At 45.3% G+C, this 288,358-nt stretch overlaps 2 protein-coding genes across 3 annotated transcripts; one reads left to right on the top strand and one right to left on the bottom strand.

Moving 5' to 3' along the window:
* The first annotated feature begins 79,517 nt into the window (after positions 1–79,517).
* SIAH1 (siah E3 ubiquitin protein ligase 1) lies at positions 79,518–131,446 on the top strand. Of its 2 annotated transcripts, none has more exons than XM_038753791.1 (2): positions 79,518–79,562; positions 129,917–131,446. In XM_038753791.1, the coding sequence occupies exon 2, from the start codon at positions 129,919–129,921 to the stop codon at positions 130,765–130,767; it is 849 nt and encodes a 282-aa protein (XP_038609719.1). In that variant the 5' UTR covers positions 79,518–79,562; positions 129,917–129,918; the 3' UTR covers positions 130,768–131,446. The 2 variants fall into 2 exon arrangements, with proteins under 2 accessions (XP_038609719.1, XP_038609718.1); XM_038753790.1 differs by lacking the exon at positions 79,518–79,562 and adding an exon at positions 123,325–123,508.
* A 10,838-nt stretch (positions 131,447–142,284) lies between these two features.
* Positions 142,285–276,092, bottom strand: LONP2 (lon peptidase 2, peroxisomal). The gene is made up of 15 exons (XM_038754902.1): positions 275,797–276,092; positions 263,043–263,277; positions 249,078–249,209; positions 247,869–247,991; positions 246,134–246,297; positions 245,184–245,278; positions 232,394–232,652; positions 210,609–210,750; positions 198,760–198,910; positions 192,800–192,926; positions 184,368–184,501; positions 156,260–156,402; positions 146,466–146,673; positions 144,991–145,181; positions 142,285–143,007 (listed from the first exon to the last, which is right to left on the bottom strand). Exons 1-15 carry the CDS (start codon positions 276,027–276,029, stop codon positions 142,786–142,788), a joined length of 2,559 nt encoding a protein of 852 aa, XP_038610830.1. The 5' UTR covers positions 276,030–276,092; the 3' UTR covers positions 142,285–142,785.
* Between the last annotated feature and the right edge of the window lie 12,266 nt (positions 276,093–288,358).

Below are 288,358 nucleotides of genomic sequence, written 5' to 3'. Positions count from 1 at the left end.
CTTGTATCTACCCCAGCTCTTAGTACAGTGCCTGCCGCATAGTATTTAACAAACACCACAATTACCATTATTATTATCATTATCATTTGATGAAGAAAATCAAATCTCCTGTCTCCTGTCTCTGAGATTCTGGCTTCCACCCACACATTAAAAGGAGATGAAACTGATGAATTTCTCATGGCGCAGATCTTTCCCTCCCTAGGAAATATTTTTCAGGTTGTCTTGATTTCAATAATTGAAGCGGGCAACAGAGGAAATGTCCTAAAGGAGAACAGAGAGGGGCTGGGAGGCACAGGGTCTTGAAGGGGACGTAGAGCAGGAGCGGGGAGAAATGATGAAGAAAAACAAACAGAGGCTTCACCAGCCTTGCGAACCACAGGGGTCTCGTTGAAGACTGCTTGGGAAATGCTGTTTTTACAGGAAATGTCTATGCTTTCTGGGAATCTACCGAGAGCCAGCTAAAAGCAATAAAGTCGAGTTCCATCATGCACCCTGTTGGCACAATTCCTGGAATCAGCCCGAAAGTGGAACTTCTTCCTCTCCAGTAGTTCAAAAACCTGGCCTGGATTCCGATAGAAGTTTGTCCAGTTCAACGTCAGCCACATCCACGGAGGAGTCAAGAAGTGTCGGTTGGTGACTAACCCTTCACTGAGGCTACGGGAAGGTGACTTCTCTTCTCTAGACCCTTCTTTGAAAGTGGTTATCCTTTCTTAAAACGGGGGAGCCGAGAGCCGATTAAAGCGGCCGCTGTGTTTCCTGCCCTAATTGTGCAGGTTTTTGATTTAAGGACTTGGGGGGAGGTTTAGAAACAAAGCCAAATGACAGGCGTTTTAGGAGAAGGTTCTTCCGGAGGGTAAACATTGAACAAGCCTTAAAATTAGGACATCGGCCCAATCAATAGCTGGGGTGGCGGCAACCGCCTGTACCAAGGGAAGTGAGGAAAGACTGTTGAAATTGCTTGATGGTTTGATTGAAATAGGATAGTAGAGCTCAAAGTTACAGAAGAAAGTATGTGTTGGGAGCCATACCCGTCCAACCACTTAGTCAATGGTATTGAGCACTTACAGGATGCAGAGCTCTGTAGTCTTCATCCCCATTTTGCAGATGAGGGAACTGAGGCACAGAGAAGTGAGGTGAGCGCTTTCTTGAGCGCTTACTGTGTGCAGAGCACTGTACAAAGCGCTTGGGAAGTACAAATCGGCAACAGAGACGGTCCCTACCCCGCAACGGGCTCACAGTCAAGGAGTCATCTCTGCTTCCCTGTCTCTCATCTCTGCTTCCATGGGAGCTTCCATCTAGTGCCTCAGTTTCATCATCTGTATAATGGGGATTAAGACTGTGAGCCCCATGCGGGATAAGGGACTGTGTGCAGTGCCTAGCACATAGTTAGTTACCCCTCCAGACTGTGGACTCTTTGTGGGCAGGGATTGTTACTATTTATTGTGAAAATAAATAAAAATAAGTAAATAAATAAATAATAAATATTACACTTATTAAATAATAAATAAATAATATATACTAAGGGAAGCAGCGTGGCTCAGTGGAAAGAGCACAGGCTTTGGAGTCGGGTCAGGGGTTAGAATCCCGGCTCTGCCAATTGTCAGCCGTGTGACTTTGGGCAAGTCCCTTAACTTCTCTGGACCTCAGTTCCCTCATCTGTAAAATGGGGATGAAGACTGTGAGCCCCCCGTGGGTCAACCGGCTCACTTTGTAACCTCCCCAGTGCTTAGAACAGTGCTTGGCACATAGTAAGCGCTTAATAAATGCCATTATTATTAGTAGTAAGCTCTTGAAGAGTACCACACAAGAGAGTTATAATTATTACTATTAGTTGATAAGTGCTTACTATGTGTCAAGCACTGTTCTACGCACGTGGCGAAGATACAGGCTAATCAGGTTGGACAGAGTCCCTGTCCCACATGGGGCTCACAGTCTAAGGTATTGAATCCCCATGTTACAGTTGAGGAAACTAAGGAACAGAGAAGTTAAGTGACTTGCTCAAGGTCACACAGCAACGAATTGGCAGAGCTAGGATTAGAATCTAGGTCCTCTGACTCTTAGGCCCGTGTTCTTTCTCACTAGGCCACGCTATTGCTAGACACATTCCCACACGCAAGGAGCTTAGAGTCAAGAGACATCTCAGGGTCATCATCATCAATCGTATTTATTGAGTGCTTACTGTGTGCAGAGCACTGTACTAAGCGCTTGGGAAGTACAAGTTGGCAACATATAGAGACAGTCCCTACCCAACAGTGGGCTCAAAGTGAAGCTTAATTGCAGAAAACCTGATCCTGCCTCAGTCTCCATTTACCCAGACCCGGACGTGCAGCTGCCTGGATATTCGCTCATCTAGTAGAACCAATACCAGTATTTATTGAGTGCCTATTTTATGCAGGCTAATGTACCAATAATAATAATAATGATGGCATTCATTAAGCGCTTACTATGTGCAAAGCACTGTTCTAAGCGCCGGGGAGGTCATAAGGTGATCAGGTTGTCCCACGCGGGGCTCACGGTCTTCATCCCCATTTCACAGATGAGGGAACTGAGGCCCAGAGAAGTGAAGTGACTTGCCCGAAGTCACACAGCTGACAATCGGCGGAGCTGGGATTTGAACCCATGACCGCTGACTCCAAAGCCCGAGCTCTTTCAACTGAGCCACGCTACCAAGCGCTCAGAAGGAGCAAAATAAAGTAATAAGGTGGTCCCTGCCTACAAGGAGCTTGCACTCTAATGGGAAAGACGTCAGACCACATCAGCCTGTTCTTATTTTAGATCTCTGCCTGGGCTGGCCCTCCTGTTTACTCTAGCCACTGGACTGCACTGCCTTCCGGCTTGGCTCCTGGTACCCTGGGCCTCCTGGCTTCCAGGACACTAGATGCGCTAGAATGAAAAACGGTCCTCATGGACAGCGTGGCTCAGTGGAAAGAGCACGGGCTTTGGAGTCAGAGGTCATGGGTTCGAATGCCGACTCCGCCACATGTCTGCTGTGTGACCTTGGGCAAGTCACTTAACTTCTCTGAGCCTCAGTTACCTCATCTGTCAAATGGGGATTAAGACTGTGAACCCCACATGGGACAACCTGATCACTTTGTATCCCCCCCCCCAGCGCTTAGAACAGTGCTTTGCACATAGTAAGCGCTTAACAAATGCCAACATTATTATTATTATTATTATGGACAGCAGACAGACAGCTAAGACTCATTCATTCATTCAACCGTATTTATCGAGCTCTTACTGTGTGGAGAGCACTGTACTAAGCGCTTTGAAAGTACAATTCGGCACCAGATAGGGACAATCCCTACCCAACAACGGGGTAAGATCCTCTAGATTGTAAGCTCATCGTGGGCAGGGAATGTGTCTACCAACCCTGTTGTATTGTACTCTCCCAAGCGCTTAGTAATAATAATGATAATAATAATAATAATAATGATAGCATTTATTAAGCGCTTACTATGTGCAAGGCACTGTTCTAAGCGCTGGGGAGGTTACAAGATGATCAGGTTGTCCCACGGGGGGCTCACAATCTTAATCCCCATTTTACAGATGAGGTAACTGAGGTGCGGAGAAGTTAAGTGACTTGCCCACAGTCACACAGCTGACAAGTACAGTGCTCTGAACACAGTACAGTGCAGTAACAGTACAGTACAATAACTGTACAGTTAGTACAGTGCTCTGTGCACAGTAAGTGCTCAATAAATATGATTGTTTGATTGATTGATGCACCTGACATCGGCTGCAGGCAAGCACCTTAACAGAATGATGCCAGGGGCACCATTTGCCAGAAATTCATCCTAAGCCTTTTTTCTGGAGGGACCCCTGACCCCCTCCAGTCTTAGGTGGCCTAGTGGATAGAGGATGGGCGTGGGAGTAGGAAGGATCTGGGTTCCAATCCCGGCTCCACCCCTTGTCTGCTGTGTGACCTTGGGCAAGTCACGTCACTTCTCTGGGCCTGTTACCTCACCTGTAAAATGGGGATTAAGAATCTGAGCCCCATGTGGGACAGGGACCGTGTCCAACCCAATTACCTTATATCTACCCCAGCTCTTAGCCCCCATTCCCCTCCCCGCTTCACTCCATCAAGCCCTTAGACCCTCTAGACCCTGGCTCCCCTACAGTAGAGGGCCAGAGGAAGGGCCTATTCAGATAATAATGATAGTGATCGTGGTATTCTGTTAAATGTTTACTATGTGCGACGCTCTGGAGCCCCTCTCAGGATCACACTTGGATTGTTTCCAGTACTCTACCAGTCACGACTACAGGAGGGAGAGTCAAGAAGAGGCCTACCCATTCCATTCCTAGCTTGGGCAGTGGCTAGTGAGTGGAAGGCTACAAGTCAAAACTCACCTGTACTGGGCAGCAGTGGCACGGAAGAGAGTCGAGGGCAGAGACTCGTTTACTGCGCGGAAGGAGGCGGTGGTAAACCACTTCCATATTTTTACCAAGAAAACTCTATGGATACGCTAGCAGAACAGTTGCAGTTGGAAGTGGGGTGTTCTGGGAGAGATGTATCTATGGCAGTGCTGTGGGTCAGACACGACTCGACAGCATAAGACAACAACAACAAACATAGAAAGTGCTTAACGAATTCCCCAATTATTATTATTATTATTATTGGCTCCAGAGTCTTGCATTCCCTTCCCAGATTCCCATACACAAAGGATGGGACCTGCCGGAAAAGCCCCAGAATGTAGAGCTCCCCCAGGAAGGCGGCTGGATGCTGAAACTAAAAATGCCAAATAATAATAATAATAATAATGATGGCATTTGTTAAGTGCTTACTATGTGCAGGGCACTGTTCTAAGCGCTGGGAGGTTACAAGGTGATCAGGTTGTCCCACATGGGGTTCACAGTCTTAATCCCCATTTTACAGATGAGGCACAGAGAAGTTAAGTGACTTACCCAAAGTCACACAGCTGATAAGCGGCAGAGCCGGGATTAGAACCCGTGACCTCTGACTCCCAAGCCCGTGCTCTTTCCACTGAGCCACGTTGCTTCCCCAGCGTGAAGGGTGACTGAGCTGTATCCTCACTGGACAGGGAGCAGACCAGCTGAATTCCAGAAAGGTGGACAACCTTCCCGAGACCGGCAGGGAGACGTTCCTATCCTTAAGGTGGGATGCATGTCTCTAACCAAACTGGTCAGCTGGTGAGGGTCATTCAATCAATCAACCAATTGATCAGTGGTATTTATTGAGCACCTACTGGTTGCAGAGCACTGTACTGAGCACTTGGAAAAGTACCATAGCGTAAATAGGCATGACTACTGTCCTCAAAGAGGTTACAATTTAGATGGGGAGTCAGACATGAAATTCAATTATAATTAGGGGCAGCAGCAGAATATAAGGACATGGATGGAAGTGCAGAGGGTGGGGTGGGGAGTTGAGTAGCCAAGGGCTTAGGGGGTATGGACTCAAATGCATGGATACTGCAGAAGAGAAGGAAACTAGAGCGGAAAATTGGGATGTTAGTCAGGGAGGAAATTTCCTGGAGGAAATGTGCTTTATGTGTTTTAGTAGAGTTTTTTTTAGTGGTATTTGTTAAGCGTTTACTATATCCCTGGCACTGTACTAAGTGGGTAGATACAAACTACTCGAATTGGACACAGTCCATGTCCCACATGGGGCCCACAGTCTTAATCCCCATTTAACAGATGAAGCAATCCCCATTTAACAGATGAAGCAACTGAGACCCAGAGAAGTGAAGTGACTTGTCCAAGGTCATCCAGCAGACAAGTGGCGAAGCCGGGATTAGAACCCAGGTCCTTCTGATTCCCAGGCCCGGGCTCTACCCACTAGACCACACTGCTTCTCTAAAGGTAGTGAAAGCAGTGGTCTGCCGGATATGTAGGGGGAGGGAGTTCCAAGCAAAAGTGAGGGCAAGAACGAAGTGTTGACTGCAAGAGACATGAGAGTAAGGCACAGTGACTGGATTGATTCTCCTCAACCTGGGGAATGAGGTAATGATGAGATCATTGAGGCACAGAAGAGTTAAGTGACTTGTCCAAGGTCATACAGCAGACCAGAGGCGGAGCCAGGTTCTCCCAGGCCTGTGCTTGTCACAATTTTGTCCCTCCATCAGGGACCTAAGCAGCGGACCATCAAATTGGATGTGTCCTGGCTGGGATTTACCACACCTTCAGATGTTTCTTTTAGGCATGGGGCAAAGGAAGAATCCTAGACACGGAAAGAAGCAAATGAATGAAATAGAAATAATGATAGATTCAGACTGCGTGCTTACACTGCATGAAGGATGATTGCTTTCACAAAGGTTTTCAGGCATGACCTTTTCACTGAGAACAGAGGCAAGCATTTCATTCAGATGGCACCCAAAAGTGAAATGAGAATAAAACGCCCTGCATTATTTGAAAAATAATAATAATAATAAAATAACCAGGTTGTCCCTGCTGGCTTAAGTCCTGGTTGACACCTTAAAGAAATTTGGGTCTAGATTATTAATGCACTCACTCAATAACTATTGGTTGCCCCTGGGAAACATTTGTTAATATTTTATCCTATGTAAACATCTGGATCCAATTTAGCAGGAGAACATTGAGAGGAAGAACTGGCGTCCATCCAATTCTCTGCAATAGGTGCCTGGTGGCTTAAGAGCTCCATTTACATTACTCTTTGAGATAAAGTTACTGTCAATTCTGTGAGCTGAAAGCTAATATAGACTCAGGCACTTCCCACCCACCTCCCTTATACCAAGCATCCTGAAGCCCATGAGGAAATATAACAACTTTTCTTCTGGTGGGCCCTGATGTATGTTTATGGCTGATTTAATAATAATAAGAAGAAGAACAATCAGAATAATAATTTGGTATTTGTTAAGCACTTACTGTGTGCCAGGCACTGTACTAAGCCCTGGGGCAAATACAAGCAAATCAGGCTGGACACAGTCTCTGTCCCCCTACGGCTCCCAGTCTTAATCCCCGTTTCACGGATGACGTAACTGAGGCACAGAGAAGTGAAGTGACTTGCCCAAGGCCGCACAGCAGACAAGTGGCAGAGCCAGGATTAGAACCCATGACCTTCTGACTCCCAGTCCCGTGCTCTATCCTTGCTGCTTCCAAATTGCAAAATATTGCTCATTCTCTCACACAATGAAAACACACACACGCACGCACACACACACACATACACACAGAGTTTTAAATTCAGTTTTCAACCTCACCTTGCATATCCTTTTTCTCCTTGTTAACCCATAATTTGAAATCTAGCAAGTGTTCTATTCTACTTATCCTACTTATTTTACATATTCTCCTTATTTTATTTTGTTAATATGTTTTGTTTTGTTCTCTGTCTCCCCCTTCTAGACTGTGAGCCCACTGTTGGGTAGGGACCGTCTCTGTATGTTGCCAACTTGGACTTCCCAAGCGCTTAGTACAGTGCTCTGCACACAGTAAGCGCTCAATAATTGATTGATTGAAGTGTTAACTCCATATCCTAGATGGAGAAAACGTCCAGGAAAACAATCGGCTATAAACACATGTCGTTTTGATTGAATTTTCATCCCATTGTCTCTGTGGGAATATAAAAATCTGACAGGGGTACCTTATTGGGTTAGTGGTTGTATTAACACTCAACACTCTCACACAAATGTGGGACTGACCCAAGCACCCTCCCTAATACCCATACATGAACATCTATGGATGTGTTCCTTCGGAGACAAATATTCTACTCAGGAATTTGAATCCATGTGTGGTTGCATGAAGCAGAATCCTTTCGGCGTGGGCCCATGCTTTCTGGCTTGAAGGAATCTGGGGCTGGAATTTCCCCCGTTACTGTGGAAATGCTTCTTCCTCCCGTCACCACTGTCTGTGCATTGAATAGAAAGAGCAGCCACAGGAATTGGTTTTCCTGGCTCCACCCAGCCCCCAGCCTTTACTGGGATCTCAAAAGAGACTTCTTGGTCCTTTTATCCAAATCCACGTGGAAAATCTGGAATTGCTTCTCTTGCCCACTTCAATCAGTGCGGCCTAGTGGAAAGAGCGCGGTCCTGGAAGTCAGAGGACCTGGGTTCTAATCCCACTTCTGCCACTTGTCTGCTGTGTGTGACCTTGGGCAAGTCACTTCACGTCTCTGTGCCTCAGTTACCTCATGTGTAAAAAGGAGATTAAGACTGTGAACTCCATGTGGGACATGGACTGTGTCCAACCCGATTATCTTGTCTCTAGCCCAGTGTTTAGAACAGTGCTTAACACATAGTGAGCCCTGAACAAATACCATAATTATGATTCATTTTGGTTGTCAGGGACGACCACGTTTTAAACACACCGAGATGGTCTGGGTCTATCTGTCTCAGAGAGGTGACTTTCCCATTGACTTCAGGACCTCAGCCAGGCAAACCAGATTTGGAAATTAGGAATCAGGTCTCCAGCACTCTGCTTCTAGCCCTGCTTCACTGTGTGACCAGGAGCAACTGATCAGAGCTCGTCATTCAGTCATTTTAGACCGTGAGCCCACTGTTGGGTAGGGACTGTCTCTATATGTTGCCAATTTGTACTTCCCAAGCGCTTAGTACAGTGCTCTGCACATAGTAAGCGCTCAATAAATACGATTGATGATGATCTTCATTTAGTCATACTGACTAAGACCTCCTGTGTCAAAGACTCTGGAAGAGTATAATAAAAGTAGCTAACTAGAAGTCCTCAAGGAACTTACACCTTAATGAGGAAGACTGGCGTATATACAGTGGAGGGAGGAAGAAAAACATAGAAGAAACTGATAATAGCAAAAATATGGAAAGGAATGGAGGAATGAAGAAATAAATGACTCATGAAAGGAGTAACTACATAGGTGTTCACACTCAGACGCACACTGGCACACACACTCCTGTTGTGACAGTAGTGTATATTCATCCTCTAAACTGTAAGCTCTTTGCTGGAAGGGAACGTGTCTACCCAGTCTATTGTATTGTACTTTCCCAAGTACTCAGTACAGTGCTCTGCACAGAGCAGGTGCTCACTAAATACCATTGATTGATTGTTGGTGGGGGGAGTTACTTGGGCCTGACTCCTGGAAGGGGCTGGAGAGTGCTTAGGAGGGCTTCCATGATGGCAATTCATGCGGTCTGAGAGTTTTCAGCAGGGAGGGAGTTCCAAGCAGTTGGTAGGATGTGAACAACTGGTTAGAGAAAAAAGAGCCAAGAATAAAGTACGGTTAGAAGGTCAGCTTGGAAGGAAGAAGGAATTTGAGCTGAGGCATAGTAAGGGAAACAGGAGGCCAAGAAAGGAGAGAGTTGGTGGTCAAAGATGTGGAGGAAAAGGGGCGGATTCTGGAAACATAGAGGCGGAAAAAACAGCAGAATTTAAAGTCAGTTTGAAAGTGGGAGGAGGGAGAGGAAACAAAGTTGCACCTCAGTGATGTTGTCAGCCATAATGGGAAAGTCGGTGTTCTCATCTTTAGAATGGGGAGCAAATAAATACAGATTTCCCTTTCAATCTCCTAGACGGCCCGTGTCAGTAAGCTATCACTTTTTTGCCCTTAAACGAAACATGGACTACAGTATGTTCAGCTAATGGGTTCAAAATCCTACGTAAGCACTCCCCTCCCAACCCCATGCTACTTATGTACCTATCTGAAATTTATTTATTTATTTATACTGTGATCTGTCTCCCCCTCTAGACTGCGAACTCGTTGTGGACAGGGAATGTGTCTATTTATTGTTATATTGTACTCTCCCCAGCATTTAGTACAGTGCTTTGCACACAATAAACGTTCAATAAATAGGGTTGAATGAATGAATGCATGAATGAAGCATTCCTATCTACTACTTCCCTATTCATGAAGCACCAGGTCTTAGTCTATTCTCTTTACAGCTGGAAAAAAGTGGAGAGAGATGAAATGCCTCATCATGGGAACATCCCAGCAAGTCATGGGATGGATCTGACAGGCCAGTGCACTCAGTCTCAAAACTGCCCTTGCCTCGACAAAACCACTTTCTCATATCCGTTGTTTGCTATCGTGATCTTTAATAATAATAATTAATAACTATGGTACTTGTTAAGTGCTTACTATATGAAAAGCACAGTTCTAAGCACTGGGGTAGATACAAGTTAATCAGGTTGGACCCAGTCCCTGTTCCACAATGACGCTCACACTCTTAATCCCTATTTTACAGATGAGGTAACTGAGGCACGGAGAAGTTAAGTGTCTTGCCCAAAGTCACACAGCAGCCAAGTGGCAGAGCCGGGATTAGAACCCATGACCTTCTGACTCCCAGTCCCGTGCTGTATCCAGTAGGCTTCTGCACTGGGATTGTGGAAGTGTAATGGAAGCACCATGGTATTAGACAATTAATAATGAGAAAGGTATTTATTAAACACTATATGCCAAGCACTGTACTAAGCGCTGGGATAGATACACGATAATCAGATGAGACACAGTCCATTTCTTACAAGAGGCTCACAGTCTAAGAGGGAGGGAGAACACATATTGAACCCCCAGTTTACAGATGAGGAAGCCAAAGCGCAGAGAAGTGAAGTGATTCACCCAAGATCACCCAGCGGGCAAGACGAAGAGCTGAGATTCGAATTCAGGTCCCGTGACACCCAGGCCTGTGCTCTTTCCATTAGGCCGAGCTGCTTCTCGATACTCCCAGTCCATAATGTCTCTTTATTAAATTCCCGAAACAGAGCATGTTTTTTCATTAAATTGAAAAAAAAAAAACCTACCTAGAGAACAAAGAAGAAAATAAAAATCCTCTCGGTATATTTATTCCTGGTGCCATCATTTTACTTTTCCATTAAAAATGCTTCGTAGAGAAGGCAAATCATGTAATCACTTAGCAACCAGCAGCCCAGAGACAATTATAGCTAGAATAGAAGCAGAGATTGGAAAGTAAACACTGATTTAAAGGAAGTGTTGGCAAATATAATTACTTGGCATTTCTGATGCTCTAAGTGTTTGCGCCGTCTGTGAGGAACATTTATTGGTTAATCAATCAAATCAATCAGTTGTATTTATTGAGCACTTACTGTGTGCAGAGTACTGCTTTGAAGAGAAAAATATAACGGATTTGGTAAATACGTTACCAACCCATAAGGAGTTTTCAGTCTACAGGGCAAGGCAGACATTATTATAAATTAATTTAAATAGACTGTGAGCCCGTTGTTGGGTAGGGACCATCTCTATATGTTACCAACCTGTACTTCCCAAACGCTTAGTACAGTGCTCTGCACATAGTAAGCGCTCAATAAATACGATTGATGACGATTGATGATAATTATAGCTAGAATAGAAGCAGAGATTGGAAAGTAAACACTGATTTAAAGGAAGTGTTGGCAAATATAATTACTTGGCATTTCTGATGCTCTAAGTGTTTGCGCCGTCTGTGAGGAACATTTACTGGTTAATCAATCAGTTGTATTTATTGAGCACTTACTGTGTGCAGAGTACTGCTTTGAAGAGAAAAATATAACGGAGTTGGTAAATATGTTACCTACCCATAAGGAGTTTTCAGTCTACAGGGCAAGGCAGACATTATTATAAATTAATATAAATAGACTTTGAGCCTGTTGTTGGGTAGGGACCATCTCTATATGTTGCCAATTTATACTTCCCAAGCGCTTAGTACAGTGCTGTGCACACAGTAAGCGCTCAATAAATACGATTGAATGAATGAATGAGATATGTACATAAGTTCTGTGGGACTGAGGATGGGGTGAATCAAAGGTTCAAATCCAGGTGTAACCTTAATCTTCACAACACCTCTGGGAGTCAATATAGCAGGGCTTTGCAGACAGTAAATGTGACTGATGGATTGAACGAATTACCCATACGTCTAGCTAGGGAAACTGAGGCCCAGAGAGGTTAAGTGACGGGTCTGTGGTCACACAGCAAGCTGTTGCCCTGAACTTCTGACCATCGATGCTATGGTAAACTCCTTACCATTGGCTTTAAAGCACTCAGTCAGCTCACCCGCTCCTACCTCACCTCACCAATTTTCTACATCCCAGTCGGCACACTCCGCTCCTCTAAGGCCAGCTTACTTATTGTACCCCGATCTCATCTGTTTCGCCGCTGACCTCTTTCCCTCATCCTCCCCCTAGCCCGGAACTGTCTCCCCTTCCGTGTGCACCAAGAAGAAGTGTGCAGAATTTGCTTTCTGCAACTTCAAAACATTGCTGAGGTCACATCTCCTCCAAGAAACCTCCCCTATAAGCCCTCTTTTCCCCTGCTTGCTCTCCCTTCTGAGTCGTTTATGCACTTTAACCTGTGACCTCTGATAAACACACCAAACCCAACCCAACAGTATTTTTGTACATATTTTAAAATGATATATTATAAATTACATACTTATTCAGAAGTCTCCCCTCTAGACTATAAGCTTGTTATGGACAGTAAATGCATCTGCTAATTCTATTGTATTCTACTCCCCTAAGCGCTTAGTACAGTGCTCTGCACATAGTAAGTGCTCAATAAATATGTTTGACTGATTGATTGATTGATTGGCTGGTCTACAGAGCAAGACTGTCTTTCTACCATGTTAAAAAGTACCTTTCAAAACAAGCGGAGAGAAAAAGGGAAAAAACACATTTTGGCTGTCAAGATCAAGGATGCTAATTGATTCTGACACTGCAGATTGTATGAGCTTCTTTTGCTGGTGGGTTTGCTACAGTTCCTCTTCGCAATTATTTACATAAATACAACCAGCCCAGCTTTCTTCGGCATAAAAATGTAGTCACTTCTTGTATGTCCCTTTGCAATTTGGGGTTTATTTCATAGAAAATACATCCATCAGAAGGAAAGGTTATTGTTGGAGCCCTGCCTGGCTTGAAGTGGCCAGAGTCCATGCTGTCTTGGTATCTGAGCCCAAGTAGGGGATGTGGGTGCGTGCATGAGCTGATTTCAAACAAAAATAAATAATCTGCTTGGTTCCAAAGCTGCTGAGACTTTTTTGGCATTTTCTTATGTATTCTTGGACCACTGGAATTGGGCCTGGATTCAACAGCTAAGAATTAGTACAGTTTTGACACCCTGGAGCCAGCCAAGGAAAAAGGAGGATGGGCGTGGGGTTTAGGGGCAGATTGCTCCCATTCTTCACCACCCTGACAGGCTGATTTTGAATTTTCAAGGAGCAGATGTGCCAAGTTGTGATTTGTTTTTCCTGACTTTGAGCGAGGCTGCCCAATTCAGAGACCTTCACTTAACCACTACAAACACAGTTGCATGCAAGCACATGTGCATGCACACATGTACAAACCCCCCCCCCCCACACACACACACACAATCCTCTCAGACATTTTCCAAGGAAGTAAGACAAGAAAATGGAAGTGGAAAAGTTGTGTCCGTATGCAGTAGGTCTGGGTTTTCAAAGTTAGATGGGGGTGGTGGCTGTTGATTCCTTTTTCAGTTGACCTACCTGGTTCCATATCCAAGTAAATACTCAATCAATATTCATTGATAAGGAAGATAAAGTAGGGAAAACTGTAATTAAGAATGCTGAAGGCTCTTCTTGGAAAATTAATTTTCTTCTTTTTTATGGTATTTGTTTAGCACTTGATGATGATGATGATGATGGCATTTGTTAAGCGCTTACTATGTGCAAAGCACTGGTCTAAGCACTGGGGAGGTTACAAGGTGATCAGGTTGTCCCACCTGATCAGCCCCATTTTACAGATGAGGGAACTGAGGCACAGAGAAGTGAAGTGACTTGCCCAAAGTCACACAGCTGACAATTGGCAGAGCCAGGATTTGAACCCACAACCTCTGACCCCAAAGCCCGTGCTCTTTCCACTGAGCCACGCTGCTTCACTTCCTGTGTGCCGGACACTGTACTCAGTACTGGGGTATATTCAAGCTAATCTACCCCACATGGGGATCACAGTTTTAATCCCCATTTAACAGATGAGGTAACTGAGGCACAGAGAAATTAAGTTGCTGGCCCAAGGTCACACAGCAGATAAGCGGCAGAGCCAGGATTAGAACACAGGTCCTTCTGATTCCCAGGCCCTTACTCCACCCACTAGGCCACACTACTTCTATTTAGGCTGATGAGTATTGTACAATATAGGGGAAGATATACTCTATGTAAAACACATCCTCTGGGGTTTTTGAAAAACCTACTTCATTTTGTCAGTTGTAAAAGCAGCCCATAAAGCCGGAATTTTTTCAATGTCAGTCATTCAATCAATTAATCATTCAATCAATCATATTTATTGAGTGCTTACTGTGTGCAGAGCACTGAACTAAGAGCTTGGCTCAGAACAATATAACAGAGTTGGTAGGTTCCCTGCCCACAAGGAACTTACAGTCTAGAGGGGGAGGCAAACATTAAAATAAATTATGAATGTGTGGAAGAGTGCTATAGGGCTGAGAGTGGGTGAATAAAGGATGCAAATCCAAGTACAAGGGAGAGGGAGCAGGGGCAATAAGGACTTAAGTCAGGGAAGGCCTCTTGGAGGAGAAGTGATTTTAATAACTCTTTGAAGGTGGAGAGAGTGATGATCTGTCAGATAAGAGAGAGGGAGTTCCAGACCACAGGGAGAATATGGGCAGGGGGTCAGTGGTAAAATAGATGCGATGGAGGTGCAATGAGTAGGTTGGTGTTGGAGGAGTCAAGTGAGCATGGAGCATGGTGGGTTGTAGGAGGAAATGAGTGAGGTAAGATAGGAGGGGGCAAGGTGATTGAGTACTTTAAAACCAATCATAAGGAGCTTCTGTTTGATGTGGAAGTGGATGGGAAACCATTAGAGGTACTTGAGGAGTGGGAAAACGTAGACGGTTTCTTTTAAAGTGATCCGGGCAGCAGAATGAAGTATGACCTACTATTCTATTTATTTTGTTAATGATGTGCATCTAGCTTTAATTCTATTTATTCGGATGACTTGACGCCTGTCCACATGTTTTGTTTTGTTGTCTGTCTCCCCATTCTAGACTGTGAACCCATTGTTGGGTAGGGACCGTCTCTATATGTTGCCAACTTGTACTTTCCAAGCACTTAGTACAGTGCTCTGCACACAGTAAGCGCTCAATAAATACGATTGAATGAATGAATGAATGGAATGCGGGGCGGCAGGAGGCAAGGAGATCAGCAAGGAGGCTGATGCAGTAGTCAAGCCAGGATGGGATAAGTGCCGGGATCAACATGGTGGTAGTTTGGATGGAGAGGAAAGGGAAGATTTTAGCAGTGTTGTGAAGGTAGAACTGGCAAGATTTGGTGACAGATTGAATATGTGGATTGAATGAGAGAGATGAGTCGAGGCCAATACCAAGGTTACGGGCTTGTGAGAGACGGGGGATGTGGTGCTGTCTACATTGATGAGAAAGTTTGGAGGAAGACAGGGTTTGGTTGGGAAAATGAGGAGTTCATTCATTCATTCATTCAATCGTATTTATTGAGCACTTACTGTGTGCAGAGCACTGTACTAAGCACTTGGGAAGTACAAGTTGGCAACATATAGGGACGGTCCCTACCCAACAATGGGGTCACAGTCGAGAAGGGGGAGACAGACAACAAAACAAAACATGTGAACAGGTGTCAAGTCATCAGAATAAATAGAAGTAAAGCTAGATGCACATCATTAACAAAATAAAATAAATAGAATAATAAATACGTACAAGTAAAATAAGTAGAGTAATAAATGTGTACAAACATATATACAGGTGCTGTGGGGAGGGGAAGGAGGTAGGGTGGGGGGGGTGGGGAGGGGGAGAGGAAGGAGGGGGCTCAGTCTGGGAAGGCCTCCTGGAGGAGGTGAACTCTCAGTAGGGCTTTGAAGGGAGGAAGAGAGCTAGCTTGGCGGATGTGCAGAGGGAGGGCATTCCAAGCCAGGGGGAGGACGTGGGCTGGGGGTCGACGGTGGGACAGGCGAGAACGAGGTAAAGTGAGGAGGTCAGCGGCAGAAGAGCGGAGGGTGCGGGCTGGGCTGGAGAAGGAGAGGAGGGAGGTGAGGTAGACGGGGGCGAGGTGATGGGAAGCCTTGAAGCCGAGAGTGAGGAGTTTTTGCCTATTTTGAGCATGTTAAGTTCGAGTTGTCAGTGGGACATTCAAGTATATAAGTCCTGAAGGCAAGAGGAAATACAAGACTGCAGAGAAGGAGAAAGACAAAAGTTGGAGATGCAGATTTAGCAATCATCCACAAAGAGGTGGTAGTTGAAGCCATAGGAGTAAATGAGTTCTCCAAGTGAATGGGTGTAGGTGGAGAATAGAAAGAGAGCCAGAACTGATTCTTGAGGGACTCCCACAGTTATGGGTGGGGGGCAGAGAAGGAGCCTGAGAAAAAGACTGAGAATGAGTGGCCAGAGAGATAGGAGGAGAATCAGCAGAGGACAGTGTCTGTGAAGTCAAGGTGAGATAATATTTCCAGGAGAAGGGGGTGGCCCCCAGTATCCCCCACATCCTACCTTATCCCCCTTCTACCTTACCTCACTGATCTACTACAGCCCAGCCCACACACTTCTCTTCTCTAGTGCTGACTTGCTCACTGTGCCCCAATCTCGTCTATCTCACGTCCAACCCCTTTCCCATGTCCTCCTTCTGGTCTGGAGCTCCCTCCCCCACCATATACGCCAGACCACCATGCTCTCCACCTTCAAAGCCTTATTAAGGTCACATCTCTCCAAGAGGCCTTCCCCAATTAAGCCTTTTTTTCTCCGACTCCCTCTCCCTTCTGAGTCTATCAATCAATCAGTCAATGACATTCACTGAGCGTTTACTAGGTGCAAAGCACTGTACTAAACACTCAGAAGAGTACAGTACAACAGAATCAGCAGACACGTTCCGTGTGCATAACAAGCATACAGTCTAGGAGGGAGACAGCAATTAATAGAAAGAAAGAAAGAAAGAAAGAAAGAAAGAAAGAAAGAAAGAAAGAAAGAAAGAAAGAAAGAAAGAAAGAAAGAAGGAAAGAAAGAAAGAAGTAAAGAAAGAAAGAAAGAAAGAAAGAAAGAAAAAGAAATGAAGAACCTATAATACATAATTTAAAGATATGTAAAAAATGCTATAAATTTATTTACTATAAATAAATAAATTATTATGTATAATTTAAAGATATGTACATGAATTCCATGGGGCTCAGGGTGGCGTGACTATCAAATGCCCAAGGTCACAGGTCCAAGTGCATAGATGGCTCAGAAGGGAAAGTGAGATGGGGAAAAGAGAGCTTAATCAGAGAAGGCCTCTTGGTTGAGGTGTGACCTTAATAATGCTTTGAAGGTGGGGAAAGAGGTGGTCTGGTGTATATGGAGGGGGAGGATGTGGGAAAGGGATCGGTGGCAAGATAGATGAGATTGAGGCCCAGTAAGCAAGCTGGTGCTAGATGAGTGGAGTGATCCAGTCTTGTGGGTTAGTGGTATGAGGTTGATTCATTCATTCATTCAATCATATTTATTGAGCTCTTACTGTGTGCAGAGCACTGTACTAAGCTCTTGGGAAGTTCAAGTTGGCAACATATAGAGACAGTCCCTACCCAACAATGGGCTCACAGTCTAGAAATCTAATCTCAGAGTCTAGTTGATGAAGGGGTAGGGGAGCAAAAGAGTTGAGTTCAGTAGAGTGGGTGACGTTGAGGGCATCAATTTCATTCATTCATTCATTCAATTGTATTTATTGAGCGCTTACTGTCTGCAGAGCACTGTACTAAGCGCTTGGGAAGTACAAGTTGGCAACATATAGAGACAGTCCCTACCCAACAGTGGGCTCACAGTCTAGAAGAGTGGGCTCAAATTTGTTCTCCAAGGAAAAGTAGCTTGGGTATGGAGACTAAATGGGACATGATGACTCTAGAAAATTTGTTTGGGACAAAAGATCAGAGGTCTCTGTGGGGAAACAAGATGGATTTTTGGGGTGGGAGTGTATGGGAGAGAAGGCAGGTTGAGGAGGTTGTGGTTGGATAGAGGATTTCGGAGTTAGGGTAGAGATTGAACAGTCACTAGAGATGATGAGATTGAGTGTGTGTGTGCAAGTCGGTATGTGGGGGAAGTGGAGTAGAGCAGATCAGTGGAGTTAGTAGTAATAGGAAGGGGGTAATGGAAGAGTCATCAGGAGCATCCACATGGATATTGAAGTCCCTAAGGATTAATGTAGGGATGGAGAAAGAGAGACGGAATGTCGGAAAGGGATCAGAATGGTTCAGCAATTTGGAGGTGGGACCTGGGGAGAGGTAGATGACTGTGACTAGCAACTGGAGTGGGTCATAGAGATGGATGTAATGGGCTTCAGAGAAAAGGAAAAGAGAGAAATAGGGTGGGGAAAGAGCAGGGGGAATTGTGTGGAAGTGGTTTGGGGGAAGTAGAAGGAAGCCCGACCCTCCCTTTTTCCCACTGAGTTTGAGGAGTGGGAGACGATGGGACCCCCTTTACAGAGAGCAGCAGGGGAGACAGTGTTATTTGGGGAAAACCAGGTTCCAGTTTAGAGGAGGGGAGTTCACAGGAAGGGGATGGCAACATGAGTAGGGAGGGGTTGGACAGCAGGGATTGAGTGAGGGACTCTGGGATGGAAGGACAGAGTTGATTAGAGGGGGCACAGGACTATCCCAGGGTCGTTTCAGTGCAGAGTTAACAACTTAACAAAAAGGGTCAACTCCTAGAAAGCCAATTCTTGGGGATCAGAACAGGGGGTGGAGCTTCCTACGTGGGTGATATGCTGCGTGTTACGAAGCGGCAGGGCTTGGGGCTGACCAGAGTGTTTTGCTTCTCACATTGGTAAAGTGCAAAAAGTTGTGTTTCCTCCCACAGGCCAATCAATCAATCACTGGTATTTACTGAGCAGTTACTGTGTGCACAGCACTGTACAAAGTGCTTAGGCAAGTACAATACAGCAGAGTTGGTAGATGTGATCCCAGCCCACAAGAAGTTTACAGCTTACGACCACCAGACCAAGGGGAAGTTCAAACCTAAAGGCACAGAAGGTGTCTGTTAAATCACCGAAAATGCCAAGAATGTTGGTAGGAGAACAAACTCCAAGACTAGAAGAAACCATAGAAGGATCCGTGGCCTAGCATTATTCAGAATAATTTTCACTGGAGCTTCTTGAAATGCTCTTCCTTTTGAAACTGCAGTCCTGCCCTCCTACTCGCTTGTTCCATGCCTGAGTAGGAACATGACCGTCGGGGATGAGAAAGAGAGAGAGAGAGAGAGGGAGGGAGAGAAAGAGAGAGGGAGGGAGAGAAAGAGAGAGGGAAGGGTGAGGGGGGTTGGGGAAGCCATCAGCATTGTAATCAATACCTCTGTGCATGTTTTCAGTCCTGAAGACCCAGGATCAAAGCTTAACAGCCATTTCTGATGAGAGATGCCATCATTTATTGAACACCTACTGAGTGTAATAATAATAATAATAATAATGGTATTTGTTAAGCGCTTACTATGTGCAAAGCACTGTTCTAAGCACTGAGGGGATACAAGGTAATCAGGTTGTCCCACGTGGGGCTCAAGATTTCAATCCCCATTTTACAGATGAGGTAACTGAGGTAGAGAGAAGTGACTTGCCCAAAGTCACACACCTGAATAAGTCGCAGAGGTGGGATTTGAACCCATGACCAGTGTAGTGCACTGGACTAAATTTCGGGAAGGTAAAACAGAAGCATGAGACACACTGTTCTGCCCACTGGGAGCTTCCACTCTTATGGGAAAGATAAATTGAGTGAGGCATTTTTTAAAAAGATCTGTAGTGCCCCTGCCATTTGCTGGTCAGGCCTCCCCACCAAAATCTGCTCTCTGGGACTCACACTATTGAGGAATTTTATGCAGTCCATCCACCAGACTCACAGTGAGGCTCTATCAATCAACCATACTTATTGAGCACTTACTGTGCAGAACACTGTACTAAGTACTTGGAAGAGTACAATATAACAGTTAGAGGGGGAGCGTACTTTTATAAGAAACAGTGTGGTCTATTGGATAGAGCATTGTCCTGAGAGTCAGAAGGACCTGGGTTCTAATCCTAGCTCTGCCACTTGCCTGCTGTGTGACCTAGGGCAAGTCACTTCACTTATCTGGGCCTCAGTCTCCTCATGTGAAAAATGGGGATGAAGACTTTATAGTGCTCAATAAATATGGTTGATTAAACCCCATGCTTTGGGCCCAAAGAGAAAGTTTGGTGGAAGAAAGCAAGGGGGCTGACCTTCACTTTTCTGCACAAAAAGAGTTGCAGGATAGGCCCCAGCAAAAAGATGTCCATCAGGACTTCTTTACCAAGAAGAGATGAGCCAAATGAAGAGGTGCAGAAACTGGAGAAAGACAAAAGGTGAAAGTTCCCAAGAGGAATTGAAAAGGTGTGACATCCTCAGAGGGTGGGAACCTCAGCCTTCCATATAGAGGGAGGGAAGGAAAGGATCCTGTGTTTTCTTACCAGTACTGATATGTCAGAGGTGTGAAGAGTCCATGGATAGTTCTCCACAAAGGAAACATAGTAAGGAAATGAGTCCTGGGTGGGGAAGAAAGAGGGATGGGGGGCTTGGTTTTCTCAATCTGTCAAGTTCTCTGGAGGACAAATAGAAGGAATTCCTTTGGTCTGGCCTCTTTTTACCCTCCCCACCCCTTCCAGGCATCAAATTAGGTCATCTGCCCCTAGTCCTGAAAGGAAGGGGGAGGTGGCTAATGATGTCCACACTCTGGGAAATCTCCACCAGCCCCCTCACCAAAAGGGAAGGGCCGTCTCCCAGCTTTGACTTCTCCCAGCTTCGGATGATAAACTAATCTCTTGGGTTCCACTTATTCTGACTCCTCCTACCTGGCCTTTTCTTTCTAGAAGCCTGGCCTCTCGTGGAACCATCATCTTTGCTCCCTGGAGCTTTGGGAATTGTAAAAACAAGAATAGGTTCTCATTAAGCTCGTGGTGGGCAGGGAATGTGTCTGCTTATTGTTGTATTGCACTCTCCCAAGCACTCAGTACAGTGCTCTGCTCACAGTAAGTGCTCAGTACAGTATGAATGAATTAATTAGGCTGAGGTGGTTTGGCTGTGTTACCCTCTGAAGACAGGGGAATGGCCTAGATAATAATAATGATAGTTAAGCACTTACTATGTGCCAAGCACTATTCTAAGCACTGGGGGGATAGAAGGTAATCAGGTTGTCCCACGTGGGGCTCACAGTCTTAATCCCCATTTTCCAGATGAGGTAACTGAGGCACAGAGAAGTGAAGTGACTTGCCCAAAGTCACACAGCTGATAAGTGGCGGAGCCGGGATTAGAACCCTTGACCTCTGACTCCCAAACCAGGGCTCTTTCCACTGAGCCACACTGCTTCTCTGGATGACCTCTTGAGGTTTCCCCAGCCTCTGGAGCCTGGGATTCTAGTACCTGAAGTGGGAGTGACCCAGCCTTTGCTGTTTGCCTTTAAAATCTGGGGCAGCGAGACTCTTTCAATGTGCTGCCGGGATTGTTCCGATAATTTCCCTGGTAAATGGAGACGGGGCTGTCTGGCTCTTGATTTGGTAGATTGCACAGTAAGTGCCCCAGTTCTGATGTCTGAGGCTCCTGCAAAATGTTTTAGAAAAGAAGAATCTTCGCTTGTAGGTAATTCATGAGTCATAGTTAATGGGGTAGGACGTTCATGGGGCTCAAGGGAAATGGTTCAAGTGAAAAGCATCAAGTTTAACCCAGGTTTGCCTGCCTGCCTGTCTGTCTTAAACTTGAGAGACGCAAGTGGTTAATTGGGGCCATTTGCCTCTTCCCTCCCACCACCACTAGAATTACTGATCTTTGATCTCAAGCCTTGGTTGATTGGCAGGTGAAAGAAGCCAAACTATTTTTGAGTCCTTTGAAGCCCTGAAACTTAATCTAGGCTGGGGCTTATAGCCCCTCTATTTCAGATGTCATCCAGAGTTGCTTCTGAAATAAAGCCAGATAATTCAGACCTTATCAAGTGCTCCTACTTCAACATCTATGAGAGAAGGCAAAAGGATGCTGGTTCTACTGCCTGCACTGAACCAATCAGTCAATCAATCAGTGGCATTTATTGAGCACTCATAGTATGCAGAGCACTGTTATAAATGCTTGGGAGAGTATGAAAGAGTTGGTAGGTCCAATCTTTCCCCTTAAGGAAGTTACAATCTATTGGGGGAGATGAACAGGTAACTATATATATTTTTATGGATGGTTGCCTTCCATAAATATTTATATAATATCTGTCTATATATATATATATATATATATATATATATAGCATATATATATATATATATATATATGCTGTGAGAAAGTGCAGTAAGAGATACAGAAATGGATGGGCAATCATTGGAGGTTTTTCAGGAGTGGGGAAATGTGCACAGAAAAATTTTTAGAAAAATTATCTGGGCGGCAGAGAGAAGTATGGACTGGACAGAGGTTGGAGCCAGGGAGCTGAGCAAGGAAGCTGATGCGATAATCAAGGTGGGATATGACAAGTGCTTGTACCAGCAAGATGGCAATTTGGGTGGAGAGGAAGGGGGGGATTCTGGAGATGTTGGGAAGATTCATTCATTCATTCATTCAATCGTATTTATTGAGCGCTTACTGTGTGCAGAGCACTGTACTAAGTGCTTGGGAAGTACAAGTTGGCAACATATAGAGACGGTCCCTACCCAACAGCAGGCTCACAGTCTAGAAAGGGGAGACAGACAACAAAACAAAACATGTGAACAGGTGTCAAGTCATCAGAATAAATAGAAGTAAAGCTAGATGCACATCATTAACAAAATAAAATAGGATAGTAAATATGTACAAGTAAAATAAATAGAGTAATAAATCTGTACAAACATATATACAGGTGCTGTGGGGAGGGGAAGGAGGTAGGGCGGGGGGGTGGAGGGGGAAGAGGAAGGAGGGGGGCTCAGTCTGGGATCAGCAGGATCTGGAGACTGAATGTGTGGGTTGAAGGGGAAAGATGAGGCAAGGATAATGCCAAGGTTGTGGGTTTATGAGATGGGGAGGGTAGTGGTGTTGTCTACAGTGGTGGGAGAGTCAAGGGTAAGAGAGTGTTTGGGAGAGAGGATGAGTTCAGTTTTGAACAGGAGTTTGAGGTGACCATGGGACATCCACATAGAGATGTCCTGAAGGTATGAGGAAATGCAAAACTGTGGAGAAGAGAGCTGGAGATGGGAATCATCTGTGTAGAGCTGGGAGTGGATGAGTTCCCCACGGGAGTGGGTATAAATGAAGATTAGAAGGGGACCCAAAACTAGGTCTTAAGGGACCACCACTGTTAGAGGAACAGAGGCAAAGGAGGAGCCAGTGGAAGAGACTAAGAAGAAATGGCCAGAGAGGTAGGAGGAGAACCAGGGGAGGAGAGTATCATTAAAACCAAGGTTAAATACTGTTTCAAGGAGAATGAGGTGTTCTGCAGTAGCAAAGCCTATTGAGAGGTAAAGAAGAATTAAGATTGAGAAGAAACTGTTCAGTTGGCAAGGAGGAAATCACTGGTGACTCTGGAGAAGCCAGTTTCAGTGGAGTGGAGGGTGTGGACTCTGGGCTGCAGTAAGTCAAGGAGGGAGTTGGAAGAGAGAAATTGGAGACACTGAGAGTGAACAGTACATTCAAGAAGTTTGGACAGAAATGACAGGAGGGAGATGGGATGAGAGCTGGAAGGGACACTGGGCTGGAGGTGCGGGGATGTTAGGATAGGAGATATACGGGCATGTTTGAAAACAGATGGGAAGGAGCCCCTGGAGAGTGAGTAGTTATAGAGGGCAGTCAAGGAGGGATGAAGGATGGGGACAAGTGTTTAAAGGCACAGGAAGAGAGGATAGAATTTGAAGAGAGGCAAAAGATCACTTGAGATATGAATGGGAAGAGAGAGAGTGGATGGGGAGATTAGAGGGGGTAGTGACCCAGGAGATGAGGAGATTTGGGGCAGATAACTCCCAATGGCTTCAATTTTTGTCGATTAAATAGTTGGCAAGGTCATTGGTGGTGAGAGACAGGGAAGTGGGGCTACTGGGGGTTTAAGGAGGCAGTTTAAAGTCAGAAATAGTTGGCACAGGCAATGGGCTTGAGAGGCAGTAAAGGAGAAAAAGCCATGCTTCTGGGCAAAGGAAAAGGCCGAACTATAGCAGGCGAGAATGGGCTGGTGATGGAGTCTCAGGCAGCTCCAATTTCAGTGGGCGTGCTTTGGCACCAAAGACAAGTGGATTAATTTCATCTTTTCAGGGGTATCTGAAGGGAATCCGCTGCAAAAAAAATGAAAAGGCCCATTGGCTGGGTAATGATGTTTCAATCCAGGCCTCGGCTTCTAAACCAAATGCTTTATTTGAACACTAACAGCCTGTGATTCTGCAGTTTACCAAGAGATGTGCTGGATTTTCCTCCTGTAAGAGATCCCTGAAACATTGGAGGAGTCCATAGATCAGTAGTTGCTGAGGAGGGGCCAGACATTAAAAATCAATTGCACCTTCATCGTCATTGTCATTAATGGTAGTTGGTGAGCACCTATTAAGTCCAAAGCACTGCCCTAAGCACTTTGGCAAGTACAAGGGAAGCATCATGACCTAGTGGAAAGAGCCCTGGTCTCGGAGTGTGAGAACCTGAGTTCTAATCCTGATCTGCCGCTTGTCTGCTGTGTGACCTCGGGCAAGTCATTTCACTTCTCTGTGCCTTAGTTTCCTCACCTATAAAATGGGGTTGAAATCCTACTCCCTCTTACTTAGAGTGTGAGCCAGGAGCGTGTCCACTCTTGGGGGTGACCTTGGTCAAGTCACTTAACTTCTCTGTGCATCAGTTTTCTCATCTAAGGGATGATATCTTTTCTCCCTTAGACTGAAAGCCCTATGTGGAACAGGGACTAAGTCTGACCTGATTATCTTGCATCTACCCCAGTGCTTCAGAGACTGCTTGGCACATAGTAAAATTATTATTATTATTATTATTACCTGTTCCCTTTCCATAAGCCTGTGCTTTCCCTGGTGGAGGGAAGGATTTATTCATTCATTTATTCTGGGGATAGAAGGAACACAGGATCAGTAAAAAACCAGGATTCTCAGTCTTCCAGCACTGACTTTTCACTCCCCTTTCTCTGAAACCCTTGTCCTCCACAACTGTCCCATCTCAGATCCAGGCAAGAGTTGTGGGGATTTATTCTGGAGAGCCCAGTAGGAATGCCATGAATTTCAATCTGCTTGTCAGGAGTTGGCAGCTGTCAGCCTACATGGCCCTCGGGGTTTTCTTTAGACATTAAGGGAGCTAAGCAGGCTGCCCAGGATGCACTGGCAGAGTGACAATCATGGGGTGACTGAAGCGATTGAAGAGTTGAAAGTGTGCAGCTTCCCTCCTCCCAGGGCAGAAGTGGCACCTGTGTCACTGGGATTTGAGAGAAGTTTCACGGCAGTTCTTGGTTCGGAGGTTTGGGCACGCTCCCATATGTCGTCATGGGAGTATCATTGACAGTGTCAATTGCACCGGAGCAGCCACCTTAAGGAGAGGCGGAATTTTTTCCCACTTCGAGGTGGCCAAATGCCTGAAGCTGCCCGCCATGACCTAAGCCAATCTGAAGGCACACGCAGGCCTAAGGTCTCCCTGCCAAAAAGCTCAGGCTGTAGGACCTCAACCAGCCCAGTTTTCAGCCGACCCCCTGCTAACTTGAGACTCAAAAGGGAAGCAATATGATCTAGTGGAAAGAGCATGGCCCTAGGAGTCTGAAGACCTGGGTTCTAATCCCAGCTCCATCCCTTGCCTGCTGTGTGATCTTGGCAAAGTTGCTTAGCTTCTCTGTTCCGCAATTTCCTCATCTGCAAAATGGGGATTCAGTACGTCTTCTCTCTTCCTACTTAGACTGGGTGCGCCGTGTGGGACCTGATTAGCTTGTATCTATCCAGTGCTCAATACAGTGCTTGGTACATAGTAAGCACTTAACAAATACCACAATTATCATTAAAAGCACTTGCTGCTCTTCCCAGCTGCTGGGCCTATAAGAAACAAGGGCAATCTAAGCCTCTTGGTTTCTGCCCCTCCCTAAAAGGGAGCACAGACTCTTCACACTTACGTTTTCTCCATCCTTATTGACTCAGGTGTCCATCACCCACACCAATTGTTTTAACTCCCTCCTCAAGCCCCCATCCCCACATCTCTCCCTCCTCTACACACACATCTCTTGCCTCTAATGACCTGCACAGGTACTTTATTGAGAAAATTGAAACTATCAGGTGTGATCTCCCTAAAATCTCCTCTTCTTTTCGCCAGTTCCTCCCTCTTCCCACCCCTTTTCTGATTCTCCCATCTTTCCCAGTGATACCTCAAGAGGAGATCCCCGCCATCTCTTAAAATCTCCCCTTTCCCCCTGCACCTCCAACCCCATCCCTTAGCACCTTATCAAAAAACTTGCCCCCTTCCTTCTTCCCTCCCTGACCTCCATCTGCAACTGTTAATTCTCCAATGGCTTCTTTCCCACTGCTTTCCAAAATGCTCATGAATCTTCTATCCTAAAAAATCCTCCCTTGACCCCACGGCTCCCTCCAACTGTCTCCCCATCTCCCTCCTACCTTTCCTCTCCAAACCTCTCGAGCATGTTGTCTACACTCAATGACTCCACTTCCTCTCTTTTATCTCCCTCCTAGACCCCCTCCAATCTGGCTTCTGCCCTCTTCGCTCCATGTAAACAACTCTCTGAAAGGTCACCAGTCACCTCCTTCTTGCCAAATCCAATGGCTTCTGCTCCATCCTAATCCTCCTCGACCTCTCAGCTGCCTTTGACACTGTAGAGGAAACCCATCTACTGGAAATAATAATAATAATTGATAATTATGGTATTTGTTAAGTACTTGCTCTATGTTAAGCACTATTCTAAGTATTGGGGTAGATACAAGGTTATCAGGATGGACACAGTCCCTGTCCTGCATTGGCTTCACAGTCTAGGTAGGAGGGAGTAGGATTTAATTCCCATTCTACAAATAAGGAAGTTGAAGCACAGAGAAGTTAAGTAACTTTCCCAAGGTCACACAACAGACAAATGGCAGTGCTAGGGTTAGAACACAGATTCTTGGTTTCCCCTGCCTATGCTCCACTAGGCCACAGGGTTCCCAATGGAAATATTATCTAACATTGGCTTTGCTGACACTGTCCTCTCTCCTGGCTCTCCTATCTCTCTGGCCGCTCATTCACAGGCTCTATCTTTACCTCCCACCCTCTCCCTGTGGAAGTACCTCAAGACTTAGTTCTGGGTCCCTGTCTATTTTCCATCTACACCCACTCTCTTGGAGAACTCATTCATTCCCATGGCTTCAACTACCATCTCTATGCAGATGATTTCCAAATCTACATTTCCAGCCCTGATCTCTCTCTTTCTCTACAGTCTTGAATTCCCTTCTGCCTTCAGGACATCTCTACTTTGCTGTCCTGCCAATACCTCAAACTTAACACGTCTAAAATAGAACTCCTCATCTTTTCATCCAAACACTGTCCTTCCCCTGACTTTTCCATCACTGTAGACAGCACTGCCATCCTCCCTGCCTCACAAGCCCATAACCTTGACATTATCCTCAGCCCATCCCTCTCCTTCAACCCACATATTCACTCTGTCACCAGGTCCTACCTTTGCAACATTGCTAAAATCCCCCCTTTCCTCTACATCCAAACTGCAACCACACTGATCCAAACACCTATCCTGTACCACCTTGACTACTGCATCAACCTCCTTGCTGACCTCCCTGTCTCCTGTCTCTACCCACTCCAGTCCATACTTCATTCTGCTGTCGAGATCGTTTTCCTAAAAAAAATTCAGTCCATGTTTTCCCATTCCTCAAGAACCTCCAGTGGTTGTCCATCCACCTCCACATCGAACAAGCTGCTTACTATCAGCGTTAAAGCACTCAATCACCTTGCCCGTTCCAATCTTACCTCGCTGGTTTCCTACTTCTACCGAGCATGGTCACTTTGCTCCTGTGATGCCAACTTAACTCACTGTATCTTCATCTTGTCTATTTTGTTGCCAACTCTTTGCCCACATTCTGTCTCTGGGCTGGAACTCCCTTCCCCTTCATACCTGCCGGACCACTACTCTCCACCTTAAAAGCCTTATTAGAGAAGCAGCGTGGCTCAGTGGAAAGGGCACGGGCTGTGGAGTCGGAGGTCATGAGTTCAAATCCCCGCTTCGCCAATTGTCAGCTGTGTGACTTTGGACAAGTCACTTAACTTCTCTGGGCCTCAGTTACCTCATCTGTAAAATGGGGATTAAGACTGTGAGCCCCTCGTGGGACCACCTGATAACCTTGTAACTTCCCCAGCACTTAGAACAGTACTTTGCAAATAGTAAGTGCTTAATAAATGCCATCATTATTATTCATTATTATTATTAATATTACATCTCCAAGAGGCCTTATCTCACTATGTCCTCATTTCCCCTACTCCCTCTCCCTTCTTGCACTTAGATTTGTACCCTTTATTCACCTCACCCTCAACTCCACAGTACTTATGTACATATCCATAATTTATTTTAATGTCCGTCTTCCTTTCTAGACTGTAAACCCCTTGTGGGCAGAGATCGTGCCTACCAACTGTTATATTGTATTCTCCCAAGGGCTTAGTATGGTGGAATGCACCCATTAAGAGCTCAGTAAATTCAGTTGACTGATTGATTGATTGATTCGCACCTGCTCAAAGATTAGTCTGCATGTCTTTCCCAGGCTGCATCTGATCAGGAAGCATCCATTTGCCTGCTTGGCTTTCTCTCATCAATCAGTCGTATTTATTGAGCACTGACTGTGTGCAGATCACTGTACTAAGCACTTGGGAGGGTACAGTGCAACAGAGTTGGTAGATATATTCCCTGCCTACAACGAAACAGAGTTGGTAGATAATTTTCTGACCACGATGAAGCACCTAAGTGCTTATTACAGTGCTCTACACACAGTAAGCGCTCAATACATATGATTGAATGAATGAATGAATGAATGAATGAATGAGCTTCCAGTCTCGAGGTCCTCCTTCTTAGTGGTGTCTCAGTGGTGTCTGTCAGCTGACACTTCAATAATGTGCACTGTGGGAGCTTTTCCAGAATGGCGTGACTGCTAAATGACTAGATTGTGTAGTGGCACACAACACACTTAGCCTTTGAGTTAAACTGGCCTACCTGTAATACTACCTATTAATAATGATAATGACCATCAATTAATAACTTATTGATAATTATCAATAAATAATTAATTGATGATTAACAATGCCTACCTATCATACAACCCGCAATGCGCTGACGCTGTCCTCTTCTGGTTCTCCTCTTATCTCTCTGGCCATTCATCCTCAGTTTCTTTCACGGGCTTCTCCTCTGTCTTCCAACCTGTAACTGTGCGGGGGGGTCCCTCAAGGTTCAGTTCTGGACCCCCTTCTATTCCCCATCTATGCCTACTCCCTCGGAGAACTCATTTGCTCCCGTGGCTTCAAATACCACCTCTATGCAGATGATACCCAAATCTACACCTCCAGCCCTGATCTCTCTCGCTCTATCTCTGCAGTCCCACATTTTCTCCTGCTTTCAAGACATCTGTACTTGGATATCCTCCTGTCACCTCAAGCTTAACATGTCCAAAACAGAACTCCTTATCTTTCCACCCAAACCCTCTCCTCCCCCTGACTTTCTCATCACTGTAGACTGCACCACCATTCTTCCAGTCTCACAAGCCCATAACCTTGGCATTATCCTTACTCCTCTCTCTTAAATCCTGTCAGACCCACCTTCACAACATTGCTAAAATCTGACTTTTCCTCTCCATCCGAACTGCTACTGAATTAATAAATCACTCATCCTACCCTGCCTGGATTGCTGCATCAGCCTCCTTGCTGACCTTCCAGCCTCCTGTCTCTCCCCACTGTAATCCTTACTCGTCCTCTGCTGTCTGGTTCATTTTTCTACAGAAACATTCAAGACATGTTTCCCCACTCCACAAAAAAACTCCAGTGGTTGCCCATCCACCTCCACATCAAACAAAAATTCCTTACCATTGGCTTTAAAGCACTCAGTCACCTTGCCCCCTCTTACCTCACCTTACTACTCTCTTATGACAACCCAGCCCACACACTTTGCTCCTCTAATGCTGACCTTCTCACTGTACCTTGATCTTGTCCAACTTACCGCAGACCCCTCACCCACATTCTGCTTCTGGCCTGGAACACTCTCCCTCCTCAAATCCAACAGACAATTTATCTCCTCCTCCTGAGAGCCTTACTGAAGGCACATCACCTCCAAGAGGCCTTCCTTGACTAAGCCCCCCTTTCCTCTTCTCCCATTCCCTTCTGCATCGCCCTGACTTGCTCCTGTTGTTCATCCCCTTTTCCAGCCCCACAGCACTTATGTATATATCTGTAATTTATTTATTTATGTTAATGTCTGCCTCCTCTCCTCTAGGCTGTAAGCTCACTGTGGGCAGAAATATGAATGTGTCTGTTTATTGTTGTACTCTCCCAAGAGCTTAGTACAGTGCTCTGCACAGTAAGTGCTCAATAAATATGATTGAATGAATATGATAGAATCCTTAAAATCTAGTCTATGGGGAATTTATGGGATTCTTGTCTTATTTTGGATTGGACCCCTGTCAATAGATGCCCCAGTAATAGATGGTCAGAATTTTTGTAACTCTTTCTTAAATGTTTCTTTTGTTGTCACTTTAATCATTAATAAGATTATATATGCATATATAACCATTAATAAGATTTGAGAGAAAGTGAGAGAGAGAGAGAGAGAGAGAGAGAGAGAGAGGGTTTTCCTATAGGTTCAAAGATGATGCTGCTGACGAGGTTGATTTCCTCCTTATGTGGGTTATAACCCAAAAAAGTCTCACCCACATATAAAGGCATCCTTTTCCCATGCATTTCCCAAAAGGAGTCAACAGTGTAATCATGAACCACAACTATGAGAGCAACAATAGCTTGGCTCCTACTTAGAATGTGAGCCCAATGTTGGGCAGGGACTGTGTCTGACCTGATTAACTTGTATCTACCCCAGCACTTAGAACAGTACTTGTCATACAGTAAACACTTAGCAAATATAATCATCATCATCATCATCATCAACCAAGTCTTCCTACTCCAGTTCTCAGGCCCTTTCCCAATTGAATAACGACTGGAAAGGAGTGTGGTGGCATGGTCCTGGATATTCCTTTCATCTTGAATTCATGCTCAGAGCGGCCTGCAGACTGTGCCAAAAATATTTCCTTGATGCCTTTCGACGTTCCTAACACCCCTGTGGGTAGAGCTCACCTATTCCCTCCAGTAGTCAGCTGTAGTCGTGAGCGCTTAGAACAGTGCTGAGCGCTTAGAACAGTGCTTTGCACATAGTAAGCGCTTAATAAATGCCATTATTATTATTATTATTAGTCGTAGAATTACTATGTGTTGAGCACACACTTGGGATGGTGCACTGTACTAAGTGCTTGGAAAATTCAAAACAAAAAAGTGACTGATTCCCTGCCTTCAAGAAACTTCCACTCTAAAAGGAAGACTAGCAAAACTATATGTGTAGAGACCAGTGCAGGACCCACAATCCCAGGCACATGCTGCACACCCAAAGGCTCTCCTTTGTTGTGCCTTTCCAGGAAATGTGGTTTAGAAAAAACCTGCCTGATTTGGCAATAGTTAGAACATGAGCCTTGAAGGAGACCGCGGAGGATAAAAGCGAGGTTATGGTAAGAAGAAACAGATGAATAAATGAGAGTTTGTATTGAAGCATTTTCTTAGAACCATAGACTCTACCACAGTTGACGATCATTTATCAGCTTCTACTGGCTTGGAACTAGCCCCAACTACATCCCAAACCATTTCTCCCTCTTCTTGACGAGCACCAGAAAAGAGTGGAGACATACCCACGTTGATCTATTCAGATTTCAGAAGACTTTATAGATGTTGAGTTCAGAGAGCAGGGAAGTTGCAGGGCATGCCCCAGAGAGTTCTGGGTGAGCCATGTTTTCTGGGTGGGGTGGGTGTGGTACCTGTCGTAGACAGGATGCCCAATATGTGGGAGTAAAGAGGGTGTGGAAACTTTTACAATGTATGGGGGAATCTGAGCGAGCCCTAGTTAAAAGCATCTTAAGACAGCGCCAGTCTCAGCCTCAGCCCCAGCTGTAAATGCCAACATCTGAACTGGACTAGATTCAGCTGGGGTGGAGCTTGATGGCATTTTCATCCACTTCACTTGGGGCAGGAATGGCAGAAGGCAGGGCTGCGATGCGGGGAGTGGAAGAATTCAGTCCTGTCAATACTGAAGGTAGGCAGCAAGGCCCTGTTCTCACCCATCCTGGCTCTCCGGTAAATCCATTCTTAGAATGTCCTGGTCGCTGTGGAAAGACAAAATAACAATCACATTCAGCCCTACCTGCAGAGTCTTTACAGTTATGAATTTTAAGAGAGATTTCCAGCCATTTCTGGTTTTATAGAAGGTTAAATAGGGGTGATTTATGGGGTGATTTCTGAAGCATTATATGCATGTATTCCTCATCTTCCCACCCAGACTCCATCCTCCTCTGTCTTTCCCATAACTATAGACAACTCCACCATCATGCCTGTCTCACAGGTCTATAGTCTTGGCATTATCCTCAACTCACCTCTCTCATTCAATCTACATAATCAGTCTATCACCAAATCCTGGTGGTTCTACCCTTCACAACATCCTAGAATCTATTCTTTCCTCTCGATCCAAACTGCTGCCATTTATACTATCCCACCTTGACTACTGCATCAACTTCCTCACTGACCTCCGTGCCTCCTGTATCTCCCTTCTCCAGTCTATACTACACTCTGCTGCAGGGATCATATTTCTAAAACAACATTCAGACCAAATTTCTCCACTCTTCATAAACCTCCAATGATTGTCCATCCATCTCTGGTACACAGTAAGTACTCAGTAACTGCCATTGATTAATTGAACGATTGATAGCATTTACGTTCCTAATTGTACTCATCCTCAGCACTAATGTATATATATTTACTAAATTATATATTCATTTATTTTTTGGATTACCCTGTAAATACTTTTATGTGTGCCTGCCCCATTAGTGGGTAAGCTCCTTGTGGGCAGGAAAAGTGCCACTGGCTTGTTTTGTATTTCCCAAGTGCTTCACTCCATGGCTCCCTCAAGTTATCATCCCATCTCCCTCCTACCATTCTTCTCCAAACTCCTTGAGAGAGTTGTCTACACCTGCTGTCTCAAATTCCTCTCCTGCAGTTCTCTCCTTGACCCCCTCTAGTCTGGATTCCATCCCCTTCACTCCACAGAAACCGCCCTCTCAAAGGTCACAAACAATTTCCTTCTTGCCAAATCCAGCGGCCTCTACTCCAATCAATCAATCAATCAATCAATCAATCGTATTTATTGAGCATTTACTATGTGCAGAGCACTGTACTAAGCGCTTGGGAAGTACAAATTGGCATCACATAGAGACAGTCCCTACCCAACAGTGGGCTCACAGTCTAAAAGGGGGAGACAGAGAACAGAACCAAACATACCAACAAAATAAAATAAGTAGGATAGAAATGTACAAGTAAAATAAATAAATAAATAAATAAATAGAGTAATAAATACGTACAACCATATATACATATATACAGGTGCTGTGGGGAAGGGAAGGAGGTAAGACGGGGGGATGGAGAGGGGGACGAGGGGGAGAGGAAAGAAGGGGCTCAGTCTGGGAAGGCCTCCTGGAGGAGGTGAGCTCTCAGCAGGGCCTTGAAGGGAGGAAGAGAGCTAGCTTGGCGGATGGGCAGAGGGAGGGCATTCCAGGCCCGGGGGATGACGTGGGCCGGGGGTCGATGGCGGGACAGGCGAGAGCGAGGTACAGTGAGGAGATTAGTGGTGGAGGAGCGGAGGGTGCGGGCTGGGCAGTAGAAGGAGAGAAGGGAGGTGAGGTAGGAGGGGGCGAGGTGATGGACAGCCTTGAAGCCCAGGGTGAGGAGTTTCTGCCTGATGCGCAGATTGATCGGTAGCCATTGGAGGTTTTTGAGGAGGGGAGTAATATGTCCAGAGTGTTTCTGGACAAAGATAATCCGGGCAGCAGCATGAAGTATGGATTGAAGTGGAGAGAGACACGAGGATGGGAGATCAGAGAGAAGGCTAGTGCAGTAGTCCAGACGGGATAGGATGAGAGCTTGAATGAGCAGGGTAGCAGTTTGGATGGAGAGGAAAGGGCGGATCTTGACAATGTTGCGGAGCTGAGACCGGCAGGTTTTGGTGACGGCTTGGATGTGAGGGGTGAATGAGAGAGCAGAGTCGAGGATGACACCAAGGTTGCGGGCTTGTGAGACGGGAAGGATGGTAGTGCCGTGAACAGAGATGGGAAAGTCAGGGAGAGGACAAGGTTTGGGAGGGAAGACATAGAGCTCAGTCTTCGACATGTTGAGCTTTAGGTGGCGGGCGGACATCCAGATGGAGATGTCCTGAAGGCAGGAGGAGATGCGAGCCTGGAGAGAGGGGGAGAGAGCAGGGGCAGAGATGTAGATCTGGGTGTCATCAGCGTAGAGATGATAGTTGAAGCCGTGGGAGCGAATGAGGTCACCAAGGGAGTGAGTGTATATTGAGAACAGAAGGGGACCAAGCACTGGACCTTGGGGAACCCCCACCGTAAGAGGATGGGAGGGGGAGGAGGAGCCTGCAAAAGAGACTGAGAAAGAACGACCGGAGAGATAAGAGGAGAACCAGGAGAGGACGGAGTCTGTGAAGCCAAGGTCAGATAACGTGTGGAGGAGAAGGGGGTGGTCCACAGTGTCAAAGGCAGCTGAGAGGTCGAGGAGGATTAGGACAGAATATGAGCCGTTGGATTTGGCAAGCAGGAGGTCATTGGTGACCTTTGAGAGCGCAGTTTCTGTGGAATGAAGGGGACGGAAGCCAGACTGGAGGGGATCGAGGAGAGAGTTGTTGTTGAGGAATTCTAGGCAGCGCGTGTAGACAACTCGTTCAAGGAGTTTGGAAAGGAATGGTAGGAGGGATATGGGACGATAACTAGAAGGTGAGGTGGGGTCAAGAGACTCCACCCTAATCCTCCTCAACCTTTCAGCTGCCTTCAACGCTGTCAACCACCCCCTTCTTGTGGAAACGTTATCCAACCTCATCTTGACTGGCATTGTCCTCTTCTTGTTCTCCTCTTTTCTCTCTGGCCACTTATTTTCAGCCTCTTTCAAGGGCTCCTACAGCTGCCTTGGACCCAGCGCTTAGAACAGTGCTTTGCACATGGTAAGCACTGTAAGCGCTTAATAAATGCCACCATTATTATTATTATCCTCTTCTCCTGGAAACATTATTCAACCTTGGCTTTACTGTCACTGTCTTCTTCTGCTTCTCCTGCTAATAGTAATAATAATAATTGAGGTATTTGTTAAGTGTTTACTATATTCCAGGCACTGTACTAAGCTCTGGGGTAGATTCAGGCTTATCAATTTAGACACAGTCCCTGTTCCACATGGGGCTCATAGTCTCCTATCTCTCTGGCTGCTTATTCTCAGTCTCTTTTGCAGGCTCCTCCTTTGCCTCCCACCCCCTAACTCTGGGTGTCCTTCAAGTTTCAGTTCTATGTCCCCTTCTATTTTCCATCTACGCCCACTCCCTTGGAAAACTCATTTGCTCACATGGTTTCAACTACCACACCTCTATGTGGATGATTCCCAAATCTACATCTCCAGCTGTGATCCCTCTCCCTCTCTGCAGTCTTACATTTCCTCCAACCTTCAAACATCTCCATTTGGTTATCCCACAGTCACCTCAAAGTTAACATGTCTAAAACAGAACTCCTTATCTTTCTGCTTAAACTCTGTCCTTCCCCTAACTTTCCCATCAATGTAGACAGCACCAACATCTTTTCTGACGCACAAGCCCGTAACCTAGGTGTTATCCTCTCTCATTCAACCCATGTATTCAGTCCATTACTAAATCCTTTTGGTTCAACCTTCACAAATCGCTAAAATCCACCCTTTCCTCTCCATTAATCTGCTACCATGTTAATCCAAGCTCTTATCCTATCCCACCTTGATTGCTGACCTCCCAGCCTCCTGTCTCTCCCCACTTCAATCCATACTTCACTTTCCCATCCAGATCATTTTTCAGCAAAAACATTTGGACCTCATTTCACCACTGTTCAAGAACCTCCAATGGTTGCCCATCCACCTCTACATCAAACAGAAACTCCTTACTATCAACTTTAAAACACTCAGTTACCTTGCCCCCTCCTACCTCACCTCGCTTCTCTCCTACTACAACCATGCTGCTGTAGGAGAAGCAGCATGGCTTAGGGACTGTGAGCCTGTTGTTGGATAGGGACCGTCTCTATATGTTGCCAACTTGTACTTCCCAAGCGCTTAGTACAGTGCTCTGCACATAGTAAGTGCTCAAAAAATCTGATTGAATGAATGAATGAATGAATAGAATATGGGGCAGGGTCTCAGAAGGACCTGGGTTCTAATCTCAGCTCCACCACGTCTTCTGGGTGACCTTGGGCAAGTCATTTAGCTTCTCTGGGCCTCAGTTACCTCATCTTAAAATGGGGATTTAGAGTGTGAGCCCCATGTGGAACAGGGACTGTGCTGATCCGATTAGCTTGTATCTTCCCAACTACTTGGTGCTTGGCACATAGTAAACACTTAACAAGTACCATTATTATTATTATTATTGTTCTTATTATTAACCCAGGCCGCATGCCTTGCTTTTCAACTGTCAGCCTACTTACTGTACCTCAATCTCATCTATCTCGCCTTTGACCTCTCACCCATGTCCTGCCTCTGGCTTGGAATGCCCTCCCTCTCCATATAATAATAATAATAATGGTATTTGTTAAGCACTTACTATGGTGCAAAGTACTGTTCTAAGCACTGGGAAGGTTACAAGGTGATCAGGTTGTCCTGCGGTGGCTCACAGTTTTAATCCCCATGTTACAGATGGGGTAACTGAGGAGCAGAGAAGTTAAGTGACTTGCCCAAAGTCACACAGCTGACAGTTGGCAGAGCCGAGATTTGAACCCACGACCTCTGACTCCAAAGCCCATGCTCTTTCCACTGAGCCACACTGCTTCACCGACGGACAATTACTTTCCCCATCTTCAAAGCCTTATCAAAGGCATATCTCCTCCCAAAGGCCTTCCCTGACTAAGCCCTCATTTCCTCTTCTCCCACTCCCTTCTGCATCACCCTGATTTTCTCCCATTATTCAGCCCCGCCACACAACCCCCACAGCACTTAAGATCATTTCCATAATTTATTTTTGTATATTATTGTCTGTCTCACCCTCTAGACTGTAGGTTTATTTTAGGCAGGGACTGTGTCTACTACCAACTCTGTTATATTGTATTCTCCCAAGTAAGCACACAGTAAATATTATTGATTGATTGATTAGAATAGTGCATTGCACCCAGAGGGTGTTTGATAAATACCACGACCTTACCCCATCCTGCTTTCCACAAATCCAGTGGGAATGAGAACAGCGCCTGCAGCATGAGGCCTCATAGAGCCTCGGGAAATTTAGTGGCTGTGGTAGCCATTGCTATGGACTCTGAATCATGAGGAAAAAGTCTGCCCCTCTAGCCACAGCTCCCTACTGATATTTGTGTATTGCATATTTGTCCTTGTTCTTTATGCTGTTTTAATGTTTTAATGTTTCATTGCTCATGTTGAGTTTATATCCAGTCCACCATACACCTATATTCATAGATTGTTAGCCCCTTGAGGAACAGGGTCATCTGTGTCTACTTAACCATCTGTGCACTCTTTCCTCACACTTAGCATAATATTCTGCACACAATAAGTGCTTAATAAATACTATTACTGTGAAGTACTATTACTTCTACTACTACCTGTAAAATAACTCCCATCTACCAAGAGTTTCTTGTCTAGTTTTCATTGCCTTTCCTGATGTCATGGATGTAATATATGAGTTTCTAATTTACCTTACTCTATGGTACCACAAGCCTCTCCTTCATTTCCCCATCGCCCAATCCTGCATACCTACAAAAAATCTCAATTCTTCCACCACTGCCCACCTGACTTGAAACTTCTCCTCCCTAGAAAAATCAAACAGTTCACAGCACTCCTGGAAGCCCATCTTCTCCAATATGCCTTCTCAGATTAATTCCCAGCATCCCGGAACAGTGCTATGCACATAGGAAGTGCTCAATAAATAATAATAATAATAATAATAATGGCATTTATTAAGCCCTTACTATGTGCAGAGCACTGTTCTACCACTGATTGATCCCAAGTCATATATAAAGAGTGATCCTTGTTCTGCCCTCGGGTTTATTGTGGCAGCCTTTGTAGCTGTTTTCACATTTGTCTCCTTGTCTCACAGTGCTTACCAAGTTTCTCTTCAAAAGATGAGTAGAAACCCCCGTGCATGTTATGTATATTTATTTACATGTATTTATGTGTAAAAATGTTTTACCCCAGGTATGCCATGATAATTTATTATTAATAATGATAATAGTAACATTTATTAAGCACTTACTATGTTTCTAGCATCGCTGTAAGCAGTGGGGTAGATATAAATTAATCAGGATAGGCATAGTCCCTATCCTACATGGGGCTCACAGTCTATGTAGGAGAGAGAACAGATTTTTAATCCCCATTTTGCAGTTGAGCAAACTGAGGCACAGAGAAGTGAAGTGATTTACCCAAGATCACACAGCAAGCAAGTTTCAGTCAGGATTAGAACCCAGATCCTCTGACTCCCAGGCCATACTCTTTTCATCAGGCCATGGCACTTCCTGATTTCCGTTGGAATTAAAGATCGTATAGGGCAGGAACCACATGGGATTTACTTTGTGTAGGGTTTAGCACAGTGCCACTGTGTGCACAATAAACAGCCCTATATTTAATGATGATAAATTACATATTTGCCCGCACTAGAATGAAATCTGGGAATTCCAAATTTCAACTGATTCAGAGCCACTCCTCTGCTGTAAAGGCAATTAATCAGTAGTACTTACTGAGCATTTACTTTGTGCAGAGATTGAAATCTTAGGAGAGTGCAATAAAAATAAAAAGGCACAAGCCTTGAGTCTGAAGAGGTGGCAGCTCAATAGGATCTTGTATTTTACTTCTCTTATATATGAGGGGCGAAGTATGTAGGAAAACTAGGAAGAAAATATTTTCAGTCATTATTTATTGGCCACAAATTTCTCAAAGTAGCATAAAGTTTCATTCCTTTTACTCAATCGATCAGTCAATTAGTGGCATTTGTTGAGGACTTCGTGTGTGAAGAGCAATCAATTAATAAACCAGTTATATTTATTGAGTGCTTACAGTGTGCAGAGCACTGTACTGAGCACTTGGGTGAGTACAATATAACAAGAGTTTGTAGACATACTCCCTGCACACAAGGAACTTACAGTCTAGAGGGGGAGACAGACATTAAAATAAATTACAGATGTGCAGGTAAGTGCTTTGGGGCTGTGGATGGGGTGAATAAAAGACGCAAATCCAAGTTTAAGGGCAATGCAGGCAGGAGAGTGAGTAGGGGAAATGAGGACTTGGGAGGGGAAGACTGCATTGGAAGAGAGGTGATTTTTATGGGGTTTTGCAGATGAGGAGAGTGAAGGTCTGTCAGACATGAAGGGGGAGGGAGTTATAGGCCAGAGGGAGAACATGGGCAAGGGATGGATGATCTCGAGGTACAGTGAGTAAATTGGTGTTAGAGGCTTGTAGATTTGAGAATCAACCACATGAAAATGATAGTTGAAGCCGTGGGACCTGTATATATGTATATATGTTTGTACATATTTGTTACTCTATTTATTTATTTATTTATTTTACTTGTACATATCTATTCTATTTATTTTATTTTGTTAGTATGTTTGGTTTTGTTCTCTGTCTCCCCCTTTTAGACTGTGAGCCCACTGTTGGGTAGGGACTGTCTCTATATATTGCCAACTTGTACTTCCCAAGCGCTTAGTACAGTGCTCTGCACACAGTAAGCGCTCAATAAATGCGATTGATGATGCTGATGATGATGACTTCTCCAAAGGAGTGGGTGAAGATGGAAAATAGAAAGGAACTCGGAACTGGCCCTCAACGGACTCCCGCAGTTAGCGGTTGGGAGTCAGAGGAGGAGCCCGTGAAAGAGACTGAGAATGAGTGGCCAAAGAGATGGGAGAACCGGCAGAGGATGGTGTCAGCGGAGTCAAGATTAGATAATATTTCCAGGAAAAAGGGGTGGCCCACAGTGTTTGTGGCAGCTGGGAAGTTGAGGAGTATTAGGGTGGAATAAAGCCCTTTGGGTATGGAAGAGGAGGTTAATGGTGACTTTGGGGAGGGCAGTTTCCTTGGAGTGAAGCTGTTGGAAGCCAATTTGGAGGCGGTCATGAGAACTGGAGGAGAGGAAATTGGAGGACAACTCATTCAAGGAGTTTGGAGAGAAAATGAGGTGATAACTGGAGGGAGACATGGCGTGGAGGGAGACATGGCGTCAAGGGAGGATTTTTTTAGGATAGGTGGTACCTGAACATGGTTTTTTGGGGGCATTTATTAAGCACTTACTATGTGCAAAACACTGTTCTAATGTTTGAAAGCATTGTGGAAGAAGCCATTAGAGAGTTAACAGCTGAAGGTGTTAGAGAGGAAAGAAAGGAGAGGGCAAGTGTTTTGATAAAGTATGAAGGGAAGCACAGGCAAAGGGGGTAGATTTTGAAAGGAAGAGGAAATCTCTTGAGATACAGCTGGGGAAGATGGGAGAGTCACAGAAGGGGCAGGAGGAAGAAGGAACTGGAGAAAGGCACGGGGGATTTTAAGGAGATCACACCTGATAGTTTCAATTTTTTCAATAAAGTATGTGGCCATGTCACTGGGGAAATTGTGTGTGTGTGTGTGTGTGTCTGTGTGTTTCTGGAGGGTGGGGCAGGGGAGGGAATGGACAGAGGGTTTGAGGAGAGAGTTAAACATCTGAAAGAACTGGGAAGGGGAATGGACATGGCAGTAAATGAGGATGGAGAATGGGTGAAGGAGAAACCAGATGAGGATGAATTTAAGATTTATTCGTTCACTCATTCAGTCATATGTACTGAGTACTTTACAGTGTGCGGAGCACTGTACTAAGTGCTTGGAAAGTACAATCACCTGTCTACTTGTCACCTGTCTACTTGTTTTGTTTTGTTGTCTATCTCCCGCTTCTAGGCTGTGAGCCCGTTGTTGGGTAGGGACCGTCTTGCTGATTTGTACTTCCCAAGTGCTTAGTACAGTGCTCTGCACACAGTAAGCGCTCAATAAATACGATTGAATGAATGAATGAATACAATTCAGCAATGAAGAGAGGCAATCCCTGTCCACATGGGGCTTACAGTCTAGAAGGGGTGAGACAGACATCAAAACAAATAAACAGGCAACAGTATGGATGAGGTGAGCCTTATATCTGGATTTTAACCAGCAGCTCTCTGCTGCTCATGTACACGAGTGAAGAAGGGGTACTATGGTGGTGATCCAGGGTTGTAAGTTAGTGGTATGAGATCAGTGAGGGGATAGGGGAGTGAGTGAGTTGAGTTCAGTAGAGAGGGGGTGTTGAGGGCCTCAATTTGGGTATCAAGAGAAGGTAGTTTGGGTTTGGAGACTAAACAAGGCATGATGCAGAGGGGTGTGGGTCAAAATCGGTGTGAGTCCAAAGATGAGAGGTCTCTGTGGGGGAACAGGACAAATTTGAGGGCAGAGAAGACAGGTACCATAATAAGCACTTGCCCTCAAGGAGCTTTTAATCTAGTTGGGGGACACAAACATTAAAATAAATTACAGATAAGGGAAGCAGAAGAATATAAGGATTTTTTATGGGGATCACATGAAGTCAAAAGTACTCATGAGGGAAATAAATACTTCCTCGCTAAACCAGTCCTTTCCTAACAACCACCCTGCCCCCACAGCCACACACTAGCTTGACTGTTTAAGAACCTAATAGTAAACCAAAAGCTTCTAGCGATGGGCTATTTTCTGGATTTGGGGATCAGCAGTCCTGAGCAGTGTGATCATATTTTAGCTCAAATACCATGATTTATATGATTCTGGGAAGTGTGGTGGCATGACCCTTGACAGACATAGCTTTCCATTTTTGTCTTCATTATCCAATTTTATTTTACAAGTAAAGTAAATATTAGCCAAGTGACTGCTTTGAGAAAAAGTGAAGTCATTTAACCTATGAAATATGATCTCAAATTTCCGATAGTGTTTGGACAAGACAGAGTTCAAGTAAAATAAACATTTTGCTATGCTGTCAGCTCTAACCCAAACATTTGTATCCTGGCAAGAGTCGGTTCTCATACACATACTTTATCAGGGTATCTTGACCTTACTTTTCTTTAGCCCAATCAATTACAACCCTAGGAAAAGAGAGGGCCACCCTTGAAAATTGTATAAGCTATGAATGAGATGGGAACTCTCTGATGGAGAGGACGAAATGCCTCTTGAATATTTTTCTTTTGATGTTTTTCCCATACTGTGTCTGGCACGGCGAAAACAATAAATCTATTTGATATCCAGTATTCCCAGATTTCTCTCTCTCTCTCTCCATCACCCACACTATCCCACCACTAATCTTGGACTCTCCAATACTTTCTTAAGAGAAGGGTGTGGTGGGGGAAAAAAAGAAAAATGAGGATCCACTTTGAATCTCATTCAACACCCTGTAAGCGAGTCTCGACTGTAAACTCACTGTGGGCAGGGAACTTGTCTATCAACCAGTTGTATTTTACTCTCCAAAACACTTAGTACAGTGCTCTGCATACAATAACCACTCAATAAATACCACCGATTGACCGATTGATCAGTTCCACCCTTTTATTATCCCCAAGATGTTCTCTCTTCCCTCCCCTGTTTTGTTCAACTGAACACACTTCTATTCCCTTCCCAATCGAGTGATTGGAAGAATGAATGAAACAATCGATAGCATTTACTGAGTGCTGACCTGATGCAGACCACTGTATTAAGAGTACAATAGAGTCAGTAGACATGGACCCTACCCTCGAGTTTGCAATCTGGTAGGGGGACACAAAAATAACTAATGGGTAGGTGGAAGCAAAGAGTTTAAAGATAAAGATATCTTTATTTTTACTGAGGGGATTCCCCAAGTGTTTAGGTGATGTGGTTGGGCTCAAGTGGCAGTAGGGGGTTGGGAAATCAGGATTAATCAAGGAAGACCTTTCTAAGGAGATGCAATTTTAGAAGGGCTTTGAAAATGGGTAGAATAGTGCTCTGTTCTATGTAAAGGGTGAGGGAATTCCAGGAAGGAGGGAGGACATGACAGCCACAGAGATGAGAAGGGGACACAGTGAATAAGTTGACTTGAGAAGAGAAAATAGAGAATTCAGTTATAGCAGGGTGGTTTTTTTTACCCCCTAGGAATTCACCTAGATTCTCATCCTCCTTTATTTCCATTCACTTTTCTTCACATCAGTATTGGGGTCAATTCCCTCAAAAATCAGCTGGACCTGAAGAGAAGAAAGGAAACATGGGAAACCTAGTTACAGGTTAAAAAGTCCCCAGAGAGGTCTGCAGAATCCAGGGAGAAGATCGGTTGACATGGTGTATCGTATCTTCAATGTAACACCCATTTACATGTCAGGAAATGATACGTCTCTGGGGAGCAGACTCCATTACATTCTCTCCCTCTTTCTCAAAAAATAGGGCAGCAGAAGACAGCATCTGCCAAAGAACCAATGGTGTATGTGAATTGGCTACTGCTGCTTTGCAAGCTCCGTCCCTCTATCGCAACAAAAAATTCCCTCAGTTCCTCTCTACTCCAGCGGGGCCTCTCATTAACGATTAGAAAAGGAGATGCAAAAAAAAAAAGCAGAGAGATTACACAGTAACAGTGGGACTTAATTTAGAGCCACTTAAATGGATGGTTTTATGAGACATCAGTCCCTCTGTTATTCCTGAGCTATGCCACTGAGAATTCGAAGGTACGTTCTCGGGTAATAAATTCAATTACAGGTGGAAATCGCTTTCCAGTTGGGAGAGCCCGAGATCCGAGCAATTAGTCTGCCGATTAGGTCCTTCTACCTTGGAGCAGCAAAAGCTGACATGCCCAAACCAGTCTCTGTTGTCTTTGTGCTACTGAAAAGTTGAATAATTAAAGCCACAGCACAAAACAAGCTCCAGGAAGAAAGGGACACTGAGGGGAATTGGACCTTTCCCAACAGGGTCCCGTGGAGGCAGCGATTCGAGTAGGCCTGCTACAGCCGACCAGCTAAAAATTCTCAATTTTTAGAAAGTTGGGATGGCTGTGGCTGCTGGATTGTTGGGGCAAAAGGGCCTGAAACTCAGTTCCGCTAGCCACAATGATCTGTTGCCTTTATTTTATCAATTATCCTCCTGGTCTTTATATGTTATTTTCCTGTTTTTATTGCTTACCTCTCATAGCTGGCTGTCAGTACTGTTAAACTGTGTGTTCCTAAGGGGTAAGGGACTATTCTAATTCTCATCTGTCAATTTTCTCCAGCATTTAGTACATTGCTTTGTACACAGAAGGTGTTTAATACTATTGGATGGAGGAATGAATGAATAAGCCCTGATAAATTCTATTTCCATCAGTCAGATTCAATCAATCCGTCAGTGGTATTTAGACCACAGTCTTTTAGACTGTGAGCCCACCTTTTAGACTGTGAGCCCACCTTTTAGACTGTGAGCCCACTGTTGGGTAGGGACTGTCTCTATATGTTGCCAACTTGTACTTCCCAAGTGCTTAGTACAGTGCTCTGCACACAGTAAGTGCTCAATAAATATGATTGATTGATTGATTGGTATTTATTGAGCACTTACTGTGTACAGGGCACTGTACTAAGAACTCGGGAGTGTAATACAATAGAGTTGGTAGACCCAACCACCGCCTTCAAGGAGCTTGCAGTTTTGAGGGGTAGACAGACATTAAATTACAGAGAAAGGAAGTGGCAGAGTATAAGGATATGTTAGGTGAATATCAAAGTGCTTGGGGATTGACCCAAGTTCAAAGGCAGTGGGGGGAAGGCTTCCTGGAGGAAGTTGAAGTATTACCTCCTGATCCAGGCCGTCGTATACCTTTTTCATGGGAAGTTGGACTTCTCCTACAGTCTTCCTCTTCCCTATATTTTTACTTCTTTAGAAACAGGAAATCTATGCGGTGTTTCCATAGTGTTTGGGACATTGGATTTGGCACACGGATTTCATTCTAGGACGAATAACAACTTTCCATTCATGCCTACTATACTATCTGTAAATCCATCAGCACCTCCATTTCCAGGGTCTACGGTGGGATGGGTTGCAGAAAATTCAGGAAAAAAAGCTGACTCCTACTTGATCTCCAAGGATGAGCAAATATCGACTCATGGGGAAGAAGGGGTGGGATCGAGCTGTTGAGAGAAGCCTCCACCCTAATCCCTGGCTCTGCTGGGGTTCGTGTCCTGGATTCCCCGCCCTCATCCATGGAAGGACCTCACGCCCGGCCCGTAGCCGACGAGGCTCATGGTGGTTAACTCATGCCCTGGTGCCCTACCATCTAACCTCTCAGGCAGGGGTCGGTGCCACCCCAGGGCCAAGGCCACTCCTAGGCAGCGTGCCAGTAATAATCATAATTGTGATATTTGTTAAGTGACAGCGTGGCTTAGTGGAAAGATCCCGGGCTTGGGTGTCAGAGGTCGTGGGTTCTAATCCCAGCTCCACTACTTACCAGCTATGTGACTTCGGGCAAGTCACTTAACTTCTCTGGGCCTCCATTACCTCATCTGTAAAATGGGGATTAAGACTGTGAGCCCCACATGGGACAACCTGATTACTTTGTATCTACCCCAGTGTTTAGAACAGTGCTTGGCACATAGTAAGCGCTTAACACATGCCATCATTATTACTGTTATTATTAAGTGCTTACCATGTGCCAGGCACTGTACTAAGTGCTGGGATGGATACAATAATAATAATAATAATAATGATGACATTTGTTAAGCGCTTACTATGTGCAGAGCACTGTTCTAAGCGCTGGGGAGGTTACAAGGTGATCAGGTTGTCCCACGGTGGGGGGCTCACAGTCTTCATCCCCATTTTGCAGGTGAGGGAACTGAGGCCCAGAGAAGTTAAGTGACTTGCCCAAAGTCACACAGCTGACAATTGGTGGAGTCGGGATTGGAACCCATGACCTCTGACTCCAAAGCCCGGGCTCTTTCCACTGAGCCATGCTGCTTCTCTACAAGCAAATCGGGTTGGACACAGTCCCTGTCCCGCCCGGGGCTCTCAGACTCAATCCCCGTTTTACAGATGAGGAAGCCGAGGCCCAGAGAAGTGAAGTGACTTGCCCAAGGTCACACAGCAGACAAGTAGAAGAGATGGGATTAAAACCCACAGCCTTCTGACTTCCAGGTTTATGTTCTATCTGCTACACCAAAGTGTGGCTCGTTAACCTGTGTGCCTGCGTATGTATATGCATATGTGTGCCGACCCTCCTCTCTAATAATAATAATAATGGCATTTATTAAGCGCTTCCTATGTGCAAAGCACTGTTCTAAGCGCTGGGGAGGTTACAAGGTAAACAGGTTGTCCCACAGGGGGCTCACAGTCTTAATTCCCATTTTACAGATGAGGTAACTGGGGCCCAGAGAAGTGAAGTGACTTGCCCAAAGTCACACAGCTGACAATTGGCGGAGCCGGGATTTGAACCCATGACCTCTGACTCCAAAGCCCGTGCTCTTTCCACTGAGCCACCTGTCAGCTTCCTGCTGTCTATCTACTCTCACTGTGGTATTTGTTAAACGCTTACCCTGTACCAAGCACTGTACTGAGCATGGGATAGGTACAAGGTAATCACTGGTCCAAGTGGCTCACAGTCTAAGTAGGAGGAGAACAGTTATTTGATTCCCATTTTGCCAGTGAGGAAACTGAGGCCCAGAGAAGTTAAGTGACTTGCTCAAGGTCACACAGCAGGGAAGTGGCAGAGATTCCCCCTTCTAGACTGTGAGCCCACTGTTGGGTAGGGACTGTCTCTATATGTTGCCAACTTGTACTTCCCAAGCGCTTAGTCCAGTGCTCTGCACACAGTAAGTGCTCAATAAATACGATTGATGGTGATGATGATGCTCTTTCCCCTGAGCCATGCTGCTTCTCCTGCCAGACCCAGTTTGAAAGGGTTTTAAAGCACACTGCTTCAGCTGTGACCTTACTTTTTTTTATTGTATTTGTTAAGCGCTTACTATGTGTCAAGCACTGTTCTAAGTGCTAGGGTAGCCATAAGCTAATCAGGTCAGACACTGTCCCTGTCCCACATGAGACGCACAGTCTAAGTAGGAGGGAGAATAGGTACTGAATCCCCATTTTGCAGTTGAGGAAACCGAGACATAGAGAAGTGAAGTGACTTGTCCAAGGTCACAGAGCAGGCAAGTGGTGGAGCTGGGATTATACCCATGTCCTTTGGCTCCCAGGGCAGTGCTTTATCCAGTGCTCCGCACACAGTAAGCACTCGATAAATATGATTGAATGTATCCATTCAGCCACAATCAATCAATCAATCATATTTATTGAGCGCTTACTGTGTGCAGAGCACTGTACTAAGTGCTTGGGAAGTACAAGTTGGCAACATATAGAGACAGTCCCTACCCAACAGTGGGCTCACAGTCTAAAAGGGGGAGACAGAGAACAAAACCAAACATACTAACAAAATAAAATAAATAGAATAGATATCTACAAGTAAAATAAATAAATAAATAGAGTAATAAATATGTACAAACATATATACATATATACAAGTGCTGTGGGGAAGGGAAGGAGGTAAGCCACACTATTTCAGTCATGGGGAAAATGGCCAAAGTACCCTACCCAGAAACCAGCTCTTTCTCTGGACACATCTCTTCATCTCCCAACTTCAGCACCGTAAAATATGGTCACTTTATCCATTCAATCGTATTTATTGAGTGCTGTGTGCAGAGCACTGTACTAAGCGCTTGTTACCTAAAGGACCACCTGAGAAGACTTTCACATCAGCAGAATCACTTAGTGCCAAATCTCCATGGGGCCAGGCTCCCTGACTTCTGTCAACTGGTACCTGTGGGTAGGCGGAGTGGTAGAGGTGTCTGGAAACGCCATGTGGGCTTGGGAGAGGATGGATCATGAGGGTGGAGAGATGGAAGTGTGGCATGGGTATTGTAAAAGGCAGGGAAGCCCTTTAGGAGGGCTTGTAGATTTAATGAAAGTTTGAGTGACCTGTAGATTTAATGAAAATCTGCAAGCTACAGTGAATAAACTTTCAAAAGTGAAATAGATCATTTGCAACCCTCCTCCTTCCCTTTCTTCTGCTCAGAGCCTTGCCCAAACATCTGGTGTCCAAAAATTGGGTCCATTCTGCTCCAGAAGGTTGTCTGATCCTGTAATTCGCCATAGACCTGTTTCCAGATTTGGGGTTCTTTGCAGGTTATATAAATCTCCAAGGATCTTTTTTTCCCATTTAATATAAAGACTGAATTTTCAGGTTAAATAATACGCTTTCGCATGAAAATTGCCGTGTGTCAAGAAGCTGACAGCAATGTCAGGGAAACGTAAATGCTCACACTTGGTGGAAGGTGACTTTCAGAATCACGGCTCAAGTTCCTTCGGCAAGACCAGCCTCTACCTTCCACTTTGGGGATGAACTGCTCTAAGTGTGAGGTTGAATTGAACCTCCCTGCTGTCCTTCTACCATCCAGCCAGCACATTTCGCTCTTCTAATGCTGACCTACTCACATCAACTCAGTCTCATCTATCTTGCTACTAACCCCTTGACCGCCTCCTCTCTGGTGTAGAACTCCCTATCTCTTCATCAGATCCTCACTATCTTCAAAGCCCCCCTAAAATAGAGAGACCTATCCTGACTAAGCCCTCATTTCCGTTACTCAATCTCTGCATCACCTATGCAACTGATGCAGCACTTCATATTCACGCCACTCTTAGTCCCACAGCATTTATGTATTTATCCTTATACCCTGCCATTTCCCCTAACTGTATTTATCTCAAAGTCTGTCTCCCCCTGTAGCCTGGAAGCTCCTTTAGGGCAGGGATCATGGCTACCATCTCTATTGTACGGTAGTCTCCCAAGTATTACCGTGAGCAGTAAGCATTCAATAACTACCATAGATTGATTTTAACTAACATCATGAACTCTTTCCTGAGGCTCCCTATTCATAGTCTGCTAAACAAACCCTGAGAAATCTCTTCTAATACTGGAAGAGCAAAATCCAATGGCCACCAGAGTTTTCCTTTCAAAGCCTCTTCCTATTTGGGCAAGTTCTGTGGCAGACCATGTCATCCGGTGGGCTTTCCACATTACCAAGACTGGAGGTGGATCATGGGTTTCAATGAGCACTCTCACCCAGACAATGGAAGGTCCGTGATCAGCAACATTCCTAAACCCTTAAGCCCTTATAGAGATCATTGCTGTCCTTTGTGGTTAAAGAAAACATTACTGATTATAAACTATAAGCTCCTCCACTAGATTGGAAGTTCCTTGAGGACAGGGTTGTTTCTACCAACCCTACTGCACTGCAGGATCCCAAGCGCTTATTACAGGGCTCCGCACATGTTTAGCACTCAAAAATACCATTGACTGACTCACTATACCTCGATCTTCTCCATCTTGTCACCAACTTCTTGCCCACATCCTCCCGCTGGCCTGGAACTCCCCTCTCCCATCATATATGACAGTCCAACACTCACCCACCTTCTAAATCCAGTTAAAATCAAATGGCTTCCAAGTGGCCTGTGCTGAAGCCCTCATTTCTTCTACTCCCTCTTCCTTCTGCGTCACCTATGCATTTGGATCTGTACTCTTCAAGCACTTGATATTCACTCCACCCTCAGCCCCACAGCGCTTATGAATATATCCATAATTTACTTTAAGGTATGTCTCCCCCTCTAGATGTAAGCTCCTGGTGGACAGGGAATGTGTCTACCAACTCTGCTGTATTTAATCTTCCATGCGCTTAGTACAGTGCTCTGCACATTGTAAATACCATTGATTTATTGCTGGATGGTGTTCACCTATAGATGCGCACTACCCTGTGGATGTGGAGTTGCTGATAGCTACGCCACCTCAGGCTAATCCTATATAAACTGCTTTTGGTTCCCTGACAGTTGGTTTAGAGCATGAGACTATTGGAGAACCAAATTATTCCTGGACTGGGAGTCAGGGACATTATAATAATGATGGCATTTATGTGGGTACAAGTAAATCAGATCAGTCCCTGACCTGTTCAGGGCTCGCAGTCTAAGAGGAAGAGAGAACAGGGATCTGTTAGACTGTGAGCCCACTGTTGGGTAGGGACTGTCTCTATATGTTGCCAATTTGTACTTCTCAAGCGCTTAGTACAGTGCTCTGCACACAGTAAGCGCTCAATAAATACGATTGATGATGAACAGGGATCTTATCCACAATTTTCAGATGAAGAAATTGAAGCACAGAGATGTTAAGTGAGTTGCTCAAGGTCACAAAGAGGCAAGAGGACTTACAATAATAATTAATAATTATGGTACTTGTTAAGCACTTACTATGTGCCAGGCACTGTTCTAAGCACTGGGAAGATATAAGGTAATCAGGTTGTCCCACGTGGAGCTCACAGTCTTAATCCCGATTTTACAGATGAGATAACTGAGGCATGGAGAAGTTAAGTGGCTTGCCCATGGTCACACAGCAGTCAAGTGGCAGAGACGAGATTTGAACCCACATCCTCTGACTCCTAAACCCGTGCTTTTTCCATTAAGCCATGCTGCTTCTCCAGACTATTGGCTCCCAGTCCCATGGTCTTCCCGTTAGGCCCAGTGAATATATATATCATTCTACCTAGGAAATTGGGCCAGGAATGTGTCTGTTCACTGTTATAGTGTACTCTCCCAAGTGCTTAGTACAGTGCTTTGCACACAGTAAGTGCTCAATAAATCATTTGAATGAATGAGAAATGTCTCCAAAAGAAGGCAATCATTGATATTTTTTGACCAAAGAAATAATACGAGGAATCAGCATGCATAAATACAGTACTTGGAAAGCCCTTGTGGGAAGCAGATTCAATGAAAAGCTCCACTCACAGTAAGCGCTCAAAAAATACAATTGGATGAAAGCTGTCTGTCCCTTGTGAAACTACAAAAATATTTGCCTCTTAACTCGAGGTTCTCTGAGGAGCTCCAATAGTGCTAACTGTATAACTGTCATCCAAGGGTTGAACTCAATCTTCATTCAGTCAGGCGATCTTGGGTAAATCATTTTATCCCTTGCTCTGTTTGTTTCCGTCCTGAAAACCAAGCAAGCTTCTGAGACAAACAAGAAGTGGTTGTCATTATCTACATTTTTTCTCCTCTTGGGATGAAGAATGAAGATCACATAGTAACTATACTGAAACATAATTAAGTTGATATTTCTATTTTCTTGCCTGGACAACAGTTTTCCATTTAAATGTTGTGTTTATGTTGGTTAATTCCCATCTTCCAATTAAAATGATGGCTGTGTCCACATATTATGCACAGTTGTTCACAGCATGTTACAGTGTTCATGTTTATTCTATGGTTTCAGCTTTTAGTTCCTTTATTCTAAGGATGCTTGCCATAGTCCTACAAGAGAAGATCCATCTTGTGATGAACTTCTGTTTGATATCTAGCCTAAATTTCATTACCCCATGTTCCCAAAATATTGTGAAAAATGATATCTCTATGCAGGGTTACATAGGATAATTTTCTCTCAGACAGTTCCATAAATAAATCATCTTTCTAAGTGCTACTTTTAAAAAAAAGCACTAGAGATCCATTTCAAACATGGCTAAATTAAGATATTAAGTTCAAATCTGGATGTTTTGTTTAAATTTCACTGAATTTATGTTTCACTTTCATGGATTGTGTTCGGAGTCCCGCTATTTTAAAGGAAGAAACTTACCTCTTGTGAATAAATGCATATGCTCTGGAACAGATTCAGAAGCACTTAAAGTATTCTGAAGATGAGCTAATAAAGCAGTCAATGAACTCAAAGATTTGAATCTAAGGAAGTACACCCAGTTCTTCTGCAATGTGGAGCTTGCATTCTTGAAGAAACTTGTATTATGAGAAAATCAAGTTATCGAAGCCATTGACCCCATGGGAATCAATGGGTAAGGGCTTAGATGGTTTGAAGATACCACCACGACTGATATGTTTTATTACAAATTCCTGTATTAATTGAATGTCTACCCCTAGCAGAGTGCTTTTCACCCGCATACTCATTGTTATTTTGTTCTGTTCCAAAATACAAATAAGCACAGAGTATTATTTTGGCTGAAACTAGAAACTGGGGAAAAGCCTTATCCATTGCCACACCCATGCAAATAATCATTTCTTCCTATCATAGATCATAGTATATCCAGAACAGACGCATGTTATGAGCAGAATGTTACCTAATTTTTCATCACATTTATCCAAATCCTGTAATTAAATCAAAAGCTATAACACAAATCTACTAATCTAATTTAAAAAATCCTGCACACTACTGGCAAATGGCTCAATAATATTGTGGCCACACCTGGCTCATGTTGCTTCCTACCTTTTCCTTCTCCACATGAACCTGCTGCAAACCTGATCATTTTCTAAAATGATCTTGTTCTTGGCGCCGCATCAGGGAAAAAGAAGGGTAAGGTTGATTGTTTGCCTCTCTAGGAGAAGTTGAAAAATAAGCGAAAAGGCAACCCAAATTATCGAATAAAAAATAAAAGTTGTTTGAAGGAGATTCTTAAAGACAAACAATAGTGAGGTTACTGGGTCAGAATGTGGTCTCAGAATATGGTCCACCCAAGCCAGTTATCTGTCATTGGTTGGGCAACAGGATGCTTGGAGGAATCAGGTGATTGATGGTTGCCCTCCTTGGTTGCCCTAGAGAAGCAGCGTGGCCTAGTGGAAACAACACAGACTTGGGAGTCAGAGGTTGTGGGTTCTAATCCCGGCTCTGCCACGTATCAGCTGTGTGACTTTGGGCAAGTCACTTAACTTCTCTGTGCCTCAGTTACCTCATCTGTAAGATGGGAATTAAGACTGTGCGCCCTATGTGGGACAACCTGATTACCTTGTATCTACCCCAGTGCTTAGAACAGTGCTTGGCACATAGTAAGCGCTTAACAAATACCATCATTATTATTGATATCCATCCTCATCTTTAGGGGTGAACTGTCCAACATCATTTACATTCCCCGTAGTAACCCATTGTGGATGTCTCCACCATTAATTCATTCAAGCCACTCAAGCCTACTGATATTTTCCAACTGCACAACTTGCTGTGGTTATCCTTTGGGGAATATAGAAAATAGAAAATGTGGAAGGTGCTGGGATGGACAACCTAGAGCTGGGCTCTGAAAAGATTCCTAAATAATGGGGGAACTGGGAATCTAGGGGGTGGCTGATCACCTGGTTGATGGTGGCAGAGGCAAAATAGCTCCTTGGAAACCCCATTTACTGTTTCCCAGTCTTTAGGTCTTTCTCTCTTGCAGTGATGGGTGCAATTTCTTAGGCCACCCAGTAAGTGCTCAGTAAGTACTTTTCTACTAGCAAAGGTAAGGGAAGACCTAAAGACCTATGAAAGACCAGTACTTGAATGTTCAAATATATAACACCCTGCTTTATACATCACACTTTAAATAACGAGGATCTAATTATCCGGTGGGTGGATTATCATGGCTCTTTGTTTTGCTCTCCTTAGGGAGCAATTTAGTGCTCATCAACCAGTCCTCTAGAGGGTGAGCAGGGAAAGAAAAAGGAAGTGAAACTCACATTGCTTCCTTTTTCTACTTATTAGCAGTTCCAATAGAAGGACTGCTAAAAGGAGGTTGTAGGATTATCTGTGTAGTTTCTTTATCTGTTCCCATTTGCCAGCGATAAGGAAGAGTTGTAGAATGTCCCCAGCTGGTAGGCGATCAGACCCTGTCACCACATTTCTCAGACAGGCAGGTCCTTCAGTGATGACCCTTACAATCTGATGACCACTGGGGCTTAGTTCTTCCTGGTTTGAATTAGGACTCAGGGTTACTGGCTACAGTCTTATCTCTTTCCCTCACTGGCCTTCTTTTTGCTATACTGTCCTAGAATTTCAGGGAGTCTTATTTCCTATAAAATCATAGAACACGCTGCGTTTTTATTTCTATCCTTTAATACACCCAAAGTGACTCGACAAGCGCAATTTACTAATGAAGGGTTTTAGAAGACAATTCATAAGACCCTATTAACATACAGTGGATTTTTAAAGGGACCTCCAAAACTTGAAAATCAACTTGCTCTAGCACTTTGGCATTATGAGTCTCAGAGATAGGACAGATTTCCTGCCTAGAGATGTACAGAGAAAGGTATTAATTAGCCATAGGGATTCTGGAAATGGGATGATTAGACTTTGGGTATCAGTTTGGAAAACAGTGGAAACTTAAGCCCGAAGTTCATTCATTATGAGGAAAATACTACTAGAATTCAAATGAACTAAAAGAGATACGATTAAATTGAGTTTAGCAGAAGTGAGGGAGGTGATTCTTAGTAAGGTTTAATTTGTAATAAAGTATTATTTTGGAGGATGTAAAATTTCTCAGATGGGTTTCTTATCTAGATTTCTTTTCTTAAGAAAGGACATTGGATGAAGGCATGAACAGGTTCTTTCAGTTTGCTTTTTCTCTGTAAGCTCATTAGGGATGTGTCTGCCAACTCTGTTGTAGTCTCCCAGTCGCTTAGTACAGTGCAAGTGCTTAATGCAGAGTTAGTACATAGTAAGTGCTCAGTAAATACCTTTGTTGATAATGATGATGATGATGATGATGATGATATTCTTCTTTGCTTAACTGGGGTGTAGGATGGAGGATATCTTGCTGATGCATTCCCAGTGACTGAAGTGAATGTTTTGGAGAGGCAAAGTGACGTCACTTAATATTGAGTTCTACTGGATGCCAAGAAAGGGGTGGTACCACCAGAGCTGGTATGACCTCAGAGCTGGAGATGCGGGTGGACCTATGTGGGCATTGGCTGTCTTGGGCTCTCACCCATGGAAGGAATGGCATCAGCAGGTCTGCCTGGTGATTCAGGCAAGCAAGGGGAGGGGGTAGATGTTAGCACAGAGAGGTGACTAGGTAGAAGAAAAGGAAGACTATCTCCTTTCAACCTCTTTCAGAGCATTTCCAGAGCTAACTAACTGGGAACCTGTACCTTACTTTGGATTGGCTGATATAAAAAAGGCTACCAGGGGTTGAACCAACCTGGCTGAATCATACAAGTGGCAGAGAAGCCTATTTTGTCATCCTGACTAGTTTGGAATGCTCACGTTTTAGCCTTCTGGATCATTTACCATTTGATAGCACAAGATCTTTTAAAAATCCTTTCTTCTTTAAACAAAATGACCTTTCCCCTCTTATCTAGCCACTGACACCCACAGCAGAGGGGTCCCTCTAGGAAGAAAATTGGACCCAAGCAAGATAAAATTATCAGACACCTCAATGGCAGACAGCCTGTACCATCAACTTCGAGGGAGTCAGGAAGTTTGGAGCTATCAGCAGGTTTGGAATTCTGCAAGTTAATTATGTTTGGAGTGTGGATGAGCCAATGTACAAAATAGTACAGCTTCAGGGTGAGCCTTTTTCTCCAAGAGCAGGGGGCCACAATAAATGTATCTGAGGTCACCCAAGACCTTTTATAAATGGAGAGAATTACTCCCAGGACAACCCAGACACAAGGGTATCACCCCTGGATGCCAGAGAGGTATATGGGGTTGGGCACAGTACAACCTAACAAAGGGACTCAGGCCCAGGATGGGGCAGAGAAACAAGGGGAAACCAACCCACACTAGTTCTACAGAGCACTGGCTGCCTTCCCTGGACTCATTCATTCATTCAATCATAGTTATTGAGCACTTACCGTGTGTAGAGAGCACTGTACTAAGCATTTGGGAGAGTACAATACAACAATAAACAGACACATTCCCTGCCCACAAGGAACTTACAGTCTAGAGACCTCCAGAGGCAGGGCTGCCTCCCTGGGCAAAATAATGGATGTGGAAGGCAGTTGAAACATGCAGTAAAAAGTGGAAGCTAGAAAGAAAAAAAGAGATGCCCGTAGTCAAAAATGCACTAAATATGGTATAGTCAACCCTGTCCCAGGAGCTTAGCTATTTTTATAGAGGGGTAGGTGGGTAGGTGAGGTTCTCCTCTCCTACACTGACTACTGAGGTATTTTCCCTACAAGGCAGCAGAAGACACTATCCCTTCCATTTTTTTTTTTTCCTGGGCCAAAATTTCACTTCCATGTTTTGAGGCGGTGAAACCTCCAAGGAGCAGACATGGCTGGAATGCCATGGTGATTCACCAGCTGACCTTGTGCAGCCAGCTCTCATGATGATTGGAATGTAGCTCTGCCCTGTCTTTATAAGCCCAAAAATCTTCCCTCCCAAAATGCCCATTCGTGGAGGACTGCCCACACCCATTGCAAAGCTTCTACAGACCTGAAAACTCCTGAAGACAATGTTTATCTGCTCGGCCATTGTTTAGATATGGGGTGATTCACCCCATGCCCTGCCCTTCTAACACCATTGCTCCGTGTAAACTCAGCTAGTCCCAGGGGAGCAAATCCAGACCAGCATAGGTTTGGGGGTTGGGGTGTCCCGCCTTGAGTGAGAGAAAACCTCAGAGGTGCAGCCTAACTCTAGATCAGAACTTCAGGGAAACAGGTGCAGGAGGTGCAGGTTCCCTCATTAGAGCAGTCTCTTATAGTACGGAATGTATTCCTTCATTCTGTTATAATAATAATAATAATAATTGGCATTTGTTAAGCGCTTACTATGTGCAAAGCACTGTTCTAAGCGCTGGGGAGGATACAGGCTGATCAGGTTGTCCCACGTGGGGCTCACAGTCTTAATCCCCATTTTACAGATGAGGGAACTGAGGCCCAGAGAAGTTAAGTGACTTGCCCAACGTCACACAGCAGACATGTGGCGGAGCCGGGATTCGAACCCATGACCTCTGACTCCAAAGCCCGGGCTCTTCTCCACTGAGCCACGCTGCTCCTCTACTTCCTAAGTGCCTAGTAAAGTTCATTGAACCAAATCAATCAGTCAATTAATGGTATTTATTGACAGCTTACTGTGTGCAGAACACTACTAAGTGCTTGGGAGATTCGCTAATAATAATAATAATAATGATGGTATTTGTTAGGTTAGTAAGTAGTTAGGTAGGAGGAGGCAAGCTGATTGCTTGATGTGGAATAATAATAATAATAATAATAATAATAATAATGGTATTTGTTAAGCACTTACTATGTGCAAAGCACTGTTCTAAGCACTGGGGTAGATACGAGGTTATCAGGTTGTCCCACATGGGGCTCACAGTCTTAGTCCCCATTTTCCAGATGAAGTAACTGAGGCACAGAGAAGTTAAGTGACTTGCCCAAAGTCACACAACTAACAAGTGGTAGAGCTGGGATTCGAACCCATGACCTCTGACTCCAAAGCCCGTGCTCGTTCCACTAAGCCACATCAGCAACCACTGGAGGTCTCTGATTCATTCATTCATTCATTCAGTTGTATCTATTGAGAGCTTACTGTGTGCAGAGCACTGTACTAAACACTTGGAAAGTACCCACACTGAGTTTACAGTCTAGATGGGGGAAGACAGACATAAAAACAAATAAAGAGACATCAATATAAATAAATTGGATTATAGATATATACCTGAGCCCGTTGTTGGGTAGGGACCGTCTCTATATGTTGCCGACTTGTACTTCCCAAGCGCTTAGTACAGTGCTCTGCACAAAATAAGCGCTCAATAAATACGTCTGAATGAATACATATATACCTAAGTACTGTGGGGTCGGGGGGAGGGCCAAGGGAGCGAGTTGAGGTGATGCAGAAGGGAGGGGGAGCTGAGGAAAAGGGGGGTTTAGTCTGGGATGAGTGGGGAGACGTGGACTGAATCTTTCTTTAAAGAAATGATCCGGGCAGAAGAGTGAAGAATGAACTGGAGTAGGGAGAGGTAGGAGGCAGAGAGGTCAGTGAGGAGACTGATGCAGTAGTTAGGAGGAGTCTTCTATGTTCTTGGATCACCAGTGAGCATTTAATAAATACCACTACCACTGGACTTGATTTCACTCAACCTCACGGGCTCTCTCAGGCTGGAAATGATCTAGGGCAAGGCCTCACCCCTCAGGGCAGCTCTGGACTAGTGGACACAGCCAAAAAGCTCTCCAGTGGCTACCAATCTGCACATCAGGCAGAAACTCCTCACCCTCAGCTTCAAGGCTGTCCATCACCTCGCCCCCTCCTGCCTAACCTCCCTTCTCTCCTTCTGCAGCCCAGCCCGCGCCCTCCGCTCCTCTGCCGCTAACCTCCTCACCATGCCTTGTTCTCACCTGTCCCGCCGTCGACCCCCGGCCCACATCCTCCCCCGGGCCTGGAATGCCCTCCCTCTGCCCATCCGCCAAGCTAGCTCTCTTCCTCCCTTCTAGGCCCTACTGAGAGCTCACCTCCTCCAGGAGGCCTTCCCAGACTGAGCCCCCTCCTTCCTCTCCCCCTCGTCCCCCTCTCCATCCCCTCCGTCTTACCTCCTTCCCTTCCCCACAGCACCTGTATATATGTATATATGTTTGTACATATTTATTACTCTATTTATTTTACTTGTACATATCTATTCTATTTATTTTATTTTGTTAATATGTTTGGTTTTGTTCTCTGTCTCCCCCTTCTAGACTGTGAGCCCACTGTTGGGTAGGGACTGTCTGTATATGTTGCCAACTTGTACTTCCCAAGTGCTCTGCACACAGTAAGCGCTCAATAAATACGATTGATTGATTGATTGATAAAAAGCTGTGAAGCAGCATGGCCCAGTGGATAGAGCAAGGGCCTGGGAGTTGGAATGACTTGGATTCTAAACGCAGCTCCACTGCCTGTCTACAGTATGACCTTGGGCAAGTCATTTCACATCATCCCACAGAGAAGCAGTGTGGCTTAGTGGAAAGAACACCGGCTTGGGAATCGGAGATCGTGGGTTCTAATCCCGGCTCCACCACTTGTCAGCTGTGTGACTTTGGGTAAGTCACTTAATTTCTCTGGGCCTCAGTTACCTCATCTGTAAAATGGGAATTAAGATTGTGAGCCCCACTTGGGACAATCTGATTACCTTGTATCTACCCCAGCACTTAGAACAGTGCTTGGCACTTAGCACTTAACAAATAACTTTATTATTGTTATTATTCTCTGGTCCTCAGTTACCTCATATGTAAAGTGGGGATTTAGACTCTGAGCCCCATGTGGGACATGGACTGTGTCTAACCCAACTAGCTTGTATCTACCCCAGTGTCTAGAACAGTGCCTGGAACATAGTAAACGCTTAACAAATACCATAAAAAAACCCAACAAAACAAAACAAAAAAGCAAACTCTAAGGGCCTGGGCCGAGTACCTCCTCAACTGTTCTGAAGCACTGTCTCACTTGCAGTACCTGTAGTTGAAACACAGCGTGGTTTAGTGAATAGGGCGCTGGCCTGGGAATCAGAAGGCCCTGGGTTCTAATCCTGGCTCTGCCACTTGTCTGCTGTGTGACCTTGGGCAAGTCACTTCATTTCTCTGTGTCTCAGCTACTTCATATGTATAATGAAGAGTAAGACTGTGACCTCCATGTGGGACAGGGGCTTTGTCCAACCTGATTAGTTTGTACCTATCCCAGCGCTTAGTAAAGTGCCTGGCACATAGTAAGTGCTGAACAAATACCATTAAAATTTTTTTTAAAGCAATCAATAGAGAAAGCTTTTGGGTTTCTCACTGTCGGAGCATTAGAACATGCCCCCTCCTTGCTGTGGGAGATGGCATGCTCATAATCACTGTAGAAATGCTCAGGGATGAAATGCACCCGTGAACCCAAAGGATGGTACGGAATGTCAATCAGCCTCGCTTCCTTGTAGCCTGCTCTAAAACGGCAACATCTTCTTTCAGAAAGGCTAGTGATAATCTTGTTATGCTAATGGGGTTTTTATTTTGTATTATAGTGTGACGATACATATATACTTAGGGAAGGGGTGGAGGTCTTACCTCTCCTATGGTTTTCAGCCTTTGCTGCACCCTATCTTGCACGGGCAGTGGGAATGAGATGTGAACTGGAGAAAGGCAGAATCTAGGATTGGATGCCTAGATGCTGGGCCAGTGTGGCTACGTGCCTGCTATTGCAGAGGCTCAAGGGGCTGGGGGCAGAACTTTCCTGGTTTCAAACTATGGAGGGCAGAGGACAAATGACTCATTTTTGTCATCGTATATAGTTGTCCTTTGTATTCCCAGAAGTCGTCATGGCCAGTGAAATTCACCTATGAATGTGCTATTTAATTAATTGTGGTATTTGTTAGGCGCTTACTATGTGCCAAGCACTGTACTAAGTGCTGGGGTGGGTAGAAGCGGAACGGTTTGGACGGTCCCTGTCTCACATGGAGCTCACAGTCTTAATTCCCATTTTATAGATGAGGTAACTGAGGCATAGAGAAGTTAAGTGACTTGCAGCAGGCAAGTGGCAGACCTGGGATTAGAACACGTGACCTTCTGACTCCCAAGTCTGTGCTCTATCCACTATGTCATGCTGCTATTGTTTGCTTGTTTTATGGTATTTGTTAAGCACTTAACACTTAGCACTTGTCAAACACCTGTTCTAAGTGCTGCTGTAGTCACAAGTCAGTTAGGTTGGATGCAGTCCCAATCCCGCATGGGGCTCACGGTCTAAGTAGGAGGGAGAACAGGAGAACTGAGTCACAGAGAAGTTAAGTGACTAGCCCAAGGTTATACAGTGAGCATTTGGTAGAGCCAGAATAAGAATTCAGGTCTTCTGACTCCCAGGCCGGTGGTCTTTCCACTAGGTCATGCTTGCTTCTTGTAGACACACGATGGGGTTGGCCTGGGCAGGTCTGGGGAGGTCTCTCAGGTGTCCGAGAGGGAATCCGAGGGGAGAGTGGTTGTGGGGGGGGACCAGGGAGAAGAGGGTCCAGAGCTCATTCCCCACTATAAAATGAAAATCTACTCCGAGTCAACCAGTTCCCCTCCATCCCAAGACCCCTACCATTCTCGCTTGCAGGGGTGGCTAGAGGTTTAGAGTTGTCGCCGTTTCCGTCGCTCTCTCCTTCCTGCATCCTCTCTCTTCCCAGTTTGTCCCCTTCCTCCAAGAGTCAGCGGTGTAGCAGTCACAACCCTGATTCACTGAACACCAAATCGCTAATTCCTAGACCTTGTTCCAAGAGGCGAATGCCCAAACATCAAGGCTCAGATGAATGTGCAACCTTTACAAAGAACTATGCTAGCGGGAGACTTGGGAACGGTACAGTGATTAATTGGTTCTAGGGGCTCTCAGATGACCCATTCAAAGCACCCTTCAGTAGCTTCATTTTATATTATCTCTAAAATCTGGAGTCGCTTTGATGACCACCCCACCAACTTTTCTATGGTTTCCATTTACTCCTCATTCTGCCTTTCATTCAGCTTCTCTGACCCACCTCTCCACTCTTTCTCCCCTACCACTGTCATCACAAAACGTCACTACTAAATGTTCTTTCCACTAGGTCATTCTCGTTTTATAGTGCACCTTCCTTTCCAAAATGTCAAATACACTAAAACAGCCATGAAGATAAGCCCTAGCCCATCTATTCAAACAATAAGTCGCATATACTGAGTCTTACAGAATACAGAACACTATATTAGGAGCTTGGAAGAGTTCACCAGAATTAGCAGACGTGATTCCTGTCCTCTAAAGGAACTTACAGTGTAGTTGGGGAAATAGACACTAGAAAAAAATTATACGGAGGAAGAAGAAATAGAGTGCAAAGACAGGTACATAAGGGCTAGAGAGGCAGTGTGAGGGATGTGGCTTCCAGGGGACCCTTTTGGCAAGATACTGGAGAAGCTGAGAGCCCTGGACCCTCTTAAAGGATGTGGCAAAAGGGAGCCCAATAGAACTTCCCAGAAAAGCCTCCTTCTTTCCCTCCCTCCTCTCAGTTGCACACTTAGCCACTAATCATCATCAATCGTATTTATTGAGCGCTTACTATGTGCAGAGCACTGTACTAAGCTCTTGGGAAGTACAAATTGGCAACATATAGAGACAGTCCCTACCCAACAACTCAGCTAGGGGGTTTCCACCCAAGGACCCTGATGAAGAACAAGTTTTTTTAAATGGTATTTGTTAAGCACTTATTGTGTCCCAGGCACTGTACTAAGCGTGGAGAAGCAGCACGGCTTAGTGGAAAGTTCATGGGCTTGGGAGTCAGAGGATGCAGGTTCTAATTCCGGCTCCACCACTTGTCTGCTGTGTGACCTTGGGCAAGCCACCTAACTTCTCTGTGCCTCAGTTACCTCATCTGTAAAATTGGGATTAAGACTGTGAGCCCCACCTGGGACAACCTGATTACCTTGTCTCTCTCCCAGCGCTTAGTGCTTGGCACATAGTAAGCGCTTAACAAATACGACCGTAAATATTATACAAGATCAACATGTTGGACACAGTCTGTATCCCACAGGAAGCTCACAGTCTAAATCCCCATTTTACCATACTAACTTCTTGCGAGAGTACAATATAACCATAAGCAGACACATTCCCTGCCCACAAAGAGCTTACAGTTTAGAGAGTGAGACAGACAATTAATATAAGTAAAAAAATTACAGATTTGTACATAAGTGCTATGGGGCTGGGAGCAGGATTGAATAAAGGGAGCGGGTCAGGGTGATGCAGAAGAGGGTGGGAGAAGAGGAAAGGGGGGCTTAGTCAGGGAAGGCCTCTTGGAGGAGATGGGCCTTCAAGCGCTCAATAAATACGATTGATTGATTGATTGATTGACAGAGCACGGGCCTGGGAGTCACAAGGTTTGCTGCCATTTGTCTGCTGCATAGGGACAGCAGACCCCCACCCCGTAGTCCCTACTGAGAGCTCACCTCCTCCAGGAGGCCTTCCCAGACTGAGCCCCTTCCTTCCTCTCCCCCTCGTCCCCCTCTCCATCCCCTCCATCTTGCCTCCTTCCCTTCCCCACTGCACCTGTATATAATGTCTATACGTTTGTACATATTTATTACTCTATTTATTTTACTTGTACATATCTATTCTATTTATTTTATTTTGTTAGTATGTTTTGGTTTTGTTCTCTGTCTCCCCCTTTTTAGACTGTGAGCCCACTGTTGGGTAGGGACTGTCTCTATGTGTTGCCAACTTGTACTTCCCAAGTGCTTAGTACAGTGCTCTGCACACAGTAAGCGTTCAATAAATACGATTGATTGATTGATTGATTAACAGAGCACGGGCCTGGGAGTCACAAGGTTTGCTGCCATTTGTCTGCTGCATAGGGACAGCAGACCCCCGCCCCGTAGGCCCTACTGAGAGCTCACCTCCTCCAGGAGGCCTTCCCAGACTGAGCCCCTTCCTTCCTCTCCCTCTCGTCCCCCTCTCCATCCCCCCATCTTGCCTCCTTCCCTTCCCCACAGCACCTGTATATATGTCTATACGTTTGTACATATTTATTACTCTATTTATTTATTTATTTTACTTGTACATATCTATTCTGTTTATTTTATTTTGTTAGTATGTCTTGGTTTTGTTCTCTGTCTCCCCCTTTTTAGACTGTGAACCCACTGTTGGGTAGGGACTGTCTCTACATGTTGCCAACTTGTACTTCCCAAGCGCTTAGTACAGTGCTCTGCACACAGTAAGCGCTCAATAAATACGATTGATTGATTGATTGATTGATTGATTGAAAAGCCTTTACGGATCTTCCTGGCCGCTGTCTCTACCTACTGAAGCTTGGTGCTTCACTTCAGAAACATCTCCATGGTCCGTGCCAAGAACGCAGGACCTTTGCTTACTGAATACCGGAAAGCTATTGTCACACTCAGGGGCTGTGAGCTTCTCATTAAATCAGTTGGTCACATAGTCCTCTCCCAAGTGTTTGGAATAGTGCTCCGCACACCGTTAGCTCTCAATAAATGTCACTGGTTGATTGATTGATCACATTAGGATGGATATATTGGTGCATAGAGCAGTGTTTCCCAAACTCTTGTTGCCCGGACAGACCCTAGTTCCCTTGTGGCTTAGTGGGGCCAGGAATCAGGAGAACTGAGTGTGAATCCCAGCTCTGCCACTGGCCTGCTTTGTGATGTGGCAGGTCATTTAGCTTCTCCGAGACTCAGTTTCCTCATCTTTAAAACTGAGATGAGTGTAGATTGTGAGCCCCTTGTGGGACAGGGACCATGTCTAATTCTAACCTGTGCATTTCTCTCCCACTACTTAGCATAGTGCTCTGCACACAGTAAGGGCTTTTACTAGTACTACTACTACTATTACAACAACTACTACTATTACTACGACAACTATTACTACCCACTCTCTCCACATCTTAGACTGTGGGCCCTGTGTGGGAAAGGGATTGTTTCCGATTTGATTAGCTTACATTAACCCCAGCCTTTAGCACAATGTTTTGGTCCAGAGTAAAGGCTTACTTAATAAGTATGATAGTTATAACATGAACGGTATTTATTAAGCACATGGTATGTTCCAAACACTACGGTAGATACAAGATGATGAGATGAGACACTGTCCCTGAACCCCATAGGATTCAAAGTCTAAGAGAGGGAGAGTAGGTATTTTATTCCTGTTTTACAGATGAAGAAACTGAGGTTTGGAGATGTCAAAAGTCTTGTCAAGCTTACCTAACAGGCCAGGAGGAGAGCTGCAATTAGACTCAAAATCTCCCTGACTCGTAATTCCATTCTCCTTTCATTAGGTCACAATCCTCACTTTGTTTCAATTAAGCTTGAAGCAAATGATCCATTTCTGACTGCTACCACATAGTTTCAAAAATAAATCATTTTTTAAATGATATTCAAAATCTCTGATCTCAAAGAAAGTCAATCTATAGAAATCCATGAAAACTACTCTGATCCTTTTTATTTCAACTTAACACATGGGTATGAGGAGATTTACTTAGCTGCACTAATTTACTTAATCAATTTACTCAAAGATCTTCTTCAACTGGGTTAGAAGAGTGGACAACAGCCTTATTTCATCATTTAAGAATGATTAAAGAAAAGAAGCAAGTTTTTGAATGCAGTCCTAACACCTTTGCAGTTCAATTGAGAGAAAGGAGATTCTTGAGACTATTAAAGATCTGCTGCAAAGGTCACAAAAATATGTTAAATGGAGTAGCTCAAAAGATCTGACATTATAATGACAGGAGCTTATGCACACCGTCAAATCAATGAAAAGAAATTCTTTCCATAATCTACTTTCTTAGTCTGTGTCTGACTTGTGAATTTCTGTATTTCCACCATTAATTATTCAGTCAATCCGTAGTATTTATTGAGCTCTTACTATGTACAAAGCACAGTACTAAGTGCTCGGGAAAGCACAATACAGCGGAGTATGCAGACATGTTCCATGCCCACAATCAGTTTACAGTCTAGAAGGGGAGACAGACATTAATAAAAATAAATAGTTTATGATATATAATTTGAAGATATGTACATATCCACAGGCTCCTATAAGGCAAGTCTATGGCACAGAGAAAACTCCCATTTGGGGAACTACTGTCCTTAAAAAACAGGATCTTAATTGGTTATGAACTGAGAAGACTTCAGATTCAGGACCCTTTTTCCTCATGAACTACCGAAAGATAGCTTGGAAAGACACAAGCTAGGGGGAGAGGTAGGTGAGTGTCAATTCCAGTCTTTGGAGCTCTTTAGGATCACCACAGATGGTTGTTCCTTAGGCTATGTTGGAGTCCTATCACGCATTAGGAAATTCCTCTTCAAAGCGTAGATTGTCAAGAAGCGCTGACCTGAGGGATGGTCAGAGGGAAATGATTACATGATCCAAAATAAATGGAAAACTGTCTGCAAAATTAATGACGCAAATGCATTCCAAATCACAGGCTTAAACAGTTGAAATCCAAGGCCATATTCCCAAGGTTGTCCTCTGGGATGACAGTGAGGTGAGTTTTCACTTCCCCGGCCACATTTAGATGTTCAGGACTCTCCCCTCAAATCTCTCTCTCTCTCTCTCTCTCTTTCTCTCTCTCTCTTTTGTGCTATTTGTTGAATGCTTACTATGTGCCAGACACTGTACTAAGTGAAGGGGTAGATATAAACTAATCAGATTGGACATTGTCCATGTCCCACATGGGGCTCACAGTCTTAATCCTCATTTTACAGATGAGGTAACTGAGGCACAGAGAAGTTAAGTGACTTGCCCAAGGTCACGTAGCAGGCAAATGGAGGAGGCAGGATTAGAACTCAGGTCCTTCTGACTCCCAGGCCCAAGCTCTATCCATTAGGCATGCTGCTTCTCTTCTAATAAATAATAATACATAATATGAATAATTGTGGTACTTGTTAAGTGCTTACTATGGGCCAAGCACTGTACTAAGAGCTGGGGTAGAAACGAGATAATCAGGTCCCACATGGGGCTCACAATCTAAGTAGAAGGGAAAGCAGGTATTGAACCCCTATTTTACAGACGTGGGAACTGAGGTACAGAGAAGTTAAGTGACTTGCCCAAGATCACACAGCAGACAAATGGCAGCGGTCACATTAGAACCCATGCCGTAAGACTTCCAGGCCCATCATCATCATCATCATCAATCGTATTTATTGAGCGCTTACTATGTGCAGAGCACTGTACTAAGCGCTTGGGAAGTACATGTACTTTCCACTGGGCCCACTACTCCTCTCCTACTCATATTGTGTCTGGTTTGTTCACATCCTCTGCAGAAAGATTCAGAATCCTAATGCCACCTGAGCAAAACTGAGTATCCAGAATGAACACAGAACTAAACATAGAGACTGCTGGAAATCCAATTACCCTTCTTCTCTTAGCTACCTCAGAATGTCCTTCTTAGAGTCGGATAGTTGATGGTTGATATCTATCCTGCCCTACTTCCACACGGCTGAATAGAAGTTTTATTCCAAATGTAAAAGGCCCGAATCTAGCAGATAAAACAGAACAGTACTACCATTCCCCTGCAAGAGACACTGCATCTCTCCTTCAGAGTCAAAGAAGCTTTCCTGCCAACATCCAAGGCTATATGAGATGGTAGTGTAAGCATCTATTGGCAAGGTCGATAATAAGGGATTTCATTAGCTAAAGGATATCTTTGGGTGTCCATTTCCTTATCTGTGGAAGTGGGAAAGGTTTGCAAAATGTTTGTAGTCTTCTGAAATTTTTATACTTTGGGAATGTTTTGGTACATAAGAAAATGGCAAGGTTGGGAGTGTGTTTTAAAGTTTTAAGGATCCATATTTTCTGAATATTATAAACAGCAATTTATTTTAAAGCCTACCTGATGAGAATGTTAGTTGGGTTAATTAGTGCTTGCCTTTGATTAGGAAACGAAACTAGGAAGAAGGAAGTGCTTTTTATTTACAATTAAAGGCTCAATCATTAAGTAAAGATTCACTCTAATGATCAGGGAGTGTTTATATAATATATTGGCAGACAGGCAGGAAGACATTTGCTTTCTTTTTCCTGGGAAATGGGAATAAAAATCCAAGAGATGTGATATTCATAATTACTTTAATCTCATCCATCCCTTTCAGAAATCCTGGCCTCCAAACGTTGCTAGAAATCCAACAAGTGTGGCCTAGTGGGAAGAGCAAGTCCCTGGGAGTTAAATAACCTGAGTTCTCATCCCAGCTCTGCTACTTGTCTGCTGTGTGACCTTGGGCAAGTCACTTACCTTCTCAATGCCTCAGTTTCTGCATCTGTAAAATGAGGATTCGATACCTGTTCTCCCTCCTACTTCAAATGTGAGTCCCATGTGGGATAGAGACTGTGCCCAACCTGAGTCATCATCATCATCATCATCAATCGTATTTATTGAGAGCTTACTATGTGCAGAGCACTGTACTAAGCGCTTGGGAAGTACAAATTGGCAACATATAGAGACAGTCCCTACGCAACAGTGGGCTCACAGTCTAAAAGGGGGAGACAGAGAACAAAACCAAACATACTAACAAAATAAAATGAATAGAATAGACATGTACAAGTAAAATAAATAAATAAATAAATAGAGTAATAAATATGTACAAACATATATACATATATACAGGTGCTGTGGGAGTCACTTGTTTCTACCCCAGCACTTAGTACAGTGCTTGCTGCATAGTAGTCATTCATTAATTCATTCATTCGTTTGTACTTATTGAGAGTTTACTGTGTGCAGAGCACTGTACTAAGTGCTTGGAAAGTGCAATAAAGCAATGAAGAGAGATGATCCCTGTCCACATGGGCTTAAAGTCTAGTGAGTGTTTAATAAAAATATTATGATTAATATTATTATTTTTGAATTATGCAACATCTGCTTCATTTTCAGACAGTCTGAAGGCTCTTTGGAGCAGGTGTTTTCCCACTTTGTTTTCAGATGCACTGTGAAGAAAAGACATTCGAGAGTGAGAAACACACTTCTTTTGTTTGGATGATATTTGCTAAATCCAGAGTCAGTCTTAGCACTAGTTAAAGGGTAGTAACCAGTAGTAGTAGAGCTATCCTTCAGTTAAAAGACCAGGCTGCTGACGATGAGATTGTGTTCATGGGGTGAGTGTCACTGCAAGAGAATCTGATCTGCTTGCAAACTATGTCCATTAAAATACTGTAGTGACCCATTTCAACCCTGCCAAACCGTAAGTTTTAGGTAAGAGTTGCTCAATGAGGGGAAAGTTTATCCTTGTCTGTCTAAACACCTAGGTCATGATGAAAAGGAAACAAGAATCTTGGGACTCCTCTTATTTTCCTGTTTCAATTTCAATTTGAGGCACTGAGCAGTTGAGTGATTTGCCCAAAGTCACAGAACAGGTAAGTGGCAGAGCTGGGATCCTCTTTCTATTAGGTCACACTGCTGCTTGTGTCGAAGAGATTTGCACTCCTTTATAACAGGGCTATTCCTGGGCATTCCTGGTTACTCAACATTTCTCTTGCTCTCACCCTCCTTTCTCCCAACTTTCCTTCCTTCTCTTCCTTCCTCCCTCCCTTCTTCCTATCCTCCTTTCCTCTGTTTCTCCCTCCCTCCCTTCTTCCTTCCTTCTTTCCTTCCTCACTTCCTTCCTTCCTCTCCCACCTGGCATCATCTTGTTATTATTATTCAGCTGTGATGTTCATTGCCAATATTACATTTGGTACATCCTTGCAACTCAGGTCTACAAATCTCTTCTTTCGAAATGGGGATGCAGAGCAAAATATCTTAATGGGAAATGCGTTTTGGACAAAATCATGAAAATAATAATAATTGTATTTGTTAAGTGCTTACCTTGTTCCAAGCACTGTAATAAGCGCTGGGGTGGATACAGGCAAATTGGGTCAGACACAATCCCTGTCCCACCTGGGGCTCACAGTCTCAATCCCCATTTTACAGATGAGGTAACTGAGGCCCAGAGAAGTGAAGTGACTGTCCCAAAGCCACACAGGAGACAAGTGGCAGAGTCGGAATTAGAACCCATGACCTTCTGACCCCCAGGCCTGTGCTTTGTCCATTATGCCATATTGCTTCCCATGAAAAGGAGAGACCATGTGACAACCTATGGGCAGTCAATATGGTACAATGAGGTCAGCAGTCTACATTAATCATGTTATGCTTGTGATAACTGATATAAAGTTGACATTTTAAAAACTGTTGTGAGGACCCATCTAAAGACCTGTGTGTGTAGCTTTAGTAAGTTCCGAAACATACACATGAATTGTGCAGAAGCCATGCATCCTGAAAGGCATTTGAAGTAGGATAGCCGTGATAGAGACGTGATCAAACCATACCGTAGAGAAATCTGGAAAAAAAAAAAAAACTAAACAAAAGAAAAACTCTTAGGATTGCCACATGCAACTGCATTTGTCAAAACTCTATTATTTTCAAGGAAGCCATGAAATGGTATTTGAAGACCTGTCCACTTGAACTGCCTAACTGATTTACACCAAAATACATTTCTGGTATGTTTGGAGTTTCAGGCTATCTGTAAGATGCTTGTAGCAGCTGGTTTCATTTTCAGTCTTCTAACAGGGTTATATAATACCTTCAAACTCCATACTGCTTAATAACATACTTTCCATGCTATAGTCCTTTTTTATATAGCAGAGCCAGAAACAAAATAAGTCAACAGGTGCAGTTGAAAAATTAAGCATGATTGCCGAGCTGCTTTAAGCGTGGCTGGTCTGTGGGAGCCTAGTTTCCGTTTCTGTCTTTGCTTCTCTGAGAGTATGTGGTGAGTAGTCAGTGTCTTCCATTCCTAGATCAAGATATAATCTGTATTTGCCCGGGAGGTAAATTAGTTTTCGGAGAAGATTCTCAGCATTTCCTGAGAGGGGTTCACTCAAGCCAAGTGTTGGAGGAAGAATGAAGAAGGAGGTATCAGTAGTTTCCCGGGCGAGAGATAAAAACAGCTGAGTGTCTGACAGATACAATACGGTTTGGAGATAGGCCACTCATAAACACATGCTTTAGGGAAATCAGTCTTGGGGGCCCAAACTTTTCCAGGAAAATACCACCGATATTATTAACTTAAGACACCGGAAATGAGTAAGAGTCTCAGTTGGTTTAAATGTATTTCGTTGGAACTATTTAGGGATACTTTATTTTTACTAATGAATAATTCAGTGGAGCAACAAGCTCACACAAGGGACTTGTGGATCTACAAATGAGTTATTGACTTAATGGAGACCCAACTCAAGACAGATATTGGAGACGGGCTACTCAGAAATTCAGTGAGTGTAAGCAAGGCAGAGGAATCCAAAGCTGAGCCCTGGAGTTCTGAGAAGGAGGACTTTTAAAGTAAGGCAGACAATGCAGTGATCCTGAGTGAAGACCCATTTGAGCCTGGACAAAGGTGTAACAACCAGGAGCGCAATCCTAGAATGATTGTATGTGGAGCCAGGCAAAGTCGCTCCAGATAATAGCGCTCAGTAAACATGATTGAATGAATGAATGAGGGACTATAGGCTCAGAGGAACCAGAGAAATGTTCCTGTAGGCTGCTCTGACTGAAGATGGGCATGAGTGTATGAAGCAGATCACCCTTTGTCTAAAAAGAAGAGGAAGAAATTATCGTTGATGATTCTCAACCTTGTGGGTTAAGAGACACAGCACAAAACGCTCAGAAAATTCCTTGTTAGCACCTGGGGAAGCTCAGAGAAGGTCAGTCTGGAGTCCACAAGAGGAATCATGAGAAACAGGATTCAAGAAGAGCTCGAAGTCATCAGGAACATCTCTGCAAAATGTCCCAAGAAGGCTGAATTCCTCCCCTCAGGCCTCAGGCTCCTGGAGAAAAGCCCAGGACTCTCAGTCAGCTAAATTTGCGCATTTACTGTGTGCAAAGCACTATCCTAAGTGGTTGAGAGAGTACTATACAATAGAATTGGTGGGCACATTCCCTGCCCATAATGAGTTTACAGGCTCGAGAGGGAGAGAAACATTAATATAAACAAATAATTTATAATATATAGTTTTTCGATATGTGTCTAAGTGCTGTGGGGCTGAGGGTGGGGCGAATGTCAACTGTTCAAGGGTCACAGATCCAAGTGCACAGACAACGCAGAGGGAGAGGGAGCCAGATAAAAGAGGGCCCAATCTGGGAAGACCTCTTGAACTCCCCTTACTGAGTGGAGATTTAGAGTTTGTAAAATGCTAGGCTTTCGTTCCTCAGGACCCAGCCCCCGGAAGAGAGACCCAGTCCCTTCTGAAATGACATCTCCTCACAAGGAGGCCTTTCCCGATTAATTTTCCCAACTTATTTCCCCCTCAACTATCACTTCGACACTTCCACAATACCAAAGCTCTTGGGTAGTCACCTCTTCCTTGCCACCCTTTGCCCTTAATACATATCTTTATACTCCATTCCTTCCTTCTTCCTGAAATTTATTTTAGCATCTGTCACCCCCTGTAGATTGTCTTTTTCTTGAGAATAGGGATCATGTCTACTAACTCTATTATTTTCTCCCAAGTGCTTAGCACAGAGTATGAACTCAGTAAACACTGTTGATGGATATAAGGTGCAAAGGCTAGATAACCTGTGCTTACCAGGAAAGTGAGCATGTCAAAAGGCAGTCTGGTTCAAAATGCTGGTTATGTGTGAGGGAGGGGGAGTTGAGCTGGTTGTCATTGTGGAGCTTGTTGAGGTTTAGGAGGGTGGTGGGGATGTCTGTCTGTGAAGCCTGCAGCTCCCTGCAGCTCATCTCTGTGAGATGTCATAGATTCCTACTGGATGGCATCTATCCAGGACAACTGCCTGCAGGATTTGAGTGCTGGATCACTGGTCATGCAGTCTTTCAGCTATGCCCGCCGATTGTCGAATATTGCTTCCGATGGGTTACCTCTGTGCAAGAAGAGAATGTGTGGAGGTTAAGTTGGTTTTACAGAATTATCTATGAATATGTGAAGGCTATATTTTCTTAAATAAAGTGCCCTATTCCAGCATGCCTGGCCAAAAAAAGAGGTTACTTGAAATGCCTTCAATTTGGAGATCAATGTAAAGCTATATTTAAGCAGTAGTAGTGACAGAGACAGTATTTACTGAGTGCCCACAGCATTCACTGTACTAAATGCTTGGGAAAGTTCAACAGAAAGGAGACCTGCTCCCTGCCCCCAAGGAGCTTATGATCTAATATTGGGGGAGACAGTCAGTGGGGTAGAGTCAGTCTAGAGCCAGAGAAACTCTCTAGATTTGGGTGGACTTCTATATGACATTATTATGTTTGGCTGCGTGCCCCGTGTAATGCAGGCATCATGAAAGCTTCAGTGTTTGTTAGCCACTACCTAGAAATGGGGTGACAATTTTTTTCCCACCTTAGGGTGGCCAGATGTCTGAAGTCATAAGGAAGTCCAAGCATAAGGAAGGCTTTTTCTCAGATCTGAATCAGTTTGACCACTGCACTCACAGTCGAGCTGTGCCTATAACCAGATTATGTCCTGCAAAGATAGAGTCGATTGTATGTTAGTTGTAGTGTTTGTTTACATTTTGATTGTGATTGTTATTGTGGTTCCTTAAGGGATTGTAACTAGAAAGTAGTGTGGCCTAAGAGAAAGAGCCCAGGATGGGGTTCTAGTCTCTGCTCTGCCACTTGCCTACTATATAACCTTGGGCAAGTCACTTCACTTCTCTGGGCCCGTTTCCACATTCGTAAATGGGGATTAAATATCCGTTCTCCGTCCCCCTTAGACTGTGAGCCCCGTGTGGTACACGGACCGTGTCCAACCCGATTATCTTGTATATACCCCAGTACTTGTGCCTGACATGTAGTCAGCGCTTAACAAATACCGCAGTTATTATTATTATGAAGATAATGGGTTCCAGTTCTGGCTGCAGATAAGGGAATGCTTGCCAGGACTATGCCATTGGTGGTGAAGGTTTCTAACTGAAGCATCATTCTGGGCATTTTGCAGGAGGGGCAGGTCTAGGAGGAATCTGAAATATAACTCGCTAATGTGGGCAGCGACCCTCTGCTAGGTTAAGGCACTACAAAACAGTACCAGCACTGTATACTTTTCCCCGGTGCTTAGTACGGTGCCCTGCATACAGTAGGCACTCAATAAATACTACAGTTACCACTACAAAGTGGTTTCTGCATGTAAAAAAAAAATTTGCATGCAGTTTTAATGGGCTGTACTCCTACTAGTATTCATTGTACAGTCTGTCCCAGCAGGGACTCAAGTGGCAGCGATGAGAAAGTGTGAGTGATGCGCCACAAGCCACTGTCATCATTCTCTTCGTCATCGTATCATCATCGTCATAAATGTCTATATGCAGGTTCTTCATTGTCCCGCTGTGTTTGATAGGAGATAGTGCTCTGCACCCAATAAGTGCTCAGTAAATGTGAATGAATGAATGAACGAAAATCTTAAAAGACCCTCTCCGAAAGGGTAGCTTTCTTAGATATAAGCGATACATCAAATATTGTGGTCTAAACAGTCTGTTTATTCATCAGCACCATTTTTTTTCTTCTGTATCTACTGTTTGGGGGAGAACTATAGATGCTAGCATCTTGCATCTTGAGCTTTTACTTCTTTCTTGAAAAAATGATTATTTGCAGATGGGGTCACGGGGGTGGGGCACCTCCTAAATGCCTCTCAAACTGAACCAGCCATAAGTTTCCTCACCTGAAGGGCAGTTTTCACCGTGACCTTAAATGGAAATCAAACTGACAGCTTTGCATTTATTACAGAAGGCAGTGTGGTGGCTTTTGCTTGGACATTTGCTCATACCTTACCACTGAGAAGACATAGTAGAGGAGGTAAATTTTTATTTTTTTTTACAAAAAAGCAGAAATAAAAGGCCAGGAGAGCCCAAACGTTCAAGATCAGTAGTAAATGAACTGTGAGGGTCCAACAGGAGAATGTTTCCGTTCACGGAGAATGTTTCCGTTCATGCATCACCAGCTGAAGTAAAAGCCCTTGAAACCCTTTTCCCTTCAGGTGGGCTAATTGTCATCTGTGAAAGAGAAGTTTAATACAGAATACATTTGGTGGGGTGTTCTTTTCGGTTTCAACTGAGCTGGTTCTTTTTTTAGATGGTGGGGTGGGGAAGGACCAACTAGTGATCAAATAACTTAAATAGAAAAGGAGAACGTCAGTAATGAAGGGAGAAAGTTCGGGTAACGCTCCGCTCCCGTTGGCAACAAGGGATGCTGATTTAGGAATAAAACTCATCTTTTCTGGGGAAATAAAGCACCTGCAGAGAGAAGGACTCCCACTCCCATGGGCAGGGTGGGAGAGGTCTTAGCGAGGCCTGGCGTTTGGGGGAGAGGAAGGGAGAGTTGAAAATATTGAAAATGATCTTAATATTTCAAATAATTTGGGAGAGAGCAATTGTTTAAGAGAAAGCTGCTGAGAAATGGCCCGAGTGGAAAGAGCATGGTCCTGTATTCTAATCCTGGTTCTGCCCTTTGCCTACTCCGTGACCTAGAGCAAGTGGCTTCTTTACATTTCAGATCCTCATCTGCAAAATGGGGATTAAATATCGGTTCTCCCTCCCCCTTCGACTGAGCCCTTTAATAATAATAATAATGATGATGGCATTTATTAAGCGCTTACTATGCCCTTTAATAATAATAATAATGATGATGGCATTTATTAAGCGCTTACTATGTGCCAAGCACTGTACAGGTTACAAGGTGATCAGGCTGTCCCATGGGGGGCTCATAGTCTTCATCCCCATTTTCCAGATGAGGTAACTGAGGCACAGAGAAGTGAAGTGACTTGCCCAAAGTCACACAGCTGACAATTGGCGGAGCTGGGATTTGAACCCATGACCTCTGACTCCAAAGCCCGGGTTCTTTCCACTGAGCCACGCTGCTTCTCTTATCCCTTTGTGGGATAAGTTGTGGCTAGGGAAATGTGTCTGCTGAGTGCTGTAGTGTACTTCCCCAAGCGCTTAGTACACCGCTAAACACCCAGTAAGCGCTCAGGATGGAATGAAGTGGAAAGATTCCCCTTGATTGCCCTTCGGCCTGCTGGCCCGAAGGTGGGTGCGAGATTGAAAGCTCACCTCCTCCAGGAGGCCTTCCCAGACTGTGCCCCTTTTCCTCTGCTTCTCCTCCCCATCGCCCCCACTCCCTCCCTCTGCTCTACCCCCCTCCCCATCACAGCACTTGTGTATATTTGTCCATATTTATTATTCAATTGATTAATGAGGTGTCTATATCTATAATTCTATTTACTTATTTTGATGCTATCGATGCCTGTCCACTTGTTTTATTGTCTGTGTCCCCCCTTCTAGATTGTGAGCCTGTGGTTGGGTAGGGATTGTCTCCATCTGTGGCCGAATTGTCCTTTCCAAGCGCTTAGGCCAGTGTTTTGCACCCAGTAAGCGCTCAGTAAATAGGACTGACTGAATGAATAGACTGTGAGCCCGTTGTTGGGTGGGGATGGTCTCTCTGTGTGGCCGGATTGTCCTTTCTGAGCACTTAGTCCAGTGCTTTGCACCCAGTGAGCGCTCAGCAAATAGGACTGACTGAATAGACTGTGAGCCCGTTGTTGGGCAGGGATGGACTCTCTGTGTGTCCGAATTGTCCTTTCCGAGCGCTTAGTCCAGTGCTTTGCACCCGGTAAGCGCTCAGCAAATAGAACTGACTGAATGAATAGACTGTGAGCCCGTTGTGGGGTAAGGATGGTCTCTCTGTGTGGCCAAATTGTCCTGTCCAAGCACTTAGTCCAGTGCTTTGCACCCAGTGAGCGCTCAGCAAATAGGACTGACTGAATAGACTGTGAGCCCGTTGTTGGGCAGGGATGGTCTCTCTGTGTGTCCGAATTGTCCTTTCCGAGCGCTTAGTCCAGTGCTTTGCACCCAGTAAGCGCTCAGCAAATAGAACTGACTGAATGAATAGACTGTGAGCCCGTTGTGGGGTAAGGATGGTCTCTCTGTGTGGCCAAATTGTCCTGTCCAAGCACTTAGTCCAGTGCTTTGCACCCAGTAAGCGCTCAGCAAATAGGACTGACTGAGTGAATAGACTGTGAGCCCGTTGTTGGGCGGGGATGGTCTCTCTGTGTGGCCGAATTGTCCTTTCCGAGCGCTTAGTCCAGTCATTTGTACCTAGTAAGCGCTCAGTAAATAAGACTGAATGAATGGACTGTGAGCCCATTGTGGGGTATGGATGGTCTCTCTGTGTGGCCGAATTGTCCTTTCCGAGAGCTCAGTCCAGTGCTTTGCACCCAGTAAGCGCTTAGTAAATAGGACTGAATGAATGGACTGTGAGCCCGTTGTGGGGTAAGGATGGTCTCTCTGTGTGGCCGAATTGTCCTTTCTGAGCGCTCAGTCCAGTGCTTTGCACCCAGTAAGCGCTCAGCAAATAGGACTGACTGAATAAACTGTGAGCCCGTTGTTGGGCGGGGATGGTCTCTCTTTGTGGCCGAATTGTCCCGTCCAAGCACTCAGTCCAGTCATTTGCACCCAGTAAGCGCTCAATAAATAGAACTGACTGAATGAACTGTGAGCCCGTTGTTGGGCGGGGTTGGTCTCTCTGTGTGGCCGAATTGTCCTTTCCGAGAGCTCAGTCCAGTGCTTTGCACCCAGTAAGCGCTCAGAAAATAGGACTGAATGAATAGACTGTGAGCCCGTTGTGGGGTACGGATGGTCTCTCTGTGTGGCTGAATTGTCCTTTCCGAGCGCTTAGTCCAGTCATTTGTACCTAGTAAGCGCTCAGTAAATAAGACTGAATGAATGGACTGTGAGCCCGTTGTGGGGTACGGATGGTCTCTCTGTGTGGCCTAATTGTCCTTTCCAAGCGCTCAGTCCAGTCATTTGTACCCAGTAAGCGCTCAGTAAATAGGACTGAATGAATAGACTGTGAGCCCGTTGTGGGGTACGGATGGTTTCTCTGTGTGGCCGGATTGTCCTTTCCGAGCGCTCAGTCCTGTCATCTGTACCCAATCAGCGCCCACCAAATAGGACTGACTATTTATTTATTTATTTATTTATTGTACCTATCTATTCTATTTATTTTATTTGGTTAGCCTGTTTGGTTCTGCTCTCCGTCTCCCCCTTCTCAACCGTGAGCCCAATGTTGGGCAGGGACCGTCTCTATATGTTGCCAACTTGTACTTCCCAAGTGCTGAGTCCAGTGCTCTGCACCCAGTAAGCGCTCAATAAATACGATTGATTGATTGATTGATTCTCTGTCTCCCCCTTCTAGACTGTGAGCCCCCTGAGGGGTAGGGACCGTCTCTATATGTTACCAATTTGTACTTCCCAAGCGCTTAGTACAGTGCTGTGCGCACAGTAAGCGCTCAATCAATCCGATGGACGACGACTGACTGAATGACTAGAGTGCGCGCGCACGGTAAGCGCTCGATCAATCCGACGGAGGACGACTGACTGAACGACTAGAGTGCACGCGCACCGTAAGCGCCTGATCAATCCGACGGACGACGACTGACTGAATGACTAGAGCGCGCGCGCACAGTAAGCGCCCGATCGATCCGACGGACGACGACTGACTGAATGACTAGAGTGCGCGTGCGCACAGTAAGCGCCCAATCAATCCGACGGACGACGACTGACTGAATGACTAGAGTGCGCGCGCACAGTAAGCGCCCGATCAATCCGATGGACGACGACTGACTGAATGACTAGAGTGCGCGCGCACCGTCAGCGCCCGATCAATCCGACGGACGACGACTGACTGAATGACTAGAGTGCGCGCGCACCGTCAGCGCCCGATCAGTCCGACGGACGACGACGGACTGAATGACTAGAGCGCGCGCGCACCGCTCAATAAATCCGACGGACGCCGACTGACTGAATGACTAGGGCGCGCGCGCACCGTAAGCGCCCGATCAATCCGACGGACGACGACGGACTGAATGACTAGAGCGCGCGCGCACCGCTCAATAAATCCGACGGACGCCGACTGACTGAATGACTAGGGCGCGCGCGCACCGTCAGCGCCCGATCAATCCGACGGACGACGACGGACTGAATGACTAGAGCGCGCGCGCACCGCTCAATAAATCCGACGGACGACGACTGACTGAATGACTAGGGTGCGCGCGCACCGTAAGCGCCCGATTAATCCGACGGACGACGACGGACTGAATGACTAGAGCGCGCGCGCACCGCTCAATAAATCCGATGGATGACGACTGACTGAATGACTAGAGCGCGCGCGCACAGTGAGCGCTCGATGAATCCGACGGACGCCGACTGACTGAATGACTAGGGCGCGCGCGCACCGCTCAATAATTCCGACGGATGACGACTGACTGAATGACTAGGGTGCGCGCGCACCGTAAGCGCCCGATCAATCCGACGGACGACGACTGACTGAATGACTAGAGTGCGCGCGCACAGTAAGGGCCCGATCAATCCGACGGACGACGACTGACTGAACGACTAGGGTGCGCGCGCACCGTAAGCGCTCGATCGATCCGAGGGACGACGACTGACTGAATGACTAGAGTGCGCGCGCGCACAGTAAGCGCTCAATAATGGACGACTGACTGAATGACTAGAGAGCGCGCGCGCACAGTCAGCGCCCGATCAATCCGACGGACGACGACTGACTGAATGACTAGAGCGCGCGCGCACAGTAAGCGCCCGATCAATCCGATGGACGACGACTGACTGAATGACTAGAGTGCGCGCGCACCGTCAGCGCCCGATCAATCCGATGGGCGATGACTGACTGAATGACTAGAGCGCGTGCACAGTAAGTGCCCGATCAATCCGACGGACGACGACTGACTGAATGACTAGAGTGCGTGCGCACCGCTCGATCAATCCGACGGACGACGACTGACTGAATGAGTAGAGTGCGCGCGCGCACCGTAAGCGCCCGATCAGTCCGACGGACGAGGACTGACTGAATGACTAGAGCGCGCGCGCACCGCTCAATAAATCCGATGGATGACGACTGACTGAATGACTAGAGTGCGCGCGCGCACAGTGAGCGCTCGATGAATCCGACGGACGACGACTGACTGAATGACTAGAGCGCGCGCGCACCGCTCAATAAGTCCGACGGACGCCGACTGACTGAATGACTAGAGCGCGCGCGCACCGTCAGCGCCCGATCAGTCCGACGGGCGACGACGGACTGAATGACTAGAGCGCGCGCGCGCGCGCGCGCCGGAGAGGGCGGCCGCGCCTGCGCGTTCGGTCCCTGGCGGTGTGGGTCGCGGGGGGCGCCGCCGCCGCCGCCGTGTGAGGGGGCTCTCGGCGGCGCGCGCCGGCGGCCGTTGCCTGGGAGGCGCGCGCGCGCTGAGGAGGAGGAGGAGGAGGAAGAAGAGGAGGAGGAGGAAGAGCAGCGTGGTCGGTCGGTCGGTCGGTCGGTGGCGCGTCCCGGGCCCACAGGTGAGCGGGACGACCGAGGGCGGCAAATGGCGGCCGGCGCGCGCCCCCGTCGCGGGGGCAACGGGGGAGCCGCCCCCCCCCCCCCCCTCCCTCCCCTCAGGCCGCCCGTGAGGAACGGGCCTTTGTCAGGCCCCGAGCCCAACATGGCGGCCTCCCCCCCCCGTTTCGGGGTGACGCCATTTGCTGCCTCAGAATAACGACGACGGTCGGACGCGCCACGTGGGGCCCGCAGCCCCCTTCGACCGAGGAGGCCCGGGCCCGAATAAGCAGTCGGTCGGGTGTGGTGAGCGCTCACTGTGTGCGGAGCGCTGGGCCTAGCCCCTGGGATTCGATCGATAGATCGATCGTGTTGATTGGGCGCTTACTGTGCGCGGAGCGCTGGGCTGAGCAGTCAGTCAGTCGTGTGTGGTGAGCGCTTACTGTGTGCGGAGCGCTGGGCCTGGCGCCTGGGAATCGATCGATCAGTCGTGTTGATTGGGCGCTTGCTGTGGGCAGAGCGCTGGACTAATCAATCAATCAGTCAATCGTGGTGAGCGCTTACTGTGTGCAGAGCGCTGGACTAAGCAATCAATCAATCAGTCGTGTTTATTGAGCGATTACTGTGTGCAGAGCGCCGGACTAAGCGCCTGGGAATCAATCAATCAATCGTCTTGATTGAGCGCTTACTGTGTGCAGAGCTCTGGACTAAGCAATCAATCAATCAATCGTGTTTATTGAGCGCTTACTGTGTGCAGAGCGCCGGACTAAGCGCCTGGGAATCAATCAATCGTGTTGATTGAGCTCCTACTGTGTGCAGAGTGCTGGGCTAAGCGCCTGGGAATCAATCAATCAGTCGGATTTATTGAGCGCTTGTTGTGTGCAGAGCACTGGACTAATCAATCAATCAGTCCGTCGTGTTGAGCGCTTACTGTGTGCAGAGCGCTGGACTAAGCACCTGGGAATCAATCGGTCGTGTTGATTGAGCGCTTACTGTGGGCAGAGCGCTGGGCTAAGTAATCAGTCAATCAATCGTGTTTATTGAGCGCTTACTGTGTGCAGAGCGCTGGATTAAGCGCCTGGGAGTCAATCAGTCGTGCTTATTGAGCGCTTACTGTGTGCAGAGCGCTGGGCCTAGCACCTGGGAATCAATCAATCAATCGTGTTGATTGAGCTCCTACTGTGTGCAGGCGCTGGATTAAGCACCTCGGAATCAATCAATCGTGTTGATTGAGCTCCTACTGTGTGCAGAGCGCTGGACTAAGCGCCTGGGAATCAATCAATCGTGTTTGGTGAGCGCTTACTGTGTGCAAAGCGCTGGACTAAGCACCTGGGAATCAGTCAATCGTGTTTGAGCGCTTACTGTGTGCAGAGCGCTGGACCTAGCACTTGGGAATCAATCAATCGTGTTTGGTGAGCACTTACTGTGTGCAGAGTGCTGGGCCTAGCACCTGGGAATCAATCAATCAGTCGTGTTTATTGAGCGCTTACTGTGTGCAGAGCGCTGGACTAAACACCTGGGAATCAATCAATCGTGTTGATTGAGCTCCTACTGTGTGCAGAGGCGCTGTGGGCTAAGCACCTGGGAATCAATCGATCAATCAATCGTGTTGATTGAGCGCTTACTGTGTACAGAGCGCTGGACTAAGCAATCAGTCAATCAGTCGTGTTTATTGAGCGCTTACTGTGTGCAGAGCGCTGGGCCTAGCACCTGGGAATCAATCAATCAATCGTGTTGATTGAGCGCTTACTGCGTGCAGAGCGCTGGACTAAGCAGTCAATCAATCAATCGTGTTGATTGGGCGCTTACTGTGTGCAGAGCGCTGGACTAAGCACCTCGGAATCAATCAATCGTGTTGATTGAGCTCCTACTGTGTGCAGAGTGCTGGGCCTAGCACCTGGGAATCAATCGATCAATCGTGTTGATTGAGCGCTTACTGTGTGCAGAGCGCTGGACTAAGCGCCTGGGAATCAATCAAGCAATCAGTCGTGTTTGGTGAGCGCTTACTGTGTGCAGAGCGCTGGACTAAGCGCCTGGGAATCAGTCAGTCAATCAGTCGTGTTTGGTGAGCCCCTACCGTGTGCAGAGCGCTGGACTAAGCGCCTGGGATTCAATCGATCAATCAATCGTGTTGATTGGGCGCTTACTGTGTGCAGAGCGCTGGACTAAGCAATCAATCAATCGTGTTTAATGAGCGCTTACTGTGTGCAGAGCGCTGGGCCTAGCCCCTGGGATTCAATCGATAGATCAATCGTGTTGATTGGGCGCTTACTGTGCGCGGAGCGCTGGGCTAAGCAATCAATCAATCGTGTTTGGTGAGCGCTTACTGTGTGCGGAGCGCTGGGCCTAGCACCTGGGAATCAGTCGATCAGTCGTGTTTGGTGACCCCCTAATGTGTGCGGGCGCTGGACTAAGCGCCTGGGAATCGATCGATCGTGTTGATTGAGCGCTTACTGTGGGCAGAGCGCTGGGCTAATCAATCAATCAGTCAATCGTGTTGAGCGCTTACTGTGTGCGGAGCGCTGGACTAAGCAATCCATCAATCAGTCGTGTTTGGTGAGCGCTTACTGTGTGCGGAGCGCTGGGCCTAGCCCCTGGGAATCGATCGATCGATCAGTCGTGTTGATTGGGCGCTTGCTGTGTGCGGAGCGCTGGACTAAGCAATCAATCAATCAGTCGTGTTTATTGAGCGCTTACTGTGTGCAGAGCACTGGATTAAGCTCCTGGGAATCAATCAATCAGTCGTGTTTGAGCGCTTACTGTGTGCTGAGCACTGGGCTAAGCACCTGGGAATCAGCTAATCAGTCGTGTTTGGTGAGCCCCTACTGTGTGCAGGCGCTGGACTAAGCACCTGGGAATCAATCAATCAGTCGTGTTTATTGAGCGCTTAGTGTGTGCAGAGCGCTGGACTAAGCAGTCAATCAGTCGTGTTTATTGAGCGCTTACTGTGTGCAGAGCGCTGGGCCTAGCACCTGGGAATCAATCAATGAATCAGTCGTGTTGATTGAGCGCTTACTGTGTGCAGAGCGCTGGACTAATCACCTCGGAATCAATCAATCGTGTTGATTGAGCTCCTACTGTGTGCAGAGCGCTGGGCCTAACACCTGGGAATCAGTCAATCAGTCGTGTTTGGTGAGCGCTTACTGTGTGCAGAGTGCTGGACTAAGCAATCAATCAATCGTGTTGATTGAGCGCTCACTATGTGCAGAGCGCCGGACTAAGCGCCTGGGAATCAATCAATCAATCGTGTTTGGTGAGCGCTTACTGTGTGCAGAGCGTTGGACTAATCACCTCGGAATCAATCAATCAATCGTGTTGATTGAGCTCCTACTGTGTGCAGAGGCACTGTGGGCTAAGCACCTGGGAATCAATCAATCAATCGTGTTTATTGAGTGCTTACTGTGTGCAGAGCGCTGGACTACGCACCTGGGTATCAATCAATCAATTGTGTTTATTGAGCGCTTACTGTGTGCAGAGCGCCGGACTAAGCACCTGGGAATCCATCAATCAATCGTGTTTGGTGAGCGCTTACTGTGTGCAGAGCGCCGGACTAAGCACCTGGGAATCAATCAATCAATCGTGTTTATTGAGCGCTTACTGTGTGCAGAGCGCTGGACTAAGCAATCAATCAGTCAATCGTGTTTATTGAGCGATTACTGTGTGCAGAGCGCTGGATTAAGCTCCTGGGAATCAATCAATCAATCAGTCGTGTTTGAGCGCTTACTGTGTGCTGAGCGCTGGACTAAGCACCTGGGAATCAATCAATCAGTCGTGTTTGGTGAGCGCTTACTGTGTGCAGAGCGCTGGACTAAGCAATCAGTGAATCAATCGTGTTTATTGAGCGCTTACTGTGTGCAGAAGGCTGGGCCTAGCACCTGGGAATCAATCAGTCAATCAGTCGTGTTTATTGAGTGCTTACTGTGTGCAGAGCACTGGACTAAACACCTGGGAATCAATCAGTCGTGTTTGGTGAGCGCTTACTGTGTGCAGAGCGCTGGACTAAGCGCCTGGGAATCAATCAATCGTGCTTATTGAGTGCTTACTGTGTGCAGAGCGCTGGGCCTAGCACCTGGGAATCAGTCAATCATCAATCGTGTTTATTGAGCGCTTACCGTGTGCAGAGTGCTGGACTAAGCACCTGGGAATCCATCAATCAATCGTGTTTATTGAGCGCTTACTGTGTGCAGAGCGCTGGGCTAAGCACCTGGGAATCAACCAATCAGTCGTGTTGATTGAGCGCTTACTGTGTGCAGAGCGCTGGGCTAAGCACCTGGGAATCAACCAATCAATCAGTCGTGTTTATTGAGCGCTTACCATGTGCAGAGCGCTGGGCTAAGCACCTGGGAATCAATCAGTCAATCAGTCACGTTTATTGAGTGCTTACTGTGTGCAGAGCGCTGGACTAAGCACCTGGGAATCAATCAATCAATCGTGTTGATTGAGCGCTTACCGTGTGCAGAGCGCTGGGCTAAGTACCTGGGAATCAATCAATCAATCAATCGTGTTTATTGAGTGCTTACTGTGTGCAGAGCGCTGGACTAAGCGCCTGGGAAGGACAAGTTGGCCACATAGAGAGACGGGCCCTACCCAACAGTGGGCTCACAGGCTAGGAATCATAATTTGATGATGGTATTTATTAAGCGTGGGGAGGGTACAGGGTGATCAGGTTGTCCCACGTGGGGCTCACAGGCTTCAGCCCCGTTTTACAGATGAGGCCCAGAGCATAATAATCAATCAATCAATCATGTTTGTTGAGCGCTTACTGTGTGCAGAGCACTGGACTTAAGCGCCTGGGAAGAACAAGTTGGCCACATAGAGGGACGGTCCCTACCAAACAGTGGGCTCACAGTCTAGGAATCATAATATGATGATCAATCAATCAATCAATCGTATTTATTGAGCACTTACTGTGTGCAGAGCACTGTACTAAGCGCTTGGGAAGTACAGGTTGGCAACATAGAGAGACGGTCCCTACCCAAGTGGGCTCATAGTCTAGAAGGGGGAGACAGAGAACAAAACCAAACATACTAACAAAATAAAATAAATAGAATAGATATGTACAAGTAAAATAAATAGAGTAATAAATATGTACAAACATATATACATATATACAGGTGCTGTGGGGAAGGGAAGGAGGTAAGATGGGGGGGATGGAGAGGGGGGCGAGGGGGAGAGGAAGGAGGAGAGGAAGGATGATGGTATTTATTAAGCGCGCGCGGGGAGGCCACAGGGCGATCAGGTTGTCCCACGAGGGGCTCGCAGGCTTCAGCCCCGTTTTATAGATGAGGCCCAGAGGATAATAATCAATCAATCGTGTTTATTGAGCGCTTACTGTGTGCAGAGCGCTGGGCTAAGCGCTTGGGAAGGACAGGTTGGCCACATAGGCGGTCCCTACCCAACAGTGGGCTCACAGGCTAGGAATCATATGATGATGGTATTAAGCACCGGGGAGGCCACAGGGCGATCAGGTTGTCCCACGTGGGGCTCACAGGCTTCAGCCCCGTTTTACAGATGAGGCCCAGAGCATAATAATCAATCAATCGTGGTTGGTGAGCGCTTACTGTGTGCAGAGCGCTGGACTAAGCACCTGGGAATCAAGCAATTGTATTTATTGAGCACTTACTGTGCAGAGCGCTGGACTAAGCACCTGGGAAGGACACGTTGGCCACATAGAGAGAAGGTCCCTACCCAACAGTGGGTTCACAGGTTAGAAAGGGGTGACAGAGAACAAAACCAAACATACTAATAAAATAAATGGAATAGATATGTGCAAGTAAAATAAATAGAGTACTAAATATGTACAAACATATATACAGGTGCTGTGGGGAAGGGAAGGAGGTAAGACGGCGGGAGGGATGGAGAGGGGGACGAGGGGAAGAGGAAGGATGATGGTGTTTATTAAGCGCGGGGAGGCCACAGGGCGATCAGGTTGTCCCACGAGGGGCTCGCAGGCTTCAGCCCCGTTTTGCAGATGAGGTCACTGAGGCCCAGAGGATAATAATGATGATGATGGCATTTATGAAGCGCTTACTATGGGCACAGCGCTGTTCTAAGCGCCGGGGAAGCTACAGGGCGATCAGGTTGTCCCATGTGGGGCTCATAAGCTTCAGCCCCGTTTTATAGATGAGGCCCAGAGGATAATAATCAATCAATTGTATTTGTTGAGCGCTTACTACGTGCAGAGCACTGGACTTAACAGCTTGGGAAGGACAAGTTGGCCACATACACGGTCCCTACCCAACAGTGGGCTCACAGACTAGGAAGCATAATATGACGGTGGTATTTATTAAGCGCGGGGAGGCCACAGGGCAATCAGGTTGTCCCACGTGGGGCTCAAAGGCTTCAGCTCTGTTTTACAGATGAGGCCCAGAGCATAATAATCAGCCAATCGTGTTTGTTGAGCGCTTACTGTGTGCAGAGCACTGGACTAAGCACCTGGGAATCAATCAATCGTATTTATTGAGCGCTTACTGTGTGCAGAGCACTGGACTAAGCACTTGGGAAGGACACGTTGGCCACATAGAGAGACGGTCCCTACCCAGCAGTGGGTTCACGGGCTAGAAATCATAATATGATGATGGTATTTATTAAGTGCTTACTATGGGCACAGCGCTGTTCCAAGCGCCGGGGAGGCTACAGGGCGATCAGGTTGTCCCACGAGGGGCTCACAGGCTTCAGCCCCGTTTTACAGATTAGGTCACTGAGGCCCAGAGGATAATAATGATGATGATGGCATTTATTAAGCGCTGTTCCAAGCGCCAGGGAGGCCACAGGGCGATCAGGTTGTCCCACGTGGGGCTCGCAGGCTTCAGCCCCATTTTACAGATGAGGCCCAGAGCGTAATAATCAATCAATCGTATTTGTTGAGCGCTTACTATGTGCAGAGCACTGGACTAAGCGCTTAGGAAGGACAAGTTGGCCACATAGAGAGACGGTCCCTACCCAACAGTGGGCTCACAGGCTAGGAATCATAATGTGATGATGGTATTTATTAAGCGCGGGGAGGCCACAGGGCGATCAGGTTGTCCCCCGTGGGGCTCACAGGCTTCAGCCCTGTTTTACAGATGAGGCCACTGAGGCCTAGAGGATAATAATGATGATGATGGCATTTATTAAGCACTTACTATGGGCACAGCGCTGTTCCAAGCGCCGGGGAGGCCACAGGGTGGTCAGATTGTCCCACGTGGGGCTCACAGGCTTCATCCCCATTTTACAGATGAGGCCCCTGAGGCCCAGAGGATAATAATGATGAAGATGGTATTTATTAAGCGCTTACTATGGGCAAAGCACTGTTCTAAGCGCCGGGGAGGGTACAGGGCGATCAGGTTGTCCCACGTGGGACTCACGGGCATCAGCCCCATTTTACAGGTGAGGCCCAGAGGGTAATAATGATGATGATGGTATTTATTAAGCGCTTACTATGGGCAGAGCGCTGTTCTAAGCGCCGGGGAAGCCACAGGGTGATCAGGTTGTCCCACATGGGGCTCTCAATCAATCAATCAATTGTATTTACTGAGTGGTTACTGTGTGCAGAGCTCTGTACTAAGCGCTTGGGAAGTACAAGTTGGCAACATATAGAGACGGTCCCTACCCAACAGTGGGCTCACAGTCTAGAAGAGGCATCAGCCCCATTTTACAGATGAGGCCCAGAGGGTAATAATGATGATGATGGCATTTATTAAGCGATTACTATGGGCAGAGCACCGTTCTAAGCGCCGGGGAGGCCACAGGGCGATCAGGTTGTCCCACGTGGGGCTCACAGGCTTCATCCCCGTTTTACAGATGAGGCCCAGAGGATAATAATAATGATGATGGTATTTATTAAGCGCTTACTATGGGCAGAGCGCTGTTCTAAGCGCCAGGGAGGCCACAGGGCGATTGGGTTGTCCCACGTGGGGCTCACAGGCTTCATCCACGTTTCACAGATGAGGCCACTGAGGCCCAGAGAATAATAATAATCATGATGATGGCATTTATTAAGCGCTTACTAGGTACCAAGCACTGTTCTAAGCGCCGGAGGGGATACAAGGCGATCAGGTTGTCCCACGTGGGGTTCACAGGCTTCATCCCCCTTTTACAGATGAGGCCACTGAGGCCCAAAGGATAATAATGATGATGATGGCATTTATTAAGCGCTTACTATGGACAGAGCGCTGTTCTAAGCGCTGGGGAGGCTACAGGGCGATCAAGTTGTCCCACGTGGGGCTCACAGGCTTCAGCCCCATTTTACAGATGAGGTCACTGAGGCCCAGAGAATAATAATCATGATGATGGCATTTATTAAGCGCTTACTATGTACCAAGCACTGTTCTAAACGCCGGGGAGGATACAAGGCAATCAGGTTGTCCCACGTGGGGCTCACAGGCTTCATCCCCGTTTCACAGATGAGGCCACTGAGGCCCAGAGGATAATAATGACGATGATGGTATTTATTAAGCGCTTACTATGGGCACAGCGCTGTTCTAAGTGCTGGGGATGCTACAGGGCGATCAGGTTGTCCCACGTGGGGCTCACAGGCATCAGCCCCATTATACAGATGAGGCCCAGAGGGTAATAATGATGATGACGGCATTTATTAAGCGCTTACTATGGGCACAGCGCTGTTGTAAGCGCCGGGGAGGCTACAGGGCGATCGGGTTGTCCCAGGTGGGGCTCACAATCAATCAATCAATCGTGTTTATTGAGCGCTTACTATGTGCAGAACACTGTACTAAGCGCTTGGGAAGTACAAGTTGGCAACATATAGAGACGGTCCCTACCCAACAGTGGGCTCACAGTCTAGAAGAGGCATCAGCCCCATTTTACAGATGAGGCCTAGAGGATAATAATGAGGATGATGGCATTTTTTAAGCGCTTACTATGTGCACAGCGCTGTTCCAAGCGCCGGGGAGGCCACAGGGCGATCAGGTTGTCCCATGTGGGGCTCACAGGCCTCATCCCCGTTTTACAGATGAGGCCACTGAGGCCCAGAGGATACTAATGATGATGATGGCATTTATTAAGCGCTTACTATGGGCAAAGCACTGTTCTACAAGCCTGGGAAGCTACAGGGTGATCAGATTGTCCCACGTGGGGCTCACAGGCTTCAGCCCCGTTTTACAGATGAGGTCACTGAGGCCCAGAGAATAGTAATAATCATGATGATGGCATTTATTAAGTGCTTACTATGGGCACAGCACTGTTCCAAGCACCGGGGAGGCTACAGGGCGATCAGGTTGTCCCACGTGGGGCTCACAGGCTTCATCCCCGTTTTACAGTTGAGGTCACTGAGGCCCAGAAAATAATAATGATGATGGCATTTATTAAGCGCTTACTACGGGCAAAGCACTGTTCCAAGCGCCGGGGAGGCTACAGGCCGATCAGGTTGTCCCATGTGGGGCTCACAGGCTTCATCCCCGTTTTACAGATGAGGCCCAGAGAAGTGAAGTGACTCACCCAAAGTCATTCATTCATTCATTGTCGTATTTATTGAGCGTTTACTGTGTGCAGAGCACTGTACTAAGCGCTTGGGAAGTACAAGTTGGCAACAGCTGACAACTGGCAGAGCCGGGTGTTGAACCCGTGACCTCTGACTCCCAAGCCCAGGCTCTTTCCACTGATCCACGCTGCTTCTCTGGCAACGACTAGGTGCCAAGCACTGGTCTAAGCACTGGGGAGGCTACAGGGCGATCAGGTTGCCCCACGTGGGGCTCACAGGCTTCATCCCCCTTTTACAGATGAGGTCACTGAGGCCCAGAGAATAATAATAATGATGATGATGGCATTTATTAAGCGCTTACTCTGTACCAAGCACTGTTCTAAGTGCCGGGGAGGATACAAGGCGATCAGGTTGTCCCACGTGGGGCTCACAGGCTTCATCCCCCTTTTACAGATGAGGTCACTGAGGCCCAGAGAATAATAATAATAATGATGATGGCATTTATTAGGCACTTACTATGTACCAAGCGCTGTTGTAAGCGCTGGGATAGATACAAGGTGATCAGGTTGTCCCACGTGGGGCTCACAGTCTTCATCCCCATCTTACACATGAGGGAACTGAGGCACGGAGAAGTTAATAATAAGGACACGGGGCTCGCGGCCTTCATCCCAATCTTACAGATGAGGGAACTGAGGCACAGAGAAGTTAATAACAATAATGGCATTTGTTAAGTGGTAACTAGGTGCCAAGCACTGTTTTAAGTGTCGGGATAGGTACAGAGTGATCAGGTTGTCCAACGTGGGGCTCGCAGTCTTCATTCCCATTTTACAGATGGGGGAACTGAGGCACGGAGAAGTTGTTATTAATAATAATAATAATAATAATAATAATAATAATAATGGCAGTTGTTAAGCGTTTACTAGGTTCCAAGCACTGTTCTAAGCACTTGGGGGGGATAGGAGGTGATCAGGTTGTCCCACGTGGGGCTCACAGTCTTCATCCCCATTTTACAGATGAGGGAATTGTGGCACAAAGAAGTTAATAATAAGAAAAATAATAATGGCATTTGTTAAGCACTTACTAGGTGCCAAGCACTGTTCTAAGCGCTGGGGTAGATGCAAAGTGATCAGGTTGTCCCACGTGGGGTTCACGGTCTTCATCCCCATTTTACAGATGAGGTAACAGGCACAGAGAAGATAATAATAATAATAATGGTATTTGTTAAGCACTTACTAGGTGCCAAGCACGGTTCTAAGAGCTAGGGGGGATACAAGGTGATCAGGGTGTCCCACATGGGGCTCATGGTCTTCATCCCCATTTTACAGATGAGGAAACTGAGGCCCAGAGAAGTTAATAGTAATGATGATGGCATTTGTTAAGCGCTATGTGCCAAGCACTGTTCTAAACACTGGAGGGGGATGCAAGGTGATCAGATTGTCCCACGTGGGGCTCAGCAGTCTTCATCCCCATTTTACAGATGAGGGAACTGAGGCACGGAGAAGTGAAGTGACTTTCCCAGAGTCACACAGCTGACAAGTGGCAAAGCCAGGGTTAATTTAATTAATGATGGCATTTTGTTAGAAGGTTAATACGTGCCAAGCACTGTTCTAAGCTCTGGGGTAGATACAGAGTAATCAGGTTGTCCCACGTAGGGCTTGTAGTCGTCACCCCTATTTTACAGAATGAGGAAACTGAGACCCAGAGAAGATAATAATAATAATAATAATAATAATAATAATAATAATAATAATAATACTGATGGTACTTGTCAAATGCTTACTATGTGCAGAGCACTGTTCTGAGCGCTGGGGGAGATACAAGGTGACCAGGTTGTCCCACGTAGGGCTCACAGTCTTCACCCCCATTTTACAGATGAGGGAACTGAGGCACAGAGAAATTGTGACTTGCCCAGAGTCACACAGCAGACAAGTGGCAGAGTGGTATTAGAACCCATGACCTCTGAATCTCAAGCCCGGGCTCTTTCCACTGAGCCACGCTGCTTCTCCCGTTTACCTAAGGTCCATCCACACCAGAGACTACAATAATAATAATTCTGGGATTCATTAAGTGCCGACTACATACCAGGCCCTGTACTAAGCGCTGGGGGCATGGTTCAGTGGAAAGAGCCAAGGTTTGGAAGTCAGAGGTTGTGGGTTCTAATCTCTGCTCCTCCACTTGTCAGCTGTGTGACTTCCCTGTGCCTCAGTTCCCTCATCTGTAAAATGGGGATGAAGACTGTGAGCCCCATGTGGGACAACCTGATTACCTTGTATCTCCCCTAGCGCTTAGAGCAATGCTTGGCACATAGTAAGCGCTTAACAAATTCATTCATTTATTCATTCAATCAATCGTATTTATTGAGGGCTTATTGTGTGCAGAGCACTGTACTAAGCGCTTGGGAAGTACAAATCGGCGACATATAGAGACGGTCCCTTCCCAACACGGGCTCAGAGTCTAGAAATGCCATCGTTATTATTATTATACAAGCAAATCGGGTTGGGCACACACCCTGTCCCACATGGGGCGTGCAGTCCTCACCCCCATTTTACAGATGAGGGAACTGAGGCACGGGGAAGGGAAGTGACTTGCCCAGGGTCACACGAACAGGCGAGTGGCAGATCTGGGATTAGAACCCGTGACCTTCAACTCCCAGGCCCCGGGCCCTATCCAGTATGGAATTACTGAAAGATTGGAAAGTATTGGTGTTCACCAGGAGACACCGGATAACTCAGTTTCTTTTTTGTGTGTTTGTGTATGTGTGTGTGTGTTGGCAGGAAGTTTGGGGTAGTTTTATGCATCTCTCCAAGGCTACAACCATTTCACGGGGCCTTGAGTTTCGTGAGAATATCCGATATTGCCCCAAACTTGATTTAGACCACTCTGCTCTAAGGTTTTTCCACCCCTATTGTCCAGATGTTTTGGGAAAAATTCGTTAATTCATGCATTCAATCATATTGAAAGTATTGGTGTTCACCAGGAGACCCCAGATAACTCAGTTTCTTTTTTGTGTGTGTGTGTTGGCAGGAAGTTTGGGGTAGTTTTGTGCATCTCTCCAGGGCTACAACCATTTCAAGGGTCCTTGAGTTTCGTGAGAATATCCGATGTTGCCCCATACTTCATGTAGACCACTCTGCTCTAAGGTTTTTCTACCCCTATTGTCCAGACGTTTTGGGAAAAATTCATTCGTTCATGCATTCGGTCATATTTATTGAGCGCTTTCTGTGTGCCGAGCTCTGTACTAAGCGCTTGGAAAGTAGAACTCGGGAACAGAGACAATCCCTACCCAACAGTCTAGAAGGGGTTGATCACCCATTCATCGTGAAAGCAAACCAGGGTGGATTAGTGGACCTCGAGGGGCATTTTTGTCATCTCTTTAGAGAAATCGTGAGCGTCCTTTGGGAAGAAGGAATGCCCATATGAATCCGTTCCAGGTTTTAAATGTATTAATAGGAAATTAACCCCTTTTATTAGAAGCAGTCGTCGGCTGAGCACAGTCTTTTGAATGGTCTTTTACAAGTCATGTGCCCATATCACTCCTTTAAGGTTCGCATAGGCTAGAAATCAAAAACATACTTTTAGTATGCAGCATGTTTTATTAGTCTATATCTGTTAAACAGTTTTTTTATCTCAATAATAACAATAATGATGACATTTATTAAGCTCTTACAATGTGCAAAGCACTGTTCTGAGCTCTTGGGGGGGATACAAGGTGATCAGGTTGTCCCACGTGGGGCTCACACTCTTCATCCCCATTTTTACAGATGAGGTAACTGAGGCACAGATAAGTAAAATGACTTGCCCAAAGTCACAGCTGACAATCTAGTGTATGGAGCCCCACAGCATGTAGGTACATATTTGTGATTTATGTTTATTAATAGCTGTTTTCCCCTCTAGACAGCTCTTCGCGTGTAGGGAATGAGTCTACTGACTGCTGTATTGTGCTTCTCTCAAGCACTTAGTTCGGTGCTCTGCACACAGTAAACACCATTGCTGTGGAGAGGTTGATTGGGAAAAACATGGCTCAGTCTAGATATTGAAGCCCCAAAATAGTACTCTAAAAGACATTAGCGTCCTTGTTTTAATAATGCTGTGGAGAGTGTTATATTTGGAGCAGTTACTCCAGTGTGAGCTTCGAATTGACACAACATTTTCTGTCTGTAAACTCAAAATACGCAAGAGAACCAAACACTAGTTGAGAGCCAGTGCCCTTTTTCGCGCTTATCAGTATCCAGAGTTAAAGGATTTATTTACTTCGCAATTAAGATTTCTCTAACATGAAAATTAGGGCAGTGAATACCTCTAATTGTGGGTCAGGTGTCTGTAGTGTTACAGCACTTTCAAAAGAATCACTGTTCTAGTCCGAGCAGAGGAAAAAAAAAAGAAACAAACTTTTTTTGGCACTCCTACTTGAGACATTTTGTATTCCTACTAGAATAAAATGGACTTGCAGTTTGGGGATTTGTTAGCCACTAAGAAAACTTGGTGACTCCATGGGGTAGGAGACATTGGAATAGATTACCGAGATTACCCCATGTTAAGAACAGAAAGGCAAGTTAATTTTCTGCAGTGATTTAGACATAGGGCTCCCTCGAAACAGAAAGATTAACCTTTGAAGTCCTTCAGAGCCCTATGATTCCATGAATTTCTTCTTCAGGATGATGTTTGGGTATTTTTTTGTAAGTGATGCATTAGTTAATTGAATTGGTAAGTATATTAAGCAATACAGAATCTTTTATTCCAAATAGCTTGTAATGTTTCTAAATGAAATTGGATATTAATATGTAGAATGGAATTTTAAAATTAAATAACTTGTGACTGAGGTCTACCATGCCTTATCTCTGGGCATATTCATAGGACAATATTCTTTGATATAATTTCAAAGTAGATTCAGTATAATCTGATTAGAGGCAACTAGGTCATTTTAAAAGGTCCTGAAATGATAACAATGGTAAAATATTGAGAATATAAATTTTTCCAGTGGTGGTTTGAATATCTGTCATTATAGCTTCTTATTCATTTGAAGAGCACACATGTATTCTTCCTGCCACTTCCAGTCGCATTTCCTTCCCTCCTTTCCTCTGACCCATCACAATTATTTCTTGAATAGGTTGATGATTAAATGAAAATTTTAGAAATACAGGATGTTGTTATAAAACTGCAGTTGCTGCCTGTGTTTCTTAGGGTTGGGAATGGTCTCTTGGCCAGATCTTTTTGTTTTTTGTTTTTTTGAACAAGTTTTTTAATTTTTATAATTACCAGGTTTATTCGTACTCCACATGATCAATTAGAATTTGAGCCCAGAATTTGTATAGCACTGTACTTGGAACTATTTAGCCTCGCGATGGCGCAACCATATGTTCTTAAAAAAAAAATTAACACTGAAAAGCTGCAGCTACAGATGGAATTTTTAAAACCTAAAAAACAGAATAACAGTGGTGGGACGATCTCCTCGGCCTGGCTTTTCAGTCGTGGCCAACAGATTCAACTCAAGGACTAGTCTGAAGTCATCTTTTTTTTTTAAGACTGTCTCAAACTACAGAGCATACTTTTAAAATAACATTCACTGTTAATTTTGAAGAAGAGTTCATTTCATTTAAGCCTTCCTCCAAAGTAATCCTAGGTTAAGTAGAAGTGGTGGTTCAGACTAGGAATAATCAAATGCAGATGTGTAGTTAATCAATTTTTTGGAGTGCCTACTTATGTGCCTGTCATTGTGCTAAGCCCTTGGAAAGAGTATTTGAGTAGGCAATACAGTCTCCGCCCTCAAGGAGTTTGCAGTAGGGACCTGACAGACACAAACGGTTCCAATCAGTCGTATTTGAAGTTTTACTCTGTGCAGATCACTGTACTAAGCGCTTGGCAGAGTAGTACAGTTTAATAGAGCTGGTAGACACGTTCCCTGTCCAGAAGGAGTTTACAGGGTAGCGGGTGTCTCCCCCTCTACAGACATTAAAACAAATTATGGGTATGTACATTAAGTGTAGTCAGGCTGAGGGTAGGATGAATGTCAAGTCCTTAAAGGATACAAATCCAGATCAATCTATCAAACAGTGGTATTTACTGAGCACTTACTACATACAGAGCACTGTACTAAGCATTTGGGAGAGCATTCATTCATTCAATCGTATTGAGCGCTTACGGTGTGTAGAGCACTGTACTAAGGGCTTGGGAAGTACAAGTCGGCAACATATGGAGACGGTCCCTACCCAACAGTGGGCTCACAGTCTACAAGGGGGAGACAGGCAATGAAACAAAACATGTGGACGGGTTTCAAGTTGTCAGAACAAAAAGAATTAAAGCAAAATGCACATCATTAACAAAATAAATAGAATAGTAAATATGTACAAGTAAAATAGAGTAATAAATCTGTACAAACATACACAGGTGCTGTGGGGAGGGGAAGGAGGTAGGGCAGGGGAGGAGGAGAGGAAAGAGGGGGCTCAGTCTGGGAAGGCCTCTTGGAGGAGGTGAGCTTTAAGTAGGGCTTTGAAGGGAGGAAGAGAGCTAGCTTGGCGGATGTGTGGAGGGAGGGCATTCCGGGCCAGGGAGAGGACATGGGTCGGGGGTTAACGGTGGGACAGGCAAGAACGAAGTACAGTGAGGAGGTTAGCGGCCGAGGAGCGGAGGGTGCGGGCTGGGCTGGAGAAGGAGAGAAGGGAGGTAAGTTAGGAAGGGGCGAGGTGATGGACAGCCTTGAAGCCGAGAGCTAGGAGTTTTTGCTTGATGCGTAGGTTGACAGGCAACCACTGGAGATTTTTAAGGAGGGGAGTAACATGCCCAGAGCGTTTCTGCACAAAGTACAATATAGCAGAGTTGTTCCCTGCTCTCAAAGGGCATACAGTCTAGAGGGGACTGGCATTAATATAAATTATAAAATATAATATAAAGATAACGTCTGCAAATGCTGTGGGGTTGAGGGTGGGGCAAATCCAGGTCCAAGGCCATAGGCACAGAAGGGCGAGGGAGCCTGGGAGAAGAGGACTTAATCAGGGAAGGCCTCTTGGTGGAGATTAGTATAATGGTATTAAAGTGCTTACTATGTGCCAGGGACTGTACTAAGCGCTAGGTTGGAGACAAACAAATCGTGTTGGACGCAGTCCATGTCCCACAGGAGGCTCACAGTCTTCATTTTACAGATGAGGTAACTGGGGCACAGAGAAGTAAAGTGACTTGCCCAAGGGACAGGTGCAGAGCTGGGATTAGAGCCCGTGACCTTCTGATTCCCAGGCCCGGGCTCTGCCCACTAGGCCATGCTGCAGTAATGCTTTGAAGGTGGGGAGAGTGGTGGTCTGGCATATATGGAGGGGAAAGAAGTTCCAGGCTTAGGAGGAGGATGTGGGAAAGGGGTCGGTGACGTCATAAACGAAATTGGGGCACAGGGGAGTAAGTCCGGGCTAGAGGAGCAAAGCTCATGAGGTGGGCCGTAGGAGGAGATCAGTGAGGCAAAGTAGGAGGGGACTAGCTGATTGACTACTTTAAAGCCAGTGGTAAAGAGTTTCTGTTTGATGTGAAGGTGGATGGGCAGCCATTGGAGGTTCTTGAGGAGTGGATGGGGAGACATGGACTAATTTTTTTTTTTTTTTTGTAAAAAGTGATCTGGACAGCAGAGAAGTATGGACTGGAGTGCGGAGAGACAGGAGGCAGGTGTAACAATCGAGGTGGGATAGGATAAGTGCTTGGATCAGTGTGGGAGCAGTTTGGATGGAGAGGGAAGGGTAAATTTTAGTAATATTGAGAAGACAGAGCCAACAGGGTTTGGTGACTGAATATGTGGGTTGAATGAGAGAGATGAATCAAGGACAAGGCCATGGTTAGCGGCTTGTGAGAGAGGGAGGGTAGCGGTATTGTCTGCAGTTATAGGGAGGAGAGCGTTTGGGTGGGAAGATGAGGAGTTCCGATCTGGGCATGTTAAGTTTGAGGTGTCAGTGCAATATCCAGACAGTGATGTCCTGAAGGCAGGAGGAGATGCAAGACTGCAGGAAAGGCAAGAGGTCTGGGCTGGAGATGTACATTTGGGAATCATCCTCGTAGGGTAGTTGAAGCCATGGGAGCGAATGAGTTCTCCAAGGGAGTGGTTGTAGATGGAGAATAGAAGGGGATCTAGAACTGAAACTTAAGGGACACCCGCTATCAGAGAGTGGGAGGCAGAGGAAGTGCTTGCAAAAGAGATTGAGGAGAAGTGGCCAGAGAGATAGGAGAAGTCATTGTCAGTGAAGTCAAAATTGGATAAAATTTGAAGGACAAAGGATCGGTCTACAGTGTCAAAGGCAGCTGAGAGACAGATTGGAGAGGATTGAGGAGGGAAGTGGAGGCAGTTGGGTAAGCAACTAGAAATTTGGAGAGCAGTGGTAAAAGGGAGTAGGGGAAAATGAGGGGTTAGTGGGAGAAGCCTCTTGAAGGAGAAGCGATTTTCAACTGCGTTTTGGAGCTGGGGACAGTGATGGTCTCCTGGACTCGAGGGGGAGGGAGTTCCAGACCAGAGGTGGGACGTGGGCAAGGCGTCAGCGAGATAAATTAAATCGAGATGCAGTGAGTGGATTGGCGTCATTCCGGCAAAGTGAGCGTGTTGGGTTATAGTAGGATAGGAGAGGGCAAGGGGATTGAGTCCTTTAAAGCCAATGGTAAGGAGTTTCTGTTTGAAGTGGAAGTGGATGTGCAACCCTTGGAGGTTCTTGAGGAAGGGACAGTTTTGTAGAAAAATGATCTGAGGAGTTGGGAAAACAGTGCTACCACGGAAGTTTGGAAGGATAAATAAGTATGAAATGATAAACACTGAAAATATTATCATCATTATTATTATATGTTTGGGGCTAGAGGTAGTCGAATAAATGTTAGCGCTCATAGCAGCTGCTGAGTATCGATGATCTGGAAAGGTGGAGTTCAGTAGGAATTTTTAGGATGGCTAAGAGGATGGGGTAAAGACTTCCAGGCAGAAAGGACTTGCCAAATAGTTTAGTTCTTCCGAGGCAACTTTTGCTATTTATTGACGTGGATAAAAGTTCCTGGAAAGAAATTAGTGGCCCTAGAGGAAGACATTGCTTGATCTATGGAAGACTTGAGATATTTAGGATGACCAAAGTGGGGGAAGGGGTTGTTCTGCTCTAAGAAGTCATACGATGCCTTTCTTTATGTAATATTTTAGGTTAGAAGCAGCATGGCGTAGCGGATGGAGCATGGCTCTGCCACTTGTCTGCTGTGTAACCTTGGGCAAGTCACTTCACTTCTGTGCCTCAGTTACCTCATCTGTAAAATGAGGGTTGAGACTATGAGCTCCATGGCATACAGGGACTGTGTCCGCATTGATTTGCTTGAACCCACCCCAGCGCTTAGTACAGTGTTTGGCACATAGCGCTTAAAAATTCAATAATAATTATTATTTTATCAGCCAAATGTCTGACCACAGGCACAGAGAAGTTTAGTTGCCAACTTGTACTTCCCAAGCTCTTAGTACAGTGCTCTGCACACAGTAAGCGCTCAATAAATACGATTGATTGATTGATTGATTGCCCAAGGTCGCACAACAGACAAGTGGCGGAGCAGAGTTTTAGAACCCAGATCCTTGTGACTACCAGGCCCGAGCTCTATAAATCAATCAATCAATCGTATTTATTGAGCGCTTACTGTGTGCAGAGCACTGTACTAAGTGCTTGGGAAGAACAAGTTGGCAACATATAGAGGCAGTCCCTACCCAACAGTGGACTCACAGTCTAGAAGGGGGAGAATTATGCCGTGCTGCTTCTCATTTGAGGAAACTGAAGCGCAGTGAAGTTAAGTGACTGGTCCAAGGTCACACAGCAGGTAAGAGCTAGGATTAGAACCCAGCTCCTCTGGCCCCCAGGCCCGTGCTTTATCCTTTATTCATGCATTCAGTTGTATTTATTGAGCACTTACTGTGTGCAGAGCACTGCAGGGCACTTCCTCCAGGAGGCCTTCCCAGACTGAGCCCCATCCTTCCTCTCCCCCCCCCATTCCCCCCGCCTTACCTCCTTCCCCTCCCCACAGCACCTGTATATATGTATGTATGTTTGTATGTTTTTTTTATTTATACATATTTATTCTATTTATTTTATTTTGTTAATATGTTTTGTTTTGTTCTCTGTCTCTCCCTTCTAGACTGTGAGCCCACTCTTGGGTAGGGACCGTCTCTATATGTTGCCAACTTGTACTTCCCAAGCACTTAGTACAGTGCTCTGCACGCAGTAAGCGCTTAATAAATACGATTGAATGAATGAATGAATGAATGAAAGAGCGTTTCTGGCCAACGTGGCTCCAATTAACTGCCCTTTTCAACTAAAGTTTGAGATGATCGTTCTTTCTTGAAATTATGTGCAATGACCCCCAAAGCAAAGGAAAATAAAATTAATTTTATGCAAGTTAGGGGACATGAAATTTAAATTGGAGCAGCATGGCTCAGTGGAAAGAGCACAGGCTTGGGAGTCAGTGGTCATGGGTTCTAATCCCAGCTCCGCCACTTGTCAGCTCTGTGACTTTGGGCAAGTCACTTAACTTCTCAGTGCCTCAGTTCCCTCATCTGTAAAATGGGGATTAAGACTGTGAGCCCCACATGGGACAACCTTGATTACCTTACATCCCCCCAGTGCTTAGAACAGTGCTTGGCACATAGTAAGCACTTAACACATACCAACATTATTATTATTAATAACTCACAGTTCATCTTTAAATTTAAAGCCTTCAAAATAGCATTTTTGTATTTCCTGACTTATTTGATGTACATGGCTGCGATTGAGACCCTGAAATCAATCAGTGGTATTTACTGAGGCCTTACGGAGACTAGAGCACTATATAAATCTAAACCCTTGGAAAGGTACAATGGAGTTGATAAAACGCCATCCCTGCTCTCGAGGAGCTTACAGACCGATGGGAGAGACAGATGAAATAAAGTACATTCAGGGGAAGTGAACTCATATTTTCCTTGTATATGTCTTTATCCCTTCTTGCACCCCCCAGCCCTTTATGGAATTTGGAAAGGCCAGGGAAAGAAAGGGGGACTGAAAAACCATCTCACTTTGCTGAAGAGATGGGGGAGTGAGTTCACATCTCAGCTGGTGTGCGTTTACAAGACTGCTGGTTGGTCAACTGGAGACCAGTTAATTAAGATAATTGTTTTTTGTGTTTTTTTTTATAATGAGTGAACACTTGGTCTCAGTAAAAGCTTACAAATACACAGTACATTAAATATCCAAGCATAAATTAATTTCCTAAGTGTATTTATGGAGTGGCCTGCATTGTCACTGACAAATTCCATAAAAAACTGACTAGTGTTTGGAACTTTTTCTTTTTAAATGAAGCACATAATTAGGGGAAGAAGTGGATGGAAGAAGTTATTTCTAACTTGGAAAATAGTTTCAGGTGAGATCAAATGACATTGAAAGGTGAGAGGTTATAGAAGATCTTCTAAGCTGTGTATTGGTAAAGTTATCTTGTAAATTCCATTAAAAACAAAAGTTCCAACAAAAAACACAAGAAGGCTTTCCATATAGGGTTCAGAAGGGGAGGTCAAGAATGGCCTTATTTTATTACTGGAATATATGCCATTTTCTCCTCCCTTAAGGTCCCTTCCTACTAGGGCTAAGGAAGAATTAAAAACTGGGTGAAGTGGCTTCTGCTGTTGTAGAATTCCATAGTTGGGATGACAGAGAGGAGATGTGAGGGAGATAAATAGATTATTACCTGTGCCCCGTTTTCTTGTTCCAGGGATTGTTTTGGTTCAGGGCCCATAGGCCCCAGAATGTTTAGGGCAATTCTGGAGCATCCCACGGATGAAGATTCCTAGGAGGACCGAGTTGATTCTAGAACCCAGTAGAGAGTGAAACCAGAAAAAGTGCATTCACCCCAATGTTCTTGGGCGACACATGATCCAGGGTGGACCAGTGCACAAAGAACAGCTTCCCAGATCCTGTACCCATAGAGTTAGGCTGGAATGCAACTTAATTTGGTGATCCTCTTTGCCCTATCTCCCAATTCTGTTAATACTGTGAATTGCCTTGAAGCTTGAATGCGGAATTTACTCATGAGAGTGTGTTTAATCTACAGCATGTTGAAAAATACTAAAATATTTAAAGTCAATTTATTGAAAATGTTCTGATATGTTAATACTTCAGGTGTATTCAGTGTATTGTTGATCTGTTATTCCTGTACATGGGATGTACTTATACAAGAGATTTAATACAGATGAGATTCAGCCGGTAGAATTGACAGTAGAAAATTTTAAGGTTACTAAAGTGTTTATTGTTAAATTGAAGGTTCTGGTTACCTAGAGTTTATCTTGCCATTTGTAAGTTGTTCGGAGGGATTTTATGACTATTAACATTTCTAGAGGACGCTTAATATGATTGTAAGCTACTTTGATATTGCTCGTATATTTTTGTTGTATTTTGTGTAATAATTAAAAGATACTTTGCTTGGGTTGAGTCAGTGCAAGTTGGTCCTAAAGGCGATTTTGCCTCAGCTTTTCACTGTAAACTTTGGTGTTTGACTAATGATTAGAGAGACTGTTCAGAACAGCTTTTTTAAAAAATCATTATCCATTTTTGAAGCTCAGTAACTAAAGTTACATCCCATTTTGGCAAATGCTTGTTTGTGGAATCTCCGGCTCTGGAGATTTGAGAGGAAAAGTGTACCTCTTTCTCAGAGAAGCTTGAGGCATAGTTCTATATGGAGTTAGTCAGTAGACTTGAACTTGGAGTTCATTGAAGCCCTGTAATTGTGAGTTTTATGACATTTGAAAATGGCCGGAATGCCTTTTCCTGGGCAGTATGGCGAGGTGGGGGGAGGGAATCACCTTCTTGTTTAAGGCTGTAGGCCATTTTTCTTAAATATATGGCCCCTGGACCTTTTGGGGTGCAGACGTTATCATTGGCATTGTAGGTAGCTGATTCCAATGGCCTCATAACTGTTTTAATGCCAAATAAGAGTGGTATTTAAGCACTTGCTAAGTGGTGTGCTAAATGCTGGAATGAATACAAAATAATTAGGTTAGAAATAGTCCCTGTCCCACATAGGACCCCCATGGGGTAAGGGGGAAGGAAAACAAGTATTTAGTTCCCATTGTACAGATGAGGAAACTGAGGAACAGAGAAGTACAGTGACTTTCCCAAGGTTGCCTAGCAGGAAGGTACCAGAACTGGGATTAGAACACAAGTCTTCCAACCCCCAGGCTTGTGTTCATTTTACTAGGCCAGAGTGAGTGGTAAAAGCCGGCAAGATGGTGAAAGCTAGCAAATGGTGCTTGAAAAGAGGAAGAGCCCTAGGGGAGAAGAGGGGCCTGGTGGAAGAGTGGGGTTTTGGGAATCAAGTGAGACGACTTGAGCCAATGAAGGCGCCTCATTTAAAAAGTGCCCAAGAACAAAAACGTGATCTGAGAACCTCTGTCTTAGAAAGTTATAGAGGTTATTTTAAAAGACTTATATTTATCTATCTTATACTTTAAAGTGGTTCATTTAGATCTAGGTAAAATTAGGCGAAGTCATTTCCCTCACTTCCCAGCCTTATTGAAGACACATCTCCTCCAGGAGGCCTTCCCTGACTAAGCCCTCCTTTCTTCTTCCACTCCTTTGTGTGTCAACTTGACCTGCTCCCTTAATTCATCCCCTCTGCCAGCGCCACAGCACTTTGTACATATCTGTAATTCATTTATATTGATGTCTCTCTGCCCCTCTGAACTGTAAGCTTGTTGTGAGCAGGGAATGTCTGCTTATTCTGCTGTGCTCTACACAATGTAAGTGCTCAATAAATATGATTGAATGAGTCAGTGTTTTAGGGAAATGAATTAGGGGAATAAGCCTGTTGATAAATTGTAAACTCCTTGAAGGCAGAAATTTGTGTCAATTCCGTTGTTCTCTTTCAAGGGCTTAGTACAGGGCTCTGCACAGTAGATCTTTCAATAAATACTAATGATTCCATTTTTGGAGTTTTTTTAATGCTATTTGAGTGCTTACTGTGTGCCAGGCACCATACTAGGTACTGGGGCAGATTCAGGCTAATCAGGTTGGGCACAGTTCCTGTCGCACGGAGGTCTCACAGTGTAGTTCTCCATTTTATAGATGAGGTAACTGAAGTACAGATAAATTAAGTGACTTGCCCAAGGTCATAGAGCAGACAAATGTCAGAGCCGGGATGAGAACCCAGGTCCTTTTGACTTCTAGGCCCGTTCTTTATCCACTAACACTGCTTCTCTGAGATTTCAGTGAAAGAAAATTTAGTGTTTCATATTATTTCCAGAAATAGTGCCAAGTAAGAATGTGGTTTATGTAATAGCAACACTGAAGATTTGCTTCACATCTTGTCTCCTAGTTACTGTAGGCAAAGACTCTGGAGCTAAGTGGCTTTTTAGACTTTGTCCAGAGGAGCAACTTCCATTTGGCTTATAAAGAAAGGTGAAGTATAAAGTTAACATTATTAAGAACTAAAATGCAGTCGGCCAGATGTCGATCTTTCAGTTGTGTTTTTGGAGTCCTTCTTGAGATCAAAGCGTGTAGTACGTGCTTGGGAGAGTATAAAAGGAGCAAAAGACATGCGTTCCCTTCTCTCAAGGAGATTACAGTCAAGGAAATATCAATTATTTCTAAATAATGTGAGTAGGAGAATATAACAATAGGTAGCTTCCATTCTGACACTAGGTGATTGTCTTCAGGAAGCACCAATTAGATTTTATATTTTAAACTCAAGTGATCGTGAGTTTGTTTTTTAATTAATGTGGACTATTACTAGTTCAGAGAGAGAGAAAACCATAATTTAGGCCACTCATTAATGACTAGTGCAGTGTTTACCTTATGAAACTTCCTTGATTTTCTTTAAGAAATGGATGAGTTGCTTTATCATTTTCCTGAAAATAAATTTTGCAATAATTTTTGGATATTAACATCAATTTATTTTCCTTTATTAAATATTTCTGAAGGAAACATCCTACCCTCTCATGGGTTCTGCAACCCAAAGACCATTTTACTGCATTTAACTCCTTTAATCTCACAATTTAAGTCTTGCCATCAGTCATTTTTATCACCCTCTTGATCTGTATTCTCTTTTATTTATCACTTTTTGTGGTCCCCAAGATGGAATTCATTATTTTAGAAATGGCCTATTAAATAGTTCAATAGTTTCTCCTCTGCAGTCCAAAATAATATATGTCCCATTGGCTGCCATAACTCATGGATAATTTTTTTTAAAATTGTTTATACTATTATCCTGTGGTATTGACTGCTATTATTGCACTTCATCTTTCTCCTTCCTGTCATGGAACCTGTTTTTATTTATTCCTGTTGGGTATTCTGTCGCTATATCTGACTTCAGCTTTTAAATTTCCTGTCCTTTCAGTTGTTATATTGGGCAGTATTAACTATCATGAAAATTTAATCTTGGTATTTATTCATTTAGGTCCAGTTTTTATTGATCATATTTAATGACCTTACTTTGTGGCACCCTGGCAAGCGTACCACACATCCTAATGTAGGGAATTTTGTTTTCATTCAAGCCAAATTTAAACTGATATTGTAAGAAAAACTTTTAATAGCTGTGATAATTTCCTGGAAATGGCATAGAATGCTTACTGTTTCCCTCATTTAGTAATTTGGAAAGTAAATACAGGTAGCTTACTCTTTTTTTAGGATTTCTAAGCTTTATTAGGCATTGTTGCAAGGAGACTTGAAAACTTGAAGCGTGAAATGCGGATGCAAGTGAAAGACTGAAATTAATCAGTAGAAGACTTGTTTTAGAGTATAGCATACAAACAATTATTCACCATACGATTGTGTGACATACTTAAAAAGTATATGTGGCGAGAAATATTAAATTCCTCTTGTCAAGCCCCCTCGACAAATTCTCCAATTTCCACTGTGTCTGCTTGTCTTATGAGAAGAAGTGTGGCTCAGTGGAAAAAACACGGGCTTTGGAGTCAGAGGTCATGGGTTCAAATTCCGGCTTCACCAATTGTCAGCTGTGTGACTTTGGGCAAGTCACTTAACTTCTCTGGGCCTCACTTACCTCATCTGTAAAATGGGGATTAAGACTGTGAGTCCCCCGTGGGACAACCTGATCACCTTGTAACCTCACCAGCGCTTAGAACAGTGCTTTGCACATAGTAAGAGCTTAATAAATGCCATCATTATTATTATTGTATTTCAGTGTGCAGATATTCACTTGTGACAGATCACGTTGTATGGCTAGGACAGGATAGCAGAATTGGAGAGTGTTCTTTTGACAACCTGTGCCTCGATACAGGGCAACACAGTGTTGGAGGGAATGACAGTATGCACATGCATGGAATTGGGCAGGTGTTGAGTTCTACAATGTGAATTTTCTTTTTAATGTGGGATTCTACAAGAACCCATCCTTTGTGTTACGGGTGAACTGGGTGTCCACTCTGTCCTTTTAGGGATCATATCCCGAGAAATGAGATTATAGAGCCCCTGCACGGCAGAAAATGTAGAGCTTGGCCACACTGAGTTCCAGGAAAAGATGCAGTAGTAACACACTGTGGCCTAGTGGAAAGAGCACTGGCCTTAGACCACCTGGGCCTGCTGAATGACCTTGGGCAAGTCACTTCTTTGTGCCTCCGATTCCTCATCTGTGAATTGGAGATCGCTCTCTTTCCTTCTGAATGAGTTTGGTGAGGGACAGGGACTGTGTCTGATCTGATTAACTTGAATCTACCCCTGGCATTTATATACCATGGAAAGCACTTAATAGGTACTATTATTAACGTTATTACTTTTCCAGGCAGCATGACTTAATTTCTTAGGGGGGGATGACAGGAACCGGGGCATAGGAAGAAATCCTAGAAGGATTGTTGAGTGCATGCAATATTAGAACTTAATTCAGTGCTGGAAATAAAACCAGAATGGGCTGGAATTCTGCTCTGGTATTAAAAGAAAATCAGAAAGCCTGGACTGACCATTCCAGCGTGCAGATTGTTTTGTGGTGGCCCTTTCAGCCAACTGGAGCGGCGCTCCCACCCGTAAGGGCTGAGGTCGGGAAGGGGCTGCAGCATCTAGGCACCGCTTCCTCCCTCTACCCAGATTGTCTCGATGATCAGCAGATGCAGTTACAGTTACAAGGTATTGCAGCTCCCAGGGGCAGCGTTTAGAGGCAGCACCTAGGTGACAGTTTCTTTCTGTTGGCAGAATGGTGAGTGGACTGGGAACCTGTTGAGGGGGTCCAGGCCCTTCCCCAATGGTGGGTTAATACTGTACCCATCTCCCTCCCATCTTTCTCCACCCCCAACTGCCCCCCCCCCCCCAAACTATGCAGAGTAGTTGGTGTAATTCTATAGCAATTTTACGTGACCTCTCCTTTTTTCCTTTAAGCTTTTTTGATCTAAACTTCCAAAGAACTTGAGATGGACAGAGGCAGTCTGGGGTTCTATTTAAAACTGTAGCATTTTATTAATCCTAATGCAATTTTGGGTGGGAGTTGTGGGACCAAAATGAAAATACAAATAGTAATAATGGTATTTGTTAAGCGCTTACTATGTTCAAAGCACTGTTCTAAGCACTGGGGTGGGGGGGATACAAGGTCATCGGGTTGTCCCCTGTGGGGCTCACAGTCTTAATCCCCATTTTACAGATGAGGTAGCTGAGGCACAGTGAAGTTAAGTGACTTGCCCAAAGTCACACAGGTGACAAATGGCAGAGCCGAGATTAGAACCCATGACCTCTGACTCCCAAGCCGGTGCTCTTTCCACTGAGCCACGCTGCTTGAATCTCAATGCTGTTCTTGGCTGAAAACTTCCCCTTCTAGTTGTGACTATATTCCATTTGAACTTTTACTAAAGGTGGACTGTCTAAAAGACAATGAAACTATCAGCCGTTTGAAAACAACAATGTGAATTTCTGCTGTGAAAAAGATCAGTATTTCAAGTTATTTTAAAAAGCCTGTGAATTAGAATGAAGATGGATCATATCTACCTTTCACAATATTATTTATTTATATGTGTGTGTATACACACACACATATAATAATAATAATGATGGCATTTGTTAAGTGCTTACTATGTGCAAAGCACTGTTCTAAGCACTGGGGAAGATACAAAGTGATCAGGTTGTCCCACGTGGGGCTCACAGTCTTAATCCCCATTTTACAGATGAGGTAACAGGCACAGAGAAGTTAAGTGACTTGTCCAAGTTCACACAGCTGACAAATGGCGGAGCTGGGATTTGAACCCACGACCTCTGACTCCCAAGCCAGTGCTCTTTCCATTGAGCCACGATACATACACACACCTCCCCACCCACCAGGTTATGTAGATGAAAGAAATGAGAATGGAAGCAAAAATTTACTTTTCTGGAGAAAACCTGGAAGCATACAATCTGTCTACTGAAAATACAAATCTTTTAAATTACAGCATATCTTCTAATTCTTTCATGTCTAAAAGCATCCCATAATGAAGTTTCCCATGTGGTTCCAGTAACCCACTCTAAATAATTGATTATATTTTAAGAGAACCTCTCGCTGTAGGAAGAGCCCCCCCCCCCATTCTTTCAACTTTGAAATACTGCACATAAAATCTCTGTATCTTACAAAATTACATCAGTCCTTGAGAGAGAACCGTATATATTCCTTTTTAGTGTTATCAGACAAGGTTTTTACAACTACCATATCTTTACAGATGACTCCCAAATCTACTTCTCCAGCCCTGACCTTCCTCCTTTCTCTGCAGTCTAGTTTTCTGCCTGCCTTCAGGACATCTCTAATTGGCTGTCCTTCAGACTTAACATGTCCAAAACAGAAGTCCTCATCCTCTTGCCTAAACCCTGTCATCCAACTCTTTCCCACCACTGTAGCCTATACCACTATCCCATCTCAGAAGCCCTTAATCTTGGCATTATCCTCAACTCATCTCACCCACATATTCAGTCTTGTCACCAAATCCTGCCAGTTCAACCTTGACAGCATCACGAAAATCCACCCTTTCCTCCCCTTCAAAACTGCTACTTAACACCGATTCAACCACTGAGCATATCCCACCTTGACTACTGCATTTGCCTCCTCACTGCCTCCTGACTCTCCCCACACCAGTTCTTACTTTGCTGCCTGTGTCATTTTTCTTAAAAAAAAAAAAAAGTTCAGTCCACATCTCCCCACTCTTCAGAAATCTCCAGCGGTTGCCCATCCACCTCCTCCTCAAACAGAAACTCCTTACCACACTCAATCGGCTCTCCCCCTTCATTCTAATTTCCTACTACAACCCAGCCCACACACTTCTCACTCCTCCCATGCCAACCTATTCACTGTAACTTGATCTCGTTTTATGTCACCGCTGACCCTTTCCCATGTTCCTCCCTCTGGCCTGGAACTCACTCCCCCTTTATATATGATAGACCATCACCACTTTCCTCAATTACAAAGCCTTATTAAAATCCCATCTCCTCCAAGAGGCCTTCCCTGACTAAGCCCTCATTTCACCTACTCCTTCTCCCTTCTGCAGCACTAATGCAGTTGGAACTGTACCTGATATTCATCCTGCCCATTTATGTACTAATCCGTAATTTATTTTAATGTCTCTCTCTCCCTCTAGACTGTAAGCTCCTTGTGGGCAGAAAACATGTCAACCAACTCTTTTATTGTACTCTCCCAAGCATACACAGTAAGTGCTCAATAAATACCACTGATTGATTTGCAGAAGCACCATTAAAAGCTAAAAAAGTATACAGTCCATTCACAAAATAATCACACATGTTCACCATGTGTTCTGTTAACAATGCTGTTGGGAAATTAGAATTTTCTTTTGACAGAGTGTGTCTCTGGATAGAGGACAACGTGGGTCATGCATAAATGGTTATGCTCTTGTGTATGGCTAAAGTGCGAGTTTTCCTCAATATGGGGTCTCTCAAAGAAGTTATCCCCATGTTATTGGAGGACAGATTCTCATCTTTTGAAAAATGGTGCTTTTTGGCTAGTTCTGTGTTTTGAACACATCAGAGAGGTTTTTCTTTTTTCCTCCTGATCAGTGTCTTCAATTTGCTCCAGGAAAAACTTTCTGTTGCTTTATAGTCTATAGGTGTAGCCTCCTTGACCAGTTGATTCCTGAAGCCTCTAGAGCACTTTCACATTTTTCAAACTATCCTTTGGCTATAAAAGTAGTTTCTTTGATTTCATTGCTCTTCCCCCAAATTGAAGCAGCGTGACTCAGTGGAAAGAGCGGCTCAGTGGAAAGAGCACAGGCTTTGGAGTCAGAGGTCATAGGTTCAAATCCCAGCTCTGACAATTGTCAGCTGTGTGACTTTGGGCAAGTCACTTAACTTCTCTGGGCCTCAGTTACTTCATCTGTAAAATGGGGATTAAGACTGTGAGCACCCCGGCACTTAGAACAGTGCTTTGCAAATAGTAAGCGCTTAATAAATGCCATCATTATTATTGTTATTTTAAGTGCTGCATCTTCCCTAATCATATGCGTATCCAGTGGAAATCGTCAGTCCAAGCTGTATTTTTTCCAACTTCTGAATGTAAATATCTTTCATATAGAATGACATGTAAACACCTTTAGGTGCACTTATCGCAATATTAACTCTAATTTTTGTCTCATTTCTTTTCAGTGTAAGCACAGTTGAGTAAAAGTCATTACCCCAAGCCATAGATGATAACCCTTCATCCTTCATAAACTTAGCCAGCATTCTCACTTTCTGTCTGAACTGTCAACATTTTTTTCTTCTCATGTGTAATGTAACCATTTTTAAACCTGTTTCTCTTAATTTTCTCAGCACTCTTAAACATATTAAGCATGGTAAGCAGTGGGTAAAAGAAATAGATAATGTATTTGTGAGCCAATAGCGGGTCTACCAAGTAGTGTGCTGAATCGGGAGGGAACAGGATGTCACTAGATGCTTCTAGACTCATCTGCACATTTTGATAACTGAGCTGTTTCATGAAAAAGTGACTCCATGCTGTCATAGTACACGGTTTACTACAAGTCAAGGGCCAACTAATTTTCTTGTATTTCAGCTTATGTTGCTTCAAAAGTCCTTTTCTGTCTGTGAGTCCCATGTGAAACAGGAATCATGTCCAACCTGATTATCTTTTATCTACCCTGGTGCTTAGTACAGTGCTTGGCGCATAGTAAGCACTTAACAAATACAATTATTGTAGGAATGTTTAGTAATTCCAGTCCTTTCTTGCTTTATATAGAGGACTGAGAGCTCAAAGTAAAGTTGGGTTCTTATAGACCCAGGAGATTTGTATTTCTGCAGTATCACTCCAAATATTCACTGGAAAAAGAAAATCCATACTGTATTCAACTGTACGATGGCAATTTAGGGGACTAGGCAAACATTTTAATCAGGTTCATATTTTGGATTTGAAGAACAAAACAAGATTCAAACATTTTGAGTAAGTTGTGCCTGAAACAGTTGAATTCTTCACTTTCCCTCCAAAATCCTCTCCTCCACCCAGCTTTTGCATCACAGTTGAAAACCCTGTTATCCTCCCCATCTCTGAAGTCCTTAACATTATCCTTAGCTCCTTGCTCTTTCAGCTGTTACACTCTTCCTTTTGCTTTTTTCTCGCTAATATTTTTCCGATCCAAATGCCCACCACCCTAGCTGTAGCCCAGCTAGCCCACTGAATCAGTCTCCTGACAGGTCTTCCTGCCGTCAGCCTTTCCTCTATCCAGACTGCTATCCAGATCATCTTTCTAAGAAATTGGCCTGCACAAGCCTCCCCACTCCTCAAAAACCTTGGATGGCTATCAGTTCCTTTTAACATGTAACACAAACTCCAAACCACTGACTGTCAGATCATTCCCCCGTATCTATCCACTCTCTCCTACAACATCCCAACTCATACTCTTTCTCCCTCCTAAACTCACCTTCTAACCTTATTCCCTTATTCGCCTTATATTCCCAGCTCTCCCACCTTTGATTCCTGGCTTAATGCACTTCCTCCTGCTTTGAACCTCCACCCCTTTTAAATCTGCAAAACCTAGGTTCTTTCCATCTTCAAAGACCTTCTGAAATTTCACCTTCTCTAGGAAGCTCTCTCCAATTTAATCTGCTACCCAGCCTCCCCACCCCCAGTTATCATCTCAACATATTTATATTCACATCCTCCCATTTCAGTGGTCCTCTGCCATTTAAGTCCTTTTTTCTCCTATTTGTAAATCAGCTCGTGTCTGGCTCCCCTGTTAGATTGTAAATTCCTTTTGGGAAAGCATTGTGTTTCGTTCAGTTGTACTGTCCCAAGCACTTAGTGCAGTGCTTTTGCACATAGGTAGGTCTCAATAACTACTTACTGTTGTTGGAAAATCCCTGGCTATCTGGGCCTCAAGAAGTGAGACAAAAGTTATCTTACTAGGAAAGCAAGGGAGGATGGGTTGTAATTTTAATCACAGTACACGTCAGGTTGCCAAGAAGAACCAAAAGTAAGAGGAATGTTGAGGTTAGTGGAAAGTTTTTAATTTTAAAGAAATGCTACTTCTAAATGGGGTTTATTCTGTCTCTGAAGCATTTTCAAAAGAATGTCACTTTATCAAGAGTACTAGAAAAAACCCTTTATCCTAAAAAATGGTATTGTGCCCAAGGTTTGATGCTGAATTGTTATTATTATTATGACTTAAAACACCAACAGGAATGTGTTTGGGACCGTTTTTACCTATTGACCTACCAACTTTGAAAATGTTCAGATTGTTCTAAATAAACACTATCAAAATGTTTTAACCTGTGGCAGGATGTTATTTAATGATTTGTTGTTTTTTTCAAAAAAAGCAAGCGCACAGTTTATTTCCAGTGTTGGGCAAGAAAGTAGTTCAATGCAAAAGAGTTTTTATTAATTCATGACTGAACGAACGTATTTGACTCTTCTTGTTATTAAGCTTCAAATGAGGTAAAAGTGCTGTGACTAATTTATACTCAAGAATGGTGTCTCTGTACTCTAAGCTCATCCTGTAGACTCTAAACTCACCCTGTAGACTGAACTTCTTGTGGGCAGGGAACATGTCTACCAACTTTTATGTACTGTATTTAGTACAGTGCTCTGCATACAGTGAGGGCTCAGTAAATATCATTGATTGATCCAGACTTTCATAGGAAGTGATAGCATTCTTTTGGGTATTTAATGCTGTGATATTTGTAGTTGAACCCCCTGTTCTTCTAATACATGCTTCCTCCCATCAGGTACATTGTTACTGTGGTATTGGCCGCTTGAGTGAGAATTTTAGTGGGCTAGCAGACTAAAAAAAAAATAGTCAACAAGGCTTTTGGTAAGTAAACCTTTATTAATTAGCCAGCATTTAATGGTGAGAGGTGGAAACTTACAGATAACAGCTTCTCAAACAAAATCAGTTTAAGAGTGTGTGGCTAGCCTGAAAATTCGTCAAGGTACCTGTCAACTTTGTCTCCGTTCACTGATTTTTGAAGGAGAGGGACTACATAATGTGACCATGGTGGATAGTGTGTTCTTCACTTGTCTTCTGACTGAGTTAAATCTGTGGGAATTGCCAGTGGAGACAAACTGTAGTTTTTGAGATGTGTTTTGAGTCCTAGTAAACTTGATGTTGGCATCCCTGCCAGGCAGACATGTTCCATGCCCTGACCCGACTCCAAGTGCTTAGTCGTTTAGCCATTGGTTTCAGTGGTGATGAGGAGGAAAAGTTGAAACTGGTGATGAAAGGGTGATTCTCGGATGCTGGGATCATGTCTTCTACTTTTGTTGCATTTATGACAATGCTCTGTGCACAGTAAGCACGCAAGTATTTTTGATTGAGGGTGGGGAATTTTGAAGGACCTTGGCCACTGGACTGTAGGGCTGTTGTGGGCAGGGAATGTGTCTACTAACTCTGATATTGTACTTTCCCAAGTGCTTACTGCAGTGCTTTGCACACAGTAAGTGCTCAATAAATATGATTGACTGGAGGAGGAGAGGATGTGGGAAAACAAAAGGCAAATCGGAGATTAGGCTAATTCTCTACGAGTGTAGTACTCTCTTTTAACTGCTCTTTCGTGATCTTTGGACCTAGACTCTGTGCAACAGATAGTTGCATTCTGAATGTAGAAAGACTGAAACAAACAGGTTTTTTTTGAGTTTTGTAACATTTCCTTTTGTGAAGAGAAAAGGGGAACGACAGCAAAGCTGCTGGGGAGCATCTACCAGTCAGACCCCCAGGCCAATCAGAAAACATGACTTAAGACGCAGGGTTTCAGGAAGGGGAACTCTTTCTCCCTCAAACATTAGCTGTTCAAAATTAATTATGACAAAAAAAGTTTCAAATCTCCCTTTGTTTGAAATTGAGGTTTGGATATTTGCAGCAGTAAGAAACAGGCAGATTTAGGATTTTTTGTCAATAGTTTTTATGTGCTTTCGTGTTCTGACATATGTAAAGTGCTTATTTTGTTCGAAGCATGGTACTTATGCACTAGGGGTAGGTGTAGGCTCAATCTAAAAGGTGGTTGGGAAGATAGATGCAAGGCAAAAAAGCCAATTGGGCAAAATCAGTAAGAAACAACAATAAAATAGCAAGAGCTCCCGATTTGGACTGTGAGCCCCATATGGGACAGGAGACTGTCCAGCCTGTTAAATTCACATCTACCCTAGTGCTTAGAACTGTGCTTGACACATAGTAAGTGCTTAACAAATACCATTAACAACCCCCACCCCCAAAACAAAACAAAACAAAAGTAAAAACAAAAAAACAACTCAACAGTACATTACTGCAAGGAGAGGAATAATCCTCATACTCCTCACTGCTCTTAGCAATCAATCAATCAATCAGTCGTATTTATTGAGCACTTACTGTGTGCAGGGCATTGTACTAAGCGCTTGGGAAGTCCAAGTTGGCAGTTTCACCCCTGGATTTATCAAGTGTGGTCAAACTGTGACTCCTATTCAAAGCCTATATTATTACTTCACTGCAGTACACTGTTCCTTCATCAGTTCTGGTGACTCTCCCCTCCCCTTCAAAGCCTTATTGAAGGCACATCTCCAAGAGGCCTTCCCTGTCTACGCTCCACTTCCTCTTCTCCCACACTCTTCTGCATCCCCCCTGACTTGTTCCCTTCGTTTGTCCTCCCTTCCATCCTCATAGCACATAGATATACACCTCTAATTTATTTATGTATGTATTTATGCATATTTATGTCTGTCTCCGCTTCTAGACTGTGAACTCATGGGCGGGGAATGTGTCTGTTGTACTCTCCAAACGTTTAGTACAGTCCTTTGCGCACAGTAAGGGTTCAGTAAATACGGTTGAATGAATGAAGTGGGCAGAAGAGCAGCACATTGTGAAGTGCACACAGAGTTCCTTTCCATTTATGACCAAAGTGAGCACTAATGGAGTGTGGTGACCTGGAAAACAGTTGCCTTGGTAACTGCTCCAGTCTTCCTGGCCTATGCTAGCCCCAATTTGGGGGGTTTCCTACTGGGCTTGTCCACCTTGTGGCCTGCTCTAGGTGATCCTTTGGTCATAAACCTTCAGTACTGATGGCATAGGCCCAACATACATTGGTTTTAGGTGCCCCTATGCTGATCCTGGAACCCAGATGATCAATCAATCGTATTTATTGAGCGCTTATTGTGCTGCCTTAACATCTGCCTCCCATGTGCCAGTGGGACAGGTTTCCTTGGTGATGATGGTGGATGGGAAAGGAAGTGCTGTGCTCCCAACACTGCCCCATGGATCCCAGAGACCTGATGATGAGCTGGTCCGGGCTTTACAGATGTAGGCCCAGCTTCTTTCTACTTAGGTATTGGGAGCAGAGGATTTAATATTATTTGAGATACTAATTGGGTATTTCAGAGCTCTTTGGTAGGGTGCAGCTGTGTTTTTTGAGATGACATTTTGTACACTGCATAGCATCATGTCATGTTGGTGCATATGTTGATCCTCTCTTTTAAAGCTGGTGATGTTGCTGTGTGAGTTGTCGAGTGATTGATGTTTGACCAGCTGTTTTAACACACCAATTAGAACTCTGGGGAAAGCAAATTCACCTAGTGTCAGCGCTTAGTACAGTGCCTGGCATATAGTAAGTGCTTAACAAATACCATGTTATTATTGTTTCAACAAATATGATTAATGCTGTTCTCCCTGCACCCTCCCCTCCCCCACACTTTTGTGAGAAGAATGAGGGCTCCATTGAAGATGTGCAGTTTATATTTGCCCATAGTGTTTTTGTGTAGCAGTCGACTGAATTAGCGGTGGGATCTCAAGCGTTCCAGTTGAGCTGGGGGCTGACCTTGGGTGGAATGCTGAATTGCCTGGTGCAGCCCATTCATCTCTGCTCATCCCTGCATTCTTCCTTCTTACTCCTGTCTTCTCCCAGGGATTGTGGTAAAGCCTGGGTTTTCATCATGCTTGCTGAGTTTGGGGAGGACTCCTAAATTGGCCCAGAAACACCATAGCATTTATTATAACGATGATAATAATGATATTTTTAAAGTGCTTAATATGTGCCAGGCACTGTATTAAGCCTGGGGGGATACAATTTCTGCAGTCACTACTGCAAAATAATTCGTAGCAGTATTTCACTTAGAAGGAGGAGATTTTTTGAGTGGCAGAGAAGTGGAGGGACTTTATTTGTGAGCTTTAGGCCAGAATCTCGGATACTGTGCTGGAAGTAATGTCAAAAGGTCTCTTTACAACTTGGTTTACACTATTACCGTCTTCTGCTCTGTCTGCAAGAATTCCTAAGACAGATCAATTGAGGAAGGGACGGAAGTTGGTGTGGGTTCTTGTCTGCATCGCATTTTGGGCTGTGCTCGGGTAGCCAGTCTACTTACCTCACCTTGGCTCCTCCACAGATTGGGTGGAAATCCCATAGCTGAGTTGAGGTGAGGACCTACTTCAGAAAAGTACTTCATTCAGTCGTGTTTATTGAGCTCTTGCTGCGTGCAGAGCACTGTACTAAGCACTTGGAAAGTACAATTCGGCAACAGAGACAATCCCTACCCAACAACGGGCTCACGGTCTAGAAGACTGAAGTAATCCATAGCATAGATTGGAGAGGGAAGAGGCTGGAGACTGGGAGACCAGCAAGGAGGCTGATGTAATAGTCTCGCCGTGGAAAAGACCAGAACTTGTACCAGGGTGGTAACAGTCTTGGTGGAAGAGGAAGGGATGAACCCAGGAAATGTTACAGCAGGAAGAAGTGGCAGGTTTTGTCAGACTGAATGTGAAAATTGAAAGATAGAGACAAAGGTGATACTGAGATTGCAGGCTCCTGGGATAGGGAAGTGTTAATGACAAAGATGGGAAATCTTGGAAGAAGAGTGGGTCTGGGGGAAAGATGACACCCAAGTGGAAGTGTCTTGGAGGCAAGAAGAGATGTGAAATTGCATGTCAGGTGAGGTCAGGTCAGGGCTAAAGAAAGGGATTTGGGAGTCTTGTGCAAAAGAGGGTAGCTGAAGCCATGTGAGTGGATGAATTCCCCTAGAGAGTGAGTGTAGAGTAAGAGGAGTAGGGAACCCAGGACAGAGCCCTGTGGGATGCCCAGAGAATGAGTTTGAGTGGTCAGGGAGGTAGGAGGGGAAACAAGTTAACAGAACCAAGGCCTGATAAAGTTTTGAGAAGGTGGGAGTGGTCCTTTGAGTCAAAAGTAGAAGTAGAGAAACAGGAATGGGATGGTCTGAGGTGTTTTCTCTCTGTCTCTCCCTCTCTCCCTCCCTCCCTCCCTCTCCTCCCCCTCCTCCATTTTGCCAATTTTGTGTCTTTTAAGTTTTGGATCATATTTTAGGCAAAACCCTTGAACACTGAAGCAGATTGTAAAATTACAAATTGTAAAATGAATGGCCTGCTCTTCCTTCAAAGTAGAGAATTTACCAAATCAGTCTAGAACAGCTGAATTGGAATGTGCCAATTCTTTTTAACAGTTTTACTCATCCTGCCCGTGCTAGGTTGGCTTCCTCAGTGCCTGTGTTCTTCCTTCATAGCTTTCTGAACCTTTAAGTTCATAGTTAGCTTTTAATCACAGAGGATAATTTCTGTCAGCTTGATTTAATTGTCCCACTTATTACCTGGACACACTTGTAAGAACTGGAGGAAGGAAGCTCCACTGAACAGTTCCAGTTGCTAAACATTCAAAACTGGAGCTTAAGAGTGGACTTTTCTAGGGACTTAGGTGGATCTTGGAGGCTCTCCAAAAGAACAGACTCCTAGCTACTATACAGCTGAGAATTATAGCCACAATCATGTCTTGGACTGAAGCTCCCTGAGGGCTCATGACAGATGACAAATTTTTGAGCTATAGCTTTTAATTGTGATATTCGTGCCATGCGCTTCACTGAGCACTGGGGTGGATACAGGCAAGTCAGGTTGGACACAGCCCTTGTACCACATGGGGCTCACAGTTGTAATCCCCATTTTTACGGGTGAGGTAACTGGGGCACAGAGAAGTGAAGTGACTTGCCCAAGGTCACCCAGCAGTCGTGGCAGAGCCGGGATTAGAACCCAGATGCTTCTGATTCCCAGGCCTGTGCTCTATCCACTAGGCCACACTGCTTCTGTTTTCTGCTAAAGAATATTAGTGGCTAGAGTGTGAAGATGAACCTTCCTGCATCTCCTCTCTGGCAATATCCGTGTAGGTTTTTGAAGGTTGGTAGTCCTATGAAAGTCATCCCAAAGGGCAAAATGTCTGACATTAAGTGTTCAGAGGACGATATAGCAAGCATTCAGACTAGTCAGGTGCATTTTTCTTTTATTTGATGACATATTAAAGGATGGTAAACAAAACTATCATATTCGACCCTAGGTTAAACTTGATTACTCAGTGCTAAGCCCAAAGTTATTTTCTGGAATGGAGAATATAATTAATTTCTTCTGTGTGGATTAGGATTCTAGTGGTTGATAGCCCCCGCACAAGGAAATATTTTAAAACCGGAGTGCAGATTATCAGTTATACTTACTGAGCACTTACCGTGTGCAGGGCACTGTAGTAAGTGCTTGGGAGAGTACAACCCAACAATATAACATACATTCCCGGCCCCCAACAAGCTTACAGTCTAGAGGGGGAGACAGACATTAATATAAATAAATCAATTACAGTTACGTACATAAATGCTGTGGGCTGGGATGGCGGGGGTGGCGAATAAAGGGAGCAAGTCAGAGAAAAGAGGAAATGGGAGCTTAGTAAGGGAAGTCCAGGCCTCTTGGAGGAGATATATGTACCTTCCCTGAGGTTTTGAAGGTGGGGAGAGTAATTTTTCTGTCAGATAGAAAAGGGAGGGCATTCCAGGCCAGAGGCAAGACATGGATGAGAGATCGGCGGTGAGTTTGATCGAAGTACAGTGAATGGGCTGGCATCAGAGGACCGAACGAAGTGTGCTGGCTGGGGTTGTAGTAGGAGAGTAGCAAGGCGAGGAAGGAGGGGGCAAGGTTACAGAGTGCTTTAAAACCGATGGTAAGGCGTTTGATGTGTAGGTTTATGGGAAAGCACTGGAGGTTCTTGAGGAGTGGGGAAACCTACCATGAACGATTTTGTAGAAAAAGATCTGGGCAGCAGAGTGAAGCATGGACTGGAGCGGGCAGAAAAAGGAGCCAGGGAGGTCAGCAAAGAGGCTGCTACAGTAATCAAAGGAAGGCTGGGGAATAAGTGCTTGAATTAACACGGTAGCAGTTTGGGTAGAGAGAAAAGGACAGATTTTAGCCATGTCGTGAAGGTCGAACCGACAGGATTTAGTGATAGATCGAATATGTGGGTTGAATGAGAGAGAGGAGTCCAGGAAAATCCCAAGGTTATGGCGTGTGAAAGAGGAAGGGTGGTGGTGCTGTTGACAGTGATGGGGGAAAGTCAGGGGGAGGACAGGGTTTGGATGGGAAGATAAATTTTGTTTTAGATGTGTTAAGCTTGCGGTGATGGGAGGACATCCAAGTAGAGATGTCTTGAAGGCAGGAGGGAATGTGAGACTTCAGAGAGGGAGAGAGATCAGGGCTGGAGATGTAGATTGGGGAATCATCCACAGAGAGGTGGCAGTTGAAGCCACGGGAGTGAATGAGTTGTCTTTGGGAGTGAATAATAATGATGGTATTTGTTAAGCGCTTACTGTGTGCAAAGCACTGTTCTAAGCGCTGGGGAGGTTACAAGGTGATCAGGTTGTCCCACGGGGGGACTCACAGTTTTAATCCCCATTTTACAGATGAGGTAACTGAGGCACAGAGAAGTTAGGTGACCTGCCCAAAGTCACACAGCTGACAGGTGGCGGAGCTGGGATTTGAACCCATGACCTCGGACTCCAAAGCCCATGCTCTTTCCACTGAGTTCTCGAAGGGAGTGGGTGTAGATGGAGAATAGAAGGGCACCCAGAACTGAATCTTGAGGGACACCACAGTTAGGAGGCGGGAGGCAGAGATATGAAGAGTATTCTATATCCTTCTTTTAGGATATACATAAAAGGGGGAGAAAAAAAACTTTCATTTTTAAGGAGCTGTTTAACAATCCTCCTTTGAGATAAGTAAAGTAAAAGTATAAAATTTTCAAGTGAGAACAAAGAAGTGATCCCTCCCCAATTCTTTTTTAAATTCCAGCAAGATTTATAAAATGGGTAAGAGAACATTTGGACACTCTTATTATTCTTGTATAATCCTCTAAAAGAGTGTTCTTTGAGTGGCACACCAGTTTCTAATGGGAGCTTTTAGTAGATAGTTTCCTAATTCCCCCACCTTTTCCTAGAAATGCGACTAAAGGAGAACATGATGAAATACACTAAGCAAACGTGCATAAGCAAGTGGATATTTTGTGACTTTATGGATTGCCTCAAAATGCAGAGCTTTAAAAATAGGCCACGCCTTTTTATTGTCTTGGAAATTTTTAGTTGTTGAAATTGAGGAGCTCTCAGGATAATTATATTGGACTCCCATTTTCATCCTGATAGAGCTGGAATTCATTCATTCAATCGTATTTATTGAGCGCTTACTGTGTGCAGAGCACTGTACTAAGCGCTTGGGAAGTACAAGTTGGCAACATATAGCGACAGTCCTTACCCAACAGTGGGCTCACGGTCTAGAAGGGTCTAGACAAAAAACAAAACATATTAACAAAATAAAATAAGAATAGTAAATATGTACAAGTAAAATAGAGTAATAAATATGTACAAACATATATACAGGTGCTGTGGGGAGCGGAAGGAGGTAGGGCAGGATGGTATGCTTGACACCCTAGGTGTTGGGTTCCAGTCCACTTGTCATAGTATTTATTATAAGTGCATATGACAGAAATGTGTTTTTTTCCTTAATTAGGATCATTCAGACAATTTTTATTGATAATTCTTTTTGTTTTCCAATTACTATAGCAACTTGAATAATATCCATAAACCTGATTTTTAACGAGTGTGATCGTTAAAATATTACTAATGTAGACATGATTGCGATTTAGAAAGACTCACTGTTGTGTTATTTCTCTAGCCAGGCAAAGTATAAATTGATTAAAGTAAGTCCCTTTTTTATTAAGAAAAAGGAACCTTCTGATCAACAGTTTTGTAAAGGGAAACGGAAAAGGTAGGGCAGATAAGATCTTGGAAAACAAACTAAAATTTTTACCAACTTTTGAAAATCATTTTCATACAAAATAGCAAATATAAAACGCAACACCTCATTAGCACTTATTTGTAACAGAATATTTTGGCTCAGGGTGAAATCTGTTAATTTTATCTTTTATCAACAATTCTGTCATACAGTGTGCCTACTATATGTAACTAGGTGTTGAAGGAATATGTAAAAAGAGGAGCCCTGGTTCTGACTCTCCAGGTGACTGGTCATGAAGAGAACGAGATATGAAATGATGAACACACAGTATCGTTAGGTAGTGTAGATAAAAATAGCCAACACAAGTGGATAAGTGACAAATATTAGTCGAGCCAAGCGAGGGAGGGATCCCCGTTGGGAATGCCGAGGTAGCTAGAGGGATGGTGCCCCCAGGATGGGGCTGTGCCCTTGAAGCGGGGGCATTTTTTAAGGATAATTAGTAGTGTAATATTAGTGTGGCATCTATGTACTGACAAATTCCAGAGGACAAACTTACAACGGGGACCCTGCCCAGAATTACTTCTAACTCCCCTTCGTGCCTAGCACGCACTTTGGCACATAGTCAGTGCTTAGTAAATATCAAAATTACTTTATCCAGACATTTTTAACCTTGAAACCACTAGGTATTGTTTTCCCCTTTTAATGTTTACCTCCAGACCCGAGCTTAGGTCCTAGGCTGTTTATAATTTGTGATTTTAATAATAATAATAATAATAATGGCATTTATTAAGCAGTTACTATGTGCAAAGCACTGCTCTAAGCACTGGGGAGGATACAAGGTGATCAGGTTGTCCCCCGGGGGGCTCACAGTCTTCTTCCCCATTTTACAGATGAGGTAACTGAGGCACAGAGAAGCGAAGTGACGTGCCCAAAGTCACACAGCTGATTTTAACCTGTTTTTGGTTTAATTTTCCTTACATCTAGTTGCCTATTTCATTAAAAGTTTTGGTAAGAATATTTTTAATTCTTGGTGAATTCTTAAGTAGGAAACGACTGATTTAGAGTTGTTTTGTGTGTAGTTTAAAAATCACTCGACATGTGTGGGTTTTTTGTTGTTTTGTTGTTTTTTTTGGGGGGGGGGGCAGATAAGTTAACCCTTCTCCCAAGGAATATAGTTTCAGAGTGGAAACCAAAAAATATATCGGTCTTAAAGGAATAATGATGATGATAATTACAATAATCGTGGTTTTTAAGCGCGAACTATGGGCCAAGCACTGTGCTGGGGTGGATGCAAGCAAATTGGACAGAGGCAGATATTCTTTAATCATCATCAATCGTATTTATTGAGCGCTTACTGTGTGCAGAGCACTGTACTAAGCGCTTGGGAAGTACAAATTGGCAACCTATAGAGACAGTCCCTACCCAACAGTGGGCTCACGGTCTAAACATCTGTGATCGATCACTTTAAAACTGGTTTTTCAAGCTCTCGTCGGCAGTCGAGCTTAAATTCATTTTTTTTTTTTTCTCCGAAACGGTCGGATAAAGTTTCCCAGTAAACAGCCAGTCGAGGATCAGAAGGATTTAGGAGATATCTTTGAGATTCTGTAGACTCCACCACCGGGCGGCCCAGCCGCTTGCCGCCTGATGTAATTACAGGTTAAAAACTCGGGAGTACACAAGAGCTGATGCAATCCAGTGCAAGGCCCGGGACCTTGTCGAAAAAGGGGCGATGCTCGTCAAACCCTGGGCCCAGTGAGCCGGGTGGAAAACGGCTTTCCGAGAGCCTGAGGGGGAGGGGAACGCGAGGTGAGCCAGAAATCAATCCATTAATCGTATTTATTGAGCGCTTACTGGGTGCAGAGCACTGGACTAGGCGCTTGGGAAGTACAAGCTGGCAACATCAGTCCCTACCCAACAGTGGGCTCACAGTCCAGAAAGTGAAGGATTCAAGCGTGGGGCAGAAGAGGAGCGGCCCCGCTCCCGGGGAATCCCGCTCCCAATCGGGAAAACTTCAGCCGTGCCGGAGAGGGAGCACCTGTTGGGTCGCCTCGAGAGTCGTCTAATGGCGTCCGATCTGGATTCCCAATCCCTTTCTTTTCCTCTGGAATTCGAGTCCGAAGAGGTAGCGTAGGAAATACAAACGGATTGAGGGGAAGGGACACGGTGGCCTTTCAGGGGCATTATCTGGGGAGGGGGGGTTGGGGGTGACCTATCGGCTCCTTACACCGAAAAGGAATTTCGGCCCAGGAGTAGGCAGTTTATCCGTTGAGCGTGCCAGTCCTGACAACAACAACAACACAACAACAACAACGAAAACGTTTTCCCCTCCCGGCAGGTCAGCTCGGTTTGGGCGAGGGCCGGCTTTGGGGGGGGGGTGTTTCCAGCCGCGGCCCGGTTGGTGGGTGGGACTGTCTTTATATGTTGCCAGCCTGTGCTTCCCAAGCGCTTAGCACAGTGCTCTGCACACAGTCAGCGCTCAATAAATACGGTTGGTTGATTGGGGGTCCTAAGGGCGTCCTAAAGGCCGGGCCGGGCCCGCAGTGACTGTGAGCCCACTGTTGGGTAGGGACTGTCTCTGTATGTTGCCAGCTTGTACTTCCCAAGCGCTTAGCACAGTGCTGTGCACACAGTCAGCGCTCAATAAATACGATTGATTGATTGATTGATTGGGGGGGTCCTAAAAGCCGGGCCCGCGGTGAGTTGGCACTGCCATTTTAGGGCCCTGCTCGGAGGGCCGCACAGGACCGGCCCGCTTTCCGTCTCAGCGCTTAGAACAGGGTTTCTCACATCGTAAGCGCCTCCCAAACGCCATCAGCGTTCTTCTTCTCGACTTTTTGTTCGAAACGGGGCTGGGGGGCGGGGGCCGGCGCCCCTCCCCCCGGGCGGTGACGATGGGGGGCGGGGCCGGGCCTCGCCTCCCCGAAGCCCCCTCGGATTGCCCGAGCCGTCCCCCCTCCAGCCCCGTCGCCCCGGGCCCGGGGGACAGCCCCGTCCGGTCGCCACTTGGGCGAGCAGGCCCCCCTCCCCCCGGCTCCGGGCCGAAACGCGATGAGCCGCCGGACTCCTCATGACGGGGAAACCTGCGCTCCACTGCCTGTACTCGTGGAAGGGAGTCCTGCTTACATGTCTGCCGGCCGCTAGGACCAGGAAGAGGAAAGGTACGAGCCGCGGAAAACCGCCCTCCTGCCCCGGAACGGCTGCCGCCACGCTCATTTCCCCCCAATCAGCCGGTCAATCGATCGTATTGATTGAGCGCCCACCTTGCTTTTAGACTGGGAGCCCACTGTTGGGTAGGGACTGTCTCTGTATGTTGCCAGCTTGTACTTCCCAAGCGCGTAGTACAGTGCTCTGCACACAGTAAGCGCTCAATAAATACGATTGATTATGCAGATTGCCGGACTAAGCGCTCGGAGAGGACAGTCCGGCGGCAGAGAGAGACGCCCCTACCCAACAACAGGCCCACAGTCTAGACTGTGACCCCTCTGTTGGGTAGGGACTGTCTCTGTATGTTGCCAGCTTGTACTTCCCAAGCGCTTAGTACAGTGCTCTGCACCCAGTAAGCACTCAATAAATACGATTGATTGATAGAAGGGGGAATCGATTCATCTGGGTGTATTTGTACATATCTATGCTATTTATTTTATTTTGTTAGCATGTTTGGTTTTGTTCTCTGTCTCCCCCTTTTAGACTGTGAGCCCACTGTTGGGTAGGGGCTGTCTCTATATGTTGCCAGCTTGTACTTCCCAAGCGCTTAGTACAGTGCTCTGCACCCAGTAAGTGCTCAATAAATACAATCGATAGAAGGGGGAATCGATTCGTCTGGGTGTACTTGTGCATATCTGTTCTATTTATTTTATTTTGTTAGCATGTTTGGTTTTGTTCTCTGTCTCCCCCTTTTAGACTGTGAGCCCACTGTTGGGTAGGGGCTGTCTCTATATGTTGCCAACTTGTACTTCCCAAGCGCTTAGTACAGTGCTCTGCACCCAGTAAGCTCTCAATAAATACGATTGATTGATAGAAGGGGGACTCGATTCGCCTGGGTGTACTTGTACATATCTATTCTATTTTATTTTGTTAGTATGTTTGGTTTTGTTCTCTGTCTCCCCCTTCTAGACTGTGAGCCCCCTGTTGGGTAGGGACTGTCTCTATATGTTGCCAACTGGTACTTCCCAAGCGCTTAGTACAGTGCTCTGCACCCAGTAAGCGCTCAATAAATACGATTGATTGATAGAAGGGGGAATCAATTTGTCTGGGTGTACTTGTACATATCTATTCTATTTATTTTATTTTGTTAGTATGTTTGGTTTTGTTCTCTGTCTCCCCCTTCTAGACTGTGAGCCCCCTGTTGGGTAGGGGCTGTCTCTAGATGTTGCCAGCTTGTACTTCCCCAGCGCTTAGTACAGTGCTCTGCACCCAGTAAGCGCTCAGTAAATGCGGTTGATTGATAGAAGGGGGAATAGATTCATCTAGGTGTACATATCTGGGTGTACTTGTACATATCTATTTATTTTATTTTGTTAGTATGTTTGGTTTTGTTCTCTGTCTCCCCCTTTTAGACTGTGAGCCCACTGTTGGGTAGGGGCCGTCTCTATATGTTGCCAACTTGTACTTCCCAAGCGCTTAGTACAGTACTCTGCACACAGTAAGCACTCAATAAATACAATTGATTGATTGGGTGTTCCAGAGGAGACCACCACTTTATTTCTCTCTCTGCAGACCAATGCTGTTGTTTTTTTTTTTTTTTTTTAAATCACACGTTTCGGGGGAGAGCAGAGTTTTTAGGAAGCGAATATGGGTGTTTACTTTTTTTAATGAGAATCATTAATTCTGTTCACGGAGCCGTCCTCTGAGACTTTATCTTTTAACATTGTGGTCAAGTTTCTCTAATGTTCACCTTGGGCCGGGTTAAAGCTGTTTTTTTTTTTTTAAAAAAAAAATCACACTTTTCGGGGGAGAGCAGAGCTTTTAGGAAGCGAATACGGGTGTTTAGTTTTTTTTATGAGAATCAGAAATTCTGTTCACAGAGCCGTCCTCTGAGACTGTTTTTTAATGTTGTGGTCAAGTTTCTCTAATGTCCAGCTTGGGCCGGGTTAAACTGTTCTCGGGGACACTGGCTCGATTAACTCGTGAATCTCCTTTCGGAGAGTCGAGGCTGCGTTTGGTGGCTAGGTTTTCTGGTGATTGTAAGCGGGTGATGTTGGGAGGAGGACAAGTACGGCCCGTATCGAGGCTACCAGTCATGTCTTTCACATCTTGTGACTATTCAAATTTCTGTGCCTGTTCCGTGCTTGTTCGGGAACGAAAACTGTTTGCTAGGTTTTTTTTCAGAGTTTTGTGGAAAGGGAACTGACTGGAGTAGAAATCTTTTCCAATTGTAGGTGCTAGAGTTGAACAGATGGAGGCACCATGCCTAAACAGGCAAGACGGGTTAGAATTCTTGGCTTGTAGGAAAATTAGAATCTGTGGACTTAGTGTTTAAGTATTATTCAGTCAGTGGTATCTGTTGAGCATTTACTCTGTGCGGAGCACTGTTAGAGAAGCAGTTGTGCAATAATCAGCCGCCTCTCGGGGATTGGTAGGCCGTTTTAGTTATGCAATTAGTAAGTGATGACTTGTAAGTGGCCCATGAAGACCTACTTCCCTTCATTTTTGTGCTGGTCACCACAAAAATAAATGCCTATCGGATTTGTCACTAAGCAGGGCTAAATCGTCAGCATAATGATTTATATCATATAGCAGTGACCCCAAATATTCTTTGAGATTTTTGCATACGACAGATATACCTCCGTAGGTCTTAGGGTTTGGGAAGAACCTGGGGTCCCTGCATCTGTTACCATTTAATGAAGCAACAGGGAAAGAAATATCTAATGTTGAGTGCCTGACATGCTTTTTCCAGAATCCTAGGTGCCTTCTGGTACCAAGAAAACATTGGCAGTGCCTAACTGTAGACGTCAAAAACTCAAGCTAGTGTACAAGAATTTATTAAGCCGTGACACTAGCTTCACACACAAAAAAATAAGAACTACCATTAGGCTAAGTTTTAATCTTCATTTGTGGCACGGGCTTGGTAGACGGATGAGCTGGAGAAGATGGAGCCCATTTTAACTTCAGTCTTTTAGTTCTCTTCTGCATGGCATTTTAATGATCAATCTGGGAAAGTCAGGAGAAAAGAATCTCTTCAAATAGTTGCTAAAACAACTTTGATAATCTTGAAAAATAAACGAGACTGTATGACATCAAGGAACGGTTTTTCAAAGGGCCCTCCGTGGACCACTTGAGTAGGGTAAAAAGGCCTGAGGAAATCCAGTTCCTATTTACATTTCCAGGAGGTTGGATCTCCCCCCCTGTTCCTGGAGACTTCATTCCTTCACAGTCTCTCCCCATTCCCGCATACTCTTCCTTTGCCCCTCCGCGTTTTTCTCCCCTCAGCTTGTTGCTTTTGTGGGGAGGGAGAGGAAAAATTGTGGAGGGGGGCACAAAACATGCCAGCCTGCAAAGAGGCAGTGGAAGAAGATTAGGGAGTGATGGGAAGGGGAAAGAGGCGGCCACGGGTTCATATCTATTCTATTTATTTTGTTAGTATGTTTGGTTTTGTTCTCTGTCTCCCCCTTCTAGACTGTGAGCCCGCTGTTGGGTAGGGACTGTCTCTATATGTTGCCGACTTGTGCTTCCCAAGCGCTTAGTACAGTGCTCTGCACCCGGTAAGCGCTTAATAAATACGATTAATTGATTGATTGGAGGGGAGAGAGGACTGGGCTTGGGCCGCAGTGGTAATGTGGAGCAGGGATCAGCAGAGATACTGGTCTAGACGCGCTCTGAAGGTCCCTTTCCATTCGGGCATTGGCTTTTGAGCCCCTGCTGGGCACAGAGCCCGTGGTAGGCCCTTGGAAGCCTGCCATCAAAATAAAGGAAATGACCTCAGCCATGGAGAAACTTAGTCTGAGAGCCGGAAGTTTTTGGAGGACTGAAGTTAGAAGGACAGATGTAGCTTTAATAAGAATAAGAAGGGTTTTGAAGATGACGGTGTAGGGTTGGTGGTGAACTGTAAGATTGGTCCAAGCTGCAGCGTTTTCATCCATTCATTCTTTCAGTTGTATTTATTGAGCACTTACTGTGTGCAGAGCACTGTACTAAGCGCTTGGAAAGTACAGTTCAGCAACAGAGACCATCCCTGCCCGTAACGGGCTCACAGTCTAGAACCATTGCCACTAGACATAGCTTGTTTCCCAGAGAAATGGGCTGAGGAAGGAAAATACTGTGTCTCAGTGGCGTTGCTCTCTAGAGAGATGCTAGTCCTATTGCGGCTCCCTTGACTAGCTGGATCGCCGTACACCACTTTTTTCGTCCGGTGGATGTTTGTGTGGTGGCCTAACTGAACTAGGTGCCAAGTTGTAGATTATATTTTTCAGTCCAGATTTGTGGCTTGTTTATGGTCGGCGTTGTCGAAGTGGCTCACTGTCTTGTTACAGGAAGTGGAGAAAAAGTAGAAATTTTGCCTTGAGAACTTGTAAAAAAAAAATGTTAAAGGTCAGTATGGCTAAATGCCTTTACAGGATAAATTCTGCTTGGTAGAACTACTTAGTAGCCCTCCCTCCTACTTATTGTGAGCCCCATGTGGAACAGGAACTGTATCCAACTAAATTATCATGTACTATCCCAGCACTTAATAAAGGGTTGTTTTTGGTTTTTTTTTAAGTTATTTGCTAAGCATTACTATGTGGCAGGCACTCTAGTGCAGGGGTAAATGCAAGCTAATCAGGTTGGACACAGTCCATGTCTTGCATGGGGCTAACGGTCTTAATCTCCCTTTTACAGATGATTCATTCATTCATTTAGTCAGTTGTATTTATTGAGTCTTACCGTGTGCAGAGCACTGTACTGAGCGCTTGGGAAGTACAAATAGGCAGCATATAGAGACCGTCCCTACCCAGCAACAGGCTCACAGTCTAGAAGCGGGGAGATGGACAAAAAAACAAAACATGGTGTAACTGAGGCCCGGAAAAGGGAAGTTATTTGCCCAAGGTCACACGGCAGACAAGTGGCAGAGCTGGGACTAGAACCCAGGAGCCCAGGCCCGGGCTCTACCACTAGTCTATGCTTTTCTCATTCCTTTTCCGTAGTAAATGCTTAACAGGTACCATAATTATCATCGCAAGTCGAGCCTGGATAGAGATGACAGGGGAGAAAGACCCCTTTTGTCTCTTCCAATCCTCTACCGAGGCTGGGTAGAGAAGTACAGCCTGGATTAAAGGTGGCTGAAGTCTGGATCCCCAAGGTGTCAGGTGAAACGTCAGCTGGCACCCAACTGCTGGATCTCCAGAGCGGGAGTGAGGAAAGTTGGAAGCTAATAGTCCCAGAGGCCTCCTACCCTACACCTCCCTCCTTGGGGAGCTGAGAGTGGGACAAGTGGTGTTTTTTAGCCATCTAAGACCATCCGAGTACATTTACAGAATTTGAACTATACATGAACCCCCAAACTGCAGTTTTTGACTTCTTTGGATTGTCTTCTTTTTTGCTTCTAATTGCAACTTAACCGTTTTGAGCTTTTCTGGAAGCCTTCAACGATGTAACATGATTGTCTAACTAAAAGGGAAGCAGAGTAGGTTGCCAATATAGTAGCTTCCAATTCCGTTTTCACAAGATTAAGTAAAAGACAAAACGTTTAACTCCACATTGGGTTTTTTTTTTCCTGTTTTGAAGCAAATTGTGGTGTAGTGGTGTAAAATTTAGTGTGTGTGTGTGTGTGTGTGTGTGTGTGTGTTTATAGTGGCGGCTGCCAGCTTTAGTTGGCTGGGTGACTCTCACACAACCTTTATAATGAAAGTTTTTCCTAAGAATTACCCGTTTACTCTTGTCTTTCATTTGTCCATATAATTATAGTATTTGTTAAGTGCTTACTTTGTTCCAGGCACTGTTCTAAGTGTTGGATGGCATCTGGATTACGACCTCTTCAGCAAGCATTCTGAGTAGTTTGAATTGGTTCATAATCATCTACATTTTTATATAAATATGATTAATTTGTCACTTGTTCATATTCGTTGAGCGCTTTCTATGTGTCGGGCACCATCCTAAGCACTGGGGTAGGTGCACAGTCCCAAGTCGGGTTCACAGTCGTAATCCCCATTTGACATAGGAGGTAACTGAGGTACAGAGAAGGGAAGCGACTTGCCCAAGGGCCTAGAGTGGACAGGTGTGGGGCTGGGTCCAGAACCCAAGTCCTAATGATTCCCAAGCCTGGAATCCGTCCAGTGGCCTATGCTAGACTAGTATTTGGCCACGTTCGGTGGCGGCCGTGTGGGTATTTACTTTGCAGACAGGTATTCTCCAGAACTCCCCTCTGTATTTGAGTCTTTTACTCCTCTTTTCTCCCAGCACAAGGCTTAGGTCACGTGTTCAACCTCTTTAGGTTGCCGAAACCCTCTCGTCGGTCATCCAGAAATGGCAACAGTCCTAGTTTATAATTTTCGACAACCTCCCCTGCCCCAGGTGGGGCGTGGAGAACGCCGTCCTGCAGGAACCCATCACTGATATTCCGAGAGGTAACGGTGTGTCTTCTCTGCTTGCAGAAATGAGCCGTCAGACCGCCACAGCACTACCCACCGGTACTTCCAAGTGTACGCCGTCGCAGCGGGTGCCCGCCCTGACCGGCACAACAGCTTCCAACAATGACTTGGCGAGTCTCTTCGAGTGCCCCGTCTGCTTTGACTATGTGTTGCCCCCCATCCTCCAGTGTCAGAGCGGCCACCTTGTCTGTAGCAACTGTCGTCCGAAGCTCACATGCTGCCCGACTTGCCGAGGCCCGCTGGGGTCCATCCGCAACCTGGCCATGGAGAAAGTTGCCAACTCCGTACTGTTCCCGTGTAAATATGCCTCTTCCGGGTGTGAGATAACTCTTCCGCACACAGAGAAAGCAGACCACGAAGAGCTCTGTGAGTTTAGGCCTTATTCCTGTCCGTGTCCCGGTGCTTCGTGTAAATGGCAGGGGTCTCTGGATGCTGTCATGCCGCATCTGATGCATCAGCATAAGTCCATCACGACGTTACAGGGAGAGGATATAGTTTTTCTCGCTACGGACATTAACCTCCCCGGGGCCGTCGACTGGGTTATGATGCAGTCCTGCTTTGGCTTCCACTTCATGTTAGTCTTGGAGAAGCAGGAGAAGTACGACGGTCACCAGCAGTTCTTCGCCATTGTTCAGCTGATAGGAACGCGCAAGCAAGCCGAAAATTTTGCTTATCGACTGGAGCTGAACGGCCATAGGCGGCGATTGACTTGGGAGGCGACCCCTCGATCTATTCACGAGGGAATTGCAACCGCTATTATGAACAGCGACTGTCTAGTTTTTGACACCAGCATTGCACAGCTTTTTGCGGAAAACGGCAACTTAGGCATCAATGTAACTATCTCGATGTGCTGAAATGGCAGTCGGACCCTTTCAGGCCAGTGTTTAAAACCGTCGCATCTAACGTCACCGAAAATAGGGTAACCATCTCTTTGACTGCCAGATACAAACTGTTTTGGTAGATGTCAGCTAGACCCGGGAAGGTGAATACAAGGAAAGGCTGTTAAAATTACAGGAAAGCAGTTGCATGTAGTAACACTAATATATTTAAAAATACGTCAACAGTAAACCACTGAAAATATCTATACACCCAAAATGGGCATCTTTTGTATTAAGGAGAAAGTTAATTCTACAGGAAATGTTGTAAAATAATTCTAAACTTGTGTTTGTAGATTGATTGTACTGTTGAGGAGAATACTGTTTTTGTGTTTTGGTTTGTGTTTCTCTCTCCCACCCCCCCTTGACTGACAAGCCATGTTGAGTGGTCTTTGACCGCTGCTTCCCCCCCCCCCCACCCCGCCCTTTGTAAGTCACTACATAGTATTGCTGCTGTTTGTGTATATTTTTTTGTGTATTTGCTAATTTTTATTAACTTCTAGTTTTTCATTAAATAAATTTGACTTTCTTTTCTGTAATTCAGGTTTTCCTTTTTTTGTACCTTTTAAAAATTACAGGTGTCTTATCTTTTTGATATGCATAATTGTTTATGGTAAAGTTTATACCTATGTATGTTTGATCATTTTTTTCTCCCCCCCCCCCCCCCGATAATCAGTTCATTGGTAATAGTAATTCAGTGATTTTTGTGAAGATTGAAACTCTTAAAAAGAGCAGTTTCATTGGAAGAATGATCAAAAAGGAGCTCTTTGCAGCGGAGGTAGACACTTTTTTTTTTCCTTTTCATACCGTCAAATCAACTCTAGGAAGGAAGGGATAGTAGGGAATAAGTCTAATTAAGATCCAGCATATTTTTCCAAAAAAAAAATAAAAAGAGAAAGCAAACATTTGTTCAAAAATGCTTGTATTTATTGGTTTTGCCAAAAAAAGCATTGTCTTATTACAGTATTTGTAATTTAAAAGCAACTCATTTGTTTCGAAACAAGGCAGTCTGAAACTAAGATGTTCAAGGTCTTTTATAATTCCGTCATTAAAAGAATACCTGGCAAACTAAAACCTCTAGCGTGTTTGCTTCAGCAGAGAGCTTGATTCAGATGGTTATTTTAATGTACTTGTTTGGCAAGCTGAAGGTCCTGCCTGTTTTGAAGTGGCATAAAGTACAGTTTCCACCGAGGGCTAGCCGGAGTCCGAGTTTTTGAAAGGACTGCGGCCAAATCCTAATTATCCAGGCCCCTTGCTGCTCCTTCTCTCTCCAGTTGACCATGTTTTAGTCCTTTTCACTGCTCATTAGCACATCCCCTGGAAATTGAGTGGGGGAGAGAGGAGAGGAGGTAAAATTCAAACCCGCTACTTACTGGTAATACAGCTGGAGGGAGAAAATAGGAGTGATTAAAGTTAAATTGCAATCCATCACCTATTTAGCCCTCAAGTATTACATGCTGCACCCATTGCCACCGAGGAGAAGGCAGAAAGGAAAGCAGGAAGTCTGTCCTAAAATAGTTTTCGCATGTTTTGTTTCGGCCGAGTTTAGTATTTATGCCATTTTCCCCTTTAGCTTAGCGTAACTACCAGTCATCCTTTTAAGAAACAGTTTTAATATGCTTAAGTAGCTTGTCAAGTGACTTATGTGAAGTATAAATCTCAAGCTGTCTTAAATACGTCTTGGTGAAATTCATTTTTCTCTACTTTTTCCCCCCTGTTTTTAGGTATGATATATGATCAGTGTGCAGGTAAGAGGCTAGGGAATTATAACTGTGTTGGGGAGAGTTGTGAAGTCATGTATTTTTTTTTTTTTTCCAAATAGGAATAAAGGAGCGATCTTTACGTTTACATTCGGGACCTTCTGGTTTCCTGATAAAATTGAAAGGATGGTCATTTAGGAAGGGCTGTTTTGATTAGTTTGGCTATTTTAATTGCATCTGTTATCACTTGCAGCTTTTTTTTCCTTTCTTTTTTTTTTTTAAATGGTATTTGTTTAGCCTTTACACTGTGCCAGGCACTGTACTCGGTGCTGGGGTAGATACAAGTTACTTCATTCAGTTGTGTTTATTGAGCGCTTAACTGTGTGCAAAGCAGTGTACTAACATAGTCCGTGTCCCATATGGGGCTCGTTTGCATTAATTCCCGGTACCCACTTGAGGTAACTGAGGCACAGAGAAGTTAAGTAACTTGCCCACGGTCACAGAGCAGACAAGTGGCAGAACTGAATAGGCCCGGGCTCTACCCACTAGGCCACGTTGCTTTTCTATGCCCATTGTTGGGTAGGGACTATCTCTATATGTTGCCAACTTGTACTTCCCAAGCGCTTAGTACAGTGCTCTGCACACAGTAAGCGCTCAATAAATACGATTGATAATATGTTGGAGCCCAGAGACCCATCAAGTGTTTGTTTTTTTTAATTTTTTTAAACAAGTAGTGGTTTCATTCAGAAATTTGGGATGCGTGTAGCTCTTCTATACAATTAGTAAATGAAGCTCTTCTCTTGCTGGTAGTAATTTTGTCTAACTTGGGTGAAATTTGTTACTCTGTCCCTCCCCCTAATAGTGGAAAACGTAAAATTTGAGCACGTTCCAGCGCCAGTTTCATCATCAATCGTATTTATTGAGCGCTTACCAGGTGCAGAGCACTGTACTAAGTTTCAGTTACGTCTCTGTTTTCATAAATAGGATATTAAATGGCTTTCCTTTCCCCCATCAGTTTTCAGTGACCTAGTGCTGGTCAATTGCAGATTGCCAATCCTGAGGAAGAAAGGCTTATAGTTGACAGCGGAAGAACAACCCAGGGGAAACCACAGCATAAGCTCCCTATTCATCTCCTCACCTTGGTGCCAGAGCCCAAGAAAGGTCTGTGATTGTCGACTCATTTTATCTCTTGGACTCCCAGCGTACATTCCAGCAACAGCTTTGTGCGGCAGATCTCGTCCTCAAAGAAACTGAAACAGAAGCTGCTTCCTGGTTAACAGCGAACGGTGAAGGGAGGGACAAAGTTTGCATTGGTGTTGCACGGGGGACAGGCTCAGATCCCATTTCAGATCTGTGGAGTGTCTGCTTCTTGCAGTATTTTCTTTTTAAAAGAGGAAATTGGAGCTCCGTATGGATCCTTTGTTAAGAAGGCTTTTTTTGCGGGTGATGTACTGAAACCTCATCCTTATTCCGGGCGATTTTATTGGATGATAACAAGCAGGGTGTGTGTTTTTTCACTCTGGGCACTTGTTTTGGAAGTTACCTGCCTGTGTGATACAACTCACGCTTTCAGGGTCTTTCCTCTCCAAATTTACCGAGGAAAGTGCATTCCGTGGCTGAGGAGGGGACCCGCTTTCCATCTTGCTCCCGGCCCTCCACCTTGGGTGCTTCCATGGGGAGGGGAGAATGGGTCCTTTTGGGTTTTTTAAATGGTATTTAAGTGCTTATTTGTGTGTTGCGCACTGTTCTAAGTACAAGTTAATCAGGTCAGACACAGATTGTGAGCCCCGTGTGGGAGAGGGATTAAGCAGGTGGAAGAACAGCTATTGAATTCCCATTATACAAGTTTAGGAAACCATGGCACAGAGAAGTGGTGATTTGCCCACAGCATTCACTCATTCATTCCATCGTATTTATTGAGCGCTTACCATGCACTGTTCTAAGCACTGGGGGGATACAAGGTGACCAGGTTGTCCCATGTGGGGCTCACAGTCTTCAGCCCCATTTTACAGATGAGGTCACTGAGGCTCAGAGAAGTGAAGCGACTTACCCAAGGTCACACAGCAGACAGGTGGCAGAGCTGGGATTAGAACCCAGGTCTCCTGGTTCCCAGGCCTGTGCTTTTTCCACTAGGCCTCCTGCTTTCCTTGGTGTTGCGTGGGAGATCAAGGCGGAGATTTTCCCCGTGCCAGGGAGCGTGGGGCATGCCACCACCATCTATTTATCATGGCGACTCCGTGGATGTACTTTCTCCAGAAAGTCCCGTCCCCTCCCAACCATCCGCACTTATTAAAAAGCCCGAGGGTTCATGCTCATGTTTGTGGTGTCGTATGTGCGTCCATCAGTGGTATTTCTTGAGCACGCACTGTACTGAGCGGTTGGGAGTACAATATAGCGTGCTCCCTGCCCACAACAAGCTGTCGTCTAAAGGAGGTGTGAGTTTGTGGGAGGTGGTTCAATCCCAACTTGCAGGTCCCCAGTTGCAGCCTAAAGAAAGACCCGGATCTCCGGCCTTTCCCTCGTCCCATTTGGGACAGATTTGCCAGCACTCAGTAAAAGATAACGTTGCTGGGTATGTGACTAGGGATGGGGTTGAAAGAGATGGGGAGGAAAAAAACCCAGCCTTCTCTTCCACCTAAATTTGCATTTGTAAAATGCGGAGGGTCATTTTTTGATTAGATGGGTTTTTGCATCCGTGACCAGTCGCTTGCAGCTTTTTTGAATGGTATTTAAGCTTTTACTAGGTGCCAGGGACTGAATAAGCGCTTGGGGTAGATACAAGTCACTTAAGTTGGACATAGGACCCTCTGAAGCGTGGCCGGAGAGCAATAATAATAATAATAATAACGGCATTTATTAAGTGCTTACTATGTGCAAAGCATTGGGCTGCTTGGGTTTATGTGAAGAAAGATTAGAAGGTGGTGACGATTCATTCATTCAGTCGTATTTATGGAGCGCTTAACTGTGTGCAGAGCACTGTACTAAGCACTTGGGAAGTACAAGTTGGCAACGTAGAGAGACGGTCCCTACCCAGCAGCGGGCTCACAGTCTAGAAGGGGGAGACGGACAACAAAACAAAACATATTAACAAAATAAAATAAGTAAAATAGTAAATATGTACAACTAAAATAGAGTTATGAATCTATACAAACATATATACTGTTCAAGCTCTTTATGAAAGGGTGAGTTAATTCCATTTTAGCTTCAGTTGGAAGGAACATAAATGTTGAACAGGGCAAGACTTTCACCTTGGTTATTTTTACATATTCCAGCCAGTAAAGGTACGGTTGGGGGGTTCCGCAAAAAACGAAGGGCAGTTTTTATTTGAGCAAATTTCTCACTGAAGTCTTGCTCATTTTAAATAGATCTGTCATCATCAATCGTATTTATTGAGCGCTTACTGTGTGCAGAGCACTGTACTAAGCGAGGTCGCTTCTGCCACGTGTGGCTTTTGTCTTTTTTTTGTGTCTTTAGGAGTTTTGCATAGACTGCTGTGGGGGGGAATTCAGGAAGGTACTTGTCACCATACACATCATCATCATCATCAATCGTATTTATTGAGCGCTTACTGTGTGCAGAGCACTGTACTAAGCGCTTGGGAAGTACAAAAGATGGTCCCAAGAATGCGTGCCCATCCCTCTGGGAAGGGCCCTATGCATCTCTGTTGCAGAAGTCAAGCTTAAAACATTATATAATCAAACTGACAATTTTGCAAGCAAAGTTGGGGAGAGACAATTTACGCCCAGAGCTTGAAAAAAATATATAGTTTCATGGTATTTCTCCCAGCCTCAATATAAGGTGCACAGATTTCTGACTCTCAAGTGAAACTATTCAAATTTTACAGAACTCATTCCACTCCTTAATTATAAATCACTAACTCTTTAATGCCAGGAGCTCAAAAAAGGGCAGCTATGCTCAAAAAAGGGCAGCTATATTGAAATTGCCTGTTCTAAATGTGTGTTCCCCCGGCCACACCTTGAAAATGAGAATGAAATATAAGCATTGAAGCCGGGACTACTTTGGAGACCCAGATCCCGAGTCAGTTTAGGTCAGTCCCTCCCTATCTGAGGCATGGACTGGGGATCAAAGTAGTACGTTCTGCACCCAGTTCACTTGTGCTGCTCCCTGATTTAATGAATGCTCCGTGTCTTGCTCAGTGTGGACATCTGTCTGGATGCAGTGCCAAGTGGTGTTGGAAGAAACAGTTGGGTGCGTGGAGTGGCATGAGACCCAGGAAGAGTCCCGTCGAAACCCTCCAGGAAAACGGACTCATTTTCCATAACTTGTTGGGTCTCTTGTCATCATTTTTATATAGAGAGGCTTCTCTGGCTCATTTTAGCCAGGGACACCGGGCAACCCATGCAGGATTCGGGCAGGGAAACCTCCAGTGCCACTCTGAGTGCAGGGGAGAGGAATTTTAGCTGGCTTTTGTTGAATCTCCCCTGGTGTAGATTCACTCATCTCATTCTTTCCACCTCTCCAAAGCATTCCTCAACCTGTTCCAACAGATTCTCAGCTCCGGAGGGTAAGTTTCAGACTTAGTCGAAATCTGTCGCTTAAATAGAGCCTGTTCCCTGCCTCTGCTGACTCCTCCCTGGCATTAATTCACACACCGTTTGGTCCCAGAAATTTCACAGGTGCTTAGGAGAGGTGGCGGCTTTGGAGAGAATCATCTTCATCCAAGGGAAAAATGCGTTTGCCCAAGAGGGAACTGACAGATCAGTAATGGTTTAGCCAAATTAATATCTTACGCTTGTTCTGGTTCTATTTTTAATCAGTGGCATTTATTGAGCACTTGCTATGCGCAGAGCACTGTACTAAGTGCTTGGGAGAGTACACTATAACAGAGTTGGTAGATATGTTCCCTGCCTATAAGGAGCTTAGAATCTGGAGACAGATACTAATATAAAAAAGTGCTCTGGGTGGGGTGAATAAAATGTGCTTTCCTATGGGATTATAGGCACTTACCCTAAGATTTTAAGATCAAGTTTGTTTTCTGTGGCAGAGTGGAAATTCAAAGAGGTTTTTAGGAGCTTCTGTTTTTGGGGACGTTAAAACTTGGAGAAGTTTAAATAATGATTAGGAACTATTTCAGGCCAGTTTGTTCAGTGTGCCCTGGGGTGACCCTTGAAGTCAGCCCTGGGCAATTCTGGAAATACTTGTTGGTGTAGCTGGGATTTCAAAACTCACAAAACACGGACATGAAAGTGCCATCCCAGGTTTGAACATCGTCGCACTTGGAAAGACTTCATGAAAAGTTTGCATTTAGTGTCGCGTAGGTATCCCCAAAAGCAGATCTGCAGTTTTGTGTGTCAGTTGGCAGTTCTGAAGCCTCAGTTGTAGCCAACACCGAGGGAAAAATGGAGAGCGTGATTTTTGACAGGCTTGCGTTTTCAAAGGAATAGTGTGAGAGTGGAAACTCTGAATAGCTTAGGGTTACAGGGCTTAGATAAATTCACGACTGAGATGTTCATAAGGGGCTTCTAGATTTCAAGGCTTTGGGGTGAGGTTATGGAGATGGGGTGGGGGTGATGGAATTTCCTATTGAAAATGATGCGTGAGTCTCAGTCCTGTCCATTTTTGAGGGGTGTGTCTGTGGAGGCCACAGTAAGTATCTGATCATTGCAGGCTGGATGGCAAAACCAGTGGAGAACAGTGTCACCAGGAAGCCATGCTTTTTTTTTCTATTTTATTGTAGGCTGTTGGGGTAAGCTCCTTATCTTCTCCCCTCCCTACCCACTATTCCCAGCTAGTAGTAACTGAAAGCCATGAGGTAGTCCTCTACCCCCCTTTTATTATGTGGAGTATTGGGGCTTTAAAATATGTATATATATATATATATATATATATATTTTTTTTATACACACATATTTTTCAGATATGTAGATGATAATAATTGATATATGTGCTTATTAGCTGCCAAGCACTGTACTAAGCACTGGGGCGGATATAAGCAAATTGGGTTGGACACAGTCTCTGTCCTGCATGGGGCTCACTGTCTTAATCCCCATTTTACAGATGAGGTAACTGAGGCTGAGAAGTGACTTGTCCAAGACCACACAGCAGACAAGTGGTGGTGCTGGGATTATAACTCATGACCTTCTGAATACCAGGCCTGTGCTCTATCCACTATGCCCTGCCACTTATATGTATAAATACATATATATATATATATATACATATATGTATATATAATTGTGGTATGTTAAACACTTACTTGTACCAAGTGTTGGGGTAGATACAAGATAATTGTATCCCTACCCTGCTCGTTCAAGCTCTCACCCTGTCCCGTCTGGATTACTGTATCAGCCTCCTCTTCGATCTCCCATCCTCTTGTCTCTCCCCACTTCAATCCATACTTCATGCTGCTGCCCGGATTGTCTTTGTCCAGAAACGCTCTGGGCATATCACTCCCCTCCTCAAAAATCTCCAGTGGCTACCAATCAATCTGCGCATCAGGCAGAAACTCCTCACCCTGGGCTTCAAGGCTGTCCATCACCTCGCCCCCTCCTACCTCACCTCCCTTCTCTCCTTCTGCAGCCCACCCCGCACCCTCCGCTCCTCCGCCGCTAATCTTCTCACCGTACCTCGTTCTCACCTGTCCCACCATCGACCCCCGGCCCACGTCATCCCCTGGGCCTGGAATACCCTCCTTCTGCCCATCCGCCAAGCTAGCTGTCTTCCTCCCTTCAAGGCCCTACTGAGAGCTCACCTCCTCCAGGAGGCCTTCCCAGACTGATCCCCCTCCTTCCTCTCCCCCTCGTCCCCCTCTCCTTCCCCCGTCTTACCTCCTTCCCTTCCCCACAGCACCTGTATATATATGTATATATGTTTGTACGTATTTAATACTCTATTTTACTTGTACATATCTATTCTATTTATTTTATTTTAATATGTTTTGTTTTGGTTTCTGTCTCCCCCTTCTAGACTGTGAGCCCGCTGTTGGGTAGGGACCGTCTCTATATGTTGCCAACTTGTACTTCCCAAGTGCTTAGTACAGTGCTCTGCACACAGTAAGCGCTCAATAAATACAATTGATTGATAATTGGGTTGGACACAGTCCCCATCATTCAGTCGTATTTATTGAGCACTTACTGTGTGCAGAACACTGTACTAAGCACTTGGGAAGTACAAGTTGCCAACATATAGAGACGGTCCCTACCCGACAACAGGCTCACAATCTAGAAGGGGGAGACAGACAACAAAACAAAACGTGGACAGGTGTCATCATCAGAGTAAACAGAAATAAAGCTAGATGCACATCATTAACAAATAGAATAGTAAATATGTGCAAGTAAAATAAAATGAACCCATGAACTCTCCATGACCCCATTTGTGTCCTCAGACAACCCCATTTTTACTTTTGAAATGGAGAAAATTCAGAAACCGTTTAATGTCCCATTTGACCTCAAATGACCCAATGAATGCTCCGTGACCCCCTCGTGTCCTCGGATGACCCCCATGAACTCTCCGTGACCTCATTTGTGTCCTCGGATGACCCCATTAACTCTCCATGACCCCATTTGTGTCCTCAGATGACCCCACTTATGAATTTGGGAAAACTTTCAGAAAGCAGCAGTGCTCCTCCTCCTTGGCCAGGACCTGACGCCCATTCGGATGCCTGCCGGGCACGATGGGGGTCGGGCTCTGGGGAACGCTTCCCCGCTTGGCCCTGACTCCCACCCCAAATGCCCATTCCCCACCTGCTGTAGGGCTCCGGGCCTCAGTTTCCCCACTTGGGCAGCGAACCAAGTGTTACCAGCAGAACTGTGGATTTGGTCTAGCATGCGCTTGACTTTAAGGCTCCCGTGACCCAACGACTTCCTTTAGCGCTAGTTCTGATTAACTGAACTACAGTCTTGCCTCATTTTTATCCGTGAAATACTTAGTACTGGATGTAAGAACTGATTGTGACGGTTCCCTGTCATCAAAAAATATACATCCTGGGGTCCTACCTGCTTCCCCACTTGAGAGTCTGGTGGTGGCAAGATGTTTTCCTTGAAAATCTTCCCTCTGCAGGATTTTTCTGTCTTTCATTATCACAGGTGCCAGCTTTGCATTTTGCATGCAGGGACAAGGATCTCTGGTGGAGATGGGGACAGCGTCGGGGCAAACATTTTGAGTTTTTCCACCCTGAAAAACCCTCAAGCAAGCACGGCCTAGTGGAAAGAGCATAAACCTGAGAGTTGGAGAACCTGGATTCTCGTCCCAACTCTGCTACTTGCCTGCGGGGTCACTTGGGGCAAGTCATTTAAACTTCTTTGGGCCTCAGTTGCCTGTTTGTAAAATGGGGGTTCAATACCTGTTCCCTCCCCACACCCCTTGGCCCACTGTCGTATATCTACCCCAATGCTTAGTACAGTGCTTGGCACACAATTTTTATTACACCATGGAGCCTGTGGTAGCAAAGGCTTGCTTTGCCCAGGAGATCAACCTGGAAACCCAAAGTACTGGATTCAAAAAGCCAGGGGCAGGGCCTTACCTACCATGGTGGACTTGGTTCGCAGGCCGTCTTTTCTTGTTGCATCTAGGAAGCATTTTTGATTGTCCTGGTCCTGAATGCACTTGTGCTGGAAACTGAAAGCAAGGGCTCACCCAACAACTGGGAACTCTCTTCTCATCTGTCTGAGGGGAGGAAGCCATGCTAGTAGGGGACGAGGGGGTTTTCCCACTGAACGGTCTTTGCCTGTGAGGCCGCATCTTCAAAGATCATCATCATCAATCGTATTTATTGAGCGCTTACTGTGTGCAGAGCACTGTACTAAGCGCTTGGGAAGTACAAAAGATGGCCCCAAGAATATGTGCCCATCCCTCTGGGAAGGGCCCTATGCATCTCTGTTGCAGAAGTCAAGCTTAAAACATTATAGAATCAAACTGACAATTTTGCAAGCAAAGTTGGGGAGAGACAATTTACACCCAGAGCTTGAAGAAAATATATAGTTTCATGGTATTTCTCCCAGCCTCAATATAAGGTGCACAGATTTCTGACTCTCAAGTGAAACTATTCAAATTTTACAGAACTCATTCCACTCCTTAATTGTAAATCACTAACTCTTTAATGCCAGGAGCTCAAAAAAGGGCAGCTATATTGAAATTGCCTGTTCTAAATGTTTCCCCCCCAGCCCGGCCACACCTTGAAAATGAGAACGAAATATAAGCATTGAAGCCGGGGCTACTTTGGAGACCCAGATCCCGAGTCAGTTTAGGTCAGTCCCTCCCTACCTGAGGCATGGACTGGGGATCAAAGTAGTACGTTCTGCACCAATTCACTGGTGCTGCTCCCTGATTGAATGAATGCTCCGTGTCTTGCTCAGTGTGGGGCCCGTAGCCCTTCTTGAGAGTAACTTTACTTTGTTTCCTCAGCAGTTCCCTGAAGCAGGGGATTGGATGAGTCACGGGGCTGATGTAATAGCCCGGCAAGCCAGATGTGTGGTACTTGTGTGGACTCGGAAACCCAGCTGACTAGGATTCACGATGAATGGTAGGAAATGTTTAGTGCTGTATATAATTGACAATGCTGCTGCGGAACACCCTGTATTAGGAAAGAAAAAAATCCCGCCCGTTACCACTTAGCAATTTACAAGGCCAACTGGGCTCAATTCTCCTGAAAACTACCCTTGAAAGCAAGGAGGTACAATTGTAAACTTGCTTTTGCTTTGTTAAACCGGAGCTCGATTCTATACTGGGGTAGCCATTTGCCCCTTGGCTGGGCATCCAAAACGCTAGTCGCCAAATCCTCCACCGCCCCCCAGCACCAGTCACCTCCCTCCCCTGTCAACGCTCTTGCAGTCAATTGCAAAAGGCACCAGATTTAAATATATTTTTAAATCAACATTGGAGATTGTCCATTTCTACAGAGCTTGGAAGACTAGCACAGTTTCTACGAACGGAAAACTTCATTTTGTTTACAGGCAAGAGTTAAGGCCTGGACACTTAATCCCGACAAGCATAGAGCAACCGAGCTGGGCGCGTCCACCACAACCTAAGCTGGCTCTTGGATAGCCAAATGTTTCCCACTGAAAACTTGCTTTATCTTGAAGGTTGGTGAGCCCCGAGGCTAAATGGCACAACTTCTAATTGCTGAAAATTTAGTTTATAAATGTAGCCATCACCCCACCCCCACCCCATTACCAGGTCATTACTACTACCATTTAATGTGTCCGCTCCTCATATTGGCAACTCTAAAAACCTAAGACGTGCTTAAGTACTTTAACGGCAGATTTTTTTTCTTTTGTTAATTAGCTAACTGATTAAAATGTAAATTTTGTTCGGTGTGAAAAGATTCTGGCTCATCAGCTTAGAGTTTACTATTCAAGAGCCCTAGTCCCGTCTTGACTGAAAAGCCTCCCTCAAAAGCTGCATTAAGAACTTCATCCAGGCAACTTGCTGTGACAAAACTCAGATCCTGCCGTATGTTGACAGGAATCTCTTCGAGGTCTTTCTCATTTCTCTGAGGAATAATAATCTGCTTCAGTCCTGCTCTGTGCGCTGCTAAGACTTTGTCTTTGATTCCGCCGACCTATTATAAGGGAGAGGAGGAGAAAGTTAGGGAGGGCTTTATGCCCCTTTCACGGAAGATCAGAAAGTTAAAGGAAGCATTTGCTATTGTGTTTTCAAGTATACATGTAGAAGAGCTAACTATTACCAGGGTGAACAGAAAAGTTAGGGTCAGAGAAGATCACTGCTGCAGACATCCCTGCAAGTAGTTGATAGTTGAAATGATGGGTAATAATAGATGTGGATAAATCCAAATACACACTGCAGAAAACTGTTTTCAAAAGGGTTAGTCTAAACTCTTCAGCTTTGGACACTTCCTTGCTAGTAAACTTCAAAATGGGGGTAGCTTTGATCTCATCTATGGGCAGGTGGTTTCACGCTGATACTGACTCCTTTATTCTTTTCACTAGAACCTGACCATCCTCTCAAAAGGTATTACCTCAAAAACAAAGCCTGTCAAATGACTGATGTGGAAGGTATTTCATTGAATTAGCAGAGTGATGGATCGAAGCCTAGGTGTTGACTTGTGGTTCTAAACTTGCTCTAGCTCTGAATACAGTCCCGATTTAATCAGTCAAGGAGCGCACACTGTGCTAAGTGCTTAGGACAGAGTTGATAGGCATGTTCCCTATCCATAAGGAGCCTATAGTCTAGAGGGGGAGACAGACATTTAATATAAAATAAATTACAGATACATACATTAAGTACTGTTGGGATGAAGGAGGGGTGAATATCAAGAGCTTTTTATCACACCATTCTGTTCAAGCAATACCAGCTCTATTGCCACCCTTGTCTGCCTCCATTTCTTACTTGGGTGACTGTCCACTTCTAATACAGTTAGCCTTGATCCAATATGACAATATCAGACTAAACAGAAGCACACTTTTGATTCCAACTACAACGTCCATCACAGGTATTTTCTCCAGCCCAAGAGTCTACAGTTTCTAAAGGCGTCAATACTTATGGGAACTAATTAGCCCACTGCCTGATTAGGAGGTCAATTAAGTTGCTAGGTTATCTCAGGACAGTGGGAGAACAAAAAGAGCAGCGATAAAGCTGAATCCAACTTTCATAATCAGTGCTAATGAAAATAACTCTCTGACATTCAGCAGCTCTGAAAACCTGTTGACTTCATCATCATCAATCGTATTTATTGAGCGCTTACTATGTGCAGAGCACTGTACTAAGCGCTTAACTTGACCATATTTAGTCTTAATGTTGCTCAAAATGTGAAGACTAGGTTCTGGGTCTCGAAGTAGATACCTCCCATTCTTGTCAGGGCCTGATTTAGAGGGGAGGAGGAGTCACTGTTCCAGGATGGATTTTTTTTTTTTTAATGGTATTTGTTAAACGCTTACTTTAGTGCAGGCATGGTTCTATGCACTGGGGTAGATACATGCTAATCAGGGTGGAAACAGTCCCTTTCCCACACAGGGCTCACACTATCAATCCCCATTTTACAGAGGACATAGCTGAGGCTCAGAGAAGTTAAGGGACTTGCTCAAGGTCACACAGCAGGTGTGTGGCAGAGCTGGTATTAGAACCTAGGTCCTTCTAATCCCGGGCTCTGGGCTCTAACCCCTAGGCCAAGGATTTCTTATCTCAATGGGGGAAAGGGCGAGGGAAGGGAAATGGGATGGAAAATAGGGGACCACAGAGGCAAAAGCAAACCTCAGTTATTCAAAGAGTACCTCCAGTGGTTTTGACCCTCTCTCCCATGCAAAGCCAAAGGCTAATATACAAGAAAAAGGGTGTGGGGGGAAGTGAACAGGTGCACTCCAGCTTCATACCCCCCTTTATTAACACCTGGATTGGAGTCTTAAAAAGTATAGTGAAGTACAAGGGGCAACAGTTTCCTGCCCTCTCGCCTGAAATTGTAAAATGCACATTCAAACTTGCTGAGTAAAGAGTACAGCAATGGAAATTACTGTTATTAAAAATGAGTGAGCTTAAAAGAAAATCGGTACGGTGAATACCGGTTCACTTTTTTTCAAGCACCACTTACTGGCAGAACAAGTCCTCTCAATGTAATTTCTCCCGTCATGGCTACATCTGAGCGCACTAGCCTCCCACTGAAAAGGGAGGCAAGGCAGGTTACTATGGTAACGCCAGCAGATGGTCCATCTTTTGTGACAGCTCCAGCTGGGAAGTGCAGATGGATGTCTGTGTTGTCAAGCAGATCAAAACTTCCAGAAGCTTTAAAAAGAAAAGAAAAAAAAGTCTTGTAATGTGTCAAAAATTCAAACCTGTTTTACTTGGTCTTTGTTTTAAAAGACAGATAGGAGGAGGATAGCCTTATTTGTTCTACTTAAGCCACCAGAGGTCTTCATCTGGAGGAAATTTTCTGATACGTGCTGCTGGGTCAAAGTAACCTTTTAAAGATTTGTGTTCACCAGGCCAAGTGAATCCTTAGGCATGTGCGTAGGACTCAATTTTTAAAAAATCTGAAGGGGAATGATGTTGAGCCATTTATGGTGAACATTCTTCTGGTTTGTCAGAAGTCACAAACAGTTCCAACACAGTGCTTTAAGATAAGCCCTATGAACCATATTTCTGTCCATCAAAAAGCCGTATTATCCTACGACCCAGATTACGTTTTCATCCTCCTATTTTTAGCACTGGGACCCAAGGTAGTCTTAAGCATGGTAAAGTACCGCCAACCCCGCTCCCTGCCATCGGGCTTTTTTTCTTGCACTGGCTTGTCTTGTTCTGAACTTGGGGTCTTCCAAGGCCTCCGTAGTGGAAGACAACAGCGTCGCAGAAAGTTGCAGCATGAGCAGGCAGCCAACGGAAAATAGAAAGCAAAGTCTCCCCCCGGCATTTGGGAGCAGGGAGCAGATTCAGCCACCCAGAGACAGTAACTGCCACGTGCAATAACTTTTCCATGCAGTAGCATCAGAATTTAGGTGGTGGTGGTTGTAGCTTTGTAGTTACATGGTATTTACTTGAATTCAGTAATTCTTTGACCTGTTTCAGGAGGTAAAAATAAGGTGTACAATCACAAACCTTAAACTGGACTGGAGCCTTTTCATTCACTCATTGATTCAATCGTATTTACTTAGTGCTTACTGTGTGCAAAGCACTATATTAAGCACGTGGGAGAGGACAATACAACAACAAACTGCCACAGTCCCTGCCCTTAATGAGCTTTGGGAAGGAATTTCCACCAGTCAGAGGACGTTTCCCAGGAGCAGTGGGAACACTGCATTACCCTTTGTAGCAAATGTAGGTGAGTAAGCTGGTAACTGCCCATGCCGCCATAGACCTTTGTTCGCCAACGTATTCTGTCTTTCCACGAGTCCAGACTTCCCTCAGCTGGGACTCACTGTTCCTTCCGGAAGAGTGTCATCGGGGTATCTTATCTTTTCCACAGAACATTTCCACTTAAGCTATTCTGGGAAAACTCTTCGGCACATCCTGAGGGAGAGGGCCGTCCTGTCCCCCCCCTGCCTTTACTTGCAGAGCCCGAGGTCGTCCTACCATTGGTCAGGTGGTATTTCTTTGCATTGCTCCGGAGCCAGCTGATGGCAAGGTGTGCCGACTCCTTCATGATGTCCCCAAGCTGCCCGGTCAGCGTTAACTGACCTTCTCCATCCATACGACTTGCTTCCACAAACATGATCTCACCCCCCAGCGGAGTCCAAGCCAAGCCGATTGCTACCCCCGGTTGACTCAGTCGCTCGGATACCTGGAAAAGAAAATAAATTCACAAGCCATCCAGCTGATATACTATTTTTCACCTTCTGACACAAACAACTGTAAGCAAGACTTCTTTGAAGACACTGGGCTAACTTTAATTGAAAGTATTTGGGATGAACTTTGCTATTTATTATGGACACATTCTAATTTTGCCCCGGTCAGCTTACCTTCAGCTGCAATAAGGACTTGACCCAAGCATCTTTTTCCCTACAGCCATTTAAAGGCAGGGAATTTTGGAAGGAGCCGCCAGCCCCCCTGGATTTTCAGGGCCTGTGGGGCTAGAACTGCCTCCACCCATTACAACCCTTGCTTCAGCTCCTTAGATGTCAGAATGATCCTGCCTAATAATCTCAGTGACTCCTAAACTCTCTTTAATGTATTTGTGCATTGGTTTCAGGAAGGGGGTGGGAGGGTGGGGGAGATTAAATCACCAACAGCATTTAAGAGGTGTTAGTCTTTATGCCCCAGGGACCTAGTTTTCAGAACAATACGGTGGGAAATGTAGGTCTGGCATAGCAAGTCTTCCTGTGTACACAGCCTGACTTCAAGGCCTACACAATGAAAGCGTTCCCAGTCTGAGCAGCTTGGCTGTCACACTGTTTCTGAGGGAACAATGCTGCCTGGGCTTCTCTTCCCCTAATGGGATTTCCATCCCACCACTATGCACTTTTCAATTTGAAAACATCAACTGTATCTAGCAAGTTCTCATGGGTGGGATACCACCTCCTGGGGTTAAACAACTGCCCCAAATCTCAGAATAATAATTTGTGGTTTTTGGTAAGTGCTCACATATGTGCCAAGCAATGTACTGAGCACTGGGGTAGGTACAAGATAATCAGACCTGACACAGTCTCCATAAGGGTCTCACAGTTTTACATAGGAAACCCTCCCTGTCCTGCCTTCAGATGAAAGGCCCCCACTTCTGGAGCAGGGCACATCATGGATGGTGAACTCTGGGCACAAATTTCCAACTTTCCTCATCCCTCACACTGCCTGGAAATGAAGACACTCTTTTTCTAGGGTTAAAAATGAGTGAACAACTGTTAACACCACAGCCTTGGCTCCTGTTTTCTGGCTTAAGAGTTGGACAATATGGCTAGGCTCCCTCTCAAGAGGCTGGGCTGCTTGCAGAAACCTTGCTAGCTTAACTACTGAAATTCGGGGGCACATAACTGCAACAAAATAGGCAATCAAAAGTTGGTGCTAATATGGAATCTGATTAAATGAATGCATTGCTACAGCCCCACTCCTTGGGCAGTGTTGCACTAAACCGGACAACCTAAGATTTCTTGTCTTCTGACCTCATTTTTAGTTATCTCTGTGTAGGAGCAGAGGGCTCTGGGAAGCTAGAATCCTGAGCGATAGTTATCGAGCACAGTCGAATGTGGCAGCTTAGACGCTGGCTAAATCAGCTACGGATGAAAGCTGAGACCGCTGTCTGCCCCACAGGACTGCATGTACTGAGCCTCCCCAAACGGGTCCTTGCTGCTTCTTGGCAGGAAGTTCTCCAACACCCACCGGTGGTTGATGCTCTTGCCCTGAAACGCACTAACACAACCTCACTAGACAAGGTTTTCCCTTTCCCAATTTAAGATCCCGCTCCAGGCAGCAGTGGGAGAGCAAACCAGGGCCTTGGTCTTCAAGAAGGGACAGCCAGTTCTTAAATGTGTTTCTCCTTGAAGCTCTACACCATTTGCAATGGGGCGGAAAAATCATTTGGCTGGATGGGCAATTTCTCCGAACATGGATGCTTACTCTCTCCCCCTTATAGAGGGGAGATCCGTGCTAAACATCTGCTTGCCAGAATAATACCGGAGGCCCCAAAATAAACAAGCCTAAGGCTCTGTTTGATCTCCCTGCTGCCTTAGAAGTCCAAGCCACAGTTTTCCAACACTTCATTTCTAATGGCCTTGGATGCCTCCAACTATGATTTCTCTGTTACAATAGAAGAGGGACTGAAAGTTGGGACAAAAAAGGGAGGAACCATGAACGGCCAAAACAACTAGCTGCACTAACTTTTTCACTCAACTGAACAGTCTCTTCTAGCAATTAAGATAGGAGGAGGGGAAGGAAAAATGAAAAATACTGGAACAGTTAATGTCTCGGGCTGCATTTGCCTGAATCCATCTGTCATTAAGACGGGCAGCTCCAATCAAAGATGTCTGCTGTCAGTTATTTATTTGAGATTTTACCGCGATAACAAAGACACCAGGTTAATTAAAGAGAAGCAGAAAACCTTTTCAATCTGTTGCTTATCTGGACTTACGATCATATTCAAGATCACACCCACTTCTGATCCTACAATGAAAGATCATCTGGCCCTCCTTTTTCAAGGCATTCAAAGCACTTCTCTTAAGAGTATCTCTTTTGGGGGGGGGGGGGGGGGGGGATAAGGGTGGGGCAGAGAGGGAAAACGAAACAGGATTTTTAAGGATATGAAACAAACTCCCTTCTTGCCCTACAGCTCTACGACATTTCACAATTGCCTGCTAATTGACGTGATTCTCCTACCCCCAAATCTGGTTTAAGCACCAATGCCCTTGTTTACCAGAGGATTTACAGGATAGGGGACAGTTCCCATAGCTATTTCTGAAGAGGGCATTTTTACCATTCATGTGAGAAACAGTCTGCTTTCAGTGGTCATAGGGAAACCGTTGCCAATTTGTACTTCCCAAGCGCTTAGTACAGTGCTCTGCACATAGTAAGCGCTCAATAAATACGATTGATGATGATGATGATGATGTCAAATGGGGATTAAAAGTGTGTGCCCCATGTGGGATAACCTGATTACCCTGTATCTACCAGTGCTTAGAAAAGTGCTTGGCACACAGTAAGCACTTAACAAATATTATTATTCCACAATTTCATTTTCAGCTCCCCAATACTAACACCATTCTGCTTAGCAGAAAAAGAAGGGCCATGACCAGATTTTATCTTTTATCCAACCACAGAGGCCTGAAGCCTCAGGGGGGTCCCAGACTCCACAGCAGGGCAAGAGCCCTCTCTTGACCAGAAATCCTCAAATCGATCCAGATGGCAGGTGAGTGGCTGGTTTATGACTGAGCCCAATCAGAAATGAGTCTCTGTCCAAAGGCATGAACTGGAAACCCACCAGGTTCTGTAGGCCCATCCTAGCTCCAGGGCTTCACACCAGGGGACTGGACCCAGGCTCAGAAAATGAGGATTCCTGGGGCTAACAAAACTCACTCACTCAATCGTATTTATTGAGCGCTTACTATGTGCAGAGCACTGTACTAAGCACTTGGGAAGTACAAGTTGGCAACATATAGAGACGGTCCCTACCCAACAACGGGCTCACGTGATCAATGCTCTGGCTTCACCGTTACTTTGCTATGTTTTATTATCACAGTTTTTTTAAAAATATGAATCCTTCATGATAACACAATCGTCAATTCAGCAGCGCTCACACTGAGTCTGCCAAGTTCTTTGGGGGCCAGTCTAAGGCCTGTGAAACCACCACAGAGGCAGCACCTGGGATATCTCCTTTTTTTAAAGAGGCAAAATGCTTTCATTACAACTATTAATTTATAGCTCTGCAATAGGGTCAGCAATTTATTTTCCTGGACTGCTGGCTCTCCAGGTCGGGGACCTGTTTCTTAAGGGGGCCATGAGTGGATTCCCAAAAACCAAGGGTGTAGTGAGCCTACCGACATGAAAAGAGGCAAGCAGTTGCCGTACTTAATCAAGCCCCAAGCAGAGTCGCAAATCCACGGTCTGAAGTAATAACTAGAGAAGCAGTGTGGCTCAGTGGAAAGAGCCCGGGTTTGGGAGTCGGAGGTCGTGGGTTCTAATCCTGGCTCCGCCACTTAGCTGTGTGACTTTGGGCAAGTCACTTAACTTCTCTGCACCTCAGTTCCCTCATCTGTAAAATGGGGATTAAGACTGTGAGCCCCATGTGGGACAACCTGATTGCCTAGTATCCCCCCCAGCACTTAGAACAGTGCTTGGCACATAGTAAGTGCTTAACAAAAGCCATCATTATTATTAGTAATGCCCCGGCCGGGACAGGGGGTCCAGGCTCCTCTGAAGGTCACCCTGTCTCGGCCAGACAAAATCCATGCATCGGGGAGTGATGTCTGGGTGCGGGGAAGAAAGGGAGGGAAATGGAAATGGTGGCTGCATTGATGAACCAGCGTGGCGGGGGACCCGGGAGGACAATAGTTTCAGTTACAGTAACGCTCTGGGTGCTTGGTGAACACCTGCACCGTGCACCCTCTTTTCTGCCAGCCCCTTTAGGGCTGCCAGAGTAAATGGAGTATGCAGAGCGAGCACTGAATGGAGTGTCAGGAATTGATAAGTCACCTTTGGGTGGGGGACTTGTTTGAAAGGCTAAACTGCAGACTATTCACAATGCATTTTAAAAATACAAATTTATTCCATTGGGCTGATGTTTCTACCTCACTTCAGGTCTGGATCCATCTTTGAATATCAAATCTTCAGTCCCCAAATAACTTAACTCTTTCTTCCTATAGGTTCCTTCACCTTGCCACAGCGTGCACCCAAATCAGAATGCAAATTTTTATTGCAGACTGTCCCAGCTGTCTTGTAATGCCACGGGAAAGCCTTTGAAAATCTACTTTTTCCAGCCAAAGATTCCTTGTCCTCTAGATACTAAATCCATAATCCCTGCCAATGCACCAAACAAACAGCCATGAAATCACTTTCCATGAAAAGCTTTTCAGAAGGAAACTGCAGCTAAAATTCCTTTCCCAACTCCCTCACTTCTGGATGCAGTAACACTGCAACAGAATCACAGCAGAGTTTCAGAAAGTATTTCCTTCAGTAACACCAAAAGACCCCAAAACATTTCCCTTCTGTGATTTCCTATCTAAGAAAATACCTGACGTTTAAGAAAATATTCACCAGGAATATTGTTCTGAGGTATGGAAACGCTGCCCAAGAGACAAACCAGTATGATTTTTAAGGAAGGCTGCTTGGAAAGGTAATGTACTCCTGATCTTAAAGCTCTATTACTTGACTACTAACTGCTGGCCTGACCTAACAGCCTTCTGTACCTGTAACAAACAAATCCATGATATTTTAGGTACTGGGGATGCTTGAAAGATAGGGGACTTAGGGGTGGGAGGAGAGGAACTGGTGAGAATTCTTGAATTAAATAAGGACACTCATTTTCACAGTTGGATCTAGGTAGGGTTCATCAGTGCATCAAGGCTTTCAATCCCAATCAAATTCATCTGCAGGGGCAACTCTGAGCTTCCCTGAAGCTTTAATTAGGGGTTGTGAGATTTATACGGACTGAAGAGAATCTGAAATGTGCTCCAATCCCTCCTTCAGAAATGACATCAAAGTGGGTGGTAGTTCTGGGGCCAATATTCTGGGTAGCACAACAACAGACTCTTCCGGTTTCAGTCGTTGCTTTTCCGAGATTGGGATTAATAGAAAGACGGTCTGGGAATAATGCCGACCTTTGTTCTCCATGGTCTGACTGTTCGTTGCCTCAACTGTGGCTGCCCAAAGAACCAAAGCGCTTGTCGAAGAGGTCAAACAATACACCTTTTCATAATCTGGAACCTCTGTCAACCCCCCTAATTAAAGGCTGAGAACCCAGCCTGCCTGGAACATGTGGGGAAGCCAACCCTGTAATTAGGGGCTTAAAACACTAATAAAGAGTTTGCTAGTCACCTTTAAGGAGTCCCCCAGGTATGCTGGATCAATGGAGTTATTTGCCACTAAGCCATCCCTGCTGGATCACATCTAGTGAGAGCTTGGCAATGGAGGCAGTCACGCTGTATCTTATTTTCACTAATTACAGACGGCACCACCCAGATCAGAGGGGAAACTTTCTATCCTAGGTTGCCGCAAACCAAGTCTGGAGCTCACTGGGAATGCCCTCTGGGACCTGGAGTCTGCAACCCAGCACAGGGAACACTTGCCCCTTCTGCCCTCTGGGGCAATGGAACAAAACGATTTTTCACATCATGGAAACTCCTCTGTCGGGGGCCACTTAACAATGATAATGTAGTATTTGTTAAACGCTTACTACGTACGAAGCACTGTCCTAAACGCTGAGGATGAGTCCAAGATTCATCGGGTTGGACACAGTCCCCGTCCCACATGAGGTTCACGGAATAAGACAGAGGGAGGAGGATTTTTCTATTTTACAGGTGAGATGACCGAGGCATAGAGAAGGTAAGCGACTCGCTCAGGGTCGTACAGCAGACAAGAGATAGAGCCGGGACTAGAACCCAGGTCCGATGACTCTCAGGCCCACACTCTTTCCACTAGTCCATGCTGCTTCTCGAGATCAGCCCCATCATCATCATCATCATCAATCGTATTTATTGAGCGCTTACTATGTTCAGAGCACTGTACTAAGTGCTTGGGAAGTACAAATTGGCGACAAATTGGCCCCAGATGGCCAATGAAGGCTTCACCCCAACCCTTCCCCTGGGGCCACTCTCTTCTGGGCCTGGACACCTCCCCTTATTGTAAGCTAGCAGGCCACTAGCCTAGAAAAGAGGTGGTCCTAGGAGAGTAGTCAACCAAGGAGGGGAGAGAGACTCTCTTGGCCAAGACAAGTCATTTCAGTGAAGGGATGAGAGTTCCCAGCACATCTTCTGCTCTGGCCTTCTGGTTCCAGTGACTCACTCTCCTGTCCTGCCCTAGCCAGGAGAGCCACCACTGTGGGCTACCCAGAAATGGGTGAAGGCAGAAGGAAAACAAGCGGCTTTTGATTGACACTTGAGAATCTGACAGGCCCAAGAGATGCAGAGGGAATGGTTCTATGTGAAGCTCCAAGAAGAAATCAGGATAAGGTCCTTAGTATTTAGTATTTAGAGAAGCAGCGTGGCTCAGTGGAAAGAGCCCGGGCTTTGGAGTCAGAGTTCATGGGTTCAAATCCATGCGTTCATGGATTCATGAGTTCAGAATTCAGAGTTCATGAGTCAGAGTTCAGAGTTCATGGGTTCAAATCCATGAGTTCATGGATTCATGAGTTCAGAGTTCATGAGTCAGAGTTCAGAGTTCATGGGTTCAAAGCCCAGCTCTGCCAATTATCAGCTGTGTGACTTTGGGCAAGTCACTTAACTTCTCTGTGCCTCAGGTACCTCCTCTGTCAAATGGGGATTAAGACTGTGAGCCCCCCGTGGGACAACCTGATCACCTTGTAACCTCCCCAGCGCTTAGAACAGTGCTTTGCACATAGTAAGCACTTAATAAATGCCATCATTATTATTATTATTATTATTAGCTGTCCAGATTCAGGCTATTCACAGTGGGCGGACTGAACCACAGGGCCAGACTCGATGAGGAAACCAAATGTTTCCAGTGAGGACTGAGTAGCGCTGTGATGGATTTCTAAGATTTCCAATCTAGTCCCCTTTGGTTTTTACCTTGTCCCTGTGCTTGCAACCTCAGCAAAGTCTCCAAAAATAATACCTCCCCACCTCTTCCCCGTGCCCCCTCCCACCCCACCTCCAAAATCTTGGAATAAGTATAAAGTCTACACACTCTAATAATATGCATTATTCTCTTCTTTTCATTTGCCACCCTAGTCTAATCACACTCCCCAAATCTAATGGGATGCTTGGTCTTTTGCCGGAAGACACGGAGAGAAAGCCTCACGGACACTGCAGTACACAAAATCACAGTCTGTAATATCCCCCTCGCCATGCAGAAGGTTCTGAAATATCTCCACACAGTAAAAGCAGAATTTCCCAAGATTAGGCCTTTTTCAGCCTGGACCACCAAAGAGCTGCTCAAGCCCTGTCACAGCGAAAGCACATCAACACCAGGTTGTTTTCAGAGCTTAAAAAATCTGCTTCTAACACCCTGAAAATCCAGGGAAATCTCAAATGAACCTCACTGGTTCCTCTTCCCAGGCCAAGTTTTCACGATCCAAGGGAAGTGATCTGGTTTCATTGTTTGCAGTCCCATTTCCACAGATGGCAGAGGATTAGCAGTTGAGCAATCTGAACTGTAGGCAATCAAGAATATTCACCCAGTAACTACTGTGTGCAGAGCACTGCACTCAATGTTAGGGAGAAAATAATGGAATCGGTAGAAAAAATAAATCCCTGCCTCAAAAGGTTTACAGTTGAGTGGGGGGGGAACAGACACTAAAATAGATTCCAGAGAGGAGAAGGAAGGTAAAGGAAATATATACATTCAGGAGTTAGTGCATATGCTATAGGGTATGTAAGATAGGGACTCAGGTGTTGTGTAAGTGGTTCCCTTAGGTGGTACAGAAGGGCTGAGCAGGCAGGAAGGGAAAGCAATTTCTCAGTAAGAGCCTCTGGAGGAGATGTGCTTTCAGAAGGGCTTGCAAAATGGGTATAATGGTGGCACATGGACTAGGATGGTTTGCTAGGAGTGGAGAGTGTGAGCTGAGGTTTAGTGGGAGAATGGAGTAACTAAGCAGGAGGGATAAAGCTGATTGAATGGTTTGAAACTAATGGGTACGAGTTTCTAATTGTAGTTGCCTTGCACTACCTGAACAACCTGGAACTCTCCTTGTCTTTGGCACCCTTACTTCCTCACACATAAACTTGGAGAGCTATTTTTTTTTTAACGGCATTTGTTAAGTGCTTACTATGTGCCAGGCACTGTACTAAGCACGCTGGGGTAAATACAAGTTAACCAAGGTTGGACACAGTCCCTGTACCACGGAGGGTTCACAGTCTTAACCCCCATTTTACAGGTAAGAGAACTGAGGCACGGAAAAGTGAAGTGACTCGCCCACGGCTGCACTGAGGACAAGTGGCAGGGCCAGGATCAGAAGTCAGGTCCTTCTGACACCCAGGCCTGGGCTCTAGCCACTAGGCCATGCTTCTTCGCAGCCGACTTCCTGACAATCTCCTCAGGACAGTGGGGATGAAATCTGCGAATCGCTTTGGAAGAAGCGCCCTAAAGCTTGCAGCGTCTCATGGCCGCTCAAATGATGTTTGGTTCCTCGCACGGCTTCATGCATCTTGGGGAAGAGTAGGGCCCCATGTAACCCAAGCATGTCCCCTCCAAACTCACTGCAACCACCTCCCTCATTTCTCTTCTGCTCAGCTGAAGGCCTCAGAGCCCTGGCCTGCAAGCAGACCGTGACCATGGATTGCGGTTCGGAGGGGGATGCGGGGGAGGAAATGGGTGGAGGCATGTGCGCTAGTTCCAGCCTGAAGGAAATAAAAACAATGGAATCATAATATCCTGAAGGAAAGAATCTGGACTAAACAGGCAGCTTACCCTGCTCAGGAGGAGCCTAAACTCTGCTGATGTTTTTCAGCAATTAGTTTATCCCTAGTTTTTCCCCCCTTAGCTCAATAAATCCAGTACTGCAGCAAGTGGTTAACGAGGAAAGGGGGAAATCTAGAGATGCTGCCCCTGTGTGCCTGGATGTGGAGAAAAAGGCAAGACCACGGCCTCTCGCAGAAGGCGCCTCCATGCTGGCAGCCAGCAGCAGGCTGGGGAGCCGTCTCGGTGCACCCGTTACAAATTCAAAGGCAAAAATCCAGAAGGTCAAGTAACCTCAAGAATTCAAAGTCAGGAACCACAAAGCAAGGGACGAACCAGGCGAACAGCGAGAGAGAGAAATGAGAAACGGTCACCTCCATTTCATACATCGGGGGTCCGAGGATGTCTTTCAGGGCGTGGAAGTCGATCAGAATGGGCATTTCCGGGGGGAGGGCCAAGTCAGCTGTGTCCCCGATGGACTCGGTCTTGGCATCGTCCAAGACGTGCTCTTTGCAGCCTAAAAGGAGGAGAACACAGTTTACAATCTGTAGCTGCTCGGCCCACAAAATGACCAAGACTAGAACAATTAGGAAAGACATCTGTTCACTTAGCGGTGCCCCAGTAACTTAAAACATGTTTGACGCGTCCTACTGAGAGAAAGTCCAGAAATCCAATTTCGGTGTTTCAGGCTTGCTTCTGACCCACCCTGTAGAGGGGAGAGGAAGAAGGGGGAGGGGGAGAGGGTGTGTGTGTGTGTGTGTATGTTTTCCAGGGGGCTTAGGGGTGCACATGACTCAGGGGAGGGGCACGTCCGGGTGGCATGCCTTCCCTGCAAAATTCACTCCTGGACCAACTCGCATGGAGGTATCTAAACTGGTGAAGTTTGGGCCACGGTCTCAAAGTTCAACCCACCATGGATTTTGGCTCCCTATTTTAAAGATGAGGAAACCGAGGCCCAGAGAAGTTAAGTGAGTTGCCCACGGTCACACAGCGGGCAAGTGTGCTTCGCACGTAGTAAGCGCTTAACAAATGCCATCATCATTATCATCAAGTGGCAGAGCAAATATCAGAACTCAGACCTGCGCCCTTTCCACGAGGCTACACTGCCTTGTGAGACAAACCCCATGGGTTGTAGCTGTTCACACAGCGTTTCCACTCCAGACTTCTCTTGGAGGATCAGCAAATGCCACAGAGTTGGACCTCCCAGGTTGGCCTCACGCCTCTCGCCAGCTGGAACGTGACTCTCCGAACAGGATCTGCTGGGTGGGGATTTTGCTGCCAAGAGGTCAGGTTGAGATCCCGGGAAAAGCAAGTCTTTTGGGGAATCTAACAACTGCTAGTTGTTAGATCCCAAAAGGCTTATTTTGGTTAGGAAGAGAAGTTAACTCCTCAGACCACCTTGGCTGCTTGTTTTTTTTTTTTTCTTTAATTAATCTACTCTGAACAACAACAAAAGAAAAAAAAAACCAAAAATCCCAAAGACATGTGACCCATAAACATTACATGGCAGGGTCAGGGAGAATGGGGAGAGCTAAAGTTTCAACTTTTTTTTTTTAATGCAGGAAATGGTTGGCAACAAGCCCTGTGACTTCTGGCCCTGGCTTTCCTCCTGGCCTTCTCAATAGCCCTCCAGGCTACTGACCCTTCCTGCGAAGCTCCCACTTTTCAGTTCTCTTTGTTTTATTTTCTTCTCCTTCCTTCCTCGACCCTCACTCCCCGCCCCTTCACCCCTCCAAAAAAAAAGGCCATCCCTCCTCAGCCTCATCTCCAGGGCCCAAGACCTCCCTAGGGTTGACTGGCTGAATCACCGGTGAAACAGGAGAGAAAATAGCTGACAATCCAACAAGGTTCCTTCCCTCTCACCACCCTCCCCATTACTTTTTCATTCTCATTTATGTTCTCTCTCTCTCTCTCTCTCTCTCTCTCTCTTCCCCGCTCCAAGTGTCCAAGAGGGGACTCTGACTCTATTTCCCTCTGGGAACTTTCTTGGCTTTCTGAACGGTGTGTGGAGTGGTGGGAAGCGGGAGACGCACCAGAGGCCTGGAGCAGCTGGAGGAGGTGGGCGGCGGAGGAGGTGAGCCAAGTTCAAAGGGCCAGGGAAACGGGAGGGTCTCTGTCTGCTGCTCAGTCCCGAGCGTGCTTCCTGGCGCTGCCGCTGACCGACGGCCGGCTGAACTTGCAAACCAATCTACTCGGCTCCCTTTGGGTTTCAAGGAGACTCTGCTAGGTTTCTGTGCTCTCGTACAATTTAGAAGGGGCTTAGGGCAGGCAGGAAAGGAGGGACAACCGTTGTCCCATTCAAATTAATCACAGGGGAAGAGGTGGGGAGAGGGGGAGGCGGCGTGCGCACACACACGCCTGTACAAGGTCACTGCCCCCCTAAAGTGCTCAATTCAGATGGGCATTGGCGCTCCACACAATGCCCAGAAGCACTTGTGAGCGTGCTCCAGCCGGCAGGGCTGACCAAGGGCTTTTCTGAGATCTAATTACTGCTGCCAGCCCTTATTATGCTATCACAGGGGAAAGCAGCGCAGAACGCTGAAAGCCAATCCACAATTACGTAACACCCGCTTCAGGACGCCCAGCCTTTTGCCGTAGGTAATGCTGACTTCGGTGTGAGGCCAGAAAAAGAGATTCGCGCTAAAGCGGAAAAGAGCTTCTTGGCGGTGGTGGAGGTGGTGGTGGGGGAACTACTTAAACATTTAAGGCAACCAGGGTTCATAAAATGACTGGCAATCTGCCTTGGGCTATAGGAGCAGCAGCTGGGTTATGAGAAATTCAATAAACTTGGAACTCATCTACATTTCAAGACGCGGCTGCCATGGAAGACAAGCGAGGGACCTGACAGACCACCAGCACGTTGGTCTCGGGTGCTGCCTCAGTCACTCTTAAATTGAGACGAGACTGGGTTTCCCGTTGCCGGAGAAGAAATGTAGCCTAGTGGGAAGGGCACAGCACTAGGAGTCAGAGAACCTGGGTTCTAATCCCGACACTGCCACTGGTCTGCTGCGTGAAGTTGGGCAATTCATTTCACTTCTCTGTGCCTCAGTTAGCTCGTCTGTAACATGGGGATTGAGACTGGGAGCCCCATGTGGAACAGGGACTGTGTCCAATGTGATTCGTTTGTATCCACCCCAATGCTTAGTACAGTGCCTGGCACATACTAACTGCTAAACAAATACCATAATTAATAATACTAATATAAAATATTAATATAATAATAATAATAAAAACTACCATGAAAAAAAACTTCAAAATGAAAAACGGAACACCAAAGGCGGGAACGAGGAAGCACTGGCCATATGGCAGCACTAATCCTTTTCGTGCCTCGGCCCCGGCTGACACTTTGAGGTGGAGCACAGGGTGTAAGGAGAGAATTGTTTAAGATCTGCTGTGTGCAGGGACTGGAGAAGGCATCACTCAGTCCACCCTTCAATCAGCAGCGAAAAGCCACCCACAAGACGTAGCCCCTTTCCGTTTAAAATCCATCTACCATGGCCGATCTGAGGGTGGCGAGGGAAGGAGACTCAGCACAGCCCATTGGCCTAACCCCGGCTTCCCTTTCCCGGGTGCTGCTCTGAGTCATGTTTCCTATTTCAGGGGAACGGCCCCAGCGCACCCCGACTGATGTCCCCCCGTTTTCTTCCCCGGCAGCACAGGCCGGAGTCCCGGAGCCAAGTCAGGGACCCAGACCCTAAAATGGGGGCATTGTCCGCGTCGCCCTGCATGGCTGTCGGGAGAGAGAAAGTTTCGGGATTTCAGCGGGGAGACAAAAATCCCCGCAGGTCTAAAAAAAAAATCTCCTCCCCATGTCCCCAGCCCCTTCCCCTGTACCCCTCCCGCAATCGTATTGGAACAGTACAATCTTAATATACCACGCCCTTCTCTGGGGCTAACAGCGGTACAGCAGTGACAGCTGGATTAGTCACAGTACTGAAAATAAACAGAAGGAAAAATGCTGTCTTTGGGCTACAGAAAATGCCCGAGTTTTGCATAATTGAAAGGGAACAGAAGACTCCATTGATGCGTGAGCCCAGCAGCGGCCCTCCCCCACCCCAAAGGAATTAATGGCATCCCCGATGTGGGGTCTCGGCCGTGAGCTCCGGCCGTGAGGGTGAGGGGGGCTGAGGAGGCGCAAAGGGAAATCGTTCTTTCTCCCCGCCACAACAACATCTTCCAAACCAATGGACAACATCTTCCAAACCAACCGAGGCAGGCAACGCTCTCAGGTTTGAAAAGAGGACCTGGGCTTGTAGGGGCAGCCTTGGGGTCGAATCACCAAACAGAGTCAGTCCATGGACTTCTAATTCTGCCCCTGCCTCTCTGTTTGGCCTGGAGCAAAGTCACTTAACCACTTTGTGCCTGGGCTTCCTCATCTGTAAAACAAGGATAATTACACTGACCTCACGGGGGGGGGGGGGGCTGGGAGAATTAAAGAATGCTGCCTTAGCGCTTTAATATGCACAGATGAAAGGCGCCAAATTATACTATTAAATCACTTTTTAAAGCAATTACCTTTCGAACGAGATACCCAGAGATACCCGGGATGACTGTCAAACTTGGCCCTGCCCACTCCTACCCCAGAGCTTTTCCCAGGTGGATGGGCAACTTCCCGCAGGCCCAGGGTTAGTTTCATGGGGGGGGCTATTTGGCTGCTCCCCTGTGGCCTGGTGGCCCACCAGGATTTGTCCATGGGAAGCCTGGGACGCCTGGACCTCAGATCTGACCAGCAGCCTCCGCTGCCTCCTCAGGACCAGGATGTCATGAAAGCGTTCGCTCACCCCCTTACTACTGGTGCCCACCGTGGCCCAAACAAACTGCAGGCCCAGTGGAAGTGAAGGTCAAGGAGCCAACTGGACTCGTGAGCTGCTGCTGGCCGACACTATCCCTGAAGGCAGAGCCCAGCCCCAGTTGGGCCTCTGGAGCCCCCGCCTGATCCTTGACTTTCGCTAACGGGAGCAATGGCAAACTTCAATAAAAATATTGTTGTTTTCCCATATTTGGAAACCGACCAGGAAAACAGAGAGCCTCCTCAGAGAAGCAGAATTATCTCAGAACAATCTGTTTTCCAAAGTAGCTCGGCATAAAAAAACAAACACTGATTCCCCACGATGCTTCAGCTGAACAGTCTAATTTGTGAAATTCAGTTCATTCAGCCACAGGAGACTATATCTCAACCACGGAGAACAGTAACAGGCCAACTAGCACTTCTAATTAATCGGAGTATTGACACAAAATGCTTGAAACCCACAAAAAATGTACGGGGTACCCAAGATTTCAGTTTTCTCTTCCCCTCCCCACCATTTCGTCCACACCCTCCTGCATTCTGTCTCAGTCTGGCCTTTTCCCAGTGGCCTGTGCCTTTCCTGGCTGGAGCACAGCCTGGCTCCAATGCAGCTCTCTCCCTCTCTCGCCTCTTTCCCGGACTGAGGTGCAGCACCTGCAATCGAGGCCCTTCACGAGTCAGTACCAGGGGGAACAGGGCCGCCGGCCCCATGGCTCTCTTGATGGCAGATTTTTGTCTAAAGTCCTTTTTCTCCACTTTTTTCCCCCCAAGGGCTCTTCGGTGTCCACTTGAGTGCCTGCAGGCTCTGTGATCCTTTGCCCCCCACACTCCTGCCGAATTAACCACACCAGGGCTGACACATCCCTGGAAGAGGCAGATAATTCTCCAGGAGGCTCAGGGCCTCCTGAATGGTGGATGGTCCTGGAAGTTGCCCCCCGAGACCTGTAGAGATTTGAGCTGGACCAGGGGAAGCAGGCAGAGAGGTGGACCTGGCCCCAGCTAGTAACCGCAGCTACCCCGAGAGGAAACTGTGGTGACAAAGTCCTCAGGACGATGGATCAGGTTCTTTCTCTGCCTTGCTGCTTCATAGGAAATGGCCACATGTCATTTTCCACTCCCCCCCTCCACTACCACAGGAGCATGGTTTCAATCAAAGCGCATCTAAAAGCAAAAGACTCCCTCTTGAAAATAAGACCCGGGAAATCTGCAGAAAGAAAAATAAGTTATTTGATGGAAAAAGATCTAGTGGTTCCACTCAGTGGAAAAGCTGCAAGGAGACAGGGTCTATTACCGCGGGGCTGGGGGGTGGGAGGGGGAAGGCGGAGAGGGGGGATACTAACCCCGAGGGGAAACAGGGAACAGATGCCAGGGAAAAAAAGCCTCACACAATAAACGCAACTCTATTCTCTATTCACTCCCATTATCTGAATGAACATGAACCCACCTCACCAGAGGCCCCTTCTCCTTTAGGCATCTGCCATGTTCTTCATTCAAGCGGAAGGTTTCTGTTCAAATGCAGGGGTCTGACTCTCCCCACCCCCGAATTTCCCCAAGGGCCTCTCACCCCCATTATCGCCCACCAGCCGGGAGGATCCGGGCCGCCCCCTTCTTCCGGCCCAGCACCTGGAGATCCCATTCCAGGGAAGCCCCTTGGAGCAATACTGCAGAGCGTCTCCTCCCAGGCACAGAGATGAGGATTGGCAGCTGGCAGAGGGCAGGAGCTTTCGGGTGGGAGAGGACAATGCTACTCACTGTACCCGGGATCTAGACAGGGTCCACGCCCAGAACCGTCTGTTCATTCCTGGCCTCCCCTTTCCCTGGACACCTGGATAAAATCACCTGTGGCAAAAATTCTCTTCAGGAGTTCGGTGCCCTGTCCTGGCATTGATTCCCATGCAGGATTTTTGTTGCCAGTTTGTTCCCTCGTTGGAGCGGCCAGGACCAGGTTCTGAAGTCTCAGGTCAATGCCGAGGAGAAAAGGAACTGACACGGACTTCCCCTCCTAAAAATTCCAAGTGCTGTTGGATGCCGAATCCATTCAGAGCTGACAGTTTGGGCTCCAACTTCCTCTTTCCCCCAGTGGCCAACTCCAGGCTCAAAAAATTGTTGGAAGGGATTTTTGGAAGGTGTGGAATTAACCTGCTGTTACTTTTGACACTAACTGTCACTAGCACCAGAAAGAACGTCCTAGCCGCTATTTCAGTTTCAAGAATAATGTTTTACATCAATACCAAAATGGCCTAAATTATTTCTGTGAGCTGGCTTCTGGAACAAACATTCTTTATTTTAGGTTTAGGTGTGCCACCCGATCATCGTATTTATTTGTCTCCTCCGCCTCTCTCCCTTCCCCCATCCTGCTCTGCAGAAACTGATACTGTCGATGAAAATGAACTGCATTAACAAAGCTTTGCTGGTGCTTTATTCCTACCATGGCTTGATTACGCTGTTACTACCCTACGAATGAATGGGCTGCCCTCCTTTCTCATCCATTTTGGTCCTTTTGGGCAGTTATTACACAGACTTTATGGCTATTTCTGTCGAAGTCAAGTCAGAAAGTCCATTGTGACTGTGTGCACAGACATAAGTAGCAGGAAGGGTCTCACTGTGAGTACGCTAATATTTTTTTTTTTTGGGGGGGGGTGACCACGGGCATGAATCCGTGACAGGGAGTGGTGCCTGTATCTCATCTCCTCAGCGTGTGTGGGTGCACATGTTTTCAAGCTAGTTTTTACATGTTGCTTGGCCTGTGGCTGGGAAGGTGTGTGGTTGAGGGGTGGGGAACGTGCTTACAGAGGTGCAGCCAGAAGGGCAAATGGGGTGTACTAACAGATGGGGCTTCTATGGGAGAGAAAATCAGATAGAGAGAGATTAGAGATGGCTGTGAAGGCACTGTTTCTCAACAGATGCCAGAGTTAAAGCTCAACTAGTTCCAGGCCCTGCCTTTCAGTAAGCCTTCTTCTGGGCTAGCAGCCGGCGGGAAGGGAAATGGGAGAGGACTGGGTTTATTTATTCCCCCAAACAAGATGGTTCCGTGTGTACCTGCTCCATAACCTTGGCCACACGTTCACGGTTAATCCTCTCCAGAAAACGAACTTTCCAGGTAGAGGGAAGTGACAGGTTCAAGGTTAATGAGTGGGGCAGCGGGGGTTTGAGCCAGCCAATTTCCATTCTGGTTTTTCCAGAAACCTCCTTGGAGGGTGAAACTGGCAAGTGAGACGTTCTGAGGTACCTATGTGTCTGCTGCAAGCCCAGACCGGCCCTTCCCTGCCAAGGTACTCTTGACCCGCCCTGTGGCAACTGTGGGACTAACCAAGCTCCATGCTGGCAGACGTGCCATCCTTCCCCTGCAACCTGACTCGTTTGGTGACCGGTGGCATGTAACGGTGGGTCATGTATGCAGCTCTCAGTTTCCAAACCACCGATTTTGAACTGCAGAGAGGAACACTGCCTAATGAGGCCGAGGAGCCCGTTCACTCACGAGGCCTGCTGGAGTCGAAAGAGATGAACATAAACAAACGTGAATTACACGACCCGGAAAACAGTTTTCCCCCTTCTTTCACCTTCACTTCTGCCACTCATATGGGCTAGATGATTCTGGCGAATTCATTCATTCAATCGTATTTATTGAGCGCTGTGTGCAGAGCACTGTACCGAGTGCACAGCACTGTACTAAGCGCTTACTGACTTTTTAATCTTCATTTGCTTTCTAAAAGCCCCATGCTAGCTTGTGATCTCTTCCCCGAAAGGGCCCGTTGTGAAGGGCTCAAAAATCAATAAAGAAGGAAGGCGGCTATGACACACAAGTCTTGCTTCAGGAGCCCGGCTGGCCTGTTTTGCCTACAGCTGCGGGAGCAGGAAACGACACCAGATTTGTCTTTTTTCAATGACGTGCTACCTGACTGTGTCCCTCCCGGTTCTGGGCAAAGTGTTGGAACCCCTTCTTCTTGGAGGCTTCTTTTAAATAGATCAGTAGCTAAAATTGCACAAAGCCATCTGCCTTGTAAGAAAAATAAATCACATCAATAAGCATTTCTTTTGTGGATGCATAACTCAATTAGGAAGGCTGGTTTGATAATGCGAGACAATGACATAAGCCAAAGACCACTCCATCTTCCACACAATTGATTAAATTGCCCTCTGACCTCCCTGAATACATTACACATTATTAGATTTATGTGTTCCAAAGTCCAATTACAAGAACCAATACAAGGGCAATCCTTGGCTAAAAAGATCATATTATGTCTCCTGCTTCTGCTATTTTAGAGCATATCTTGAATATGAAGAACATAGAAGGTGGGCAATATTAAATTACGTTTTGGTTATGACTTCAGCTTCAAGTGTAAATGCCCGGCCTACAACAGTACATTGCAGTGTGAGGGTGACATCGCACTCAAATCTTCATTTAACACAAATTTACTTAGATCTGGGGAAATTTTTTTCTTTGGGTTTAAATTTAGGATCCAAATGAGTCTTAAAACCATGAAAGATTTGTTACTGTCCAGATTCAACACTAGACTGCAAGTTTCTCGGGGGCAGTGATCAAATACACAATTGTCCTGTGCACTTAGTACACAGAAGGTACCCAATAACTGCTATTGAAGGATTTTGTTTCCACTTTCCTCAGACACCCAATTCAAACCTGTTAAACAATATGTTAACAACTGCATTTCTCCACAAGTCTACTCTATGCTAAAATGGCAGTTTAGTCCCACCTGAAGAGGATTCTCTATGTCTGGCTGGGTAAGTCGTCATCATCATCAGAATAATAGTGGAATAGCTAGTCATTGCTTGATACATTGGGAAAGTAACCTGGTAACTAGAACCTTGAGGAAGCTTGAGAAAAATCTCCCTGTGTGGTGGGAGAACCATATATTTTGACGTCTGTCCAAACTCCAGGTTTATAATAATTTATTTAATTCTCTGGAACTAAAATCCATAAGCTGGAATTTCCAGAATTATGCTGCCCGGGATTTAGGAAAAATTTAGGTCAGTTTTAATTCATCTTTAGAAAACAGCCCACAAGATCAAGAGTGCCAAAACCACAGCAGCAACTCAGTGCCCTGTTCTAGAAGGGTCTCTTCTCATCATTCTAACAAGGCATTACTTCAGAAATAAAAAATGTGACATCGGAGTATTGTAACGATCCAAAACGAGCTTAACCAAACAATTTGGTCTGTGGTTTTCGGGTTCAGAAGCATGCGCAAATTACTCTCTATTCATCTTCTGAAGCCAGCCAGAAAGGAAGGTACAGATTTGGGTTAAGATTCGTGAAGACTTGTGTCTGGGACAGTGGGCCAAATGATGGAAATGAGAACCTCTAAAAATCCGCTTTTAACCAAACTTGGCTCAGAGTGCTTTCATGTCCCCTGATGGGAAACATACACCAAAATTCCCAAAAGATGGCAGTTAGGAAGACTGCTGGTCAGCTACTGAAGGAGACTGAATGCTGTACATATGGAGGAGATGGAGTGTTGTCTGGGCCCAGGTCAGCTTCCCATATCCTGGGAGCCATTCATTAAGTCAGTCATATTTATTAAGCACTTGCTGTGTGCAGAACACTGTATTAAGCGCTTGGGAGAATACAAAACAACAGACATATTCCCTGCCCAGTGAACTTACAATCTAGAAGGGGAGACAGATATGAATATATATTACAGACACGCACATAAGTGCTGTGGGGCTGGGAGGGGGGATGAATAAAGGGAGCAGGTCAGGGAGATGAGGGGGGAGTGGGAGAAGAGGAGAGGAGGGTTTAGTTAGGGAAGACCTCTTGGAGGAGATGGGCCATCAATAAGGCTTTGAAGGGTAGGCAGAGTAATTGCCTGTCGGATATGAAGAGGGAAGGCATTTCAGGCCAGAGGCAGGGCGTGGGGGAGAAGTTGGCAGTGAGATAGACAAGTTTGAGGTACTGTGAGTCGGTTGTGAAAAGGAATAGCCCGTTGTTGGGTAGGGACCGTCTCTATATGTTGCCAACTTGTACTTCCCAAGCGCTTAGTACAGTGCTCTGCACACAGTAAGTGCTCAATAAATACAATTGAATGAATGAATGAATGGAAAACTGGTTGCTTTTAACCATTTGCAAATAACAACAAATTTGTTGCCTTTGGGTGAATGTCACAGCCCCTCTACTTTCTCAAGAAAAATAAAAATGAATTAGGTCTCAGCTCACCAAGTCCCATTTCAGCAACTGAGAATATAAGCAGGAAAGAGAGGGCAAATGATACACTCAGAAATAACCTGAAAATATAAACCAGATAGGCACGTTCAAAAGGCATGTTTCAAGTGAGGGACCAAAAGGTGAAGTTCCCCGAGGTGGCTGAATTTAGGCTAGGATTTTACCGAGAATAGGAGTAAAGGATATCTCCCTTTTTAATGACTTTATACCGTTACCTGGCAATGGGAGTTGACTACGGAGCTTAGAACAGTGCTTTGCACATAGTAAGCGCTTAATAAATACCATCATCATTATTATTATTACTACTGTGGAGCTGATATTCTGTCACTGATCCAAGGAAGAAATCCCCCAAATGGCTTCCCCACACTAAGTCACTGAGGCTGGGGACAAAAATGGTTACATGAAGGGGTTATGGACGCCAAAGATAGGGCAGTCTTTCAGATTTCAGTAGCATTAATGTAATCTAATCTTATCCTTTCTCAAAACTTCCTCCTCTGGAGAAACTGAAATATGGGATCCATTGAAGAGGGAGTTCATTGCCACTGCGGCACTTAGTCAATCATCAGTTTGGCAAAAGGAAGGTGGGGAGGGCTCTGATTTAACATCTGTGGGCAGCACAGTCCTGGAAGATGGCCACCACAGCAGGAGTGAACACACAGTTTAGTGGGATCCATTTCATCTCATCTCTCCCTCCGTCCATCCGTCCCTCCCTCCCTCCCTCTCTATATATTGTCTTCTTATGGAGGAACAGGCCAAGACAAACAAGGGAAGGGATGGGGTTTAAAGATACACGGACTTTCGAATATACCCATGTATCTTCTACCCTGAAGTAACCCTCCCTTGACCCCACTGGCTCCCTCTAGTTATCGCCCCATCTCCCTCCTTCCATTCCTCTTCAACTTCCTCAAGCGAGATGTCTACACCCACTGCCTCCAGCTTCCCTCCTCCGATTCTCTCCTTGATCCCTCCAATCTGGCTTCAGCTCCCTTTACAGAAACAGTCCTCTCCAAGGTCATGAATGCCCTTCTTCTTGCCAAATCCAATGGCCTCTACTCCACCCTATGACTCCTCAACCTCTCAGCTGCTTTCGACACTGAGGACCTCATCTTTCTCCTTGAAACATAAGCTAACCTTGGCTTCACTGACACGGTCCTCTAGTTCTCCTCCTATCTCTTTAGTCACTCCTTCTCAGTCTCTTTCCTCCTCTGCCTCCCATCATCTGACAGCGGGGGGTCCCTTGAGGCTAAGTTCTGGATTTCCTTCTCCATCAACACCCACTCCCTTGGAGAACTCATTCTCTCCCATGGCTTCAACTACCATCCTTATGTGAATAATTCCCAAATCTCCCTCAAGACTGTAAGCTCCTTCTAGGCAGGGAATGTGTGCACTAACTCTGTTATACTGTACTCTCCCAAATGCTTAGTACATGCACTGCATGTGGTAAGCACTCAATAAATGCCACTGCTTGGCTGATTGACCTCTCCAGTCCTGACCCCTCTCCTCTGCAGTATCTCACATTTCCTCCTGCCTTCAGGGTATCTCTACCTGGATGTCCCAAAGATACCAGAAACTAAACATGACCAAAACAGAGTTCATCCTTCTACCCAAACCCTGACCCCCTGCCATCATTCCCATCACTGTAGATAACACCACTATCCTATCTCACATGCCCATAACCTTGGCATTATGCTCAACTCATCCCTCTCATTCAACCCACAGATTCAATCTGTCACCCAATCCTGTCAGTTCTACTTTCACATCACCAAAATTTGCCCTTCCCGCTCCTTCCCAACTGTTACTATGTTGTTTCTATGACACTTATTATATCCCACCTTGACTACTGCAACAGCCTTCTCTGTCTCCCCACTCCAGTCCACACTGCTGCCCGATTCATTTTCCTAAAAAAAACATTCACTTCTCATCTCCTCAGTCCTCAAGAACCTCCAGTGGTTGCCTAACCACACCTCTGCATCATACAGAAACACCTTACCATCAGCTTCGAAGCACTCCATCAGCTCAACACTTCTTCCTTTACCTCACTGGTTCCTTATTACAACCCATTCCATACATTTCACTCCTCCAACGCCAACCTACGCACTATACCTTGATCTCATCTATCTTGCTGTTGATCCCTTGCTCAAGTCCACCCCCTGACCTGGAATTCCTTCCCCCTTCATATATGACAGACCACCACTCTCCCCCTTCTGCATCCGGATCTTTACCCTTTAAGCATTTCATATTCTTATTCACCCCACCCTCAGCCCCACAGCACTTTTGTACCTATCCATTATTTATTTTAGTTATCTGTCTCCCCCTCTAGACTGCAAGCTCCGTGTGGCAGGGAATATGTTTACTAACTCTATTGTGCTGTACTCTCTCAGGTGCTAATACAGCGTTCTGCGCAGAGTAAGCACTCAATAAATACCACTGGTTGATTGATTGAGTCCACGCTCCCCCAGCTCTCAGGGAGGGACAGGAGCTTCCAATTCCCCTTTTGGAAGGGAGTCTGATGTTTTGACTGGGGAACAAGCAACTCTTCAAAAATGAAATCAACACCTGAATGTGTATTTTGGGCTGTGTGGCCTAAGCTAGGTGATACAGAGCCCTGGGAACAGAGTTCCTAAGGATGCTGACACCTGCGGGTGTCCTGCATCCTGAGGGACAGAGCACAGACATCCACAGATACTCTGGTTAGTACTCGTACCTCACCTGTCCTTTTTTTCTTTTTTAATGGTATCTGTTACGCGCTTACTATATGCCAGGCATCGTACTAAGCACTGGGGTAGTCACGAGAAAAACAGGTTGGACACAGTCCAGGCCCCACTTGGGGCTCCCAGTCTTCTTAATCCCCATTTTACAGATGAGGTAACTGAGGCACAGATAAGTGAAGTGACTTACCCAAGGTCACACAACAGACAAGTGGAGGAGCTGGGATTAGCTCCCTGGTCCTCTGACTCCCAAGCCTGTGCACTCTCCAATAGGCCATCCACCTGTTCACATTCCAGACATGCAGAGAATATCCACTTACACTGCCCGACCACCAACTATGCCCTGCAGGCACCATGGGGCAGCGGGGCAGATAAGGTGGCCGCCTCTGTATCCTCGGCTCGTTCCCCTCCCGGCACATAATGGCCATCCTCCCGACTCTGCCATCTTCCCAAAGGCACAGGGAAGCTCAGGCTGGGTTGAAGCAGGAGTGCCTGGTGAAAAATGAGTGGGGGTGTGGGGACCATATAGCCCCAAGGCTATATGTGGCCTTGGTTCACCTTGGGCACCCTGGGACCGGATACCAGGACCACCTTCTTCCATTGCACCGGTATCTTAACACTTATTATGCCCCTGGACCTACAACTTTGCCATGGGGAGATCTGATGCACAGGGCAGCTCTCACTGGCAGGTGTGCGGGCTCTAGTGTGGAAGGGACGGAGTGGACACACGCACACCTCTGTGGCAGCTGCCCAGACCCAGCGTACGGGGAGCCCACCCAGTGGACTTTCGGCCTCCCCCAGCCCCTGACCCCATGACAAGGTTTAGTTTCTTTCTCCTTCTGCCTCGCACAGATTATTAAACGACGGCTAAACGTGGTCCCCTCGGACGGAACCTTTCGGAAGGAGCTGTAATGAAATCTAATGCAATAATGAGCCGTATTACACCCTGGCCATTCTCTCAAGGCTTTTTTGGCCGTAACAGAGTGACTTCATGCTTGTCATACCAACTCAGAAGTATATTTAACACGCAGGCTATTGGGCAAGGAAGCACCGACAAACAAGATAAAACGGTAAGAGGAACAATTTGCCACTATCCTCTCCTGCTTCACTGTGATGCCTTCTCTGCTCTATATAAAGAAAACAAGGCCCGAGGAGCAAGAGGCTAAGCCAAACACTTCTCCAAGCATTACCCTCAGAACTATTACCTGACTCATCTCTACACGCCCGCACTCACACAATCTCTCCCAGAGATCTGGTCAGGTTCTACCAGCTGAGTGGGGTAGAGCTGAAATCAGTAATTAGATGCAAAATCTCCCTGCCATCTCCAGTTCAACCTCTCCTCCCTTTTCCCCCCTAAAAGCAAGGCCGGCTCGGGACGGTAGGCAAGGGACGCAGCTGCCTCTGGCCGCACCGTCCCAAGGGGTGGCCGAAAGTTTGAAAGGGCCCGGCCCGCTCTGCCAGAGTCCAAGTGGAGCCTTTGTGAATAGGGACTTGGGAGGGGAACACAATGGAGCCAGAGAGGCGGCCAGGCTGGCTTTAGACACAAGAGTCCAACTGGTTTTTCTCCCACGTGGTCTGGCGATGTCACGTGGTGTGCTGGTGGGCGTCATGACATTATGCTGCCCGGGTAACAAATGAGGAGCAGTCTCTGGGGTCCATAGTTAATCTGGGCTGCTCGCTCCAAAACTGGGCAGCAACTGGAGGCCCACTGGGCCCTGGAAGGATGGCATCAGTGCTGGGTCTTCAAGGCAGGCAGCAGGGATGATCCTGGGGAGCTGGGTCAGCGCTCTCCCCAGTGCAGTAAAAACCAGACTCCTGGCGCAACCTCCTCCATGCCCACTGTTGAGCAGCGGGTCTGTGGAAGGGGGCATTCAGAACCGAGGCTTAGCCCTGGGGAGGGAGCAGAGTCCCCAAACTTGCCCCCACCCACTTTTATGGCTTTTGTTAAGCACTTAGTATGTGCTGGGAACTGTACTAAGTACTGGAGTAGATACAAGCTAATCAGGTTGGATACAGCCTCACGTTCCCCAGGGGGCTCATGGCCAATTTCCATTTTACAGATGAGGTAACTGAGGCACACAGAAGTGAAGTGACTTTCCCAAGGTCACACAGTAGACAAGTGGCAGAGCCAGGCTTAGTACCCAGGTCCATCTCCCAGTCCAATGTTCTATCCGCTAGGCCGCTCTGCTTCTCACCTTTCACCTGAGCATGGCCAAATATCTTGTTCTCTGAGACTCTGAACCCTGTGAGCCCTTCGCTGTCCCCCCTGCTATCCCCTCGGTTCTGGGAAACTGATGTAGTGAGCCCTTCATTCCCCTTCCCCGCTGCTCTGCCCCAGGTCCACTAGCCATGGGACTCACCCTGGGAAGGCAGGCCGGCCACATGCAGCGCTGAAACTCTAAGCCCCCGGTGCCCCCCCCGAGTCCCCTCTGGTGCCCACGGACAGGGTGGGGAGGGCTGCAGCCGCACATGCCTCTGGGCTCTGGGACTGGTGGGGGCCGGGTGCTCAAAAGCCAGTCCCTGGGGTGTGTCCAGACGGGCAGGGCTGGGGACCCTGCTGGACTCCAGTACTGGACAGCATTGGGTGGCCTGCTGGGCCCTGGAAGGATGGCATCATCATCATCATCATCATCATCATCAATTGTATTTATTGAGCGCTTACTGTGTGCAGAGCACTGTACTAAGCGCTTGGGAAGTACAAATTGGCAACATATAGAGACAGTCCCTACCCAACAGTGGGCTCACAGTCTAAAAGGAGGAGACAGAGAACAAAACCAAACATACTAACAAAATAAAATAAATAGAATAGATATGTACAAGTAAAATAAATAGAGTAATAAATATGTACAAACATATATACAGGTGCTGTGGGGAAGGGAAGGAGGTAAGATGGGGGGATGGAGAGGGGGACGAGGGGGAGAGGAAGGAAGGGGCTCAGTACTGGGTCTTCAAGGCAGACAGCAGGGATAATCTTGGGGAGCGGGGTCAGCGCTCAACCAGACTCCTGGCTCAACCTCCTCCATGCCCACCAGCTGTTGAGCTGTGGGCCTGTGGAAGGGGGCATTCGGAACTGAGGCTACCACCGATACGAAGCCCTTGGGACGGGAATGAGTTCTGACGGGGTGCAAAAATGACAAGGAGTTAAGTGGCAGACAGTATTCTGGGGAGAAGGGAAATTATTGGAGGTAATCCTCCCGGAGGAAGCGGGTTTCCAGAAGGGCTTTGAAGATAGGGAAAACTGTGGTCTGGTGGACTTGAACAGTGGGGGAGTTTAGTTTCAGGCAGGAGGAAGAGATCAGAGGTAGGAGAGTCTAAAACAAGGCTCAGTTAGAAAAGTAGCTGAGAAAAGCATCTGTGATGCCACCCTTCCTCTTGCTACTTAGGGCTCCAGCTCATGCTGGGCCAGGGAGAAAAGCTGTTGCTGAGAGCTTTTGGACCCCTCCACTTCCACTGAGGGACATATCCATGCAGCCATCACCTGCCCTCCTGCTACTGAAGGACTCTGCTCCCAGAATACTCCATGCCAACAGGGGAGTGGACAAAAGCTGCTCCGACCTTCACCCGTGGCATAAGCAACTGATGATCAATGGCACCTGTTGAGCACCTACTGTGTGCACAACACTTTACTAAGCTCTTGGGAGAGAATGAAATAGGGTTGGTAGGCCAGGGTAGGCCCTGGCCACAAGTAGCTTATAGTCTAGAGGGAGAGCAGATATTCAAATTACAAATTTGTACATAAATGGGGTGGGATAGAGGATGGGGGGCGGCTAACAAGCTCTTAAAGGGCACACATCTAAGTGCAGATGCAGATGATGCAGAAGGGAGAGCAAGTACGGGAAAAGAGGGCTTAATCAGGGAAGGCCTCTTGGAGGAGTTGTTTTAATAAGGTGGGGAGAATGGTAGTCTGTCATACAAGAAGAAGGAATGAGTTCTGAGCCAGAGGGAGGGAGTGGGCAAAGCGTAGGTGGAGAGATAGATGAGACTGAGGTGCAGTGAGGAGGTTGGCACTGAAGGAGTGAAGCATGTGGGCTGGGTTGTAGGAGGAAATCAGTGAGGTACGGAAGGAGGAGGTGAGCTGATTAAGTGCTTTTAAGTTGATGGTAGGGAATTTCTGTTCAAAGTCGGGGTGGACAGCAAACCACTGGAGGTTCTTGAAGGCTGGGAAGACATGTACTAAGCAGTTTTTAAGACAAGTGATCTGGGGAGGAGAGTGAAATATGGACTGGAATGGGGAGAGACATAAGGCAGGGAGGTCAGTGAGGAGGCAGATGCAGTAGTCAAGGCGAGATGTAGTAAGTGTTTGGATTAGCACAGTAGCAGTTTGAAGGGAGAAGAAAAAAGGCAAATTTTAGTAATGTTGTGAAGGTAGAACCAACAGGATTTGGTGACAGACTGAACAAGTGGATTGAACGAGAGCACTATGTTGAGGATAATGCCAAGGTTATGAGCGTGTGAGACGGCGAGAGTTGTATTTTAATGTTTCATCGTTCTCTTCAGTCCTGCCTCCCCGCTTATACTCTTAGATGGTCAGCCTCCCAAGGGACAGGAACCATGTCTAATTCCCACCTGCATATTCTCTCACCATGCTTAGAACAGTGTTCTGCCCAGAATAAGAAGAACAAATACTATTATTACTACTACTACTACCGTTACTTAGAAGGTGAGATTGAGAGGAGCAATGTGTGAGCTCAAATGAAGTGGTAGGAAGCTGCTGATGAAGTAAGTGCCTTAACAGGCAATGGTCAGCTGTTTCTGCTTGGGTTCCCATTGATGGTTTTGGAGGAATGGAAATTTGTGTGCGGAGTAACACTTTAGAATAGATGATCCGGGCAACAGAGTGAAGTGCAGACTGGAAATGGGAGAGGCTGAAGGGACCCCAATGAAGAGATTGAACAGCATGGCGTAGTGGCTAGAGCACGAGCCTGAGAATCAGAAGGTCATGGGTTCTAATCCTGGCTCCGCCCCGTTTCTGCTATGTGACCTTAGATAAGTCACTTCACTTCTCTGGGCTTCAGTTACCTCACCTGTAAAATGGGGATTGAGACTGTGAGCCCCACATGGGACAGAGACTGTGTCCAACCTCATTTGTTTGTATCCACCCCAGCGCTTAGTACAGTGTCTGGCACATAGTAAGTGCTTAACAAATGCCATAAGGCCTGGATTGAGGTGGTGGGTCAGTTGAATTCATTCATATTTATTGAGCACTTCCTGTGCGCAGAGCACTGGACTATGCATGGAATGGAGAGGAATATGGCAGATCTGGGAAATTCTTAGAGGAATTAGGCAACAGGATTTAGCCACAGACTGAATATGGAGGCTGGAAGAGAGTGGAGCATTTTGAAGACAGGGAGGGTGGTGGTGTTGTCAACTACGATGAGCAAGTTAGGTTGAGGGCTGTATTTCGGAGGAAACGACTTCAGTTTTCTACCTTTTGAGCTTCAGGTGCTAGAGGAGACGAGAGGCCAGAGCTGGCAGGTAGATCTGGGAGTCAGCCTCAGAGGTGGTAGCTGAAGCCATGAGAAGGGATGAGTTCACTGATGGAGTAGTGAATATAAACTGAGATGTGCAGGGGGCATAGAAAGAAGGTTTGTGTTAGCGGGTGGAGGTGAAACATGGTCAAAGAACAGCCAGAGGGGAGGTGCGGGGGAGACTGAGGCATCCAATAGATTTGGCAAATCAAGTGAGGGCAATGTCTCTGTGGCAGAAGAAGAAAAAAAAACCAATGATAAGCCATGGTAACCTTGTGTTTTCATATGCTTAAAAGGTCTGGAGAGAAAGAGAAAGAGGCAGGGAAGGAGATGAAGGGAGAGAAGGAGAAAGAGACTCTTTCAGAGTGATCACCTTGCAAAGACAACACCACTGGCTCCACCCCAGGTTTGATCTCCTTCAATCACGGTTGATATTAAAGCCAAACGCTCCCCCACTGTTTTTAAACAAATTGTAACAAATTGGGAGGGGAGGTGTCACGTCTCCGAGACCCGCAGCAGTCCACGGGAGTGGCCCAACACCTTCAAAGATCCTCAACCACATTGTTTTTTGCAAAGTGTGGCAGCATGTCTGCTTGCACCAGCTTCTCTGACACAGGCAAGCTCGGTTTGCAACCTCTGCTCATCTAGCCAGAAAGCTGTTTAGGTCGACCAGATGACAGATTAAAAAAAAAAAATCCCGCACCTCGCAGATACATTTGTTTCAATTCTCAAGTGGCCACCCTAAGTGGGACAGAGATAGGGCTGAGGGGAAAGGGGAATGCTTGATTCACTTATTTTTTTCCACACTCACGCTTGTTATCACAAGTTGTTTTTATGTTTTTCTTACTCCTATTGCATACATGCAATTTACGTCAACCTCTTTCACCCATTAGAGTATAATGAGTTCCTTGAGGGTGGGGATTGTGTCTTTTACTTTACTGCACTGTCCCAAGTGCCTACTACACTGCTCTGCACTCAGCAAGTGCTAAATTAATTCTACTGTCAGCTGAATTGAGAGCAGAGAGGGTCCAGAAAATAGGGGGGAGGAAGGGGGAAACAGTCACCAAATATTACTGTCCTCCCCGCCCAGCTGCTCCTTAGATGGAAGCGGTGAGCAGCAGGGAGGAGGAGGGGAGGAGAGACTCTTCTTCGGCGGCAGTATTAGGGTTTGCTCATTTGTGAAATAAGAAGGAGAGTTTCAAGCTCCTTTTAACAATGTTACGACTTTCATCAAATCCATATGGACCAGCACAAAGGGGAAGAACTTGGTGCAGGGAAGTAGAATAGCACCAGAAAAATCCCTTATGGACTTTCAAATCCCTATGGGAATTAACTTCACTGTTAAAGAAAAATCCTGCGCTCATGGCTCTTGCTCTAGTCTAGTTGCTCAGCACGCTAGTGCGAGCAAACAGTATTTTAGCGATGCCCACCAAAGATAGAAAGCTTTGCATGGGCCAGGCTAGCACAACCCACCCTGGGTTGGGCATGGGTAGGCTTAGATAGATCCCCGGGCTTATGCCCCTTTCATGTCCTCTATTTTGAGGCTTTTCAGGCCAGGGGGATCGAGTGGTCCCTATGCCTATATGGCTTTACATAGGCAGGATTTTTCCGGGCCTACTGGGATTACAAGTCCCAGAAGCTTTGGGGACAATCCCATGAATGCAGCGGTGGTTCCCCAGAAGCCCAGCTGGACTCCCACCAGTTTGTCCAGGCTCACTTCTGGCTTGTTTTTTTTTTTTAATGGTACTTGTTAAGCGCTTACTATGGCCAGGCACTGTACTAAGCACTGGGGTAGATACAAGCTAATCAGGTTGTCAGAGTTCATGTCCCACACAGGGCTCACAGTCTTAACCCCCATTTGCCAGATGAGGTAACCGAGGCCCAGAGAAGTAAAGTGTCTTACCCAAGGACACATGGCAGACAAGTGGTGAGGCTGGGATTAGAACCCAGGTCCCTCTGACTTCCGGGCCCAGGGTCTATCCACTAGGCCACACTGCTTCTCTGGTTTGGTACTTGAACACTGGTTCTGGGCTGGATGGCATTTTTTCAGCTAAGACTCTTCCAGGAGTGCCTATCACCCAAGCATTGCAGGCAAAGCTCAGGTGTGGGAAACTTTGCTATTACCGGGACAAGTTTTGTGATTAGATTTCTGCCCTCTGTCACAGTCCACTTCTTCACCAAGAGCACTCAGGTGGAGAAACTGATTTCTTGTCAACCCCACTGTCACGAGCAAATAGCCCGTGTGTCCAGAAGCCAGCTGCGAACTGTGCCAAGAACAAGAAGGGGAGTCACGTAGACAGATCAGGGCCAATTTGTGGCAGAAAGAGATTTTGGCCACGTACACTGAGAACGGCCACAAAGTCCAGGAAGGGGAAAAATGAACATGGGGTATACACCTAAAAACTAATGGCACGCTGGAAAAATTCAGCTGGTTTCAATGCAGTACTTGTCCAAATAACTCCCATATATTAAAGGAGAATGCACATATTCTATAAACGTTTTTCACTAAGAGATTTAACTATAAGCTCCACCTGCCTTTTAGACTCGCTTTCCTTCTTCAGTATTTGCTTGCTGCCAGTTAAGACCCCACAAACACAAAGACAACCGTTCAGAGCTCAGTGCTTTTGGGCCCGATCCAAATGGTTTGTCAACCAAAAATACTAGAGTTCCTGCCTGTTTCGAAGCCCATGGCCCGCAATTACTTTCCTTCCTGGCAGTAACTCCAAGTCCAGCGCTAATTTTCACATTATAAATAACTCCCTCACTGCATTACTTGAACTTTCTAATACAGCTCCTTTTTGTTCTGTGATCTTTTGGTAAATAATTCACTTCATAATGAGGGAATTTCAGTCATTATGCTCCACGTTAACTTCGTGACCTCAAATCCTCTCAAGAGAAAAAGCTGAACAATTTCAAGACCACATTAGAACATCTCCTTGCATGACGACACGAGACACAAGTTAGTAGATTTAAAGATAGATTTCCACACTGGAATACGTATTAAGAAGAACATAATTAAATCAAATAGCAAGAAGCAGGCCACATATTTCTTTTGGGTTTTTTACAGCATCCTCATCCAGCTCTAAGGACATATGGGGTTAGGAGAGGATTTCCTTTCCCTCCCCCTGCCTCCAGGAAAGATTAACCCATAGTCATCCTAGACAGATAGATATATGACTAGATAAAGACATTGCACCACCTCTCCCAGGAACCTATCCCAAGTTTTAAAAACACCAGTCATTCCTCAATAAAGACTGGTTAAGAAAAGGTGATGGCGCAGATTCTTTTTTTTTTTAAACTAAGTTCAATTTTACCCTGAAAATTCTAACCTCTTCAATAGTCCACCAGCTTGTTTGAACCTATCTCAGTCTATTTGCCAGGTTTTTTTTTTAAAGACACCCACCAGTGATTATGGAAGTTATTAGAAATGCACGCTCAGTAAATGGATGTATGTTTAAACATTATGCAATTCATTTTATGATTATGGGAAAGTCTCTCCGCGTCTCAGCTCCTACTGACTGCATATTATAATACAATAAAAAAACTATGTCCACCACCCAAAATGTAAATGGGGCTTTCAAAGTCATCTTTTAGGATATACTCATTTCACTCTCCACCTGGATTATTACTCCCACTTTACCCAATGGAAAGGTGACCCAGGCAGGTTAGACGAGCTGCTTCAGGTGGGGGAATCACAGTCTTTAGTTTAGATCCCTAGAACTGAGGCAGGGAAAAACCACAACTTTTCCTTTTTTTTTTTTTAACGGCATCTGTTAAGTGATTACTAGGTGCCAGGCACTGCACTAAATGCTGGGGGTTAAGTGATTACTATGTACCAGGCACTGCACTAAACGCTGGGGTAGATACAAGCTAATCAGGTTGGACACAGTCTATGTCCCACCTGGGGCTCACAGTTTTCATTCCCACTTTACAGATGAGGTAACTGAGGCTCAGAGAAGCTAAGTAACCTGCCCCAAATCACAAAGCAGACAAGTGGCGGTGCTGGGATTCGAACCCAGGTCCTTCAGACACCCAGGCCCATGCTCTACTAGGCCATGCTGCTTTCCTAACCTCTTTGGGTTTCCACCACTTAACCTACAACTTGAACTTGAGGGACTTTGATTTTATATTTGGGGGGAGCGTTTATAATGCCAGCATTGATTAAGTGCCGGGCTAAGGGCAGGGGGTAGGTAAAAGACGACCAGATCAGACAATTTTTTTAGTAACAAGGATGCTCAACTTGTCAAAACGAGGCTTATAAAATTTGCCCCCTTGAAACACCTACACTAGCCATGTAAATTAGGAATGGCAAGAAGCCAAGAAAACACTGCAATAAAAATAGAAAATGCATACCAGCGTTAGTAACACACACAGACCACTACTATATTTCTGGAATTTATATCAGAAAGATGCCCCTGGAAACAGCCTAACAATTCATTCTTTCTTCTTTTCAGGGAATTTGTTAAACTCTTACTATGTGCTGGGCACTGCACTAAAAGCTGAGGTGGACACAAGCTAAATAGGCTGACACACTCCAAGCCCCACATGGGGCTCACAGTCTTAATCACCATTTTACAGATGAGGTCACTGAGTCACAGAGAAGTTCCTTCCTTCATTCAATCACATTTATGGAGCACTTACTGTGTGCAAAGCACTGTCCTAAGCGCTTGGGAGAGTACAATACACCAACAAACCCATTCTCTGCCCAATGCCGGTATGACCGGTTCTTTGGGGCAACCCTACCAAAGAGAGCTTCGTAATCCACAGATATTTTATAACGACTTAGAAAGAGCACAAAGATTTACCAATTTCAACAATTTGTAATTTGCTACCAGGTACGATAAGTGGGCCAAACCCTCTCTGCTATATCCTGGTTAGTTCAAGTTGCCTTGCCATATAATAGAAACAACACTCTCCCTTTGGCCAGAGTCTCTGAATCCAATGAGTCAGTGTAATGATCTAAGTCATAAACTTTTTGAATTCAGTTTTTAAAGGGTGAGGTGGGGGATGAAGAGAGGAAGAAAGAGCTTCAAAATAACTGATAAGGCTTCTTCCCCAGCTATTTCTGGGTCAAAAAATGGCTTAATCTTGAAAAGTACCTTCTTTTTGTTTCAAACCTTGCTTTTTTGGCCCTCCACAAAACCTAAGGAATTGGGCCTTGATTAAGTACAACAATAATAATAGTAGCATTCACTGAACGCTTACTACGTGCCAAGCACTGTACTAAGCAATGGGGGTAGATAAAAGATAATCAGGTCCCACATTGGGCTCACAGTCTTAGGAGAGAGAACATTTTTGCTGATGAGGGAACAGAAGCCCAGAGAAGTTAAGTGATTTGCCCAAGATCACAGAGCAGGCAAGTGGCAGAGCCAGACTGATGAATAACTTCACGAGATCTGTGGGTATTTTAATAAGGCTAAAAAGCATCCTTGGATGCTGCAGTCATACAGTTTTATCTCTCTAACCATTTCCCATTTCTTAGTATGCTAGGATGAGGGTGATTTGATAGGGGCACTTATAGTGACATTTTGGTACAGTGGGGCTCAGAAGCTTTAGATTGAATTGTTGTACTTTGGGAACTTTTGTCAAGCAATTGACCACACAACAAGGGTCAAAGACATCCTGGATAGTGTCTGTCTCCCCCCCTTATAGACTGCAAGCCCATTGTGAGGAGGGATTGCCTCTCTTTATTGCTGAATTGTACTTTCCAAGTGCTTGGTACAGTGCTCTGCACACAATAAGCGCTCAATAAATATGACTGAATAAATGAATGCCTACTGCCACTTGAAAGTGCAAACAGCTCTGGGTTTTCCCCTTGTCCCCCAACTCCCCCAAATAGAAGGAAGTCCCCACTTTTGGGGAAGGGGTATTGGAGGGTGGGGAGCCCGATGTTTTCTGATGGTGGGATTTCTAGGGCAGCAAAGACCTGGGCACCTATTTATTTTACCTGAATCAATCAGTCCATGGTATTTACTGAGTGCTTACTGTGTGCACAGCACTGTACTTAATGCTTGGGAGGGTAGAATAAATTAAAAGTTTGTAGATACAATCCTTGCAAGCTTTCAGCTGAGTGGGGTAGGCAGATGTGAAAATAAATGATGAATCTCTACATAAGTGATGTGGGGCTGAGGGTGGCGGTATTTATCAAATGCTTGAAGTCTAAATAGCCCAATCCCTGCTAATGAATTAGATCTTCCCCATGCAAAATGGTCCCCAAAGCTAAATTTCCCTTCCCAAGTTTTTCATTAAAAACTTCCACTTGGTTTCTAGCAGACTTGGCCACTTTTAACTGGATGACTGTTGACGTGTTTACTTCAAAGTCTGAAATAAACCATAGGAGCTGCAAGTTTATCCAACTTTGCTAGAGTCCCTTCAAAGTTATTTTAGGCCCAGTCACTTTCCAACTGCCCCTTGGAGGAATTTCATTACTCAAACATCTTGCCAAATCCTCAAGCATTTTAGGTGTTTTCTACCTTGGTGGACACACACAGATCAGGGAAAGGACTCCCGCTGGGCCACTGCAATGGGTTTCTTAGGGGCAGGGCAGAGTGATCATCACCATGAGAGAGCCATAGAAGGGTTGGAAAATACTCTGTGTTATATCCTGAAAAGGCCAGATCCTTACGGGGATGGAAAGTAGGGTCTAAAGGAATTGAGGCTGCTTAGTCTGGAGAGGAGAAGGCTCAGGGATGACTTGTCTGTTTCTCTGCTTGAGATGATTTACAGGGCTGTGTCTAGCTGGTGGCATGGACCACAAGCAACTGCCCTGAAAAATGGGCCTAGTCTATAGGAAGAAAATCCTGGCCTAGATATAAGGAAGGCCTTCAATGCTTCCCCACCCTGGCACTCAAGGAGTGGACTACAGCACTTATGTACCGATCCGTAACTTTATTCGGATTGGTGTTTGTCTCCCTCACCTCTAGACTATAAGTTCGTTGTGGGGAGGGAGTGTCGCTGTTTATTGTTGCATTGTACTTTCCCAAGTGCTGTGCACACAGTAAGCACTCAAATAAATATGACTGAATGAATGAATATCAAGGGAAGTTGTAGAATGTCCACTCCTGGAGATCGTATAGAGAAAAAAGACACCTACCTGTCAGTCAGTTCAGCCATTCACCTGTTTTGTGGCACAGGGCAGCAGAAGATGATTTGCTGAGCTCCTGTTCAACTTTATTTCTGTGATCCCAAAGTACAATTCCCTATCAGCTAAGTGAAAAGATTTGTTTTCCCTATCAGCTAAGTGAAAAGATTTGTTTTTATGGTATTTGTTAAGTGCCCAGCACATGCCAGGCACCGTACCAGGTGCTGGGGTGGATTCAAGCTAATCGGGCTGGACACAATCCATGTCCTAAATGGGGCTCACAGTCTTAAATCCCCTTTTACAGATGAGGGAACTGAGGCACAGAGAAGTTGAACGACTATCCCAGTCACAGAGCAGACAAATGGCAGAGCCGGGATTAGAACCCAGGTCCTTCTAACTCCCGGGTCCGTGTTCCACCCACTAGGCCATGCTGCTTCTCGACTGGGATTAACCCTGTTTTTGGAGAGGTTTATTTATTTTTATTTTTGCCAGAGAGTGAGTGACAGGAGTTGCCCCGGTCCACTTCTGCGTCAGGAGTGTCATTGGACCTCCCCGCCCACCGCCCCCAACACCCACAGGGCCCTGACCCTGATCAGAAACAGAATCCAGAGGTCCTGACTCTGACACATCCAGTTCTCCTTTCAGCCAGAGGTTTTTTTCTCGCAGAACCCTGCACTAAAGAACATATGTCTAGAGGCAGTCACCGTGGGTTCAATGCTGCATGCATGTTCACAGCCACTTCTTCCTACATCGTGTGGTGATGTATATTTAGACAGTTGCCCGCTGCTGGAAGAACATGTCCTAATTCTGCTGTCATGTTCTAGCTAAGATGCATAATAAACACACCCTCTGGCAGAACTGAGTGTATCTGAAAAAAAAAATTGGTTGTGGAATCACAGTGGAGTGGGCTAAAAATAACTCCTGCCCAGTACCAGGCCTGGGACTGAGCCCAGAGAAGGAACGCTGGGTTCCAGTTCTAATCTGGGCAAGTTTTGTGAGAGAGAGGATTCAAGGACCCCATCTTTGGGTCAAAAGTGCAATCTATTCACCCCAATCTTTCTCTAGCAGCCGGGAATCTGGGAGGTGGGTTATTTTCGGCATCCTGCGGCTTGGGAAAGCAGGGAGAGATGGGTGCCTGGTGGATTCTTTCATGGCTAAAAAGCTCCCAGAGAGCCACTCTTTGGAATATGGAAGCTATCAAGTGTGTGACCTTGTGTTAGGCATGGAGATAGGTGAAGTGGAGAAGGTCTACCTGCAGAGAAGCAGCGTGGCTCAGTGGAAAGAGCACGGGCTCTGGAGTCAGAGATCATGGGTTCAAATCCCGGCTCTGCCAATTGTCAGCTGTGTGACTTTGGGCAAGCCACTTAACTTCTCTGTGCCTCAGTTCCCTCATCTGTAAAACGGGGATTAAGACTGTGAGCCCCATGTGGGACAACCTGATCACCTTGTATCCCCCCAGCACTTAGAACAGTGCTTTGCACATAGTAAGTACTTAAGAAATACCATCATTATTATTATTATTATTATTTTTCAGACCTGATCGGTTCCAGCATATGCAGTCCAACCATAATTCCTCTTTGGAAAGCAGCGTAGATACCGGGCTGGGTTCTGGCAAATCTCACTACTGTGGAAGTATAAGAACCCTAGAAACCCACACAACCCCTACCGATCACGGGGCACTTCTCAAATAGTCCGGTACCACGAGGAATCTGAGCTTAGACATTCTTTTTCTCATTTCCCCGTTCCCCATAAGATTTAGACTGCCATAAAAGAAAATGTAAATTCACTCTTGAAGAGTGACCCCATAAAAGAAGTCAACTGCCATTCAACATTGCAAGTGACATTATGTCATAGTAAAGCGATCCTTACCAAAGCATTTGGAGATTGACTACCGGGCATTCTAGGGCCACAATAACTCTCCTCATTGCAAATAACTGGGGACGGGTTTACAGGCAGAGACAGGTTTATAGTTGTCCTAGTCACATGGAGACCCTAAATTATCCCCACCACCTTAACCCAGGAGAACCTCCTTTATAAACCCGCAGAATCCCGTGACTCCCGGGCGCTCATCTGAGGGGATCCAAAAGACGAATGAAAATAAAAACATCCAGGAAGGCAAAATGCAACAGACACGGATCCTTGGTTCCACCGATCTGAGCTACCCACTCCAGACACCAGAGACCCAGGAGTTTCCTCTGTCACTGCTTCGGAACTAACTGGCGTGGGCCCACTGAATGAACTCGAGTGCGCAGGAGTAGACTGACCTTCTCCCTCAGTCACCTCGGAGCGATCAAGCTTTGTCTCTTTCTGCTGTCCTTCTGCCACTTTCACAGCGACGGCTCGGCAAATGGCTCCAAATTTCCTGTCCAGAGAGCGGACCCCGGCCTCTCGAGTGTACCTGCCACACAGAGAGAACATTTAATGAGAGGAGCTGCTGACGACAAAACAGTCTTTCCTCCCCGCTTCGCTAGATTGTAGGGTCCCGGGGGGGCAGGCATTGTAGATTTTTCCATCTATTGTAAGTTCTCAAGCACTTAGTACGAGTTAACTAAAGGAAACGGGTGTCTGATAAATGCTGCTAGGGATGATGGTTTACCTTTCCTAATTATAATTTAAAAATTATAATGATAACTATGGCATGTTGTAAGCAGTTACTCTGGGTCAAACACTGATCTAAGTGCTGGGGCATATAATAATGGCATTTATTAAGCGCTTACTATGTGCAAGGCACTGTTCTAAGCGCTGGGGGTACACAAGGTGATCAGGTTGTCCCACAGGGGGCTCACAGTCTTCCTCCCCATTTTACAGATGAGGGAACTGAGGCCCAGAGAAGTTAAGTGACGTGCCCAAAGTCACACAGCTGACAAGTGGCAGAGCCAGGATTCGAACCCATGACCTCTGACTCCAAAGTCCGTGCTCTTTCCACTGAGCCACGCTGCTTCTCTACAAGATAATAAGGTCAGATAGAGAAGCAGCATGGCTCAGTGGAAAGAGCACGGGCTTGGGAGTCGGAGGTCACGGGTTCTAATCCCAGCTCTGCCACATATCTGCTGTGTGACCTTGGGCAAGTCCCTTAACTTCTCTGAGTCTCAGTTACCTAATCTGTAAAATGGGCATTAAGACTGTGAGCCCCACTTGGGAGAACCTGATCACCTTGTATCCCCCCCGGAGCTTAGAACAGTGCTTTGCACATAGTAAACGCTTAACAAATGCCATCATCATTATAACATAGTCCCCGACTCACATGAGGCTCATAGTCTAAGTGGCAGAAGAGATCCTGAATCCCCATTTTACAGATGGGGAAACTGAGGTGCAGAAAAGGGTGAAGAGGGCGGCACTGCTGGTGACAGGTTGAATCCTTTACAGGGCAGTCCTGGCTCTGTCCCCTCCCCCTTGATCCCTTTTCCCTTCCTGTTCACTCTTCTTCCTCCCCTTCTTAATACCCCCCTTCCCACTCCCTCTCCACACACCCCAATGTCCTCACACTCATCTCCAGCCCCCCGGCCCCTATCTCTGGCCTATCGAACCCAATTTGCAGGTATTCATTCATTCATTCAATCGTATTTATTGAGTGCTTACTGTGTGCAGAGCACTGTACTAAGCACTTGGGAAGTACAAGTTGGCAACATATAGAGACGCTCCCTACCCAACAGCGGGCTCACAGTCTAGAAGGGGAAGACAGACAACAAAACATATTAACAAAATAAAATAAATAGAATAGTAAATATGTACAAGTAAAATAAAAAGAGTAATAAATCTGTACAAACATATATACAGGTGCTGTGGGGAGGGGAAGGAGGTAGGGCGGGGGGGATGGGGAGGGGGAGAGGAAGGAGGGGGCTCAGTCTGGGAAGGCCTCCTGGAGGAGGTGAGCTCTCAGTAGCGCTTTGAAGGGAGGAAGAGAGCTAGCTTGGTGGATGTGCGGAGGGAGGGCATTCCAGGCCAGGGGGAGGATGTGGGCCGGGGGTCGACAGTGGGACAGGTGAGAACGAGGCACAGGGAGGAGGTGAGCAGCAGAGAAGCGGCGGGTGCAGGCTGGGCTGTAGAAGGAAAGAAGGGAGGTGAGGTAGGAGGGGGCGACGTGATGGACAGCCTTGAAGCCAAGAGTGAGGAGTTTTTGCCTGATGCGTAGGTTGACTGGTAGCCACTGGAGATTTTTGAGGAGGGGAGTAACATGCCCAGAGCGTTTCTGCACAAAAATGATCCAGGCAGCAGCGTGAAGTATAGATTGAAGTGGGGAGAGACAGGAGGATGGGAGATCAGAGAGGAGGCTGACGCAGTAATCCAGTCGGGATAGGATGAGAGTTTGAACCAGCAGGGTAGCAGTTTGGATGGAGAGGAAAGGGCGGATCGTGGTGATGTTGCGGAGGTGAGACCGGCAGTTTTTGGTGACGGATTGGATGTGAGGGGTGAATGAGAGAGCGGAGTCGAGGATGACACTAAGGTTGTGGGCTTGTGAGACGGGAAGGATGGTAGTGTCAACAGTGATGGGAAAGTCAGGGAGAGGGCAGGGTTTGGGAGGAAAGATAAGGAGTTGGGTCTTGGACATATTGAGTTTTAGATGGCGGGCAGACATCCAGATGGAGATGTCTTGAAGGCAGGAGGAGACATGAGCTTGAAGGGAGGGAGAGAGAGCGGGGCAGAGATGTAGATTTGGGTGTCATCAGCATGGAGATGACAGTTGAAGCCGTGGGAGCGAATGAGTTCACCAAGGGAGTAAGTGTAGATAGAGAACAGAAGGGGACCAAGAACAAACCCTTGAGGAACTCCTACAGTAAGGGGATGGGAGGGGGAGGGGGAGGAGGAGCCCGCAAAAGAGACTGAGAATGAATGGCCGGAGAGATAAGAGGAGAACCAGGAGAGGACAGAGTCTGTGAGGCCAAGGTTGGATACCGTGTTGAGGAGAAGGGGGTGGTCCACAGTGTCAAAGGTAGCTGAGAGGTCGATGAGGATTAGGATAGAGTAGGAGCTGTTGGATTTGGCAAACAGGAGGTCATTGGTGACCTTTGAGAGGGCAGTTTCGGTGGAATGTAGGGGATGGAAGCCAGATTGGAGGGGGTTGAGGACAGAGTTGATGTTGAGGAATTCGAGGCAGCGGGTGTAGATGACTCATTCAAGGAGTCTGGAAAGGAATGGTAGGAGGGAGATAGGGCGATAACTAGAAGGGGAGGTGGGGTCAAGAGAGGGTTTTTTTTAGGATGGGGGAGACACAGGCATGTTTGAAGGCAGAGGGGAAGGAACAAGTGGAGACTGAGTGGTTGAAGATGGAAATTAAGGCGGGGAGGAGGGATGGGGCGAGAGATTTCATAAAATGAGAGGGAATGGGGTCAGAAGCACCCCAGTGCTTAGTACAGTGCCTTACAGTAAGCACTTAACAAATGTCATAATTATTATTATTATCTCTCATCTCCTCAGTTCCCCTCAACCTCCAGCCTTCTCTCTCTGGCCCACGTGCACCACCCGAGGGGCCTCTTACCCTGTCCCTCGGCCTCAAACCCCTCCAAGCCCACCCCTTCTGCCCCTCACATTGTACAGACGCAGGCTGACCCTTCTCCACCTCCCCTGCTCCCAGTCTATCAATCATATTTTCTGAGTGCTCACTGTGTGCAGAGCACTGTACTAAGTGCTTGGGAGAGTACAGTATAACAGACTTGGTAGATCTGGTCCCTGCCCACAGTGGGCTTACAGCCTGAGAGGGGGAGACAAACATTAAAAAAAAATTCCAGATATGTACATAAATGTCGTGGGGCTGAGGGTTGGGTGAATAAATGGTGCAAATCCAAGTGCAAGAGAGACAGAGAAGAGACGGAGTAGGGGGAATGAGGACTTAGGGAAGGCCTCTTGGAGGAGATGTGATTTTAATAAGGCTTTGAAGGAAGCGAGAGTGATTCATTCACCCATTCTTCAATCGTATTTATTGAGCGCTTACTGTGTGCAGAGCACTGTACTAAATGCTTGGAAAGTACAGTTCAGCAACAGATAGAGATAATTCCTACCCAACAACAGGCTCACAGTCTAGAAGGGGGAGACAGACAACAAAACAAAACAAGTAGATGGGCATCATTAGCAGTTGGACTCGAATGGGGAGGAAGCTCTGGGCCAGAGGAGGGCCAGATAGATGAGATTGAGGTGCAGTGAGTGGCATTAGAGGAGAAAAGTTAACATGCTGTGTTGAAGGTTCCTACTTTGGAGAGATAAGATAGGAGGGGGTAAGGTAATTGAGTGCTTTAAAGCCAATGGTAAGGAGTTTCTGCTTGATGTAGAGGTGAATGGGCAGCCACTGGAAATTCTTGCGGAGTAGGTAAATATGGACTGAACATTTCTGTAGAAAAATAATCCAAGCAGCAGAGGGAAGAGACAGGAGGCAGGAAGGTCAGAAAGGAGGCTGATGTATTAGTCAAAGCAGGATCAACATGGTAGCTGCTTGGATGATGATAATAACGACGATGTGGTATTTGTTAAGCGCTTACTATGTGTCCGGCGCTTTACTAGTGGAGAGGAAAAGACCGATTTTAGCAAAGTTGTGAAGGTAGAACAGGATTTAGTGACAGATTGAATGTGTGGGTTGAATATAAGAGATGAGTGGAGAATGCCAAGGTTACGGGCTTGTGAGACAGGGAGGATGGTGGTAGTGTTTACTGTGATGGGAAAGTCAGGGAGAGGACCCAGTGTGGATGGGCAGATGAAGAGTGCTGTTTTGGACATGTTAAGTTTGAAGTGTGGTGGGAACAACCAAGCAGAGGTGCCCTGAAGGCAGGAGGAAATACGCTCCCCTGGATCTTTGCAAAATCTGGGTGTCTGGAGGCTCGGCAGCCTCTCGGCCTCCTGTTTCCCAGCTTTGCCCTCGGGGTCCCACGGACCCATGCTCACAGCATCCTCTCTATCCTTGTCTTTCTCCCAAAAAGAAAATGGAATTAGAAAAGATTTTTAACACCACAGGCACTACAAATCAATCAGAGGCTTTCTTCTCCACTCTCCCCAACTTCAAAGCATTACTACGGTCACAATTCCTCCAAGAGGCCATCCCCAATTAAGCCCTCTTTTCCCTGGCTCCCTCTCCCTTCTTTGTCATCTACGCACTTGGATCTATGACCTTTGAGCATCTGATATTCGCCCCACTCTCAACCCCTCGGCACTTAGGTACATATCTTATAAGTTAGATATTACAAATTAGTTATTCATTTATATTAATGTCTGTCTCCCCCTGTGGACTGTATGCTCTTTATGGGTAGTGAATGTGCCTGCTATATATAAATATAAATAAATATATTTATTTATCTATAAATAAATAAAATAAATTTATTTATTTTATTTGCACATATCTATTCTATTTATTTTATTTTGTTAGTATGTTTGGTTTTGTTCTCTGTCTCCCCCTTTTAGACTGTGAGCCCACTGTTGGGTAGGGACTGTCTCTATATGTTGCCAATTTGTACTTCCCAAGCGCTTAGTACAGTGCTCTGCACATAGTAAGCGCTCAATAAATACGATTGATGATGATGATGATGTGGAATTTGGTTGATCTTTTCAAAAGCTTGTTGAATTGCGCAAACTGCCAAGGCCACCTCCGATGTTATCGTCAGTTACTAGTAAAGGGATTGCCTCATGCTGCTGCAACTCCCTTACTTCATCCTGCTCCTTTCTTAAATCGGCAGATCTGTTTTCCGAAGCAACTTCTTCAGATTATCTTACACCATCAACCTGTACTGGAAAATTCATCCTTGACCTCTCATCTACTTCTGCCAAGATAAGCATGGCTGAGATTCAAGCAGTGGAATTACTTCTTGCCAAAAGACTGACTAAAAGACTGACTGGGTGTTTCAAGGTCCTTAAAATTAAATGCTGCCGATTAATTTGGTCGTCATGAAAACACACTAAATCATACTCACTACAGTGGGAAAATGAAAGTCTCTTACTTTCCTCAACAGAGCTGCATGGGTTCCCAAATTGCAAATTATTCCCCTGCTCCTCCCGTCTTATCAGGACCCTGCTATCTGCCTGGACGGATAACTACTAATCACTATTTAGTTACTGAGTCCTGCGTGATTTGGGGTGTGGTCATAATAATGATGATGATAATAATAATAATACTAATTATGGTAATTGTTAGGCACTTACTATGTGTCACGTACTGTACTAGGCGCAGGGGTAGCTATACGGTAATCAGGTTGGATACAGTCCCTAGCCCACATGGGGCTCCCAGTCTAAATAAGAGGGAGTATGAGGAAATTAAGGCACAGAGAAGTTACGTGACTGGCCCAAGGTCACACAGCATACATTCATTCATTCAACTGTATTTATTGAGTGCTTCTGTGTGCACAGCACTGTTCAAGGTGCTTGGGAGAGTACAATACAACTATAAAGAGACACATTCCCAGCCCACAGTGAGCTTACAGTCTGGGGGCGGGGGTGGGGAAGACACACATTAATAGAGATAAATAAATTACACAAATGCACGTAAGTGCTGTAGCACTGGGAGTGGGGAAGAACAACGGGAGCAAGTCAGGACATGCGGCGGAGCCGGGATAAGACCCCATATCCGCAGAATCTCAGGCCATGCTGCTTCCCATGGTCATCTTCTGTGAACTCCCACTCGCCACTCAGGCCGCAAGCCAGAGAGCCAACTTGACAGGAGATCCATTTAGGGCCTATGGTTTGGCTGGATTCTCTTCCACGCTTTTAGCACAGTGCTCAGCACATAGCAAGTGCTCAATAAACACAACTGATTGACAGACTGATTTGAACAGGCACCTTCAGGGATGAGATGCAACTCTGTTGGAAATAAAGCCCCACAAAAAAGAGTCAAGTAAATTCAATCCCCACAATCTCTGGAGATGCAGTGTGGCCCAGTGGATAGAGCATGGGTTTGGGAGTTAGAAAGACCTGGACTCTAATTCCAGCTCCACCATTTGTCTGCTGTATGACCTTGGGCAAGTCAGTTCACTTCTCTATGCCTTAGTCAGCCCATCTGTAAAATGGGGATTAAGACTGTGAGCCCCATGTGGGACATGGGCTGTGTCCAACCTCATTACCTCCTATCTACCCCAGTGCTTAGAACAGCGCCCAGCATACAGTGAACACTTAAATACCATAAAAAGAAAAAATAAATATCTCAATCGGCCCAGCACATAGTCTCTCCTGAACATGAAATGTGAATAAGGCCCCAGCGGGTTCTGAAGCATTACATAGCTGTGGTTTATTTCTCTGAAAAAGTGATCAAACGAGTGACATCCATAGATTTCCAGGGCAGCCCTATCTTTGAACCATCTCTGGGTCAGGCGTAAGAAGCAGATCAAAGATGCTCATCCTCCCAGGGGGGCAAAAAACCACAAAGCAGCAACTATGCAATGCTTTGCAAACAGTGATTACTGTTCACAGCAAGCTGAGGAGATCATGTTTTACCTATCATCGTCCTCACTTTAGAGAAGGGATGCTGGGGCAGAAATGGTACATGACTTGCTGAAAACTGCCAGAGGCATAACTGGTATTATCTATAACCACAGAGTAGTTCCAATACCCTACACTAAGATGTGCCCATTATATTTATGCCAGCAAATATGCCACAGGGGCAGCCAGCACAAAGAGGGACAGAAGGACAGCTGCCGACTCAGGTTCAACCCAAACTTCTTCTGTACCCGGGATAAATGAGATCCTGGGGCAGTCTCCTTGACCTGTCCTTTTCTGGAAAGAAAAGTTCCTTTCCTCGTGTTGTGTGAAACGGCGGTCACTGGACAAGGGTTGTAAGGAGAGCGATCCGGCAGTCAGGTGGTCTTTGTCGTGTGACGCAATGGAGCAGAAATGTCTAAACCAGGCTTCTGGACATGCCAGATCTCTGTGGAGAACCTCACTTTCCAGTCACCAAGCACTCTTATAAATTTGACTGAAGAATGCAGCGTAGCCTAGCAGAAAGAGCACTGGCCAGGGAGTCTGCACATAGTAAGCGCTTAATACAACTGAATGAATGAGTCAGGTGACCTGGGTTCTAATCTCAGTTCTGTCACTTGTCTGCTGTGTGACCTTGGACAAGTCGCCTCACTTCTCTGTGCCTCAGTGACCATATCTGTACAAGGGGGATTAAGACCATGAACCTCATGTGGGACACAGACTACGTTCAACCTGACTACCTCGTAATGCCCCTAGAGCTTTGTACAGTTCCCAGAACAAAGTGCTTAACAAATACCATAAAAAGGCACTCATTAGCAAGTTTAATACTTTTTCATTACTGAGCTTTGGAGTCCTTTCATGCAACTTTTGGAAGACACCTGCTCTATTACTTCAGTGTTCCCCATTGATCAAAACTCTCCTGGGCTGTACACAATTTGACTAAATAAAGGAGAGGAAAATAATGTTGTATAATCAAAACTAGATGCCCAGAAGTATCGCTGCAACTTTAACCAAAGGATCAGGCGGGTTTGAGCTTGATCCCCATATGGGTGTTTGGTAGCCGGAACAGTTTTACGGAATGAAGTAATTCCATACACCGATGGTGGCTCTTCATGGTCCCTTGGCTCTGAAAGATTCAAAGTCCTCTCAGATCCTTAGGAATCTCTACTTCACACTAAGCCTCGGGCAAACAAACGGAGCTGATGAGGTATTCCTTGGGAGTGGGAGGAAGAAATGAGGTGGGCTTCTTAGGTCCTCTCTTCTTAAGACTCGGAACACCCACAGACTCTCAAACCAATGAAAGGGTGTTTACCTGGTGATGATGTCAAGTGTAGTTACTGGAGGAATCTGAATCTGCTGAGGAGTCAGGCCATGTTGTTCTAATTGCTTAGGGATCAAGTGCCTATGGGCAATTTCTATCTTCTCCTCTTGGGTATACCCTGCAGGACGGAAGCACACCTTCCATTAGCCTTTTCTTTGTTCAGCATCTACAATGCCATTCTTTACAACACACCAAATGCAGCTGCCCATCAGTAGGGAAAACAACTTCAATCCTGGATTTTAAAAAGACTTAGGATTTTTTACTTCCAAAATGGTCTAAGACTTCAGGATTTACTTTAATAAAACAGCAATTCAAATTTCTAGACCTAGGATACAACAATTTTACAAGACAAGCCCGGGAGATTAAGCATCTGTTGCATGACAATTTTCAAAAAGGAAGAAAATTCCTTAGGGACAAGATGTAAGGATTTCTCTCCCAGTTTTCGGCTATTTAAGAAAGAGAAACAACCTATTTGGCTTTGCATCACACTGAACCTCAATTGTGAGGGCTCGAAAAAATTACTGACTCTAAACAAGCATTAAATTCCAAGAAAAACACTATTTCCAGATGTCACCAAGTTACTATACATGTTTAAAGTAAAGAGGCAAATTAAACAGGAACTTACTCACTAGTCTTTAAATAGTCCTTATTATAGTAACAATTATGCGTCAAGCACTGTACTAAGTGCTGGGGTGGATACAGGCAGATCGGGTTGGACACAGTCCCTGTCCCAAGTAGGGCTCACTGTCTCGATCCCCATTTTACAGATGAGGTAACTGGGGCCCAGAGAAGTGAGCTGACTTGCTCAAGGTCACACAGCAGTCATGTGGAGGAGCCAGAATTAGAACCCATGAACTTATGGGTCCCAGGCCCATGCTCTAGCCACTAAGCCACACACAATAACACTCTTGGTAATAACACTAATAAGTATTATGGATTGACTGCACGGGGGCTGGATGCTTTTTGAAAGGAATTTTCCAGGAAAAAATTCTGGGTGTGGTTAATTCTGCAGAGGCAAAAATTAAGGTTTGACACCAAACTGGAGTTAGCAGGGACTGAATTTGTGGGGGAAGATTATTGTTTTTGGAATACGGTATCATGCTGCATCAGTCCTAACATTAGCAGGTTTACCTGCCTGGCCAAACGACAGTATAGAGTTTTCCAATACGCAGAAGCTGCTGAGTGGTCTCCAGAGTCGGAGAAGGTGGACAGTACGGAGAGGAGCTTCGGCGCTCATGGCTGCTAGCACGCCTGGGCAATAACTCTCAATTGAGAAGTAGCGTGACTTAGTGGGAAGAGCAGGGGGCTGGGAGACAGAAGGACCGGGCTTCTAATTCTGCCTCCATCATTCATCTGCTGTGTGAACGTGGGCAAGTCACTTCACTTCTCTGTGCCTCGGTTACCTCACCTATCAAACGGGGATTACTGTGAGCCCCATGTGGGACAAGGACGGTGTCCAAACCGATTAACCTGTATCTACCCCAGCGTATAGTACAGTGCTGGCACAAAGCAAGGGCTTAGCAAATACCATCCAAAAAAGAAAAAAAAGGGAGAATTCCCAAGCCTGTCAGGAAGCTGTCTGATGATGCCATCTCAAGGGAAAATACCCTGTCCACACCAGCTCAACCTAACGCTTTCCAAATTGTAACACAAAGTTCTAGTGTCACATTTACCTCCCATCAATTGGCTAACATAGGAAATATTAGAACTTTAAAATAAAAATGGAACCTATAAAATTGATTAACTTGACATTAGGTTTGCCCTGGACACACGCAGTCCTTTGTCCCATTTCTATGTCACCGCTTTGATTACTATCATTATTATTTTGTTAGATATCTGGGATATTTGTATGTAGCCATGAACTATTTATACTGTAATCTGTCTCTTCCTCTAGACTGTAAACTTGTGGGTAATTACTATCATTATTATTTTGTTAGATATCTGGGATATTTGTATGTAGCCATGAACTATTTATACTGTAATCTGTCTCTTCCTCTAGACTGTAAACTTGTGGGTAAGAACCATGTCTACCAACTCTGTTGAAATGTACTCTCCCCAGTGCTTAGTACAGTGCTCCACATATATACGTAGTAAGCATTCAATAAATATCACTGATTGATTGGGTCTTCAAAGAAGTACACAACCCATTAAATATGCAAGTTTAACACTAATTTGGGTGGGGTAACCTCGGGCAGTATACCCCATCTAACAGCCCATCCTTGCTGTGCTTACAAAGTTCTGATCTAGGAATTGCATTTCTCATGCTCTTGCATTCTTAAAAATGTGAACAGACACTGCTGAACAGAATAGGGAGCCTCACTTAGCAGAGTGCTTGATGCACAGTAAGCACTTAACAAATACCATTAAAAAATAAAAACCTAAACTCACAGAAACAGCAGGAAGGGTAGGAAACAATGAACCCAAAACTGGCCACGAGAGAAATCTGACACCATTAATCCATCTCCTCAGCAGCTGGTCTGGGTATTTCACTGCCTAACAGAATGTGTTTTGGAGTCTCTGCTTTAATTTGGAGTTTCTAAGCAATTTGGTCTCATTATTTTAAATTTATTTTTGCCTTGTAAACAGGCAGGGTTCCCCTCCCAACCCTCAGCATATGCTTCAGCTAAATACAGGAACCTATAAGGACAGTGGATAATTGGGAGAGCTAACCGTGGTTCACTCTGGACCAAATTAGATTTTACATCCCACATTTTCCCTCCAACCAAGGGCTTTTCATGTTTGTTAATCTATTCCAGGCACATAATTCGCAAAGCAGTAGGGATGAGAGATGCAAAGGGATTCACTTAACAAAAAAGGTTAAAGGATCTAAATCCGCACTGTCTTGTGATGGACAGAAGGTGGTAATGGTTTCCAAATATCTTATGGGTCCAGAAATCAGAGTGAGAGGAACTGTCTGATACTGGACAGACTGGTATGCCTAAGAATGAGGGACAGATTTTAACAACCAAGGGAAAATGAAGATGCTTAAGAGTAATCACCTCTTACCAGGACGAACTATGATAGTACAGGACACCCTCCCTGAGGAAGTGATGGAAGCCAACTCATTTAACATTCTTGAAGTTATATTAGACAAACTCTCTCAAGGCAGCACTCTGAAATAATTCATTCATTCTTTTCCTATCCTGGTTAATCCTGAGCTCTCTTGAATCACTCAATCAATCGCATTTATTGAGCACTGTACTAAGCTCTTGGGAGACTCCAATGCAACAGAATTAGCAGCCATGTTCCCTGCCCATGACAAGCTTACAATCTAGAGGGGGAGGGCTTCTGGGGAGTGCAACTATGCTCTCCCAACCCAATCCCGCCCTTGAAGTGGGCACATGCCCAGCCTGGTTCAGCTCCGAGTGGTGAGACCTGTCCCGCTCCCTGACCTCCCACCCCTGCTGTACTCCCTAGAAGCTCAGCTGCCCAGCCTGGATTGTCTGACCTCATCGGGTTCCGGGCAACCTCGGGACCCCCAGTCTTGCCAAGCATTCGGGGTGGCCTGCTGTCTGAGCAGCATTACGGGGACTCTGGGGGAGGATCAGACCCAATCTGGCCAGAACCATTTTTCGAAGCAAGGGAAGAGGTGGGCCTGACCAGTTGATCTGGGGGACCGAGGGGAGGGCACCTGCTGGTCTGAACGTCCCCTCTGAAGATGCTGAGCCCAGTGGGGGTTGGCCACCCCACATAGCCATGTAGGCTCATGGGCAGTAGCATTCCGGCCAGCCTCTCCTCAAATAGCACTGTGTGGTTGCGGGGTGCCCCGAACTCAGGGTGTCTGTGAACTCTGCCTCAGGGCATAAACCTGAGCAAGTAAGCCTCTGGGAATTTGAGTGTCCCTATTATCTCGTTCATCCCTTCCCCCTACTACATAGGGGAGAGGAATACAGTCCAATAAAATGAGGCAAAGCAAGATTTTAAATTCAAAGTCCATCCAGTTCAATATCTGATCTCCAACAGTGATACCAAAGACTGCTTAGAGGAACAAAGTGATTTTTTTTAAAAAAATGGTATTTGTTAAGGGCTTACTATGTGCCAAGCACTGTTCTAAGCGCTGGGGTTGCCCTCCTGGCTATCCATCCTCATTGTTAGGGAGTCTGCCCCATTCATTTATCCTCTAGATTGGAAGCTTCTTGTGGGCAGGGATGTCTACCAACTTTGTATTACTGTACTCTCCCAAGACCTTACTACGGTGCTCTGCAGACAGTAAGTGCTCAATACACGAGGATGACTGATTAGCCAAACCCTTTGGGAACTTACTGATAATTTTGGCTTGCCCAATCTTCTGACAACCCATGGCTGACAACTGGCAAATGGTTCTTGATCTTGTGAACCTACTACCCTGAAACTTCAACAAGTGACTAGGCCTAATGCTAGTCACACTAGTTGTCCCTGGCCACAACTTCCATGATTCTGAAAACCTTCCTCTTTCCAAAGTTCCTAATCTTTTCTATCTATGCCCACAGAGAAATGTCTTCCTCAGAAATCCTTCTGGTTCCCCTTCCCTGAACCTCCTCCAACTTAATATGTTCTTAACAAGATGGAGCAATCAGAACCGCACCCACAGCACTGTGGGTTCAGATATACCATGTTTGGTTTTTTATGGTACTTGTTAGCACTTGTGCTGCACCCCAAGCACTCAGTACAGTGCTCTACACATAGTAAACACACAAATACCACTGAGTGATCAATTGCCACGCACTGTTCTAAGCGCTGGGGTAGATACAAGGTAATCAGGTTGGACACAGTCCCTGTCCCACAAGGGGCTCACAGTCTGAAGGGGAGGCAGAACAGGTACTGAATCCCCATTTTAAAGATGAGAAAACTGAGGCACAGAGAAGTTAAGTGGCTTGCCTAAGGTCACACACAGCAGGCAAGTGGCACAGCGGGCACTGGAACCCAGGTCCTCTGACTTATACACCCATTCTCGTTCAATTAGTTCACCCTGTTCCTCCATTTATATAACGGCTAAACTCTCCTTTTTGCTTTGTTCCTATGTCTTTCCTGATGATAAATTTCAAAGAGTAACAAATCAATTCCTGAATGGCTTGCAAGTTCCTCAAACAGTCTTGCAAAAACTCCCTCTTAAATCCCAAATATTAGAACAGTGCTCAGCCCGCACTCAGCCCGCAATAAAAACCATTGATCGATTGAATACAGCAATTACTGTAATTTCGTGAAGTAGTTTATATGTAGCTGTAAAATTTTATCTATCCCTAGTCCTGGAAGGAAAGGAATACTTGCTCTCGCAGCTTGAATTTTGTCCCCAAACCGATCTAAACATTCCAAGTCCAGCTTTGCTCATTTTTCATAAAGCCCTTCAAGCAGCATGACTCAGTGGAAAGAGCACAGGCTTGAGATTCAGAGGACATGGGTTCTAATCCCGGCTCTGCCACCTGTCTGCTGTGTGACTTTGGGCAGGTCACATAACTTCTCTGTGCCTCAGTTCCCTCATCTGTAAAATGGGGATTAAGACTGTGAGCCCCACGTGGGACAACCTGATGACCTTGTATTTCCCCCAGCGCTTAGAACAGTGCTTGACACACAGTAAAGCACGTAACAAATATCATCATTATGAGAAGCAGTGTGGTTCAGTGGAAAGAGCATGAGCTTGGGAGTCAAAGGTCATGGGTTCTAATTCCGGCTCTGCCACTTGCCTGCTATGTGACCTTGGGACTTAACTTCTCTGAGCCTCAGTTACCTCAGCTGTAAAATGGGGATTAAGACTGTGAGCCCCATGGGACAACCTGATTACCTTGTATCCCCCCAGTGCTTAGAACAGTGCTTTGCACATCGTAAGTGCTTAACAAATGCCATCATTATTATTATTACATAGCTCAAAAATACTACAAGGGCAGATTGGTTCATTGTTTAGAAAGATGATGCCTTCCCTACCTTGGAGACAGGGAGCCTAGAAAAATTATCTTATTTTACACCTTTGGCGTTACCTGGAACTTGAATGATCTCCATTCTGTCCAGCAAGGCATGAGGAATGGTGGCCGTTGTGTTGGCAGTAGCGATGAAAAGAACTTGAGAAAGGTCAAAGGCCACATTTAAGTAGTGATCTGTGAAGTTGTGGTTTTGTTCTGGATCCAAGACCTTGGTTGGGGAGAACGAAAAACAAACACTTTAACTAATGCAGTTACCTCCCTAATAACATTCACAAGCAGAAACAATAGAGCATAGGCCACGCATACCAAACCTACCCCCTAGTTAAATGCAATATAGCACAATGCCTCCGCTATACTACTTAGTGAAGTACATAACTCAGCCTCATTTTGGAGTCCGCCACCGGAATGCAGGACTCGGAATTTATCCTCGGATATCCTCTGGGGCTTCTTGGCTCCTCTGTAAAATGAGGCTGATATTCCCAACTGAAATGAAGGGGTAAAACTAGCTCTACCTGAAAAGTCTTCTGAAATCCTCGTTCAGACGGTGGAAACTCTAGTCTCCAACGTTGCTCCCTGCACGTTAATGAGACTTTGGGAGAGGAATCCCTTAACTAAAGGGGACCATCAATTTACAGTAGGTGCTAGCAAAGAACAGATCCAAACATGCACTGTAAAGAACGAGCTAATGTATTCAGATGCAGGGAAAATATTTGTAGGATACACTAAACACTCAGTATTTTCACTTAGGAGTTTTCAACAGAACTCTGGAGGGGGGATTAGGGAATGCTCTTCCAACAATGCACATCTATTTGGATGGAATGCAAAGTGATGGTGGGAAAAAATGGTCACGTGCAGTGTCGGTCAAGGAAAACATACTCTACCGCAGTTTTTCTTTTCTGCACGTGGGGTTCGTGTTCTAGTGCTTAAACACTATTACTACTACTACTGAGGGGTCAGAGCGGAGAATCACCGCGATAGAGAGTGACTGGATGAAGGATGAAAAGTATATCCAAGTAACAAAATGGTTCCCTGTGGCGAATTTACTGGAAAATCTTCCACTCAGGCCAGCCGGAATGGCTTGGCGTGCCGTACTTTAACAAGCGCTGGTCACTGTCCTCCCACTGAACATCACAGACTGTGAGCCCACTGTTGGGTAGGGACTGTCTCTATACGTTGCCAACTTGTACTTCCCAAGCGCTTAGTACAGTGCTCTGCACACAGTAAGTGCTCAATAAATACGATTGATGATGATCACGTGACCTCACTGTTGGGGTTTCAAGAATCACAACTGCCTTCCGGTCTCACTGCCACCTGCGTAGTGCATTTCAACGTTTCTACACAGGTTTTCGGTCCCCAAACCCATCAGTTGACTTCTTTACTACCCATCCTCAGCCCTCTTGAGTACATATTTCTTCACTCACTCTGCCCACTCTGGTTGCAAATATATATATTTTTTGTTTGTTTCCCCTGTTAGAGCACTAACTCATATGGACAGAGAACGTGTCACCACTTCATTCTGTGCCATACGGAGCACTGCACCAAATGGGCACTCAATAAATACTAGTACTACTGGAATACTGCTACATCACATTTATGGAAGCAGTATGGCCTAGTGGAAAGAGCTGGGGCTTAGGAGTCGGAAGGATTTGGGTTCTAAATCTGGTTCTGCCAATGGCTGCAGTGTGGCTTTGGGCAAGGCACTTAACTACTGGGCCTCAGTTACCTCATCTGTAAAATGGGGGTTAAGACTGAGCCCCACGTGGGTCATGGACTGTGTCCAACCTGATTAGTACGTATCTACCCCAGCATTAATACAGTCCCTGACACAGAGTTAGCGCTTCACGAATACCATTTAAAAAAAACAACAAAAAAAAAATTCAGGCCCTATTTCACACTTGTTTACCTAATGGGACAAGATTGGAGTTATTTAGGATCACTGTGTTAATTTACTGAGAATTCAGACTGATGACAAGCAAGCATGATTGTACCAAAGTAAAACACGCCATCTTCACGATCCCCTCAGAAAACTTGGATCAGGCCATTGTTGTTCTTGGAAAAAGAGGCTGTGGTTAACAAGATTTGGGATTCCAAACTGCCTACGGGTTCAATTTTTCTTTAAATCCATTTCAGTATATTGGCCCGTTTTTGCCAAATGCCCTCTTCATTGTTTTAAAGAGTGATTTCCAACTCACTCACGTCCAACTTGAAAAACATTTTTAGAGGTGGGACCGAAGCTGGGGTTGGCAGGGGTGACGGCCAATCCATGGGACAAGCAGAATAGATAAGGGAATTGGTAAGAAAAAAAACCAAAACGCATTCTCCCTTAAAAGTTAAGGAGGCTAAACTGCATACTGACGAAACTAGAACAGCGGACTATGATGAAACCATGACCATGACTTTTTTGTAGTTTTAGGAAATTCTGGCTGGCAAATTTCAAACTGTTCACCTAATATTAGGGGTTTACACTGGGCCAACCTATCTTCGTAAGTTCAACTTCACTCTGGATTTTTACTAATACGATTCTCCCATTTACGTATCCATTAATGAGAATCCAAAATCTCTTAAACAACAGAAAATATATCCCTTTTATAGTTTTGGATCAGCCTGGCCACCAGTACTATCATCCTCAGCATTCATCAAGCAGCTACTGGAGCCTGATCACGGTAGTAAGTGCTGGGGAGCATAAAATACATAAGCATACACAAACTGTCCAACAGACAGTATTTAAAAGAATGTGAGGTTACAAAGGATAACGTATTAAAGGATAGGTACACCAGTGGATGAAGTGTATGAGCATATGTATTCATTATATATATATATAATGAATGATGAGTTAATATAATATATAATGAGTTATATATTCATTCATGCATATAGAGATACACCCTCTCAATGGGCATGTATGCATATATGCCCTCTTGCATGCATACATGTCTCTCTCTCTGTGTCTCTCCCCAGGTTAATAGGTAGGCATGACCAGAAAGGTAGATGATTTGTCGTAGGGCCTTGGAAGGGGAATGGGGGTATTCCAGACCAGGGGGAAAGTATGAAGAACTGCTCAAAGATGGGAGAGTTGTCACTGAGATAAAGTTAGGGTGTTTGTCTACACGCACTGCCTCCATTTCTTCTCCTCTACTTGGATGTCCCGCCAACACCTCCAAACTTAACATGTCCAAAACAGGCCTTTTTATCTTCCCATCCAAACCCTGTCCTCCCCCTGACTTTCCCTTCACTGTCGACAGCACCACCATCCTCCCTATCTCACAAGCCCATAACCTTGGCATTATCCCCACTCACCTCTCTCATTCAACCCACATATTTAACGTCACTCCAACCTGCCAATTTTACTTTCATAATATCTCTAAAATCCACCCTTCCCTCTCCATCCAGGCTCCTACAAGATAATCTGAGCACTTATCCTACCTTGCCTTGATTAATACATCAGCCTCCTTGCTTATCTCCCTGCCTCCTGTTACTCCCCACTTCAGTACATACTTCCCTCTGCTGCCTGGATCATTTTTCTACAAAACCATTCTGTCCATGTTTCCCATTCCTCAAGAACCTCCAGTGGTTGCCCATACATCTCCGTATCAAATAGAAACTCCTTCCATACCTTTAAAGCACTCAATCACCTTGGTCCCTCCTACCTTACCTCCCTGATTTCCTACTACAACCCTGCCTGCACACTTGACTTCTCTAATGCCAACCTACTCACTGTCCCTCGAGCTCGTCTATTTAGCTGACTTCTCGTCCACATCCTGACTAGGGCATGGAACACCCTCCCTCTTCATTTCTGACAGACGATCACGCTCCCCACCTTCAAAGCCTTATTAAAAGCTTATCTCCTCCAAGAGGCTTTCCCCACCTAGGCCCTCATTTCCTCTTCTCCCCACTCCCTTTCTGCATCACTCCTGCACTTGGATTTACATACTTTATTCACCCCTTCCTCAGGTCCACGACATTTATGCCCATATCCATAATTGATTTAAATTAATTTCTGTCTACCTCTGGACTGTAAGCAGTCCATTTATTGTGGGCAGGGAACATGACTACCAACTCTGGTATTTCATACTCTCTCAAGGGCTCAGTACAACGCTCGGCACACAGTAAGCACTCAGTAAATATGACTGACTGATGTGATTTGGGGAACCACAGAGAACAAGCCGGGAGAGGGAGGGGGTTGCAAGAGGAGAGAGCAGATAGTTCTGAGGGAAGGGACTGGCTGATGGAGAACCATGAAACTGATGGTTGGGCCCAGGGTGTAGAGGAGCAGGTGGACAGGAGTCAAGGGCATTGCACTGGAAATCAGGAGGCACAAATACCATTAAAAACCTTGGAGCTATGCCATCGTGGCAACTTTGGCGATCAGGCTCAAAGCAGAATATGCTACGCTCTGGTGCACAGACCAAAGGATTACTGATATTTGTGTCAAAGCCTGAAAACACTGGCAGCAGGCAGATTCCCCACTTTTAAATGGAATTACTGATTTGACCCAACTTTTTTTTTTTTTTAAACCAAGACCACCTTTTCCTTTCCACCCTTGGTTCATCTTAGAAAACACAATGCTCTGGAAAGTAGGCTCCCTTTCCAAAAAAGGGATCTCTACTGAGGGGAGAAACAGAGAGTAGTTTTTAGAAAGCTAACAGATGAAACCTTTATCAAGAACCACTATACATATTCAGGACAGGAAAGGGACAGGCCCAAATTTCTACAACGGGATTTTGTGGGTCAAGATCCACTGATATATAATGATAATAATAATAATAATGGCATTTGTTAAGCGCTTACTATGTGCGAAGCACTGTTCTAAGCGCTGGGTGGATACAAGGTGATTAGGTTGTCCCACGGGGGGCTCCCAGTCTTAATCCCCATTTTACAGATGAGGAAACAGGCACAGAGAAGTTAAGTGACTTGCCCAAAGTCACACAGCTGACAAGGGGCGGAGCGGGGATTAGAACCCATGGCCTCTGACTCCCAAGCCTGCGCTCTTTCCACTGAGCCACGCTGCTTCTCTTAGCCCATGTGTGTGTGGTGTGTTTGTGTGTGTGTGTATATATCCCCAGTTCCAAAGCCCCCCGGGATTAAAACCAAATGGCGTCATCTGAGAACAGCAAACTGATACGGAGGCCCAGAATTAACTGATAGATTTAAGTGCTCAAGGACCTGAAGTGTGAGTGCACAAGATCAACAAGCATTACTGATGTCTGTTTAGATTTCAAGCTTTCAAGAGGGTTTCAAATAGGAAAACGGGGGGAAAAGAACAAAGGTCTGATTTAGCAAAGCCTAAGTGGGGCCGGAAGAAACTCTGCAAAGACCGCGGGCGGTTCCTGCATGCAATCCAAGAAATCATTTTCACCCCAACAGAGTGGCTTTTAGTAGGGGACTCTGCTAAATAGATACCCAGCAGAGAGAGCACACAACCAGATCCTTCAGGAGAACTTACAGCCCCAGGATCCCACCTGTGGTGGACATTCAGCCAGACATCCCAACCTCATCTCTAGCAGAGCTGTGTCCACGCTGAAATTCTGGGGGAGAACTGAGCCCGACCCAGGTCTGAACCAACCCGACTTTTGAGAAATGGTAGGATAAGCGCTTCTGATGGGTAAGGGTGTGTGCGGTGGTCTCTGTGCAAGGGTTGGGTTTGTAGTTACAGCAGGGTATACAGGGGCTTCTTTGTACGCAACCTTCATGGGGCATGCACTTTTACACCCCGACTTGATGCTTGGTTGGGGGGCAGAGTTGGTTCCTTGCCCTGTGATCCTGTGTCCAGTTGGAACAGTACTCTACATGCCCACCATCATCTCTCAAGCCGGCCTACCTATGGTGCCTCACTTGCGATTCTCATTCTTGCAGGCCCCAGGCCCATGCCCTCCCCCAGTTTGGAACTCCCTCCGCCTTTGCAGCTGACAGACTGCTGCTCTCCCCATCTTCAGAGCTCCTCTGAAGTCACATCTCCTACAGAAGGCCTTTCCCAATTGCTTTTTTTATCTCCCCAACTGACATTCCAGCACTTCGGTGTCACTTAAGCACTTATAACCCCCTGTGGCATCTATATATTTATCCTTGTATCTATTACTTTATCCTATACGTGATTCATCAATCAAGGGTATCTACTGAGAGCTTCCTGAGTGCAGAACACCGCTAGACTGTAAGCTCTCTGAAGGCAGGGATCACATCTACTAATTCTCTACTCTCCCAAATGCTTAGCGCAGGATCGGCACACAATAAAATGACGCATTGGTCATCAGGAAGGCTACAAAATGGGCCTCCCGGTCAATTCAGATTCCACATTGATATTCAAAAGGCTCCATCAAAATCAGCAGCAACGACATGGCTGCCAGAAGAATGCTGTTTGTGTTCAAGGGCTTGCTGACAATCACATGCGATCACTGCCTTAAGACGTACGGACAATGAAACTACCAGTGCTGTAAGATTTTTTTCCCTTTACCGTGTACTAACATGTCTAGGCATTCTTAATGGGTTACACGTTGGATAAATGCTGTACTGCACCTTCTCCCAACCAAGGTTTCACCGCCTGAGATACAACAGGAATAAAAATGAAAACAAAAATTTCAAAACCTCAAGGAAATAAACTGGCTCTCGCTCGTTTTGGGAAGGCTTGCCTATTGAACAGCGTTGAGGAGAATGAATTTTAGCTGATGATCGGCAGAGGTAATCTACTAATCCATTATTTACCATATAATATCTGGGGTGAAGGTAAATGCAACCCAACTCTCCCCTGTGGTGAGTACCAAAACCTGTGTTTTTCTTTCAACTATGCTCATGTGCTGCAGAGTAACCTCTTTTAAAACTTGGCCTTGTAAACAAAATGCCTTCCAAATAGTTAGAATGATTGGTTCCATAGTCAGAATGCACAAGTGCCGTAGCTGTGTCTATTTAAAACCCAAACAGAATGAGTCTCCAAGAGGGACCGAGAGCACACAGTCCTGATCTGGAGAAATGCCCTAGCTTCTGGTTCCAAGGAGCTGGTGTCTGAAATGAAATTCCGCGTCGGTCTGGAAAGTATTCCTTTCTCTTGCTTACCTTAGGCCCACCTCTTATCCATCTGCCCTCTGCCTCTGTTGCCTTTTTTCAGAACTGTTTCCTTCCCAGGTGATAAACGGCCCATGTTGCATTGATGTGGAAAGGTATGGCTACGCCTACGTCTAAGCAAATCCTGAGCAATTAATAGTAATAACGATAATAATAATTGTGGTATTTGTTAGGCACTTACTATGTGCCAGGCACTTTTCTTAGTGCTGGGTTGGATACAAGTAAATCGGGTTGGACACAGCCTGTGTCCCACATGGGGCTCACAGTCTCAATCCCCATTTTACAGATGAGGTCACTGAGGCCCAGAGAAGTGAAGTGACTTGCCTAAGGTCACACAGCAGACAAGTGGCAGAGGCGGAATTAGAACCCATGATCTTCTAACTCACAGGCCCATGCTCTATCCACTACACCACACAAACTGCTGCCAAGATCACTTATCCTTTTCACTACTCTGGGAATGTATCTCTTGCCCTGAGTAACGTGAACTATGGCCACTAGATATTTTTAAAACTCCAAGCACTTGTTAAGAAATTAACTAAATAAAAACCAAGCACTAAGGATTAAGTTTCATTAACATAAATCTCCCCCCCCCAATGAACAATACTGGTCTAATAATTACACTGAGAAAATGTTAACTGAAGAACTCTATGCCAGTCAAACTTCGGAGATTATCTTTAGCAGTTGTTTCTGCATAGTTTAGCCATCTGCTAAGAGATAACAGTTTTCGATCATATGATTAGGCTGGCGAGGTACCTGAAGATTAAATTTGCGGTTGACTCTACCCCGCTGCAATATAACAACGGATACTGTAATGTTATTAGAGTAAACAGCAGAAGCCAATGGCATTTCATCCTTGAGAAGCACACGAGCTCTACGAGCAAGGTCATGTTATTGACAACCTTTCCTGCTAATGGCAGCACTTGACTGGACTACTTGAAGTTGTTCCAGTTTGTGCTCTTCCACGGTATCTGCTCCAATCTGCTCTTCTGGTTCTCGGACACTCAGGCCTAGCAAGTCACCTACCCTAATCACATCGGCTTGGCAATCAGCAGGCTCAGACCTTTAAGGATACCTAATTAAAGGGCAGGGACGACACCTGACCGGTTTTTCAAAAAAGGTAATTTGCCGAGGCTCCAGGGAAAGCTGTCTCCAGACTCCCTAGCTGTTGGCCCTGGCCCTCTGACCTTTCCCTGTAGTGATGATGATGGCATTTGTTAGGCGCTTACTACGTGCAAAACACTGTTCTAAGCGCTGGGGAGAACACAAGGTGATGGGGTTGTCCCACGTGGGGCCTTCAGGGCCACTGCTCTTTGGGGCTGGCTGCATCACGGGCAGCTTCTCCCTTACACGACTGCTCGCAAAATGACCACGGTTCCTCCGAGTGAGATTAGGTAGTGCTAATACATTGCATTTGTTTACTTTTGATAAAAACCTGCTCATAAAGAACACTCCCTTGTATGGTTTTCGCATATTCTTGCCCAAACCATCCCAAGGGCATTGAACAATTTGCCTCTAAGTTACACTGAAGCTTGAGTTCTGCAGAGATTAGGAAGACGGAAAAATTTCATCCGATACCAGATGAATACTCCAAGGCAAAAACATCCCTGCTATTTCCTGCTGAGAGCTCGAATGCACACAAAGGCTTCTCTGTATCTATATTTTATTACCTCAAAATTCAGAAAAAGCCCCCTGAAAGCTTAATTGCCGGCCTCCAGACTTGCTCCAATTTCGCTGCTTACATACTAGCTATCAAGTACGTGGATCATTTCAATCTCCCCCCCCACTAACTTTCCAAAGAGGTCATCTAAATTTAGAAGAAGCATTCCCTTGTTGACGAACAGTAACTGGAAATAGGAACGACATTCCATTTAACCCAAGGAATAACTCTCCAGAAGCACCAGGATGAAACAAATCTTTCATGTATAAACAAGTCTTCCACAGAGTCTATAGGCAGGAAAAGCGTATTCTTTGCCTCCCATTTACCACTGCGGATTACCATCATTCACACTGGGAATTTGGATTTTTTTCCCTCAACAACTATTACGTTAGCTGTAGGAAGAAAGAAAGTAGCATAAAAGTGAAGCTTGTACACTGTGTTTACCTTGTACTTTACAGCCTTAATATTTTGGGTTTCATTTCTGGATTCAAAAAATTAACCGTTCAGGAATAAAGCTGGTGATTAAGGAGATTGGTTTTTGCAAGGGCAACTACACATTTGATATTCTTTTCACCCACCACTGATGAAAGCCTGCTGAGTTACTTCAATGGAAATAGGCATTTTCAGAAAATGCAAACACTCCCATGTAGTTTTGTTTATTTCCAGGACTAATCAATACTTTTCTGGTTTAAAATAGGGGTAAGAGAGTACAGGTGAGAGCAATGAACCTGTGAAATCTGAAGATTGAAAGGCCTCAGAAGACCATCAGATTTTACTTGCACTTTCACACTTTCAAGTTCTTACTAAAGTATAGTTGTCACTGTGCCTTACTGTTGCAGCGAGCTTCGGGTAAAATGAGTCTGCTACTTCAGAATCATTGGGTAAAAGGTGAATTGCATGTGCATTTAGATAATGAATCTGAACCCATGCACCGTGGAACTCAAGTAATCGGCTACTGCAAGTAAAGCCGACTTTACTGGGCTTCTGGTTTGGGGCTCTGAGAACTAGCCTTTCTAAAGAGAAGGGAATGGCAGGTTTCACAGTGCAATTTATACAGTGTAATACTATACTCAGGGAGCCGCTTCGAAATGCGGACTAAACTTCGGCAGCGACCATTAAAAGAAAAAAATATCCATTGTGTCTCACAGCTATGAGAGTGACTAGTTCCAGAGCCATGTGTCAGCTCAGAGAGTTCCTGCCTCTTCACCAAAAGGAGTCTGAGCTGATGGACTTACAGAGCGAGTGTAACTTGGTCCTTTGAGGTCCCAGCCAATGTCCTACTTTCAGGGAAACCTGCAACTAGCGTAAGGTGTAAAATAATCCTGGAGAAACATACTCAAACCCCAGGTGACCTTACCATTTGGTAAATCAAATTAAGACGCCCACTGTCTTCTACCTTAAATGCGGATTTTTGGTCGATCAGTCATGAATGTGCTAAGTCCCGGGTGCTGTGAGGAAGGAGGGACAGGCCCTTTTGCTTGCAAAAGAGCAAGCTGGAGCTTAGTTCTAGGTTCTTTCCAAAGCTACCTACTATTGACTGGCTCACAGTGATTCTACGTAAATCACTGACTTGGCCCTCAGGTTCAATGTCTATGATACATGTTTACAACCTCTTTTACATCCCTAAATCAAAAGTTTTTCTGGGGAGAAAAATATTATTAACAATTGCATCATGATCCAAAGCAAACTCCTTATAGTACCACAGACAAAAACTTTTGTAAAACTTAAATATATATATTAAAAAGGCTCTCACTTTCGAAGCATTCAGAGCTATGGTATTGTCAGGTGACCCCAATTTTTATGTGGAAAGAAATAAAGAACCGCAGTGATCAGATTTTGGGGAGTTCTAAGTGATTCAGTGGTAAGCCCAGGATCAGGGGATAAGGCTACAAAAAGCGATAATGCCAGAAACATAAAGAGCCAGAGATGGGGAAAAAATCGACACACAAATGAAGACAGAGAGAGAAAATGAGGAGGAAAGGAGAACAGAGAGAGAAGGAGGAGATGGTGGTGAGGGTGGGGAGAGAAGTTGAGAAAGGAACCAAAAGACTGGAATAACAGGGACCAGATTTTTGTTCCATTAATCACAACCAAAGGGATAGACAGAGTGAGCAAGAAAGTGGGTTTCTAGCAGAACATCTGGCCTGGGAATTGTCAAGCTAACTGAACCCCACCACTACTGCCTGCACCATTTTAGCACGTCTGATGTGGCCTGGGCGATGGGATGGGAGGAGACCCACCTTTCTGAGTGCATTAGCAGCTAAGTCTTGGATCCCGAACCCACAGTGTCCTAGATTCTGCTGGACATGCCTCCGGGCACCCCATCATTTTACCATCCTTCCCCCTTGTAGGAAGGAGACACAAGGTCCTCCCATCTCCCTCCCTTCCTAATTGATCCTGTCATCAGCTAAGATGCCCACAGTTCTGGTTTTATCTCTCTAGATTTTTGTGTTCTAAGGACCCTAAAGTGGGAGATGAGACAGATGCCCAAATTTTTGGATCACCAGGACAAAATCAGGATATCTGCTCACCTTATGGTTAAATTCCAGAATCAACAGGGCAGCTTCTTACTGCAAAAATTTACAGTCAGATTCTATGAGTACAGAAGATGACCTCAAGAATAAAAGGACGACAAAACCTGAGCTTTTGGCTCTGGAATGTCTTTCCTCTTCTCCCTTTGGAAGAACTTCTGTGAGTTCAGTGTTTACTAGGCTTGTGGATCAAGGATTTCAATGGAGATGCATTCTGAGTCACATCAGTGAATCCAAAGTGACACCTTATTTTACATACAAAAATGAAGAGGAGTAGAGTTCCAGCTAAAATAATAAAAAACGCACCAAAAATATATGTGTGAACCAGTGCGTCATGAAGTAATAAAGAGCACAGGATTACTTCATGTGAAAGTAAAGGTCGTGCTCATTTAGCTATCCAGTAGTTTCATGTTTCACAGTGCTTCAGACTGTGAAAGTTCTAAATGTCAACAAGGTCACAAGACACTAGCAATTCCAGACCTACTGAAAGAACACCAGGATGGTTTCTTTTTGTCATTTTTTCCTTTTTCACTCAATGGCTGAAATCTCCCTTTCGCCCACACTCTCTCTCCTCCAGCCACTATTTTAAAATGGATCCTTCCCGCCGTTTGCCTGAGACCTGGCTATCCCTGTGAATTTTAGGGCAGGATAATCTCAGTTCTTACCTCCAGAAGGGCAGCGGCAGGATCTCCCTGTAGGCTCTTGCCCAGTTTGTCCACTTCATCTAACAGGAACACTGGATTGTTAACCCCAACAGTCTTCAAGCCATTGATTATACGGCCAGGCATGCTGCCAACGTAGGTCCGTCTGTAGGAAACAAGTAGAGCAACTCATAAATATGAAGGTCTGTTGGGTGGTGAAGGCAACCCAAATCAGAAACCATTTCTGACCAAACTCTCAACCACCTACATGGTACAGCAATATCCCAAGAGGCCAGAGCACTCTGTTTCTTTATCCTCAGTTCCTCTACCCACTCGCTTTGCAGAGGGCAAACCACAGATTCTCTCTGTAGCTCATTTGCTCACCAAAGGTAGTGAAATAGAACCTCACATCTTTAAAATTGAACTTCCCAAGGACTTAGGAGACCCCCATGCTCAAGGCAGGATCCCTGACAAACCTCTGCCTGGTGAATAGCAAGCTGCACTGTCACCTCCAACTGGAGGTAAGCTGGGAGGAATGGAGGGGCTGTGGCAGAAAGTAACTAAAAATTAGCTTTAAATTTAGAAACAAACCTTGAGATGTAGAGAGGAGTGCTGCACTGAGCACTTGGGAGAGTATGACCGAATTAGAAGACACTATCCCAGCCCCGAAGTTTACAATCAAATGGAAGAGATGGACACAAAAATAATTTACAGATACAAGGGGAAAAACGTAAAATGGAAAGGTAGATGAGTAAGTGCTTAAAGAAGAGGGTGTGTAAGGTGATATGTTCAGGAGTGTTACACTGGGTGTGAGTGCATGAGTGTGTTGTTGGCATAGAAGTTGGGGAGATTAGACCCAGGGAAAAGAAATATTAATATTAATGATCTGAGCAGGACTTTGAAATCCCATAGAGCTAGGGGGCCTGTGTGCAGAATGACTTACTACGAAAATGATCCAGGCAGCACAGTAAAGTATGGACTCGGGAGGGGAGAGACTTGGCAGAGTGACCGGTAAGGAGGCTGGGACAAGACAAGTGCCTGGACCAGGAGGAATGCTGTGGAGGAAAACCCAACAGGACTCTATGATCCACTGAATATCATCATCATCAATCGTATTTATTGAGCGCTTACTGTGTGCAGAGCACTGTACTAAGCGCTTGGGAAGTACAAATTGGCAACATATAGAGACAGTCCCTACCCAACAGTGGGCTCACAGTCTAAAATATGTGTGTGTTTGTGTGTGTGTGTTTGATGTCAAGGAAGGGTCAAAAATACGGCCACAGTTACAGACTTCAGAGATAGGGAGGATGGTATTGCTGTCAGCTGTGAGGGGGAAGTTAACTGATGGAGAGAATATGGAAGGGAAGATAAGGACTTCGGTTTCATACTTACTGAGTCTAAGGGACCGATGGGACACCCAGCTCTGGCCCCGTTCAGTCAGTCAATTGTATTTACTGAGCACTTGCTGTGTGCAGAGCACTGTACTAAGAGCTTGGTAGAGTATAACAATAAAACAGATACATTTCCTGCCCACAAATTTGCTGCTACACAAGTCTGAGTACAACTGACCACTCCCTGGGCAGCAATGTGCCACAGACTGCCCCTGTTCTCCAAAAGATGCTTTATAAATTCAGCTGTTTCTTTTTACGATTCAGTACGGAATTTATGTTTGAAATAACTAATACCAAAAAATCAAATAGGCTCTTTGTTCGTACTAAAATATTGGCCCTTGAGCACATTTCGTTTATTAACAACAATAACTGAAAAGATACACAAAGCTGTTTTAAGTCCACTGCGTAGTGTCAGGAGTGTTTAAAGATGCAAAGAGTTTAGCAGTTGATGCTGGTAGTGGAGAACAATGCAACCCTCCAGAACCATTCATTTTTTTTGGCAGGAATATCTGAATCTGATCAGAAACAGGGACCAATTGCAGTAAAGGGAGTTAAGAGTCAACAACATAGTACGTAGGTAGCAATTCTGCTTATTTTGGCCTCCTTTATAAATCTACCATAGGTACCAATTTCTGTTAGCTGGCATACAATTAAAGCCAGATACGTCACTGAAAATTAAAATGCTACAGTTTGGTCACAGTCGAACAGGGACCCTTTACAAAATCTTCACAGATGCAGAGTGTGCCATGAATCAAAAATAAATCAACAATGTGATAAATGGGCCACTTTAAAAAAATGGTAAAATTTATCTTTAAGTGGAATCCTCTACTTTTAATTCTATCGTGCTTTCCGTGCCATACCCATCAAACTGAATACTGTTATAAACCAGCATGAACGGCTGATTGTGCAGAAGAAACTGATAGGTGATGCACTGAATTGCAGTCAGAATTCTCACTACCAGCAGCAAGCAAATCCTTAGAGCACATCCAGAATATGCACACGATCTGGAAATAATAGGCCAGAATAAACAGGGTGACATGAAAAGTCAAGGACTCTTCCAAACACAAACAAACATGGGAACTGCATTCAGAACCAGTGAGGTTGACTGATGTGGTGGATTAAATGCAGTAAGTACTACCCAGTTTGGGGAAGGATTCAGATGATTCATGTTTATAACATCAGTTGGAGAGGGTGGACCCGAAGAGAATTAAAGTTGCTCTTTGTAATGATTTCCTTAAAAGTTCTTGGAGAACTGCTATAATTCTTAGTGTAATTCTGGCAAGGTCAGAGGTGGAGAAGACTCACCTGGAAACCCTCCAAAGGAGAATTTATTGGAAAAATCAATGTTACTGTCCTATTTAACCTGTGTTACTTCTATTTTCATTCCTGGATTTAGAAGAAAGCTAGCCATTCGTTAGAAATTAATTTTTGTACTTGATTCAGATCACTGGTAAGGCTTAAATCAGAAGTGAGCTCGCCTTCCCTTTTTTGTATAAAGTTCTGGAAAACATACTTCGGATTCTTTTTACATTTTATGTATGTGTTTGTGCACACAATATATCATACAGTATCATATGATATTATACAATATAAGCAATATACCAAATAAACAAATAACGTGTATCATATAGTATACTGTATAGGTACATCTATACCCACAAAGATAAATATGCATTACATACATGCACATACATTTATACAAAGATAACTATACATACATGCATATCGGTGTCCTTTCAGTTAACTTGTGATGCTAAGAGTGAATTTTTTGGTACATAGGCAAGAGAAGGGCTGACCTGACCAGACTAACGCCTGAATGACAACCTCTTTTACATTGTGAACGTGCCAAGATTGCCTTTTGATGCACTGTTACATTGTTCCTCACGGTGTTTAAGGCCATATTAATCTCTCCCTCTTGGTGTCACATTCTTGCCAAAGTCTCTGCTTCAAATCAGTCACCCTATTTCTAATTGCTGAATGCCAAGCTGACCTGCTTTCTGAAGCTATTTCTCAATTGTTCCCTGCTATGTCATCATTTGAGGTATTGCTTCTTTCTAGTCTTCTAGGCTCCCCACAGAGCAACTGGTTGGGTATTCTCCTGACATTCGTTTTCCTCGCACACACCTCCGAAGAGGGCATTGATGTGACAAGCCCTCCTGCCGGACTGACTGCATTCCAGGGCGTCACGGTTTGTGATCTTGTCTTGCCACTTGGTACTCAGTAATGTCTGTAAGTGGCATTGGTAGAACTGCCCAGTAAACTGGTGGGGTGTCGGTGGCAGGATCAGGTCTCTCGGCCAAAAAGGTTAGACCTGTCAATTATTCCATCAACTTTCAACTAAGCCGACACCTTGATGCCAACTTAAGTGCCTCACTCCGTCACTCTCCCAAAGAACATGTTCTGAGGGTGTCGTCTTATGCTGTCGAGTCGTGTCCGACCCATAGCGACGCCATGGACACATCTCTCCCAGGTCTGTCTCCCTAACAGAGTTCCTTGGCTGCTTTTAGGGTTTAGACTGTTGTATGACTTTAGTCTTCTAAAGCATGGGGCCACAGCCCTTCATTGGTTCAGAGAAACAACTCAGACTCGTCTGATGTCTCCTCGGATAAGTGGTTTCAGGCCACTGCTCTTCTTTATCACATTTCCACCTGCCTCCAAGACAACTCTTCGTGGACGCCTTACCAACACTTCAGACTTAACACGTCCAAAACTGAACTCATCATCTTCCCGCCCAAACCTTCTCCTCTCTTCAGCTTTCCCATCACTGCTGACAACTACGCCGTCCTGTCCCACAAGCTTGCAGCCTTGGCAATATCCTCGATTCATCCCTCTCCTTCAACCCACACATTCAGTCCGTCACCAAATTCTACCAGTTCTATCTTCACATCACCTCTAGAATCTGCTCCTTCACCTTCATCCAAAAAGCTACGATGCCAGTCCAGGTATGTGTCATATTCCAGATAGACTACTTTATCAGTCTCCTCACCAACCTCCAAGTCTCTCCCCTCTCCCTCAACTGCCTGGATCATTTTCCTAAAAAAAAAAAAAAAAGTGTCTCCCTACTCCTCTAAACTTTCCAATCGTTGCCCATCCATCTCTGTATCAAACAGAAATGCCTCGCCATTGGCTTTAAGGCATTCAATCAGCTCTCTCCCACCACAGGCCCACCAGTATACTTTGTTACTCTAACACCAACCTACTTATACTGTGTTTTAACCTCACCTCTCTAGCCATCAAGCCTTTGCTCATGTCTTCCCTCCTGCCTGGAACTCTCCCTCCACTGCCCTTCATGCCCAACGGACCACCACTCTTTCTTCAAAGACAGAAGCAGCAGTATGGCCTAGTGACCAAGTGGTGTAGTGGACAGTAGTGGTGTAGTGGACAGTAGTAGTGTAGTGGTTAGACCACCGGCCTCGGGTCAGAAGGGCATGGGTTCTAATCCCAGCTCCCCACTTGACTGTTATGTGACCTTCGGCAAGTCACTTCACTTCTTCGGGCCTCAATTATTTCATGTGTAAAATGGGGATTGAGACTGTGAGCTCCATGTGGGACAGGGACTGCGTCCAACTCAATTTGCTTGGATCCACCCGAGCGATTAGTACAGTGCCTGGCACACAGTAAGTGTTTAACAAATGCCACAATTATTATTATTATTGTTGTTATTCAAAGCCCTTCTAAAATCATATCTTCTCCAGGAAGCTTCCTTGACTAAACTTCTCATCTCCCCACCTTATTCTCCCTTCCTTCTGCATCACCTATATATTTACGCATGGTTTTGTGGATAAACCATGGGCCTGGGAGTTAGAAGGTCATGAGTTCTACTCTGAGCTCCATCACTTGTCTGCTGTGTGACTATGGGCAAATCACTTCACTTCTCTGTGCCTCGGTTACCTCATCTGTAAAGTGGGGATTGAGCCTGGGAGCCCCATATGGGACAGAGATTGTGCCCAATCTAATTTGCTTGTATCCACCCCAGGACTTAGTACAGTGCGTGGTGCACAGTAAGCACTTAACAAATACCACAAATACCACCCTCAGCCCTAAAGCAGGTACACACATACCCATAATTGATTTTAATGTGACTCCCTTATTAGACTATAAGCTCCTTGTGGGCAGGGATCATGTAAAACTCTTGTATTCTCAAGTGCTTAGTACAATGCTCTGCGCATAGTAAATGCTCAATAAATACCATTGATAGATTGATAGGTGGTCAATGAGGCAAGAGAAGTAATGTTGGTTTGCGGAAGAAAGGCAGAGTTAAAATGAGCAAGGATGAATTATCTTGTCACACTTTCTTCTGCCTCACCTTGATTTGCTCCCTTTATTGCCCCCAGCCCCATAGTACTTCTGTACATATCCTTAATGAATTTATGTATATTACTGCCTGTCTCCCTCCTCTCAATTGGAAGCTCGTTGTGGGCAGGGAATGTGTCTGATATACTGTTGTGTTGTACTTCCCCATGCGCTTGGTACAGTGCCCTGCCCACAATAAGCACTTAATAAATTGGACTGATTGAGTGAAATAACCAATTCAGCATAGTACACATATTTCCTCCAACAGCACTTGGAGCCATAGTCCAGGAGCAGAGGAAGTGATCCAGGATCAGGAGTTGCTAGTATACGATTGATGGAGGGGCAGGGGAGTGAGGGAACTGAATTCAGTGGAGAAGAATCAATCAATGGTATTGATGTGCAATCAATGCACAGCACTGTTCTAAGCGCTTGGGACAGTACAATACAACAGAATATAAAGTGTGAATGAAGTTTTAGACCATATAAGTGGTTGGCTGCTCAACTTAACTTTTTTTTAACTCTCGTAAAACTGTGCACTGCTTAGAAGACAATCAATCTAGAACTTCAAGGTACACTGGCCCAGGTATATTTAATTTGCACACCTCAATGTGTTTTTTTCCTCGCAATTATCCATTTAGCCCTTGTGACAGGTCATTGCCTGTAGTCATGGTAGTGGGAGAAACGAAGGTATTTATTGAGCACCCACTGGGTGCAATACTATGTGCTTGGGAAGTGCAACAGAAGCACCAGACACATTCCCTGCCAAAAAAGGGCTTACTCTCTAACACAGAGCAGCGGAGCTGAAAGTAAAAAATAATGATTCTAACCAGAATGGCAGGGGTCCTCATTACCAACGCCACACACCGCCCTTGGGAGAGTACAGTATAAAGTTAGCAGACACGATCCCCAATCACAAGGAGGAAAATGGGAGAAGTGAGACTGCAGCGGCCAGCCACAAGAATTATAGCAGGAGCTGGGGGTAGATGCGGACACCCCCCGCCCCCAAAGCTTGGACCCACATGGGTGAAGTGGCTACCCATACGAATGACTGACCCCCTGCCACATCTCCACTGCTGCTGCCAAACCCACAGTCCCCAAGCCCCCATTCTGCAAGCTGAGTTCAGGCCAATTCTTGATTACTTCCAGTACTGTGAGCTACAGACGTAGAAATATTCAGAAGCAGTGGAATCGGAATAAAGTTAAATGTTCAATTGGATAAGCATCTATACACCAGGGCTGAGGAAGGGTATAAATAAATAGGTAAGTAAATAAATAAGTGCATAGAGGGTTGCAGAGGGGTTGACAGGGATTGGGGTATGGGAAATACGATGGGGAAGGCTGAGATCTAGTGGATTTGAGGTGGGCAAGGCAAAAGAAGGGTAGAGCTCAGGTGGAGCAATGGGGGCGGGAAAGGGAGAGTAAGAAGAGCTGATCAGGAGGATGGGGAGAACTGGGGAAGAGCCTTGGGGCCAATGGTGAGAGCCTTTTGCTGGACACATGGGGAGATGGGGAACCCTTAGAAGGTTTTGGGGTGAAAGGAGATGTTTCGGGAAGATGGTGCTTGGGGAGTGCGGAACTTAGGGAGGACCGTGAGGACCTCAGCTTCCTGGCGGTTTGCTTCTAAATTCACATTTTTATTTGCTGGGCCTTCACCTGTGGCGTAGCAGTTGCTCCTGAATTAAGTTCAAATTTAGAAACAAACTGCAGAAAGCCACAGTTAATCTTCCTTTAGGGAGGGTGATAGTGGTACAGTACTGGGTATTTCTCCACCCCCAGGGCCCAAAGCAATGGTGGATCAGGGATCTTCCCGAAGTATAGAATTTTGCAGCTCAGTCATCTGAGATTTAAATGCATATTCTGACCCTACATCTGGAATGTGAATGACATTCTAAACCCGGGAGAAGTGAACAAAGTAAAAAAGTATCAATCGTATTTATTGGGCACTTACTGTGAGTACAGCACTACACTAAGCACTTGGGAAAGTACAATAAATAGAGTTGGTAGAAAGGATCCCTCCCTAAAAGGAGCTTATAAGGGAAGACAGATATTAAAGTAAATTACAGATAGGGAAATTAGTTGAGAATAAGGATATATACATAAGAGCTGAGGGGCTGGGGTGGACACCAAAGTGCTTAAGGGATACATAGCCCATTGCATAGTTGATGTAGAGTGAAGGGTAGATGGGGATATGAGCACTTAATTATGGAAGGCTTCTTGGAGGGGATGTGATTTTAGCTTTCATTCCTTCACTCATATTTGAGCGCTTACTGTGTGCAGAACACTGTACTAAGCGCTTGGGAGAGTATAATGCAACAACATTGTATTGTAGTGGTGTATTCTGATAAGCCGCAACAAGACGATTTCTTAGAAGTGATAAAATTGCAGGATAGAGAGGGAAATACAGTCAACACCACACTGGGAAATAAGCACCAAATGTCATTTACTACAATTATACCCAGGAGCTGCCCTGGGAGAAAAAAGGAATGAAATCAGTAATCTTTTTTAGATTACTAACTTGTGCCCTCTCTAGGTTCTCTTTCCACACATCACACGTCCACTTCATAGCGTGCTGCACCCGGCCACCGGCTTTGCTCACTGCAGTTCCTGACCCAATGGGAACATGACTGACAAAGGCGAGAGAAGGTAAGAGAGAAGGTAAGACGGTAACAAACCATTAACCCGTAAAGCAATTCCCCTGTGCTGATTCAACAGTCTTTCCTGACAGGAGGCTCTGTCATGATCATCATCTCTGTAGACTGTAAGCTCCTTGTGGGCAGGAATCACTTCTACCAACTCTATTGGACTGACCTTTCCCAAGCGCTTAAACCAGGGGTCTGCACACAGAAAATGCTCAATGAATATTACTGACTGATCGATCTTCCACACAAAATACCAGCGCAGCACTGAGCAACTTACCCTGAATGATGCCGCTCCACAGCTCACGGAGATTTTTCTAGCCAACGAACAGTGACTGTTAGCAGGGCTTCTCAAAAACAATTCATTAAAATACTGTCATTTACATTCCCCAAATCATTCTTCAACACTAACTCTTCAACCTGTCATATTTATTAAGCGTTTACTGTACGAAGAGCTTGGGAGAGTACAGTATAACAGAGTTGGTGGACACATTCCCTGCCCACAACAAATTCACAGTCTAGAGGGGGATATAGACATCAATATAAAGGAATAAATTACAGAAATACATGTGCACTGTGGGACTGAGGAAGGGGTGGATGAAGGGAACAAATCAGCGTGATGCAGAAGGAAGTGAGAAAAGAGGAAATGAGGGCTTAGTCGGGGAAGGCCATTTGGAGAAGATGCGCATTCAATAAACCTCTGAAGGTGGGGAGCGGAATTAACTGTCTGCCGGATATCATCATCATCATCAATCGTATTTATTGAGCGCTTACTATGTGCAGAGCACTGTACTAAGTGCTTGGGAAGTACAAATTGGCAACATATAGAGACAGTCCCTACCCAACAGTGGGCTCACAGTCTAAAAGGGGGAGACAGAGAACAAAACCAAACATACTAACAAAATAAAATAAATAGAATAGATATGTACAAATTAAATAAATAAATAAGAGGGAGGGTGTTCCTGGCCAGAAGCAGGATGTAGGCGAGAGGCTGGCGGCGAGATAGACGAGATCGAGGTACAGTTGAGTAGGCTGGCATTACAGGCATGAAGTGTGCAGGCTGGGTTGCAACAGAAAAGCAGCGAGGTGTATATCTGTGTTGTATAATAATAATAATGATGGCATTTGTTAAGCACTTACTATGTGCCAAGTTATTTGGGACAGGCCAAAGAACTACCTAAAGCAGGGCTGAGTGCGGGGCCCAGCATTTTTAATCCAGTAGCATTGGGTTAACCCAATGGGATTTTATTCTGTGCCACAAAACAAGTTTAGCTTGTGCTTCCAAGGAAGCACCATAGCCGGTTCTAGATACAAGACTATTACCAGATTAATAGCCTAACCATTTATATCCAGCGAGCATTTCAATTTCAGCACTAATATTAAAACTGGAACACCGGTTTCCTAGACGCTCTACAAGTACTCGGGCCCACTGAAACTGTTGCTATAACTAAGCCCATGACAAAACACTTGTAATAAGGTAAGTGGTTACTAACATCCCATTTGCTGTAGGTGGAATGCAGTGGGGGGAAAAATAATCTACCTTTCTAATTTGAGATCGGCTTTTGATTTGGGGGACTACTCAGAGGCTCCTATTGGTCTCAAACAATCTTAACATGCATTTCTTTAGAATTAATTCCTAATGTTAAAAACCCTGAAAATATTTTTGATTAAACTCATGCCTGGATCATTGTTCTAAAAGATGTTCAGTCTACATATTCCTACTCTTCAAAAAACAACCTCTCCAATGGTTGTCCAACAACCTCCACCTCAAACAGAAACTCCTTTTCTAAGCTTTAAGGCACTCATCAGGTCTCCCCCTCCTACCTAACTTTTTTTTTCCGGTGGTATTTGTTCAGCGCTGCTCTGTACATACCACTGGGGTATTTACAAGATAATCAGGTTGGACATTGTTTAGGGCTCACATGGAGATGTTACCTCATTTTACAGATGAGGTGACACGCAGAGAAGTGAAGTGACTTGCTAAAGTCACACAGCAGACTAGCGGTAGGGCTAGAATTAGAACCCAAGCCCTCTGACTTTCCAGGTCCGGGCTCCTTCCGCTAATCTTATTTCCCACTACAACCCACGTCACCTACTTTACTCCTCCAAAGCCAACCTGCTCACTGTACTACTACTACTACTACTAATTATGGTATTTGTTACGCGCTTACTATGTGCCAGACCCTGTTCTAAGCGCTGGAGTGGATACAAGCAGATCAGGTTGGACACAGTCTCTGTCCCATGTGAGGGTCACAGTCCAATTCCCATTTTACAGATGAAGTAAATGAGGCACAGAGAAGTGAAGGGACAAGTGGCGGAGCCGGGATTAGAACCCATGACCTTCTGGCTCTTTGATCACGTCTGTCTCACTGATGACCCCATATGCATACCCTCCCTCCAACCTGGAACCCCCTCCACATTTATATCTGACAGACCAGTACTCTTTGACATCTTCAAAGTCCTACTAAAATCACACCTCCATGAGGCCTTCCCAAACTAACCCCACAGTTCCCCACTGCTTCGCCCTCCCTTTAGGGTCCCCGATGCACTTGGGTTGGTACCCCTTAAGCACTTTGATTTTCTCCACACCCCAGCCCCACAGTCAATCAGTTGAATTTATTGGGCGCTTACTATGTTCAGATCATGTACTAAGCACTTGGGAGAATACAACAGAATTAGCAGACATCCCTGTTCATAATGACCTTACAGTCTAGAGGGGGAGACAGACATAAATATGAAAGTACTTTCAAGCATAGCTTTATCCTCTGACCTTTCAACTATCTGCAATTTATTTTACTGTCTACCCCCATTAGAGTGTAAGCTCCTTCAGGGTAGGAATCCTGTCTATCCGCTTTATTATTTTGTACTCTTTCAAGCCCTTAGTATACTGCCCTGCACTCACTAAATACCTTCGACTAACTGGATATTCCTTGGAAAGAATATAAGAAAGCTTTTGGAAACAGGATTTTCATAAGAGTGGTTCCAATTCAACAAACCACTGCCTGATCGGCCTTTATTTGCTCAGTCACTTTTTCCTTCAGCACCAATTTATAGCACTATTTAACATTCAAAATATAGTCCTCAAATGTCTGGCAGGAGTTTGAATATACAAATCTTAATAATCAAAGTATTTTTCCTGAGCATGTACACCTTCTCTCTGTGCATAGATATATACACACACACACACATATACATACGTACCACAGCAAACTTTTATATTATAGCATAAAAACTTAAGTTAGCAGCTTCAGCACAAGCTGCAAATGTGAAATTATTAGGACCGATGAAGTTACAGGCAAGAATATCTCTGGTGTCAATTAACCTAATCCACAGAAGTACGTTTTCATTCAGAATACATTTGGAGTTGGCTGCTAAATGTCCTGCCCATGATTTAATTCCATCATTTGAAAACATGGTCAGCATTGTATTCCATTTGTTTTAGTTTCAAAATAATAATAATGGCATTTTTTAAGTGCTAATTACTATGTTCGAAGCACTGTTCTAAGCGCTGGGGGGGATACAAGGTGATCAGGTTGTCCCACAGGGGGCTCACTGTCTTCATCCCCATTTTCCAGATAAGGTCACTGAGGCTCAGAGAAGTTAAGTGACTTGCCCAAGGTCACACAGCAGACATGTGGCGGAGCCGGGATTAGAACCCATGACCTCTGACTCCCGAGCCCGTGCTCTTTCCACTGAGCCACATTGCTTCTCTAATGAGATGGACCAGTACATTCCAAAAAAAGAGAAACAACAACACATCGTTAAATGGTACATGAAGCAATTAAATAATTAAAAAGACGATCTACTTTTACAATCTGGTTTCATGGCATTTCAGTTTACCTTAATAAATTAGGCCAAGTAGTCTGTTACAATGTACTTAAATATGTAACTGAAATTTAAAAGAGTAGGTAAAAAAGCAAGCCGATATTTAAGAATACTAAAAGTATAGAAGAATCTGAAACATTATAATGAAATAAACCTACACAGACACAATATTAGTAGTTTTAAAATCTATCGGTCACTTCAAAGCATAAATACTGCCTTTGACTCCTCTTCTAATCTGCAGATTAGCAATAAACTGCTCAAACATTTAATTCACCCAAAAAATCTGAGTAAAAACACTGTTACCATATTTGCAGGGGTCAATTCTTTTTTACTTCCGATCTGAGTTTAAACCAAGAAAAAAAAGTGTCATTTTTCTTTTTCTCCTCCAATACTATTGCCCTGAAAAAGAAGGGAATTAAAAAAAAATATGCTCCAGGTGAGCTCTCTTTTCTGATAACAGATAGTTCTGTCCCCCTATGAGGAAGGGTGAGTGGTGAAAGTCAAGAGAGCTGGAGGATGCCTGATAAAGCAACTGTTTTTACCAGGTTATTTTAAGAATGCAGAACAGTAGGGGCTACTCGGGCTAAGGAAAAACAAGAATTCACATGAACTCCAACTATGAACACGTGACCCTCACTCAAATGGCAAGACCGGGGTGTTTCCAGGATGCCTTATTTAATCGTCACGTGGAATTGCATGCTTCCACCAATCAACCCCTCCTCAGTGTTGCAATCAGCTACACCTCCTTTTCCCCTTAGCTACGTTCCAGTTTCAAAAGGCAAAGTCCAAAGCAGAGGCCACGTCTCCCAAAGCTTCGACTCTTAAAGAGGTAGATGGGAGACAGGCTCCAACAGCCTGAGAAAAGACTGCTGCAGCTGTTCTGAATCACGCCTACTGCAATGGCATCTGTGCACCGCCCGGCACTGAGGTGGATCTAAAATCTGATTCACTAAGACTGCTTCACAGGCCAACAAGGTCAGAGAACATTTTTGGCATAGGTTTCGGCCTCCACATCTACTAGGTACAGACTTACTAGACGGACAGTTAAGCACGTTTTTTTAAAATGGTAAAAATCACTGGACACATGATGTCTGGCAAAATGTCCTTGGAAGGAGTGGAGACCTGTAACATTATTCAAGTCTGTTCCAAATGCACAGTAAGAACCACATAAAAAGGTAGAACGATCTAAAGTAAGAGTCAGAACCAGGCCTCGGTGCCTTATTCCAAAAGAGGGCCTATTTTTAAAGCCAGCAGGATTAGTACCTATGTGACTGTACAATGAAACGGCTTTAACCTAATACAGATTAACCAAACTGTGGCTGGTTTGGTTAACTGAAGAAGAAAAAAGTTTGAAGAGCTAAGGAAAATTGGGCATGAGCCAAGCCCAATTTTTTCTATCATTACATTCTCCAAACCGGCTTGGGTACCAATTACTTGACATAATAAGCACCCTTTGGGTGCTTTCATGGCAAGTCTTTGGCTGTAAACATACCACACTACCTCTGCCCCTGCCATATAATTTACGTTCAGATAATGTTATAGCCGTACCTCTCGGAATCGAAATCGAATTCCAAGTTGCAAATTCATAACTTGTTCAGCCCTCCATCTGTACTGAAAGAATTTGGTGAAACACAGCTAGTACGGGAAAGGTTGAGGATAACCATAGGCTCGGGAATGTATCAAAGTATTTTGCTCCTGGTCTCTAGTTGCCACTCCCAATCTCATCATCTGCCCAGGCCGATCTGGGAATTTTGACACCATTAGGAAGTGAATGAAAGAAAGAGGGCAATGAACCGACAGAAGCTGCGGGCGATTCGGAGGGACGCTGAGCCTGAGGATCAACTCCTGCTCCTTTGGCAGAGTCGACGGAAAGCTTTGTGGACACAGGTGGGTGACTCAGTTCTTCGGCAGAACTGGTTTGTTAGCACTGAGGCTCACTGCCTTCCAGATGCAAAGAACAACCTCTAGTGGCAGCTGAGCAAAGAGAAAAAATCGGCAATTTGCAAGGGACAAAAATCACACCCAAGGAAGGCGATTCAAATGAACCGCTTTTTCGTACGGTTGAATCCCTGGACTAGAACCTAGGTATCAATCAATCAGTCGTATTTGGCGAGCACTGACATGGGTGACTGGGTGCAGAACGCTGCACTAAGTGCTGTACAAGAGATAGCACAACAGAATTAGCAGACATGTGCCCTGCTAAAATAGAAAAATAAAAATAGAAAAATAGCAGGCCAATGAAGGGGGTGAAGACCACAGCGGCTGACAGAGCAGCCACCTGCTGGGGTGTGGCACTTCGGCATAGCATCGGCAGTGTATTGTGGTCATTCTGGCCATAAAAGGGTCCTGCGTGAATAATCTTTGCATCCCTTCCGCTGTACTGCAGCCCTTTCCCCTCCTCCCTCACCTCCCTTCTACCCTTCTCCAGCCCAGCCCGCACCCTCCGCTCCTCTGCCGCTAACCTCCTCACCGTGCCTCGTTCTCGCCTGTCCCGCTGTCAACCCCTGGCCCACGTCCTACCTCTGGCCTGGAATGCCCTCCTTCCACACATCCCCCAAACTAGCTCCGCTGCTCCCTTCAAAGCCCTACTGAGAGTTCGCCTCCTCCAGGAGGGCTTCCCAGACTGAGCCCCTCCCCTTTTCCTCTGCTCCTCCTCCCCTCCCCATCGCCCCCCGCCTTACCCCCTTCCCCTCCCCACAGCACTTGTGTATATTTGTACGTATTTATTACTCTATTTATTGTACTAATGATGTGTATATATCAATAATTCTAGTTATCTATTTTGATGGTATTGACACCTGTCTACCTGTGCTGTTTTGTTGTCTTCTAGACTGTGAGCCTGTTGCTGGGTACTTTCGGTATCTGTTGCCGAATTGTACTTTCCAAGCGCTTAGTACAGCGCTCTGCACAGGGTAATAAATAAATAAATAAATACGACTGAATGAATGAATGAATGAATGGACGACTGCCTACTCACTCACTGAACTCTGGCCCCCCCCCCGCCCACCCTCCAGGGGTGGGGTTGGAGCAGAAGCGGGTGACAAGACCGGCAAGGATGAGCAAGTGCCAGGGCCGCTGTATAAACCACTTGCACTATAATCAGTTCCTGGCACAGCTTCTGCTTCTTGATGGGAGACGCCATCGTTACTCTCGGTCTCTTGCTTTCGCCAACAGCGTATATTTAATGATGGCTAGTTGGTATGCCACCGTACTCAGGACTTGGACGCAGCTGTTTTTCCAATAAAATATAGGCTCCCTTGTCTCCCGAAGCTTCTTCGATATTTTGACATGGACACTCTCCACTCTTCCCACTTTCAAAACCCCGTTAAAAATATCTCCTAAAAAAAGCTTTCCCAGGCTAAGCCCTGTATTGCCCGTATCCGCCCTCCCCTCTGTGTCAACTTCACATTTGGCTATGTATCCCTTTTAGACTGTGAGCCCACTGCTGGGTAGGGACTGTCTCTATATGTTGCCAATTTGTACTTCCCAAGCGCTTAGTACAGTGCTCTGCACATAGTAAGCGCTCAATAAATACGATTGATGATGATGAAGTACATTGAAACTCACCCCAGCTCCATAGTGCGTGTGTAAATATTCTTATACTCTATTATATTCCTTTTTTTAATAGCATTTAAGTGCTTATCTAAGCACTATGTCAAGCACCGTTCGAAGTGCTGGAGTAGATACAAGCTAATCAGGTTGGACCCAGTCCCTGTCCCACGTGGGGCTCACCGTCTTGATCCCCATTTTACAGATGAGGTAACTGAGGCCCAGAGAAGTTAAGTGACTTGTCCAAGGTTACATATGGCAGACACGTGGCAGAGCTGGGATTAGAACCCAGGTCCTTCTGACTCCCAGCCTGTGCTCTACCCACTGCGCTGTGCTGCTTCTTTATGCCTAATCTATTTTAATGCCTAGCCCCCCCTGTAGACTGTAAGCTCCTTGTGGGCAGGGATATCTACCAACTCGATAGACAGATTGGCATACATTAAAATACTACTAGTAGTAGTAATCAATGAATAATCAAAAAAATGAATAATTAACTCCTCACCATTGGCTTTAAAGCATTCCCTCACCTTGCCCCGTTCTACAACCCAGCCGGCACATTTCGCTCCTCTGGTGCTAACCTTCTCACTGGGCCTCTCTCTCACCTATCTCACCGCCGATCCCTGGCCCACATCTTGACCCCTGGAACACCCTCCCTCCTCAAATCCGACGGACAAATCCCTCCCCTTCAAAGACTTATTGAAGGCACATCTCCTCTAAGGGGCATTCCCAGACTAAGCCCCACTTTTCCTCATCTCCCACTACCTTCTGCGTCGCCCTGACTTGCTCACTTTGCTCTTCCCCCCTCCCAGCCCCACAACACTTAGGTACATATCTCTAACTCTATTTGTATTGATGCCTGTCTCCTTCCCTCTAGACTTTTAGCTCGTTATGGGCAGGGAATGTCACTGTTTACTGTCGCATTGCATTTTCCCAAGTGCTTAGTACACCGCTCTGTACGCAGTAAGTGCTCAATAAAAACGGCTGAATGAATGAATGCTTCATCAGGAATAAACGGCATTTATTGAGCACTTTCTATGTATGAAGTGCTTGGGAAAGTACATACGGTAATTGCTTAATGAATACTATTACTACTACAATATAATTAAGTTGACAGACATGATTCTTGCCCAAGGAGCGTATAGTTTAATTGGGGAAACAGACACTAAAATATATTAGAGACAGGGGAAAGAGCAGAATATAAGGATATGTACAGAAGTGCGGTAAGGCTGGGGTGGATTGAGTATCAGAGTGCTTATGGGTGATATAGGGCTGGCGTTGGGAGAGAATCAAAGTGCTTTTAAGGGGTACAGACCCAAATGCATAGGCAATGCAGAAGGGAAGGTAAATAGGTGGGTAAATGAGAGGATAGTTGGGGAAGGCCTCTTGAAGGAGGCTGCTCTTGAGCAGCAGTGTGGTCTAGTGGATAGAGCACAGGCGTTGGGGTCAGAAGGATCTGACTTCTAATGCCAGATCCGCCATTTGTCTGCTGTGTGACTTTGGGCAAAATTACTTAACTTCTTCATGCCTCAGTTACCTCACCTGTAAAATGGGAATCATGACTGTAAGCCCCAAGTGGGACAAAGACTTCGTCCAATCTGATTAGCTTTTTTCTACTTCGGTGTTTAGTTCAGTATCTGGTACCTAGTAAGCACTTAAATACCACAAGAGAGAAGGAGATGTGACTTTAATAGGGCTTTGAAGATGGGGAGAGTGGTCATCTTTCAGATATGAAGGCGAAGGAAGTTCCATGCTAAAGGGAGGATGTGAGCAATAGGATGTCGGTGAGACAGATGAGACAGATACAGTGAACAGGTGTTCAGGCTATGTCGTAGAGAATAGCAAAGCTAAATAGGCAAGGGAGAAATGACTGAGTACTTTAAGGTCGATGGTAAAGAGTTTCTCTGATGCAGAGATGGATGGGCAACTGTTGGAGGTTTTTAAGGAGTGGAAAAGAAGTGGACAGAACAATTTATATATATGATGGCATTTATTAAGCGCTTACTATGTGCAAAGCACTGTTCCAAGCACTGGATTTATTAGAAAAGTGATCTGGGCAGTACAAGAGTGGGTTTGGGAGTGGGTTTAGACTGGAGGCAGGGAGGTGGGAAGCTGATGAAGTAGTCAAGGCGGGATATATGGGGAAGAACCATGGTCTACTGGAAAGAGCATGGACCTGGGCGTCGGGTCACCTGGATTCTAATCCCAGCTCTGTCAGTTCATCATCATCATCATCAATCGTATTTATTTATTTATTTATTCATTTATTTATTTATTCATTTTATATTTATTTATTTATTTATTGCCAGTTGCCTGCTGCATGACCTTGGGCAAGTCATTTAACTTCTCTGTGCCTCAGTCCCCTCACCTGTTAAATGGGGATTTGATACCCATTCTCCCTCCTATTTACACTGGGAGCCCCATGTGAGACAGGGACTGAATCTGATCTGATTGACTCGTATCTACTCCAAGTGTTTAGAACAGTGCTTGACACATAGGAAGTGCTTAAATGCAACGATAACAATAATAATAACATAAGGGCTTGGACCAGGATGGTGGCAGTTTGAATGGAGAGGAAGAGGGGGGTCTAGAGATGTTATGAAGGAAGAACCAACCAAATTTGGTGCCTGAATGAATACGCATGTTGAATGAGAGGTGAATTGAAGATAATGCCAAGGTTATACGTTTGTGAGACAGGGAAGCTGGTGATGTCTACAGTGGTGGAAAAGTCTGGGGAAAGAGAGGGTCCAGATGAGAAGATGAAGAGTTCTGGTTCTGGACGTGTTAAATTTGAAGTGTTGGTGGGACATCTGAGAAGAGATGTCCTGAAGGCAAGAGGACATGTGGGATTGCAGAGAAGGAAAGAGCTCAGGGCTGGACAGGTAAGTTTGGGAGTCATCGGTGTAGAGGTGGCTGTTGAAGCTGTGGGAGCAAATGAGTTCTTCAAGGAAGCGGGTGTAGATGAATAGAAGGGGATTGAGAACTGAGCCTTGAGGGATTCCCACAGTTAGGGGGTGGGAGGCAGAGGAGGAGACCATGAAAGAAACTGAGAAGGAGCAGCCAGAGAGATAGGAGGAGAACCAGGAGAGGACAACGACCGTGAAGCCCAGGTTAGATAGTGTTTTCAGAGGAAGTGGGGGCGGGGGGGGACCATAGTGTCAAAGGCAACTGAGAGGTCTAGGAGAATTATAATGGAGTAGAAGATATTGGATTTGGCAAGAAAGAGTTCAAGGGTGACTTTGGAGCGGGAAGTTTTTGTGAAGTGAAGGGGTAAGAGCCAGATTGGAGAGAGTCAAGAAGAGAGATAGAGGAGAGGAAGTGAGGCCGGAAGCATAGACAGCTCCTCAAAGAGTTTGTAAGGGAATTTTAGGAGAAAGATGGGGAGAAAACTGAAGGGTGCTTCAGGGTCTGGAGAAGGTGTTTTTAGGATGGGGGAGACAAAGATATGCTTGAAAGCAGTGGTAAAGAAGCCATTGCAGAGTGTGCAATTGAAGATGGTGGTCAGGGAGAGAAGAAGATAGTGGTCAAATACTTCAACAGTAATTATAGGAATTACAGGAATAGTAGTATTTAATAATAATAGGGTTTATTACACACCTATGTGCAGAACATTGTACTAAACACTGGGAAAGATAATACTGGTGAGAATTAAACATCGTGTCTGGGACTCGAGAGGTTCAAAACCTAAGAACAAATGCAGGGATAGGGGACTACCACCAAATGCATAAGAAAAGATAAAACAACATGAGAAAAGCAGCATGGCTTTGTGGAAAGAGCACGGGCTTGGGAGTCAGAGGACGTGGGTTCTAATTCCGGCTCCGCTACTTGTCTGCTGGGTCACCTTGGGTAAGTCATTTAACTTCTTCATTTAAGTCACTTAACTTCATGCTGTGGAGAAGCAGCATGACTCAGTGGAAAGAGCATGCGCTTTGGAGTCAGAGGTCATGGGTTCAAATCCCGGCTCCACCAACTGTTTGCTGTGTGACTTTGGGCAACCCACTTAACTTCTCTGGGCCTCAGTTACCTCATCTGTAAAATGGGGATTAAAACTGTGAGTCCCCAGTGGGGCAACCTGATCACCTTGTAACCTCCCCAGCGCTTAGAACAGTGCTTTGCACATAGTAAGCGCTTAACAAATACCATCATTATTATTATTTATTCTTTGTGCCTCAGTTACCTCACCTGGAAAATGGACATTAAGACGGTGAGCCCCGTGTGTCAACAACCTGATTACCTTGTCTCTACCCCAATGCTTACAACAACGGTTGGCACATAGTAAGCACTTAACAAATACCATACTAATTATTATTATAAAAAACGCAAAAATGCGGAAGACAAGGATGTGGATAAATCCAAAAATAACAAAAGAATTTTAAAAAGCAGGGTCCTAACAAAGAGATCAAGACAAATTAAAAAAAAAGCAGACTAAATGGTACACTCAGTCCTGCTGTAACACGGCTGCTTCTATTATAAGACTTGGATATGTGACAAAAAAAAAAAAGAGAACATTCTTCTACAACATGAGCCCCTTCTTGTACAATTTGGCTCAAAGTAGTTTTGGTTCAGGGAGGAAAGGCTGGGCACATGTAAGGGACTGATGCTGCTTGACTGATTCCCAGCCTCTGCCTCAGCTTTATTACTGTTCTTTGTGTTTCTTTCGCGTACCTGCAACTTTACAATGTTTCACACAGTAAAAGAGCAGCGAGTGGCAAGGTTCTCGAAAAACGTCCGTGCTGGTGGTATTTTTGACCATCAAACCCTACCCCCCACATTCCATGATTCAGAGGTTGCTAGAACACGACTTTCCAAAAGTTCTTCAAAAACACAGCCCCTGTGTTAGAGGAGCGCTCCCCCGTATTACTATCCAAAGGAAGAAATAGAAAACACTATCTCATGAGTGGGCAAACCACAGCGTGCTTTTCAGAAGGTGGTCGGTCAAGTCTCTGGCTGTGATAGAGGCCACCAAAGCTGTGCCATCACCTGAGATCCCCCATTTCTATTTTACAGAGCTTTACTGCAACCCTCCTCTTTGGGGGAATTGGGGCTCCTGTTAGCAGGTGAATGAAGAAACAGAAAGCAGAGAAAGGAAGAACGATCTCCACGTTAAAATCAGAAATTTCAAGGAGGCAGAATTTTGGAGAGAAGGCTGCTGATATGAAGAAAATGGAATATTCGCAAATTTGAGCCTTTGTAGCCTGGGACTTGTATGTATTTAACATGGTTCAAATGTTCTCTTTTCAGCTTGCTTTCAATTTCAGCACATATTTTATACTTTCTGACAAATACAAACTCCTTTGTTGATTCCTACCCTGTAACTTTTCCCCTAGTGTCTACAGCCAGATAAAGCTAGGTTGAGTGAATAGATAACTTCATTGTTAAAGAGAAGATAAAATGCGGTCAAAGATCATAACAAACATTTTTACCCAGACTTATTATGGCAGGCGTGTTGAGGGAAATGGCCCAGGAGCAAAAGCAATAGCAATTTTTTGCTCTGAGTAATGCTGATGGTGGTGCTCACCTTTCTTTTTATTAACCACCCTTCTTATTCCAGTATAACTCTTCTCCATCTTCACTGATGGAGTGACAAAAGAAAATGGAATTAAACTGCAGAAGAGGTTTTGGTTTGTTCACTGGCTTCACGCCATGAAGCTGATAGCAGTGAGAACTTAAGACAGAAAGCAAAATGTGGGCTCCGCCTTCAAAAGAGCTTTCAATTACCTCTGAGTGGAGTACAGAATTTAGAATTAGGAGTAATTTAAGGAGTGATCTTAGAACAGGACTAAACCCACTGGCCTAAATGGTCTACGAACAGTTCCAACTGGACACGGATTGGACTAGAGGAATTCTCTGGGATTAGCACTTGGATCCGTACCCTTTGGGCATTTGCTATTCACCTTACCTTCAGCCCCACGGCACTTATGTACGTAACTTTATATTTATATTGTCTACCTCTCCCTCTAGACCATAAGCTCCTTGGGGGCAAGGAACCTATCCACAAGTCTGTTATATTGTACTCTCTCAAGTGCTTAGTACAGTACTCTGCACACAGTAAACGCTCAGTCAATACCATCGATTGACTGGTTGACTAAGGTTCTGCATAGAAATAGATGGAAATTACCTGTGGCCGCGAATGTCAGATTGGTCACACACTCCTCCCAGCGCAATCCTGTGGAACTCCCGACCCAGAGTCTTGGCTACTGATCGTCCCACGCTGGTTTTGCCAACGCCAGGTGGGCCTACAAAGCAAAGGATGGGTCCCTTCAGATTGGTCTTCAGCTGTCTGACGGCTAAGTACTCCAGAACTCGCTTCTTCAACTTCTCCATGGCATAATGGTCATTGTCCAGAAGAATCCTCGCTGCACGTATATCCAGGCGATCTGTCAAGCAACAAGAGCAGGTGGAGCATTCATGCTAAAGAATCTTGTATCAACAGTGGGATGAATGCTGTAACTGTTGAATGAAACCTCTCAAACCGGGCATAGTGCCAATACTGTCGTGTCATCAGTTTCTTTTAATGCCTGTCTCCTCCTGTGTACTGTAAGCTCCTTGTGGGTAGGGATCGCGTCAACCGATTCCATTGCATTATATTTTCCCAGTTCAGTACACAGTAAGCACTCAATAAATACCACCGATCGACTGATTGCCATGAACCAACTGGTGGTTATAGGGAGGCTGCTATGGTCTTCACGACATGCACCGGCCAGCCGTTTTTCAGGATTCCTGTTGGACTTGTCCATCTCGCAGAAATCCCCGGATGATTCTTCAGTAAGAAAGCTTGGCCTGGAATTTCCTCCCCTTTCATATCGGAGAGGCCACACTTTTTCAACCTTCAGTTCCGTACTAAAATCACATCTCCTCCAACAGGCCTTCCCCGACTACCCCTATTCGCCTTCCCATGTGCATCACCTGTGTAAACACAACTCTACCCTTTATACACTTGGTAATCACCCCGTAGCACTTATGTACATATCCTTAAACTCTCCCATTTCCCACAGCTCTAGTTAATCTTATTGTCTGTCTCCACCTCCAAACTGTAAACTCTTTGTGGGTAGGGATGGTTTCTACCAACTCTAACAAACTGTATGACACTCCCAAACACTTAGTAGTTTACTGCACACAATAACGGTTCAATAAATATCATTAACTGCCTGACTGATAACCCCAGGGTAGATATAAGATAATCAATCATATACCACAGCCCCTGTTCCCGACAAGACTCAAAACTGCAGGTGGGGAGACTGAGGCACAAAGAAGTTAGCTAACTTAAGGTCAAACAGCAGGGATTAGAACCTGTGTCTCCTGACTTACGCTCTTTCTATTAGACCATCTTGCCTCTCTGTACCATTTATAAAATCTAAAGATATTCTAGAAGAATCAGGGACAGAACTGAAGCGGTAAGCTTTAATTCTATTATCTTTGAATTTCCTTGAGGATGGGGGTGGTGTCTCCTGCTTCTGGTGTACCCTTCCAAGTACTTAATACAGTATTCTGCACATGACAGGCACTCAATAAGTAATACTGACTCAGAGGGAGATCTAGGAAGGGGGACATAAGCAGTGGATGGGAGACAGATTTGAGAGTGGTGTAGTTAGAAGGTTTGTTAAGGAGGAGTGAAGCATGTGACAGAGCAGAAACACAAAGAGACACCTGGTGGAGAGCCTTGATTCTTTTAGTCTGAAATTTCAGTTTGAAGTGGAGAAATAAGTTGGTAGCCTTGCAGGTGTTTGAGGAGGGGAATCAAGTGTTTGAAACAGCACCATGCTGGAAGACGACAAGAGTTGAATCTTAGGAGCAGAGATGAAGAGGGAGATTTAGGAAGTATTGGGAAGGAAACTCCGGCAAGAAAAACCACAGTTAAGCTCCAGGAAAGCATCTCCTGGGAGCTTCAGACATAACTTGTCTAAAAGGGTTTGGAGATTAACAGCAGCAGCGGAATACTACCCTGTTGTAAATGCACAGATAAGTACCAGGTCTTTGCAATGTCTACACTCATTTTATTTTAAAAAGTAAAGCCTGCTTGACTAGATTGGTTTTGTTCGAGGCAGAAGACTGATCAAGGGGAAGCCATTTCTACAGGTTCTGATTCTACATCTATTGCCCTATTTTGAACCAAGGTCACCAATATGCCCAAGCGATTTAAATTCTCATGAGATACGTCGGATGGGTTGGAAACAAAAATGAACAAGACAGTTGGGATTCTGCCTTAAGAAACTGCATTTTCCACAGGATAATACTAATATATTGATCCTGAGGAGAAACTCACTAAACAACTATGATGTGCATGTTTATCCTTGCATGACTAATTCTCCTATCCTCATTGGTGGATGAAAGGTAAATGGCACTGAAACACAGTAAAGAATTAATTTTTTGGCACACTTTCTAACACAGAAAATGGCTCAGATAAATCCAGAAGAAGGTCAGAAGAACCAAAGAAAACTTAAGGAAGGAGCAGCAAAGGATCTAGGTTACTCGCCCCTACTATGCTCAGGAGATTCTGATAAAAACAATCTGCGTCTTCGTTAGGTTGTGTTTGACAAAAAGTTGTTCACTAGCTGTCAGTAGCATTTTTAAGAGAATACAGATTTCCTGCTCTGAGGCACAGCTTTCTGAAGAAAATCTGGGGGAAAAAACAACACAAAAATCACCGTCTCCTCACCCACCCAACTCCTGCCATCATATAATAACTAGTAGCTTACATCCCGATATTATAAATGGGCCGACCTGATTACTGCACTAGCCTTCTTGCTTACTACCCTGCCTTGTCCCTCTTCAGTCCACCCTCCACTCTGCTGCCTAGATCATTTTTCTAAAACACTCTGCATCTGTGCCCTCACTCCTCGGAAATTCCCAAAGACTAAACATTCATCTCCACACCAGGCAGAAACTCCTTCCTACTTGCGCATTCTCTTTTCACCATACCCAGTACACACTTTTTGCTCCTCTCAAACTAATCCATCTACTTTGCCTCAGACTTGCTTCTCCCACCGACATCTTCCTAGCCCACACCCGTCCCTCTGACTGGAATTTCCTGCTACTTGGAGCCTAACAGGCCATAGATTTGCCCATCTTCAAAGTCCTCCTGAAACCACATCTCCTCCAGGAGGCCTTGTCCAATTAATTTCTACCTTCCCCAGGTTCTAGTCCTCCAACTACCCACTAAGCACCACCTGAACACTGTTGACTTTGCAAACTTCTATAGGATTTATGTACGTAAACATATACTTAAGCCCTAACTTGGGTACATGAGAAGCAGTGTGGCATAGTGGAAAGAGCATAGATAATAATAATAATAATGGCATTTATTAAGTGCTTACTATGTGCAAAGCACTGATCTAAGCGCTGGGGAGGTTACAAGGTGATCAGGTTGTCCCACAGGGGGCTCACAGTATTAATCCCCATTTTACAGTTGAGGTAACTGAGGCACAGAGAAGTTAAGTGACTCACCCAAAGTCACGCAGCTGACAATTGGCGGAGCTGGGATTTGAACCCATGACCTCTGACTCCAAAGCCCGGGCTCTTTCCACTGAGCCACACTGCTTAGATCTGATCTAATCCCAGGTCTGCCACTTGTCTGCTGTGTGACCTTGAGCAAATCACTTAACTTCTCTGTACTTCAGTTAGCTCATTTGCAAAATAGTGATTCAATACTTGTTCTCCCTACTACTTAGACTGTGAGTCCTATGTAGGACCAGATTATTTTATATCTATCCCAGTGCTTGGAAACTAGGAAGTGCTTAAGAAATACCACAACCATTGTCATCAAAACATTTGCTCCTTTCTTCTTTCCTCCAATCTGAAAATTAATGCCAGTCATCCTGGTAAAATGTAAACTCTTTGAGCTCAAGGACTGCATCTGCTAACTTCTATTGCATTTTCCCAAGGGCTTAGTGCATTACAGTGAGTAGGTTGGCATTAGAGGAGCAAAGTGTGTGGGCTGGGATGAAGTAGAAGAGTAGCAAGGTGCGGTAGGACGGGGCAAGGTGATTGAGTGCTTTAAAGCCGATGGTAAGGGGTTTCTGTTTGAATGCTTTTGTAGAAAAATGTGATCCAGGGAGCAGAGTGAAGTATGAACTGGAGTGGGGAAGAGACAGGAGGCTGGGAGGTCAGCAAGGAGCTGATACAATAGTCAAGGCGTGACAGGATAAATCCTTGGATTAAGGTGGTAGCAGTCTGGATGCAGAGGAAAGGATGGATTTTTGCGATGTCCAGAAGGTTGAATTGACAGGATTTACTGATAGACTGAATGTATGGGCTGAATGAGAGAGAGGAATCAAGGATAATACCATGGTTCCGGGCTTGTGAGATGGGCAGGATGGTGGTGCTGTCTACAGTGATGGGAAAGTCAGAGGAGGACAGGGTTTGGGTGGGAAGATGAGGAGTTCTGTTTTGGACATGTTAAAATGGAGGTGACAGCAGGACGTCCAAGTAGAGACGTGTTGAAGGCAGGTGGAAATGTGAGACTGCAGAGAAGAAGAGAAACCAGGGCTGGAGATGTAGATTTGGGTATCATTCACATAGAGGGGGTAGTTGAAGCAATGGGAGCGAACGAGAGTGGGCGTAGATGAAGAATAGAAGGGGACCCACAGTTACGGGGTGGGAGGAAAACCAAGAGCCCGCAAGAGAGAGACTGAAATTGAGCTGCTAGAGAGATAGGAGGAGAACCAAGAACGGATAGTGTCGGTGAAGCCAAGGGTGGATAATGTTTCCAGGAGAAGGAGGTGGTCAACAGCGTAGAAGGCAGCTGAGAGGCCAAGGAGTATTAGAATGGAGTAGAGGCCGCTTTTTCTCTCCTGGGATCGATAATCAATAATAAAGCAACTAGTACCCAAGAAATGTACTGAAGATTAATGGTAGGAAAACTCGCTATGAAGAGCCTGGAAATAGTCATGAAACATGCTGATGTAACAATTGCCACAAAAATACAAACTGTCAACTCTATGGTGTTTCCAGTGGCAATGTATGGATTCGAAAGCTGGATGGTGAAAAAGCAGCATACAAAGAACATCGATTCTTTCGAAATGTGGTGTTGGAGAAGGCTTTTGTGAATACCAACAAACAAATGTGTTTGTTTTGTGTGAAAACCTACAAATGAATTTTGGAGCAAATAAACCAAAGTGGTCTTTGGAAGGCCAAGTGACTCGACTTAGATTAGCATATTTTGGACACATAATCAGGAGAACTGATTCTCTGGAGAAGACACTAATGCTAAGAAAAGTCCAGGGAAAATGTGGAAGAAGCGGATCAGCAGCTACATGGATAGAGACCATAACAACGATAACGGAAGAACCATTAGAAAGGTTGCGGATTATGGCAGAGGACAGGATGTTCTGGAGAAAGTATGTCCATGGAGTTGCTATGAATCGGAAATGACTTGATGGCACATAATAATAATAATAATAATAATAATAAGCCATTGGATTTGGCAAGAAGGAGATCATTGGTAACCTTTGAGAGGACGGCTTCTGTGGCGTGAAGGGGAGAGATGGCAGACTTGAGGGGGTCGAGGAGAGAATTGGAAGAGAGGAACTTGAGACAATGGGTGTTGAAAACCCACTCAAGGAGTTTGGAGAGGAATGGTAGTAGGGAGATGGGTTGATAGCTGGAGGGAACAGTGGGGTCAAGGGAGAGGTCTTTCAGAATAGGGAAGAAATGAATAGGGGTTATTTCAGAATAGGGGAGACACAGGTATGTTTGAAAGCAGTGGGGAATAACAATTATAATAATAATGGCATTTATTAAGCACTTACTATGTGCAAAGCACTGTTCTAAGTGCTGGGGAGGTTACAAGGTGATCAGGTTGTCCCACTGGGGGCTCACAGTCTTCACCCCCATTTTACAGATGAGGTACCTGAGGCACAGAGAAGTTAAGTGACTTGCCCAAAGTCACACAGCTGACAAGTGGCAGAGCCAGGATTTGAACCCACGACCTCTGACTCCAAAGCCCGGGCTCTTTCCACTGAGCCAAGCTGAAGAAGCCACTGGGGAGCAGACAGTTGAAGATGGCAGTCAGGGAGGGAAGAAAGGAGGGTGTAAATGCTTTGATAAGGTGTCCATGTGGAGGGGGTGGATTTTACGAAAAGGCAGGAGTTCTCTTGAGATGCTGCTGGGAAGGATGGGAGAGTTGAAGAAGGAGCAGGAGAAGGTAGGGACTGGCGAGGAGCAGGGGAAATTTTAGGGAGATCAGGCTTGACGGTTTCAATATTTTCAATAAAGTACGTAGCCAGGTCACTAGTTAGTCAGTCAGTCAATCGTACTAAGTGCTTACCATCCTTCCCGTCTCACAAGCCCGCAACCTTGGTGTCATCCTCGACTCCGCTCTCTCATTCACCCCTCACATCCAAGCCGTCACCAAAACCTGCCGGTCTCAGCTCCGCAACATTGCCAAGATCCGCCCTTTCCTCTCCATCCAAACCGCTACCCTGCTAATTCAAGCTCTCATCCTATCCCGTCTGGACTACTGCACTAACCTTCTCTCTGATCTCCCATCCTCATGTCTCTCTCCACTTCAATCCATACTTCATGCTGCTGCCCGGATTATCTTTGTCCAGAAACGCTCTGGACATATCACTCCCCTCCTCAAAAACCTCCAATGGCTACCGATCAATCTGCGCATCAGGCAGAAACTCCTCACCCTGGGCTTCAAGGCTCTCCATCACCTCGCCCCCTCCTACCTCACCTCCCTTCTCTCCTTCTCCTGCCCAGCCCGCACCCTCCGCTCCTCCACCACTAATCTCCTCACTGTACCTCGCTCTCGCCTGTCCCGCCATCGACCCCCGGCCCACGTCATCCCCCGGGCCTGGAATGCCCTCCCTCTGCCCATCCGCCAAGCTAGCTCTCTTCCTCCCTTCAAGGCCCTGCTGAGAGCTCACCTCCTCCAGGAGGCCTTCCCAGACTGAGCCCCTTCTTTCCTCTCCCCCTCGTCCCCCTCTCCATCCCCGTCTTACCTCCTTCCCTTCCCCACAGCACCTGTATATATGTATATATGGTTGTACATATTTATTACTCTGTTTATTTATTTATTTATTTTACTTGTACATTTCTATCCTACTTATTTTATTTTGTTGGTATGTTTGGTTCTGTTCTCTGTCTCCCCCTTTTAGACTGTGAGCCCACTATCGGGTAGGGACTGTCTCTATGTGATGCCAATTTGTACTTCCCAAGCGCTTAGTACAGTGCTCTGCACATAGTGAGCGCTCAATAAATACGATTGATTGATTGATTGATTGATTACCGTGTGCACAACAATGTACTAAGCGCTTGGGAGAGTACCATATAACAATTAACAGACATTTTCCCTGCCCGCAACATGCTCGGAGTCTAGAGGTGCTAGGGGCAAGGGATGGGAAAGGCAGGGAGAACAGGGAGTTTGAGGAGGAAGTTAAATATCTGGAACAACTGGCTAGGGCAGTGGGCATGGGTGTCAATAAGGATGGAGGAATAATTTTGCCGGGCAGAGGAGAGGGCAGAGCTGAGGAGACCAGGGAGACAGAAGAACCAGGACAGGAGTGTCAGAGGAGCCCAAGACAGATAGTGTTTCCAGAACAATGGGGCAGTCCACAGTGGCACAGGCAGCTGCAAGGTTTAGGATTAGGACAGAGTAGAATCTGTTGGATTTAGCAAGGAGGAGGTCCATTTGTGACCTTAGAATGGGCCACTTCCATGGATGTGAGGGGAGGAAAGCCAGATTGCAGGTGGTCAAGAAATGGAGAGGAAGTGAAGGAAGTGGGTGTAAACAACTTGCTTGAAATGTTTGGAAAGGAATGCTACGAAGGTCTTCAGTGATGCTTTCACTACAGTCCACACTTCATTCTGCTGCCCAGATCATTTTTCTAAATAAATATCAGTCCCTGTTTCCCTGCTCCTCAAAAACCTTCAGGGGTTGCTCATCCACCTCTGCATTTAACAGGAACTCCTTTCCTTTGGCTTTAAAACGCACAATCAGTTTACCCCCTTCTAACTGATTCTGCTCTCCTAGCTGATTTCCTATTACAGCCCAACCCACTCACTTCCCTCCTCCAATGCCAAATTATTCATATCTCAATCTTGTCTATGTCGCTACCACCTCCTTACCCAAATCCTCCTTCCGGCCTGGAACTCCCTCCCCATTCATGTCTGACAGACCACCACTGTCCCTACCTTCAAAGCCTTATTTAATTATTTTTGATAGCATCTGTTAAGCGCTTACTATGTGCCAAGCACTGCTCTAAGCACTGGCACTTTTCTAAGCACTTAAAATCACATCTCCTCTAATCACATCAACTAGGCCCTCATTTCCCCTACTCCCTCTCCCTTCCGGGCAATCGTGGCACCTTTGCACTTGGATTTGTACACACTTTATAGTCACCCCATCCTCAGTCTCTCGGCTCTTATGTACATATCTGTACTTTATTTTAATGTCTGTCTTCCCTCTACACAGTCTCTTGTGGGCAGGGAACAGTTCTGCCAACTCTGTTGTATTGTATTTCCAAGTACAGTCTTCTGTATATGCTCAATAAATACCACTGTTTGATTGATGGCGATGGGGCAATAAATGGGGGGTGTCATGGGGTCTAGGGAGCGTTTTTTTTTAGGAGAGGAGGTACATGGCCGTGTTAAAAGCAGTGCAGAAGGAGCCATTGGAGAGTAAATAGTTGAAGATGACGGCTATGGAGGAAAGAAGGGTTGGTGTCCTGGTCAACTGGCAAATGCATGTACAAAGTTTTGTGACTGAGTCTTCTGGATGTCTCATGAAAAGTACTAGCACACCAATACTATCCTAGATTGAACTACTCCCTGATACAAACAACCCAAGGTTATGACCTATACCGTTTGACCTCTTACACAATGATAGGCCCAACTGCCCTGGCATTCAGGCTGAACATTATATGAAAAATAAATTCCTCCTCCCTCGGTCAGTCAGTTGATTTATGGAGTGCTTACCGTGTGCACAGCACTGTACTCTGCTCAAAGTATGCATCAGATTTTCAAGGTTTAGAAAAGACCGCTCAGCAAATATATAAATTAGTTCAGGGAAAACAAATCGATTTTACAAATGAATGGTTGAGGTGTCGATGAGTTAATTGTGTCTAATTCAGAAGACTCATCCAAAAAGGGCTTCACTGACCTTCCACATATCAAATCATCAATGTAAATTGCTATGGTACCTCCACCATCAGGGAAAGGAGAGGGGGGGGCCTCGTGGAAAGAATGGAGGCTTGGGAGTCATAGGCCCTGGGTTCTAATCCCCATCTGCCTGTTTTGTGACCTTGGGCAGGACACTTTATTTCTCCATGCCTCAGTTTGCTCAACTGGAAAATGGGGAATCAATACCTGTTCTCCTTCCTCTTTAGACTGAAAGATCCATGTACAACAGGGACTGGGTCTAAACTGATTATATTGTATCTACTCCAGTGTTTAGCTCAGTACTTGGCATATACATAGTAGGAGCTTAATACCACAATTACTATTAATACCATCAGCTAAAACACTGGGATTAAGAAGTCTCATTTAATTTTTGAGAAAGCAATGAATTAATAAAAATGGCTGACAGTGACCCTGATGGATAGGTTGAGAGTGTACAGAAAGTGTACAGAGAGGTTCATAAGGGTTTAGCCTGCTATAAAGTACTTTATGAATAAAAGAAGGCTGTTGTTGAACCTAAATTGGACAAATTATTCCCTAAAATTGAAAAATCTCTACTCCAAGCTGCAGAACAAACTTCTACTTCTGCAGCCCCCTGCAAAGATCATTTAATACATTATGCTTTGAATTACTGTAATAAGCTATAGTTTAGTGATGCTTATTGTTAAAAAATATAGCACTAGGAGGAATTTCGTATTACTTTTCCAGAGGTTCTGGAATGTATCCTAATTTATAACATGCAAATTGATGGGATAAAATAACCCACTATAATAATAATAATAATGGTATTTGTTAAGAGCTTACTATGTGTCTGGCACTGTACTAAGCACTGGGGTGGATACAAGCAAATGAGGCTGGACACAGTTCCTTTCTGCATAGGGATCACAGTCTTATTCCGCATTTTATAGATGACGTAACTGAGGCACAGAGAAGTGAAGTGACTTGCCTAAGGTCACACAGCAGACAAGTGGCAGGGCCGGATCTAGAACCCATGACCTTACAAGAACCAAACTGCCACTGCATCATGGGGTATGGTTGTATCTCATAGCATGAAAAACTACCTTCATTTTACCAAGGCTGCAGTCCCTGACCCGATGAGATATGCTCTGAAATCCTTTTAACCACTGGTTAAAATCCCATGCCATCTCGGGACTGAATGACAAGAGGGGAGTGCCCACCAAACGGTGCCTATCCCGCCTATCTCAATCAATCACATTTACCGTGTGCAGAGCACTGTACTAAGCGATTGGAAGAGTACATTATAACAGAGTTGGTAGGCGAGTTCCCTGCCCACAAGGAGCTTACAATCGAGCGGGGGAGTCAAACATTAACATAAATAAACTCCCACAGACTGGTTTCGCCAAAACACTAAAGTGTAACCTGGCCAAACCAGGAGCTCAGCTTTGTCATCCTATGGCAGGTCACAAACAAACCAGGCCCCAGGGATTGCCAGGGATAAGATCTAAATCCCCAATTTGGTCCTAGAGAGTCAAAATATCCTCCTCCTGGTTCTTCCAGATGAGACCAGGGAAAGTTCAGGGGGCTGCTTCACACTTCAGGAGTACTCCAGCCTGGCTGTGCAGCTCTCAGGCTGGGATGAAAGGACAAAGAAATGTTCTCAGAGCCATTTTGCTTCCGCTATTTGCCTCCCTGAGGAACATCTAGATAAGATTAAGGCAGCAGGCCAAAAAAGGAATTCAGTTTCAGCTCTGAAACGATTTAGAACCGCCAATGTTCTTTAACTCTTAGCTTAGATTGGCGCAAAAAATCCCACTGGAGGGCAATCCACCGTCACACGAAGTCGCTACGGCTACAATCCGAGGGGAGATTAACTGTTCACAGAATTATATTTACTCTTTCTAACATTCAAGTATTACGCTATAACAGTTAAGCTTTCCTGCTAAGTCAGTCGTGCTCAAACGTGGACTGATCCAGTGAAAATGGGTAAGCAGGATTCTCAGAGACTAATATGAAATGAAGCCGGGAAACCCTCCTCTCACGTCTTACTTTCTCAACCAGAAACTTGACAAGGAAATCCAGCGTAATGAACGGCACCGTAGACTCTCATAGTACAGTGCTCTGCAAATGGTAAGCACTCAGTACAGGAGTAGAGTGGCCTAGTGGATAGACCACAGGTCTGGGAATCAGAAAGACTTGGGTTCTAATTCCAGCTCCACCACTTGTCACTTGTGTGACCTTGGGGAAGTCACTTTACTTCTCCGTGCCTCAGTTCCCTCATCTGCAAAATGGGGATCAAGACTGTGATCCCTGTGTGGGTCATGGAATGTGTCCAACTTGATTTGCTTGTATCTACCTCAGCGCTTAGTACAGTGCCTGGAACACAGTAAGCCCTTAATGAATAGTACTATCATTATTATTATTATTATTATTTAAAAAAGGGTTCAAGGAATAATTGTACTTATTTATATTGATACCTGCTTACTTGTTTTGATGACTGTGTCCCTCCTTCTAGACTGTAAGCCCAGTGTGGGCAGGATTGTCTCTATTGCTGAATTGTACTTTCCAAGTGCTTAGTACAGTGCTCTGCACACAGTACGCGCTCAATAAATAAATATGATTGATTGAATGAATGAATAAACAAGGACTCCTCTGGTAAAGGAAGGTGTTTCCTCGCTGGTCCTAGTTCTATGAACTGTACTGCTCTGGGACTTGAGTTGGATAAAGTGAAAAGCAAAAGTCAGTATTATCAAATGTATTTAGTTAAGCATCTTGGCATGTTCTGAAATCCATGCAATCGTTTGGTAGCAGCCTCCTCTCCTCTATGGTCTGTTGTCTGTGCCTCCTTTGAATTTTGCCTTGACGGCTGAAAAATTCATATCCAACTTAATACACCACTAAGGAAAATACATATCCTGTGCCCTGGTATCCCTGCCCTTATCCTCAACTCTTAACAGGCAAGGATATAACACCTCCCGCCAGAGAAGGAAGAGGGGCCACAAAAGAAGTACATGATATAAATACCAGAAAATGGTGCTAGGTCTACTCAGTCCATTAAATGAATAGAATATAGGAGCAGAAGTGTCTAGTAGCTGTCACTGTACTTATAGTGTTCCCACTGAGTTCAATACTAAGCACCTGGGAAAGTACAACAGAAGCCCGAGACACCTTCTGTCCACAAGAAGCTTACATTCTACATTGACATGAGCTATAAAGGATTAGAGAAGTGTTTAAGTATCTCAAAGAGAATTAAGCAGTGGGTGGTAAAATCACCAAAATAGCAAGTTCACTCTAGGTGTTGTAACTTCACTGTGGGCAGAGAATGTGTCTCAATTCTGTTATACTGTACTCTCCCATAATACTGTAAGCCCGTTGTTGGGTAGGAACCGTTTCTATATGTTGCCAACTTGTACTTCCCAAGCGCTCAGTACAGTGCTCTGCATACAGTAAGCGCTCATTAAATACGATTGAATGAAGGAATGAATGAATATGCTTATTACAGTGCTCTGCACACAGTAAGCGTTCAATAAATACAATTGACTGATAAATATGATTGAGTCTATGCTTTTTGGAGGATAACGGAGTGGGGATTGGAAAATACAGCCTTTCCTGAAACTGGAACAAGAAAACTTGCGTTTTGGCTTTTAAGCAATGAAAATTCTGCTGTCTCCACATTCAGAGGGTGGCTGCCCTCCTCTCTCTGGAGTTGCTAGCCCAGATTCTTGACCAACACCACAGGAAAGACCCAATTGCAAAACGGTGCAATTGCAAGTTTGAAGCTTGCCTGGAGTTCTCCACTGGGTTTTTCAGGAGTGTGGTGCTTTGCTTACCCGTGGTATTCTTGTTCCATGGCAACTCCACCATAAGTTCCAGGTAATTTCTGGTCAAAGCGTACTCTGGCATTGACTGAGGCATTTTTTTGAGTCTGCAAAGCAACGGTGCAAACAGAAATCATCAGAGGGTACTTCAGTTTGAGCAAACATACTTGGTTCCCATTCTTGGCAGAAGCAGTAGTAGAAGCACAAACAGAAACCTGAGTGAACAGAATGGAGATCCTTAAGCCAACAGAGGAGGACGTTTTTCAATAAGACGAGGCATTTCCTTGATGGCCAAGGGAGAGGACGATGATTTAGTGTGGAATACCCCCAGGGTACTTCCTTTCTTCCATTGCTGCTTTTTGGCCACAGACAGTTTGCAAACACTTCCCTTTTAAAGACATTTTCCACCCTTAGAATAGCAACCCCACCTGATGATACATTCCAATTCTATGGTCTCAACCCCGCATCTCCTGCCCCAGGCCGATCCAAGAATGAATCTAATGAATTGCTACCAATCGCTGGTTCCTCAGTTTTTCATCACCAACATCATAAAAAGCATTTGTTAGAATCCTCCTGTGCCTGGCAAGTTAAACAAACCTAGCACTTGCCCTAAAGGAGCTCACAGTAAAACAGCATGGACGCAATGACTTCCCAGGATTTAAATCTGGATCACCTACTTGAAGCCCCTGAACAAATCTGTCAATTAAATAACACTTTTACAACGTTCAAAGTGACCGGGCTATGAAGGAATTGTATCTTTAGGGCTGAACTGGAGAGCAGAAGTAGGCAAGGAGCCTCACATTCCAGTCTATGTTAGATAGCAGGGGCAGGATACCACATCTAAGCCGAATTTTTATCTGTCACCTAGATGCAGGAGAAACACTCTCAAAGTTGAACCACAAAAATTTCAGCACACACAGCAGCCTTGAAGGCAAACAAATCTGAGTGCCGTTTAGACCCACCTCTTTATCTCTTTGACACAGACTTTATGGGCCTGCTCTGGCATACTCGAGGTTCGGATTTTCTTCTCTAGCATGACGATGTCATCATTATCTTCTTCTTCATCTTCATCCTCTAAAGTGCCAGGGATGTGGTTGATCCGCCGCATGGGACGAATTGCTATGACCTAAATGGAAAGCAGAAGCACCAACTCTCAAATGCTCTGCAATGCCTTGCTTTATGGTAACGGCAACAGGACTGCAGTACAACCTTCTTGGGAGGGAAACTGAAAATTGCTGGGGAGGACATCAGATCGGACCTAAAAGTTTCGATGTATCACGCAGACACATGTCAGGAACTTTAAAAATTTTAGGAGGTTTGCTATTCATGGCTATAAGGGGCAGGTCAAACTCAGCCCCTTGCATGGTCTTCTGGAGGATGAACGTGCCCACCCCGACACTAGCAACTCAGCTCCTTGCTTAAGGGGCTACTGCTGCCTCTGCTCCCGTGATTTCGAGGTTCCTGGGGCTGCTCTGACTGCATGTCCCTCCAGGCTAGAAACCTTAAAGTGCAGCGGTTGTAGTTGCAGTAGTTGCCCGGGGCCAGGAGTTGCATTGCTTGGCAGACATAAGTGAGCTGGGGACTCCGCTCTCCCTCCTGATCAAGCTGCTTTTGGCCTTCCTGCCGGAGGTGAAAATATCCTGGTGATTGGGAAGAGTCTGGGGGTAGAGGATCCTCTCTACATCTGTCTCTGATCTCTGTCACCTCCAGGCCTCATTCCATCTCTGCCTGTTTCTTTTTCAGGTCTCCACCTTCAAGAAAGCCCCCCCCACCCCGCCCCCGGCCACTACCCATGTTCTATCTGAAAGAAAATGAGGAAAGGAGCTCTGTTCACTAATTTTTATCACCTAATTATGTGGTAGGGTACTGATAACTAATATCTCCTAATAAAAACTACCACTTTGCAGCCTAGATACAAATGTTTAAGCACATTTGCAGCCCAACTGCAGGAAAGAGTTTGATATACCTGATACTGCTGATTTAGCCAAGTTGCCCCGGAGTACAAAGAAGACTATCTCCTGTCCTCATCCCCATTTTAGGTAGAGAAAACAAAAGTACTGGATGTCTAGTTGACTTGCATATGGTCACTCATTGGGGAATGGAACTGACAATCCCGAACTTGACCACAGTGCTTGGATCAATCAACTGCATTTGCTGTAGGCCAACTCCGCAATGAGCAGAGTAAGACACCCTAACTCTGTCACTAAGGGTTTTTAACTCTACCTATTTAGATTCTAGTCCCTAATTCCTCCCCACTCATCACTCCCCTGTAAACAAAAGTCAAATTGCCAGCTTCTTACAGAAGTCTACAGTTCTCAACTCATAGCAAAAGAACCCCTCAGTACAACTAAAAAAAAAGTTTGTTTTCTTCAACAGAACAAAATCTGGGGTCTTGAGAATAATTATGGCCCACCAAATTCTCTTATCATTCGACAGGTTCTCCTGTGCCTCAAACACTCCACTAGTGCCCTCCTAGATAATAACTATATTAACTTGACACCAAGTAATCTCTAATACCAGCTCTGACCCGATTTTCAGAGTCTGTGAAAATAGTAATTTTAAGGATACGCTCATTCAAGACTAACTCATCACTACCAATTTAAGACATATTGGGAAAACCAAATTTTCGATACTCCTTTATTCCCACCAAAAATATCTTCAGAGTGCTCTCTGTGAGAATGCTTAAGTATGTTGTACCCGCTTGTCATCATCCTGCTTATGCTTTCTGGTTTTCTGAAGCAATTTAAGGCCTTCAATTTGTCTAACAAGCAAAGGCAGAGTCATCTTGAACCGCTCCTCCAGGCTCACTGCATCTAAAATCTAAAAAAACAAAAGAAAATATAAGAAGGGTGTTAAGAGTGAATTAATGTAGTTGGTATTTTAGCCAAAAGAGCTTCCTATCGTGTACAGAGAGTAGAATAATCCAGCATTCTCCTTTTACAGCCTACAGGGTGAAATGAAAAGGTTATAGCCCTCCATGATACAGCTTGGAAAGCCAGATTAGCTCTTGCTTTTCAATTTGCTAGAACGGAGTTTCTCAAACTGTAATTCCGCTGTGAGGGTAGCTTAGGTGGCCTTCAGTTACCTAGCCAACACAAATCCTGAAGCCTTTTGCCCCTGGAAACAGGCATCCCCTTTGCTCTGATACAGACACAGTTTATCAACCAACTAAACCAAACCACCAACTGGGAAAACCAGACAATCGCCTAAGGACAAAGGATCTTGAATCCAGTTTTTCATTTGAAACAATCTTTCCTTTAGATTATCATCCCTTCTAACAAGTATAACCGACAACTGGGCTTAAATGTATTTTTGGTGCCTTTCCTTCCTTCTCCAATGAGTTGAGGGTGGATTCTATGCAAGTGTCAAATTCAAATTCCAAATCAAATTCAAGTGTCCAAACCTTTCATCATTTTCAGAATACACAATACTCAAAATGCATAAAAAATACACCACTGAAAGTCAATTTAGGGAGGTTTTGGGAGAGATTGCATTACGGCGTGGCTCAGTGGAAAGAGCCTGGGCTTGGGAGTCAGAGGTCGTGGGTTCTAATCCCAGCTCTGCCACTAATCAGCTGTGTGACTTTGGGCAAGTCACTTGACTTCTCTGTGCCTCAGTTACCTCATCTGTAAAATGGGGATTATGACTGTGAGCCCTATATGGGGCAACCTGATTACCTTGCATCTTCCCCAGTGCTTAGAACAGTGCTCGGCACATAGTAAGTGCTTAACAAATGCCATCATTATTATTATTATACATACTTAAATACCTACTTGGTATTGCTGGTATTTTACTTTTCACAGGGAACAGAGTTCACCACTTTTGTTGCTTCTCCCACAGGGAATAAAATTAAGAGTGGAAAGGCCTCGGGCTTTCCTCAGAGTGAAAGAAGGGGCTTAACCGTACCTGCAATTTCTCTTTGTTACTTGTGCGGATGATTGAAGTCAGGATGTCTGGAAGAGCTTCCCTAGGCAGACTGTCTAAAAGACGCCTCAATTTAGCAACTGCAGGAACAGACATATCCAACATCTCCACCAGCTAAAGAGGAGGAAAAAGAAAATTTACATCATTAGTCTTCCTAGGCTTTCCCTTTAGTGGTAAAAAGTAGCTTTCTAAATATGAGTAGGAAACACGCTTGTGATTCTGGAAATAATTCTTTACAAAGTTGAGAGGCTCCTTGCCGAGAAATGCACTGCTTAAGGAATACTTCTTGCAGACTTTAGGAAGAAACGAGAGGCATTAAAACCAGCTGCGCTTTCAATGCTCAATCAGAATGTAAAACACAGGGTGTTCTCTCAAAAGCATTTACTACAGTAACTATAAATAGTTCTTGCTAAATTTGGCTTCTGATGATTTTTCTTTAGGATATTTGATGGGGAAGGTGCAGAGGGCTCATTGGGAAGAAGCTAAGCACATTTGGGACTCAAAAGGTGTGCTGGGTTTGTAAACATCCCCTGAAATTGCCTCTACGGATCTGAATGTAGCTAAGGAATGCAATGTAGTACGTTCACATTGCCTTTTGGCTCTGGAGACTTGGTTCGCATCACAAATTCAAACCTATGGTAAAAGATGCGTCATAGTTCAATCCCTAGAATATCCCCACTTGTGTGTGTTCTACAAAAGGGTGAAACAAAGTTAAACCGCAGGCTGCGACATGAAGAGGAAAATCCTAAGGAAAGGTGCATAATTCTTTCAAAGCCTCTCTCCTCGGTTTTCATTTACAAGTACAAGGCATCCTTCATCTCAGACCTATAACAAACACAACTTCCCCTTTAAAAAAAATAAAAGAGTGACAGCACCCAAGGAGTTGGCCCAGAAAGAAACATCATACTTCGGGAATTAACTCCCAACTAGTAGCAGACACCCGGAGCACTGCACTGGACAAATGGCTTGGGAAGTTCAGAACAACCCATTCCACCCACTTAGCTTCTCTAATGCTTCTCAATGAGAAGATGCATGGTGTAGTGGAATCCCGGCTCCACCACAAGTCTGCTGTGTGACCTTGGGCAAGTCACTTAACTTCTCTGAGCCTCAGTTACCTCATCTGTAAAAATGGGGATTAAGACTGTGAGCCCCACGTGGGACAACTTGATCACACTGTATCCCCCCCAACAGCGCTTAGAACAGTGCTTTGCACATAGTAAGCGCTTAACAAATGCCATTATTATTATTCTTATTCTTATTATTATTATTATTATTATTAAGCATAGACCCGGGAGTCGGAAGGTCAGGGGTTCTAATCCCCATTCCACCACTGGTCTGCTGTGTGGGCAAGTCACTTCATTGTACCTCGGTTACCTCATCTGGAAAATGGGGACTGAGACTGCACCAAGCAAACTGGGTTGGACACTGTCCTTGTCCCTCGTGGGGCTCAGTCTTAATCCCCGTTTTCCAGATGAGGTAACTGAGGCACAGAGAACTTAAGTGACTTGCTCAAGGTCGCACAGCAGACAAGTGGCAGAGCTGGGATTAAAACCCCAGTCCTCTGTCTCCCAGGCCGATGCTCTAGCCCCCTGCTTCTTAATTACTCCTGGAAACATTTATTTATCCTTGGCTTCAGTCACATCTTCTCCTGGCTCTCCTCCTATCTCTCAGGCTCTGAGTGTATTTCAGAGCCTCCGCCTCTGCTTCCCACCCTTTAACTGTGAGATTCCCTTAATACTGTGAGCTCGTTGTGGGCAGGGAAGGTATCTATCAACTCTGTTACACTGTACACTCCCAAGCACTTAGTACAGTGCTTTGGACACACTAAGCACTCAACAAATACATTTCATTAATTGAGTCCCAATCTCTTTTGCATCTATATCCATTCCCTTGGAGAACTCATTAGCTCCCATGGCTTTAACTACCACCTCTTTGCGGATGACTCCCAAATCTACTTCTCCCACTCTGACCTCTCTCCTTCTCCGAAGTGTTATATTTACTTCCGTACATCTCTACTTAGATGCTCCACTGACACTTCAAACTTAACATGTCCGAAAAAGAATTCATCTTCCCACACAAACCCTGTCCTCCCCAAGACCTTCCCATAACTGTAGAAAACACCATCATGTCTCACAAGCCCATAACCATGCTGACTTGTACTTCCCAAGCGCTTAGTACAGTGCTCTGCACACAGTAAGCGCTCAATAAATATGAATGAATGAATGAATGTAGTCTCTCTTCATTACTGCACTTTCCCAAGCATTTAGTAAATGCGCAATAAATATGACTGACTGAATAAATGAATTATCCTTGACTCATCTCTCGCATTCAAGAGATGAGTCAAGATGAGAGCTGAGAGAAGCAGTGTGGCTCAGTGGAAAGAGCACAGACTTTGGAGTCAGAGGTCATGGGTTCAAATCCCAGCTCCTCCAATTGTCAGCTGGGTGACTTTGGGCAAGTCACTTAACTTCTCTGTGCCTCAGTCACCTCATCTGTAAAATGGGGATTAAGACTGTGAGCCCCCCGTGGGACAGCCTGATCACCTTGTAACCTCCCCAGCACTTAGAACAGTGCTTTGCACATAGTAAGCGCTTAATAAATGCCATTATTATTATTATTATTCAACCCACATTTTCAGTTTGTCACCGAATCCTATAGGTTCTATTTTTACAACATCTTTCCTCTCCATCCGAACTATTGACAAATGGATCCAATCACTTATATCCCATCACGACAACTGAGCCCGGGCTTTGGAGTCCGAGGTCGCGGGTTCAAATCCTGGCTCTGCCACTTGTCTGCTGTGTGACTTTGAGCAAGTCACTTAACTTCTCTGGGCCTCAGCTCCCTCATCTGTAAAATAGGGATGAAGACTGCGAGCCCCCCATGGGACAACCTGATCACCTTGTAACCTCCCCAGTGCTTAGAACAGTGCTTTGCACATAGTAAGCGCTTAATAAATGCCATCATTATTATTATTATTACTGCATTGGCCTCCTCACTGACCTCCCTGACCCATCTCTTCCCTCTTCAGTTCAATCAATCGTATTTATTGAGCGAAGTTCATACTTCAGTCTGCTGCCCAGATCATTTTTCTTAAAAAAAAAAACAAAAAACCTTTCAGTTCACAACTCTCCTCTCCTCAGAAACCTCCAGTGGTTGCTTATCCACCTCCAGCTCACAAAGAAACTGCTTAGCTTCGGCGTTAAGGCATTCAATCAGCTTTTCCCCTCGTCCCTTGCCTTGATGATCTACTGCCGTATGGTCTGCACACTTTTCTCCTCTAACACCGACCTACTTACTGTACTTTGCTCTTTTCTGCCTTGCCAGAAACCTCTTGCCCACAATCCTCCCGCAACTCATCATCATCATCATCATCATCAATCGTATTTATCGAGCACTTACTGCGTGCAGAGCACTGTACTAAGCGCTTGGGAAGTACAAACTGGTAGCATACAGAGACAGTCCCTACCCAACAGTGGGCTCACAGTCTAAAAGGGGGAGACAAAACCAAACATACTAACAAAATAAAATAAATAGAATAGATATGTACAAGTAAAATAAATAAATAAATAAATAAATAGAGTAATAAATATGTACAAACATATATACATATATACAGGTGCTGTGGGGAAGGGAAGGAGGTAACTCCCTTCACCTTCATATTCTACCACTCTCCCCTTCTTCAAAACCCAACTGAAATCATAGCTTTATCTCCTTTAAATGGTCTTCCCTCAATTCCCTACCTTTTCTCCCTCCCCTCTGCATTGCCTGTGGTCTTGGGAAAATCAGAACAACCCAGTCCCCACACTTGGCTGCCCTAATGCTTCTCAATGAGAAGCAGCATGGCACAGTGGATACAGCACAGGCCTGGGAGTGAGAAGGTCAGGGGTTCCACTCCTGGCTCCACCACCTGTCTGCTGTGTGGCCTTGGGCAAGTCACTTCACCTCTCTGGGTACCACACCTGTAAAATGAGGTAAGTGTGGAAGCCCCAGACGCCCAGTACTTATATACATATCCCACTTCTTCTACCTGCAATTTATTCTTAAAGTCTGTCTCCCCCTCTAGACTGTAAGCTCCTTGTGGGCAGGGATCATGTCCACCAACTCTACTGAACTGTACTTTCCCATGCACTTAGTACAGGGTTCTGCACGCAGTAAATGTTCAAAAAATGCTACTGATTAATTGATTGATTACATTATTTATGAATAAATGAGTAAACAAGTCTGGATAATGTCAGTAAAAATAGGGCATCCAACCCTGGTTCACAAAGCCATTCCCCATTTATCATCATCATCATCATCAATGGCATTTATTGAGCACTTACTAAGTGCAGAGCACAGGACTAAGCATTTGGAAGTACGATACAAGAGAACTGGCAGACACGGTCCCTGCCCACAATGAGCTTAAGGTCATTTATAACCCTGTTCCTAATGAGAAAATGAATTCCAATTCCAATTTACAACTTTGATTTAAAACACAGTTTTACGGAACCAATTGTGTTGAAGGTCCTACAACTGACTGCATTTAAGGATGTACTGTTTAAACGTTATCACAGTACCCAAATATTGAATCATAAGAACCATTTATATTTACTCAAAATTCCCTTTCATATTGGCATTCAAGGCACTTTTATTGTTCCAGTTGTTCCCAAAGAGAATACGACAAACTTCTCTTTGAGATGCAAACATGTCAAGTCAGAAAGCGGAACAAATAAGATCACCTAAATTTAACCATGCTGGATCATTTCTTAGACATTTCAAAATGATGGCTCTTGATCCCTTTTTAAAAAAAACCCATGAATTCTGAAATCATATAGAAATAATTCTGGGACAGACGTGTGGGTTGAAATTGTTTTCCAACTATCCAGAGAACCTCAAATTTTAATTTCTGAAAAAATTTAAGCTTTTCTTAAAATGCTCAATGACACCGATTTACAAACCACCCAAATTTGCAAGCCACAAAGCCAATACTAGACATAAATTACACTACTTTAATACAATTGTTGGGTGAACAGTCAATTTCTCAATAACTGAAGCAATGTGTATGCTGCAATGTGCAAGTCGGGTCATTTTTAAGCTCAATTTTTTATTGGGTAATTTCCTTCTTTGCTTTCTTAAAAATGCTGGCATTTCCTCGGATAACAAACACCAGTGCCCAGTTTTGCTTATTTCCTCTGTCATCATTTCTTAAGCTCCACTTGAGAACCCTCACCTCTAAACCAAAATTTGGAAATTGTCAAAGTGGAGGCTGACACTGGAGTCTGACCTTCTAATTAAGTAACATTGTCTTAATATTGCTATGTATGCCAACAGGCAGTTCTGATTACGAATATTTGTTCAGCCATTTGTGTACACCAAAAAGAAGTAATATTAATGAACAAACATTTACCCTTTAGACATTCTTGGTGACTCAAAGCCAAACTCCAATTTTTTAAGACCAATTTTTACCTAATTAAAAAAAATCCCATAACTCCCTCCCCACAAAATATATAGTTTAACCCCCCCACCCCCAAATCAATACCTTAGTTAAAAACCACTTGGTTAACATTTCACTGAGGCAGTGGAATATACGGAAGACTGTTTTTAGTTTCCGACAGACTTCGGACATACTTCCCATCCATCCAACAACAATCTTGAACACAAGCAGAACTCACAAAAAAGAACAAGGCTGGAGTTCAATGACTAAACTAATTTTGATATAATTTAGCAAATGGAAACACGACATTCTTTTATAGGCAAGTAACAGAATCAAACATTCTTCTCCCACAACTAGAAGTAGCTTGGCCCAGGGGATATAGCACAAGCCTGGGATTCAGAAGGATCTGAGTTCTAATCCCAGCTCTGTTAACTGTCTGCTCTGTGATTTTATGTCACTTTACTGTGCCTCAGGAACCTCATCTGTACCGTGGGAATTAATAGTGTGAGCCCCACGTCGGACAGAGACTGTGTCTAACCTGATTAGCTTGTAACTACCCTCATGCTTAGTAAAGGGCCTGAAACAAAGTAAGCACCTAGCAAATGCCATATTAAAAAAAAATCCCTCACAAACTAGGGAATACTGGGCTATAGATTCTCCTAAAAGAAAAAGCAATATTCAATATCAGCCTAACATGGCTCAAATGCTACTTTAAACTCAAGAATGACTTCACGCTTTACGTTCTCTTATCTGTACCAGGATTCATTTTCACAGTTTAACATCACACTAGAGATAAAATAGAAAGATCGTGCCTTTTTAAAAATCACAACATATCACTCTGACAATCAATCAATCAATCAATCGTATTTATTGAGGGCTTACTATGTGCAGAGCACTGTACTAAGCGCTTGGGAAGTACAAATTGGCAACATATAGAGACAGTCCCTACTGGAGAGCCAATTTTCTCAACAGCCACATCGCAAGAATTTAAGAGTCAGCAAAGGGATCTTTTGATATTTGATAGTTTACTATGTGCTAACCACGGAAGAGATTACACCAAGATGAAAATTTTGGCCTAGGAGTGCTTACGGCCCAACAAGACATATTAGATCTATATCTACTATTCCCGAGATTTAAGTGGTTTTGAATTTCATACATTTGATATTAGCTCAACAGGGTGTTCCAAGCAGCTGATACCAAAACTTGGGTGAGCCTGACATCCCCAACCTGCTCTACGTTTGGTAGAAGTCCAGGAGAGCATGCGATTTGAGTATTATTTTTAAAAAAAGGAGACAAAGGAGAGATTAGGTAGTGACAGAAGGTTATTTGAGGCACGCGCGAGGACATGGAAGAAAGTTCCGAGTTGAGAATGGGAGAAGAACAGAGGGAATCAAGGAGTGGAACTACTAATCCAGAATGAAGAAGTAGTCAAGGGAGATTAACACAAGAGAGGTGGTCAGGAATAAACTGTTATTTCCGAGCATGTTGTTAGTACGAACAGCAAGGGACAGAGTCAACAGATTGTAGTCCTGGCTCCTCCACTTGCTTGTCTCCACTTGGGCAAGACACTTAACCGCTCTGTGCCTCAGTTTCCTCACCTGTAAAGCAGGGATAAAATACCTGCTGTCCTTATTTCAAGACTGTGAACCATAGGGTGGGACAGGGCTGTGTCTAACCTATCTTGGATCTATCCCAGCATTTAGCACGAACTAAAACTTATTAAATAGCATTATTATTATTAACAACCCAGAGGACCTGTGTTCTAATCCTGATTTCACCTCTCATCTGCTCTGCAACTTTGGGCAAATCACTTAACTTCTCTATGCCTCAATTATGTAATCTGTAAAGTGGGGATTAAAGTTATGAGCCCCATGTGGGACATGGACTGTGTCTGTCCTGATTATCTTGTATCTACCCTAGCACTTAGTACAGTGCCTGGCACATAGTAAGCACTTAACAAGTATCTTTAAAATTAATACGTAAATAAATAAATCCTTGGAGAATTGGGCTGAGAATGACCAAAGAGCCTTGGTGCTAAGACTTGAGGAGAGAGGATCTGCAAAAAGGAAATGATTACAGTGCTAGTGGTTTGTGCTGCGTGCCTGCCTCCCTCCCTCGCTCTCCCTCTCTCCCCTCCATTCATGTTCCTGCTGGAGGTCGGGGGGGCAACAAGAGAGAAGGCAGGCAGGTAGGGGGGCAGCATCCATTAGGGGCCAAGGTAACCACTGCCTATGGCTGGTGCCACCCTGCTGTGCCATGGCCCAGATGAGGTGGTTGCCTTTAATGTTAAATGATCTGTAATGTTAAATACAGCACTGAGAGATACATGGCTTGATCCACATTTATGCCACCCCTTGCCCTCATATTACATCCAATTCCTCCGAGCCAAACAGGACTGCTCTTTAATTGGAGAGGAGTCATATTTAACCACTAGGACATTAACAATAATAATAACAATAATAATGATAATTATGGTACTTGTTAAGCACTTACAAGTGCCTCCCCCTTTTAGACTGTGAGCCCAATGTTGGGTAGGGACTGTCTCTATATGTTGCCAACTTGTATTCCCCAAGCACTTAGTACAGTGCTCTGCACACAGTAAGCGCTCAATATATTCAATTGATTGATTGATTGATTGACTACAATGTGCCAAGCATGGCTCTAAGCGCTGGGGTAGATAAAAGTTAATCAGGTTGGGCAGAGTCTCTGTCCCACATGGGGCCCATGCTCTTAATCCCCATCTTACAGGTGAGGTAACTCAGGCCCAGAGAAGTTAAGTGACTTGCCCATGGTCACACAGGAGACTTGTGGCAGAGCCGGGTTAGAACCCAGGCCCTTCTACTCCTTGCACCAGTAGGCATTAGGCATTTGAAAAGTCTCACTTGAAAACACGAGTCCAGGGGCCTGCCATTTTTTGGTTCAGAAGAGTCATACTGAACTGTGCTGCAACGTGGTAAAAATAAAATAAAAATAATTGCGGTGTTTGCTAAATACTTGCTATGTGCCAGTACAGTATAGTGCTTACACATTGTACGTTTGTGCCAAGAACCATACTAAGCACTGGAGCAGATCCAAGATAATCAGCTCAGACAGTCCCGGTCTCACATGGGGTTCTCATTCTAAATACAGAACCAGTATTGAAGCTCTCCATCACCTGACCCCCTCCTACCTCACCTCCCTTCTCTCCTTCTACAGCCCAGCCTGCAAACTCCACTCCTCTGCTGCTAACCTCCTCACTGTGCCTCGTTCTCGCCTTTCCCGCCGTCGACCCCAGTCCCACATCCTAACCCACCCTAGCGTGGAATGACCTCCATCCTCACATCCCCCAAACTAGCACACTCCACCCCTTCAAAGCCCTACCGAAAGCTCAGCTCCTCCAGGACGCCTTCCCAGACTGAGCCCCCCTTTTCCTCTGCTCCTCCTCCCCACCGCCCCAACTCCCTCCCTCCCCACCCCACAGCACTTATATATATATGTACATATTTATTGCTCTATTTATTTTTTTATGATGTGTACAAATCTATAATTCTATTTATTTATAATGATGCTATTGATGCCTTTCTACTCTGTCTCCCCCCTTCTAGACTATGAGCCCGTTGTTCGGTAGGGATTGTCTCTAATGCCGAACGTGCTTAGTACAGTGCTCTGCACACAGTAAGCACTCAACAAATACAACTGAATGAATTTTATCGGTGAGGAAACAGGCACCGAAGTTAAGTGACTTGTCCAAGGAAGTGCTGCAGGCAAGCATAAAGACTGGGACTCCAACCCATGTCTTCTGACCTCCCAGGGCTGAGCTCTTTTACCTAGGCCACATTGCTGCTCGTTACATCACACTGCACCCCAAAGGCGCTTCATGCAACAGCCAACTTGCACTTCCCAAGCGCTTAGTACAGTGCTCTGCACACAGTGAGCGCTCAATAAATACGACTGAATGAATGAACAGCCCAGATATCTTGCGATCGAACAAGCCCCAAATGTGTGTGTTTCCTTCCTCGTGAAATGCTTTTCTTCTCGTTTTTAGCCTCAGTCCAAATTATATCTAGATGGAAATTCAATGAGGCAACAGAACTTATTGATGGCTTACTCTGAGCAGAGCACTGAATTAAGTGCTCTGGAAGTGAGTTGTTGTTGTTAGTGGTGGGGGGCGTTGGTGACGTGAGGAGGAAGGGAGACTCTCTGTCCTGCGAACAAGCAGTGGGTGCTTTTCCAGGAGTAAACCAGATCCAGCTTTCCCAATCCAGCCGCAGCCCGAGGCTGTGGGGAGAGTGCTGCGTCCAGAGGTGGCTTTGCCCTCAAAACTGCTGGTAAAATAAACTTACTCCTCTACCACTTTCCGAGCTGCGATCACCCCAAGGAGGCAACAGCTTGGCCTGGTGGAAAGAGCACTGGCCTAGGAATCAGATAACCTGGGTTCTAATCCTAGCTCCACCACGTCTTTTGTGTGATCTTGGACAAGTCACTTCACTTCTGTGTGCCTCGGTTGCCTCATTTGTAAAATAGGGATTAAGACTGTAAGCCCCAAGTGGGACGTGGACTGTGTCCAATCCGATTATCTTGAATCTACCTCACCACTTAGTATAATGCCTGCCACATAGTAAGTGCTTAACAGCATAAAAAACTGGGCTAGTACTAAGTGCTTAATAAATACCATAAAAAAACAGGGCTAGTAGCCAGAACAGTGGTCTGGCATACATGCCTCTAGCAGACTTCTAGTAATAATAATAATAATGGTGGCATTTGTTAAGTGCTTAATATGTGCCAAGCACTGTTGTAAGTGCTGGGGGGATACAAGGTAATCAGGTCGTCCCACATGGGGATCACAGTCTTAATCCTCATTTTACAGATGAGGTAACAGGCACAGAGAAGTTAAGTGTCTTGCCCGAAGTCACACAGCTGACAAGTGGCGGAGCCGCCAGGATTAGAACCCACGACCTCTGACTCCCAAGCCCGTGCTCTTTTCACTGAGCCACACTGCTTCTCTAGTCTTTGCATGATCCCAGGATCCCTTGTGGAGTCCAAAAGTCCATATGGGCCTGAGAGGGAGGGGGATGTAATGCCCAAGTAGAGGGCTGGAGCTGGTTGAGGCAAGAAAAACGAGGGCCACCAGAGCCCTGGGAGGGAGTGGGGTGAGGCAACTCTTTCTTTGGTGTGGGTTTGGGATGTGCTGTGGCACATTTGGTTCCAAGAAGTATCGCATACATCTCACAAGCCATAGGTGGCCAACCCCTACTCTAGCATATAGATAACATGCGTTTGCTATATATACATAAAAGGCTACACATGTGTTAGAAAGTCAAATGTACCTGTGCCACTGGTACAAAAAAGCAATGTTGCTAGAAATGGTCATATTTAGGGGAACACTACCATTTCCAGACTGAGCCCACTCCTTCCTTTCCCCCTCCTTACCTCCTGTATTTATTATTTTACTTGTACATATCTATTCTATTTATTTTATTTTGTTACTATGTTTGGTTTTGTTCTCTGTCTCCCCCTTCTAGACTGTGAGCCCACTGTTGGGTAGGGACTGTCTCTATATGTTGCCAACTTGTACTTCCCAAGTGCTTAGTACAGTGCTCTGCACACAGTAAGCGCTCAATAAATACGATTGATTGATTGATTCCACCTGTTTGGAATAATTATGTGGCCAGGAAATGGGCCTTTTTTTTTTTTAAAAGGTATTTGTGAAGTGCTTACCATGTGAAGCAGTGTGGCTCAGTGGATAGAGCTTGGGCCTGGGAGTCATAAGGACCTGGGTTCTAATCACAGCTTCACCACATATCTGCTGTGCGACCCTGGGCAAGTCTCTGAACTTCTCTGGGCCTCAGTTACCTCATATGTAAAACGGGAATTAAGAATATGAACCCCATGTGGGACAGGGACTGTGTCCAACCAGACTGACTTGTGTCTACCCCAGTGCTTAGAACAGTGCTTGGCCCATAGCACTTAACAGGTACCATTATTTTCACAATTATTATGTGTCAAGCACTGTTGTAAGTGTTCCTCCCATCCCTACAGCACTTATGCACATATCTGTAATTTTATTTATTTGAATTGATGTCTGCCTCCCCCGCTCTAGACTGTAAGCTCAGTGTGGGCAGGGAATGACACTGTTTATTGTTGTATTATACTTTCCCAAGAGCTTAGTCAGTGCTCTGCACACAGTAAATGCTCAATAAATACGACTGAAAGAACGAATGCAGGTCCTCTGATTCCCAGGCCCGCGCTCACTCCACAAGGCCACACTGCTTCAGTCTTCCCTCGATTTCTAATTCATGGAGAACCGAGGGGTCCGCAGTGGGGAAGGAGAAGAGCGGGTGATAATTACACTCCAACTAAACAGAAAGCTCTATTCCATTTAGTCCCAACTCACCACTGCAGAACTCAAAAGGACCATGACCTTCCACAGTTCACACTGTGGGGAAAGCCAAAAAGCAGCATTATATTCGGGCAGCGGACAAAGGGAACATTTGCTACTATAATGCCTTCACTGGAGGTGGCTGAGATTCTTTTCTGGAGATTTTTTAAGCTTCTCTGCACACAGTGAGCACTCAACAAATACCGGTGATTGATGCATTGACTGATCTTTTGAGGCTCATTTAGGTACTGTTGAGCTTGAAAGAAGGGAGGTAAATGAGATCGACGATCTCTCCTGGTCCCTTCGAGCTCTACCATGCTTTGATTTTCTGATGAGTTGCGGTTGCCTGAGCTCTTCAACTCGGGGTTGTGTGTCCAATCTTAACAACTGCAAACAACTAAAGGGAAAGGAGGGACAACTTCTGTAGGTTCAAAAGCTTTTGGATTCCTCCATATCCAGTAAGGGGCACTCAATAAATATTGGCCCGTGATGACAATGCGCTAACAAATGACTTCTGGCTCAAGTTATTTGCAGGGATTCTGTGCCAAGGAAAGACACGGATGAGAGGAATTCAAAGGTCTTTAGTGATTTTGATTGAGATTTAGCTCAAAAAAAAAAGGCTCAAGAATGCTGCTGATTATACTCTCGGCATACATAAAATCACGTATCTCAGTATTCTTTTTTATCAAAATATTTAACAACACTAACCTCGGCAAACTTTTCAACAACAGTATTCTTGTTCAGCTTTAATGCTCTTAAAAACAAAACAACAGCCCCAGTAAAACATTCTAACGCGCATTTTGAACTGGGGTATCCCTTGACTTGGGAATGCTCTCCAAATATAGTAAAAGTGAATATTCTCGGTATGGGTTTTGCTTACACAATAATGACAAAAAACGGTTTCTCTCCTCCACGCTTTTTAACCAAGTGGATGAATCATCTGTCAAACACATCACTGGGGTAGATAAATGATGAAATGCCCTGTGTCTGACTTGATTTTTTTTTCCTCATTGATATGGATGGATAAAACTAAAATATAAGAAACTGGAACGAATATGAGAAGTTCAATAATCTTCTGTTGTGGAAGTTTCTGTTACAAGGGTTGCTAAGGTACTTTGCTGAGATGCTTTGGCTGGAGGAAACAACTACTGCTAAAAGACCTGGTGGTCACAGTTGACCAACTGCTGAATTTGAGTTAGCAATATAATAATGCAATTTAAAATGTCAAGAAGAGAAGCAGTGTGGCCTACTGGATAGAGCACTATCCAGTCTGGGATAGTCTGGGTCTGGGAGTAAGAAGGAACTTGGTTCTAATTCCGGCTCTACCACTTGTCTGCTGGGCGACCTTGAGCAAGTCACTGTAATTTAGTTATATATATTAATGTCTGCCCCCACTTCTAGACTGCAAGCTTGTTGTGGGCAGAGAATGTCTCTGTTTATTGTTACACTGTACACTCCCAAGCGCTTAGTACAGTGCTCTGCACACAAGTGCTGAATAAATATGATTGAATGAACACAGTAAATGATCAATAAATGAGACTGATTGATTAAATCACCCTCTCTCTGTTCCAGGACCATGAAATCATCCTCACCTCCTCTGTGTTTTTCAACTCTCCCATTCAGTCAACTGTTAAATCCTGTCGGTTTTTCCCCAAGGTTCTTTCCCAGATCCACCCTTTCCTCTCCACCCATACAGCCAACAATGGCTCTAGGTCTCATCATCCCCTGGTTAGACTCCTTTATTAGCCTCCTCACTGGTCTCCTAACCCTCCAACATCAACCACTTCATTCACGGCTACATGTTGCTGCCCAGATCATCTCGCTGAAATGTCACCTTGTACATGTCTCTCCACTACTCAAAAACTTCCAATGGCTACCCATCCCTTACAGCACCACAGCAAAAACGCTTTACCACTGGCCTCAAAATTCACATGAACACAAACCCCTCTACCTTATCAAATCGTATCTCCTTTAGTCCATGCTGGATAACCTTTGAATATGAGAACATAAGAGGCTGAGAATAGAACACAACTGAACCCGTGATCTCTCTTCGAGCCAATTTAATTCAGGCCATCTTGAAACTCCATCGAATAACAGACTGGCCACCGTCTAGGGTGGCAGAGAGGCTGATGGAAGAAAAAAAGACTTGAAGTAAAAGACTAAAGCCACTCACCTGTACTGCATACTTGTAAAACTGTTCGGACAGTTCTCCCAGCTCCTCTCTAGACTTCAACGTGTTGGGAAATTCCTCGAGCCGATCCAACTGCTCAACTTCGGCAATGGGGTAGGGCTTCTCCTTCAGCACTTGCACAATTCGGAAACGGCAGAGGCCTGTGATCAGCAAGGTATAGTGGGGCTTGGGCCAGTTACTACCCACTACCTGAATGGCCAATGCGGCCGTCCCAATCCTGAAAAACATTCCAAAGGCTGGTGTTACTGGCAAATGATAATCACAGGAACAACACAAAACCTCTCCCCGATGCCAAGTCATCCTACCTGGCTAATTTATTTCAGCGAGAAAATGCACGGTGACAACATAAGAGGAATCGAACACCATCGAGAATGTTTTGGGAAGTGAAAATTGCCACTGGATTGTTACTCCAATACCTAGTTCTCATCAGTCGGCTTTTGGAAGGGCAAGGTCAAGACCCCATATACGGCATCCTTATCCTTCACCTCTCTACCAAATGCCACTACAACTGCCTAGGACCAAACAGAAGGCAGGGCAGCAGTGTCAATCAACTGTGCTTGTCCCTTGCAAATTCAAACTCCAAATCTGATCCCTTAAGTACACCAATATTGTGTGTAAGACCTATATCTCAAGTTATATAAACATTACTCTTTCATATTTTTTTAAATGATGATATGCCTTAAAGTTCTCAGATATTTAACATGAAATTATGCTTAATTGAAAGTACACGCTAAACCAATTCTTGTTCAGCAAAACAAAAACCTGAATACAATTCTTCAAGTGTCAGGATTTTCTAGTCTATAACTCCAAGACAGACAGACAGCCTGTGGGAAGAGGGACAGGGACTGGGTGAAAAACAGCACAAGAGCAAGGGGGTAGCCAGGGTGAGAGGGACTGCCCCACTTTCTAGCTGTCACAATAAGTGGAAAACTCCCTTTCTGGATAGATCTGGGCAAGGATTCTCCAGTCATCATCACCATCAATCATATTTATTGAGCGCTTACTATGTGCAGAGCACTGTACTGAGCGCTTGGGAAGTACAAATTGGCAACATATAGAGACAGTCCCTACCCAACAGTGGGCTCACAGTCCAATTCATTCATTCAACTGTATTTATTGAGTGCTTACCGTGTGCACAGCACTGTACTAAGCACTTGGGAGAGTACAAGAATAAACAGACACAATTCCTGCCCACAATGAGCTTCCAGTCTAGAGGGAGAGATAGACATTAATATAAATAAATTACAGATATGTATATAAAAGCTGTGGGGCTGGGAGGGGGGAATAAGCCAGTCAGGGTGACGCAGAAGGGAGTGGAAGAAGAAGAAGAAAGGGGGGTGTAGCCAGGGAAGGCCTTTTGGAAGAGATGTGCCTGCAATAAGGATTTGAAGGTGGGGAGAGTAAATGTCTGTCAGATATGAAGAGGGAGGGCGTTCCAGGCCAAAGGCAGGATATGGGCGAGAAGTTGAAGATGAGATGGACAAGTTCAAGGTATAGTGAGAAGGTTAGCAAAAAGGGGCATGGGCCTGAGCCCCAGGGTTGTCCAGGGCGCCTCTGGACCCCAAACAGGGGGACCAGATCTATGGCCTTCTAGGGCTGGTAACCGTCTGCCACATCTGGTGAGGTCCCCATGCATGTACCGCCTATCAATCAATCCAACAATCGGATTTATTGAGCGCCTTACTGTGTGCAGAGCAGCGTACTAAGTGCTTGGGAGAATACGATATAGCAGAATTGCTAGATAAGTTTCCTGCCCACAAAGAGCTTACAGTCTAGAGGGGAAGTCAGGCATTAATATAAATTACAAATATGTACGTGAGTGCTGTGGTTGGGGTGATTAAGGGGGCAAATCCTGGTGCAAGTGCCCAGTGTTGACAGCCCCCCCAGGGGGCTACCTTCTGCTGCCTCCCTTGTCTCAGTGGAAAGAGCCCGGGCTTTGGAGTCAGAGGTCATGAGTTCAAATCCCAGCTCTGCCAATTGTCAGCTGGGTGACTTTGGGCAAGTCACTTAACTTCTCTGGGCTTCAGATACCTCATCTGTTAAATGGGGACTAAGACTGTGAGCCCCCCATGGGACAACCTGATCACCTTGTAACCTCCCCAGCGCTTAGAACAGTGCTTTGCACACAGTAAATCCCACTATTGTATTATCATTATTCTCTTATCCTCTTCCCTGCTCCTTCTCCCTAACGAGATTACATGACACAAGGGGAGGGGAGGGAACACTACAGATTATATAACTCTTTGGTTTCATTTTCTTTGGTTCTTCTGCAATCTTCTTTGGTTCGATACACTGTGCTGCTATTACATGAGGCTAGAGAATGTGTCTGCTAACTATTGTACTCTCTCAATCACTCAGTACCATGTTCTGCACTCAGGCACTAAAATAAATAGTACTGGCTGGTTGATTGATTACTGTTTGGGTTTCCTTTAGGCCTCAGGGGTACTTAGTAAACCTCCAGGAAATCTCTACAGTCTGTTTGAGGAACGCTTCTTCAGTATAGGCCTAGAGAACAACCTCCAGTGGGATTCTGACTCAGGCCAGCCTAAACTGGAAATAGTTACAGATTTAAGATGTGTACAAATTCAGATCCTTCGTTTAAAAGTGCATCTGCTTCAAGAGGACTTCTCCAACTAAGCCCTCATTTCTCCCACTCCCTTGCCCTTCTGAGTTACCTTTGCACTTGGATTTGTACCCTTTATTCAATCCCACCTCAACCCAAAGCACTTATAATACATATCCCAGTAGCCTAGTGGGTAGCGCAAGGGGCTGGGCGTCAGAAAGACCTAGATTCCAATTCCAGCCCGACTGTGTGACCTTGGTCAAGTTACTTCACTTCTCTGTGCCTCAATTACCTCATCTGTATAAATGGGGATTAAGAATGTGAGAGCCTTGCTTGTGCCTACCCCAGCGCTTAATACAGTGTCTGGCACAGAGAAAGTGCTTTAACAAACATCATAAAAAAAAACCTGTAATTGATTTTAATGTCTGTTTACCCCTCTAAACTGCAAGCTACTTCTGGGTACGGAATGAGTCTACCAACTGTTTTTTGGTTCTTTTTACGGAATTTGTTAAGTGCTTTACTATGTGCCAAGCACTGTATCGAATGCAGGGTAGATACAAGTTAATCGCATTGGACACAGACCAGTCCCATGTCCACTGCTATACTGTACTCCTCCAAATGCTTAGGATAGTGTTCCACACAGAGTAAGCACTCAACATATACGACTGACTGATTAAAATAGAAAAGGAGTTTATGAACTACCCTTATTTGAAAATGGAAAGGAAGCAGCACGGTTTCACAGAAATTTCACAGGCCTGAGAGTCAGGGGACGTGGTCCTTAATCCAGGCTCCACCTGTTGCCTGCTGTGTGACCTTGGGCAAGTCACTTACATCCTTTGTGCCTCAGTCTTCTCAGCTATATTGGGATTACATACCTATTCTTCTGCCTCCTCAAACTGTAATCACTACGTGTGACAGAGACTGCGAATGACCTGGATTCTCTTGTATCGATCCCAGTGTTAAAGCACAGTGCTTGACACACAGCAAACTCCTAATGCCACAATTTTTATTATCCATAAACTAGTCATAGATCTTTGCGATAGACAGAGTACAGCATATGTCATTCGCAAGTGACTATGGTGACGATGATCAATAAACTCCAACCTGCCTGAACAAAAGTGACTTTGTACAAGCTGTCACCTAGACCCTAAAGGGATGGCTAGCCCCTACCCAGAACAGGAGCCATTAAGTAAATGGACAGATTGAGCAAATCACTAATTTGGTTCAGATCATGATTAACGTGTTTACACACTACTACGCGTGCATACTGTCATGTATATAACAGGAAACTCCAACAGTCAAGGAATAGGATTCCTGAAGTAAAGCATTCACAAACTAGAACTGAAGGTGGATTGAGGTAGGACATGTTTAAAACTCTTGAGATGGGTCCTTGGGGCTGGAATACTTAATATACGGGGAAGTTTGCAGGAGTTTTCAGGAGGGAGAAGTAAACTGCTTTAACCATATCTGTAAAGGCGGATGTTCCAGGTAAAAGGAAAAAATACTTAGGATTTATATTTTGCTTTTCCTCCTAATCAGAAAAACTGTAGGTTTTCGGTGGATCGTTTTCCATCTGAAATCGTTAACAAAGCTGCTAGAATACATCTTGCTTCTCATTATTTTCTGAGAGAACACTGGGAAGTTTGGAGGGACACCACCAACAGTAAGCGACATTTTGAGATGGTGATTCTCTGCAAAGACGAGTAAATTCAGAGAGTGCCCTTAAACTTGTGTGTTCACAATGCTATTTAAAGAGTTTGAAAAATTTTGCGAATGACTTCAATTTAAAAACATCATTATACTGCATGGAAATCAATAGCATTTACTGAACACTTAGTGCATGTAGAGCACTGTTCTAAGTCCTTTGGAGAGAACAAGAGAGGAAAAAGGCACTATCTCTCAAGCTTACAGGAGTGATAGACCAAAAATAACTTACGAATAGAAGGAAAAGTCAAATGGAAAGGTGGATAAATTAAATAGAAGAGCATCGTACAAACTGATATGTACAAATGTGTGGTGAGAGTTGCTGTGAGTGTTTCAAGTGGTGACAAATTAGAAGAAAAATGATTTGGGGAAAACCTCCTGGAGGAAGTGGGATTTCAGGATGACAGAGAACAGAAAGAGCCATGATCTACTGGATTTGAAGAGGGAGAGATGGAGGGAGGAAGGAGGGCATGAACTAAGGGGTCGGGGGGGGGGGTCGCAAAATCATGCTCATGTCCAATGGCAACAATAATAATAATAATAATTGTGGCATTTGTTAAGCACTTACCATGTGCCAGGCACTGCACTAAGCACTGGGGTGAATACGAGCAAATCGGGTTGGACATAGTCCCTGTCCCACGTGGGGCTCACAGTCACCATCCCCGTTTTACAGTTGAGGTAACTGAGGCCCAGAGAAGGGATGTGTCTTGCCCAAGGTCACACAGCTGACAGATGGCAGAGTCAGGATTAGAACCCATGACCTTTGACCCCAGAGTTTGGAGAGGGGGAAGAAGCCAAAGACCAGAGAAGGTTGAGTCAGTAGTCTAGCCAGCTTATGATAAGCTAGGACCTTATCCATCCTCGCATTTTTTGCTACTTCTTTTTTCTTAATATAGAAACAATTTTCTTGGACTTGCAGCAATGACTTGGATGGAGAAAGTCTGAAAACACAGGTGTTTTTAGAACACCGAAAGTGTTTCTACAGTGCTGGCAAAGGTGAGCAGTTTCCTAAAGAAATGTGTTCCCTTTGCTGTTTAATGTGAATTTGCAACTACCTCAAAAGGGGCATAATTAGGCACTTGTTACATGTAGTTGCAACCGTGTCTAGGAAATTACTACCAATGTACAAGCAGGCAAAAAATGGCTAATGTTCATTTGTACTAAAGCATTTTGCAATGTGTGGTGTAACTCAAATTTAGTTATAACCTTTGCCTTTCTAGAAGTGCCTGGGAAATTAAGAAAAAATTATACATTTCTGTGGGAGACAAAGCGCTGTCTGCAAATGAATGCGTGTCTCTTTGCTTAACATTAATTCAGTCAATTGCATTTATTGAGCGCTTACTGTTTGCATGGCACTGTACTAAGCGCTTGGGAAAGTACAATACAAAATAGTGACACTCGCTGCCCATAATGAACTTACAATGGGGGGGGCAGAGGGGTGACAGACATCAATACAAATAAAGTTACAGATCTGTACCTAAGTACTGTGGGGCTGGGAGGGGGCAATTACCTTCATGTCTGAAGGAATGTAATATTTTCCGTTAAAATGAGCACTACCTAGTTCAAAAGTCTTGATTATATCTAAGCATCAAGGCTAATAAAGAGATAATTTTACTATTAAAATGTCCAGGGAAAAAGCTAAAAATAGTCAAAATATTTGAGTAAGAGAATCACGCTGTCCTTCTGCAATATTTTGTTCTACACTGCATATTGATATTAGGGCACTGATTCCTAAACCTTTTTGATCCTCATTTTCTGTTTTTCTGATACCCACTCACAATACAGTAAAACCTATTTTGTCACCATGAAGATTTTTTTAAAATGTTGTTATATTTTACTACATATATACGATATTAGTTGCTCTTTTCTGACTGTTGGAACCTACTTTAAGAGAAGTACTTGCTTTTGAAATCTCAAAACACAAAAATGGATAGAATGAATATGTACAAGTAAAATAAATAGAGTAATAAATACGTACAAACATATATACAGGTGCTGTGGGGAGGGGGAGGAGGGGGAGTGGAAGGAGTGGGCTCAGTCTGGGAAGGCCATTCATTTAATCGTATTTATGGAGCGCTTACTGTGTGCAGAGCACTGTAGAACAGTGCTTTGCACATAGTAAGCGCTTAATAAATACTATTATTATTATTATAATTGTTATTATTACTAAGCGCTTGGGAAGTCCAAGTTAGCAACATACAGGGCCGGTCCTTACCCAACAGCGGGCTCACAGTCTCGAAGGGGGAGATGGATGACAAAACAAAATGTATAAACCAAATAAAATGGATAGAATGAATAGGTACAAGTAAAATAAATAGAGTGATAAATATGTACAAACATATATACACGTGCAGTGGGGAGGAGGGGGAGAGGAAGGAGTGGGCTCAGTCTGGGAAGGCCATTCATTCAATCGTATTTATTAAGCACTTACTGTGTGCAGAGCAACAGTGCTCTGCACACAGTAAGCGCTTAATAAATACCATTATTATTATTATTATTACTAAGCACTTGGGAAGTCCAAGTTAGCAACATATGGGGCCGGTCCTTACCCAACACCAGGCTCACAGTCTCGAAGGGGGAGATGGACGACAAAACGTATAAACCAAATAGAATGGGTAGAATAAATATGTACAAGTAAAATAAATAGCGTGATATGTACAAACATATATACGTATATACGGGTGCTGTGGGAGAGGTAAGGCAGGGGGGATAGGGAGAGGAAGGAGGGGGCTCAGTCTGGGAAGGCCATTCATTCAATCGTATTTATTGAGTGCTTACTGTGTGCAGAGCACTGTAGAACAAGTAAAATAAATAGAGTGATAAATATGTACAAACATACATACAGGTGCTGTGGGGCGGGGGGGGGGGGGGTGGAAGGAGTGGGCTTAGTCTGGGAAGGCCATTCATTCAATCGTATTTATTGAGCGCTTAATAAATACCATTATTATTATTATTAATTACTAAGCGCTTGGGAGCCCACTGTTGGGTAGGGACTGTCTCTATATGTTGCCAACTTGTACTTCCCAAGCGCTTAGTACAGTGCTCTGCACATAGTAAGCACTCAATAAATACGATTGATTGATTGATTGATATACAGGTGCTGTGGGGAGGAGGGGGAGAGGAAGGAGTGGTCTCAGTCTGGGAAGGCCATTCATTCAATCGTATTAGTACTTCCCAAGCGTTCAGTCCAGTGCTCTGCACATAGTAAGCGCTCAATAAATATGATTGATTGATTGAGGGGGCTCAGTCTGGGAAGGCCATTCATTCAATAGAATAGAATAGATATGTACCAATAGAATAGATATGTACGGGGGAGATAAACCCAATAAAATGGATAGGATAAATAGGTACAAGTCAAATGGAGTGATGTGTCTCCATATGTTGCCAATTTGTACTTCCCAAGCGCTCAGTCCAGTGCTCTGCACGTAGTAAGTGCTCAATCAATACGATTGATGATGATAATATCTATTCTATTTATTTTATTTTGTTAGTATGTTTGGTTTTGTTCTCTGTCTCCCCCTTTTAGACTGTGAGCCCACTGTCGGGTAGGGTCTCTATTTGTTGCCAATTTGTACTTCCCAAGCGCTCAGTCCAGTGCTCTGCACATAGTAAGCGCTCAATACGATTGATGATGATGATAAACCCAATAAAATGGATAGGATAAATAGGTACAAGTCAAATGGAGTGATAAATGTGCACAAAGACGCGTACAGGTGCCCTCGGGCCCATGTGAGCCCGCTGTTGGGTAGGGACCGTCGCTGCGTGTACTTCCCAAGCGCTCAGTACACAGTAAGCGCTCAATAAATACGATCGATCCTTCCTCTCCCCCTCGTCCCCCTCTCCATCCCCCCCATCTTACCTCCTTCCCTTCCCCACAGCACCTGTATATACGTATATGTTTGTACATATTTATTACTCTATTTATTTATTTTACTTGTACATATCTATCTTATTTATTTTATTTTGTTAGTATGTTTGGTTTTGTTCTCTGTCCCCCCCTTTTAGACTGTGAGCCCACTGTTGGGTAGGGACTGTCTCTCTATGTTGCCAATTTGTACTTCCCAAGCGCTCAGTCCAGTGCTCTGCACATAGTAAGCGCTCAATAAATATGATTGATTGATTGAGGGGGCTCAGTCTGGGAAGGCCATTCATTCAATCATATTTATTGACCGCTTACTGTGTGCAGAGCACAGTGCTCTGCACACAGTAAGCGGTCAATAAATACCATCATTATTATTATTACTACTAAGCCCTAACCTATAGGGCCGGTCCTTCCCCAACATCGTCATCAATCGTATTTATTGAGCGCTTACTATGTGCAGAGCACTGGACTAAGCGCTTGGGAAGTACAAATTGGCAACGTAGAGAGACAGTCCCTACCCAACAGTGGGCTCACAGTCTAAAAGGGGGGAGACAGAGAACAAAACCGAACATACTAACAAAATAAAATCAATAGAATAGATATGTACGGGGGAGATATAAACCAAATAAACAGGATAGGACAAATAGGTACAAGTCAAATGGAGTGATAAGTGTCTCTATATGTTGCCAATTTGTACTCCCCAAGCGCTTAGTCCAGTGCTCTGCACACAGTAAGCGCTCAATAAATACGATTGATGATGATGATAAACCCAATAAAATGGATAGGATAAATAGGTACAAGTCAAATGGAGCGATAAGTGTCTCTATATGTTGCCAATTTGTACTTCCCAAGCGCTTAGTACAGTGCTCTGCACATAGTAAGCGCTCAATAAATACGATTGATGATGATGATAAACCCAATAAAATGGATAGGATAAATAGGTACAAGTCAAATGGAGCGATAAGTGTCTCTATATGTTGCCAATTTGTACTTCCCAAGCGCTTAGTACAGTGCTCTGCACACAGTAAGCGCTCAATAAATACGACTGATGATGATGATAAACCCAATAAAATGGATAGGATAAATAGGTACAAGTCAAACGGAGCGATAAGTGTCTCTATATGTTGCCAACTTGTACTTCCCAAGCGCTCAGTACAGTGCTCTGCACATAGTAAGCGCTCAATAAATACGATTGATGATGATGATAAACCTAATAAAATGGATAGGATAAATAGGTACAAGTCAAACGGAGCGATAAGTGTCTCTATATGTTGCCGATTTGTACTTCCCAAGCGCTCAGTCCAGTGCTCTGCACGCAGTAAGCGCTCAATAAATACGATTGATGATGATGATGATAAACCTAATAAAATGGATAGGATAAATAGGTACAAACGGAGTGATAAGTGGGCACAAAGACGCGTACAGGTGCCCTCGGGCCCACGTGAGCCCGCTGTTGGGTTGGGACCGTCTCTGCGGGTACTTCCCAAGCGCTCAGTACGCAGTAAGCGCTCAATAAATACGATCGATCCTTCCTCTCCCCTTCGTCCCCCTCTCCATCCCCCCCATCTTACCTCCTTCCCTTTCCCACAGAACCTGTATATACGTATATGTTTGTACATATTTATTACTCTATTTATTTTACTTGTACATATCTATCCTATTTATTTTATTTTGTTAGTATGTTTGGTTTTGTTCTCTGTCTCCCCCTTTTAGACCGTGAGCCCACTGTCGGTTAGGGACCGTCTCTATTTGTTGCCAATCTGTACTTCCCAAGCCCTCAGTCCAGTGCTCTGCACGTAGTAAGCGCTCAATCAATACGATTGATGATGATAATATCTATTCTATTTATTTTATTTTGTTAGTATGTTTGGTTTTGTTCTCTGTCTCCCCCTTTTAGACTGTGAGCCCACTGTCGGGTAGGGTCTCTATTTGTTGCCAATCTGTACTTCCCAAGCGCTCAGTCCAGTGCTCTGCACGTAGTAAGCGCTCAATAAATACGATTGATGATGATGATGATAAACCTAATAAAATGGATAGGATAAATAGGTACAAACGGAGTGATCAGTGGGCACAAAGACGCGTACAGGTGCCCTCGGGCCCACGTGGGCCCGCTGTCGGGTTGGGACCGTCCCTGCGGGTACTTCCCAAGCGCTCAGTACACAGTAAGCGCTCAATAAATACGATCGATCCTTCCTCTCCCCCTCGTCCCCCTCTCCATCCCCCCCATCTTACCTCCTTCCCTTCCCCACTGCACCCGTATATACGTATATATGTTGTACATATTTATTACTCTATTTATTTATTTTACTTGTACATATCTAGCCTATTTATTTTATTTTGTTAGTATGTTTGGTTTTGTTCTCTGTCTCCCCCTTTTAGACTGTGAGCCCACTGTCGGGTAGGGTCTCTATTTGTTGCCAATCTGTACTTCCCAAGCGCTCAGTCCACTGCTCTGCACGTAGTAAGCGCTCAATCAATACGATTGATGATGATAATATCTATTCTATTGATTTTATTTTGTTAGTATGTTTGGTTTTGTTCTCTGTCTCCCCCTTTTAGACCGTGAGCCCACTGTAGGGTAGGGTCTCTATTTGTTGCCAATCTGTACTTCCCAAGCGCTCAGTCCAGTGCTCTGCACATAGTAAGTGCTCAGTCAATACGATTGATGATGATAATATCTATTCTATTGATTTTATTTTGTTAGTATGTTTGGTTTTGTTCTCTGTCTCCCCCTTTTAGACCGTGAGCCCACTGTCGGGTAGGGTCTCTGTTGCCAATTTGTACTTCCCAAGCGCTCAGTCCAGTGCTCTGCACGCAGTAAGCGCTCAATAAATACGATTGATGATGATGATGATAAACCTAATAAAATGGATAGGATAAATGGGTACAAACGGAGTGATCAGTGGGCACAAAGACGCGCACAGGTGCCCTCGGGCCCACGTGAGCCCGCTGTCGGGTAGGGCCGTCCCTGCGGGTACTTCCCAAGCGCTAAGTACGCAGTAAGCGCTCAATAAATACGATCGATCCTTCCTCTCCCCCTCGTCCCCCTCTCCATCCCCCCATCTTACCTCCTTCCCTTCCCCACAGCACCTGTATATACGTATATGTTTGTACATATTTATTACTCTATTTATTTATTTTACTTGTACATATCTATCCTATTTATTTTATTTTGTTAGTATGTTTGGTTTTGTTCTCTGTCTCCCCCTTTTAGACTGTGAGCCCACTGTTGGGTAGGGACTGTCTCTATACATTGCCAACTTGTACTTCCCAAGCGCTCAGTCCAGTGCTCTGCACATAGTAAGCGCTCAATAAATATGATTGATTGATAGAGGGGGCTCAGTCTGGGAAGGCCATTCATTCAATCGTATTTATTGACTGCTTACTGTGTGCAGAGCACTGTAGAATAAAATAAAGCGCTCAATGAATACGATTGATGATGATGATAAACCCAATAAAATAGATAGGATAAATAGGTACAAGTCAAATGGAGTGATAAGTGTCTCCATATGTTGCCAACTTGTACTTCCCAAGCGCTTAGTACAGTGCTCTGCACACAGTAAGCGCTCAATAAATACGATTGATGATGATGATAAACCCAATAAAATGGATAGGATAAATAGGTACAAGTCAAATGGAGCGATAAGTGTCTCCATATGTTGCCAACTTGTACTTCCCAAGCGCTTAGTACAGTGCTGTGCACATAGTAAGCGCTCAATAAATACGATTGATGATGATGATGATAAACCTAATAAAATGGATAGGATAAATAGGTACAAACGGAGTGATCAGTGGACACAAAGACGCGCACAGGTGCCCTCGGGCCCAGGTGGGCCCGCTGTCGGGTAGGGACCGTCCCTGCGGGTACTTCCCAAGCGCTCAGTACGCAGGAGGCGCTCAGTCAATACGATCGATCGATTGATCAATCAATCAATCAATCAATCGTATTTATTGAGCGCTTACTATGTGCAGAGCACTGTACTAAGCGCTTGGGAAGTACAAATTGGCAACACATAGAGACAGTCCCTACCCAACAGTGGGCTCACAGTCTAAAAGGGGGAGACAGAGAACAGAATCAAACATACCAACAAAATAAAATAAATAGGATGGAAATGTACAAGTAAAATAAATAGAGTAATAAATACGTACAACCATATATACAGGTGCTGTGGGGAAGGGAAGGAGGTAAGATGGGGGGATGGAGAGGGGGACGAGGGGGAGAGGAAGGAAGGGGCTCAGTGTGGGAAGGCCTCCTGGAGGAGGTGAGCTCTCAGCGGGGCCTTGAAGGGAGGAAGAGAGCCAGCTTGGCGGAGGGGCAGAGGGAGGCCATTCCAGGCCCGGGGGATGACGTGGGCCGGGGGTCGATGGCGGGACAGGCGAGAGCGAGGTACGGTGAGGAGATTAGTGGTGGAGGAGCGGAGGTTGCGGGCTGTGCTGGAGAAGGAGAGAAGGGAGGTGAGGTAGGAGGAGGCAAGGGGATGGACAGCCTTGAAGCCCAGGGTGAGGAGTTTCTGCCTGATGCGCAGATTGATTGGTAGCCAGATCGATTGGTAGATTGATCGATTGATTGATGGATGGATGGGGTCGTTGGCGCCCGGGGGTGTGACCTGTGCAGAGGGGGCAGGTCCTGGTTGTCGGTGTGGGGGTCGCTGGCGTCGGGCACGACGCCCAGGATGGTGCTCCGCAGGGAGGTGCCGGTCAGCAGGCGGCTCCGCACCAGCTGCAGGTTGCGGGCCGAGTCCACGCTGGCGCGCATGGTGGAGCCGGGCAGCAGCACGCCCTCCTGGGTCAGCAGCAGCGGAAGCCGCCGGGGGATCTGGATGGCGCTGCCCGGAGACATGGCCGCCAAATTCTCCTCAGCCTTCGTCTCCTTCTCCTCAGCCTTCGTCTCCTTCTCCTCAGCCGCGGCCGGCGCCTCGCGCCCCCCGCCGGCGCCCACCGCGCATGCGCCGCCCCCTGCCGGCCCCCCGCGGCACCGCCCCCCCGATCCAGCCCCGCCCCCTCCCCGCTACCGTATTATCCCGAAGTGACAACCCCCACCCTCCATCGCTTCCATCCGTTCATTCGGTCCCATCGATTGAGCGCTTACTACGTGCATAGCACTGTACTAAGGTCTTGGAAAGGACAATTCGGCCTCCGGCACGGCCCCCGAACAAGCCCCGCCCTCTCCCCGCTACCGTATTATCTCGAAGTCACACCGCTCTCTCCCCGCTACCGTATTATCCCTAAGTCACACCTCCCTCTCCTCGCTACCGTATTATCCCGAAGTGACAACCCCCATCGCTTCAATCCGTTCATTCGGTCCTATCGATTGAGCGCTTACTACGTGCACAGCACCGTACTAAGCGCTTGGAGAGGACAATTCGGCCTCCGGCACGACCCCCGAACCAGCCCCTCCCGCTCTCCGCCACCGTATTATCCCTAATTGACAACCCCCTCAATCGCTTCCATCCGCTCATTCGTTCCTATCGATTGAGCGCTTACTACGTGCACAGCACCGTACTAAGCGCTTGGAAAGCACAATTCGGCCCCCGAACCAGCCCCTCCCTCTCACCGCTACCGTATTATCTCGAAGTCACACCGCCCACTCCCCGCTACCGTATTATACCGAAACGACAGCTCCCGCCCCCCATCACTTCCATCCGTTCAATCGGTCGTATCGATTGAGCACTGACTAAGTGCAGTGCACTGTAGTAAGCGCTCGGAAAGGACAATTCGGCCTCCGGCACAGCCCCCGAACCAGCCCCGCCCTCTCCCCGCTACCGTATTATCTCGAAGTGACAGCCCCCCGCTTTCCACCCGTTTATTCGGTCCTATCGATTGAGAGCTTACTACGTGCACAGCACTGTACTAAGCGCTTGGAAAGGACAATTCGGCCCCCGGCACGGCCCCCGAAATAGCCCCGTCCTCTCCCCGCTACCGTATTATCCCGAAGTCCCACCGCCCGCTCCCCGCTACCGTATTATCCCGAAGTGACAACCCCCACCCTCAATCGCTTCCATCCGTTCATTAGGTCCTATCGATTGAGCGCTTACTACGTGCACAGCACCGTACTAAGCGCTTGGAAAGAACAATTCGGCCCCCGAACCAGCCCCGCCCGCTCCCCGCTACCGTATTATCCCGAAGTGACAGCCCCCTCCTGAATCGCTTCCACCCGTTCATTCGGTCCCATCGATTGAGCGCTTCCGCTCGCTCCCCGCTACCGTATTATCCCGAAGTGACAACCCCCTCAATCGCTTCCATCCGTTCATTCGTTCCTATCGATTGAGCGCTTACTACGTGCACAGCACTGTACTAAACGCTTGGAGAGGACAATTCGGCCCCCGGCACGGCCCCCGATCCAGCTCCTCCAGCTCCCCGCTACCGTATTATCCCGAAGTGACAGCCCCCCGCTTTCCATCCGTTTATTCGGTCCTATCGATTGAGCGCTTACTACGTGCACAGCACCGTACTAAGCGCTTGGAAAGAACAATTCGGCCCCCGAACCAGCCCCGCCCACTCCCCGCTACCGTATTATCCCGAAGTCACACCGCCCGCTCCCCGCTACCGTATTATCCCGAAGTGACAACCCCCACCCCCATTGCTTCCATCCGTTCATTCGGTCCCATCGATTGAGCGCTTACTACGTGCACAGCACCGTACTAAGCGCTTGGAAAGGACAATTGGGCCTCCGGCACGGCGCCCGAACCAGCCCCGCCCTCTCCCCGCTACCGTATTATCTCGAAGTCACACCGCTCGCTCCCCGCTACCGTATTATCCCGAAGTCACTCCTCCCTCTCCCCGCTACCGTATTATCCCGAAGTGACAACCCCCACCCCCATCGCTTCGATCCGTTCATTCGGCCCTATCGATTGAGCGCTTACTACGTGCACAGCACCGTACTAAGCGCTTGGAGAGGACAATTCGGCCTCCGGCACGACCCCCGAACCAGCCCCTCCCGCTCTCCGCCACCGTATTATCCCTAATTGACAACCCCCTCAATCGCTTCCATCCGCTCATTCGTTCCTATCGATTGAGCGCTTACTACGTGCACAGCACCGTACTAAGCGCTTGGAAAGCACAATTCGGCCCCCGAACCAGCCCCGCTCGCTCCCCGCTACCGTATTATCCCGAGGTCACGCCTCCCTCTCCCCGCTACCGTATTATCCCGAAGTGACAACCCCCACCCTCAATCGCTTCCATCCGTTCATTTGGTCCTATCGATTGAGCGCTTACTACGTGCACAGCACCGTACTAAGCGCTCGGAAAGGACAATTCGGCCCCCGGCACGGCCCCCGAACCAGCCCCGCCCTCTCCCCGCTACCGTATTATCTCGAAGTGACAGCCCCCCCGCATTCCACCCGTTTATTCGTTCCTATCAATTGAGCGCTTACTACGTGCACAGCACCGTACTAAGCGCTTGGAAAGGACAATTCGGCCCCCAGCACGGCGCCCAAACTAGCCCCGCCCACTCCCCGCTACCGTATTATCCCGAAGTCACACCGCCCGCTCCCCGCCACCGTATTATCCCTAATTGACAACCCCCTCAATCGCTTCCATCCGTTCATTCGTTCCTATCGATTGAGCGCTTACTACGTGCACAGCACTGTACTAAACGCTTGGAGAGGACAATTCGGCCCCCGGCACGGCCCCCGAACCAGCCCCTCCAGCTCCCCGCTACCGTATTATCCCGAAGTGACAGCCCCCGCTTTCCACCCGTTTATTCGGTCCTATCGATTGAGCGCTTACTACGTGCACAGCACTGTACTAAGCGCTTGTAAAGGACAATTCGGCCGCCGACACGGCCCCAGAACCAGCCCCTCCCGCTCCCCGTTACCGTATTATCCCGAATAATAATAATAATGTTGGTATTTGTTAAGCGCTTACTATGTGCAAAACACTGTTCTAAGCGCTGGGGGGAATACAAGGAGATAAGGTTGTCCCATGTGGGGAATCACAGTCTTAACCCCCATTTTACAGATGAGGGAACTGAGGCACAGAGGAGGGAAGTGACTTGCCCAAGGTCACATAGCAGACATGTGGGGGAGGCGGGATTCGAACCCATGACCTGTGGCTCCTAAGCCCCCGCTCTTTCCACTGAGCCACGCTTCAAAGTGACAACCCCCTCCATCGCTTCCATCCGTTCATTCGTTCCTATCGATTGAGCGCTTACTACGTGCACAGCACCGTACTAAGCGCTTGGAAAGCACAATTCGGCCCCCGAACCAGCCAAGCCCGCTCCCCGCTACCGTATTATTATTATTATTATTATTATTAATTATTATATTATTACTATATTATTATTATTACTATATTACATATTATATATTATATATATTATATAGATATAATATATATAAAATATATTATGTATTATATTATTATCATATATTATATATTATCATATAATATATATTATATATTATGCATTATTACATATTATATATTATTTTACAATATTATTAATAATTATTATGATTATTAATGTATTAATATTAATATGATATTGTTAATTAATAATAATAATAACATTAAGCGCTTACTATGTGCAAAGCACTGTTCTAAGCGCTGGGGAGGTTACAAGGTGATCAGGTTGTCCCACAGGGGGCTCACAGTCTTAATCCCCATTTTACAGATGAGGGAACTGAGGCACAGAGAAGTTAAGTGACTTGCCCACAGTCACACAGCTGACAAGTGGCGGGATTGGAACCCATGACCTCTGACTCCCAAGGCTGGGCTCTTTCCATTGAGCCACGCTGCTTCTCCTACCGTATTCTCCCGAAGTGACAGCCGCCCCCCCTCAATCGCTTCCATCCGTTCATTCGGTCAATCAATCAATCGTATTTATTGAGCGCTTACTGTGTGCAGAGCACTGTACTAAGCGCTTGGGAAGTCCAAGTTGGCGACATATAGAGACGGTCCCTACCCAACAGTGGGCTCACAGTCTAGAAGGGGGAGACAGAGAACAAAACCAAACGTACTAACAAAATAAAATAAATAGAATAGACCAATCAATCAATCAATCGTATTTATTGAGCGCTTACTGTGTGCAGAGCACTGTACTAAGCGCTTGGGAGTACAAGTTGGCAACATATAGAGACGGTCCCTTCCCAACAGCAGGCTCACAGTCTAAAAGGGGGAGACAGAGAACAAAACCAAACATACTAACAAAATGAAATAAATAGATCAATCAATCAATCGTATTTATTGAGCGCTTACTGTGTGCAGAGCACTGTACTAAGCGCTTGGGAAGTCCAAGTTGGCAACATATAGAGACGGTCCCTACCCAACAGCGGGCTCACAGTCTAAAAGGGGGAGACAGAGAACAAAACCAAACATACTAACAAAATAAAATAAATAGGATAGATATGTACAAGTAAAATAAACCAAACATACTAACAAAATAAAAGAAATAGAAGAGATATGTACAAGTAAAATAAATAAATAAATAATAGAGTAATAAATATGTACAAACATATATACATATATACAGGTGCTGTGGGGAAGGGAAGGAGATAAGATGGGGGGATGGAGAGGGGGACGAGGGGGGACGGTCCTATCGATTGAGCGCTTACTACGTGCACAGCACTGTACTAAGCGCTTGGAAAGGACAATTCGGCCGCACAGAGAGACAACAGCCACCCAACAATGGGTTCATAGTCTACAAGGCCTCACTCATTCATTTATTTATTCTAGAGAAGCAGCGTGGCTCAATGGAAAGAGCACGGTCTTTGGAGTCAGAGGTCATGGGTTCAAGTCTCAGCTCCGCCAGCTGTGTAACGTTTGGGCAAATCACTTAACTTCTCCGTGCCTCAGTTACCTCATCTGTAAAATGGGGATTAAGACTGGGAGCCTCCTGTGGGACAACCTGATCAACTTGTAACCTCCCCAGTGCTTAGAAGCGCTTTGCACATAGTAAGCGCTTAATAAATGTCATTGTTATTATTATTTGTTTAATCGAATTTATTGAGCGCTCACTGTGTGCAGAACTCTGTACTAAGCGCTTGGAAAGGGCAATTCGGCCACACAGAGAGACCATCCCTGCCCAACAACGGGCTCACAGTCCGTTCATTCGTTCAATCCTATTTATTGGACGCTTACTGTGTGCAAAGCACTGTACTAAGCGCTTGGAAAGGACAATTCGGCCGCACAGAGGGACAACAGCCACCCAACAATGGGTTCATAGTCTACAAGGCCTTACTCATTCATTTATTTATTCTAGAGAAGCAGGTGGCTCAATGGAAAGAGCCCGGTCTTTGGAGTCAGAGGTCATGGGTTCAAATCTCAGCTCCGCCGGTTGTCAGCTGTGTAACTTTGGGCAAATCAACTTCTCCGTGCCTCAGTTACCTCATCTGTAGAATGGGGATTAAGACTGGGAGCCTCCTGTGGGACAACCTGATCAACTTGTAACCTCCCCAGTGCTTAGAAGCGCTTTGCACATAGTAAGCGCTTAATAAATGTCATTGTTATTATTATTTGTTTAATCGAATTTATTGAGCGCTCACTGTGTGCAGAACTCTGTACTAAGCGCTTGGAAAGGACAATTCGGCCACACAGAGAGACCATCCCTGCCCAACAACGGGCTCACAGTCCGTTCATTCGTTCAATCCTATTTATTGGACGCTTACTGTGTGCAAAGCACTGTACTAAGCGCTTGGACAGGACAATTCGGCCACACAGAGGGACAACAGCCACCCAACAATGGGTTCATAGTCTACAAGGCCTCACTCATTCATTTATTTATTCTAGAGAAGCAGCGTGGCTCAATGGAAAGAGCCCGGTCTTTGGAGTCAGAGGTCATGGGTTCAAATCTCAGCTCCGCCGGTTGTCAGCTGTGTAACTTTGGGCAAATCAACTTCTCTGTGCCTCAGTTACCTCATCTGTAAAATGGGGATTAAGACTGGGAGCCTCCTGTGGGACAACCTGATCAACTTGTAACCTCCCCAGTGCTTAGAAGCGCTTTGCACATAGTAAGCGCTTAATAAATGCCATTATTATTATTATTTGTTTAATCGAATTTATTGAGCGCTCACTGTGTGCAGAACTCTGTTCTAAGCGCTTGGAAAGGACAATTCGGCCACACACAGAGACCATCCCTGCCCAACAACGGGCTCACAGTCCGTTCATTCATTCAATCCTATTTATTGGACGCTTACTGTGTGCAAAGCACTGTACTAAGCGCTTGGAAAGGACAATTCGGCCGCACAGAGGGACAACAGCCACCCAACAACGGGTTCATAGTCTACAAGGCCTCACTCATTCATTTATTTATTCCAGAGAAGCAGGTGGCTCAATGGAAAGAGCCCGGTCTTTGGAGTCAGAGGTCATGGGTTCAAATCTCAGCTCCGCCGGTTGTCAGCTGTGTAACTTTGGGCAAATCAACTTCTCTGTGCCTCAGTTACCTCATCTGTAAAATGGGGATTAAGACTGGGAGCCTCCTGTGGGACAACCTGATCAACTTGTAACCTCCCCAGTGCTTAGAAGCGCTTTGCACATAGTAAGCGCTTAATAAATGCCATTATTATTATTATTTGTTTAATCGAATTTATTGAGCGCTCACTGTGTGCAGAACTCTGTTCTAAGCGCTTGGAAAGGACAATTCGGCCACACAGAGAGACCATCCCTGTCCAACAACGGGCTCACAGTCCGTTCATTCGTTCAATCCTATTTATTGGACGCTTACTGTGTGCAAAGCACTGTACTAAGCGCTTGGAAAGGACAATTCGGCCGCACAGAGAGACAACAGCCACCCAACAACGGGTTCATAGTCTAGAAGGCCTCACTCATTCATTTATTTATTCTAGAGAAGCAGCGTGGCTTAATGGAAAGAGCACGGTCTTTGGAGTCAGAGGTCATGGGTTCAAGTCTCAGCTCCGCCAGCTGTGTAACTTTCGGGCAAATCACTTAACTTCTCCGTGCCTCAGTTACCTCATCTGTAGAATGGGGATTAAGACTGGGAGCCTCCTGTGGGACAACCTGATCAACTTGTAACCTCCCCAGTGCTTAGAAGTGCTTTGCACATAGTAAGCGCTTAATAAATGCCATTATTATTATTATTTGTTTAATCGAATTTATTGAGCGCTCACTGTGTGCAGAACTCTGTACTAAGCGCTTGGAAAGGGCAATTCGGCCACACAGAGAGACCATCCCTGCCGAACAACGGGCTCACAGTCCGTTCATTCGTTCAATCCTATTTATTGGACGCTTACTGTGTGCAGAGCACTGTACTAAGCGCTTGGAAAGGACAATTCGGCCACACAGAGGGACAACAGCCACCCAACAACGGGTTCATAGTCTACAAGGCCTCACTCATTCATTTATTTATTCTAGAGAAGCAGCGTGGCTTAATGGAAAGAGCACGGGCTTTGGAGTCAGAGGTCATGGGTTCAAATCTCAGCTCCGCCGGTTGTCAGCTGTGCAACTTTGGGCAAATCAACTTCTCTGTGCCTCAGTTACCTCATCTGTAAAATGGGGATTAAGACTGGGAGCCTCCTGTGGGACAACCTGATCAACTTGTAACCTCCCCAGTGCTTAGAAGCGCTTTGCACATAGTAAGCGCTTAATAAATGTCATTGTTATTATTATTTGTTTAATCGAATTTATTGAGCGCTCACTGTGTGCAGAACTCTGTTCTAAGCGCTTGGAAAGGACAATTCGGCCACACACAGAGACCATCCCTGCCCAACAACGGGCTCACAGTCCGTTCATTCGTTCAATCCTATTTATTGGACGCTTACTGTGTGCAAAGCACTGTACTAAGCGCTTGGACAGGACAATTCGGCCACACAGAGGGACAACAGCCACCCAACAATGGGTTCATAGTCTACAAGGCCTCACTCATTCATTTATTTATTCTAGAGAAGCAGCGTGGCTCAATGGAAAGAGCCCGGTCTTTGGAGTCAGAGGTCATGGGTTCAAATCTCAGCTCCGCCGGTTGTCAGCTGTGTAACTTTGGGCAAATCAACTTCTCTGTGCCTCAGTTACCTCATCTGTAAAATGGGGATTAAGACTGGGAGCCTCCTGTGGGACAACCTGATCAACTTGTAACCTCCCCAGTGCTTAGAAGCGCTTTGCACATAGTAAGCGCTTAATAAATGCCATTATTATTATTATTTGTTTAATCGAATTTATTGAGCGCTCACTGTGTGCAGAACTCTGTTCTAAGCGCTTGGAAAGGACAATTCGGCCACACACAGAGACCATCCCTGCCCAACAACGGGCTCACAGTCCGTTCATTCGTTCAATCCTATTTATTGGACGCTTACTGTGTGCAAAGCACTGTACTAAGCGCTTGGAAAGGACAATTCGGCCGCACAGAGGGACAACAGCCACCCAACAATGGGTTCATAGTCTACAAGGCCTTACTCATTCATTTATTTATTCTAGAGAAGCAGGTGGCTCAATGGAAAGAGCCCGGTCTTTGGAGTCAGAGGTCATGGGTTCAAGTCTCAGCTCCGCCAGCTGTGTAACTTTCGGGCAAATCACTTAACTTCTCCGTGCCTCAGTTACCTCATCTGTAGAATGGGGATTAAGACTGGGAGCCTCCTGTGGGACAACCTGATCAACTTGTAACCTCCCCAGTGCTTAGAAGTGCTTTGCACAGAGTAAGAGCTTAATAAATGCCATTATTATTATTATTTGTTTATTCGAATTTATTGAGCGCTCACTGTGTGCAGAACTCTGTACTAAGCGCTTGGAAAGGACAATTCGGCCACACAGAGAGACCATCCCTGCCCAACAACGGGCTCACAGTCCGTTCATTCGTTCAATCCTATTTATTGGACGCTTACTGTGTGCAAAGCACTGTACTAAGCGCTTGGACAGGACAATTCGGCCACACAGAGGGACAACAGCCACCCAACAATGGGTTCATAGTCTACAAGGCCTCACTCATTCATTTATTTATTCTAGAGAAGCAGCGTGGCTCAATGGAAAGAGCCCGGTCTTTGGAGTCAGAGGTCATGGGTTCAAATCTCAGCTCCGCCGGTTGTCAGCTGTGTAACTTTGGGCAAATCAACTTCTCTGTGCCTCAGTTACCTCATCTGTAAAATGGGGATTAAGACTGGGAGCCTCCTGTGGGACAACCTGATCAACTTGTAACCTCCCCAGTGCTTAGAAGTGCTTTGCACAGAGTAAGCGCTTAATAAATGCCATTATTATTATTATTTGTTTAATCGAATTTATTGAGCGCTCACTGTGTGCAGAACTCTGTTCTAAGCGCTTGGAAAGGACAATTCGGCCACACACAGAGACCATCCCTGCCCAACAACGGGCTCACAGTCCGTTCATTCGTTCAATCCTATTTATTGGACGCTTACTGTGTGCAAAGCACTGTACTAAGCGCTTGGACAGGACAATTCGGCCGCACAGAGGGACAACAGCCACCCAACAACGGGTTCATAGTCTACAAGGCCTCACTCATTCATTTATTTATTCTAGAGAAGCAGCGTGGCTTAATGGAAAGAGCACGGGCTTTGGAGTCAGAGGTCATGGGTTCAAATCTCAGCTCCGCCGGTTGTCAGCTGTGCAACTTTGGGCAAATCAACTTCTCTGTGCCTCAGTTACCTCATCTGTAGAATGGGGATTAAGACTGGGAGCCTCCTGTGGGGCAGCTTGATCAACTTGTAACCTCCCCAGTGCTTAGAAGCGCTTCGCACAGAGTAAGTGCTTAATAAATGCCATTATTATTATTATTTGTTTATTCGAATTTATTGAGCGCTCACTGTGTGCAGAACTCTGTACTAAGCGCTTGGAAAGGACAATTCGGCCACACACAGAGACCATCCCTGCCCAACAACGGGCTCACAGTCCGTTCATTCATTCAATCCTATTTATTGGACGCTTACTGTGTGCAGAGCACTGGACTAAGCACTCGGAAAGGCCAATCCGGCCACAGAGAGAGACAATCCCCACCCAACCACCGGCTCACAGCCTAGTCATTCATTCAGTCGTATTTATTGGACGCTTACTGTGTGCAAAGCACTGGACTAAGCGCTTGGAAAGGACAATCCGGCCACAGAGAGAGACCATCCCTACCCAACAACGGGTTCATAGTCTAGAAGGGCTCACACATTCATTCATTCATTCAATCGTACTTATTGAGCGCTTACTGTGTGCAGAGCACTGTACTAAGCGCTTGGAAAGGACAATTCGGCAACAGACAATCCTTACCCAACAACGGGCTCACAGTCTAGAGGGGCTCACACATTCATTTATTCAATCGTATTTACTGAGCGCTTACTGTGTGCAGAGCCCTGGACTAAGCGCTTGGAAAGCGCTTAGAACAGTCCAGCGCTTAGAACACTGCTTTGCACATAGTAAGCGCTTAACAAATGCCATCATCATTATTATTATTAAAGGACAATTCGGCAACATGTAGAGACGGTCCCTACCCACAATGGGTTCACAGTCTAGAAGCATTGTGGGTCAGTGGAAAGAGCCCGGGCTTTGGAGTCAGAGGTCACGGGTTCAAATTCCTGCTCCGCCAAGTGTCAGCTGTGTGACTTTGGGCACGTCACTTAACTTCTCTGGGCCTCAGTTACCTCATCTGGAAAATGGGGAGTAAGACTCTGAGCCCCCCTGTGGGACAACCTGATCACCTTGTAACCTCCCCAGCGCTTAGAACAGTGCTCTGCACATAGTGAGTGCTTAACAAATGCCATTATTATTACTTCCCAAGCGCTTAGTACAGTGCTGTGCACACAGTAAGCGCTCTATAAATACGATTGATTGATTGATTATTAGTAGGGCTCACATTCATTTATTCAATCATATTTATTCACTCAGTCGTTCAATCAATCGTATTTATTGAGCGCTTACTGTGTGCAGAGCATCATCATCATCATCAATCGTATTTATTGAGCGCTTACTATGTGCAGAGCACTGTACTAAGCGCTTGGGAAGTACAAATTGGCAACATATAGAGACAGTCCCTACCCAACAGTGGGCTCACAGTCTAAAAGGGGGAGACAGAGAACAAAACCAAACATACTAACAAAATAAAATAAATTGGATAGATATGTACAAGTAAAATAAATAAATAGAGTAATAAATATGTACAACCATATATACATATATACAGGTGCTGTGGGGAAGGGAAGAGCACTGTACTAAGCGCTTGGAAAGGACAATTCGGCAACACAAAGGGACGGTCCCTACCCACAACGGGCTCACAGTCGAGAAAGGGGAGACAGACAACAAAACAAAACAAGGAGACCGGTGGCAAAACGTATTCATTCATTCAGTCGCATTTCTTGAGCGCTTACTATGTGCAGAGCACTGGACTAAGCGCTTGGAAAGGACAATTCGGCCACAGAGAGAGACAATCCCTACCCCACAACGGGCTCATAGTCTAGAAGGGCTTACACATTCATTTATTCAATCGTACTTATTGAGCACTTATTGTGTGGAAAGTACAATTTGGCAACAGACACAGTCCCTACCCAACAACGGGTTCACAGTCTAGGAGGGGGAGACACACAACAAAACAAATAGAAAAAAATAGAACAAAACAAGTATTCATTCATCCATTCAGTCATATTTATTGAACGCTTACTGTGTGCAGAGCACTGTACTAGACTGTGAGCCCACTGTTGGGTAGGGACCGTCTCTATATGTTGCCAACTTGTACTTCCCAAGCGCTTAGTACAGTGCTCTGCACACAGTAAGCGCTCAATAAATACGATTGATTGATTGGAGAGTACAATTCGGCAACAGAGACAATTCCTACCCAACAACGGGCTCACAGTCTAGAAGGGGGAGACAGACAACAAAACAAAACAAAACAAGTAATAATAATAATGACCATATTTGTTAAGCGCTTATTATGTGCCAAGCACTGTTCTAAGCGCTGGGGTAGATAGAAGGTAATCAGGTTGTCCCACGTGGGGCTCACAGACTTAATCCTCATTTTACAGTTGAGGTAACTGAGGCACAGAGAAGTGAAGTGACTTGCCCAAGGTCACCCAGCTAGGTGGTGGAGTCGGGATTAGAAGCCAGGACCTCTGACTCCCAAGCCCGTGCTCTTAGGTGGCAAAAGGTATTTATCTATTAATTAATTAATTATTAATTATTAATTAATTAATTAATTCAGCCAGTCATATTTCTTGAGCGCTTACTGTGTGCAGACCACTGTACTAAGCACCTGGAAAATACCATTCAGCCACAAAGAGTGACAATCCCTGCCCACAA

This window comes from Tachyglossus aculeatus, chromosome 11 (assembly GCF_015852505.1).
Source record: "Tachyglossus aculeatus isolate mTacAcu1 chromosome 11, mTacAcu1.pri, whole genome shotgun sequence".
In the NCBI taxonomy this organism is placed as follows: domain Eukaryota; kingdom Metazoa; phylum Chordata; class Mammalia; order Monotremata; family Tachyglossidae; genus Tachyglossus; species Tachyglossus aculeatus.
Note: the sequence above shows the minus strand (reverse complement) of the source record. Positions and strands in the feature narration are given on the sequence as shown.

What these genes read in the sequence shown, in the direction of transcription:
- SIAH1 (XM_038753790.1), top strand. Translation starts at nt 123,418, where the DNA reads ATGACGGGGAAACCTGCGCTCCACTGCCTGTACTCGTGGAAGGGAGTC. An exon ending in TAGGACCAGGAAGAGGAAAG is followed by an intron (nt 123,509 to 129,916) that starts GTACGAGCCGCG and finishes CTCTGCTTGCAG; the next exon opens with AAATGAGCCGTCAGACCGCC.
- LONP2 (XM_038754902.1), bottom strand. Translation starts at nt 276,029, where the DNA reads ATGTCTCCGGGCAGCGCCATCCAGATCCCCCGGCGGCTTCCGCTGCTG. An exon ending in CCCCGATGTATGAAATGGAG is followed by an intron (nt 146,674 to 156,259) that starts GTGACCGTTTCT and finishes TTTCTTTTCCAG; the next exon opens with GTATCCGAGCGACTGAGTCA. An exon ending in TGAGAGGACTTGTTCTGCCA is followed by an intron (nt 143,008 to 144,990) that starts GTAAGTGGTGCT and finishes CCCTTATAATAG; the next exon opens with GTCGGCGGAATCAAAGACAA.